The sequence below is a fragment of the Lissotriton helveticus genome, chromosome 10 (genome assembly GCF_964261635.1).
Source record: "Lissotriton helveticus chromosome 10, aLisHel1.1, whole genome shotgun sequence".
Lineage (NCBI taxonomy): Eukaryota > Metazoa > Chordata > Amphibia > Caudata > Salamandridae > Lissotriton > Lissotriton helveticus.
Window position 1 is genome coordinate 432,078,407 of NC_136071.1, and position 288,358 is coordinate 432,366,764.

Genomic DNA, 288,358 nt, shown 5'->3' on the forward strand with positions numbered 1-288,358 from the left:
TATGGGCCGTCCGTCCAGCCCTTCGCCTGCCGGGCTTCCAGCTCACTGCGACTATTGTTGTCCCTCCTGTTTACTTTAAACAAACTGCGCATGGTCCTAGTGCTAAAAAGTCAGGTCGGGGCAGCTAATATAACTAGCAGCGGGGACCGGCAGGAAACGCCGCCCCTCCTCACTCCTTGAGCCCTCACCCTGAATTTCGGCGATTACGCATTCCGGCATGAGGAGATCAAGTGCTTTGCCTCGACTCACATGATGACTGTCAATCTTACAAAAACCTCTAGTTTCTTGCCTGCCGCCTTTACTTTGCCACATGGGGGCACCGCATGGGCTTTTTCGCAATGGCCTGGTTCATTTGCCGTAATGTGCCCGCACCGGCATACCGTATAACGGGGGCAATCTCACGCTCTGAAAATGCTTAGGGCAAGCCCTACCCCCTGTCCCCCCGGGTAATGCCCGTCTGGGCGGCGGGTACGAGGGCCCTTCTGCGCAACTTCCCCGAACCCCCTTCACTTTCAGCCCCGCATGGTATCGCACAGAAAGGGGGTCGGGGGGGAGGGGCAGCAGTACTCCCCCCAAGGTTACCCTGATATGGAAAATATCTGCCACTAATATGCTTGTTCTACACCAACCTAAGACTTTATCCAGCTGACCCTCGATCCCCGAATCCGATTGCACTGCCGCAGCTATGCTATCCCTAATCTTGTATCTGCGCCGTTTTCAGATTGCATTCTGAAAAGGTTCTTTTCCTCTAAGCCAATCATCCCTTGATTCTTGAGTGCAGCTGGGCCAGCCCACCAGGGCTCAGGCATCTGTGCATGTTAAGCTGATGAAGTGTGAGGGTGCCCTGCGGGGGGGGTGTTTCTCGACCCGAAAGAACGTCTGAGGCGGAGGTGGCACGAGTTTCTAATCCTCGTTTCCCGGCATGCGAGCACCGTGGGCATGTATTGTGTAAAAACAAATGACCTCCGTCTATTGCTTACTATTTTATTTTATCTCCATTAATTCCATGGTAGCTCTTTGCTGAGCTCCCATGTTGGTAAGAGCGTCTGGTATACAAGCAGCGCGGCTCTGATCTAACGCTCCACCCTGCTCTCCTTGCCAGGGTCGGCGGCCGCAGCGTGAGATGATTCTTTCTGCCTGGGCCACCAACTACTATCGCCCTCTTCTTTTCTCTCCTCGCGCCCCTAGGTGGCACCGGTTCCATACCACGGTGTGCGAAAACCTGCCTGAAGCCCCATTGTAAACCGGTCCTTCTGCCGGGGCGCCACCATAAGTGCCACGACATCGATCACTACTATACTAAGGATGTTTGGGTCTCGGGCGCCTTTTATCCTCTCTATTTCCCCGAACCTCGCCTCGCAGGGCGGCAAACATTATTCGCGCCGCCCTGTTTCTTACCTCCTTCGATGTCAGCGGGGGCACTGCCGCCCGTCCCGACCTTTGTCCTCTCGGGGGCACCACAACCCGCCCCGACTGCCGCCTGGTTCCGACCTGGCTGCTATTCCTTCATTGTCTCAGCTGCTTGCGCCAACCTCTGCCAGCTGCTCTGGGTCGCTCCGTCGTGAGCACCGCCGTTCTGGCTTGAGGTGCATTCGGGTCGCCGTTCTGGCACCCTGTTCGGCCTCGGTCGTGCTTTGTCCTGCGAGTAGGAGGGGGAACCTTCGCTTCCGGCTCTTGCTCGGTCGGTCCTGCTAGTTCCTTCCCCCTTGGAGATTGCCTGGCGATGTGGGGTACTTTGCTGGTTCTGGGCCATGGCGGACTCGACGTCCGTTGGCGCCAGTCGCCCCCGCTCCCTACTGTGCCGGATGATGCGGCGGGGGCTTCCGCCTTCTGCTTGGTTGCCGCATCTGGTTGAACCCATCCCGGGGGTGCACGGTGCTGCGTGGTAGGCTTCCGCTCGCCGATTTCCTGCTCCTCGCTCCCATTGGTGGGGATGAGCGGGGAGCTCCGGGACGTCTTTTTCGCTCCTACAAACGGAACGGGAGGGGGCACCCCAGACATCTCTGGAAACCCCTTGTTTCTCTTCGGGCAGCAGCGGCCGGTTCCTCATCACATGGAACCCTCGGACCTAAATGGAACCCTTCGACAAAAATTTGGGCTCCAACGCCGGTGCTGCTCCCCCGCTCCTCAAAAATGGGAGTTTTCCTGGGGGAGCAGTGTTTATATGCCCCCCCCTCCTCCGCTAGGCCAGGTGGGCACCATGCCCATTGGGTGGTTCGCATTCCGCCTCGGCCTCCATTGGTGAGCGTCTCTTAGCGGCCACCGCGGGGGGGGGAGGGCGGGCGTTCCTTAGTCTTTGTCCGCTTTGTGCGCCCAAAAACTGGTCCTTACTAGTTTGTGTCTGGGGGCCCTGCGCTCGTTATGGCGCCGGCTCTCGAGCCCCCTTTGGGGGCATCCTCTGCAACAGTGGCAGCAAGCACACTGATGAAAGGCGGTTCTTATTCTTAGAGCCCAGGCGCTCTCGTGCGCTCATGGTTGTGCTAAAGTAAAGTAAAAGCCAAATATCTGACTGCTATGGTATTGACTCGCGTTTTGATGCTTTTCATTCTGTACTTTCACTTTCTCTGACACCTCTTTGTATGCCTCTGGGCCCGAGGTAGAGCGTCACTGGCTACTCTCTATCACAGACATGCATTAAAGAGTTGTTACTGCCCTAGGGCGACGTGCTGGACTTGTTTGCCAAATAAACGCATCCGTTTTTGCACCGCTATCAGAGGGTAAAATGTAAAATGTAAATGTAGTTGAGCTTATATAGCGCACAGCTACCCGCAGTGGGTGTCCCGGCGCTTGCTTAGGGAACCCTTCCTGGTATTCCCCTGTGAGATAGCAGGGTATCCACAAGTGAAAGTCAGGCATCCCGCCGCGAGGGGCCGTTGTGGAGATTAAGCAAGCTATTGCCCAGAGTCGCAGAGTGTGAACCCGTGAGTCGAGGAGGCACCGGGGCGAGAATTATCGAGTCCGTGGAATTTTTAGCCCAAGACCCGCCGAGGTGGGGAATTGAACCCTGGTCCAGGACCGATCTCAGCTTCCGGGTCTGCTGCCTCTAACCCCTGAGCCTGCTCCAGGTCCAAGGTGCGGATTCTTTTTGGCAGTTTTTTTCCAAAACTATTATTATTATGGGTTCTGGAGGACTTTCTGCGTGCTGGTTGTTCCCTGCTAAGGCAACGTGCACGACAATAAACAGGGGGGAATTTCAATTATTTCAGTGTGAAGGCACTCCTGGAATTTTGCCATGGACTGGACTCATTTTTAATTACATATAGAGGGCGCAATCACGTTTTAACAATTATGATTTAAAGCTGTTTTTGTCTTTTCTTCAGACTGTAATGTAATACAAACTGTGTTTGAACATGTAAGCTATTTTGGAAAGCCAACCTTCCCTAACTTGAAGACCCCCCTCTCTCTCTGACATCTACACACACCTCTATATACACACACACATACACTCACACACAAAAATCTTAGTCACAGGCACTGACTCTTCTTTACACACTTAGATAAAACGTCTCTTTTTCTTACCTACCACATACACTTTACTCTACACACCCTCTCTCTAACGCAAACACAGCGCACTGTCTTGCGTTAATTACACGCTCTCACACACACAAGCGTACTCTTTCGCACTCTCCCATAGTTATTCTGTATCTCTTGCTTAGATGCACACTCATTCTCACTTTACACCCCCCTCTAACAAGCGCATACAATGTTCACTGTCTTTCAACTTAACAATCTCCTACTCTTTTGTGCGTGTGTACAAAAACACCATGCAAAAACTCATCCACATGATCACGTGTAGCCTTATCCTGAAAATGGTATTGTATACAGTTGCAGAATTCCATTTCAATCCTCGTCAAGTTTCTCTGCACATTACTTTTGAACCTTTTTTTTAATTAGTGTGGAATTTGCACACACATCACTGCATGCAAAATGTACTGAAATGACAAAATGCAGCAGTCACTATAGCAATCATACCATGATGCGGTGCTCTTAAAAAAATATATAAGCTACTGAGCTGGCTAGAAATCATGAAGGGAAGATGCAGTCCCTGAACATTTTGCAAACATACGAAATTCTGGCATCGTGTTGTATCGGCATGGGCAGCTCTTTCTGACTTTAGATTTACGTGCCCTCTGTCTTCTCCAGATGGCACCATCGCCCAAACCAGTTGTAATTCTCAGCAAACTGTACTATTATATAGTTATTAACCAAAAAGTACTGAGTCGACTGTACCTGGGAGAATTCGCTGTTCGGAGCAGCGCTCTGGCACAGAGGCGCAACTAGATCCAAATTGGGGGGGGGGGGGGTTACTAAACATTTCAGGGGTGGGGGGCTGACTCTTCCACCAATATGCAGAGTGGAGCTGCAAGGGCTCTAAAAAGGGGTGAAAACACTACAAAGCCTCGTTAGCAAGTGAATGGTCTTTTAAAGACCTGTGAAGGACTCAGGTGCGGCTGTGTGTGTGCCCGAGAAGCTGTCTCAGCCGGGGCTGACCCACACGACGGGGGGCTGAAGCCCTTTCGATCCCATTGGGCATTGCGCGCCTGCTCTGGCATCTATACACTGTAACGATTTATATGACTCGTTGCTTCCAGTTTTAGTGCTGACCGTTACATTTGGTTACACAATGCAGTTGTCTTGTTTTAGCTTTTGATCAACGTTATAGTGTACATGATTGCTGGCATCCGAAATAATGACTACAGAGTCGAACCAGCTTTTGGCAATAACGCCACAGCAAGAATCTATTTCTGGTCAGGCAGGGGCATCTTTACTGCTTAAATGGAGTACCTGGTGATCTAAGCGTCTCCTTTTAAAAGTACACACAAAGCTTCACACAGTTCAGTTTGTGGTTGAATGGAAAGACAGGAGCCTTTTAATTTGATAATTGCTCCAATATATTTTCTAAATGTAGCTGACAAACCATGTGTTCCGTTTTGAATCATATAATTTCTGGTCCTCCAAAAATGGGACTAATTTGGAGAAAACATGAAAAGGGCATGCAAGGAACGTGCGTGTCACTGCTTGCTCCCGAGGCAATACTCCAGGGGAGTGAACTCACGAGTAAAGGTGGGACAGGCAGCCACCATTAGCCATTTGCAGGCTACGATTTTTAAAGGACAAGCAGAAAAGACAATCCAGAGCGTGGGAGGAGTCATCCCCCACAAAGTAAAGATAACAGATCCCCTACAGCGTAAGCGCTGTTTAGGCTTGACCTAAAAACGTTCAGATAACTGGTCATTTTATTTATGCTCCTGCTGGAGACCAATCATTTGTCTGTTGGTAGTTTTAAAATGCAGATAAACTGAAATTTGTGTGGATAGCTCAGTAGGTTACAGCCTTTGTCACAGAGATCCTTGTGTTACTTGCTGTTCAGAAATTACTATCCTAACATAGGACAGTGACCTATGAACTGTTATCAAAGAGCTTCATACAAACTTTGCTTTTTTGTTTTGTTATATAGTTAGAAATAGTTAGAACTTCCTCAGTCTTTATTAGTCTAATGTTTTCTAATGTTTCTAAAAAGAGTGTGTTTGGGCAGTTATTAATTTTTATCAGTAATGCCAACCCCCAACCACTGGAGTACTATTTAAATCCTGAGTTTGTGCTTCTCCAGAACAAACCCTCATAAAATATACTGCCCACCAGTATGGATGATGTGAATTGTACACCTTGTAATCCTAATTGGCTTATGTGACATTCCCTGTAGACAGATTTATTGTCTCTGTGTAATGGGTGCGTGAAGTAAAGGACTGTGACACGCTACACTGATATGAGTAGCCCTATACAACAAATGAAATGCATATGAGACAACGGCAGCAGAGAGATGAGGGGCTCTGGTGGAGGGTGGTGGTGAGGGACTCTGAGGAGGAGGTCATGAGGGGGAGTGGCTGCAGAGAGATGAAGGGCACTGTTGGAGGGAGTAAGTAAAGATATCTATGTATCAGTATCAAAATCTTTTATTCGGTAACCACTTGTTTGCAACCATAAAAAGTACATAATTTAAAAACAATGAATTAAAAACAAACTTGCAACATAGTTTAAAAACAATAAAAAGAATTGCACAAGCTTGAAGGTGGAAATGTCTATTCAATCATGAGATTGGCGTATCTTGATGGTAGCTTTTAAAAAGATAGCTATACACTTTGCTACATGTACCGAGTCCAAAAGCTGTAGCGAAAAAAATGCAGAGTGACATAACCTGTGACCAGAAAAACGAAGAAGTGGGAGAATCCAAAATTTACGTGGTGCTTTATAATATTTACAAAAGAAAATAATATGAATTGTTGATTGAGTTGATACTCCATCACATGGACAGTTCATAAGAGTGCTCAACCAATTTTGAATTTTTGGAAAAGAAACTAAACGGAAGAAGGTGTTGAAGCGAAATCTTGTCAAAAGATATTTCTCATGGTTAGACAAATAATACTTCAAGTATGGTTGAATACCTTTAACAGGTTGCACTGCACAAATTTGAGAGTTCGAAGATTTTGCAATCTCCATTTGGTTGCGCAGTTCTCTCAGATGGTCCATACACATCTTCTTTAGCTCTTTCCTTGAGATGTCCTCTACGCTAGGTGGATCTTCAAAGTAAGAGGTACGGCCAAGATCGTTAAAAAAGTTCCGCACATAGACTAACCAGGTAATCCTGCGCCAGTTGGTTAAAGCCAAGCAGTCCGTGATCAGGGAGCGAGTCAAATGGCACTCTGGTTTGGTCCAAATGCGTTGCCATAGGAGAATCGGTTGGGAATGGATGGCGTCAGTGATGTATTCCATACCAAGCTCATTATGCGAAGAGTAGTTCGGAGCACTTTGTGGAAGAGCCAGCAGATATTTGACAAACCTGTTCTCTATTATTTGAATAGAGTCTATTGGACCATATCCCCAAACACCCGCTCCATAAGTGGCCACACTGTGACATTTTGCGTAGTAGATTTTCAAAAGTTCGGGGGGTGCAGGATTGCCTAGCTTCCTCGAGAATGAAACCAGGGCTGATGTTGCTCGCTGGAAGAGAAGTTTTCTGCTGGCCGTGGCCTGTCGCCAACTTAAAGATTCATCCACCAGGATGCCCAAGTACGGATAGACAGAAGTTTTTTCCAATTTTGTTTTATCCACCAAGATTGGCTTGGGATTCTTGACCTTAGGACCAATGTGCATAGTAAATGTCTTTTTTATATTAATTTTTAGCCCCAGAGAGCTCATAAAGGAGCAGTACTTGTTAAGTTGTTTCTGCAGTTGATTCAGTGTTCGAGCTATGATGACCGAGTCATCTGCATATAGCAGGGTTGGTATAGGGCGATGGCTTATCTGGGGTAGGTCCTGGCTCCCTTCCAGCAGAGCCTGCTCTAGTCCATTGGTGTAAAGGTTAAACAGGAAGGGAGCCAGTACGCAACCCTGTCTTCCCCCTTTCCTATGGAAAAAGAGGGTGATAGCTCACCGTTGACTCCAAATCGGACACACGCCGTGGCGTCGGAATAGAGTTCACGGAGGAAAACTATGAGGGCGGGGTCCACCCCAAGATCCCCTAGAATAGACCAAAGTTTGGAATGTTGGGCACAGTCAAATGCTGCAATGAGATCAACGTACACGAGAAAGATGTTACCTCCTTTTGCACCCACATATTTTCCAGTCAAAAGGGCAAGATTCAAGGCCTGCTCCACAGTCCCAAGACCCCTCTGGAAACCATATTGCAGGTCGGTCATGATGTTATTTTCTTGGGCCCAAGATTGCAATCGGTCCAAGACCACCCGACCCGCAACTTCGCCCATGGAGTCCAGAAGGGAAATTGGCCTGTAGCAGACCGGGTCGTTGCGGTCACCCTTTTTAAAGATGGGGAGCAGGATTGACGTTGACCAAGACTCTAACAGCCCTACTGATGTTACTGCTGCCAGGACCTGGGTTAGTAGTGGTGACCAGAGTTCAAAATTGTGGAGGAAAAAGTCCAGTGGAACGCCGTCAGGCCCGGGAGCTTTTCCCAGTTTCGACGCCTTAAGGGCTTTTGCAACTTCCGTATGATTGAAATGTAAATTAATCGGGTAACTGTTCGTCCCTGATTTATGGCCTCCGCTATGATCTTCTACTAGTGGGTCCGTTGGAGGATTTCTAAAAATTTTGGAAAAATGAGAGACCCATTCAGCTGCCGTGACTGCAACGTCTAGGTGCTGTCCCTTTGAGGTGTCGGCCTAAAAGGGAGATCTAATAACCTGCCAGAAAAGGGCACTATCTTTGTTTTGGCAGCTGTCATGCAATTGTTCCCAAAGATTTTTCTTAATTTCTTTTCTGCGTTCCAATCTGGCTGTGTTATAAAGTTTCCTTAGATTAGAAATTTCCAAGGTATCCCGGATAGGTCTATGGAGGGCTTCCTTTAGGTTCGAAAGGGCCTTACGACAATCTGCGTTAAACCACCTCTCGGAGGTAGATTTATTTTTCATACTCTTGCCAGAGAACTCCTTTCCAATTACCTTCAAAATATTCTGGAAGCTTCCCACGATAGTTTTGGGGGAGGAATCAGTTGATAAACAGTCAAGTACCCAAGGTTTAGTTTTTGCAAGAACTCTCTCCGTTATTACAACTGGGTCCACCTTGGCCCATTTAACTGTATAGCCATTCAATTTATTCATTGTTAAGGAATTTTGTCTTAGATGGCTAGAAGTGATAGAGTGTAATTTAGCCTTCTTTGGGTTAACTCTTACACTAATAGGGAAGTGGTCACTGGTAGCGTCAGTCCCAGTAGAGAAATTGGTCACTTGACCCTTTAAGATCTGAGAGGTCAAAATATAGTCAATGGTGGTTAAATGTCCTCTACCATGGAACGTTGGTGAGAAATCTGCTTGTGGTTCTACTAGATTATTTGCAAAATCAAGCTCTAAGGAAAAAAGGGACTCATTTACTTTGTTGCCGCAGTTGGAATGGGCAAAGTGGAACAGAGGACTGCCATGTTCGTCCTGTAGGCCACAATTTCCATTTTTATAATTAGTACATAAAGGGAGATTAAAATCACCATCCCAGATTATATGTGCTGTGGATGGCTGGAGTTCGTTTTGCAAGGATTCTAAAAAAGTGGTAATTTCGGTTAAGGTTTTTATACAGTCCATTGTGTCTGAATTATTATAATAATTAACCAAGATATAGATACTGTCTGTGTTAAAATTTATTCGCAGTATTTGATAGCTTGGGAATTCTTTTAGCTTACGTATGGATATAGTAGGCAAGGTATTAGCAACATAGACCACCAGACCACCCTTTGGTCTTCCCATAGCTCCCTGGATTGCTGGAATATGAAATGTTTTATAGCCCATTAAATGCATCGGGATAATTGACCATGTTTCTTGGAGGCAAACTATCTGATGTTCCCTCACTGTGTCAAGCCACGGCTGCAATACCAGCTTAGCACGCAGTCCTGCGACGTTCCAGTATAAAATTGAAAGGCTCAGGGCTACAGTGCGAAGGTGGTCATCCGGTCGGGATGATGTCTGAGGGTCAGGAGGTCGCATAAGTGGGCACCTTGGTGAGATCACGGTGGTTTCTTTAGTAATAACCGGATTTCTTGTCTGGTGTGAATTTGTAACGTTTGCTCCCATGGAGGTCTCTAAGGGGCTAATCATTGTTACATTTAGGATGGTATCGGAGGATTCTGTGATGGGTCCTGTCTTAATACTATTACTGGGTGATAAGAATTGTTTTAATTGGGTTTGGGGTTTAGACTGAAGTAGTTGCAAACCAGGGCTTGTAAAGGCGTCCCTGATTTTTGGGGCCTGAGTCGTACTCGTTATGGTTGCTAACGGTCAGTCTACCAGTTTCAAGCAATCATATCTGTTTCTAGTCGGGAAGCTCTGCCAGCCCTCCATGAATTGGAGGGGCCTACCGGGAAGCCAAGACTGAGTCTGCCAGTCTCTGTGCCTATTTCTATTACCATGACTATAACCCGCCTGATTCCAGTGTCCTTCCCGTGGATATTGCCAGTTTGAAGTAGGGAAATATTGATGTGTATTCAGTGGAGGATAAAAAAAGGATAGATGTTGGGCGTCAATACCGCCTTTTTTCCCCAAAGTTGGATAGGAGCAAATAAAGTCGACTGCAGTTGAATCATCACAATTAACTATGATGCAGTCGCCCTGAATTGATTTGCGCTCGTCCCCTATCCAGGTTACTCTACGAACTGTAGAGATCCTACCAGAGTGACAAGGCTCAAGGGGTCTGTTTAAGCTTAGCCACTGAATGACCTTATTTTTGAGTGACCAGACAGATTCGTTAGTACCGTCAGTTAATTCAGGTACTCCTGTAAGAATGATTGTGTAGGGGGATGCCTCGGGTGGAAGATGCACCGGACGCCTTAATCGTGCTCCTTTTTTGTCTGTCGCCGAAGATTTTGGTTCTATTTTAGGGGATGAGGATGACGGTTTTTTAATAGTGGCTTGATTTGTATTTGCGTTTGTGTTTGCATTTTTAACCAATCCTGAAAGATTCTGGGTCAAAACAGTAGGTCCTATGGTCGTTGGGACACCTATTGGGGAATTTGGCTGCTGTTGAGCTGGTGGGGTAATATGCTTAGATTTCATAAGAGATGCAATAGCCCCTGGAGGCTGCTTAATTCCCACACCAGATTGGGCCGGTTGGGGGGCTTTTATTGGATGAGTAGGATTTCCCTTCCCTTGTTTGTAAATGTAAATTGTAAATTGATACTTGTATAGCGCACTACTTACCCGCAAGGGTCTCAAGGCGCTTGTACGAATACCGCTGTGGAACCCATCCTGGCATTCCCTGTGAGGTGTCCATTCCTGGGCACCTCCAAATTGGAGGCCAGGCATCCTTAGCGTTGTGGGGGCAGTTGTGGAGATTAAGCAAGCTATTGCCCAGAGTTGCAGAGTGGGACTCCATGATTGGAATAGGCACCGAGGCGAGAATGATCAGGTCTGTGGAATTTTGAGGCCAAGACCCGCTGAGGCGGGGAATTGAACCCTGGTCCCGGGCTAGACCTCTGCATCAGGGTCTGCCACTCTAACTATTGAGCCACACTTCTCCACTTTTGTTTGGGTAGTTATAGGCTAGACACGGAAGGGGGAGTACGTGATAAAGTTACTATCTGAGTTTCAAGATGCCTCAGACTAGTTTCTAAAGGTTTTAGGTATTGTATAAAAAGCTCTTTAATGATAGTTAGTATTTGCGAAGTATGATTACAAACTCTGCACGGGCCGCCCACCTGGGATACTTTGTTTAAGTTATCAGAATTCTCTACACTAATAGTAGGTGCTGCTGAGATGTTGGGATTTGATGTATTTATACTAGGTTGAGTAAGCTGTACAAACTGTCCCCCCCTGGACTCCAAAGGGGTATTAGGGACCGCTTCGTTACCGTGTAGTTTACTATTTCCCCTTTTAGAAATGGCTCCTTCTCTAGCTCCGCGGAGCTGCTTATCTAAAGTTGTATCCAGAGGTTCCGATGTTTGGCATAGTTCTAGGTCTGGGGTATTTTCTAGGTCTGTTGACGAAAGGGAGTCAATCTCGGATTGGGTTGCAGACAAATCCACTGTACACGGAACTGTGTGGATAGCTACCGTCGTGACAGAGGGTGTCAGAATAGAAGTGGTAGGTGCTAAGTGTATAGGAGAGGGCGCAGTAGCCAAAAGACCCAACGAGGAGCGTTTTGCATTGACAAGGTCCATGGATGCTCTACGCTCCAGGAGAGAAATACTCTGGTCAATGACCTCATTGGTTCTAGAGATGAATTGATCTATAGGCCTCGTGATCTGGGCTACAGTTAAAGCAGATTTAGTTTTACTTCTGGTTCTACCAGGCATATTGCTCTGTGCAGAGGAGCAAACAGCAACAGCAACAATGGCAATGGACCGGAATAGGCTGATGTCAAAACAAAAACCAAGGGGCGGGCGGCCCCGGCCCGGACCCTACCGGTCACTAACGGGCAACAACGGGCCCGCCCTTGGCCCGGGCTTCGCCCGGCGTCCCGCGAGGCGGGGCTGATGCGATTTAAATGCGCCGCCTGGCGCTCCCCGGTGACACGGACCCCAGCAAGGGCTTCTGGGAGATGTAGTTAGCCCCTCGCCGGTCTCCTCTCGGCAGCCCCGCTCTAGCTGGAATCAGAGCGGTCAGGCTGCGGGAGACAGGTGGGCGGGTCCGTGAAGGCGGTTAGGGGTCTGGAGAGCTCCGCAGTAGAGTAGGAGCAAGACTTGGCGTAAACAGCAAGGGCAGCAGAGATTTCCCCAGATATCTATGGAGAAAGAGGTCATTAGTGTGGCCCCAAAAAAGTATTTTGCACCAGCACTAAATCAGGCCCTGTCATGGCCTTTCTATTTTTGTTTATTTAATTATCAGTCTGGTGATTAGGACGACTGTGGAGCATACTTTAAAGTGCATGATAATTAAAATTTACTTGTGATATTTTCGATGTTTCAAGTTTAAAGGTGATTTTACAACGTTTTTTACCAGGAATAATGAAAGTGGAGTCGGATGGTGGCTGATATGGGGCTTGGGACCAAGGTCAGCTGCGAGATAAGTTGCACTTGAGAGGGGTGGTAGAGAAGTGGATAATCGGGTCTGAAAGAGAGTGCGCTGCAGAGTCCGGGGTCAGGTGGAGGTAGTAATGAGGGATTTTCTCTGAAGGCTAGCACAGAGGGAGCCCGAGTAGTGTAACATGCCTTATACTCCCACCTCAGAAACCTCCTCTTACCACAATTACATGGAAAAAAACACTTTACTGCGAGAGTGATGGCATTTAGAACGAGATTGGTAAAAGGGTGTGTTTTACTGGGCCTTGTAAGACTTAGAACTGATAAAGGAGGGCCCTGAAGCAGGCCTGGGTAGACATATAAGCGCCAAATCGGGCTTGCAGTGGCCCACCCGAATGCACCCTTGGCCCACCCAAATAAAGGTTCCATTAGCCGGCCCTGCTTCCCAGGCTGGTCAAGTGCATTCCTGGCATTCCTGAGTTTTGTGTTTAGCAGGAGACAGGGCTGTTTCAGCATCGCAAACTGTAGAAAACCCAAAATCTTGTCCAAAGCAGAGTCCAAACCTGGGTTTTCAAAACCTTTCTCTGGTAAGTGTTTTAGGTGCGGCAATTCTGGACATTTGGCCAACTCTAAGAATTGTCCTGGGCTGAAGGCTTCTTGTAGTGTGTGTGGCCGGAAAGGCCACTTCACAAAGTGTTGCAGATCAGGAAAGGGTATAAAGAAGGTAAGAGAAATAGATCTCTATGAAAATGACTCTGACTCTGATGCAACTAACATTTGTCAAGTAAAATCTGCAGGTTGTGATGGTCCCATGGAAACTGTTCGCATAAATGACGCTCCAGTGAAGATGTTGTTTGACTCGGGAGCCAAGGTCACTCTAATTCCTAAATCGTTCTTTGATCATTACCCAAAAGAAAAAGTTAGATTATCTAAGCCTGATAATAAACCAAGAGGTTACGGTGGGGAAATCATCGATCTGCTGGGTGGTTTTGTTAGTACCATTGACTTTAAGGGTAGAGTCATTCCAGGCAAAGTGTACGTTTCAATGAAGGGTGATTCACTGATTAGCTGGTTCCACCAAAGAGATTTGCATATATTAGTGGATCCTAACAAGAACCCCTCTGTATGTTTAGAAGAGTTAGCTGTTGTAAGTCAAGTGGGGGATGATTGTACTTCATGGGTAAGAGAGATTCCTGAAGTTTTTGAAACTAAACTGCGTTGCCTGAAGAATTACTATCATCACATTAAAGTGAAAAACAACGCAATTCCAAAAGTTGCCAAGGTTCGCAATGTACCTCTCTCGGCAAAAGAGAGCATGAAGGTTGAACTGGACAAACTGATTTCTAATGGTGTCATACAAGAGGTGGAAGCAACAGAATGACATTCTCCCATTGTTATGGCTCGTAAGGCCAATGGGGAGGCCAGACTCTGTGTGGATTTGAGGGAGATAAATAAGGCGGTTGTTGTTGATCACTACCCTCTTCCTAATATTAGTGAAATGATGTGTGCGTTAGATCGCGCTAAACACTTCGCTTCCCTCGACCTTCCTTCTGCCTACCATCAGGTTAGACTACATCCCTTATCCCAAGACCTCACGGCATTCGTGACGCCTTTTGGCACATTCAAGTTCGTGAGGATGCCATTTGGTCTCATCTCTGCCGCCTCTGTCTTTCAGAGGGTAATGGAACGCATACTAAAGGGCATAGACGGAGTACGCGTCTACCAAGACGATGTCCTGGTATTTGGTTCAAATTTGGGTGAACATGATCATAGATTAAGGGCGATATTAAAGGGGTTGTGTGACACAGGGCTTACTCTGAGAGCTGATAAGTGTCGCTTTAACGTAGCACAAATTGAATACCTTGATCATCTATTGTCTTCCAATGGGATTAAGCCAAAACCATCCTTGATTAACACTATTTCGAATCTGAGAACTCCCCAAGATAAAGATGAACTAGTGAAGGTCTTGGGTATGGTAGAGTTTTACCATACATTCATTCCAAACTTTGCCAATGTCACAGAACATTTGAGACTTCTTTTGAAAAAGGGGTGTGAGTTTGTTTGGGGGAAAGCATGCGAAGAAGAGTTTCAAAACCTGAAGGTTCTGTTGAACAAAGCTCCTGATTTAGGGAGTTTTGACCCTAAGAAACCCTCTTCCTTGATGACCGATGCCAACTCGAAGGGTATTTGAGCTGTTTTAATGCAAAAAGGGGAAACAGAAGATAAAACTATTTTGTTTCTCTCTAGACCCTTGAGAGAAGCTGAGTTCAATTATTCAGTCATAGAGAGAGAGGCTCTCTCTATTTTTTGAGCCATACGTAAACTTCGTAAGATTCTGTGGGGTTGTTCTTTTTCTGTTCCGACTGACCACAAACCTTTGAAAGAAGTTTTATTGAGAAAAGGCATTGACTTAGTATCACATCGCATTAGAAAGTGGGTGGTGGCGTTGCAAGAATTTGATTTTGAAGTCAGTTATCTCCCAGGTGTTTGTAATAAACTAGCTGATTGCTTGTCCAGGTTAGGTGACATGAATAATGATGCTGCAACCTCTGTTGACAGAGAAGGCGATTGGTTTGCAGGTGAAGAATTGAGCGAAGAGAATAACGTCTGCCTTATCAGTGAGGGGATAATCTCTGAGAAAGACTGGAAGGATTCAATTCTAAAGGATGAGGTGATACAGGAGGTGATGTCCATGGTTGCCGGTCGGTGGCATGACAAAAAAGACTGTTGTGATGATGTTAGAGGCTTTGGCAAGTCAAGGATGAGTTGTCGGTGGTGGATGGCATGCTTTTAAGAGGTAGTAAATTGGTTCCGCCTCAGGAAGTAAGGAACGCTTTACTGGAACGAGCGGATTCAAGCCACATGGGTATAGTCAAGACCAAAGAGAGAATAAGGGTAGCGTATTGGTGGCCTGGGGTTGACTCCCATGTGGAGAGAGTGATTAGGAATTGTCCAGAGTGTACCAGCAGTGATAAATTATTAAAGTGTAGGACACAACCAATGATAAAAAGGGAGCCTTCTGCTGGTCCCTGGTGTGATAAATCAATTGATATTTTAGGCCCCGTGAGGAGGAATTCTTCTGATAGGTATGTTATAGTCTGTATGGATATGTATTCGCGGTGGCCGGAGATTAACTTTGTGAGTTCCATAGAATCCAACGTTGTTATTGAGTTTTTGGACGAATTGTTTGAAAGGGAAGGTTTTCCATCTTCTTTATTGTCGGATAACGGCGTACAATTCACTTCGAAGGCTTTCAAGGACGTTCTTTCTTCGAGAGGTATAAGGCACAAGAGAGCAACCCTTTATCACCCCAAATGCAATGGGCTAGTAGAAAGGTTTATCAAAGTGTTGAAAGATTGTTTACAGCTAGCCTCTGTGGCTGTAAAGAACTGGGAACAGGCTATGAGAAAGAAAGTAAGGGAATATAGGTTTACCCCACACTCCTACACTGGTGTCTCACCATTTAGACTCTTTAGGGGTAGGATGCCTAATGTTGAAGTGTTCCCTTCATGGGTGTTAGCAAAAAGAACTTTGGTGGATGGGAATGTTGGTGGGGTTGAGGGGTGGAAAGAGAAACAAGAAAAAATATTGGATAAGCGCAGAGAATGGTTTGATAGCCGCAAAGCCACAAAGAAAACTATAGTTTTCATGGGAGATTGGGTAAAAATCAGGTCTCCCCGCCTCGACACTGGTGATTCCAAATTTAGTAAGCCTTTTGAAGTGATCAAGATTTTTAAGAATGCAATTAAGACCAATGACCACAGAGTGTGGAATCTAAATAGAGTGTCTAAATGCCTTTCCCCGGAGGTGTCGTATTCTTCTTCTTCCCTGGCTTCTACTTCATCATCATCCTTGCGGGGAAGACCTAGAAGGGCAGTTAGACGTCCTTATAAGCTACAGGATTTTGTGTAGCCATGTTTAGTTGTATTCTATTTTGTAATGATTTGATTTTTAAGCCTGATATTAGATAGGTTTTCTTTCTTTAATTGTTGTTGTCGTATTAATAGGGGGAAGGTAATGTAGTGTCTTAATTGATGTCATTTAATGTGGTGTTGCCCTTTAACTCTGTATGGAATCTGGAATACTGGACTTACTGTGCTGGGCAGAGCTTAGGCTCAGATGAAAGTTGCCAGTCCTGTGCGTTGGATGGGGTCTCTGTTACTAGGATCCTAATAACGAGATCTTTATGTCTACACCTGACTCCTGCTAAGTGATTGATGTGGATCTTACATAAACCTTTAGCAGTGGTCTGCCCCTTCCTGAGCACCACCATTTTGCTTGATGGCGGGAGTGGAGAGGTGGAGATAGTGGCCCCCTTTGATGTGCAGGGAGGATCATCAAGTGGAAAGTGCAGCCTGGAAGTGGAGACTAGTGGGACCGTGATGCAAGAGGCAAACAAAGTGCTGGAGAGCATCTCCCTGCATCCTATTCGGTGTTTATATCATAAGTGGCATGCTGCGTTAGAATGGGTGCTGCTTTTGCTTGGGCTTGTTCTCTGGCTGGAGCCTGCAGCCGCATATGCTGACCAGTCCTGGCCTGTATGGCGCTCCCGAGCAACCTCGGAGGAAGGTGGGGCCGTTGCACGTGCACTCTCGAGTGAAAGAAAGCCCCGACCTTGGGATCCAGCAGCCTCGACGCCTGGGTAACCCGGCACCTCGGACAGGGCCGGACTGGGAACCAAAACCGGCCCTGGCAAAATGCTCGGCCGCTCCCCCCCTCCCCACTCGGGGTGGTTGGTGGTTTCGCCGAGCTCTTTGCTAGGGCCGGTTTTCGGACGATTTTGTCACAGGGCCGATTTTGCAACTATGCTGCAAAAATGGCCCTGTAGCAAAAACGGCCCCCATGGGCCCAAAACCGGCCCCCACCCTTGCGACCCACCGGGGGATTGTCCGATGCCCGCAACGGCCAGTCCAGGCCTGACCTTGGACTTCTGCTCACCAGACATTGCAACTCCTTTGGCTTCAGGAAAAGCTAAGGTTAGGGTTGCTACTGACATCCTGTAATACCCGTGCCAATCATGCTGTTCGTCCACACAGGCCTTCAACCATTACTGATGCCAAGTGTTTTCTCCACGTTATGTTAATCCACTGTGGTCTCTGCCCTTACTCCCTAGTGGAGGCATACACCGTCCTCTTTAGTAGTTAGTGGAAGGGCTGTGCACACAGCCAGACCCATGCCCTCAATAGCTTCTACAACATAGGACATAATTAACTTGGACCCAGAGAACAATAGCTCAGAAAATAGTCACTCTTTATTTTCTTGATCATAAAAGATATATTTACATTTTACCATATGTGGCATAAACTAATATATACACAGACGATGTCAAATACACATTTACTATTCTAAAAAATACAGCATGGATCTGAGTCACTAATATTTGATCCAGAGCATATTAGCAGCTGCCACAAACACAGATAAACCCCCTTTTAACATATTCACAATTTTGCTTCTGGTCAGATCTGAGGAGGCTGGGAGCACTGCCATGTGCCTGATAATTGGACATATGTAGACTTTCTCACACCTGCTGTCTGGGCAAACAGTAGAAGTAGACCAGCCATGAATGATTGTGGTGGCCCTACCTACTGAGAAAGTGAGTTCCGTAGCAGCTGGGTCATTGGTATACCTGTCAGGGTTAGGAGGGTTAAGGAGAGCTGGATACTGACTCCATCGGGACCCCTTGGGGAACATGGCCTAGTGAGAGTGAGATATGTGATAGATAACCCGGAGCAACAGGAGGGTAGTGGGACTGGCTACAAGGTTTGACAGTACGTCACAGGATCTGAGTGTGATCCATGAGAAGAAGAGGTGACCTACTCTGTCCACTCGCGAGAGATCACTTGCTTAATTACCTGCTCCCTATAACCACTCCAGGGACATTGGATGGACGCAGAAAACAGCACAGTGGAAAGGGCCCTGGGAAGGAGAATAGTATCTTGGCCAGACATGCAGGTCGCCCTAGTGCCATCAAGCCCATTTATGTGCCAGGGATTTGGGCAACATTCTACCTTTCTTCCGGGGAGGGTGTTGTTCTGAGTCCTGCAGATCTAGCCGGTACGAACATAAATGATCTTCAGACAGACTTCTTGGGCAGTCCAATCCCTTCTTTAGCTAGCTTTAAGAAAGGATTAGAGGCAGTGTCCACTCACATAGACCCACAGTCACACACTGCCTCTCCCACAGGACTGGTAATGTGCCCCGCACAGGAGATGAGCCTAGAGGGTAGGGATGCCACAGGGCCAATAGGACAAGGGAAGCACAGGGAGCCTGGTGAAAAATAACTGAGGGATCCGACTGAAAGACTATTCTTACACTCTCATACCTTGCCTAACCTCGAGTGTTGTAGCCACTAGAGCTGAGTGACAATGAATGCAGAAAAAAAATATGGCAACCTCGGCACTCTAGTACAATTATAATAGCCGGTTCAATGCTTAAAAAGGAGGATTGTCACATCAAGCAGTCTATTCCTAACCATATTGCTACTCTGTCTTAAATTTAAAATTTGTGTTTTAAAAATGTTGTGATACATTTATAATAAATTGTTACATCCAGAACAGATTCAATGCCCTGGTGGTACTTTGAATTGGTTAAATAACCATATGAATTGATATTATAATTGTACTAGAGTGCCGAGATTGACATATTTTTTTTCACGTTTCACTGGGTCCAAACGGCACCAGTGTTTTGGCACCTTCGGTAGTGGGCTGCAGTTAGCAGAACCTTGAAGGGCACCAATACTTGGATTTATAGACTTAATGCACAAAGAGAATAGATGTGCTAACCAACTAAACCACCACTGCCATTTGTAAATATTGACAATGAATGCAGCCCGATCTATGAGTATTCTTATGACCCGGAACAGTTATCAACAAAGGTCTCCTTAGGCCTAACCCCCTGATGAGGGTCCGTTCTTTGTCATCCACCTTGGGACTGTAGACCACGCTCACAGAATGTAGAGCCACTAATGATGGAGAGTTGGAATAAAAGTGATGGGAGGAATGTTTGAATTAATGTAACTGGTAATCACTATGATTTGCATTCTAGTCTATCATTTATGTCCACTCTGTTCCAATACAGACAGGGACACACCTTATGCAAATTAGCCTAGGTCCTGTATCAATTGAACACGTCAGCACAAGCTCCCAGGCCACTCATCCTTTGAACGGCAACGGTTTCAGCTTAATTGAGCCTCATCAGTAAAGTGTTTCTGTGGGAGGAGGACCAAGGCTGTTAGCATAGCACAGTAACCACAAAGACGGACTGGAATGCGGCTTCTGCCCATCACGTTTTTGTATTTCTACACCTACTGAGCTAGTAGTCTTTAGGGAGAAAGGACACAGTTCCTGGACTGATAAAATACCTGACGGAGAAGCTTTGTCCTGGGACTATGGGATACATGGGATGGACTCCAGGAGCAGTAAAGTCCTTATATGTTCACACCTATTCCCGGGACTGTAAAGTCACTTCTGTTACACAGTTTGCTCAGCTTGCTCCTTCCTTACTGGGACCGCCCTCTAGCCCAGATCTAACTTTACATGAACCAAAAACGGGGGCTTCATACGTATCTTAATATCTTTCTGCAAATAGATTTTTATAAGATGTCTAGCTTGACTAGCTCTATGTCTCTCTCCAACTTTCACCCTACTTTCCGTCAATCTGCAGCTCTACAGATTTTTTATTTCAAATATTGTACGTTTGGTGTAAAAAATGTATATGACAAGGACGTCTGTGTCGGTTTCTCCTTTGTTATATCTACCTATTCTTCCTGTGGCTCTACCTCCATCAACGTTCTCTCTCTCTCTGTCCATCTCTCTCATCGAAGTCACGCTTCCGCTAACTTTACCGCTCCCATCTCTTTGATAATTATGTGCCTGGCCTATCTTTTCCTGAAGTGTACAAATTCAATTACAACATAACTTTCACGCGGATTGCCAAAACATTGCACTTTGCTTTAATACCAATCATCGGGACTGTGGTAGCTTGGCAGGCTAACTTTTACTTCCAGTTGTAGGTTTTCATCCAGGGGGATGTGGATATTTGCTCATCGTTCTACACTACGTAAAGTGAAAACTTCTTTTGGGGAAACTCCCTATAGTTCTGGCTCTGTCTTGTACCATTGGGGGGGGGGGTTGGCGTGGATCTCATGCCAAAAGGTCCAGGTCGCTTTGCTGGCAAATACGAGCTTGCAATGCTATGCTATGCTATGCAGTTGTCCATGTTTTTCTCTCACACTCCAATCAATGTACTCTCTTTTTCTTTTTTCTTTCTGTCTCACTCGTCTGCACAGATTGCAAATGTATCTCTCTCTCTCTCTCTCTCTCTCTCTCTCTCTCTCTCTCTCTCTCTCTCTCTCTCTCTCCCTCTCCCTCTTTTTCTCTCTCTTCCATTTCCTTTATTCATCCTTTAACCACACCTAAGCTCCAATTTTTGTCTCTGGTTTGATCGAGGAAATTATTTCTCGGCTTCCAAACACCCATATCCTGCGGGTTTGAAGCCAGTACTGCGCTCGGAGCTTCTCTTTACTTCTCTGTGTTGCCTTTTGCCGTGGATTGTCCTATTATTTCAATAGCTGTTCTCGTGTTTTATTAACATAACCTATAGAGCTAAATAGCAAACTGGAACTCAGTAATTGGGCGATGGGCTACATGGACTGCTGATTTACATTGTTTTTGGTTCTGAGAGCAGAATAGAACGCAGCGTAGCCAATGGGATTTTCAGAGCCCTCAACATGTGGGAGTAAGTGCTGGAGAGAATCTTGGAGAATGATATTGAGGTGATCAAAACTGTCCTTCTACCACTGTAAGAATACGTCTGGGTCTGTGAATATGAACGCCATCATTTAAATGGTAAGTCTTTGACTTCCGTGTTCAAGGGATGGAGGTTTTAGGATTTTTTCTGGACTTGAACACATCTAGAAAAGTTTCACCTGAAGCACAACCTTGACTCTCTTAGGACGTATGTGGCATTTAAAGTAGGAAGTACTGTACACAGGCGATGAAAACCTTTAATCATATCTACCATGGTAACCAGTTGCAAACTCAGGGGCAAATTTACAAGCTCCTTGCGCCTCTTTTGCGCCGCCGTTGCGTCACTTTTGTGACGGAGCAGTGGCGCAAAAGATGCGCCATGGTGCGGGGTATTTACAACATGACGCATCTGGGAGATGCGTCACGTTGTAAAGCCCTGCGCCAGAAGTAGGCGGTCCTGCGTAGGGGGGGGGGCGTTCCGGCGCGGGAACGCCTCCGAAAAGTGGCTGAGTGAAATCTACAAGATTTCACTTAGTCACTTTTGAGCCAATGCTGCGTCAAAACCCTGTGCCTGCTTGAAGCAGGCGTAAGGATTGACATAGCATTACCCAAATAGGGCCCCCCAGAGCAATGCTGGAGCTGCGTCGCATTTGCGACGCAACTCCAGCAATGCGCCGCCTTTACGACACAGATGCGTCACGCATCAGTGCCGTTTTTGCCCCATGGTGCGCCGCATTGTAAATGCGGCGCACAAATGGTGGCGGAGCTGCGGCGCACAATAAGTGGCGCATCCCTGCTGATATGCAGGGATGCGTCACTTACTGTAAATCTGCCCCTCAGTGTCCTCCAGGGCTGTCAGAGTTTGTAGAATGACATATTTCAGGACGTTTGTAACCCTGTGTTTTGCACTAGTTTGTCAGTGGGCCTGTATGACTACACACTTACAAAGGTTGCCTCCCCAGACCAATAGGCCCAATAGGAAGAGATGCACATTCACACTTGTTGCACATACTGCTCCTGTGTGTGTACATGTGAGGAGAATGGCAACACAGTATGACAGTTATTGTACTAATACAGAATGATTCTTACTGGTACTCAGCCTGGCAAGTGATATGTCCTGGGCACATTGGGAGGACCCTCGCGGTCTCCATTCCAGTGTGCATAGCTATCCACTAACCTACTATCCTGCACAACACATTTTTCGGAACCTGGCATTTTTGCTAACAGAACGTTGCATTCTGGGACTTGTAGTATTGTATAGCCATAAGTATGTGATCAGAAATCTTGCTGTATAACTACCAAGACCAACTGAAGCTTTCATCTATGATATTGGGCTACCTGGAAGCTGTCATCCCAACGCCTATAGTGCTTCAAACTTTGAGGGATGTTTTACACATGCCCTTCCTTACAAAGGATTCATAGACACGCAGCTCCTTCCATCCCTCCTGGAGCCCATGAGGGTTACACCTACTCAGGGTCCAAGGTGATTTGAAACACGTTATGGAAGCATCAGCATGGACCCATCAGACTGTGCAGGCATCCACAGAATGCATCACCTCCTGGCACACTGGCCCGAGGCAGAGCCCAGTGCCTGAAGTGTACAAGTTATTTGGCACTATGTTTCTATATTGGAAGCCACCTCACCGTCCATTCAAAGCATGAATATTTAAGATCAGCAGGCACTCCAATGGCAGGTCTTGGAGCCCATCACCCTGGGCGATGAGACCTTTGTCCAAGAAGTCTATTTGCCACTGTAGAGCTTCAGCTATGTCCAGTGTCTCTCAAAATATATGCTCTACTCCTGAAGTTAAGGGATGCAGGAAGGTCTTGAGATTTCAGAAGGTGTCCCCAGTGGTCGCTGCCCCAGCTCGCACCCATGCTGCCTTCCAATCTCCTCGTTCATCTGTGACACCTCCGTGGAAGCGGCTTCGAAGCCAGGCACAGTGTTGGCCACATGCACCACATGGATCTTGTTGCGTCCCTCTTTCCGCAGCAGGCAGCTGAAGACCTTCTTGAAACCCTTGCGGAAGTGCTTGGAGACCAGTGCATAGACGATGGGGTTGAGACAAGAGTTGGCATAAGCCATGCAGTGGGAGAGGAGACGAAAGGCATAGGTCGCTTGATTGAAAGGGAAGTCGCCATAGAGGTAGCATAGAACCACCACGTGGTACGGCAGCCAGCAGAGGCAGAAGAGCACGGTTACAATGATGATCATCTTGGTCACCTTGCGCTTGGCTTTCTTAGATTCGGACATGTCCTCCAAAGGGTCCACAGCCGTCCAGAGGAACTTGATGGTGCGAGTGTAGGACAGGCTGACAACTAGCACTGGCAGGACATATCCCAGCACAAATGTACCCGTATCCATGAGCTTGCGGTTCCAGGGCACCCAGCCTGGCATGCAGAAGTGACTGGACCCATACTCCAGCAGGTCATAGTAGCTCAGATAAGGCCCAGCCAAGAGCACAGAGAGGCCCCAGATGACTGCCATCGTTGCCACAGCATTGCAGGGAGTGCGCAGTTCTCGAGACCGCAGTGGGTATCGGATAGCCAGGTACCTGTGGATAAAAAAACACATATTTAAAGCAAGCTGTCAATTTTTTTGTGTTTTCTTCAGCAAAAGTGCTCTTAATTCAACACTTCCCACCAATTCCCCCTCTCTTTGTAATCCCTCCTCTCCAGAGATACACATGTTCTTACTTTTTTCTCACCTGTGGTGCTTTTTAACTTTCTTTTCTCTATCTCCCTTGAGGGGCATCCTCTCTTAGTTGCTCCTTTCTGGTTATTCATGTCTATGCCTTGCTTACTCCTCTACAAGAATTGTCACTCTTTGTCTTCTCCTGCCAGCCCTTTTTCCGATTTTCAATTTGAGGTCTAGCTCCCTCCTATTCATCCTATGAAACGTCATTATTTATACTCTCTCGTAATGATATTAGGTTTCTCTCCTTTCCACTTCTGTGTACCTTCTAATTTTATATTTTTTCTCACTACCTCTTGTCAAATTCCTTCTCCTAAAATGCATTACACTTTCATCATTTTTGTCCTTTAAAAATTGAGCCTGATGAAATAGGCCCATTAGTAAACCAGGCTGCAAAATGTGCTCATTGAATGGTTTGTGAATAGATGAATGGTATGCAATTTGCAATTCTACATGTGCACTAAAAGGTTACATGGTAAATTGTGCATATGCAAAGATTTGCAAAACGACCTGCTTAATTAATATTAAGTAAGCAGGAGTGGAATAGTTTAGAGTGGGATGGCATACAGTGTAATAGCTCTAAGTGAAGTGGCGTACACTGGAGTTACGTACAGTAGAAAAGTGTACATTTGAGTAGCGTAGTTTGTAGTGGCGTACAGTGGAGTAGCATAGAGTACCATAGAATAGAGAGGTGTAGAGTAAAATAGCATGGAGACTAATGGTGTAGAGTTAAGTAGTGTTCAGGGAGTGGCATTGATTGGAGTAGCATATAGTGAAGTGGCGTACAGTGTAATAGTGTACAGTAAAGAGGCATACAGTGGTTTGGCATAGACTGGAATTAAAAAGTCGAATAGCGTACAGTGGACTGGTGTACAGTACAGTTGCATAGAGTATAATAGAGTACAGTGGAGTGGGCTAGAGTTGTATGTCACTCAGTGGAGTGGCGCAGACTGGAGTGGCAAAGAGTGGAGGGACGTCAAGTAGAACAGCGTAGAGTGGTGTATTGTAGAGTGCAGTGGGTTATAGTGGTGTGGAGTAGAGTGTAGTTGCATAAGTCTAATAGTGGCATAGAGTGAAGTGCCGTAGAGTGGAATAGTGTAAAATGTAGTGATGTAGATTGGAGTGCCATAGAGTGGAGCTGCATACAGTGTAGCGTAGAATGGAGTGGTGTAGAGTGGAATAATGTTCAGTGTAGTGGCATACAGTGGAGTGGCTTTAAGTGGAATAGTATAGAGTGGAGTGGCGTAGAGTGGAATGGAATATGGTGAAACAGAGCACAGTGGGGTAGCATAGAGTGAAGTACTGCACAGAGGAATAGTGTAGACTGTAGTGTCAAACAGTGAAGTGGTGTACAGTACTGTAGCATAGAGTGGAAAAGCTTACAGTGGAGTGGAGTAGACTACAGTGGGATAAAGTGTATTGTAATAGCGTAGAGGGGAGTAGCATACACTTGTGGGTTGTACACTGGAGTGGTGTACAGTGGAGTGTCATAGAATGTAGTGACATGTGTGGCTCAATGGTTAGAGCGTCAGACCCTGATGCAGAGGTCTAGCCCGGGACCAGGGTTCAATTCCCCGTCTCGGTGGGTCTTGGGCTCAAAAATTCCACGGACCTGATAATTCTCGCCTTGGTGCCTATTCCAATCATGTAGTCCCACTCTGCAACTCTGGGAAATAGCTTGCTTAATCTCCACAACGGCCCCCACAACGCTAAGGATGCCTGGCCTCCACCTTGGGGGTGCCCAGGAGTGGACACCTCACAGGGAAAGCCAGGATGGGTTCCACAGCGGTATTCGTACAAGCACCTTGAGACCCTTGCGGGTGAGTAGTGCACTATACAAGTATAAATTTTTTTTTTACATTTACATAGAGTGGAGTGCCATAGAGGGGAATAGCATAGCCTGGAATAGCTTAGAGTGTAGTGCTGTATAGTGGAATTGTGTACAGTGGAATAGCATAGAGTAGAGTTGCGAATAGTGGAGAGGTGTACAGTGTAGTGGAGTTCCCTGCAGTGTCATAGAATGGAGTGCCGTACAACGTAGCAGCGTACAGTGAGGTGTCTTAAAGTATAGTGGTGTGGAGTTGAGTGTGGTAGATTGAAGTGGCGTACAGTAGATTAGCATTGAGCGGAGTGGCTTACAGTGGGTCAGTGTAGCGTGCAGTGGGGTAATCCGGTGACTTAGAGAGTACTAGTAAAAAGTTTGATAGCGTAAAGTGTAGTGATATAGAGTGGAGTGTCTTAGTGAGGAGAGGAGTGTGTTACATAGAGGAATGGGTGGCCCAACTCAGTAATGGCCGCTAGGTAACCCGGCTCCCCGGATCGCTACCAGTAATTCAGCAAAATCCTGCCTTAAATCCTCACTGAATACCCCCGCAAGACAGGTCGCTAGTTCACTGTTGACAAGGTCTGTCTGTGAAAACCATGTAGACCCGAGAACGCAGCCACACAGTGTGAGCCACTGATGGAAATGGCCGCGGCGCGATCGGTGAGAGCAGGGTCCTCGCACTACGCAGTGCTCGCTTTCCGCCTGAGCCTGGGTGCTGAGAGTGCTGACGGTCCCCCACGAGCTGTGGTTGAGGTATGTGGGCACGGCACTGCATTAGCCCAATAGACAGTTTGCTGTGCCGTGGACCTCAGAGGGGACAGCGCCTGGTGCAGGCAGCGGAGACCAAGGTCAAGGGCATGGTGCCTGCGGTTGAGAGCCGTCGGCACTACAGGTGATTCCACTCCTCCGGCCGGTGGGTGCCCCTGCTTCCTGGGGGCACGAGCCTCTGACTGTATTCGAGGCACGTGGATCGTGTGCCTGTTGAGATTGCGTCAACGTGGGAACCAGCCGCTGGATCAGGAATAGCTGAGCAGGGATCGACGAGCCGGTGAGGTGTGCAGCGTCCACTGGTCCTGCAATTGAGTTTCCCTATGTGGCCCCTCCCTGAACTGTGCCAGTGAGCTTCTCCCCACTGAGGGTGCTACTTGTTCCCACCTATTCCCTTGCCTGCACTGCACTGCACAATAATAGCCCAAAGGGAACATATGGCACACATGTATTGATGGTGGGGCCCTGAGGAGCGCTGTGTCCACAGAACACTGCTGTACACTGCGGGAAGGACCCTGAATCGATTTGGGCCACTCGGGTATTTGCCTGGCCTGGTGTGGCGAGAATTGGGATTTAAACTACCAAGAGCGAGTGGCCCGTCTGTGCCCGTCAGGGGCCGAAGGAGGCCGGGCAGGGCCATGCCATTTTCAACTCCTAACCCCGAGGTCATATAGACAAACATCGTGCCCAAGAAAAGGTACTGTTTGGTAGGCTGGGGTTTACTCATTAACCTGACCAACCTAATTGACTTTAATTGACTTTGCCAACTTTATTGATCAGTTTATTTTTGGTGTTAGGGGAATAAGTCATGGCCAAATCCAGAGTAGGGCAGAAGGGTGGTAGGTATGTTGGATGCCTTCTTAATAAGAGCAAATCGACACTTATACATGAAATAGAGCTAACAGAACGTAGACTGTCCTGGTCCATGGATCCCTCTGATCTACCGGTACTGATATTTAATAGCCTTGGCATTTTAGGGTTGCCTGCAGGCCGGGATGACTGCCAATCTCATTCCCAAGGTAGTGGGTTGCTTTCTCAAAACATAATACCAGAGAATGCCACGCCACAAATATCTAAAGAAGTCCAGCCAAAAATTATAACTAGAGGCCAGTCATTAAAAAATAAGGGGGGAGAGAGTAAGGCCCCACAGCCAAGGAAAAAAAAGGGGCGGGTAGCAACTAAACATCCTAAATCGACCAATGTACTACCTAGGCCAGAGAGTGATCAGCGTGAACACGTAGACAATGACCATAATTCGGAAGCAATTAGGTTTATATCGCAACTAGATGTGACCCCCACAATCATCGCACCATCAGTAGAAGGGGGGCTTTTTTGAGATAAACTACAAGCGGTATTAGCAGCCCACTTAAATCCTATCCTTCTAAAACTGACTGATATTGGGAATAGGCTACATTCACTTGAGGAGAAAATCAATGTACCCCCACCTTCACTAGCTTACATGCATAAGCCAACAGGAAATGCTGTTGGGGCTGTTGGGGAGGAAAGACGGATCATGACCCCCTCAGTTGAAGTACAGTTACAGGATGGCTTAGACCAAAGGAAGGCCCACCCATATTATAGCCATCTAGCATTACAGACTCAGGATTCCATGCGAAGAGATGGACAGCCAATAAAAAATAAGTTTTCTGATAAGAAAAGGGTAAATACGGAGCATGCTAAATCAGTTACCAATCCATTAAGTCAAGGCCCTAATAAGGGTCAGCAGAATGACAATTCGATCACAAGTGATACTGATATTAATCTGCACCTCCCACCACAAGCTACACCTTACATAATCATCCTAGCTAATGTCCCGGCATTACCGTCGGGTCAGAGGGAACATTGGTCCTCATTGAGGACTAGGGCTTTACATTTTCTAAACACAAAAACAGGATTGGCCAATAAATTGTTATTTGCTGACTTTAAGATGGCCCATAGGATTAGGTGGATGGGGGCAACAACCAAAATTCTAGAAGGAGACTGTGTGTCGTGCTGACCTTTAGTTTCTCAGGCCTAGTCAAATCAATACTTGGCATGACGACAAATCAAAATCAAACTGGGTATAGATATACCAGCGCCCTAAGCACTTCGAGGTACAACGATTTGCCCCATTGAGCGATTTGGCTGAAATAGATTGACTGCCAACCAACGGGGATAAGTTGGAGGAAAATATTCTTGATTGCTTCTTGATCCCCATAAAACTGGTGTGGGTGCTGTGGTACTTAATGCTGGTTTTGGGCAACATCCTTCGAAGTCGAGTCAAGGGTTTGATAAACGCCCTTTATCCCAGCCACTTAATATGAGTGAGAGTCTGGGAGGACTGGCTTTAATTACTGCCCGTTCCGTCCAGACTCCAGGCAGCCCTTATGAACAAGCCATGCAAGCACCTTATTCCCAGCGAAATTGTCACCAGCTACGCCTTTCCTGGAATGTAGCAGGGATGATTCCAAAGCTAACAGATGAGGTCTGGGTCCAGTACATTAAAACATCTGATATCATGTGTACCCAGGAAACATGGAGCAGAATGGACGTTAACATAGATGGATATTTGTCACTAAATGCCTTGGCGGAACCATCACTGTCAGGGAGGGCAAGGGGGGGATTGGTAACCTTGATCTCAGTGGGGTATGAGGCTTTGGTAATCAAAAAGGTAATTGATTCACCCTGGTACCAACTGATCATGTGTTTTAATTTGTTAGATGAAATTTACTATTAATCAATTGGTACAGTAACATTTTTGACGAGCAAAGCACAGGGGTCATACATAACCTACAAGATGAAATTGATAAAATAGCACAAAAATTCTCCCCTTTATGTATTATCTGGGTTGGAGATTTCAACTGTGCTCTATATCAGAAAAGTAGTAATAAAGTGTGCGGGTTGACTGATCTTGATGATTCACCGCTTGCCCATTTTAAACATACTCCCCAGGGGGACGCATTAAACTCAATTATTCTTGTTAACGACTTATCCCCGGCGAATAATCTAGTGGACAGTTTGGTGGCATATTTTCTAACAATTCAGGGCGGGGGCAGAACCAGCACGATTGTTTTATGTGGATTACCAGGACGTGATGACCTGTTTAACATATTTAGCCCCCCTGGAATCCATCATAGGGAGCTTTAAAATCATATGTGAAGATGTGGCAAAAAATCTGCTTAAATCAGTAAAAAAAATGAATCGCCCTGAATATAAATGGTTTGATTTGGAGTGCTCAGCGGCAAATAGAGCTTTAAAAACAGCATTAAGCACAGTAACACAGGACAGTTCCTTGATTAAGGAAGCTAGACGGTCTTATAAAAACACAACAGAGCTTAGAAAAGAAGAATTGATACGCCAGGCCTGGTAAGATTTAGAAAAGGCAAGAATACTGAGAGATTCTAGGTCCTTCTGGGAGGTGATCAATCGTCCGCTTTTCACGGATGTAATCAGGAATGTGGAAAGAAATATAACGGGTTTAGCTTGGGAGTTCCATTTTTTGAAGATTTTTTTTTAATTTAAAAACAGATTTTATTAGTCAAGCAGCACGTTTCAAGCAGCACCCTGTAACCCAGAGGCAACTGCACAATCATTACAACTGGTTCATATTTGCCCTTGACTCTACGGATTAAAGTCTTTCAGTCCCTCCGGAACTTCTGTCCTACAAAACAAGAATACATAGAACACCCTCCTCCCATACTCCCAACTCCCCCAACTCCCCCCAATCCCCCCCAGGTCACACAGGTCCACAGCTTCATGATCACAGTTGTGCAGAATAACCATATACTGTAAGGCACCCACAGTCCATCCCACCACCCTCGCGGCACATCTCTTTGTCTTCGTATGTAGCCCCTCCCTAACCCGGCAGTACCTGCTCATCCCCCAAGGGAGGGTCCAGCCACAGTCCCCGATATTCTCCCCACCTGTTCCAGATTTTATAATGCTTGCGTGGACACCCCCTTGCCAGAAAAATAGGCTGCTCCAGACCCATGCAGAAATCAAGACCATTTTTCCAAACTGCTACTGATGGGGCCTTCGACACTTTCCACGCCTGTGCAATATCTTGTTTTGCTAAGGTGAGTCCTAATAATAAGAGGTGTTGCTTGTACCTATTCCCTCTCACCCCCTCCATTACATGCAAAAGGGCCAACTGCAGTGTGCGGGCCAGCTGCCACCCCGGGACCTCCAAGAGACAAGCAAAGACCCCCCCAGAAGCGCTCCAGTGCAGTACATTGCCAATTCGTGTGTATAAATGTGCCGTCCGCCTGATCGCAGTGCAAACATATTGGTGAGGAAATCATCCCCGCTCGCCAAAGGCGCATCCTGGTGAAATACACCGGATGAAGGTATTTAAAGTGGACCAGACGAAGTCGCATTGCAATGGCCGCCCCACGTGGGGATGCCAGCGCCTCCACCCAATCCTCCTCCTCCAGCACTCCCACATCAGCTTCCCAATCCCCCCTCAGCTTCTGAAGTGTGGGGGAGCAGTGCCTCACTAAGGTTTGGTATATGCGCGAAATTTTCCTATCGCCCAGATCTCCCATAAATAATTTGGCCTCTATAGGGCTGAACTCGGGAATGTCCTCCAGACCCCGCAAACTCGGGGTTAGCTCGTGCCTCAACTGTAAGTATTGATAGAACTGTGTCGGCTGCAATTGATATTCCACTTGTAAGGTCTGAAAGGACTTAATAGTGTTATCAGTCACCACATCGCCCAGCGTGGAAATGCCGATGGCATCCCACCCCCTGAGTCCCGACAGAGCAGCCAACTGGGGCAGCCGCCCGTTGTTCCCCAGTGGGGTTTCCCGTGTCAAGACCCCCCAACAATCCATGTACCACAGTGCCTGTTTCCAAACCACGAACACCACCTTCGTGGCCGGCGGTAACGCCCCACGTAGCCTGGCTGAGTACAGTATACTGTGTAATGTGTGCTGGCCCACCAGACAGCGCTCCAGCGCATATGCTGGATCCCCCCTGTCTCCATACCACCAGTCATTGAGGACCAGCAGGTGCGAGGCCTGATAGTACGATAGGAGGTCAGGTGAGGCCAGCCCCCGCTGTATGTAGAGAGGAAGCATGTATGCACCGCCACCCACACCCTCCCCCCTCACACAGGAACTGCCCCAGCACCGAGTTCACCGTGCAAAACCATCGGGCTGGGATCAGGAATGGATGGTTCTGCAACTGGTAAAGAAGACGGGGAAGTGCCACCGTTTTAAAATTTGCCGACCTACCGAACAGCGTCAAAGGCATACGAGACCAGGACCTAATGTCCGCCCATGTCCTATCCCACACAGGTACCACATTACGCTCCCACGCCACAGCTGGGACCTTTCACAATACCACCCCCAAGTACTTCAGTCCTCCAGCAGCTAACTGTACCGTGGACGCCCACGGCCCCACTTTCGTCTGCCAATCCAGAACCCACAGTGGGGATTTGCGGGGATTTAAAAGAAATCCGGAACTCTGGGGCCCCGTACTATTAAATGGTTTTCGAGCTGTCATAACGGGCAAGACCCCACAATCTTGGAAGAAAGCCGTGGTAGTGGCAATATTCTAAAAGGGAAATAGAAACAACCCGATCTGTTACAGGCCGATTTCCCATATAGATGCTACATGTAAGCTGATGGGGAGGGAAATTCTGGCACACCTGGAGTCATGGGCTAACAACGCTGGGCTAATATCACATACCCCATATAGGTTTAGGAAGGGAATGGGAACTGTCGAGCAGTGCCTCAACTTGTCGATGATCATGGGCAAGTACATGAAGGCCAGGGGGGCGTCGATCCACCTGGGCCTCCATGGGCTTGTCCAGTGCCTTTTACACAGTCTGCAGGAGCAAGTTGTGGGCGCTGATGGATGATCTGGGCTTTGAGGAACCACTTGTCACTCTCCTCTGCAGACTACATGCTTCCACCTCTGTAGTTATCCGTTATGGCCCAGGGGGAGAGAAGACCAAGCCCATCGTTTCGACAGAGGGGTTCCGGCACGGCTGCATTGTAGCCCCATTTTTATTTTTGTTCTATACAAATGGGCTGGAGCAGTTTCTGTTAAACAAACACTTGGACTTCCCAAAAATAGCAGATGACCAAGTACCTTTATTGTCGTATGCTGACAATACGGTTTTGATGGCCTTGACTGCCAATATCCTTCAGGGATGTTTGGATGCCTTCACCAAATATATGACGTCACTAAACCTGAAGGTTAATTATAAGAAATCCTTTGTCATGGCATGTGTGCTAAAATTAACAAGAAACACAAAAATGCACAGTGAATTGGACAGTTATTGAGAAGGTAAAATATTTGAGCTATTTGGGGAATGTTTTTAACTCTAACTTAAACTGGGATCAACTTTTAGTATCCCGTGTGCAACAAACTTCAAGAGTCATTGAGGGGTTGTTTCGATTTGCGGCCAAACTCGGCCATAAGCCTTTTGCAGAGCTGATAACCCTGTATAAATCAAAATGTCTGTCAGGAGCAACTTAAGGCGCAGTAGAGTGTGAATATCAAAAGAGTACTCAGATTCAAATAATCGAGAATATATTTTTGAAGACACTCTTATTTATTCCGTCCAGCTCCCCTACATTATTTTGCCACTCGGAGGTGGGCATGGATTATATCACAGACAGAATACACATGGCACCCCTGCTATTATGGGGGCAAATTTGGTCCTCAGAGGAACTTAATTTCTCCTGACTTATCTTAAAAGATTGCACGAATTTAGACAATGCAATGGTGGTCAACTGGTTACTCTAAGTTAAACAAACTATTTTATAAGATAGGATTAGAAGAGTTTTATGATAAGCCTGATTGTATACCGCCAAACATGAAAATGTCCATAAAAGAAGCTTTTGCATCTGAGTTGAGTATATCATCTAGGCTTACAGCTAGACCAGACCCCCTTTCTTGAAACAGCAACAATTGTATTTGTCTTTTAGCTTGCAGGGCAATGCACGTTTTTTAATGACAAGATTTCGCTTGGGCACACTGCACTTTCTTGCGGCTTTTCCAAAACAGGTGGGGTTGTGTGAGAGAGGCTACCCTTCTGTCCTTTTAATAACACAGCCAAACAAAATACTATGCACTTCATGCTATTTTGCACATTATATAAAGACCCCAGGGTGCGCTTTCCTGAGCCAATTTTAAATGAAAACTGTTTCTGCTCCCATAAAGAGGGTTTCAATTATTTGCATTCCTTAGCAAATTCTTCCATTTGCAGCTCTGTGCTTAGTTTTATAAAAATTGTTTTTATAATAAGGAAACGATATGCAATGTAAAAGTATGCAATTAGGTGTTTATCTGTCTCCGAAGATATTTTTTATGCTCTTTTGTAAACATTGTCTTATTTTATGTTTGTTTGTTTTTCTTGTGAACTTTTCTGATTCATCTGGAATCGAATACAGGTTTTTGACTGGCTAGAATGGAGTGATATTCAGTAGAGTGGCATAGCGTGTAGTGGTGTAGAATGTAGCTCCTGTACTGTGGAATAGTGGGCAGTAGAGTGGAGTGGAATAAGTGGCATAGACTGGAGTGGGGTACAATGGATTGATGTGGAGTAGAGTGGAATAGCGTATGGTGGAGTGCTGTAGAGTGTAGTTACTTAGAGTGGAGTGTGGTAGAGTGCAGTAGTGTACAGTGGAAAGGTTACAGTGGAGTGAGGTAGAGTGGCGTTGTGTAGCGTGGAATAGCATACTGTAGAGTTGCAGATGATCGAATGGCATATAGTGGAATACGGTAGAGAGGAGTGAGGTACGGTTTAGTAGTGGTGTAGAGTGGAATTGCGTACAGTGGAGTGGCATAGAGTGGAGTTTTGTGTAATAGAGTGTCATAGAGTAAAGTAGCATAGATAGATAGATAGATATTTATTTTTGCTTGATTAATTAAAATCTTTGCAAATACATGACAAAAAAAATCCCATTGTCCACAGATAAATACATTTAAAAGCAATTAAAAACCACATCGTATAAAAGAAGGTCATCAATTGCATATTCCTAATTTGTACAATTTAGCTGTTTTTAAAGGAGATTCTCGTAGACTCTGACATCTTAAATAATACTGGCAATAACTGCCACAACTTCTCGGGGCAAATGGCACAGCTTAACCAAGTCCATTGTCCAAGTTAGAGGTTTTATAATTAGAGTGCAAGTACGACTCAAACAAGATAGAGAGTTAATATTACATTAAAAAAGCATATTAGCGTGTTTTGGGTAACAACAGGGTTTTAAGTCTCTTCGTTGCTATCTCAAAAAATGTTGTTACCCGACCGACAGTTGAGCTGGACGTCAGGGGGTAAAGCAAAGCTTCACTGCCTGCCTACATGTCCGGATACCGTAAAACCTACAAAAATGACGTAGCAAGGTGCATCTTATGTCTGTTAAGTTGGGGCAGTTGCAGATGACATGAATAATGTCTTCCTTCCCACTTCCCCATAGACGACAAGTCTGAGTGCCTCCTTTCCTTTCTCATGGTGGAAGATGGGGTTTGATCGCAATTACCCCCAAGCGCAACCTTAGAAACTTTTCCTTCCTGCTTATCTTAATTCTAGCACTCAAGTAGGCTTGGGGTTTTGGCCTTACATAGTCACTGAGTACCATCCAGCCGTGTGCCTATTTAGTACGAATTACTTTATCTTCTAAAACTGATAGCATAGATGTTGTTTTTCTCACTGCTTTTTTAAAGGAAGATGATCAGTTGGAACGGCCTAGAGTTTGGACAGGCCTAGTAACTCAATCGATTCAAACAAATAATCCCTTGCTGAAATGTTTCTTGACTGTGCAAGGCTTTCCAAAGGTGGGAGTTTAAAGATACTGCCTCAGCATTTCGAATTTTGGGCCAACATTTAACGTAGGTGCTCCTTCTTTCCACCGCTTGTCTTTGAATCCCAAATTCTAGCCGGATTTGAGCCGGGGAGACATATTTAGGGAGATGGAAAATAGCTCTATAGGGATTGGCTAATATGACATCTAAAACTGCTACATCTTTAATCTTTTAGGGCCTCACTCCCGTATGTCAATGTCGGCAGCAACTTAGCCCTCAAGACCTGTAAGAAGGGATCAAGCGTAAGGTCGGGTAGCCGTCTCTTCAGTGACTTCAATGATAAATACGTTGTGGTCCCTTTTCTTCGCATGGCCTCTAACTGAAGTTTGAAAGAGCATTTGTCATCCATTAATATTCCAAGGTATTTTTAGCTTTGTACCTTTTATGGTAATATACTGCCATAATTTTGGTCTTCTTGACGTTTATTTCAAGAGAGTTTCGGTTAGAAAAACTGCTTGTTGTATTTAGTAGGTGCTGAAGGCCAATTGGCGTCCGGCTAATTAGAACCAAGTCATGGACACACCCCTGCTTGAGGCCTTTTCGAGGTCATGATTCGTTTTGAGATGTGTGACCCTGCGCCTAATTTGACCCTGATCCATGTGTCTGTGTGCAGCTGTTTTAGCCGTTCCAAAAGTGTGTTTGGTATACCCCACTTTTTCAGTTTTTCCCAAAGTTTGGAACGAACAACATGCTCGAACATGGCTGTGTAGTCAATGAAACACAAGAAGAGAGGCATTTTTGATACTTTGGCTGCATCCATTAACAACGTGAGAGCCAGTATGTTAGTTGTAGTTCCTTGGCCACTACAGAACCCAGTTTTATTAGTGGGGATACTGAAATTATCTGAAGCCCAGGATGATAGCTCCTCCAAGAGTGTTCCGGCATAGTATTTGGCATCTATATCAAGAAGGGCAATTAGTCGGTAGTTATGTAGTTATTTTGGTCCTTTCTTTTGCCTTGTTTAAAAATTGGGCTAATAATTGATCCTTTCCATGATTCCAGAATGGTGACTATGGTGTTTAAGCCCTTGAAGACTGGTAATAGAGCCATGCTCAAAAATACAGCGTCGTCTTTATACAATATCGGTGAGATCCCCTTTGGGCCGGGCGCTCCCATGTCTCTACCCTTGGCTATTAAGCCTTTTATCTGTTTTTCCGTAGGAGCATATCCTTCCACGTCAGAGGAGTCTGTAGAGTCTAAGTCACCAGCCGACAGGGACCCCTGTTGGTTATGGATGCTATTACTGCTGACCAAGTGAGCTTTGGTGATACGGATTTGTATTGCATTTCCCTTGTTAGGGGGTTCAATTTCCGATACCGCTGTGCCCGCACCCATATTTAGTTTCCCTTCCTTGTTGTTAAAATGGGCTGAGAGGTACTCTACCCAGAAAAACTCTGTTATATTGGAGCTAATTCCTGGATGGTACGGTCATTCTAACTTGTGGATTGTTTGCCAGAACTTAGCACTGTTGCATTGCTTGGCATCATGCAATAATTTAGCCCATATTTCGTCGTTCTTTTGCCTTATTTTTCTCCACTTCCTCCTTCTCAATAGGGCCTTTGTTTGTCAAAGGGTAAACTGCAGCTCCAGGTTCCCTGGTGTTTTTCGCAATTGTCGAAGTGTTTAAAGTAGCATAGAGTGTAGTGTCGTAGAGTGGAGTAGAGTGGAGACAACAACACAACACCACATAGACGAACGCACGTGTTAAAGAACACTGATCATAAATATTCGAACAAACAAAGACTACAAATATCTCTTCCAAGCCTGTGATAATGGGGCCACTATGAAACATCTTATAACCATCAGCATTGCCATTATATAGATGGGACCGCAAGATTTTAAGAGAGATGGTGGATGCATTATTATTAGAGTACGTGACGATTTTGGAAAATAAGGTCTAATTGGACCTCAACTGTAATAGAGAATACCTTTCCCAGACAAAAACATAATATTGAGGAAATTGAATCCTTGAAAGTTTATCCATTTGATGATTCCCGCCTGGAGGAAAAGTATCCTTTTGAACCAGAGATAACCCACGTCAAACAACTTACATAACCCGCAGGTCACTATACAGATTTAAAGAAATGTATGTTTTTTTGGTCCGGAAGAAGGTGATATAAATTGTCTTTCACCGAAACGTGCGTAGACCATCCGTTATACATCTGGGAATCCTACCCAAGATGCAGACAAGAGAAGAATCAGTCAGAAACAACTGAGCAAATTTTTGAATGTTAAAATCATGTTAGAAAGTAAAAGCCAGTAGGATCCCGCTAAAGTAATGTATTTTATTGTTATTTCTTGTGTGGTATGTTTGATAGTATGATTGAAGAGAAAGAGAGGTGAGAATGGAGGTGTGATGGTTCTGTATGGGGGTTACCACAACTGAGAGATCTAATCCCTTAATGTCTAATCAAACCCGAATGATTATATTAATTTGTTTATATTTGCAAATGTTTTATGAATATATGAGCACAAAAAAAATAAAAATTATATACCAAAAAAAGAATGAACACAAGTGTTTTGATAAATAATAAAATCATAAGAAAAATAATATGTGATGAGATTTCGATCAAGGGGAAATGTCATTTTTCAGTGATTACCAATGTTGAAATCAAATAGGTCAGATAAGAGGTTTGTTTCAAGTAGAGTGGAGTTGCATACAGTGAAATAGCGTAGAGGGGAGTAGCATACAGTGGAGGGTTGTACATTGGAGTTGCATACCGTGGAGTGTTGTAGAATGCAGCGACAGAGTGGAGTGTCTTCAATCAGAATATCGTAGTAACATAGCGTGGAGTGGCAGAGATTGGAATAGCATAGTGTGCGGTGTCATAGAATGTTGTTGTGTATAGTGGAATATTGTAGATTGGGGCAGCTTGTAGTGTGTTGTGTTCGATTGTAGATTCAGAATGAATTTCCCAATTCATGCCCTTATATAGGTACAATTCGCATTGCCCTTATATAGGCGTAGAAATCCAGTCCTTATGTAGGCATAGCCCATGCTGCCCATATACAGGCATGGCTACTTCCATCCGTTCATCTAAGTCGCAATAATTTCTTGGAAAACCAGACTCTTAAGCCGTTAGGGACTTCCCCTTGCTTGAATATTGATTTCTCTAGGAACTCATTATTATGCATGAAGATCTATTCCTTAGGGGTTCATTCATGATGTTCATATGCCCAACATTACGCTAAAGATGGTATTCCTAAACACCTTCAAAGTATAAATATACCTTCACTCGCTACAGCAGGTGCCGAAGGAAGCCAACTCTCCAGCTGTCGCACTGAACAGAAGTTCTCATCCTCCTGCTGAGAATCCAGCTCCAGTGTTTCTGACTCCCCTTGCGGGGTGTTGGGAAATCGAGTCCGTGAAAGAGATACTAACCTCTCTCATTCTAAGGTATGGAGCTGATTAGAACTGAGAGAAACCTTTGGCAATTCTTGGCAAAACTAAACCTATGCCAAAGACAAACACTTACTTCTTCTCTTTTACTAGACCTAGGTTAGGTACATTGGGGTAGGCGTATTTTAGAAGCATCAGATGAGTATTTTAGCCTATGTTATTTATGTATGTATTTTTACATGTCATAGCAACAGACAATGTTATTGCAGTTTCATTTTATATTACTGTTTACGCTGTGCACATTATACTTTGCATTCTGTCTAACGATTGTAGCAGTTCACCTCTGTTGCATGAGAAAGAAGACTGTTCAATAAACCCTTTTATTGAAACGCCCGTCTCTCTATTTTTATGCAACTCTGTAGAGACGAAGCATGCACGATTGACTGAGTGAAATAGTTATCTATTGTTTCCACGCTTCTGGAGATACGTTTCAATTCTTGGGGAAACAAAGTTGTCATGTTTATGTGGTTGTCAGAAACTAATCCCTTCTTGTTTACTCAAGAAAGTTTCTAGTGACCTCTGAGCTAGCTGGCACTCACAATTAAGTTTAGTATACACGATGGAAACATACTGACCTTACTCCTATGTCAAATCTATAGTGTATATTATTCCAAAGCGCAGAGCCTATTGGGAATATAGGAACTACACTACAAGTGGAGGGGTGTAGAGTGCAGTGCCTTATTCTGCAGTGTCATAGAATGGAGTGTGGTAGAGTGTAACAACACTGGTTTAGAGCATGGTGACATAGAGTGGAGTGTGGTAGAGTGGAGTGGCATACAGTGGATTAGCAGGAAGTGGAGTGGCATGTAGTGGATTGGTGTAGAGTGGAGTGGCGTGTAGATTAGTGTCATAGAGAGTATTGGTGAAGAGTGTAATAGCGAATAGTGCAGAGGCATAAAGTGGAGTGTCATAGAAAGGAGTAGCATTCAGGGAAATGTGGTACTTAAAACAGTCATAGCCTGAAAGTGGGTGAACAGATTAGGAATATCGATTATGGGGTGTAAATGCAAATTTTTGGGAGTAGGTGTAAAGAGTGTAAGTAGTATTAATGTTATAAGTGTTAAATTACTTAGTAATATATTGTACTGAGGTATTCAGTGTTAACTTCGCGGTATACCGAGGTAAATGCCAAAAAGAAGGTAGTATCTGCTTGGCTAATGGCTACCTTTGCAAAACATAAAAACGTCAGTCATGTAGTTTTCAGCACACTTTTGCTGTGTTGTAGGCTAGGACCTTATTTATATGAGAGTATTACGTTTTGCATTTGTTTGCTACCTACTACCACTTTATAAAAGTGATAATAAATAGAGAAATACATTTATAACTTGCTATATATTTTTTCAGCACTTTAGAAAGAACTGCGCGTTTAAAAAAAATGCTTTTTAATAGCGTGGTAATTTTTGGGTATTTGCACTGTACTCAAAAAAATGCTTTTAAATAACGTAGTCATTTTTGGGTATTTCCGCTGTACTCCATAGACTTTTTTGTGAGGATTTAACATGTTAAAAAATAAAAATGCACCGTAGTGCACTATGGGTCTGATTTTGAGGTTGGTGAACAGGGTTACTCCATCACAAATGTGATGAATATACTGTCTGCCAAATTACAATTCCATTATATCCCATGAAACTTCCAATACAGCGGACATGATATCCGTCACATTTGTGAAGGAGTATCCTATCCACCAAACTTGTAATCAGGCCCATATTTGCAAAATATAGCCCCTGATTACGATGCTGGTCGAACTCTCATCTGACTGGTACCATGGCAGAAGCAGGAACTCTTGACTAGAAGTTGGCAGTCCAGCTGTCCGAATTTCGATGCGACTGCCTTCACCATGGTCGCAATGTTTATATTTTCTATTGCGGCATGTGGTGCAGACTGTCTGGTTTTCAATGTCAACTGGTTAGCGCCTTTGGTCAGTTTCTATGTTGTTTATTCACCTCACAATTCAACCTTTGTATGACAGTGTCTTCTCATCATTACACATTCAATATGTTTTTTCTTGCCCACATCCGGTTACATCTCACAATTTGTGAATCAATTTCTATATGTATGACGCTGTACAATATTTATGTCAAGAGAATGTTCTTCTTACTCAAGCATCACCTCTCTATCAAAGTGTTACAATGTATGCCTTGCATTTGTATATGTAGTGTCAATGTGTAAGAGAAATGTGCTTGTGAATTTCAGAATCCAGGGTTGGGACCAACCATTTTTAAATCAGCATTAGCACACATATTCATATTCTCTTGTTGTGTCACTTTAATTATTTATGTTAATCTAAATACATCAGAATTTATACCATCAAATATTAATTCCAGCTACTATTAATTCAATGAGGCCACCTGATCAATTGACTATCTGAAAAGCACACAGTTATTTTGACTGCATTTCTCCTGACAGCTACATCTAGCTGCTGCGGGTAACCGTGCACGCCGATGTACGTCGCTCCGACGTAGGGCGTACCGGCTCATTTCCTTCATGTACCGGCACTCGAGCACTTCCACTGGAGACTGCTATTATTGAGACTGGAGCGCTCCGGTCCAGCAGGTAAGCGGATGCACTTCACAATGTGACATCAGCAGGATGTCTTTATTGATGCCCTATTTCATCCTCCCATTTTCCAGGGACAATGTCAACGCATCTCCACTGGGTGAGGAAATACTCTGAGTAAAAAAGAGAGGTAACTTTTTAAACCTTAACGGTTTAATCGCTAAGGCGATTTTTTCCACAACAATATATCAATTACCGTATACGCTTTCTTTCGCATTGTTTGCAGTTATGCCGTAGTTTGCAGATCCTCCACTGCAACAATCCACTGTCAATCAGGTAAGGCCTTGCTGATCGGCGAATGGATGATGGCCTACTTACTGTAACTGACCACTTTTTTTAAAAAAACACAACTCTTTAGTTTCAGATCCCGAAGGCAATCTTTTGGTGCCACCAGCTGTCTTCCTATACCCTAATTTGTTTAGGTAAGACTTTCCCTCTCAAGGGCCCTCTTTTTTGCAGTCACCCCTCTAATGATTCACAGGCTTCCTGTAGAAGTCACCACTCTAATGATTCACCGCTGGTTGTTATAGGGGCTTGACGTTGACTGAAGCCACGTTGCGCTCCTGTTTGGTCCATTGATTGAAATCTTGATCAGTGGGCATCCTCACCCAGGTACCACTGTCACTAATTTGATACCTAAGCTGGAACATCCCTGACACATCTGAATTAATTTCCTTTTAGGCTGTCTGGGTATTCTCCTGTCCTGAGGAAGACCCACCATGACACTCTATTAGTCGTGCTTTCGTCAGGGTCGAAACGTTGACGATCTATAGTGGTCCAGTTTCACCGGGGTCTCTGGGTCCAAACTGTAAATTATACTTGCACCCCAACAGAGACACTTGATTGACCAACATACTGGCCACATCAGAGAATGGCTTCTTCTGTGTATCTTGTACATCGAATTTATGTTTTGTCTTCACCAAAGTGTATATAACACTCGTTCACCCATGTCACTTAAGCACTTTTGTTACTTGAACGTACTTGTTTTTTATTGAATTTTAGACAGCCACATGAAAAATTCTAAAACATTTTTGATTCATAAAAAGCGTAAATTCTTACGACTCTGCATGTATCGTCCTTTTTTGTGCCAGCTAACTCTTTTGTGCACATGTTGCATTTAAATTATTTGGATGATTCATTCTGTTATATGTAAGCAATTTCCCATACCCGATGAAACCATTGTAGCTTTCTACTACATGCACCCAGGTTCTGAGGGACATTGTTAATAAACTTTAACGTTTGTAAAGGCAGTCACTAGCCAATCACATAATGACTTGTCATTGCTATATACACCACAGTACTTCGGCAAAATACTGCAACACTCCATGAAATTTCACAAAAGTACTGTAACAACAGATATCACTAAGTTAAAATGGCTCATTACTTAAAAAATATGTTCCCTGCTTACTTGTGGTACCCAAAAGGATCCTCTGCACATCATAATGTATAATCCTGCCTAATGTCATTAAAATCTGACTGTGTGTTTGGCCGCTATGCAGGAGAACAAAGTCCATAGAAGATTGAATTGGTGCCCAAAAGTGCTTTGGGAACCCTCTTTCATCTTTACTCTCCCCTAGACCAATCAATGTGAAACTTTCCATACTCCATCAATGTAGAAAAAATAATAGGTCTGGAAAGTTTTTGGGAGATTTGTTGAATGGGAGCTGTTAGTTGGCAGGGTAAGAGAGTCACACAGATATGATAACCCCTGCTCACCCCCTTGGTAGCTTGGCACAAGCAATCAGACTTATCTCAGAGGCAATGTGTAAAGTATTTGTACATACACGCACAGTAACACAGTGAAAACACTATAAAATGAGACCGCACCAGTTTAAAAAAATAACCAATATTTATCTGAAACAAACATGAACAAAGTGACAAAAATCAAACATACACGATTAAAGATGTCACTTTTAAAAAGTTCAAAACAGTTCAGTCCATAGGAAACTATGGATGCGTCACTTTTATCACAAAGTACCTGGGATGCGTCAAAATCAAAGATGAAAACAGGCAAAGGGAAGGTGATTTGCAGAAAAGCAATCCAATGCATTGATTCCTTACTCCCAGGGGAGGTGATGCATCAGTTCCTTACTGCAGCACAGGGGAGGTGATACGTTGATTCCTTACTGTCAGGGGAGGTGATGCATCGATCTCCGGACACGCAGCCTCTGTTCCTTACTGCTGGGCAACGTCGATGAAGAAGTAGGCACACAGGGTAGATGCTTTGAGAATCCAGACACGCTTGGTCGATGCAGCGGGACAGGCGCTGCGACGATTTCCCAGCCGCAAAGCAGGTGATGATTCTATTTCTTCATTTGCACAGCAGAGCCTGCGTCAAAGTCGGATCGTGTGCCACGGACATTGGTGACATGGTGGTGGGACATGGGATGCAGCAATCTTTCAGCTGCACGGAAGGCGCTGCATCAATTCTTTCGCCGCACCGGTGTGATGCACTGGTTTTTCTACCGCATGGCCCAGAACAGAAATTGGCACCAGTTAGCAGGTTAGAACTCCCAGCAGAGGTGTTTAGGGGCTGCAGGTGAAGTCTTTGATGGATATGAAGTTTCAAACGTTGCCTAAAGCCCAGCACCACAATCCACATGGGAGGAAATTATGAACATTGGCAAGCGAGACAAGGCAGCTCACTGGAGCAAATATGAGACACTGCAATGACCATGATACCCGCAGGTGTGGCTATGCCCAATGGGCGGGGTTAGTGATGATTTAATGGCGTGCTCAAGATCGCCTTGCCATAGCTGCCTGAACCCGTGGCCTTTGATAAAGTGTTGCTGAACACGAAATGCGTCAGGCTAAATGTTGACGATGTATGGTGATGTTCGGCGGCTGGTTCGGCTTTTACCCCTCAATAAAGAAGGATGGCAGATTAACTTACCTGTTGTGGGTGTCTCCTTAGCAAGGTATTCATCAACAATATTTGAACATAATGACCATCAGGCCAGCTGTTTCTTGTATCACACTTTTTTATTGGGTTCTGCACAGTTGACATGTCAACTTAACACTTATAGCACATGTGAATATCATGAATTCCTGAACATTTAACGGCATTATTTAAATATATTGAAGTTATTAAACCATTACAACAGCAAGATCAATTTTGAGCCGACTATGAGATGTTATGTTATGTTATGTTATATGTTTATTTGTAGCGCGCGCTGTTAGTCGAAACTGTCCTGGCGCAATGAAAAGGTCATGGTGTCAGCTAGAGCAAGGGAAAGCTTACATAGTCTGCATAAATAAGTGAGTTTTTAGCAATTTTTTAAAGCTAGCAAGATTTGACGAGTGTCTTAAGGCCTCAGGTAGGTTGTTCCACAGCTGAGCTGCACGAACCGTCAGAGACTGCCCCCCCAGTCGAACTTTCTTGAATCTGGGAATAACCACATGTCTGAGGGAGGCAGATCGCAGCTGGCGGGTCGGCTGGTAGAAAGCAAATCTGTGCTTAAGATAGGAGGGGCAAGGGCCATGTAGGGCTTTAAATACAAGGACCAGGGCCTTAAAGCGCACTCTTTGGGTCACTGGTAGCCAGTGGAGCTCTCTAGGTTGTTTGCGAACGCTGAGTCTCCTAGGGATATTAAACAGGAGCCTCACCGTCGCGTTCTGGACTACCTGTAATTTCCGGATTAAAAAAAACGGAATGCCGGTGTAGAGGGCATTTGCGTAGTCCAGTCGAGAGAGCACAAGTGCTCTAGCTACCGCTTCCTTAGCCACTTGGGGGAGAAGGGGGAAGAACTTCCGGAGAATGGATAGGGTGCCAAAACAAGTACCCGCCAGTCTCGAAATTTGTTCGCGGAAGCACAAGTCAGCTCCGAACCAAACACCCAAATTCTTTGCCACCCTACAATCGCCACTAGGGCACGATGATCCAATGGGCCAGATGGATTCCCTAAAGTCTGCTGGGAATTGGCCATACAATAGAATTTCAGATTTGTCCTCATTGCATTTGAGGCCTGCCTGAGCAAGCCAGGCAAATACAGAGGACAAACATTGGCGGACACCCACTGGATTAAGGTTATCCTTATTCCATGTGAAGAGAAGCTGGGTGTCGTCGGCGTAGGCCATTATTTTTGCACCCAACCTTTCTGCCAGGTGGATTAAGGGGGTCAAATAGACATTAAAAAGGAGAGGACTTAAAGTCGACCCCTGAGGCACGCCTATCTCAACCCTGCTGCTTGAGGAGTGGTAGGGGGGAAGCCAAACTTGTTGGCATCTGTCTGTGAGGAATGATCTTAACCATCTGAGAGCCACACCCGTTATGCCAATCTCCTTTAGCCTAGAGAGAAGCTGGACATGGGGAACCAATAAAATTAGAGCCGCTCTGCCGCCTCCGTCCAGACATTCCCTAATGGCTTCGGTGACCTCCACGAGCGCGGTCTCGGTGCTAAAAGAAGAGCGGAAACCAGACTGGGCAGAATGGAGAGCCTCAGATGATTCCACGAACCTCTCCAGCTGCCGAAAAGCAGCCTTCTCACAGACCTTGGCTAAGGCAGGGAGTAAAGAGATAGGGCGATAGTTTGAGGGAAGTAGCGGGTCCGCCGAAGGTTTCTTGATCAGCGGGAGAAGTTTAGCTTCCTTCCACTGTCGAGGGACCAAGCCTGATTGTAAGGACTCATTGACTAAGTCAGTCACCATCGGAGCTACAACCTCCGCCACGCCACTCAAGACCCTTGCGGGACACGGATCCACTGGAGATCCTGACTTCAATGCTTTTAAAATAGCCAGCACGTCCAATCCCTCTATGATAGAAAAACTTGACATCACAGTGGTCCTCTCAGTGCTACAGGGCATTTTAAACAAAGGGAGGGGTGGGTGGGAGTTCAGAGTGCCCTGTGATGCAAAAGTATCATTTATCTCAGGGGATTTGAGACTCGCTTGAATTTTTTGGATCTTGTCTATAAAATAGGTTGAAAGTTTCTCACACCATCCTGCAGACGTTGGAACTGACATTACTTCTGCCACTGGGGCCGTAAAGCTTTTAACAATGGAGAAAATTGCTTTGCTGTTATTTTTGGCCTTAATGATCCTGGCTGCATAATAATCCCCTTTAGCAGCCTTAATTGCTGCATAGTAGTCTTTTTGTGCTATCCTGAGCTCTGCTTTTACCGCAGGGGAATACCCCCGTCTCCAAGTTCTTTCACGTTCCTTACATCCAATTTTTAGTATTTTAAGATGACCAGTGTACCAAGGGGATGAAGGGATGGTTCTAGGGCACTTTTTTCCTTTCTTCTCAGGCAGTGAGCTAACCGTGGAGTGTATCCATGCTGAAAAATTTTCAACTGCTTCCTCCAAATTCTGGGCCTTAACAGGAGCAGTATCAGTCAATGCCGCTGCCAAGGTTGGGATACTAATTTTCTTAGGGCGCAAATCATCCTGCGATCTAGCCGCAATGCGGTTGCCATTTATATCCCAGGAGAAACATACCAGAGAATGGTCGGACCATGTAACTGGGCAGGGGAGGCCAGTTTGAACATTAAAATTGGAATAGACGAGATCAAGACAATGGCCCCCCAAATGCGTGGAGTCAAAGACCCGACGCTCAAGGTGGGCCAAGTCACAAACCTCCTCCATATCTCTAACCCCTAATGCCAGAGGGTCATCCATGTGATGTTCAAGTCACCCAGCATGAGAAAGTTGGAAAATCTCAACGCGCCCTGGACCGCAACCTCCTCCAGAGATTTGGTGAAAGAGCCCAGCGGGCCTGGGGGACGATAGATTAACAGCCCACCCAAGGTGAAATGCGGGGAAAGAGAGATCGAGAACTCCAAAGCTTCACCCTCCTCTATTCCTCCTGCGCAGTACTTCACTGCGGACCATTTGTCTCTGAAATTCACAGCTAAACCCCCCCTCTACCTGAACTGCGATCCAGCCTCAATATCTTAAATCCTCAGGGAACTGCTAATTCAATTACCGGGGCACTGCTAGTAGTCAGCCATGTCTCCGTTATGAACAGCATGTCAAGCAAGTTATCAATAATTAGCTCGTAGACTTCTTCAGCGTGTTTAGCTATAGAGCGCACATTTATAAGGGCAGCTCGGATTGTGGTACCAGGAGGGTTGAAAATTGGGAAAATAGAGGTAAACCTCGCACATCTAAAATGAAATTTACAAGAAGGGCAAGTTCGTGTCATGGAGTCAAGAACGTTCCATGTTTCACAGTTGCTGCGCCTATGCGTATTAAGGGCCAGGAGGGACTCCCGACTGTAGGCAATGGTGCTGGCAGAGGTATATCCTCCAACCCCAGCAGCATCCCTGGCCCTGAGCGCAGCCGGAGCGCAGTCGGGCGCAGACGGGCTTACCTTAGGTGCACCTTCGGCGTGCCCGCTGCGCCCGTCCGCTGCGCTCCCGGAAGCACATCGTTTCTTATGTCCTGCCTCCACCAAGCCCTAGACCGCTAACTCCGGTCAGGCTCGCGGGACTACACCCCCCAAGATGGCGCCTCGCCCTCCCCTCTCACGGCACTGTCAGCCGAGGTGGAATGGGTCGAGGGAGGCCGCAGGAGGAGCCGAGATGGAGCGGAATGCTGTTAAATTTCAAACAGTTAAAACAATACACAACACAGTAAGTAATGATGAATTTTAAAAGTTGAAAAAAGCGCCAGACATCTACATCATGCCTGTGCTTACAGTGCCTTCAAAATAAGAACAAGCTGCTGTTTCCTAAAAGAGCGAGCTCTCAGGTGAAAATCGCTGGCTCTCCCTGACACAGGGACCCCCCCAGCAAAACTTAGGAGCTGCCACCAACCCAAGATTCGCCGAGATGACAATAGGTGAAACTGACCGCATATATACAAGTTCTTAGTGGGGTATTTGAAACAGTAATCATGTATAATGGATAAAAACCTTAAATTAATTTGTTAAAATATGGAGATATTGGCAACTATTTATTGGGGCAATCCTTTCAAGAAAACAGTATGTGCGGTTGTTTTTAACTTTTTAGATATAAGGGGGTATTTTCATATATATTTATTTATTTAAATTGTTATGTGTCTATATATTTATATACTCCATGATCAACTAGGTCTATACCTCTATGCATTTAAGCATCAAAGTTTGTCAGCCACAGCAAAGATGTTCAATATATGGCAGATTGTTGCACAGGAACAAATGTATATATTGCACTTTCACTTTAAATTCTGTTAAAAAACATTATTCTGCACTGTCATTTTAAGGTTTTAAGTCACATGGTATATGTATAAAATATGTGATCAAGTCCCCTTTGAGGGACGAAACGTGTCATGGCTGCTGCTGCACTTCATATGGAAAATAAATAAAATTGCAGCTGACTAGCTACTGTGGTCCGCGCTCTTTCTTTCTCGTGAAAGGAGAATTGGTGAGGAGTTATTCGGAATATATATTTATATATATATATATATATATATATATATATATATATATATATATATATATATATATATATATACAAATATGTTTTTTATTTTGGCACGTTTCGCGACCCCAGCACGAATTTCACCAAAATAAAAAAAAAAATGCTTTTTTTGGGCCGTGGGGGTCCTTGTGGGACCCACTGAGAAGGCCTATGGGGTCAGGGTGTTTCTACCCTGCCCCCTTTTCTTTTTTTTTTTACCTTTGTTTTACTGTTTTCTTGTGACTCGGTTCTACTGAGTCACAAGATGGCTGCCAACACTTCCTGGTTTGGAGTGTTGGCAGCCAATCACAGAGAAGCTAATGCTCAGGAGGTGTCGCGACTCCACAGCGTCCCTAGATATTAAAACTTTTTCTTTTTCAAATTTCTCAGAAACTACTGAACGGATTTACACCATTTAAAAAAGGTCTCTTTCTGAACAAAGGGCTACCTTTATGCCACATTTTGTGTAATTCCGTTCAACAGTTCGGGATGTAGCTGTGTCTAAAGTTTCCCATAGAAAATTTTATGGGGAAAACACATTTCTGGATCCCCTTTTTTCTCAGCCCCCGCTTGTCGAATCATCCTGAAACTTTCAAGACAGGAGCTGGCCACAAGTTTTGAAAATTTTGCAAAGAATCATCAACCGGTGCCAAAGATATTGAGAAAATAAAAAATGCTTTTCCCATGGAAACTAGGTCCTAACTATAACTATATATATATATGTTACAGCCAAAGTGTGAAATCCCGGTATTGTATAGAATGCCTAGGTAATGTATAGAATGTCTGATGGTTTTTGGCAAACTATGAAACTTTTCCTAGGCATTCTATACAATTCCTAGGCATTATACAGAATGACCAGTACCATTTACGCACAGTGTTAAAAGGCCACAAGATGAGATTCCTAGGCATTCGGCAAAGTGTGAAATCCCGGTATTGTATAGAATGCCTAGGTAATGTATAGAATGCGTGATGGTTTAGAGGCAAACTAGGAAATATACGTTTACAGAATGACCAGTACCATTTACGCAAAGTGTTAAAAGGGCACAAGATAAGAAGCCTTTATTAATTTATACACATTTGAAACTGAAAGAACAAAACTACGAAATAAAGCACAGGATATTCTTACCGGAAAACAATGAAAGCAGAACTGAGATTGAAGTACCTGTTACACTAAGAAAGGCCAGAGTAACACGTGGAATTGTACTCACTTTTATTCTTCACACAAAAACACCTTTTTTTTTGGCACTTTGATCTTGTACATACATTTCACGACTTAAAGAAGAATGCAAACAGAATATTGTTACCGGTGAAACACAAAGCAGAACTGGCATGACCTACTTGTTGCAGCAGGGAAGGCTAGAGTGACATTTTGAATTGCACTTAATTTTCTTTTTCATACAAAGGCACCTCATATTTTGGCATTTCGTCTTGCTCATACACCTGACGAATCCTTGGCCACTTCCTGTGGACTGAGAAGTAGCTGCAGATCGGAGAGGTATTTCGTGGTCAGGAACGTCTTCAATCCTCATTAAGTTCTTTAGACATACGATGAATTGTGATCTGGCGTAGAGTTGCTTCAAGATTCCTTGTGCAGTTCCAAGTCGGTAAAAGCCATCTTCCGTCACGTTCATAACAACTGCCAAGAGATTGAGTGAGTCACCCCGCCCTTTGTCGATGCCGGGAATCGGACTCGCACAATGGCACCCAAAGGCACAGGAGGAATTTGTTTGTCAGAATCCCTTTTCATTTTTTTGGCCTGAATATCAAGGTTCGATTTCGATTCCATTTTACTTTGGATAGCTTTCTCAATATTGAAGCAAACATTGCACAAAATGCTAACCCCATAACCTTCTACTTCGTCACCGTCATCGTCTTTAGGAGAATGTCCACAGATGGCATGAACGTTTCGGCCACACTTTCGACATGTATGAGCACCGCTGGTTTCTTTTAAGCAGACGCAACAGATAGCGGAAGAAGAAGGATTTTCGGTAACCACGGAAATGGAAGGCTCTTCGATAACCATGGCTTCATCACTGTTTTGGTTTCCTCCATCATGGATTGCATTCTCAGCTATGTCTTCTGCAGGGAGCTGTGCCTCTTGCATTGATTCCTCTCGCCTTTCTTCCTGCTGTTGTGTTGTTTGTACGCTCTCTATTATTTTTTTTAGCTCTTCCTCAGTCTCTACGTCTTGTAAAATGTCGTCAGGCACTGACGACGTCGAGAGACCTACTCTAGCTTTGCAGCCGAACAGAGCTTCGTATGGTGACCTCTTAATCCCAGAATGAAAAGCTCTGTTCTTCATAAATTGGACGAACCGCAATCCCTCACTCCAGCAGCTAATTTTTGCTGATAACTTGTGCTGTCTCTGGGATTAGGTGTATTATATACTTTGCCGGCAGACAATCAGGCAAAGTATACAATGCCTAGGCAATGTATAAAATATCAATCATTTCATACTTTGTCGTTCGATTTTCAGGCATTCTATACATTAGCTAGCCATTATATAGAATGCCGGATTTCACACATTGCCGGGCGGGAATAAAATGGCGGGATTAGGCGTATTATATACTCTGACGCCAGACAATCCGGAAAAGTATACAATGCCTAGGCAATGTATAAAATATCAATCATTTCATACTTTGACGTTTGATTTTCAGGCATTTTCAGGCATTCTATACATTACCTAGGCATTCTATAGAATGCGGGATTTCAAAATTTGACTGTAACATATATATATCAAAGGCAAAACAAATTCTGTGCACTTCCGCATCCACGAAGGGCAAACAGAGTACCACGAACCACTGGAAATGTTGGCAATTAATCTTTATTGCTCCACAGAATGACGCGTTTCGGACACCACTTGTCCTTGATCAGATTACAGAGATAGCAGCGTGCCATCTTATTTTATATATGCTGTGCATTCAACCCACGTGGTATATAAACATAGAAAACACACTACCCCTTCGTACTGCAAACCAGTCAGTCTGTTTTCTTTTTTTCGTCACAAGTTAGTACCTTACAATAAAATAAAATTGAATAATGATAATGCTGATGTATTCCTGTCATAATTTGTGGCACTACACAATTTTTAAATTCATACAATGAAATAAAAACCAAAGTATATACAAAATACATTGTAAAATTCATTGTGAATGCGATTTAAAAACAATCTCCTTGCATTTTGCGTACTTGGTAAGTCACTAAAACAGGTAACTCTGAGAGATTAAAAAGACACATATATACAACTAATAACTCGATTTTGTGGTTCATGTTTTGGCATTGAATTGCGCGACCTATCAACTGTTAACTCATATGTATCTATAATCAGGCCACTTCATTTGTTGTAACCAAGATGTTGTATATGGTTGTGCAAACAATCGCATGATATAATGAAAGCATTGCGAAAGTGCAAGTTAAATGCCAACAGGTAAACAATTATCAAAGTCAAGGCATTACTGCGGATTAACCCATTTTTCACGTAAATAATCCTCAAGATGTTGTCAATAGAACTCAATATAGTGCAAAATATGCAGTCAGAAGTAAAGTGCTACGTGTGAAAAAGTTCTACCATTGGCCAAATAGGCCTCAAAAAGTGCAAGTGCTAAAAAATCTTAAAATACGATTGTAAAAACATCACTCAGCGAATAAATATACGTGGTGCGGACCCAGATGGAAAATGGGAAGGCCGCTGCGGAAATGAACCATCAGTAATTACAACTTATGCACATCTTCCCCAATGGGAACTCAGATATCATATTTGGGCAACAGGTAATATCATATGGTGATGCCTATTTAGTTCTTACTTTCGTGGTTTTGGTCTCATAAAAAATTGTGCAAGTCCTCTGTATTGTTAAGCCCATTTGGGAACTTGCTGTCCAACTCCAAAATTATTCGAAACTCTATCTGCCTGAACTGTCTTTCCCCCTCCTCATTGCTTTATATTAGCCGCTGATAACCTCTCATGTGTAGATTGTATATCGGCAGAGTCTTAATCAATTGAGATGTCATCAGTGATATCACTAACCATACCATGAGTGATGTAATATGTGACGTCATCTGCAGTGCATTGCGGGGGCACGTATTATAGTTAGCTCTACTACCTATAACAGACAAATTTCTCTGGTATTGTACGAGTGAAATGTCAAACTAACTATAACGTCCCTGAAACCTATGTTTTTTTTCAGTGAATTTCTAAGGTTTTTTAAATGCTAATTTCTAATTATAACGTCCCTGAAACCTATGTTTTTTTGTGAATTTCAAAAGGTTTTTAAATGCTAATTTCTAATTATAATGTTCATTAAACCTATGTTTTTTATTTTGGAGAAAAAAAATTGTGATTTTTTTGTAACTTTTAAATCCTAAAAATGGTTTTTGTCTTTTTTATTAAATACTAAAATATTTTTGGGGGGGGATAAAAAAGTGGAGTCGCGCACCCATTGTGTACCTATCTCGGTGGGTGCACGGATTCAAACCGCCATATTGGTGAAGTCATGAAGGACGCGTGTTTCAGCCTGCCCACTCTGCTTATGCTTACAGGGAAGGAACGACAACGCAACATGTCCCAGGTCTTCCCTGTAATGATCTGGTGATCACAGGTCTAGTTGTCAGCATGCCACATCCACTCCCTCATGGATGGTTTACCCCATACCACACCCATGGAGCACAGGCATCACAGGACATGTGACCCTGCCAAAAAAAAGGGCCGGGCGCACATGCTGGAGGCCATTTCAATTCTCTCCCATGACTTGTAGTACACAGAGTTGGTGGCAGCCAAGGCACTTTGCCCGTCACGGGCCTCCAGCCATGTTATGTTATGTTATGTTATGTTATGTTATGTTATAAAAGCTTTTGTAACGCGCTCTGTTACTAAAAAGTATCCTGGCGCGGAGAAGAGGAGGCAGAGATAACGAGGGGGTTACAGATTCATATTAAACAGATGGGTTTTCAGCCCGTTCTTAAGGCGGCGATGGATTGAGCAGCCTTGAGATGTAATGGAAGAGCATTTTAGGCCCTGGCAGCCCTGACTGAAATGGACTGACCTCCAACTCTGGAAAGCCTAAATCTTGGTACTATCATTTGGCACTGATTAGCCGAACGGAGGCAGCGCTTCGGCACATACAGGGTAAACCGCTTCCTCAAATACCCCGGCCCGAGCTGATGAATCGCTCGGTAGGAGAAAACCAGCATTTTAAACATAATCCGGTGCGCCACCGGAAGCCAATGGAGGCTGCGTAAGTGAGAGCGGACGCTAGACCTTCTAGGCAGTTTAAACAGAAGTTGCACAGCCGCATTTTGAATAACCTGAAGCCGTTGGATCAAATACGCAGGTAAGCCACTAAACAGGGCATTCGCATAATCAAACCTAGAAAGGATTAAAGCACGCGATACAGTCTCCTTGGACTCTTTCGGAAGCAATGGGAAAAACATACGTAGGATTTTGAGAGTGGCAAAGCACACACACATGAGTTTTTTGATGTGGTCCTCAAACTTGAGATCGCTTCCAAACCAAATCCCCAAGTTCTTAGCAGGGCCGCCCATGGACTTGGGGCAGGGCAGATCTGGTGGCAAAAGGTGGTTTTTGAAATTATCCGAGAAGGAACCATAAAAAAGAACCTCGGACTTGACTTCGTTGCACTTGAGCTGAGCAAGTGCTAACCAATGATAAAACAGATGAAAGACAACGCCGAACAATCGACGTGTCCGAGCTATCCTTTGGCCAGGTGAACAAAAGTTGGATGTCGTCGGCATAAGCCATTATTTTTGCCCCCAACTGTTCAGCCAGATGAATCAGAGGCATCAGATAAACATTAAAAAGTAGGGGGCTCAGAGTAGACCCCTGTGGGACACCAGTTGTGAGTTTCGTAGGCAAGGAGGCATGGGGTGGCATCCAGACCTGTTGCGTCCTGTCATCCAAGAATGACGTCAGCCAATCAAGCGCTAACCCAGAGATACCAACGGCAGCCAATCTGGTAAGGAGTAGGGTATGGGGCACCGTATCGAAGGCGGCAGAGAGGTCTAGTAAAATCAGAACCGCTCTGCCACCTCCATCTAGGCACTCCCGAATCGCCTCGGACATCTCAACCAGCGCCGTTTCGGTGCTATAAGCAGCACGGAACCCTGATTGAGCCGGGTGTAAAGCCTGAGATGCCTCAATAAAACGGTCTAACTGTCTGAAAGCAATCTTTTCACAGACTTTAGCCAAGGCTGGCAACAGTGAGATAGGCTGATAGCTGGATGGAACGGCCGGATCCAATCCGGTCTTTTTTAGTAGCGGCAGAAGTTTTGCTTGCTTCCAACATGACGGAACAGTAGCAGAGGAAAAGGAGAGATTACAATCTGGGTAACCTCTTTACATACCGTATCCGCCACCCCCCCCCCCCAAGGACCCTCGCTGAGCACGGGTCGGAAGGGGACCCTGACTTCAGGGCCTCCAGTACTGCGAGGATGTCGGACTCGGCAGAAGGAGCGAAGACATCAAATTGCTCAATTGGCTTGGGCCCAGAAAGAGAGGGTATTGCTAAAGAGGACTTGGATCCGTCACAGACAGCTCGCAGGTCCTCTTGAATCTTAGCAATTTTATAAGTGAAGAAAGAGGAGAGCTCTTCACACCAGTAATCCGATGAGGGCAACATAGGTAGCGCGGCACATGGGGATACAAAGCTCTGAACAATAGAAAAAATGTCTTTACTATAGTTGTTTGCTTTTTCTATTCTCTCTGCATAGTAGCTACTCTTAGCTAATCTAATCGCAGCATAGTAGTCCTTTTGGGCAGTGCGCAAGTCCTTCTTAGCCTCGGGTAGGTAAGATTGTCTCCATACCCGTTCGAGTTTCTTACATCCAAGTTTTAATTCTCGTAGGGCGTGGGAAAACCATGGTTTGGAGGGGTAGACCGAAGCCTACGAATACAGTTATTATTAATAGAAGCCGCTGACCCCTGTTCCAGCCATATGTTAAAAGTACTGACTGCCTCACCTATCTCCGAGGTCAGAATCGGATGATTGCGGGATAGGTATTCAGACAGGGTGACTAGGTTAATCCTCTGGGGGTGCGCAAGTGGGGGGGTATCCTCAATCCCCGTGGCTCTGTCCAAAGACCAAGAGAACCTGATCAGCTCATGGTCTGACCATGTCACACTCTCTTGATCGGTCATTACAAGATCAACATTGGAACAGACCAGATCTAAGAGGTGGCCACCCACATGAGTTGGAGCATCGACCCACTGTTTGAGGTTGGCCATAGTTAAGGCTTCTCCTGTGCGGTTAGCCTCAGTGGAGTTTAGAGCATCAACATGGATATTAAAATCCCCCAAAAGGAGAAACCTAGAACATCTTAGAGCATGTGGCACTATAGCCTCCTCCAATGCCCCCAAAAAATTGCCCACATTACCCGGAGGACGATACACCAAGGTACCTCCTAAGGTCAAATGTGGGGTCAGCACAAGGGAAAAGTGGAGCATCTCCGCATCCCCCCGCTCATCCTGGGGATCGCAGGAGAAGGCCCATATATCCCTATGAATCACAGCGACTCCGCCGCCCCTGCCACACGGGCGGTCCGCCCTCGTGATGTTAAAGCCCAGTGGGTTCGCTAACTCTACCACCGGTGCACACGTATCATTCAGCCAGGTCTCGGTAATAAACAACAGATCAAATTGGTCCTCCGCTAAAATTTCAAAGACGTCGGCAGCATGTTTTACCAGCGACCTAGCATTGATTAACCCCGCCCTAAACAACATCGGGTCAGTATTTACTAGCTCCGGACCATCCAGTAAGGGATGAAATTGAAAATTACACACGGAGCATACCCGAGATGTGTTGTCAGCCACCCCCCAAGGGTTTCCTTCTCCACATCTGAAAACATTCAATGCGAGAAGGTCATCATGGGAGTACCTTAATCTAGTGGTCTGATGCTTCTTATGCAGACTGGCAGGGTACCTGGCGCTGGACCCGTCCGGGACATGGACGGGCACAGACGGGCCCTCCTTTGCCGCTCCTTCGGCGCGCAGATGGCGCGCCCGCTGTGCGCGTCCGCTGCGCGACCGGGCAGCCATCACTATTTATGTTCGAAGCCCCTCCCCACGCTAGAGCGCTAACTCTGCCATGTGGCGATGACTTAAATTTCATTGAGTTAGTGCCACCAGAACTGAGCGGGTGTGTAGCCTGTGATGATGCGCAGGCCTCGATACACCATCCTGGCAATCAAGACCCGATTTGAATCATGAGCTCGGCTAGACCGCGTGTATGCCACTCAAAGATGACTACTCCGCGCTTTGCATTGATATGTTCTCGGCCATTGCGATATCAAGACCGAGAATCAAATGTGCAACCTTCTGGCTGCCAAGGACACAGACCCCAGCCTTGGAGCTCGCTTCAGCACATGGTAGGCCCTCTTGGACACACGCTGGTGGCGGAAGGTGAGCAGAGAGGCTTGTTTGCGCAGCGGCAGCAGTCACCTCTGGGCGGTGGGAGAGGATGGTGTGAAGCAGCCTGGGTGCGCAGGGGAGGGCAGAGACCTCTGGGTGGTGGGAGTGGATGGTGTGCAGCAGCCTGAGTGCGCAGGGGCGGGCAGTCGCCTCTGGGCATTGGGAGTGGATGGTGTGCAGCAGCTTGGGTGAGCAGGGGCGGGCAGACACCTCTGGGCAGTGGGAGTGGATTGTGTGGAGCAGCCTGGGTGCACTGGGGCAGACAGACACCTCTGGGCAGCAGGAGTGGATGGGGTGCAGCAGCCTGGGTCCGCGTGGGCCGGCAGACACCTCTGGGCGGTGGCAGTGGATGGGGTGCAGCAGCCTGAGTGCGCAGGGGCGGGACAGCGATGAAGGCGTGTACAGTTGTATGTACTCTGCCATTACTGATTCTACACTATGTTTCAGATGAGTGAGCTTGAGGGCTGCAGTATGTCCCGGCGCGTGGTTGGAGACCCACCAGTGGCGGAAAGGTGAGCTGTGGGGGTTTGTCCGCAGTGTCAGCACTCCCTCTCCCTCTCTATCTCTTCTTTTCTCTCTCTCACACTCTTTCTGTCTTTCTTATCTCTCTCCCTTTTTCTCCCTTTCGCTCTCTCTTCCTCTCTCTCTCACTCTTTCTCTCTTTCTCTCTCTCTCTCTCTCTTTCTCTCTCCTTTGATGGGCGCATGACGCACAATCTTGATTTTTGTCTTGCAGGCTGTGATTCACAGATTGTCGAGGGATGACATGCCATGACTGTACCTACTTTTATTTTGTAGTTTTATTTGAATAAAATGTTTTATATGTAAATCCATAGATGACTGTGATTCTCATTTTTCCAACCTCACATGCATCTTGGTTGTTATAATTGTGCGACATCAGCTGATTTGTTGCATTCCAGATTTCGGAAGATTGTTGGTGAGAGGGCAGTTAAGTGCTTTGATATCAGCAAGCCAGTGTTGGATAGGCAGAGAGTTGGTTTTGGGAGCGAAAAGGATGATTTCAGTTTTTTGGGGGATTTAGTTTGAGGTGGTTAAGATGAAATCAGGCTTGGATTTTGGTCAAGGCATCATTGAGATGTAAGATGTCATTGTGTGATTTGATCTTGTAATATAGTTGAGTGTAATCGGCATAAAGGTGGAAACTGATTTTAGCTTGTTTGAGAATAATGTGAGGGGTTCTATGAAGAGGTTGAAAAGAGTAGGAGAGAGGATAGAGCCTTGTGGGACACCCAGTGAGACAGGTTGAGGTTTGGAGAGACAACCATTCAGTTTATTTTGTTGGGTTCTATTATGGAGATATGAGGTGAACCACTTGAGGACAGTATCAAAGGCCGCAGAGAGGTCAAGGAGGATGAGGAGGGAGGATTCGCCTATATGCAGAGAGCGGTGAATGTCATCAGTAATGTTGAGCATCGCAGTTTCCGTGCTGCATCCCTTTATGAAAACTGATTGGACAACGTCAAGGAGATTGAATGTGTCGATGTGGTTATCCAATTGTGACAGGACACATTTTTCAAGGGCTTTGGAGAGGAAGGGAAGGTCTGAGATCGGGCGCAAATTGTTTAAGTCATTAGGGTCCGCTGCAGTGTTTTTGAGGATGGGGTGATTTGACCTAGTTGGAGGGAAGCAGGAACACTACCAGTAGCTAAGGAGGAGTTGATAATGTTGGTCCATAGAGGGGCAATGATGTGCTTAAGTTCCTGAACCAAGTGAGCAGGAAGAGGATCTTTGGTATGAGAGGATGGTTTGAGTTTGGAGATGATGTTGAGAACATCATTTTCAGAGACTGGGCAAAATTCACTCCAAGAAGCATTGTATTTTGGCTGGAGGTCAGTGGAATTGGTGTCATACTGGGGAAGAGAGAGGAGGGTTTGAGGGGGGTTAGGAGAGGGGAGGGAAGTGAGCAGAGGTACAGTTGGAATGCTAGGGGAGGTGTGTTGGCTGAGAGGAGGGGGTATGAGAGGGGTATTGGCTAAGTGGAGGGGGGTGGTGGAGAAAGATAGTTCTATCTTGTTGACTTTATTAGAGAAGAAGCTAGCAATTTCTTCACACCTCTCAACAGTAGCTAATAGTTTTGAAGGGCCGGAGGCTTGTTTTTTGACAATGGCAAAAAGTTCTCTGGGACAGTTTCTAGCCTGGTCAAGTTGAGAAGAAGGAAGGAGGCTTTTTCACTGAAGATGTGCTTTTTGTAGTTGACTCGGGAATTTCTGAGGAGTATCAAGTTAGAAGAGGAAGGTTGATTCCTCCAAGCACGTTCAGACTGCCTGAGGACACATCTTTCGTTATTTAGGTCAGAATTGTACCATGATTTGGGTGGGATGTTTTTTTGTGGTTTAAGTTTAGTTGGGGCAATTTGGTCAAGGGTTTCGAGGATAGAATTATTGTAATGATCAGTTAGGTCAGTGGTGCTATGGGTGAGAGGGGGGAGTAGCAATCGAGATTTAATTGTAGATTCCAGCTTGTCAGGAGGAATGAGGTGAAGATTTTTTTTTTTTTGTAAGCTGCAGCTTGGGGTTGGACGAGTAATAGAGCTGTTCATGGTGAAGAGGATAATGTAGTGATCTGACCAGTCAACGGGAATGATCTTCAAGAGGGAAGCCAGCTCTTTGCTAGAGATAATATCATCAAGGGTGGCACCCTTAGAGTGAGTTGGAGATTGGCAGAGTTGAGTCAAGTCACTAATATCCATAGTATCTTTAAAGAGGTTAACTGCAGGGTCCTCAGTTTTATTCCAATGAATATTATAGTCCCCTAGGAAGAGATTCCTGGAGGTGTAGAGCGACGCTTGGATGATGAGGTCAAATAGCTCCTCGGCAAAGGAGATGGGATTACCGGGGGTTGGTAGATGGTATGTAGGCGGATAGTAGGGGAACCAGGAGTGGTAAGATCGGCAAAGAGGTATTCGAAGGTGGCTGGGTCTTGAAGATGGACCTGCGCAAGTTTTAGTTTGTCTTTAGAGATTATGGCAAGGCCTCCTCCTACTTGATCGATTCTATCTTTCTTAAGGATGGAATATCCAGGAGGGGTGAGCATATCGAGGATAGAAGTGGAGTGGGGGTTGAGCCATGTTTCCGTTAAGAATGCAATGTCGATGTTTTCGCTGAGAATGGTTTCAGCTATTTCCGTAGCGTGGCAAGAGGCAGATCAGCAGTTAATCGGCATGCAGCTGAGGGGTAAGGTGTCGGTGTATAGAGTGGAGGGACATAGGGGGATAGACGTTAGTTGTTGCGGGGGCCTGGGTGACGGAAGGTATAGGGGGTACCTGCTTGTTCCCAAGAGAACTGGGATGGCAGAGTGAGGGGGGGTTGGAATCACAGGCGGAGTAGGGGGTGGGAGGGTATTGAAGGGATCGGTGGGGTCATGGGGGTCACAGGGTCACGTGGTGTTGGATGGCTAGGGAAGGGGGAGGGCCGCGTGGGCTGAGACCGTCAGTCAAGGGAGAGACAGGGGAGGTCATAGTCATGTTAATTCTCAATGTCACTGGGCAGGACGCATGATGAGGGGGTAGGTCGACGTAGCGGTGTATGGGGAAGACATTGATAAGTTCAAGGGGGTCTGGTGAGGGCTGGTTGTTCTGATGGAGGGGTGAGCTGAGCGGAGTATTAGTGTTAGAAACTCTAGAAGGAGAGGTTGTTGAGGGGGAAATAAGAGGCGCTTTGAAATGAGGCGCATTGAAATTATGTGAAGGGACAGTGGGGTGGGTGAGATCCGGAGAGTAGTTCCTGGAGAGGAGAGAGACATAATTTCTGAGGGAGGAGAGTTCTAAGACAAGGGTCAAGAGGTGTAGTTCAATATTAAGGAGTGATTGAGTAAGAAGTGAGGAATGTAAGTGGTCAATTGGATTCAGGAGGTGTGAGGAGTCAACATTTTTAGGAGAGGGTGACTGGCATAAGGGAGGGGGAAGCCTGGGGGGAAGAGAGGGGAGTTACAGAGAGGGGGAGGATTCAGAGAGGGGGGAGAGAAGCTGGGATCCTCAGGTTTTTATTGAGGAGGAGGGGATCCGGGGAAGTCAGGATGGTAGAGGCATTGGGTTTGGGAGTGTTGGTTGGGACATGAGGAAGAGGGATAGTATAGGACGGTATAATGGGGATCACGGAAAAGTTTGGGGAGTATGTGATGGTGTTCACTGGGGAGGCAAAAGGGAGGTAGGGTGAGCCGTTAGGGGAGTGTGTGGGGGAGTTACAAGAGGAGGTAATGGATTTTGTGCAGCTGGGGCATTTTTGTGCAGAAACGAGGGGAGAGGAGTCGGGTAGATCGTCGATCATTAGAAGGAGATGATGGAGGAGGGTATGTTTGGGAGGCTCGTGGAGTTGAGGAAGAGTCATAAAAGGTAGGGGATGGAGGAGAAGAGTTCAGGGGGATCACAGGGAGTGGGGCATACAATAGTGCCTATAGACTTGTGGGTTAGTGAGGACGTGAGAGTATGGGAGTGAGGAACAGGAATATAAAAAAGGCTAGAAGAGTCAGGGGGAAGGTGTACAGGGGTCCGGGGGGTGAGGGGGCAAGGGAGACGAGGGGAGTGGGGAGGGTTGCAGAGTGGAAGACAGGGGGAGGGTATGGGAGGCATGGGGGAAGTGGGAGATTCGGAAGAGGGTACGGATGGAAGAGAGGCAGTCACTGTTTGGGATTGGGAGTTGGGGTTGTCATTATTGATTATCGTATTGAGAGCTAGCGTAGTCGATTGAGGTCGGGTATAGACAGGAGGGTTAGTGGAAGAGGTAAGTGAATCAGTGAGAGGAGAAAGGGGGCTTGGAAGTGCGGGGTAGTAAGGGATCTAGGTGCTGAGGGGGCGGGAGGGAAGGGTTCAGGGTAAGAGTGAGATTCTGGAATAGTGTGCTGAAGTGGTGTTAAAAAATGTTGATGTGTTTTTCCGATGCTTGAATAGGTTTCTTTCCAGATTTGAATATTGAAATGTCTATTTCACCAGGAAAGGAGGAGGAGGGAGTGGTGGAGAGTTTCATACCATACGTAACTTTGCGGGAGTTAGTGATAGGGAGGTATCGGAGAAATAAGCTTTTCCATTTGGATGAGCGTTTAGTGAAGAAGATGTAGTAAGTAATAGTGGAGGAGGTGAGGCTATTGTGACTGTCGGCAAATAAAGTTTCTTGATGGAGAATAAGAAGTTTGTGTTTGAAGTTTTTTTACCATGTTTGGAGAGTTGGGGGGTAAAGGATGGACCAAGAGTTAGGGCCAATTTTAGGGATAAGAGATTAAAAAATCATGGGCAAAGGTGTGAGGGGAGGCATGATGAGAGGAATAGTGAATGGGAATAGAAACAAATAGATTTAGACCACATATACAGTAAAAACCAGGGTATAATGTGTGGACTAAAGAAAGGGGGAGTAAAGTTAGGGTAGGCTAAAGCAGTAACATTTTAACATTTGAGGTGGAACATTCAAAGGAACATCATATAGGTGAGCGGAAGGGTGAGCAACATAATTGTAAAGAGTAGTTGAGATGGATAAATCATACAATAAACGTAGAATAAAAAAATAAACAATAAACAAATGATGAGAGTCACATAGAAAGTGTGAGGGGAGGCATGATGAGAAGAATAGTAAATGAGAATAGAAACAAATAGATTAAACCACATATACAATGAAAACAGAGTATAAAGTGCAGAAAAAAGAAAGGGGGAGTAGAGTTAGGGTAGGCTAAAGCAGTAACATTTTAACATTTGAGGTGGAACATTCAAAGGAGCATCATATAGGTGAGCAGATAGGTGAGCAACGTAATCATAAAGAGTAGTTGAGATGGATAAATCACCCAATGAACGTAGAATACAAAATAAAGAAAAAAAAATAATATGAGTCACATAGAGAGAATAAACGCCAAAGGAAGGGGGGGCGAGAAGCATAAATAGCACAGTAACATGGGTCAGACAGTGTAAGCATACAGATCGTAGTCTGTAACCTTGATTACGGGATAAGTCAAGTTATAGATACCAAAAACTGAAAAATGCCATTGATAATTGACAATATGTAATGTACTCTGACTAAAGCTCAATAAAGTTTGTTAAACAAAAAGTTATCACCATTTTGTCTGTGATAAAGTGCTGTTAACTGGGCGAAATGTCCTTCAAAATACGCCCCTCGGTGTTGTAAAGACCTGAGAAGTACTCTAGAGAGCAGCGTACCCAGCACGTTCACACTAGGGGACTGCGCTGAGAGCCGCGTACCCTTCGTATTCACACTAGGGGGACGCGCGGAGAGCCGTGCACCCTTCATGTTCACACTAGGGGGCGCACCATGGTCGCAATTCCAACCTTTTTTGAAGAAAGAAAAGTTCACTTTCCTTAATTTAAATTTACCTCGGGGACCCCATCCCCTGAGGCATGCCCACATCTACATAATATTTAATTATTTTTTAAAGGGGAGCGGGGCTGCGTGGGCCCCCTCCCAGGTCACTTCTGGCCCCAGGGACCCCCTCCCCGGGGCCTGGCCTCTCTGTTTGGGACTGTGGGGGAGCCCCAATGTCCCCACAATCCCGCTGGCTCCCCGCCTCCTGCGGGAGCCAGCATTGCTTTTGGGCAACGGGAGCTGCTAACATGCAGATTCCCTTGCCCAAAAGCAATTCTCCTTTCCTTTATTGAAGCGAGAGGAGGTTTTCCTCCTCTCGCTTCAACTAAGCAAACCAGGGTTTGCTATCACAGGGTGGAAGCCATGCTCCCGCCCTGTCATACCAATCGGCAATGCCCCGGGGGTAAGCACCTTGGTACATTGCAGGAGCCGGCCCTGGGGGGTGGCGGTCCCCAGGGCCTTCAAGTGCTGCAGGATGGGGGCCGTGTGGCCCCCCTCCCTCTATTTTCAAAGCCCCTGGTGGTGGGGGTGGTCCCGGGGCTGCGGGAGGGCTGTGTGCGCTCCTGCACCTAATTTACATAGCTTCGAGGAGGTGGGGTATAATTATACGATTGCCCCAGGACCTGGCCCACCTGGCGGCTCATTTAAATAAAGTGGGGGAGCCCCGCTTCATTTTTAAAAATGTGTTTGTCTGCATTCGTGCACCCAACGCGCATTCGGACATTTAAAATAAAAATAAAAATTGGGGGTCCTTGTGGGACTCCCTGAACAGGCTAGGGGGTCAGGTTTTTTTTACCCTGTCCCCTTTTATTCATTTTTCACTTTCCTTTACTGTTCTACCGAGTCACAAGATGGCTACCAACGCTTCCTGGTTTGGAGTGTTGGCAGCCAATTAGAATGAAGCTCATGGTCGGGAGGGTTTGCGAACACACCGCGCCCCTAGAAATCGATATTTTTTGATTTTCTCAGCAACTACTGAACAGATTTACACCATTTTAAAAAACGGTCACTTTCTGAACCAAGAACTACCTTTTTGCCAATTTTGGTGTAATTCCGTTCAGCAGGTCGGGCTGTAGCCTTGGCTAAAGTTTCCTATGGAAATTAACATGGAGAAAAAACTTTTTGGGACCCCCCTTTTTTCTCAGCCCCTGCTTGACAAATCACCCCCAAACTTTCAGGATAAGTGCTGACCTGGATAGACTTTTTTTTTTAAGAATTTCGCAAATATTCGTCAAACGACGCCAAAGTTATTAGCAAATCAAAAAATGCTTTTCCTATGGAAAATAGGTTCTAACTATAAGTACCTACTGGCGACCACCAGTAAGTAATATATATATACTAGGAAACACCAGTAGGTAGTTATAGGACCTAGTTTCCATTGTAACTTTGTTTTGCGACTAACTTTGGTGCTGTAAATGAATCTTCCCAATATTTTTTAAACTAGTTTGCCACTCACTTCAGCTGCTGTTTTGAAAGTTTTAGGCTGATTCATGAAGCAGGGGCCAAGAATAGGAGGAGGGCCCCAAAATGTGTCATCCCCATGCAATCTCCCATGCGGATTTTAGACACGACTACAGCCCAAACAGCTGAGCAGAATTACACCAAATTTAGCAGAAATCTTGATCTTTGTCCAGAAAGATTACTTTCTTCTAATATGGTGTAAATGTGTTCAGTAGTTATGAGTAATTAACAAAAACTGTTTTACGCATATCTAGAGACGCAGATCCACCTTGAATCCATCACAGTGGATCTGTGAATCCACGTGTCAACAACAATGCCTTGATTGGCTGTCACCACTTTATCCAGGAAGTGGTGGCAGATATCTTGGGACTCGTAAATTAGCCCAAGTCCCAAGAAAAACACAAAATAGGAAAACCCTAACTCCCTAGGCCTGGTGGTTGACCACCTACCTGGGGCCAAAAACATATATATGTTTTTAATGTTGCTGCACATTTTTGGAGGATCTGCAGCCAAATATTTTTTTTAAACAAACGCAGTCTCCCGTGCTTGTTTTTCTTTATGCCTCCCGGGTGGGCCAGGTCCCAGGGAAAACAATATATATATATATTTGTGGAGAGTAGGGTACACATGGCTCCCCTCCCCAGGCCACTTTCAGCCCGGGGACCCCACCCTCCAGGGTTTGGCCTTTTAAAAAAAGTGGTAGGGTCACGCGGCTTAACTGCCGGGCCAATTTTGGCTCCAGGAACCACAACCCCGAGCCTGGCCAAAATTAAAAAGAGGGAAGGAGCTTACAGCACCCCTCCCTGGGCTGATTTTGGTCCTGGGGACCCCATCTTCTGGGGCACAACTGTATAAGCAATGGCGAGGGGACTACATGGCCCACCTCCCCAGGCTGATTTTAGCCAATGTGGACCCCATTCCCTGGGGCTCTGACTCAATTACAAAGGAGACATCTTCTTTAACATCATTGATAATATCACTCCAACATCTGCAACACAATTATGGATGAGAAAACTGTACATGGCTGGAACCTGAGTTATAGTTACCTTAGGGTACGAGTTATAGTTTCTTGAGATATTTATAACTGCTGAATTTCTATGGTTGTATCTGTGTGAAATCTGAACTTAACTATAACACCCCTGTAGCAGTTGATTTTTAGTGAATTTATAAGGTTATATATATATATCTGGAGCGTATGGGCGTCCAATGTGGGTGTGTATTTTCTTGTTGGACATAACAGCGGCCTGCACCAGGTCACGGAGAACCTGCCCTGCGGATGAGAGGGTCCGGTGCCTTTACTCTGAAAGGCACTTATGGAGCAGAGTGTTTTTCCTCTGGGTGAAACAAAAGAAGAACGCAGTAATCGCCCATAACGTTACGAGCAACCCACTGTGGTATTTTATTCTTTGAGGAGTAATTGGCAGTCAGGCCTACTAGAGGGGAAGAACAATCAAACTTTAAAAACTGCAAGTACCAGACTGCATCCGCGAAGTAGGCGGGACTACTGAACACTACTTAACTCGTCTATCAGGCTGCCCTTCCCACATGCCATTTCCCGAGATGAAGGGCGCGGTGACGCCCGAAACGCGTTGGAACTTTATTGGCGATTTTGACTCGTGATTGTGTGGTTGCTAACTGCGCTACCAGAGCAAAATAAAGAATTGAACACAGAAGCGTTTGGGCCTTCAATGTGGGTGCGTTTTTTCTTGTTGGACATAACAAAGGCCTGCACCAGGTCGCGGAGAGTCCCCCAGCGGATGAGCGGTTCCGGTGCCTTTACTCTGAAAGGCACTTATGGAGCAGTGTGTTTTTCCTCTGGGGGAAACAAAAGAAGAACGCAGTATTCGCCCACAACGTTACGAGCAACCCACTGTGGCATTTTATTCTTTGAGGAGTAATGGGCAGCCAGACCTACTAGAGGGGAAGAACAAGCAAACTTAAGAAACTGCAAGTACCAGACTGCATCCGCGAAGTAGGAGGGACTACTGAATGCTACTTAACTCATCTATCAGGCTGCCTTTCCCACATGCCATTTGCCGAGATGAAGGGCGCGGTGACGCCCAAAACGCATTGGAACTTTATTGGCGATTTTGGCTCGTGATTGTGTGGGTGCTAACTGCCCTACCAGAGCAAATGAAAGAATTGAACATGGAAGCATGTGGGCCTCCAATGTGGGTGTGTTTTTTCTTGTTAGATATATATATATATATATATATATATATATATATATATATATCACTTTCTTTCCGTCTACAAACGGATAGCTCTAAGAACGGACCCAATGTAAGTGCAAAAACATTTTTTTACACCATAGTACTATAGTATATATATCAGCCGAAACGTGCTAGTATGGTATTATACAGCGAGAGCCCAAACCTTTGAGGCGGGTAAGCTCAGGAACTAAAGCGCCAATCGGAACACCCACTACAGCATTGCAAAACACAGTATCAGCAGATGGACATAGGCTATACAGCAGCCCACCATATACATTATAAGGGGAAAAGAATGTTAGGGTCAAAGTAGTCCGTTGTGGACGTGTGCGTTGTGCTGGGGGCGTGTGCATAGAGCGATGGTGCGGTATTCGCCAAAACCCAACCCTGCTGAATTATACCGCTTGCAAGAAGCGTTCTGAGTAGTCCGTTGTTGGAGTGTGCGTTGTGCTGGGGGCGTGTGCATTGAGCGATGGGCGCGGCATTCGTCAAAACCAAGCTGGATTCCACGGCTTGCGAGAAGCATTCTGGGTGGGACTAGCGTTCCAATACGAGTGGGCGGTGCATTTGGCATTGTTGTGGGCGTTGGCCGTTGACGCCATGTGGGGCGTCTAAGTGGTGCTACAGCGGACAAACACGTTCCTGGCTGACACAGTTCGCATGTTGCATTGGCGTCAGGTACAGCGGACAAACATGTTTGCGGCTGGAGCCGACAAAGACGTTCCCAAAATTGCTCGGGTGCTGAGGCGATTCAGCGTAGCAGCGGGGCTAAAACGCAGTCACTGTGGCGCTTCCTCACACTGGCTGGACAAGTGGAGGCACATGTTCGGCTGCAATGGACACCTAGCGTTACCGTGTATGCACTGCTCAACTACACAGGTAAAAAAGAACTTTCAAGACTTTTATTTTCATCCCCGGACAACGTCGGGGCGGGCAGCTAGTATATATATATGTATGTATAGATAGATAGATAGATAGATAGATAGATAGATAGATAGATAGATAGATAGATAGATAGATAGATAGATAGATAGATAGATAGATAGATAGATAGATAGATAGATACACTGAAAAAAGCACAGGTTTCAGGGACATTATAGTTAGGCTGACATTTCACTCGTTCAAAATCAGAGAAATTCGGCTGTTATAGTTAGCTGAGCTAACTATAACTCGTGTCCCCTCAATGCACGGCTGATGACGTCACATATTACATCACTCATGACATAGTCATTGACATCACTGAAGACATCACTGATGACATTTCAAATGACATCACTGATGGCATCATCCTGTGAGTGTGAGTATTTCTAAAATGTTTAAGAATGTTATATGTATATACGCCAAGATGTATTGAATAATGAGTGGGTGTATGAGTGTCTGTATGAATGATTTATTGGGTGCGTGAGTGACTGTATAAGTGAGTGATTAAACAAGTCTTAGTAAATGCATGGGTGAATGACTAATCTGTGTGAATGTCTGTATCAGTCTGTCAGTTGGTGTGTAAGTGGTTGCATGGGTTGGTGAGTAGCTACATAAGTGTCTATATGGTTTAATGATTGGTTGTTGGAGTGCCTGTTTGTGTGGGTAGGGACATGTGTGACTCCCTGCATGGATGTGTGAGTGGGTGATTCACTGGGTGTAAGGGTTCATGAGTGGATCCGCGAGGGGCTGTGTGGGTGAGTGAGTGTGTGTATGGCTGTAACTACATATGTGAAAGGCAGTATATGTGAGTGCTGGAGTATAGAAGTGACGATATGTGAGAGTGAGTGATTGTGAGAGTGGGTGTATGGATGAGTGTGTGTTTGTGTTAGTGATTTTAGAAGAAAGCAACTATGTGCTACTACCTGTATGAATAAGTGAAGTGGTATGTGTGTATAACTGTATAGGTGAGTAAATGGTGGTGTGACTGATTCTTTGGGTGAATGATTAGATGTTTGAGTAACTCTATGGGTGAGTGGTAGTGTGTGAGTATCTTATGGGTGTATGAGTGCATATATCAGTGGCTGTATTGATGAGTGACTGTGTGTATGAGTGACTGTATGGGATAGTGAGTAGATGTGTGCGTAGACCTATGAATCAGTGAGCGGGTATGTACTAACTGGTATTGGTGTGTCTATGGTTTTGTGAATGATAGTCTGTATTTTAGAGTGGGCGTATCAAAGGTTATATTAGGGTGTAAGGAGGTTCATCAGATATTAAGTTGATGATGTCATCAGTGATGTCCTTTGAGATGCCATCAATGATGTTGTCAGTGATGTCACTGACCATGTAATGGGTAATGTAATATGCGACGTCATCAGCAGTGCATTTTGTGAGTGCAAGTTCTGGTTAGCTCACCTAACTATAACGCCAAATTTCTCTGGTCTTGTGCGAGTGAAATGTCAGTGTAACTATAACGTTCCTGAAACCTGCGGTTTTTTCAGTGAATTTCTAAGGTTTTTAAAATGCTAATTCCGAACTATAATGTCCCTGAAACCTCTGGTTATTTCAGTGGATTTTTAAGGTTTTTCAAATGTTAATTACTAACTATAATGTCCCTGAAACCTGTGTTTTTTTCAGTGAATTTTTATGGTTTTCTAGCAATCATGTTTGCAGAGTGGTGGAGAAAGGGGGCTGGGCCCACAACCAGCACTCAGAAATTCAGCTGCGTAGGACTTACCAGGTACTAGGAGGCCATTTTTGGCCCTGGGGATCCCATCCGCGGGGTTTTGCCTCATCAATTGTTTTCTATTTAATAATAGGAGGGAGCATCGTGGCCCCCTGCCCTTTGCTCCTTTTGCACCGGGACCCTATCCCCTGGGGCCTGGACTCAGATTGGGGACCCCAGGGGAGCCCCAATGCCCCCATGGTCCCTGCCGGCTCCCCGCCTCCGACGGGAGCCGGCATTGCTTTTAGACAAAGAGAGCTGCAAACATGCAGCTCCCTTTGCCCAAAAGCAATTCTGCTTCACTTCATGGAAGCAAGAGCAGGTTTCCTACTCTCGCTTCTATGAAGCGAAGCAGAAGTTGGCAATGGCAGAGCGGAAGCAGTGCTCCTGCCCTGTCATTGCAAACTGCAATGTCCCGGGGGTAGGCACCCTAGGACATTGCTGAAGCCTGCCCTGGTGGTGGCGGTCACCAGGGCCTTGGAGGGCCACAGGAGGTGGGCTGCGCAGCTTCCCTCCAACATATGTTTGAAGCCCCGGTAAGGTGGTGGTACCCGAGACCGGGGGTCCGCAAAGCACCCCCATATTTGAATAATTAGTGGCCCTGGGAGGTGGTGGTTCCTGGGGCATTGTGGGAGGGCTAGAACCCCCCACACATTGTTTTTCAATTAGGCCCCTTGGAGGTGGCGGTCCCTGGGGCATGGGGGGCATGTAAAGCCCCCACCCTAATTAATTAAAGCCCCGGGGAGGTGGCAGACCCCGGGGCAGCATGGGGGGTGCAGAAAACCCCAACCCATTTTTTTTTTAAAATCCCGGGGAGGTAGTGTCCCTTAGGCTGTGGGGTGCGCGCGACCCCCGTATGCTAATAATCATTCCCCTGGGAGGTGAAGGTCCCTGGGGCTGCAGATGCCCCCACATATATTTTCCTTATTGCCACCGGGACCTGGCCCAGGCCCACCCGGGAGAATATTAAAATAAAGCGCGTTTTTATTTTAATATTTTTGGCTGGATTCATGCACCATACGTGAATCCCGCCGAACAAAAATGCATTATTCGGCCTGAGTAGGCCTAGGGGGTCAGGGTATTTCTACCATGCCCCCTTTTCTTCATTTTTAAAATTTTTTCTGGCGACTCAGGTCAACCGAGTCTCAAGATAGCTACCAACACTTTTTGGTTTGGAGTGTTGGCAGCCAATCAGAATCAAGCTCGTGAGGCTGCGTGGATCCACCACATTCACAAGATAGCAATATTTTTTTATGTATGTATTTCTCAGGAACTACTGAAAGGATTTACACCATTTAAAAAAAGAATGCTTAGTCAACCAAGAGCTACCTTTCTGCCATATTTGGAACAATTCCGTCCAGCAGTTCGGGCTGCAGCCTTTTCCCAAATTTCTCATGGAAATAAACTTGGAGAAAATGCGTTTTGGGAGCCCCTTTTTTCTTAGCCCCCCTTGACGAATCACCCCGAGACAGGAGCTGACCAGAGCGCCCCATTAGTTTTTAAAATTTCATGAAGATTTGTCAACCGGTGTCTAAGATATTGGCAAATCAAAAATATAACATTTTGGATATGGAACAGAGGCCATGTTATATATTACTCCTCCGCTCCCGCGTGTAGCAGTTAAAAGCAGGTCTCTGCCCCCGCGTGTAGCAGTTAAAAGCAGGGATTGATGGTTTTACAGCCATACATAACATACAATTATAGATGGGTAAACAGAAAACTACAGGTATGTTTTTCACCTCTGGGGTATTGACATCATACACAACTTAATCTTCGATCTTGTTCAATATTTGATGTCACTCAGAACTCCTCTGTAAAAAACAACCTAGTAATTCACTGTTACAAATTTTTTGAAATGGGGTCTGTAGTTGGCAGAGGTTTGTACCCTGTTCAAGCATGGACCACCACTGCAGTCAGAGTACGTCAGCTGCACACCCTAAACTAACCTGTGCTCACCCTCTGGTAGCTTGGCACAGTGCAGTCAGACTTAACTTAAGAGGCAATGTGCAAAGAATTTGTGTTACACTTAAATTAGAGTAACACAATGAAAACATCCCAAAAAGACTCCACATAACTTTAGAAGAATAGAGAATATTTATCTGATTAAAACAAGTCCAAAATGACAGAAAGTCAATAAGTAGAAGCTGAGATATAAATTATTAAAGATTAAATGTGAAAACAGTACTCGGAAGTCACTACGGGTCAAAAGGTTATTTGAGTTTGCGAGGGACCGGAAACAAGTCAAAGGGCGGCTACCTGCTGTGGAGGGCAGGCCAGTATAGGACCTCTATAGGTTCTACGGAAGAAATATCTTGGATGGAGCTTTCAGTGATGTCAATAGTCCACTGTGTCAATGTCGAGCCATGCAGAGAGGGTTCTGTATTGTTGTTGGCTCTGTTGAAGTAAATGCAATGCTTCATTGTCAAGCAGCCTCTCAATCACTGTCGAGCCGCGGAGGCTGCGGATTCTTTGTCATTGAGCAGCCTCTGCTTCGGGAGTCAATGCATTGGGAATTCTTATGCAGTTAATGTAATAGGTCAGTTTTTGCAAAAATCAGCTGCAGAACCCACTTCTAAAGCCCAGGACTGGAGGGCAATAGTCAGGCTCACATATGACAGAGTTCAGCAGCACCAGCAGAATTGCAGGAAGTCATGTGTGTCCCTTAATGCAGATAAGTCACCTGTCACACCCAGCTCTTCCTGTGTTTGTAGGTGTCTAGAGGGAATGCACAAAGAGTAGCTGTAACCCAGCCCAGACTTGTATTGGAGACAGGCTGCAGCCACACAGTGCATAGTTAAGAAAAGAGAAACATCCACTTTCTAAAAGTGGCATTTCTAAAATTGTAATGTCCAATCCAACTTTAGCAGTAAAGAGGATTTATCACAATCATTCCAAATATATTAAACATGAAATAGCAACTTTTTTCCAATCAGGAATTATAACTTTAAAGGTATTTTAAGGAATCCCAAATGCTAGCCTTTGGAAGGAGGAGGACTCACAGCAGTGAAAAATGAATTTAGCTGTTAGTCACTGCCAGGACATATGAAACTTAAAAGTACATGTCCTACCTTTTATTTGCACAGCACCCTGCCCTTAGGGTCACTTAGGGCCTACCTTAGTTGTGACTTGTGTGTAATAAATAGGAAGTGTAAGCCTTGGCAAGTGGTTTTAAATGTCAAGTCAAAGGGGTAGTAAATTGCACATACAGACTTTGCAAGGCAGGCCTGACCCAGGTTTGAAAGGCTCCCTTGTGTGGGTGGCACAACCAGTGCTGGGGGGCCATTAGTAGCATTTAGATTACAGGCCCTGGTTACATGGTTTACCACTTTACAGGGGACATTTAAGCAAACTAAATATGACAATCAGGTATATACCAATGTCAACTTGTTTTAGGGGAGAAGCAGCTGCACTTTAGCACTAGTTTGCAGTGGCGAAGTGCTCAGAGTCATAAGGCCAAGAAAATGATACAGCAGAAATGGGAGGCAAAAGGGAAACAGATGGGGGAAACACCACCCTATGGATGACAGGTCCAACAGGAATCTTGAGGGTTTAGTATCAAATCATGAAGCCCAACATTACAGAACCAACATAAATGTGCACGCAAAAGGCTACTTCTGTCACAATGTGTGTGCTAAATCAACAAAGATTTTTCCCCTGAATTCGTACATCTTTGCACTTCTGCTTCTGGCACTGTGGAATTCAAAGTGGAGTCTTATGTAATATTCAGTAATTGTCAGGGAGAAAATGACTCCAGCCTCATGGATGATATAAATTGCACACTCAGATTGCTCTCCAAAGATGAGGAATATGTCTTTGATGAGCTGAGTAAGTTTTTTCCCACAGGAGTCTGGTTTGTTTATGAAGAAACAGTCTCTCAGCAGAATAAAAGTCTTGCGGGACACATTTTCTCCTCATACCAGTCCCCTTGCTGGTATTTCAAAAGACTTTTGTACACAGGAAATGTCATTAAGTTCAGTTTTTGCGCAGGATACTGCTAAGTTAATTCCACAAAATTCCCCATAATTTTGTGTAATTTTCAAGCATATCTCAGTGTGAACCACAAAGAGGTAAAATGATAAACCGAACATGATATCATCAAAGGAGTAGGTATAAAGGAAGAATTTAAATGTGCCTTGCTCAGAGCCCCATAGAGCATTAACAGGATGTGAGGTTGAGGTGAGAGGAAGTTGCACTAAGACTCAGAGAGCGTGCAGTTTGAGATAGAAAGAGAACAATTCAAGGTCAGCACTCGGATGTTGCTCCTCTTTTAACTTTTTTTAGCATGTCCTTACTTATAGTTTGTTTTTCCAACTCTATTGCCCAGATGAACAGAAATTGTGTGCTGGGTTTACATCACTGAGGTTTTTTTTTATTTACTTTCTATCTCAAAACTTGTTTTGTGCTGGAAAGTTCCATCAAAGTAGTGGAAAGCAGCTCTTTTTGTTACTCTGCATCAACAAGGGCGTTCCATGGGTTGTGCCTGGGTGTTCCCATGCAACCAACCATGGGTTTTGATGCAAAACCCTATCTACTAACAGTAGTAAACAGGTTTGTGTGCCACAAATAATGGTAATTTGAAGCAGGTCTTAAAATGGAGACATGCATTTCCCCTTTTGCATGTATGTTGCACTGAACAGCACACATCCAATGTTAGTCTAAGCATAGTGTTTTGTACTAAAAGAGAAACCTTCCAGTACTGAACCGATACAAGACTGATGCAGACACTTTGCACTATGGTGCAAAGGTGTATGTGTGGCACTAAGCTGCCTGCTTGTGTGCGGAACCTCAGGAGAAAGGAGGTGAGTGCCCTATCTCTGTAGATAGACATAGTGCTTTTCTGCACTCTCCTTGACACTTAATGCGGTGCAGCAACTTTGGTTGCTGTGCTGTGTTAGGTTACACTAGTGATGCATACACAGGATAACTACAAGAGGAAAAAATTAATTGAGAGTGGCAAGCATGTACACCTAAGAATGGTAAAGTTCCAATTAAGGCATGTGAAGTGTAATGTAGGTATCTTTGCAATAACTAGCAAGCCTACAGGCAGTGAAAATACATTTAAGATATTGCTTTAATCTCTTATTTTTTAGCATTTAGCTTCACACCATTTTAGCTCTCCATTGCAAGCACCCATGTGATCAATAAAGGTCATAACATTTCTCGGATTGTTACACTGTGCCATTGACTTTACACTATGGTTTTGGAGATGTGAGAAAATAGTTGCTTATTACACACAAAGCTATCACAGAAGATGTCAACAGTGGCTCCCCCCTGGGGACTTTCAGCCCCATTCACTGAACTCACACAGCCCCCTCCTTGAAGGTGATGGTCTCCATGTAACTCTGCAGAGCACTCCACAATGTGGAAGCCTGACCCACTGGCTGTGACAACGAGTGACAGTTTGGACCTCATTACAATGCCAGTCGAAAGGCATTTTAACCAACTCCGTCTCTGGTTCATTTCTGACCATATGGGGATTCCGACCGACCGATTGCCATGTTTCCGAACACCGTTCGGTCTTACTCTCATTGACTTCAATCGGGGTCTGTGTTCTGCAGACAACACAGGCTCCTATTGAAAAAAGGGGTCGAGGAAAACCGTGCACCCTGTGGCAGGCCCTCCTTGGTGCCTGCCATACCGTGCATGGTTGGAAAGAGGCGACCTATAGGTACCCCCAGGGGCCCCAACCGGTGATGTCTAGGTGAAGGGGGGCCTGCTACAGGCCTCAAAAGTCAGATAGCCGATCCGTGTCAAACAAACTGATTTGGAAAGGCTGTCCAAATCCTACATCGTAATGCTTTGGTCGGAAACGGGGTCGATAGACCCGTACGATTCAGCTCAGAGTTACTCAACTTCTCTGAATGCCGATCGGAACCATGTGGGAACAACAGAGCAATTTCCTACTATCGTAATCGGTCAGTTGGATGTGTTTCCGAGTCAGTCAGAAAAGTGGGTTCCGAATTGGATTTGGACAAACCGAATGCCATTTGAAGTCTTTCCGACTGACATCATAATCAGCCCCTTTGTATCTATAACAACAAAACTAACACAATTCAGTTTTCAATAGACCATAAGCTACTATGTGGCTTAGTTAAGCTTATATCAGGTAAATGCAAGTTTTTAGATGGTACAGGGTGGTAACACTCCATTAGCATATTTTTCTAAATTAACATTACTTCTGACAATTATAGCAGTACATGCTGTTATTTAGGGTTTTATAAGGAAAAGCCTTAATTAAAGCCCCTTTAATGTTATCCCTTCTTAATATCATGTTATCTTCTATGTGAATACTAAAATAGGAGCACATCAATTACAGTTTTCATACACTAGCATTCTTTATGTGTTGTTTGGCAGATCTCTTTTTTTAATTGTGCTTTCTGTTTACCACTGTTTGTCTAGTTTGGCTACTCCCACTTTGTGTTATAAGCCCTCCCCCCAGCCCAATGCATTCTCCAGAAGCTAGTCTACAAACCCCTTCTCCCTTCACTTCTTTTGTGTGCTGTGTTGCTTTTATTTTTTTACTTTGAAGCTGAGCACGGTGCCCTCTATAGGAGACCATGCTTTCAGTTTCAGCATTGTTTTTTTTTTTACTTTGAAGCTGAGCGTGGAGCCCACTTTTGGGACACCGTGCTTTAAGTTTCAGCATTTTTTTTTTTACTTTGAAGCTGATCATGGCGCCTGTTTTAGGGACACTGTGCTTTAAGTTTGAGCACTGTCCTGTTCATTCCTGCGCTCCGACCGGGAGTGAATTTTACAGAGCCGCAGGGTCACAAGCAGAGACTGACTAGAGTGCTCTCGTAGCAACACACACTCATGGTACCCCCAGGGCACAAGAAGGCACCACTGCAGTGGCCTTTTTTTGAGCGTGTGTGCTCTGATGGCAGCCTTCCACATGGAGGAGAGTTGTGCCTGGCTGATGGCGCTGAACCTTTTCTTTTACTTTGTCTTCCATCCAGTCTGTTCAGCAGGAACACATGCAGCCTGGCTTCATGAAACATTTTTAGGTCCCGCCTGAGATAGTGCATGCGCTGCGCTGGCGAGACATTTAGTGAGTGGGCTTTAAAAAGCCAACCACAGTTTTTTGTCTGGCAGAGTGTGCAGTTACACACACAATTACGAGCAGAGGCGCCACCTGGCTTTCCTCTCTCGTCATGGTGCGCACACATCGCACACCACTCGCCAGACGTGACTCTGCAGCTGTTTTCACTTTTGTTGCGGCACACGCTTGTGCGCACACAACTCCCGGGCTTAAGCTTTGAGAATGTTAAACAAGAAGGCTCGTGCAATATTGAACCATCCATGTACAAACTGCTGTTAGCACACCTAGTGCATGCACAAGTCCGTGGTCTTGTATGAAACCTTCTGCAGTCCTGTTTGGAGCCACGCTTCCTTTACGTGTCTGTATGTTTTCACACACAATAGTAAGTCCTGCCATGCAGTGTCCTACCTTGTACAGGTCTGGACGGGGAAAGGTATCACGCATGACATAAGGCACTAGGCCGACATGCTGGTTCTCTTGGCACTATAGCATGCAGTACTGTTCAGAACGGGATGCCTCTGTGATTCATTTGAGCCCATCTGTTCCCCGATGCTAACGCATGGAAATACTGGTTGGATAAACATGCACAGACTGACTGTGTCGTGTATCACAACAATAGGCATCTTTTTGTGCTTCTTACGCCCCTTGTGAACCTAAAGGTAGCAGAGATCCCTGCAGTTTTCAATGTAAACATTTCATTTTTGTGTATTCATTCATGCCGCAGTTGGACTTCTTTCCACTTTCCCATTCATTCTTAAGCGCCTCTCCTCTCTACCCTGCCAGTCCCTCCTCCTTATTCATATCCAGGCGCCATTCTGCGGAGCAAATTGATGCGAGCCCCCCTCCTGTACTTTGAGATAGCAGGGCAGCTGTTGATGCTCCCGGCCACTGAACGAGAAACGTCACGCGGGGAGGCTGCCAATCAGATCTTGGGTACCGCAGTTATTGCTGAGCAGGCGGATTTCTAACAACTCAGGGAGCCCAGGGTGTTTTATCTACCTCATGCTTCAGTAATTATGTAGGGCTGCACTACGGCGCACTGCCTGAGGTAAGCGCCGGGCACGCTGGCACGAAAGTATCGACAGTTCCAAAGGCTCCCCCCTCCTATTCACAACAAGCATTTGCAATGCAATAGTTCTCACATTTATGCAAGTTTGAGCTATTCACATTACAAATAACAATGCCTTTTATTATTGTTTTCGTTTTTAAAACTTAAATAAAAGGCATTCTCCTTTAAAATGCCAATAGCTTAAACTCGCATAAATGCGAGACCTATTGCATTGCAAATGCTTGTTGGTATATTGTTATCTGTGGGCAATTGTCATTTCTATAGGGTACTGTTAATTTAAGACACACCTGGAGGTTTGCCACATGTACCTCATAAATTCAATAAATAGATGTTTGCACACCGACTCCCCTGACACTACTCTGGGATCGCCAATGAGATGCTTCTTACAGCGGTGCACTTTCGTCCACCTGGCAGAACTTCTCCAGCGTTAACTTTAGGTGTGCTAAATTTTGAGACATTCCCTATTTTTACAATCTATGACATTTGCAAAGTTTCCTAGTTTAAATTCTGGTTTGTCCGTGCGTGGTTCACTGTAGGCTAGATCTGTGTACAGGTTGAGGATATGAAGCCCAGCAGAAGGTGAAAGTGGACTGGTGGGGGGCATGAAGAACTAGAAGCAACACTGGATGCAAGAAAGCGCAAGGAAATCTACCAAGTGTTTCTGACTGCTCCTACAGCAGGAAAGCTTTGACCATTTATCAACTGCTCTTCTCAGACAGTTAGCATTTGCAAAGTGGAAGCTTGACATGTATTACTGTTGTCTATTGTCGACATAAGGGAACAGACAGAATCACTGCATGCTCCCATATTTGTCCATTTAACAATGTGCTACTTTTGTTATGTATTGTGGTCCCATTTCTTCTAGGTGGCTGTGATCGCAATAGGGGCACTTTGTAAAGGCAGTCGTGCTCTAATGTCTCTTGCATTTCCCCATCACTACAATTGCAGTTGTTTACAGTACTGCCATGAATTTTGGAATTTTTTATGAATGGAATCTGCGTTGTGCAGCATTGATACATCCAGCATAGTGTAAGGATTTGGCCATGTGACATATACAGCAAGTAATGACTTCACTGCATGACAGAACACATACTGGGCTTGGAATTGTGTGCATGTGTGTTACAACACATGTTAAAAATGGGCGAGTGTGGGAAGTTCCCACACTATTTCCTGTAGGGGCTCCTGAAAGGGCAGAGGTAGCCTTCGAATTTTATCTTTGTAGTAATAGAGTTCAAAATCAAATCAGTTCATCATATGTTTATTCATAAACGTCATATATTGCGATCATATAGACTCCAATGAAATTATCCAAGGTTTAACGAGTGAAAACACTTCAAGATTAAGAAATCCCTGAGGATTGAATTGGCCAGGGATTCAATGAATTGGTGTTTATCAATGGTGTTCTAGCTCCTGACGTATCTAGATTCAGGAAGGGGTATTTTGTGTTTCGTGAGGTTATATATGTGGAATTTTATGAGGTGGTGGTCGGACCAGATGCAAGGGGAAACATCTGGATCTGTCAGCGTTAGATTGGATGACCACAACTGGTCTAGTGTATGTCCTTTGATGTGAGTAGCGGAGGTGATGTGCTGATGGAGGTTTAGTCCAGTAAGGAGGTCAGTTAGTTCTGCTGAGTGTGAGCCACCTGCTGGGTCGTTAGCCCAATAGTTGAAATCACCAATGAGTAGTATATTGGCGTGATTAGTTGTGATGTGTGTCATCTGTTCACTAAGAAGCTGTGTAAATTAAGGCATGCTCTGGGGTGGCCTGTAGAATATGACACAAACTAATGGGGTGGAGACGGACTCTAGTTTGATCACTAGGTTGTCTACTTGCGGTAGGTCGAGGGGGGTAAGAGAAGAAAATTGGCGGTCTTGATGTATTATGGCTGCTACTCCTCCTCCTATTTTTCCCTGGGGGCGGTTTGCTTGGAGGATGTAGTAGTCGCTTGGTAAGGCACCTAAGATATCAGGGGTGGAATCTTGTGTTAGCCAGGTTTCTGTTAGCAGAAGGATATCTGGCTTTTCGGTCGTTAGTAGGTTGTGTATTTCCAATTGGTGTTTGACCATAGATCGGTTATTTAAATAGATAACTGTTAGGGGTTTTTCCTTCCTTGTGGCTTCCCTGTTTGGTCTTTTCTTCAAGTGCGTGTATTAATGAAATTCAGGAAAGGAAGATCTTTCCACCAATAGTTGAAATCACCAATGAGTAGTATATTGGCGTGATTAGTTGTGATGTGTGTCATCTGTTCACTAAGAAGCTGTGTAAATTAAGGCATGCTCTGGGGTGGCCTGTAGAATATGACACAAACTAATGGGGTGGAGACGGACTCTAGTTTGATCACTAGGTTGTCTACTTGCGGTAGGTCGAGGGGGGTAAGAGAAGAAAATTGGCGGTCTTGATGTATTATGGCTGCTACTCCTCCTCCTATTTTTCCCTGGGGGCGGTTTGCTTGGAGGATGTAGTAGTCGCTTGGTAAGGCAGCTAAGATATCAGGGGTGGAATCTTGTGTTAGCCAGGTTTCTGTTAGCAGAAGGATATCTGGCTTTTCGGTCGTTAGTAGGTTGTGTATTTCCAATTGGTGTTTGACCATAGATCGGTTATTTAAATAGATAACTGTTAGGGGTTTTTCCTTCCTTGTGGCTTCCCTGTTTGGTCTTTTCTTCAAGTGCGTGTATTAATGAAATTCAGGAAAGGAAGATCTTTCCACCAGTAGTTTATTTGTGGCTATATTGGCTAATCAGCCCTGGTCTATTTGTAATTCGTTAGAGTGGAGTAGTTTTAGATCATCTGTGGAGTAGGTGATGATTTGGGTATATTGGCCGCAGACGGGCGCAGACGGGCTTGCCTTTGGTGCGCCTTTGGCGCACCTGCTGCGCGCGTCCGCTGCGCTCCCGCGTAGTTGGTGGCATTTGTATCCTTAGTCAGCCCTTAGTCCGCCCCAGCCCCTCCCACTCTCCGCTGATTGGCGCTTGTGGCATTTCGACCAAGAAGTGAGTGAGCCGGTGTGACGGCGGTGTCGGCTCTGAGATTTCCCTCAATTTTAAAAACAAGTGAGTGCAACAGAGTAAATTGTGACTTTTCAATTCAAGGCAACAATTTTAAAAGTATCAGGCTTCGCGTTATGGGCAGGCAGTAGCCCTTTCAGAGTGGCTGTCCCTGCGCTGCTAGCGGTATTTATGTCCTTTAATCAGCCCCAGCCCCTCCCACTCTCCGCTGATTGGCGCTCGTGGCGTTTCGACCAGGAAGCGAGTGAGCCGGTGTGACGGCGGTGTCGGCGCTGAGATTTTCCTCAATTTTAAAAACAAGTGAGTGCAACAGAGTAAATTGTGACTTTTCAGTTCAAGGCAACAATCTTAAAGTATCAGGTTTCACGTTATGGGCAGGCAGTAGCCCTTTCAGAGAGGCTGTCCCTGCGCAGCTAGTGGTATTTATGTCCTTTAGTCAGCCCCAGCCCCTCCCACTCTCCGCTGATGGGCGCTCGGGTCTCAAGGCGCTGGGGGCCGTCGTGCAAATTAATTGATCTTTTGCCCAGAGTCACATGGTGCTGAGCTGAATTGCCACCGGAGCTGAGGATCGAACCGTGAACCCAGTGCCTCGAAGGCGGCTGCCCTGACCGCTACACCACACCTCTCCACTTATCTCAGGTTAGGGAAAGTAAATGGGGTAGCCTGTTGATTCTCCCCAACCGCAACCCCTCAATTGGCCCCCACAACCCCCTTCTGTCACCCATTACTTCTCCACCCTGCCTCTTCCCTCTGTGTTCCTTTCACCCCACGCCTCTTTTTATTTGTTAACGCCCAAAAACACAGATCTGGAACTTAGTTCCTACCTATTTGTTTTTTCCCACGAAAAAGGCAAAGCTATCCACATTATACCGCGCCACACAATTGAACTCCAAACATTTCCAATCCATACCATACAATTCAACACCAAACCACAAAACTCAAAAACAGAATTACACAACACAATGCATCCAAACCACATCCCAAAATTCCACATCATGCTACAAAATTCTACAGTGGGCTACAATAACTTGTTACTATACGTCTCATTCGCAACTGGGCATGAGTACCACTATATCATTAATTGAGCCCTCTATTTACCTCTTGAAATGCAGGAGGTTTGTTGATACTTTGCAGCACTTTTATACCACCATTTTAATAGAAAGGTATTTGAAATTGGTACACTCACTTTCTCATGGAGTGTGATTTTGTAAACCTGTTTATATAGTTGCATTGCCTACTTTATTTATCCTGCACATAGAGCATCCTAGCATGCTTATCAAGACCATACATGATCGGACTGAGTACCTTTTTCTTTCAAATGTCCAGTTTTAATGTGTTATAAGAAATTTTATTTGAATGCTTTTAATGTTGCAGTGTCGAAGCATGTTTGTAATGATTTTAAGTAATAATAAAATAAAGAGTTTCCCATGCTTTATTTATCACCTAAATAAAGTCACAGGTTTAATTCACCTCCAGCAAGTGGTCTTTTCTTAACTTGATCTAACACTTTATTACTCACTTCCATTCTAGTACACTGGATGAGGTAACCAACTCTTGGCATCTTTATAGCAAACGTTCTCTCTAAATATATGGTCTACTATGTTACAGCCTAGAAAAACATTCCTTTGACAAAACATGTGTTGTTTGTTTCCTCATATGGTACTTCTGTCAGGATTGACCCTGGCTTTAACTTTCAATACAGTGAACAACATCAATGCCAACCAAAAGAAAATCTGTGCACAGCTTTTATCTTGGCAATTATTTGAGAAATATCAACATTTTGACTATTATATATTGGATATCTACCCTCCTTGGCGTGTCAGAAACCATCAGACGCCAAGTGGATAATGGTGAGACGGTGGCACTCATTCTGCTTGATTTGAGCGCCGCTTTTGACACCGTCTCCCATTCCATCTTATTATCCACCTTGGAGGCAGTTGGTGTCGGTGGTACCGCCCTGGCCTGGATTGCTAACTTTCTTTTGGAGCGCACTTTTCAAGTTTTTTCCTCTACATCTGTTTCATCTATTTTTCCTTCCCCTCACGGTGTCCCTCAGGGGTCTATTCTTAGTCCCCTTTTCTTTAACCTGTACGTTAGGCCGCTTGCTTTCCTGGCGGAGCAAGCTGGCCTCACAATTTATTCCTACGCTGATGACACTCAAGTCATCTACTCTCTCTCCACCAATAAAAACCTCCCCTCATCCTCTCTGCAAGTTGGACTGAAACATATATCGGACTGGATGTTGAAGCACAAACTAAAATTAAACGGGGATAAAACAGAGCTGCTCCTGTTTGGCCCAGACACCTTTCTCTGGGGCCCACACCATTGGCCTCCAGAGATGGGTCCTCTTCCCGTTCCATCTGTGTCTGCCCGCAATCTTGGTGTAATCTTCGACAACCAACTCACTTTCAAACAACACGCTGTGAAAGTCTCAGCCACCTGTACTACCATCATCAGGTGGCTGAGAAAGATCACCTGGATGTTACCTGCGGACACCTTGAGGACCGTAGTCCAGGCTCTTGTCATCTCACGCCTGGACTATGGGAACATCTTGCTCCTAGGTGCTGCCAAAGAGGTAATCAAGAAGTACCAGGTGGTACAGAATATGGCGGTTCGTTTGATCTGTCACCTTCCTGCCCGATCCTCGGTCGCGCACCACATGCGGAATCTGCACTGGTTGCGGATTGAAAGCAGAGTTAACTTCAAAGCACTCTGCTACATGCACAAAATTATGACTGGTAGAGCCCCTTGCTATCTCTCTGCTCTGGTGCAGCAATACACCCCCCCCCCCCGTACACTTAGGTCTTCGACGCAGAATAAATTTAAGATTCCGCGCATCAGAAGAGCCAAGATGGGAGGACGCTCGTTTTCCCTGCTGGCCCCATCCTTATGGAATTCTCTTCCTCAATCCCTGCGCACTGAATTGTGTTTTCTGAAATTCCGTAAGGGAATAAAGACTTGGCTTTTTAACAACTAATTTGATCTTATGATCCTTCCCCCCTTCCTCCGTTCAGTTTGCTCTAGCGCCGGGAAACCTCCGGGTAGCTGCGCGCTCAACAAATGTAATTATAAATAAATAAATAAATAAATCTCTCATCCTTATGAAGATGTATAACAAACATCAAATAGGTTTGAAGTATATGTCCAGAGCACAAGACTCAATTCCAATGCAACTGAGTTGGCCTAACGGCTAGGGTGCTCGACCTCGGGCTTGGGGATCTGGGTTCGAGTCTTGGTAACGACGCCAAACATCCTGTGATTCTGGGCAAATCTCTTAATTTCCCAGTGCCTAACAAAAATGAATGTATGTCCTCATGTAACGTAACTGATGCTATGTAAAGCGCTCTGATACCCGATTCGGTTCGGGTCAAGTTCGTGCTATATAAAACTCTGCAAAAAAAAACTGTTGGTGAATTGCTTCTGACTAGAACTATGTATCCTTAAGGATAGTTATTTATGTTAAACTGTCTGCTCATTAGCATAACACAAAATGTTGGGCCACTCCTTGCAGAATGTGTTGAGGAGCCCCCGAGTCTCCCATATACCACACAGCTGTGCCTGGTGGAATTTAAAAGTGGTAGGGTGGAAATTTGTGAGGGCAGAGTGATTGAGCACGAGCTGAAAGAAAGGTGTTGAGTAAAGCTGGTGGGATGTTCCCCCTGCAAATAAGTTTTTTGAACAAAAATAAATCAAATGGTGGAATTTTCAGCATACATGTAGGTATTGAAATGGGGTACTTTACAGCATGTCAATAAAACATTAAAAGCAAAGCTAAAAACATACCACAGGCATAATACCTTATTGGCCTATTTGGAAAATGTCCCACAAACCCCAAACCCAGCACACACCAACCCACCCAAAAAATACATGAGCACCCACAGTGTTTCCTACCTGTGACCCATTTGTCCATCAAGGTCAAGACATGTTTTGAAACGGTACATGCAAATGTTTTTAAAAAAATTAGATGGTGAAAGATAGAACCATCCATAGCATTTCACCTTTACACTTTTGAAGTCCACATACTGTGTATACTCTATTACGTCAGGGCTGCCCCTATAAACTGTAGAAGACGTGGAGAAATAGTAAAACCCTGGAAGCACGCCCCTACTACCCAACGGCCGTCACAGCACACCACCAACTCATCAAATCAACAAAGAAAAACGTTGTCCATAACAGAATCCTCCCCAGCTTCCACAACTTCAAGGAAATATTTGCCATCTTACAGGAATTCGCCAAACCCAACAGTGAAACAACCAACGTCCACCCATCCCAGGAGCTCTGCAACAAACTCAGCTCCTTCTTTCACCACAAGATCAAGAAGCTCTACGACAACTTCAATGACCAAGACCACAGCTTCGCCTCAACTCCCACCCCCAATGATGCCACCCACCAGACCCTTCTCTCCTGAACCCCTCTCACCACAGAAGACACCTTAAAGACAACGAAGAGCATCCACTCTGGAGCACCTTCTGACCCCTGCCCGCCACACATCTTCCACAAGGCCGCCACTGGCATCATACCCAAACTACGCCAAACAATCAACTGCTCCCTCAAGACCGCCACATTCCCCGACATCTGGAAGGACGCCGAGGTCAACCATCTCCTAAAGAAGCCCTCTGCAGACCCAAAGGACCTTAAGAACTTCAGGCCCATCTCACTGCTTCCCTTCACAGCTAAAGTAATTGAAAAGGCAGTCTACACCCAGCTAGCTCACTTCATAAAATTCAGTGACATCCTGGATGCCTCCCAATCTGGATTCCACAGCAACCACAGCACAGAAACTGCCCTCCTCGCCACCACTGATGACATCCATGCCCTCCGGACACACAGAAGCCCTCATCCTCTTTGACCCATCAGCAACCTTCAACACTTTCTCCCACCGCACACTAGCCACCAGACTCCACGAGGCCGGCATCCAAGGCAAAGCATTAGAATGGATACGATCCTTCCTCTCATGCAGAACACAGAGACTAAGACTACCGCCCTTCCTCTCAGAACCAACAGAGATCAGATGTGAAGTCCCCCAAGGATCCTCCCTCAGCCCCACACTCTTGAATGTCTACATGGCCCCCCTGGCAACCATAGTCAGAAACCACGGGCTCAGCATGGACACCCAGCTCATCTTCTCCTACACCAAGGAACCCCCACCCTCAGAAACCCACCCACTCCAATGGACCACACACACACCCTAGGCATCATACTTAACTCTTCACTCACCATGAATCGCTAGATCAACAATGTATCCTCCACATGCTTCAGCATCCTCCGATAACTGTGCTAGACGTTCCATTGGATCCCTCGACTCCAGGAAAACCGTCATCCATACACTCATCACCAGTAGATTGGACTACAGCAACGCCCTCTATGCTGAAAGCAGCAAAAAACTCCTCTGAAAACTCCAGACCGCCCAGAACACCTCAGCCAGACTTATCCTAGATATCTCACGACACAACCACATCAACCAACAACTCCGCAACCTTTAATGGGTTCCCGTTGAAAGAAGAATAACGTTCAAGCTGCTCACACACACCTACAAGGCCCTCCACAACATCTGACCACAATACCTCAAGGACCAAATCTTCTTCCACACCCCTGAGAGAAAACGTTTGCTAAGCCAACCTCTCCCTAGCCACCGTCCCGCACTATCACAGGACCAGAGCAGGTGAAAGATCCTTCTCCTACCTAGCAGCCAAGTCCTGAAAAGAACTCCCTCTTCACCTTTAAAGGAGCCCGACACTGCCCCAGTTCAAGAAGGACCTCAAGACCTGGCTCTTCAACTGACCCCGCCAGAGCAGCCCACCCCCTCCCCAGCACCTTGAGACGCTCACATGTGAGTAGTGTGCCTCACAAACCCTGATTGATTGATAGAGTTTCTTTAGTTCATAATTAATTGTGGTGCAAAGTACCCTGTCAGAAGATGCATGTTTGACTTGGCATCTTTTGGCTTGTTTCCCCTCAGTTTTTGCTTTCTGACCTCCCGGTTTTGACTCTGTTTTTGCTGTCTTAGTGTCTCTGCACACTTTCTCACTGCTGATCATTGTTAAAGTGCAAGTGCTCCTGTTGTAAATTGGGTTATAGATTGGTGTTTTCATGATTGGCATATTTGATTTTCTTGTCAGTCCCTAGTAAAGTGTACTGAGTGTACCAGGGCATGTAAATCAAATGCTGTTAGTGGGTTGCAACACTGGATTGTGCCACCCCTGTAAATGTAACTCTGGCCTGCCATTGCAGAGCCTGTGTGCAGTCTGGGACTGCCATGTCGACTTGGCAAGTGTACCCACTTGCCAGGTCCTAACCTTCCCTTTTCTTATATGTCAGTCACTCCTAAGGTAGGCCCAAGGTATTCCCGTGGGCAGGGTGCAGTGTATGTGAAAGGTAGGACATGCCCTGGAGTGTGTGTGGCATGTCCCAATAGTGAATTACTGCCAATTTCGTTTTTCACTATTGCAAGGCTACCTGTTCCTATAGGATAGAATTGGGAGTTTGTTTATAACACCTTATAAATATAACTGGCCCTGGGAACAAGGTAGAGAAATAAAGTTTAGTGTGCCTGAACTCAGAATCTAAAGATGCATCTTTTAGTGAAGATGATTGTTACATCTGTGTTTGAAAATACCACTTTTAGAAAGTAGGTATTTTATTACTCAGCCACCTGGTAGGCCTCTGCTGTGTTTGTGGATTGACTGTCTGGTTTTTGGATGACAGGGGCAGAGGAGGAGCAGTGGCTCCAGAGAGTCTAGGTGGGTCAGAAAAGGGCTGACTAGACCTGGGCTGTATTTAGAGTAGGGGAGGAGATTTCCTTTCACCTGAATGGGCCTGGTCTGCCTCTGACAATGAAGTCTTGACCTCCTTCCAGGAAGCTACACCAGAGAGGCAGAACTGGTTCTGGCTGGGCATAGGCACTCTCTGCTAGGGAGGACAAAGGATGTTAGGCTATAAAAAGTGGGGCCCAAACACCTGAACTGTAGAACTCTTTTGGACCAAGAAGACTGCCAAGAAGAAGAGCTGGAGAAGCTGTGAGGAGGAACTACAACTTTTCTGAGTGCTTTGCTGTGTTGGCCTGCAGTGGCTGCTTCTGTCTTGGACAGTGAAAGGACTGGACTGCATGTATGCAACTTCTTTCTTTGAGTATCTCCAAGGGGTTGAGGTAGAGCTTGCCCCCTGTTCAAGAAGTCTCAGGAAAAGAAAAAGACTTCAAGTTATTCTGCCATCAGCATTGGGGACTGTGTGCTTTGTGCTGCAACCGAAGAAAAAGCAACCCGACGCCATCTACAACACTGCTGTCAACCCCATGTCCAGAAGGCACCACAGAGGGCACCACAGACCCTGGTCTAACGATGATGCCATCTGATGCCGCCACCGAGCCTATGTTGTGCCTGCCCCCAAATGCTGCTGCTAATGCATAGTTTTCTTCTGTTTTATATCGTGCATACTTGGCCCGAAGGTATTAGAGCACTTTAAGGACCACAAGGACTCATTCACTAATCACAGGCACTCAGAGATTACGTGATTTGGCGAAAGTGGCAGGATGTTGAAAATGCACAGCTTCCAAACATTTTTCTTCAACTTTCTATGTGGGTTAAATGCTGCCTCCCTTCATCTCATTGTCACTGGGAAAGAAAGGAAAGTTTCACCTACACAGTGCAGTTTAGTTTCCCTATTCGTAATCCCCCACCGCAGCTGGGTTTACAATCCTGCCTACACTCAAATTACAGCAGGATCGCAGTGCCTCTCCTAGAGCCAACAGATTAAATACAGATTTGCTGGACTTGCTATCCGAATGTTGGGACATAGTCACAGACTAGAAGTTGCTCAATTACAAAATGCAAACGTGACTATTAGGGATCCTATCGGTATTTTTAATGGGGACCGCACACAAAATGTAAACTGGCTGGAATTCAAACCTGACTCCATGGCTCCATATTCGCAGCTCTGACCATAATGCTAAATGCTTCCTGCACAATCCTTGCTGGCCCTCAATACTCCCCGAGCAAGTGGCAGATGTAGAGGCGGCAATCTCTCGGATGTCCTAAATGCATATGCCTGTAGCTAAAACACCTGCTTTACTGACCGGCTTATGAAAAAAGGCTGGAAAAAGTCTCTCACTTTGCCAGCAAAGGGACTGTTTTTTGAGCCGCTCCTGTGATCTTTAAGTATATGGCTGCAAGTTATCTCTTATTAACATGCGCAATGTGTGTGTGCACTGGAGAAAGGATATGTGAGCGCGCGCGCGCAAGCGGTCATGTTAGAGGGAACTATGGCCAGGATACACCCTTTATGGACACCTCTCTGTATACAACACTCAAGGGATATTTTGAGATCCTTAGAATTGTGTACTACAGGTCTGGTGTCTCTATGGAGATCCCTGAAAAACAGAACAGTGTCTCTATCGCCAACAATAGAGAGCAATAAAAACCAGAGCTTGGATCTGTTAATGTGATCAAATGCGGATGACAGATCCATGAAAGCTAAGTTCATGGTGGAAGTAGGGTACACTGTGTACTTATTCAAGAGCATGTACAAATTTAAACTCAGGTCCACCGTGGAACAACCCGGTCGAAAACCATATTGAACCTTGGTCAGAATATTATTGTAATCTATCAAGCTAGCGAGCTTATCAAGGACCATGTGGCCACCACCTTTACAACAGAGTCCAAAACGGAGATGGGCCTAAAACAATTAGTTCTGTCCCGATCTCCCTTTTTAAAAACCGGGACAATGGTAGCTAATGCCCAAGTATCTGGGAGGCCAAATATGACCACCGCATTAATAGTTACAGTGAATGTGGGTACCCAGATGTCCAGGTTAGAAATATAGAGGTCTGGTGGAATCCCATTAGGGCCTGGGCCTTAGTTTTAGTTAGACCCATTATACCTGCTCTATCCTCCTGTGTGCTAAATAGGATCCCAGATTTATCCTCACGGATATCCACGACAATCTTTGAAGAGGGTTCAGCTTGGAACATGCCTTCAAAATGACTCATCCAATCATCCTCTTAAATATTGGCGTCCAGTGTATTGGCTCTATCTACTGCAAAAAACGGGCTATTAATAATACTCCAGAATTTAGAGGTATTGCACTCAATGCTGGCCTCTACCAGATCTGACCAGGCCTCTTCTTTCAAGGCTGATTTACGCTTTGCCAAGGTGGCCTTAGATTGTCTGCTGTACCTCTTGACAGACAGGGAATCTCTTGGCGTAGTGCTCAAAGCTTCCATCAATCTTCTGGAGGTGCAGGAGCATTCAGAGTCAAACCATCGTGGACCTGTATAAGAGAGGCACCTGCTTGAGATCCGCAATAGGGTGGGTATGGCTCCTGACATACTTCTCAAACCCTCCAGGATGTCTGAAAGTTTTGCGGCCCTGTCTGAGCAATTGGCAAACTCCTTGAAACAGCGGGTGAGCGGGGACTCATGAAACGTATGCGGTATAATCTCTACCCACTTCAATCTCCTTCCCCCTATCCACAGTGGTCAGTGTCCCGTTGCTCCATTATCGGCTAATTTTTCTACCTGGGTCATCCAGTCGAGACACACACTGGGTTATTGTCACTGTACATGTTCTCCTTTATCATAAAATCCAAAATATAAAACAAAAACGGTGTAGAAACAAAAATGAAATCAATAAAAGACTTGCAACCTCTCCCAGTGAAAGTGGGGACAGCATCCTTTTTGTCCGGGCCAACTTGTTCAGAGCAGACAACTAGTCTAACTCATTCAGGATGTTGTTAAGTATAGAGTCGTGTTGGGTTTGTTCCATATGCACACCGGCATGGCATGCACACCCCATATCCTTACCCCCCCAGACCTAGGGTCCCCACATAAGTGTACATTAAAGTCCCCTGCAATGAAAACATTTGATCAAAACAGCTTACTCCGGTTCATGTTTTCTCAGACAAAAACCCAGCCTTTTAATATTACGTACTTCTTAAGAAATCGCCTATTTGTCCCCCTAGATAACAACAACACCTGTAAAGTGGGAGAGTCTTTAGGTAACATGTCAGAGCTGACTTGGACTGCTACAGAAACAAAACTGACCAAACCTCCCTTCGTTCTTCCTGCTATGGAGGGTGTGGCTGGCACAAAGAAAGTTTTGTAGCCTTAAACTGTTTACGGTCGCCCATGTCTCCTGTAGGCAGATCATGTCAAACCTTCTTAACCCCAATGCGCGCTGCGGGTTTTCCCACTGTGTGCTAACATTTGCGAAAAGCCGCGTTACATGACGAGCTCAGCTCGTCATGAGCGTACGACAGGCGTAACTCATGACGAGCGAGCTCGTCATGAGCGTGGAAGGGGTTAAAAATGCACCCAGTCTGGATTGTCAAACTTACTTGCCTGCCCTGCAATGTTCCAGGAAATAAAGTTACACCCCTTGACTTCTGGATAACACCGAAGTCCCTCGGGAACACTGTAGAGGAGGTGCAATTAGTTTTGAGGGACAAGGAATCAGTCAATAACAGCAATCTAAAGAGCTGAGGCCCACGCCTATAGGATGTGGCTATACATTAAGTTTCCTCCTGCTGACTTCCCTGACCCAAAAACACCACGCCCCCCCCTCTCCCCCCCCCCCCCCGAAACCTACTGTATTGGACAGATGGATGAATCTGGGGCCTATAAAAGTAACCCAGAGGAAGAGGCACAATGGCCGAATTAGAACCCCTAGATTTAAGTTGGTAGATCATACTAAGGATGCTATTCGCCACAAAGGGGCTATTGAATTTAATAGTAACACAATCCCCATCCCAATTTTTCTTGACTCTGCCTACCTATCATGTTCTACGCAACATGATGACTTGACTATCTACCTTCAACACAGTCACAATGTTAGAATTTAACCAATGCACAACTTTAATTTTTGAGCTGTTCAAAGTTTCCTAGGCGCCCACAGTAAAAAAAAGCACTCAACAATCACAAACCTCTTCTCGTTTAATAATCAGTAAATATTTGGTTCTTCTCACAAGGAAAGAAGGTATCTGCTGAGAAGTCTTCCCAGGAAATCATCATCAGCCAGTCAAACCATGGGCTTAGAACTATACCATCAACCATACCTCACTTCAGCAGCCATAATTTCCCCCTAACTGATAGATCACCAACACCAGTGTTTGTCATCACAGAAAGAGAAAATAAAAAAACAATTGGCTCCTGAAAGCCTTCAGTGCCATGAAGACTAAGAATATGTCAATTTAACACGAGTACTCCAGAACTGGAATATGTGATCCTTTAAAATGCCTGCCTTGTAGAATGTAGATAAAATTGTTCTACCAAAGATGTGAAGCACTATACCACTTACAAAGTGCTTTAGGTCTCACAAGGGGAAGGGAAGGTGTTATTCATATAAATACCAAATCCAAAAAATCACCAGAAAAGACTAAGCAGTTTGGAGTTTGAGTCAGTCGATTGGAGAAGACCTGCATGATACTTCACAGCATATTTAAAGAAGATTATTTTGTCTGCTTAGCATACTATCATACATTGTACTTTATAATGAATAAAAGTGTGTTTAATAAAATGACATGCACTGGTGGCAAGATGTGCACTGCATAGAAAGTTTAACACCAAGCCCTTCCGATCTTTAAGCTCAGTTCATACCTGCTGGGTGAATAATGTCCTTGCTGTTAGTGGGCGACGGCGCAGTCAGGGTCTACCGGGTCTGGAGCCCATGCACCAGCCATGATGGGTGGTATGGTCAGGCTTGGCATCTGCATCTCTCTCTGGCTGGGATGTCTGGCATGCAGACAGTGATGGGCTGGGCACAGTGGTGTGTGGGTGTGCTAATGAAGCTGGTGGGGGCTATTTCAACAGTCTGGTTTGTATCCTGATGGCTGGGTCATGCCTCACAGTGACCCTTACGTGTTGGGAGACCATGATTATGGCAGTGTGTCTGATAATGGGCTGGCCGCTGCTGATCACAGGTGCCAAAGCCTAGCCACAGCACTGAGGCCAGGTAGGTATACAATTTCACTTGTGGGCATCACAGCAGGTGTCAACTACTGATCACAGGGCTCTAGTGCCAGTACTTTTATGTGCCAAAGCCTGATATTGTTCCTCTCAAACGAGGACATTCACCGCCCTGTTATGTTGTCCTTCTGGGTGTGGTGTTTGGCCTTGGGTAAGTGAGGCCTTCATGTATGATGGTCGACCATCCCGCATTTTATATGTTTGTTCTGGGACCGTGGCTCCCATCCTGCATCCCGCAAATAGGCACTACGGCATGTCAGTTGCCCCATAATCTGCTTCCCTGGCACTTTTAACACTCTCAAAGGACTTTCATTCTTTCAGCCCTTTGAGAGCTGTAATGAAGGTAGCTGTAGGTGGGTGGAGGGAGGAGCTGAAACACAGGAAAGGTCCTGTACCAAGCAGCTTCCAGAGAAGGGAAGAGTTTAGAGAAGCGAAGCTAGCCACATGCCAATAAACAGCCATGAATGTGTGAATGGAAACCATGGGGAGTTGGTTATCGTGGGAGCATGCCCATAGCATTTATTTCTTCCATTAATCATGTTTCCAAGTGCTTACATATTGTCAGATGAGTGGAGAGAAGCACAGGGAGAGTATGACCTGCTCAGGATCAAACAGTTTCATAAAGTAGTAGACCAGAGACTGTAGCACTTACTTTCTACAAAGACCATACATTCACTACTGTATTGCACTTTGGTGAATCTACAGCGTGAATTGGCACGTCTTCGTTCTACATGTGATATCCAGTCCTTTTTCTTTAGCCACACACGTATCAGCAACTTTTACATTGATTCTAAATACTCCCAATCTTGCCAAAATGGGAGCTGTGGAATAAGTGCAGAAGTGATTGCTTAAAAGTACACAATTTGGCCAAATGGAAGACCGGGATTAGAAACTGTATCTCCAGGCTCCATATTTTCAACTAATCCACTAGGCCACAACTTGAGTGGCGGTGATTATGATGGCAAGGACAAATGGCTGCCCTTTTCATGGAAATCTTAATGTGTTGAGGCCCTTGCCCAACTGTAGAATACAGTGTTTATTTCCATCATATTTAGGTGTAGTGGTAGAGTTGGAGATTATATGTCACAGATCCTAGTTTTGTTTACTAAAACATATTCAATGCACCAGGTGGCTACTTGGCTTTATTCACAGCAAATCCTGATGTTTACCATGGTGTTTCAAAAGTTTTAGATTATTTCATTCTGTTTGGATATCACAGTTGTTCATTTTCTTAACCGATCTCTCAAAGTTGTAATATTGTCAAGGCTTACTGCAGATAAGGAGGTAAAGGGATTAGAACTCAAGTACATTATGACTAGCAATCACCCTTGATAATCTCACTCTCCAGCTGAGATATAGTTTTGAGAATGGCCTGATTAGGAGGAGGGTAATTTAGAATGAAACCTCAAAAATGGGCCATGTGGTTCGTAGTCTCCTACTCTCCAAAAAATGTCTTATGGCGTCTCCCCTGCATAGTGTGTCAAAACGCGCGTGCTCTGCAAAGTGCTAATGGAAAGTTGGCCACCCCAAGTCTCACACCCAGGGTGCATTAAGTGACTGGACGCTAATGTAATTCCAGGTGGTGATCACAGCGTAAGTGTACAAGCCATTGTCGAGTCAAGGGCAGTGACGTACTGAAACTTGAGGGCCCCCCTGCAAACTAAAGGGAGGATACCCCCTCGGACTCACTCACTTGAGTTCTCAGGCCAGGATACTGTGCAGAGGGGGCCCCTGGAGCTTGGGCCCCGCTCTGCAGGGTCTGTGTTACGCGACAGGTCAGGGGCAGGCATGACTGGCCTTCAGAGTTAGGACAGGCCAAGCCCTCTTCAATCAGTCCTGAGCAGAAGCAGGCCATTTTAGAAGTGGTGTCATTGCAGGGGAAGGTGTGCCGACTGGGCATTGGCACTCTCAAAATCAGGGAGAAAGAGGCTGCTGCCACGTCTCCACGCCAGACTACACCACCACTGCAGCACTGGCGACAAGTTAGAGGTTGAAGGGGAGTGTAACACACTGACGGTAACCATGGGCCACACCGGAATGGGATAAAAAAAGAAAAGCCCAGACATAAAATAAAAGTGGCCCCATAGGCGAACTAGATATCTAGAAAAAAGTGTTCCCCATTTACAAATCAGGCTAGTTTTGAACTTGCAAAGGCAAGCTATGTAGGTGTTTTGCTAGGCACGGAAGACTGCATGTATTTGCACTTCCTGCAGGCAATGTTTGTGGAAAACAGGGAAGTCACCATTAACAAAATGGCCCACCAGACCATACAACAGTCCCACAAACTGTGTACAAGACATGGCTCACACACTGACTGTCAGACCAGCCCTTCGAGCACTGACAGATAGGACCATGCGCCAGAAGGTCCAGTGGAAGCCTGCATGTGCCTTGCTTCCCTGCTGCAGCTGAGGGTGCTTTTCTTCTCCCATCTCGAAGGTGGGCTGATAGGAAATTGAACCCTTTTTGTTCTCCTTATATACCAATGGAGTAGAGGCCCAATTGTTAGAATCACCCCTGGACGTCCCCAGCGTATTTCAATCCTATTGTACGCAGATGATGCAGTCCTAATTGCACGCACAGGAAGGGCCCTTCAGAAATTGCTAGATATTTATATAAACTAAATGAAAAGTCTGGACTTACAAACAAATGAGGCCAAGTCCTTCATTTTAGAGGCCCTAAGATGAAAATCCCCCTTTCCTTTTTCATCTCTGATCGGAAAGTGGTGCAGACGGAGTTGTTTTCATATTTCAGGGTGACTTTTGACCATATGTCATCATGGTCTAATATGGTGTTGAATCGGAGGATTATGCTTGAAATGAGCATCAATGCTATTCTATCATTTACTGAAAAACTGGGTTCAAGACAAATAGACATGGTCAGAAAAGTATATGGGGCCAAATATAGCTCAGTAACTTCCAATGGAGCGGGGGGGGGGGGGGTATGAGGTTATGTTAATTTAAAGGCAATGCAATCAATTTAATTTTAATTTACATTATGAGTTGAACATCCACTATATTACTGATCAGATAAATGCAGCACCAATTCTCCTAAGGTATTCCATATGGAGAAGAGACACATTTAACCTCACCCAACAGTTTATTGTGGACTGTCTGGCACTAGAACACGCACAGAGGATACCATGGACAACGTATGTCAAAAACACCCTAAATGCACTGGACTTGGGGATTCTGTTTGAAACCCCAGAAAAATGTTCGATGATATCGAACAAAGCCCTAAAATCCTGCTTACTAAAATTTACGGACGAAACTAGACTCACCACCCTAATCAATAAAGTAACAGTCCAAGACTTCCTTGAGGGCCCAAAGTATGGTGAGGGGGTACCATCTTATCTGGCATTTGTAACAAACTCCGCCACAGATTCATTTTATTAAGGTGTTGCCTAAACCTCATTCCTTGCATGCTGGGTTTCCCCACTGGCACCTATTCCACCCATAATGTCTCATGCTGTTCATGAGTTAATACCTCCTCCCAATCTGACTTGCACATTTTCTTACTATGTAAATGTTATTGTGAACATTGCAATGGATTTTTACTTCCAATCATGCGCAAGCACAACTTCAGTCACTGTCTTCCAGCCCGGTATTTTTTTTACAAAAGTTGCCTGACCCTCAAACCTGCTTCTGTGTTGCCTCATTTTTATGTCTTTCGTTAAAAACTAGGAAATTGCACACTTGTTGAGATGAATTGTTTAAAAACTGTTTTTACTGGTTTTATTTGGTGCTTAATTGTATTTATCTGTGATGTACATATTTACTTTTCTGATGAATTTGTATTACTCGAATAAAGTAATTTTGACTTGAATTGACCTGAACATCTGAGTAGGTTTCAGTTTTGGAGCAGAAAGTCAGTGGCCATTAGAAGGGAGTGTTGAGATGCCAGTAGAAGAGCCAGCTTTACTGCTTTAACAGCTTGCCATTGCAGGTGCAGGTCGATTAATCCAGGTGAATCTTCTGTAGACTGGCTGTTCAGGTGATGTGTGTGTGCCTATCTTTATCCTTTTGTCTTGGATCTTCCATCTTTGCAGGGCCTGGTAGTCTTCCTACACAGTAGAGAAGCTAGTGTGTCATGGGTCATAGTGCAACTAAGGAAATAGACCCCAGACCGCTCTTTGAGCGGTGGAATGCAGCAATAATCGGGGTTCTGTGGGCCCCTCAAGCCTCTGGCCCTCAGTGCCACTTCACCTACTGCACCAACGTAAGCTACAGTCTGTTCCTACACTGCAAGGAGAAAGCAGATCACTCTACTAAGAAGCAATAAGCAAATCAACCTCAACTCCATAACATCTTCTATCTGCAAAATGGGTAAACAGCAGCTGCAGTCTTTAAAACACATGTACAACGTCACACCAGTTCTGGGCATTACTTAAAATGGAAAAGAGTAGCTGGGCTCCTCCTACAGCCCGTCCTCTCCCCTGATGACCAACAGATCATTACCACCCACCTCTACATTGTCCTCATCGGCCTGTCCTGCCTGCCACCATTTAAATGAATGGAAGACTGTTGATACCGCCCTTTACTATCACAATAGGTGTCCCAAACACAACCCTGTGGACACCACTGTAATTAACCCTCCACTACGACATCGCTGCAGAGGCTTGTGCCTTGAGGGCAAGGAGGAGCTTGCCCAGCCCAGCACATGCACAGCAAATCATCTCCAAAGAAATCCCCTCCCCACCAGGCAGCCGCTGCAAGTAAGAGCGGTGGGGACAAGTGGGGGAGGGGGATTTCGAGAGACGACCACTAGGAAAAATTAATGATTTATTTAATTTTCCCTTGTAGTCCTCTCTTGAAATCCCCCCCACCCAGCCCCACCGCTCTTACCTACAGCAGATGCCACCAGATAAAAAACACAGGTTTCGTCGACTTTAACACCAAGAAGCAAAGTAAACATTTCTTTCGGCTGCTCGTGTTTCATCTCTGTAAGATGCTCAATGTTTCATCTCTTGGTCTTTTCTATCCTCTAAGGCTAGTAGGAAACACCCAACACACCCTTTAACTGCAGCCACCAGTGATATATTCATAGAAAATAGACTGAATGGGGGTCCCTTGAAGGATGGTAGGGGCACTCTACTGCAGGGGCTGTAGGGGCCTGCAGTATGCCACTCTGTCTGTTAACAATTAAAATGCAATGTTTTGAATGTGATACTACCTAGATTTTCTGAAACCTCTTTTTGTAAATTTGGGAGTGCATCTACCTGATTTTTAGGTCTCGGCTAGACAGTGTATGCGCTGCCTCGATGAGACATGTTGTGTCATCCCACCCACAGACTTCCCATTTGCGCGATCCATCATCTGTCTCATTTTCTCTGTCACTATTTGTCCCTGGCATGTATGGGCAATCATCTTCTTGTGTTTAGCCCTCACCGTAGAGTATGGATCAAGTACTTGTTAACATCCACCACTCCTGTTTTTACAACCATTTAAGAACATACGCTTTTCTTTCTTTTTAAGCACTCTACACAGTGCTCATGCTTTTACCAGCTCGGTCTCCTCCCACCCACCCTTATACCCCGTCTACGTGTCACCCCCTCCCGTCACAGCTTTTCTCTTTGTTACTGATTTCTGTTCCCCCCACTTCCTCCCTACCATCACTGCTTGCTCCCTCGCACTTCCTGGTGCTTTCCACATCCACAAATCACCCCTTCCCCTAACCTGTCACTGCTTTAAACCCCTATTGAAGTCTGTTTCGTTCTAGCGAGTGGTGATGTTCTGCCTTTTAATGTGCTGTTAGTGTATAGCTGATGGGCTGATTGCAGCATGTGTGTATAGCTGCTATTACTTGCCAGATGTGTAGTCTCTGTTTATTTTCCAAACGTGTGGGTGCTAGGCCTGTGTGTGTATTTACACCATATGTGGTCATTCAGCAATGATGTTTATAGCTGGAAAATCAGACCTCAAGTGAATCAGGTATGAGTTATCACAGGGCATGTCAGGGCTTCAAACTACTGTTGTCTTCTGCTGTAATTGCATAGCCATGTTTCTCCTGTGCGAAATGATTGAACAGTTGATGTCTCACCTTTTTGCTTCTCTTTTCATAGGGTAGGACTCTATTTGTTCAAATTTCTCCCCTCTGCACACTTTCTTGCTCTATCCGCATTCACCGGTGTAATGTTTCCGTGCATCATAGTTGCTTAACTTAAGTTCTGTTCAAAGGAGCCAGGCTGAGCCTTGATGGCATCAAGGTCTGTCTGTGCATCAACGTTCATGGCAAAAGTAGTCATTTTAATGTGGTTGCCGAAGCAAAGTATTTCCAAATGTTCACTACTGTAGATCAACTTAACACTGTGATTCTTTCTGTTTTTTTGTGTGCAGTTTAATGCAACTCCAACACCACCCGAAAGTAGTGGAGTGCTTTACATTAGCACCAGTTACTTGTTTTGTGCTCTTTTATGTAGAGCCAACAACACCTGAAGGAATTGGAGTGTTTTACATTAGCACCACCGCCTTTACACAAGGACACATTCATTTTTGTAGGCACAGGGAGATTAAGGGCCACATGTACAAAACTTTGAAATATCGAATTCCTAATTGCAATTTCTTGTGAATCGCAATTAGGAAATTGGGATTTCAAATGTATGAAACCCTTTTGAGTTTCATTAGTGATTTCCAGTGAGTTGCAAATAGAGCTACCGCATGAATATTAATGAGGTAGGTCTCAATTTGCAACCCATTGGGAATTGTGAAAATCACAGAGATGGTGGCCTCCTGGGGTCAGCAGACCACCATGTCTGTGATTGCTTTTAAAGAAAGCATTTTTTTTATTGCAGCCCAATTTCATTGAAAGAAAAACAGGATTTTTTTTAAACAAAAATGAAACGTTTTTGTTTCATTTGAAAAAAAATTCTGTTACAAGCATTCACAAAGGGGAAGGGGCTTCTTGGGACCCCATCCCATTTGCCAATGAGTGACCACCACATTGAGTTTGGTGGTAGAAAGCAAATGTTGTGTGACCACAATTCAATTGAAAACATTCATACATACAAATGCGAGTTAGTATGAGGAAGGGATTCCCTCAGCCCGCCCCTTCCTAATACTGAATCAAAAACCTGCGGAATTTCAATTCAGTAATAGGTCACCGAATCACTATTTGGGTTTGGTACATGTCAAAATGCCTTTTTGTGTACACAAATGGGCCAATTCTGTGAATCAGCCTGTTTGGAACTGGCAAAAAGGTTTGTACATGGGGCCCCAAGTGATAGACGACGCCGAAACTCAAACCTGGTTTCCCAGCTACATAGTTGGCACTTGTGCCCTCAAGCGACATTCTCTCCAATGAGGACAGCACATTGTCTCCCTAGCCTCTGCCTCAGTTTCACATTTTATGATTATGGCAAAATCACTTAAGCTCCCCATGGCAGCCCACATTTGCTGTTGGTTGCCGGTCCACCTCCCACCCATTGCTACTTGTCCCGCAAACTCAGTTGCACAGATCCTCTCCTTCCCAACCATGCTTTTCACATTTTGGTCAAGTTATATATACTGCCAACATCACCCAAAGGTATTGGAGTGCTTTACATCAACACCAGTCATTTTGCAGGAGGACACCGTAAACATAGACAAATCACTTAATTGCCCAGTGGCAGTTTGCATTTTCTGTTGGTTGCCCATCAACCTCCTTCCTTTTACTGCTCGTCCATGCTGAACTCCAGTTGCACAGATCCCTTCTTCCCATCGATCCCCTGCTCCCTCGACTGTGTTCTTCACATTTATTTTTTTGTGCAGTTTTATGTAGCACCAACACCCCCCGAAGGCATTGTAGCACTTTACATTAGCACTAGTTACACAAAGCCACTTTTATTTTTTTAGGCACTGGGAATTAAGTTATGTGCCCAGAATGAAGGATGTTAAGCTGACGCCGAAACTCAAACCTGGTTTTCCAGCTACGTACCTGGCAGATCAGGCCCTCTCCCAAGGGGTTGTTACATTGTCTCCCTAGCCTCGGCCTCAGAACCATATTTTATGATTACGGTCAAATCACTGAATCTCCCCGTGGCTGCCCGCATTTACTGTTTATTGCCCTTCCACCTCCTGCCTATTGCTGCTTGCCCCGCTGAACTCCATTGCACAGATCCCCTCCTCAACCGACTCTGTTTTTCAAATTTGTTGTGGAGTTTTATGTAGCGCCAACACAACCTGAAGGTATTGGGGCACTTTACAAAAGCACCTGTTACCTTTTGTGCAATTTTATATAGTGTCAACACTACCAGAAGGTATTGGAGTGCTTTACATTAGCACCAGTTACTTTTTGTGCAGATTTATAGAGCACCAACACTACTCAAAGGTATTGGAGAGCTTTACATGAACACCAATTACTTTTTTCTGCAGTTTTATATAGGACCATAAACCAATTCTAGTAGTTATTTGTTCACACTACTATGCACTGTTTTTAGTTTTGAGAGTGGATAGGACTTTAAGAAAATTGTTTTGCCATTTCCACTACCCAATTTTAAACATTTTTTGCACCTAGCACATATTACTTTCATCACATCTTGCACTGCTAGTCAGTTTACCCCCTGATGCCATAGTACACCACACTCACATTTGAGACATCGTATTAGACTAGGCTACGACCTGCCTAATCTACTGTGGGTAAAACCACTTTCCTTCAGGGTGAAGGATCCCAAATGATGTAGGGCGGTACAGGTTGGTAATCTGATGGGAATAATTATTTCACCACGATATACTCTTAGTGGATTTCGCGGTTGTACCCTTTAGATACACAGATAGTTTTTAGATAGTTTTGCTTTTTTGACCCATTGTTATCCCAGTTGTTGGTATTCACAGATTTATAGAGCACCAACACTAGTCAAAGGTATTGGAGAGCTTTACATGAACACCAACTACTTTTTTCTGCAGTTTTATATAGCACCAACACCTCCCAAAGGCATTGGAGCTCTTTACATTAGCATCAGTTACTTTAGACAAGTACATATTCATTTTTATAGGCACAGCAAGTTTCAGTAATTTGCTCAGAATCAAGGATGTTAAGCAGACGCTAAAGCTAAAACATGGTTTACCAGCTCCATAGTTAGCAGCTCTGACCCTAACACCACATCCTCTCCCGAAAGGACGCCATATCATCTCCCTAGCCTCTGCCTCAGTTGCACGTTTTGTGATTTTGGATAAATCACCTAATCTCCCTGTTTCCAAAAGCAACAAGCATTGGCAAAGCCAGTAGGTTTCGCCTGTGCAAGATCTTTCATTTTTAGGTCTTGGCTAGACAGTGCATATGTTGTCCTGAAACAACATGTTGTTTTCTGTCTGTGGGTTTACAAGCTGTCCATCTCTTACCATTGGTAAACCTCAGCGTCACTCTAATTTTCTTTGATGCCATTCATCATGACCTGCAGGAGTCATGCCCACTTCTTGTATTTGAACATCCCATAGTGCATGGACCAGGTACATATCTTCTTACACTGCTCCTGGTTTGCACTGCTAATTTTTCTGTTTACAAGCACTCCATAGGAGTACTTGTGGTTTTTTCAGGCCATCTACCTTGTACACATACACATGTCCCACTTAAATGCGTGCTTGTGTACATAAACAAATGAAATTCTTAAAAAGTTGTTAAAACATGAACAGCATTTTTTTGCAAAATCCAATAGTATTAGATCGCCCGCGACATCCTCCGTCTAGCTAAAGCACAAGCACGAGCCGATGATATTGGACCGCTTTAAGTGCCAACCAGTTACATTCCACAATGACACATTCATTATTGTCGTTGATCCTGCCTCAATTTAGGAATTCTTTTACCCTTACTACATTGTTGATTCCTCCTGTCCTCTCCAAACATTGCTTGCACATGTCCACATCCCCTCCAGCTTCTCTGCTTGACCCCCCCCACTACCTTCCTCATCACTGCTGCTTTCATTTTTTATTTTTGTTCTGTTGGACCTGCCAATACTGGCTGTACCCCAACCTCGTATCCCAGGGCAGCTCTGGTATCCCTGAGGGCAGGCATGTGTTCCACTTCCTGCCTCTATGTGGGATGAGGCATGGTAGTCCTAGTCTGTATCTTGTGTATAGTACTACTCTGCTTGGTATGGGTTGGCAAACGTTTACGTCCCCCTCCTTTCTAATTTCTTCTAGGACATCCTGGGGCTCTGTTCTTCTGTTATATTGCGGTCCTCAGGTGGAAATTTGTGACTTCCTGGTTTGTCCTTTTGCTGTGATGTGTCCTTTTGCAGTTTCTATGTCTGTGCTGTGTCATGTGTCTTGATAGGTCACCTTAACTGGCTGTGTGGTCTGGCTGGAGTATGGACCATTCTGCTCCTCTTCGAGAGCGTTAGTCAAGTTGCTAGGTCTCTCATTTTTGTCTAGTTGTTTTTATTGAACAGTGGTCAAATCTCCTGGAATGTTGTTATTCTGGATACTTTGCACCTAGTTTATTAATTTCTGTAAACAATTTTTATTGCTTTTTTTAGTATACATATTAGTGCGTGTGCATATTACAATCAATAATCTGAATATTAGTCAGAAAGAAGCATCACATATCTTTATGTGGGAAAAATGATTCATTAAATAATGTATCTAAGGCCCAGGCGTATCAATGGAGAGGGACACGTAAGAATACAGTAGGTCCGCAGTTGCCTGGGAATAGTTTTCCAGAAGTAGAAAGCTACAATAATTAGAGGAATGTATAATAAACCATGACCGGCCTGCTCTATATGTAAGCAGAATATGAGCGAGGGTAAGTGAGGGTAAATCAAATTCCTAGAAATAGCATAGTGTATATGAACTGAGTTGTAGAGGGATCATCAGGGTCCACTGGGTGGTGGCAATACCTGTTGACTAGTGCCAGTGTGGTCCGCTATGTATGGAAATCGTTGGGGTCATTGCTGACGCAGGCTTTGAAGATAACAAATATCTTGTCCCACTGTGTTGCGTTTGGGTGGATACGAAGATCTCTGGCCTCCTCGTACCTGAGTTCCATGGCCCAAATTCGGCCCAATGGGTCACAGTGGTATGCCGCTGAGGCAGTCGGGCAGGGGCTCAGCATCCATCGCATGGTGAATGCCCTTTGTGCAAGGAGGAGGGCCAAATCTAGAAACCTGAGGCCATATGAATAAACATTAGGAATTCCACTTTTCTTCTTGCGGTTCTCTCTCCGAATCACAATTAGGAAATCTGCATTTCTAATGTGTGAACCTCATTGAGTTTCATTTAGGGATTCCCAGTGGGTCGCAAATCTACCTACCTTATGAATATTAATGAAGTAGGTTGCAGTATGCTACCCATTAAGAATCACAGCCATCACAGAGATGGTAGCCTCCTGAGGTCATCAGACCACCATGTACGTGATTGTTTTTTAATAAAGCAATCTTTTTTTAAAAATTGCAGTCCATTTTCTTTAAAGGAAAATGGGATGCATTTCAAAAGAAAATAATTTAACCTTGAATTTTCATTTTTAAGATAGGCAGTGGCCTGTGGGACCACTGTCTGCTCTTTAAAAATATTTTTATTTACATTCTCAAAGTGGAAAGAGGGCCCTCGGGGACCCCTTCCCTCTGTGAATGAAAGTATTACTGTTTTTCGACCGGAATTGGGTCGCAAAATAGTAATACATACCGTACAGATTCACTATTTGAAAGGGAGGCCCTAAACACACCCCTTCCAAATACCAAATGGCAAATGCAAAATGTGATTCGGTGAAAAGTCTACCAAATCGCATTGTGCACATTTAAAAAACCATCTTTCTGGTTGCAACTGGCCTGATTCTGTCATTTATTTTGTTGCTTTTAAAAATCCTTCTAATTATATACTTATCGTTCTTCATTATGCTAGCTGAACATGCAGTACCTAGCATATAACCTCGCACCGCGTCTGGTGGCTCAGTAGGCTAATGCGTCCACTGTGCCGCCTGTGTTCGACCTCATGGTTACAGGTTCAGGTCCCGGTGGGTTCCCTAAGCTTTTCATCCTTCTGAGTTTGCTAAAATGAGTATCATTGAGTTGGATAGCATTAAACATGTTATTCAGGGTAGAGGTGAAAGTGCCCTTTACATATACACTTGTTAAGTTACACCAGCCAGGTGGTCACCTATTGGTAGAGTTACACTGTCCACCACCACAAACGCAGTATATATCATTCAGGGCCACGATAGTCAATAGCAGAGAGAGAGCTACATTCTCAGTGCCAGCTACAGCATAATAGGCAAAAGCTTAACACGGAAAATACATTTTTTAACCAGAATTAAAATTGATATTTATATGCATAACACTAATTGCCTATACAGTGATTCATTATTTGTACCTTGTCTGTCTTTATAAGTCGTTTGTTAGTAAAGTAATTATATATTCAGTAGGTCAACTCCAATCTTGCCGTCACCTTGCTAAACAGCTACTCCACTACCATGAGATAACCTTGCTGCCATCAGAAGACTCCTCGATTACTAATTCAGAGACTTTTAGAATCATGCACACCGGCACACGCTCTCACAAATATAGTTGCACCAATTAGACAAAAGGTGAACTAGCCTTGGTACCTCAGCAATTTAAATTTATGGTGTTCTTGACTTTCAGGGTGCATTATCGGTTTATCGGGCAATAACTGAAATTATTGTTTCCACAAGCATGTGTAAACCTCATGTTTTGAATACTGTTGGACCTGCGATGGGCAAGCCCAGCACAAAGGGGGTAGCTTGGCTCAAGTGACAAGGCAAGTGAAGGCTGTAGTGTTAAGCCGGCTCTGACCCAATAATAACTCCTTGTACTTCCACACCAAAAAGAAGGACACCACACCACTGCTGTAGAAAAATACGATTCCTTTATATAAAAGTTCTTTGTTGTAAATAGGGTTGACTGGGAAAGCACATATACATTTCTTTTGGTCATACAGTTCTGGTAATAAATAGCATTAATAAATAGAATAACTTCAGGAATGAATATCACAATAAATATCAGAATAAATATCAGAATAAATATTGGTTCATTTAAATAAACAACCACATTTTTCTTCTGGTATCGCTGCCACCAATTATATACTTTAGAATCATTACATCGGTCATACGTTTCAAATGGGAAAGATAACTCTTACAGTTTATGCTGTTTTCAATGATTGGTATACGGCTTCTCTGAGCACAAAATAGTGTTTGGGACTCTTTAATAACCACTCAAGGCGTATGCGCGTATATCTAGAAGGCAAGGAAACACAGTAAATACATCATTTGCACTCGGCGGTCACCGGGATAGGATCTCTGCTTTGCCGGTGAAGTATATGCGCGCCTAAGGGCTTTAGCACCACTTGAGCACAGGCGGCACCAGTTCAAAGTCATTAGACTGACGAACGGGCTGCCGGAGAGGTCACACAACCTTCGCGCACAGTCAAATAAATGCCGGTTCACAGTTCCTTCACAACGCTGCATTCACTATGAGGAAACGGGCCCACCTCACATCGGCTGTAATTCAAGATACGATTCAGTCGGGCACAGCACTCCTCTCGTTAGCGACGGGGCTCTCAGGGGCTCCACGGACCTCCCTCCGACTTCCGCATTCAGGGTGGTTCCCGCCCACAGCTACAGCTCCCGGGTCACTGGGGAGTGGCAGGGAGGCTAGTCCCGCCCAACGAAGGCCGGTCTTTCCCCACCCCGGCGCACCACCTCACCTTCAATCTGCGCAGGAAGCGCTCTACCCTGGTGGGGCTCGGAGACGTCCGAGCTCCCCTCTAGAGGCACCTGTCGCGAAGGGGGCACAGCTGACGATCGCGGTCGCGGCGAACTTGCTCTCGCCTCGCGACTCGATAAATCAATCACAGTTCACCACCGGGGGGGCGGGGAGGCACACAAATCTGGCCACAGTCTCTGGGGCAATGAGGTACTCGCTGGGCAGGCGCTGTAGGCGCTAGATCACTTCTCACGTAGCTGACTGGAACGCCAGTCAGACACAACGCCAGCAACCCTTTGCTGCTCTCCTGCCTGCGCTACCAGCCACCTCAGGGGTCAACAGGGCAGGTATCAATCTGGTGTCAAGTCTGGAATCTCTTAATCCTTCATTCAATCTAAAATGGCCGCCAGGGACTGGGCCTTATATAGCCAGTGCCCTGGGGTACTGGCACGAGCCAGAAGGTTCTAGAACCTTCTCTGGCTGTGACAATGACAAGGCACTCTTGAGGGGTATTTGGGACACTCACAGCCACCGTACTGGGGTTCTAGAGCAGCCATTTTGTGTACCTGAGGAAAATAAAGGAATTCCTGTCAGAAATGCGCGCCAAGCCAAGGGCGCCAAAACCTCAAGAGGCCAGGGTTCATGAAGGCTCCAATGGGAGTCACTTCACATGAGGAAAAAGGGGTGTCCACCATTTTAGGTTTATTTATACAGGTTGACAACCCCAGTTTGTAATGCCACAGGTTTGGGCCAGGCACCTTGTAAATAGGTGCCACAAACCTTGTGAGCAACTGGGCGTCAAGGAACATCTAACCCCATGAGACAACACATAAAAAGTCCTGGTAGACAAATAAAAAGCGACAAATTTTGGGAGGTACAGGGGAACAAAAGAAATCATAGTGGTGAGGGGATTCTCAGAAGCAGACGGGTCTAACACGCGTCCCCTCCAGCTGAAAGTGGGGAGAACTACCCAACCACTTGGGAGTCCGCAACAATAAGGCGGAAATACCTGGAGAGACCGTCTGCATTGGCGTGGTCAACTCCGGGCCGGTGTTCCACCCGAAAGTCCATTCCCTGTAGGGAGATAGACCACCTCAACAATTTGGGATTTTCCCCCTTCATTTGCATGAGCCAACGAAGGGGTCGGTGGTCTGTCTGAACAAGGAAGTGTGAACCAAACAAATATGGTCGCAGCTTCTTCAGTGCCCAGACCACCGCAAAAGCTTCCCGCTCGATGGTACTCCACCTCTGTTCCCGGGGAAGCAGTCTCCTTGATAGAAAGACCACGGGTTGATCCAGACCCTCTTCATTGAGTTGCGATAGCACCGCCCCAATGCCAATGTCGGATGCATCTGTCTGGACAATGAACTCTTTTGAAAAATCTGGAGCCTTCAGGACTGGAGCTTTACACAATGCTTGTTTCAGAGTGTCGAAGGCTCGCTGGCAAGCCTCCGTCCAAATGACTCTCCTGGGTTGCTTTTTGGCCGTGAGTTCTGTAAGGGGTGCCACGATAGTACCATACCCCTTCACGAATCGTCTGTAGTAACCTGTGAGGCCCAGGAAGGCTCGGACCTCAGTCTGGGTCTTGGGGGGTTTCCAGGCCATGATTGCCTCAATCTTTGCCTGAAGGGGCTGCACCGTTCCCCGGCCCACCAAGTGTCCTAAGTACACTACCGACCCCTGTCCAATCTGACATTTGCTGGCCTTGATCGTCAAGCCAGCCCGTTCCAGGGCCTGGAGAACGGCTTGCAAATGCTGCAAGTGATCCTCCCAGCTGCTACTGAAGACAGCTATGTCATCCAAGTAAGCATCAGAGAATGACTCCATCCCGGTGAGGATCGTGTTCACCAGCCGCTGAAAAGTGGCAGGAGCGTTCTTGAGCCCAAAGGGCATGACGCAAAACTGGTAGTGTCCATCAGGTGTGGAGAAGGCTGACCTTTCCTTGGCTCCATTAGACATGGGAATCTGCCAGTACCCTGCAGTGAGGTCAATGGTACTGAGATATTGGGCAGCTCCCAACCGGTCAATCAATTCATCCGCCCGAGGGATCGGATGAGCATCCGTTTTGGTTACCGAATTTAGTCCTCGGTAGTCCACACAGAATCTCAATTCTGGTGTGGTACCAGGTGGGGCAGCTTTAGGAACTAACACCACCGGGCTAGACCAAGGGCTACTTGAAGGTTCGATGACTCCTAGCTCCAGCATCTTAGCTACTTCGCTTTGGATACTGGCCTTCACCTTGTCAGACAGCCGGTAAGACTTTGACTTCACAGGTGGGCTGTCCCCTGTGTCCACGTCATGGGTACACAGGTGGGTCTTACCCGGGACAAGGGAGAACAGAGGAGCGAATGACCCCAAGACCTGGCGACATTCCTCCTGCTGCTCAGGAGTCAGGGTTGGCGAGAGTTTCACTCCCTCCACTGACCCATCCTTTTCTTGAGACGCTAAAAGGTCGGGGAGAGGCTCCGTGTCCTCTTCCTCCGATCCGTCAGTCACCATAACCAACATGACTTCGGGCCTCTCGTAGTGGGGCTTGAGGCGATTGGCATGTAACACCCGATGCGGATGCCGAGGGGTCTTTACGTCCACTAGATAGGTAGACTTGCCCTTCTTCTCCAATACCTCATAGGGGCCTGTCCAACGGTCCTGGAGGGCACTCAGCTCTCCAGGCTCCATCACCCACACCTTCTGGCCAGGCTCCAACTCCACTGAGTGAGCGTTGTGGTCATACCACGCTTTCATGACTGCCTGACTGGCTTCCAAGTTGTCAGAAGCTTGCTTCCACAACTTAGCCATTTGGCTTCGGAAGGCCAGCATGTAGCTCACCACATCCTGGGGAACTTTCCGGGGAGGCTTTTCCCAGGAGTCCCTCACCAGGCTGAGAGGTCCACGTACAGGGTGCCCGTACAAAAGCTCGAAAGGGCTGAAGCCCACTCCCTTTTGCGGCACTTCCCTGTAGGAAAAGAGCAAACAGGGTAGGAGGACGTCCCATTTCCTCCGCAGGCTTTCGGGTAGACTTCTGATCATACCCTTCAAGGTTTGATTGAACATTTCCACCAGACCATTGGTCTGTGGGTGATAAGGAGTGGTGAACCTGTAAGTCACTCCACACTCCTTCCACATGGCCCGCATATATGCTAACAGGAAGTTGGTCCCCCTGTCAGACACAACTTCCTTGGGGAATCCCACTCGGGTAAAGATCCCCATCAGGGCCTTGGCCACTACTGGTGCAGTAATGGTTCTCAGAGGAATTGCCTCTGGATACCTTGTGGCGTGATCCACCAGGACCAGGATAAACCTGTAACCGAATGATGTAGGTGGATCTAGGGGCCCAGCAATGTCGATGCCCACCCTTTCAAAGGGGGTGCCAACGACGGGAAGTGGTTCCAGGGGAGCCTTCAGCTTCATCCCTGTTTTCCCACTGGCTTGGCATGACACGCACGACCGACAGTATGTGTCAGACGCCACCCTCATTCGAGGCCAATAAAAGTGGGGGACAAGCCGGGCAAAGGTCTTGTCCTGACCCAAGTGTCCTGCCAAGGGAATCTCGTGAGCCAACTCTAATAGGAAGGCTCGGTAACACTGTGGGACTACCAGGGCCCGTGACAGTCCGTGCACTGGCGCCCTGGGTTCACTGTAGAGGAGACCATCCTCCCAGTAAACACGATAGTTCCCAGACTCGTTACCTGCTGCCTGGGCTTCAGCCTGTTGCCTCAGACCCTCGAGGGTGGGACATTCCCTTTGTCCCTTGCTCAGTTCCTCCCTGGATGGTCCTCCTTCCACTCGCCACTCAGCGGGGAAAGGCAAGTCCTCCAACGGAACCATGTCCTCCTCCGCGGACTCCGGGTCCACCTCCACAGGTGGCCTATCCGTCTCACGGGGCATGGACCTCGAGGCAGGCTCCTCCTGTCCTCGAAATGTTCCCTCATTAGCAGCTGGGTGGGCCATTGTTCCAGGCTCCAACCCACGCGACTTCTCCTCCCGAGCAGCCGCAGACCTGGTACTCACACAGGCCCAATAAGCTGTACCCAGCATCTCAGTATGAGTCCGGTATTCCACCTCCTTCCAAGCATTGTGCTCCATATCATTGCCCAGCAGACAATCGACTGGCACGGCGGGGCTTACGGCAACTCGAAGTGAACCTGCAACCCCTCCCCACTCAAAGGGAACCTCGGCCACAGGATAGTGGCCCATTCTGCCGTCAGCCATCGCGGCTGGATGAAGTACGCCTGGAATCACCTGCTCTGAGGACACCAGATGACTCCTCACCATAGTCATACTGGCTCCTGTATCTCTCAGAGCTTCCCCTCTATGGCCATAGATGGTGACCCATTTCCCATACTTGATAGTATTTGAGGGCACCTGGATCTTTGGAACCACCTCCCGATCACCCAGGGACACTCACGTGACACCCGCCCACTCCCCCCCCTTAACTAAGGGTATCTCCTCCCCGAGCGCTACACTAGCGACTCCCGGGGCCTTTCCTCCAGTGGGAGGGGGTGGTCTCTTTGGGCATTTCACGTCTCCCTTATAATTTCCAATACCACCGCACTCATAGCAATGGATAACCCTTGGCTGCTGACTCTGGCCAGGATTAGGGTTCTTCTGCGGGTTAGCCTTAGAAGTGGAGAAGAAACTTTTCCCCTTAAAGGTATTTTGGGGGCCTTTGGAGAACTCCTGCTTCTTGTTATCTCCCCCCTCTTTCTTCTGGGGAGCACCCTGTCCGGACTTCTGAGAATCTCCTCCCGTCCCCTTCGTGGACACTCGGGTACTTGCCCAAATGTCTGCCTCCTCAGCAAGCTTACGGGGGCAAGTACGTTTGCTGTCTACCAGGTGTTGCCTCAGCTCGGGAAGACATTTCTCGAGTAGATGTTCCTTGAGTATCAGGTCGTACAACCCTCGATAGTCCTCCACCTCATTACCTTGGACCCACCCATCCAGGGCTTTCTTAGCAAAATCCAGGAAGTCAACCCAATTCTGTGAACTCAGCTTGTGGCTGCCCCTAAACCTTTGCCGGTATTTCTCGGGGGTCAACCCAAACTTCCTGATGAGCGCCACCTTCATGGCGGGGTAATTAACCTGTTCCTCCCGGTCTAGGGCCAATAGGGCATCCCTACCTGCCGGAGGCATGTACCGGTATAATCCACCACCCCGATGCTTCTCATGGATCCCATGGGCTCTTAAGGAGACCTCATAGGCTGCCAGCCACTTGGCTATGTCGTCTCCAGCGGTATAACTGGCGACTCCCTCCTTGGGTAAATGGGGCCTGGGCTCCCTGGCAAATTCCTTTGACTCGACACCCTTCGGAGTGATGTTATGGGCCTGGAATTCGAGTTCTCGTTGTTGCGTAGTCCTAAGAGCACTCCTGACGTTTCCTCCAAAAGCTGCAAGCTCCCAGCTCCCTCAGGATTAAGTCAACGCAGTCAGGAAACCAACACAGACTGATTCAACTTTCCCCGAAGGGAAAGGGGAAGTGGACCGAGAAAACAAACATACAACAAATAAAGAAATGTTGTCTTCAGTAATTGTTTTCTCTTGATTGTGCTCCAGGCCGTCAACTGTTTACTTGGTACGAGCTACTGGTTCCACGTAGTTTCTGAAGTTAAAAGGATTACCATCAATAGCTCTCCAAATTAACTCCTTTACACAGTGATGATTAAAAAACTCAATTACTGACCATAAACTCTTGCGGCCTTTGTTCACACACTTTTTAGCTCAGTATTACTCAGCGTCATTCTCAAGACCCTTTGAAAATAAGATTAATGTCAGAACATGACCTCTCTTAAATAATGCGTTAGTTATTTAACTGGTTAGTGAACTTAACAGAATTCTTCATGCAAACACTCGTACCTGAAGTCTTCTGCAATCTCTTCTACATATGGGGATCTGCAGTGGGATGATAAGAAGGAAAGAACAGCCCCCCCCACTGCTATTTTACAGGTTGCCCAACGTTAAAACCAGCAATCAGTTTAAAACAGTTTGTTATTTGTTCATACGTTAAACTCTCTCTATTTACACTGAAGCTTCTGATAACCTATTGAACAATTGTTTCCTTGACTTTGCCAAGGTTTACTTCTTCATAAAAATCAAGTCTCAATGTCTCTTGGCTTCTTACTAACTCCAAAGCGCTCAACTTCTATTCACAAATGTCTTGTCTTGCCAAGGTTTGTTGTCTTGCCAAGACTGTGCGCTTTTAAAATCTCTAACTTTTAACTTCTGCCCTTTTTAAAAGATTGTTTGCACAGTTGTTGTCTTAATTGATTCAAGACATAAATATCTAAAATTGTGAAGAATAGGAAAATCTTACTGTCCCTTCAAGAATTACTGAGAAGACTGGAGTCTCGAACTGCCTGCAGGCACAAGGGAAAGGAAATGCGCTATCCCAGCTGACTTGCCGGGGAAGGAGCGGAGCTTCGTTTTCAAAGAAGCCTCCGCGCTGTCAAACGTTGACTGGAGTCTCGAACCGCCTGCAGGCGCAAGGGAAAGGAGATGCGCAGTCCCAGCTGACTTGCCGGGGAGGGAACGGAGCTTCGTTTCCAAAGAAGCCGCCACGCTGTTAAACGTTGACTGGAGGCTCGAACCGCCCGCAGGCGCAAGGAAAAGGAAATGCGTAGTTCCAGCCGACCCGCCGAGGAAAGAACGGAGCCCCGTTTCCTAAGGAGCCTCCACGCTAGGAAATGACAGGCGGAGTAGAGCGATGGAGAGCGGGGAAATAATAGGCTGGGAGCTCAAGGATTCAGGGCTGACTATATCACGGACAAGGGGGCTTAAAAACATAAAGTTATTAACCCATTGTTTGAAATTAAATATTAAATACATTTTTTATCAGTTTCACAATGCTTAGACTGCCCTTAAACAACCTGAATTATGCAAGACGAACTGTAACACCCCTAACACTCGTAGCTTGAGCTCGTGTTCCAGCCTCCTCCCCTCTCTCCTTTCTTCCAACTCCATTTTTGCTATTTCCCACCTTAACAGTCTTTCCTCTCTCCTGTCAGCTAACTCGGTTTCTGACAACCCTCTTGATGACACACTGCTGCCCTCCCGTGAGGTTGCCTTGGGGCTGATTGACATCTCACCCACCCCCGGGGGACATTCTGCAGTCCTATCAATGACAGTACCTCTGTCCGATTCCTCCTCCTCCACCGTTCCCTCCGTGTGTGCTTCCACCCATGCTCGCAGACTAGTACGGAGCTCCTCTCTTTTGGCCCCTCGCCTGACAAACACTCCCCTCTCCTGACAGAAATCCCTGAGCTGTGCCACATAATAGGTCTCCAGCTCTGACATTTCGAATTCCATCTTGTCAGTGAAAAGTGTGGACAACCACCCCGAAGTAGGTGAACAGGATAAGAACTTTGAGGGTCACTTCCACCCACCTCCAGGAAAGAATTTGGAAAAAGCAAAAAGTTGATTTGAGGGCCGCTAGGAGAAAACTCCGGGTGTGTACCTGTGGTGCACACTGAATTATTATGGGGTTCAAAACAAGCACGGCTCGCAATCCCACCCGCTGAGCACCAATTTTATGTTGGACCTGCGATGGGCAAGCCCAGCACAAAGGGGGTAGCTTGGCTCAAGTGACAAGGCAAGTGAAGGCTGTAGTGTTAAGCCGGCTCTGACCCAATAATAACTCATTGTACTTCCACACCAAAAAGAAGGACACCACACCACTGCTGTAGAAAAATACGATTCCTTTATATAAAAGTTCTTTGTTGTAAATAGGGTTGACTGGGAAAGCACATATACATTTCTTTTGGTCATACAGTTCTGGTAATAAATAGTATTAATAAATAGAATAACTTCAGGAATGAATATCACAATAAATATCAGAATAAATATCAGAATAAATATTGGTTCATTTAAATAAACAACCACATTTTTCTTCTGGTATCGCTGCCACCAATTATATACTTTAGAATCATTACATCGGTCATACGTTTCAAATGGGAAAGATAACTCTTACAGTTTATGCTGTTTTCAATGACCAGGTATACGGCTTCTCTGAGCACAAAATAGGGTTTGGGACTCTTTAATACCCACTCAAGGCGTATGCGCGTATATCTAGAAGGCAAGGAAACACAGTAAATACATCATTTGCACTCGGCGGTCACGGGATAGGATCTCTGCTTTGCCGGTGAAGTCTATGCGCGCCTACGGGCTTTGGCACCACTTGAGCACAGGCGGCACCAGTTCAAAGTCATTAGACTGACGAACGGGCTGCCGGAGAGGTCACACAACCTTCGCGCACAGTCAAATAAATGCCGGTTCACAGTTCCTTCACAACGCTGCATTCACTATGAGGAAACGGGCCCACCTCACATCGGCTGTAATTCAAGATACGATTCAGTCGGTCACAGCACTCCTCTCGTTAGCGACGGGGCTCTCAGGGGCTCCACGGACCTCCCTCCGACTTCCGCATTCAGGGTGGTTCCCGCCCACAGCTACAGCTCCCGGGTCACTGGGGAGTGGCAGGGACGCTAGTCCCGCCCAACGAAGGCCGGTCTTTCCCCGCCCCGGCGCACCACCTCACCTTCAATCTACGCAGGAAGTGCTCTACGCTGGTGGGGCTCGGAGACGTCCGAGCTCCCCTTTAGAGGCACCTGTCGCGAAGGGGGCACAGCTGACGATCGCGGTCGCGGCAGACTTGCTCTCGCCTCGCAACTCGATAAATCGATCACAGTTCACCACCGGGGGGGGCGGGGAGGCACACGAATCTGGCCACAGTCTCTGGGGGCAATGAGGTACTCGCTGGGCAGGCGCTGTAGGCGCTAGATCACTTCTCACGTAGCTGACTGGAACGCCAGTCAGACACAACGCCAGAAACCCTTTGCTGCTCTACTGCCTGCGCTACCAGCCACCTCAGGGGTCAACAGGGCAGGTGTCAATCTGGTGTCAAGTCTGGAATCTCTTAATCCTTCATTCATTCTAAAATGGCCGCCAGGGACTGGGCCTTATATAGCCAGTGCCCTGGGGTACTGGCACGAGCCAGAAGGTTCTAGAACCTTCTCTGGCTGTGACAATGACAAGGCACTCTTGAGGGGTATTTGGGACACTCACAGCCACCGTACTGGGGTTCTAGAGCAGCCATTTTGTGTACCTGAGGAAAATAAAGGAATTCCTGTCAGAAATGCGCGCCAAGCCAAGGGCGCCAAAACCTCAAGAGGCCAGGGTTCATGAAGGCTCCAATGGGAGTCACTTCACATGAGGAAAAAGGGGTGTCCACCATTTTAGGTTTATTTATACAGGTTGACAACCCCAGTTTATAATGCCACAGGTTTGGGCCAGGCGCCTTGTAAATAGGTGCCACAAACCTTGTGAGCAACTGGGCGTCAAGGAACATCTAACCCCATGAGACAACACATAAAAAGTCCTGGTAGACAAATAAAAAGCGACAAATTTTGGGAGGTACAGGGGAACAAAAGAAATCATAGTGGTGAGGGGACTCTCAGAAGCAGACGGGTGTAACAAATACAGACTAACATTTTAGATTTTTTGAGTGTATAAAGTTAATGCTGCACTCATTTACATTGTTGTTACTACATCTGTCTATGATAACAAAGTAGCATGTGTTCTGAGATCGTCATCGACCCAGAAATGAGTTCACAACTTGCCGTGACTGTAAACATCGGCTATCATGCAATGAATCCAAAGCCAACTCTTGCAGGGTTATATGGGTACTGACTCTGGGTGGGCATAATTTGCATAGTCGCGCCACGCAAAGCTCCATGAAAGGGCAAAAAATCTCTGCGAGCACACAGAGTTCCACGAAAATGCGGAATTGCTTGTTCCTCCCATTCGTGATGCTTTTTTCGTGTTCGCGACTGCTGTTTGCTTGCTTGGGGGGAAATATATTTTGAAAGTGCGAACAAGCAAAAAATTTCGTGAAGTTGCGTACCGCGGAATTTTGGGCAATTACGCTTTTTTCACGGGACGCGAAATTACCCAAATTTCGCAAGCAGAACGGAATTTACCGCCCAGGTCTAGTGCTGACCAAAAAAGAGACTGAACTTATATAGCCACATTTTACAAAAATTAAAAAATGAACGGATTAAGTTGCATGAAATGTATTTTGTACCTCAGGTAATCATCTGTCCGCGACTTACACTGAAGCTCCGCGAATTCAGCCTAAGCTCGGTGGCCCCTTTGTGGATCATTTAACGGATGTCATTTGTCCGTGAATTCAACCCTTCCAGCTCGTATTAGCCAATCCCACAAGTGAACATATTCTAGGAAATCCTTGGGGAGTCTGCAGTGCTGCTAATGTGTCCGGTGACCCACGATTGGAGTACTAACAGCACCTCAGCCAATCCCAGTGCACAGCTCAGAATTCCACAGTGCTGTGAAGTTGCTCATGCGGTTGAACTGAGCTGTTCCCCTGGCTAACGGAGGGTGTTTCCCAGTTTGCAGCACTCCAGCGTGAGATGAGTTAGTTACGACAGACTGGGCAGTTATGCCCTTTCTGGTTTGCTGTCGGCAGTTCCGGATGGAGGGAGGGAGTCAGAATATACCATAGTAGCTTGGAGCAGGGCTGACTCCCGGTGGCGAATTGAGCGGTGGATGGCCAACAAAAATATTCTCTAAGTGAAATCACCTGGGCATCAACCAAGCACCCAGGGGAGGGACTTTGGTAAGCAGTCCACCAATAGGGGCATAGCAGTTTTGATTGGCACAGTAGAGAGCAAGTGGCGGTCGATGATCTTGGTTAAAGTCCATATTGTAGCTACATAAAGTCTTGCAGGGCATGTGCGCTGACTCTTAGCTCACCCTAAAAAACACTGCAAAAAACAAAGGTCGAAATCTGGTAAAATGTGATAAGGAAGCATTTTGCTGCAGCCACTTTCTTGTAGCCACAGGAACGGGCTCTTCAGTCACCCACCGGACCAAACTGCATCACATGTACATGGCTCCAGGGCCTTCTAGTAGCACACATTTGGCCTCAGTGCTGTCAATAGAAGCAGCAGAGGCACAAGCAGTTTCAGCTGTTCCTCATCTGCCCTGCTCCAGCCTCTTTGCTATTGGCAGACACATCTGAGGGCAGCCCAGTGTGGCCGATGTGGTTTAGTAGTCATAACTATTAATATGGCTGAAAAAAGGCCAGCAGTGAAGGAAAGGAGCCTGCTTCTACACAGTGTCTCCAGAGGAAATGAGCCATACCTCACAGATAGCAAACTCTAGTTTTTATATTTAGAAAGCATGTTTCTTCCACCCATTTTAGTGCATAAAAACGGCCACCATTCCCTCCATCCTCCTAAATCATCCAAGCAATATCAGGTCATTAAGGAGAAAGTGGGCAGTTGGTTTGCAAGTACTGTAGTAAGGAAGCGTAGGTGTAAGTCTAATGAAGAACACCGTAATGAAACCAGGGCATTGCGTTTTGTGTTCCTCTTCCTTTTCCTGTTCCTTATTCCTTCCTTCTGATGTGTACCAAAGTACCAGGAAAGTCCCAGAGTGACCCAGACATTGAAGTGCATAGAACACTGAACAGAGACCTGAATTCACAGTGGCTGAGCAATGAGCAGAGGCCAATGCAGCAAACCAGCTGTGGATAAGGAAGACAAGTAGCCAAGGAGACACCTGAGCTAACCTTCAAGAATAAGAGAACACAGCTATCCATAGCCTTATGGGGCGAATCTTTGTGGGGGCATTGCCGGAATTAAACTCACCGGTGCTAACTCCTGGACAGCACGGATCACTGCTTCACTCTCCCTCGCTGCCGCTGTTGACCCCGCGGCCGCCGAGAGGGGGGAGTGTGATTGACCTACCGCCTACATTTCCCAGCCTGCCCAGTTCACCTTGGGGACGCCGGCTGCAGTGTCAGTTTGCCGCGCCTGGAGGCACATAAGAACAACGCGCTCCTTCCGCGTCGCGGGATGCGCGCGGGCAACGCCGGGCTGAGCCCGGGCAGAGGGCGGGCCGTCTGTGGCCGTCAGGGGCCAGCTGGGGCCGGGTCGGGCTATCCCCCTACAAACATCATAAAATGGGCAAGCGCAAACAACCAAGTAATGGGGACCCTGAAGGTAAAAAAGCGAAAGTACAAGACAATCAGAAAGTATTATCTCATATTTAACTTCTGCAATGGGTTTATTGTCTAAAAAAATTGCACACTCCGAGATAGAACTGGGCTTGACTACACCTGCTAATGATCAGAATGATGTCACTAGTAGTACTACCCCTGTGCCTGTTGTACCGCTGGAACCTAATGTAGTTATAGAAACCCCCATAAGAGGGTCAGAACTAGGCAATTGGCCAATAGAGAATGACACTGTAATAGACCTATCGGTGGCTGAAGATGAACTTCATGGCTCCCCTGACCCCCGAAAAATGAGGAAACGCAGGAATTTTAGGAAATGTACAAAACCCTCAAAGCCTGTATCCAGACCACAAGGGAGCGACCCACTTCTTATCCACAACTTGGAAGCCCTAGTGGAAAAAAAATTTATATCCCGATTGGAACCTCTATTGGTGGGCATTGCCAAAGATATTGTTGATACCCTAAACATCTGTGTGGATAGCCTGCGGAAAAAATGTGACCAAATTGGAATGTTTATCACAGAATATAAGGGGCAGCAGGCCAAAGATTCTCATGCCAAGAAGGAGGCTAGGGACATGAAAGGGGGCTCTAATTGTCACATGGGTACTCTTAGCCCACCTAGGGGATGGGCCCCATGGGTGAATCATTAATGTCACGTGATGATGGTATTACTAATGCTAATGCTGTGTCTTCCATTCCAGGTGGTTGTGCCTCCTTGGATGGAATTGCGAAGGGAGGCTCTAGAAATGCTAGAAGGGAAGAGGTAGATGGAAGTCATGGGGGACTGAAAATGAATCAGGGATCATATTCCAGGACAAACTTAGATTTACCCCCAGATGCTGCTCCTCTAGTTGCAGTATTTACAGGGGTTCCTGCATTCGCAGAAAATAGGCTTGAATCATCTCACGAGCTATTAACACTCTCAAAAAAGCTGTGTGCTCACTATAGCAGTGGTGGATCAGATATAGCCTCTAATGTCATCATGGCTAGAAGAGTGAGATGGGTGGGGCGTGGTCGCAAAAGTATCTCAGGAGATTGTGTGGTGGTGAATTTTGATAGACCAAACATAGCACATAGACTGTTTTGGGACGCCTCTGAGTTAGGTTCTCCGGGTATTAGACCGGTACCATTGGGATTTTTTTACCCCTCCAAAAACAGGCGCCCTACAAATTTTTCCACCCCTGCACACATTGCAACAGATGATAGAGATGTAATAACACCTAAAGTACTTCCCAATGGCCTGACCATCAACCCCAATCCCAAAATTGGAGGAGTTATTACGCCCATTGTAGTCACAACCACCAATTCATTTTCCACTAAGTACACTTCTGGAAGCACAGGGAGGATAGACATACCCTTGCATAATTATTTTGCTCCATTATCAGATTTAGAGTAAATCGACTGACTAATGGATGGTAGTCTACAATCCAAAGATATTACGCCCAAAGCTAAGCAAGTTACAATGTGTCAAATGGTAAGCTGGAATATTGCGGGTACTAGGGCTAAATGGAATGACCCTATATGGCTGGACTATATAAACGATTTTGATATTATTGCTCTGCAGGAAACATGGGTTCCTGCAGAGTTTTGCTGTCTGAATGGGTATACTAGTTTTGTTGTGCCTGCTACCCCAGGGACAGCGGTAGAGCAAAAGGAGGGTTAATCCTCCTTACTTCGTTAAGATTGAGAGGTTCTCTAACCAAGGTGGAGACAGGCTCAAAAAATGATTTAATGGTGGAGTGGGTGATGCCCAATCAGGTAAAAATACTTTTGATAAATTTTTATAACGCCAAGGAGGGTGTGCTATTGAATCAGCACATTATTACTCTTGATAGATTTCTGTCAGACTATAAAGCAAAACACAATTCGGTTTTTGAAATTATTTTAATGGGAGATTTTAACATACATTTATGTGATTTACATTGCCAAACTGAGGACGATTTTGGACCTCCGGGGGTGGCCCATTCCCATTTTGAGCACAATATTCATGGTAATGCCCTAGAGGAATTTTTAGCCTCCATGAATTTAAGCGAGCCTGAGGTAAAGGAGAGGGGTACGAGGACTGCTACCTTTAAGGGCACAGAGTCAGGAACCGTGATAGATTACATATTTATGACACATTTGGTGTTATTGAGTACTCTATCATATAAAGCAGTGATATCTGCTTTTAGTGACCATAACCCTGTTATCCTAGAGGTACAACTAGAGGCAGGAGTGGGAACAGAGGATGTATTGATGAAGGAGGCTGGGCACCTGGTAGTTAAGGACCAGGGCAGGAGGCTTAAATGGTCGAATGTGGTCCCCGAAGTATTTTATGAGGATTTTTTTAGTAAGGCAGATGCTTATCTGGCAATCTGCCTTGATACTACTGCTCAAAGTGCGACAGTAATTGACGCTTATGCTGCTATTTGCCAGCAGGTCGCTAAAGATCTGAGAGTTAAAAATGGGAAATCATCAGTTAGAGTGGAAAGATGGTTTGATAAAAATTGTTCCCAAGCTCATAGCTCTCTCCTTGAGGAGTTGAAACGCAAACCTAGAAATAAGGGAGCAATTAGTGCGCTAAGGAAGGAGTAGAAAAGGGCAATCATGAAGCGCAAGAAAGAAATAAAGGAAGAGGCCTGGGATAAACTCCTCTCTGTGGAGGTGCTACGTGATAGTAGTAAATTCTAGACAACTGTAAATCACCCCTTTTTCTCAGAGGATAACAATTCAGCACTAGATTGCGTTATCCCCGATGAAAAATGGTTGAAGCACTTTAAGGGGATCTATGAGCAGAATTTTTACTCACTGGTATCAGAACCCATCATTAATCCACCTGGAGCCCCAATTACCTTTAATAATGTAGAGATAGAAAAGGCCATACGGGATATGTCCAAAAATAAAGCCCCAGGCCCTGATGGGGTTCCGGCCGATTTCTATGGTCATTTCCCTCAATTTTGGGCAAGGATTTTAATGAATGTGTTTAATGCCATCTGTGAAAGTAGGGTCCCTGATTCCTGGTTAACATCAGTTATTGTTCCGGTGTTCAAGAAGGGTGCCAGAGGGGCCCCCGCATGCTATAGACCCATTTCCCTGATAGACTCATCCGTTAAGATCTTTGGGAGAGTCGTACTGGGGAGGCTCAGGGAGTGGTTAGATGGCAGGGGGGTCCTCTCTGATTTCCAATATGGGTTTAGAGAAAAAAGAAGCACTCTGGACCAATGTTTGAACCTTCAGCTCTTGATTGGGAAATATACAGTGGCCAAGGAGGGGTCCCTATATTTGGGGTTATGGACCTCTCCTCGGCTTTTGATCTAGTCAATAGAGCTAAATTGTGGTCCATATTAATAGACATTGGTGTTGACCCTGCCCTAGTTAATTTTTTAGCGGTTTTACATACCGATTTATCAGCGACAGTGAGGGTAAACCAGGAGGGAAGATGCACAAATCACTTTAGCTCCAGGAGGGGCGTGAGACAGGGCTGTATTTTGGCCCCCCTATTGTTTACTTTGTACATCAATGCCTTGGGGGAGTGCCTAGAGCGAGCCACACAGGACGTGCCGCATATAGGAGAATCCTTGATACCGGTCCTCCTATATGCGGACGATGCGGTTCTTTTGGCAAGGACTGGCATTGGGCTTCAGAAGCTATTAGATTCCTTTGGAGAGTTTATGGAGTCCCTAGACCTAAAAGTAAACACCAAAAAATCACACATTATAGTGGTAGGTAAAAATTGTAGGTCCCAAAAAATTAGAACCTTTCACTGTAAGAACACAGTCATTTCTAGGGTACCACTGTTTACCTATTTAGGGGTATTGTTCGACCAAAGGGGGACATGGGGACCTCAACATAATCATAAGAGTAATGCTCTGATCAGATCTACCACGGCAGTCCTGGGGTTTGCTAAAAGGCTGGGGGCAAAACCCATTGAGGCTCTCCTCCACATATATAAGTCCAAATGCCTGGCTATAGCGTCTTATGGTTCCTGTATTTGGGGTTATATGTCTCTGGAGAAAATCCAAATGGGTGAAAATAGGTTTTTAAGATCGTTGCTGGGGTTGCCACAATCTTCACCCACCTACTCAGTTCACACTGAGTTAGGATTAGGATATGTGACGGACCAGCTTAGATTGGCACCTCTGACCTGCTGGGCTAAGACCTGGCTAAACCAGGAAGTAACCCTAAACCACCAAATCCTGACGGACTGTTTATCTCTGGATAGGGCGAACACAATCCCCTGGCTTTTGTATCTGAAAACAATGCTCACAAAGCTAGGGCGCCCCGAGATCTATACTACCCCTAATTGTATTAGAAGAGAGGATGTCGGCTGGATAAAGACGCATTTTCTTAATATGCTTAGTGTTGAACGCGAGGAGTGGGAACTTAAGAAAGTGACTGTGAGAGCTAACTTCTTATTATTAACATCTCCCTCAATTGAGCCCTACCTGAAAATAGTTAATCGCCCTTTTCATAGACAGCTCTTGTCTAAGTTCCGTTTTAATCTAATACACTTTACTCTGGGGGATTTCCCAACTTGGGGGAAACCAGAAAACAGTCAACCCTGTAAATGTGATAACTTTTCTGTTCAGGATACGATGCATTTTATTATGTTTTGTGAATTTTATCAAGAAATGCGAGGCAAATTTCTGTTACCCATCCTGAAGGAGGCTGGCTTTACGCAAGTAAGACCAGCCGTTTTGTATTTACAGAGGTTAAGCTGCCCCCACGAAATGTTCTGCGTCGCTAGTTTTTTGGTGGCCGCAGTCCGGAGGAAGAATAAGTTAGATAAAGCAGGTTAAACCTCTCCGGTGTTTTCTACTACACTTTGCACTTTTTGCTGAGTATGGGTCGCTATGTATATTATACTATGAAATCTGTATCCCGTTTAAATTGTTTTTTTTAATTATATATTTATTGTACATATGTCTTGAAATTTTATGAAATTCTTTTATTCTTATGACATTTTGATATTTGAATGTATTGTGATTACATTTACTTTTTATCTCTTGTACATATATCTAATGATTGAAGTTTGTAGAAAATGATGTTTATATATGTACATATGATTATGTTTGTCTTTTTATGATTTTAATTAATCGAAATAAAGTGTTTTGACTGACTGACATAGCCTTATGGAAAACCCCAACCCCCAAGAGCACAAACTGGACACAGAATGAGCCCTTGTGCTACCAGGGAGAAGGCAAACAGCGATGGAAAGCACCCAGCTACCCAAGCACCGTAGGATGATTAGCCAAACCAAAATGCTAAGAGGTCAACAGTGGAGTGAGCGATGGACAGCCCTAGGGAACCCAGTGGTAATGGGATCAAGAACACAGTTGATTTTTTGATATAGGGTACAAGTCAATATGAGCACTGCAATATAAGTCAGATGACCATAATCTATAAGGAAACATAATGCAAATGTCCGGAGCACCACGGAATAGAAAAGCAGATAGTCAGTCAAATAGACAGGTCCATGTTGGTAAAATAAGACACCCAAAGTTGCGACGGATGGTTCCATTCACTTTAATGAATTGTTCTGTTTCTTGCAAATTACACAACAGCCTACACGTGTTTCGTCAGGCAAAACTACTTTTTCAAGGCTGTGAATTGAACATAAGATGCAATTCTTTAAGACTTGCAACTCACCAAGTATAGAAATAGGAGGCTGATACAAAAACAAGTAAAATAAGAACAAATCTCGGTTCACAGTGAAATCAGGACATTGAAAAGAATAAAATACTAAATAGATAAAATATTGCCTGTAAGTACACAAATAACAACACACAATAAAAATAGTATATCATACCCAAATGTGTCAAAAAGCCACATGCAAAACCAGAAAACCAAAGAACAAGAAAAACCTCGACAGCGGTGCCAAAAAGAACCATATGAACCATAAAAGAAAAACAACTAATTTTTAAAAAAATTCTATAAAGTGTCATTCAAAACGAAAAAAGTCAATAGATACCCAAACAACAAAGGGAATCACAATATCAAAAATCACTGTGAATCCACATACCTAAAGACAAAATGGAAAATTTAAGGAAATCAAATATTTCTAAAAGAAACTACATCGAGTAATTAATCAATATATGCGTTGTATATCCAAAGCAAACGGAAAGTTAAAAATCTTGATCCTCAGAGCCCCAAGTTCCACAAAAGATAAGTATAGTTAGCAAAGGTAACGCTTCTCGCGTGAACTATTCCAATAGAAGTTCACACACAATTATACAGCAAAATGTAATATTCGAAGTCTGAAATGAAGAGAACGAGAGAGAGGAAGAAGCACAAGGAGAAAGGCGGAGGGGGAAAAAAAGGAAATGTGGAAATTAAAATATCATGAATGGCTTATGGTAACATCACTGTTATAGATGTATCATCCCTAAAATCACAGTCTATATCATCAAACAAGGACATACCCAAAGGAAAACCCAGACATGCATGAGAAGTCTGTATTTAATCAAGTTTAACCATCTAAATACCAAGTGTATAGAGCGAAGGTGGGAGAGAAAGCTCCAAAAGTGAAAACCAAGTCTGACTATGGTACAATAGGCACACTGCCATTAGCACGGCGATGACCATACCTTAACGAGCATAAACAACGTCAGTCTGGGAGAAATTCATCGATTGTACCAAACGCCCGGTTAAGCCAAAGTCTTCGTATGGGCAAGCAGGATCAATTGTATAGTATGGTCAATATACAGACAATGGAAAGACAAAAAAATTATATTTCAGCAAAGTGAGGCTAATGCCAAAATCAGTACTGCGTCAAAAAGAATCCAAAGTAGATCAATTATAAACACTAACCTGTCGTAGTATCCAAAATTCTCTTGTCTACGTAATCCATCTCGCATAGCTCCTTATAAAAGGCGCCCGAGAATATTAGAGAGCCATGTGCATTGAAACAGGAGAAATCACGTGATTGCGATACCTCCACAAACAGAAAAAAAAGACCATTTGCCATCTTTATTTTGTAGTGCGAACCGGACAGCACCATGGTGCGCATGAATGTTCTTGCAGATGCTCTGAAAAGCATTAACAATGCAGAAGAACGTGGAAAACGCCAGGTTATGATCAGGCCATGCGCCAAAGTGATCGTGCGTTTCTTAACTGTGATGATGAAGCATGGTTACATTGGTGAATTTGAAATCATTGATGATCACCGAGCTGGGAAAATTGTTGTAAATCTCACTGGCAGACTAAACAAGTGTGGTGTAATCAGTCCACGGTTTGATGTGCAACTGAAAGATCTGGAGAAGTGGCAGAACAGTGTGTTGCCATCTCGTCAGGTTGGATACATTGTTCTCACAACGTCAGCGGGCATCATGGACCACGAAGAAGCTAGGCGAAAACATACAGGAGGCAAAGTCCTGGGATTCTTTTTCTAGAATGTAAAAAGGCAGACTAATAGATTGTAAATTGTAAAAGGTCAATGGGAGCAAAAGTACGTGCGTCATATTTGAGTAAGGTCTGAAATAGGAGAAACGTGGCTGCTCAACCCGTCAGTATAAAACCCTGCAACGTATTTTAAACAAGATCAATCAATAATCATTAGTAAATCAAACTAGTCAAAATAATAACAAAGAAAAACAAATGAAATAAAACAAAATAAAAATAAAAACGTAGTTTTTGAATCTGCAATCTATACATTCATGTCAGAATGAAAGGAAGCCCCAAACAAAACAAGACACCTCTTATTAGGGGGGTTCTACAAAAACAGACACAAGGGAAAACACCTAAACTCTGTGAATCAGAATGGGTATATATATCTTAAAATGCATGCCTAATGTCAAAGGCTCAAAAAACCAGCGGGATACTAATAAAAATGGAGGAGGGAAAGGGAATCCATCCCTATTAATAACCAAGTCACATTGTGGGCCCCTCAGAAGACATGAAAAACAACAATTGATAGTACAAGGTTCCCCAACGTGATTAACTAAAGTAACTCAATAGAACCTCTCTCTTACAGGGTGTGACAAAACAGGGAATGAAGTAATCCCTTTTCGGAATTTAGGGTGCCTCACACATACCAAAGGTTGAATGGCTGTTGTCATCACACCCGATGAATGTCCAGTATCATCATTGGCACCCTGCTCCAACGGCAGGCTGGCGGTGCAATGCCCGTCGGGCAGCACAGGGTGCTGCACTTTCGCGGAGATCTTTTATTCCTTTTGCCAACGGGTGCATGTGTGTGAGGGACCTAAGAAGTGCAATAGTGAGCGTGAGTGAGGTTAAAACAGGTCAGTAGAGTCCAATAGGGGAACTTTTAATAACATGGCTCACTGCCTCATTAAAATGTGTGAAAAGGTGAGGGGTACTAAGGCGTGACGATTAGGGTAATCAAGCCTCATTCAACCCTCAGTCCAAGTGTGGTCGACATGTTTCATGCCCAAGGGGGCAATTCATCAGGACCAAAAGTGCTCATAAAATTGCTATAGGATTCCTCAATAATTAAGGAACCGGGTATACGACCTGACTTGTGTCGCAGGATCAACCCTTCATTGAAACCCTCCCTGGGACTAGAGAAAGAAACAAAAAAAGGGTACAGTCAATAGTTTGTTTGTTACTACAGACATTATTGCATGAAATCATGGCATGCAAGTGATTGAGTATTGAAGGGGGTCACAGCCCCGGTGAATTAATAACACTCAGAGAGGGTGAAAAGAGATGCGGGACAAAATAAACTGCATTATGTCCTTTCAAAAAAGCCATTGGGAGTTATCAATTGGCATGCAGTATGTTTGATCACAACATATATCGTGCGCCACACCAAAATGGGTGACACGTGTGTGTCATGCAGGCTTAAGGAGGTGTGTGTGTGCACATCCAAATTTAACCTAAGAAAGGTTACCACTTAAACGCACTAATTATTTCCAGCAGGGCATAGCACCCTCAGTGATCGCGATCGTACTGAATACCCCCAAACAATGGTGAATGGTAAACTGTGTGCAAGGGGGTAGCGTCTGCGCGGAGCTCACCCGCAGTCCCTGGTCGGTGATCCCCCCGGCAGACCTGGAGGGGTCAGTGCTGGTTAGCTAGCACCTAAAGAAAAGAAAGCGGATCACCGTTCGTCATAATGTTGAGGAGCGGTCAAGCTTACCATGAAATGGAGTCGCAAGCGTCATAGGATCATGACGATCGTAAATCCCAAGCCTCGGGTGTGTTGCGTGTAAGGAAAACACGCCTTACCTGACTTGCCTCTGGCACAGGCTTCTAGTCACCTACCCCGCCCTCGTCGGTATGACCGCAGGAAAGCCGGTACAAGCGGTCCGTGTTTCCACTGCTAAACAAAGCGGAATGCGCGCGCACCATAGGGGGCGTGTCTGCCCAGCGTTGCTAGGACACGCAGCGCGTTGAAACATGGAAAGCAAGGACTACCAAACGTGTGCCTGGCTCGTGACAACGGGCGCCATCTTGAAATGGGTTGGGAATCGGCAGACCAGTATTAACAGTAAGGAGTTAGATAGTAATGATTGGGAATTAAACTGGTCATTGGACAGTCAGCCCATGGAATGTCTTGTAAATCCATGGAATGTATTATCTGGACAGCATAGTCCAGGGCACAGCATCATTAAGGCCATATTCATCAGTATGTAGACGATGTACCCATCTTTGCTCCATTTTAAAGAGGGTTTGTTGATTCATAGACGGATGGCATTCCAGTACAGTCCATTGCAAACTTTCAGTTCCATGATTTCGTTCTCTGCAGTGCTCATATAGTTTAGTATGAGTCTTTTGACATCGTACGTTACTGTTATGCTCCATGATGCGTTGTTTAACTGGGCGCATCGTCATCCCGATGTAGAGCATTTTGCAAGGGCATATGAGTACATAGATACACCTTGAGCTGTTACAGTTGGTATGTCTGTTGATATTCCAACAGAAGTCCCTAGGTAGTGCAATAGTTTTGCCCTGGATTGTTTGCGGGCAAACTACACAAGATCCACAACGATAATGTCCAACGACTGGTGGAAGGTCCCATAGAGTGTTAACTGGTCGGGTGCTTGATTGTTTCGGGCGAGTGTGGATGAGGGTATCTTTTAGACTCGTTGTCCTCTTGAATGCAAAGCGCGGGCAAGGCAAATCCATGCCAGCCGTATTGAGGATCCCCCAGTGTGATTTCACGATCTTCTTTATAAACGTCGAGTGCCTAGTGTAGGACGTGACACATGTAATCGTCTCATCCTTATCTTTTGTGTGGACTTCGAGCAGCGACTCTCTGTTGTTGTTGAGTGCTCGTTTGCATGAATTAATTCAAAGTTAGGTAACAGGTTGACAGGGCGCTCTGCAAAAAGTAAGGCCACGGTACACTTGAAACAATTTACGTTCGGTGCTCCAAGCAAGAGAGGGAGGTTACCAAACTCCCCCAATATTCAATGAGCTATGCTCTGAAAATTACAATTTTAAAGTTCCTGCTGAGCACTCAGATTGAAGATGTATAGATTCCGGGTCCAGTAAAAAGTCTTCAAACACTAGCAATTTTCTTCATGAAAGTTCTGTCAGTATTCGGGAGTATCAATGATGCATAAAAGTAGTATCAATCTTATGACAAATCAAAACGTCAATAAACGTGAGGTTGGTTCTTTTATTTCCAAATATCAGCCAATTCTGCAGCCAACACGTGTTTCGTCAGGCATCAGTCATATGCCACACAACTTCCTCAGGGCTGCATGCCAAAAAAAATATATAATACAAAATTTGTATCACAATGCTTGCCCAATTATAATAATAACACTTATCAGGAAATAATTTTTAACTTATAAACTAATCACCTCCTAAGTGAAAGAGTAAGGCAAAGATCCATAAGTGCGCACCAAATACAAGAACTCCTGTGACTCCCTATGTGAAATTTACAACCCACACAAAACATTCCGGTTTTATAGCCAAATCCATAAGTATAGGAATAATATTTACCTATATTAAACAATTCGATTTCAGTGATATCAAAGTTAACAAAAGAAAGAACTAAACGCAGAAATTGAGTCTGGAATGACATAAGAGCACCCTTAGTCCAGACGCCAAGATTTTAGCCCACCTTGACAATAAAATCTCTACAATCATCAACATAAGTCAGGTGGCATATTACCTCTTATCGTTTTCTCATTCATTAAATCATGGTCTAAATCCAATCAGGTCGTCATCACAAATTTTAATTCTGGATGTAAAATAAAATACTACATCAGTCTATTCCTCCTCAATTTGTATTACCTCGGTATGAACTATCTTTTTAATAATATTTTACCTTATATCGTTTTTCACTTTCAAAAAGTAATTATCTTGCTCCAATCAGATCCTCATCATAACTCCAGGTTTCTAAATATATAAAATAAAACTCCACATGAATCTGTTCCACCGTGGTTTGTATTGCCCAACTATTGGTATCTACAAGCAAGTGCATTCTTATTTGTAAATTGTTACCTTCAATCGTTTTTCATAGCATATATCGATGTCTTAATCCATTAAATTATTACATAGACTTACCCTATGTTTAAATTCAGTCGTCGACGACTGAATTTAAACATAGGGTAAGTCTATGTAATAATTTAATAATAAGTGTGTAATACATACCACACGGAATCGTACTGATGTGGTGCTTTACTTCGTGTGTTTAGAAACCTGAAGTTGTGATGTCGACTTGAATGGTTTAAGACATCGATATAGGAACAGATTCATGTGGAGTTTTATTTTATATATTTAGAAACCTGGAGTTATGATGAGGATCTGATTGGAGCAAGATAATTACTTTTTGAAAGTGAAAAACGATATAAGGTAAAATATTATTAAAAAGATAGTTCATACCGAGGTAATACAAATTGAGGAGGAATAGACTGATGTAGTATTTTATTTTACATCCAGAATTAAAATTTGTGATGACGACCTGATTGGATTTAGACCATGATTTAATGAATGAGAAAACGATAAGAGGTAATATGCCACCTGACTTATGTTGATGATTGTAGAGATTTTATTGTCAAGGTGGGCTAAAATCTTGGCGTCTGGACTAAGGGTGCTCTTATGTCATTCCAGACTCAATTTCTGCGTTTAGTTCTTTCTTTTGTTAACTTTGATATCACTGAAATCGAATTGTTTAATATAGGTAAATATTATTCCTATACTTATGGATTTGGCTATAAAACCGGAATGTTTTGTGTGGGTTGTAAATTTCACATAGGGAGTCACAGGAGTTCTTGTATTTGGTGCGCACTTATGGATCTTTGCCTTACTCTTTCACTTAGGAGGTGATTAGTTTATAAGTTAAAAATTATTTCCTGATAAGTGTTATTATTATAATTGGGCAAGCATTGTGATACAAATTTTGTATTATATATTTTTTTTGGCATGCAGCCCTGAGGAAGTTGTGTGGCATATGACTGATGCCTGACGAAACACGTGTTGGCTGCAGAATTGGCTGATATTTGGAAATAAAAGAACCAACCTCACGTTTATTGACGTTTTGATTTGTCATAAGATTGATACTACTTTTATGCATCATTGATACTCCCGAATACTGACAGAACTTTCATGAAGAAAATTGCTAGTGTTTGAAGACTTTTTACTGGACCCGGAATCTATACATCTTCAATCTGAGTGCTCAGCAGGAACTTTAAAACTCGTTTGCATGAAGTCTTCAGAAGTCGTGTGGGGTATCCCCTATCTTGGAGTTTGTGTTGTAGAATCCTCGCTTCATGTTTATAGTCGTGGACTGAGCTGCAGTTTCTCCGTATCCGGAGAAATTGACCGAAGGGCAAGTTCTCCCTCAGTGCATGTCCAATTCCATTCCATGGGCTGACTGTCCAATGACCAGTTTAATTCCCAATCATTACTATCTAACTCCTTACTGTTAATACTGGTCTGCCGATTCCCAACCCATTTCAAGATGGCGCCCGTTGTCACGAGCCAGGCACACGTTTGGTAGTCCTTGCTTTCCATGTTTCAACGCGCTGCGTGTCCTAGCAACGCTGGGCAGACACGCCCCCTATGGTGCGCGCGCATTCCGCTTTGTTTAGCAGTGGAAACACGAACCGCTTGTACCGGCTTTCCTGCGGTCATACCGACGAGGGCGGGGTAGGTGACTAGAAGCCTGTGCCAGAGGCAAGTCAGGTAAGGCGTGTTTTCCTTACACGCAACACACCCGAGGCTTGGGATTTACGATCGTCATGATCCTATGACGCTTGCGACTCCATTTCATGGTAAGCTTGACCGCTCCTCAACATTATGACGAACGGTGATCCGCTTTCTTTTCTTTAGGTGCTAGCTAACCAGCACTGACCCCTCCAGGTCTGCCGGGGGGATCACCGACCAGGGACTGCGGGTGAGCTCCGCGCAGACGCTACCCCCTTGCACACAGTTTACCATTCACCATTGTTTGGGGGTATTCAGTACGATCGCGATCACTGAGGGTGCTATGCCCTGCTGGAAATAATTAGTGCGTTTAAGTGGTAACCTTTCTTAGGTTAAATTTGGATGTGCACACACACACCTCCTTAAGCCTGCATGACACACACGTGTCACCCATTTTGGTGTGGCGCACGATATATGTTGTGATCAAACATACTGCATGCCAATTGATAACTCCCAATGGCTTTTTTGAAAGGACATAATGCAGTTTATTTTGTCCCGCATCTCTTTTCACCCTCTCTGAGTGTTATTAATTCACCGGGGCTGTGACCCCCTTCAATACTCAATCACTTGCATGCCATGATTTCATGCAATAATGTCTGTAGTAAGAAACAAACTATTGACTGTACCCTTTTTTTGTTACTTTCTCTAGTCCCAGGGAGGGTTTCAATGAAGGGTTGATCCTGCGACACAAGTCAGGTCGTATACCCGGTTCCTTAATTATTGAGGAATCCTATAGCAATTTTATGAGCACTTTTGGTCCTGATGAATTGCCCCCTTGGGCATGAAACATGTCGACCACACTTGGACTGAGGGTTGAATGAGGCTTGATTACCCTAATCGTCACGCCTTAGTACCCCTCACCTTTTCACACATTTTAATGAGGCAGTGAGCCATGTTATTAAAAGTTCCCCTATTGGACTCTACTGACCTGTTTTAACCTCACTCACGCTCACTATTGCACTTCTTAGGTCCCTCACACACATGCACCCGTTGGCAAAAGGAATAAAAGATCTCCGCGAAAGTGCAGCACCCTGTGCTGCCCGACGGGCATTGCACCGCCAGCCTGCCGTTGGAGCAGGGTGCCAATGATGATACTGGACATTCATCGGGTGGGATGACAACAGCCATTCAACCTTTGGTATGTGTGAGGCACCCTAAATTCCGAAAAGGGATTACTTCATTCCCTGTTTTGTCACACCCTGTAAGAGAGAGGTTCTATTGAGTTACTTTAGTTAATCACGTTGGGGAACCTTGTACTATCAATTGTTGTTTTTCATGTCATAGGACGTGTACATTGGACCCCGGTAAAAATTGTCCGCCCCCTGTTCCCCCCTTTTTTGATACAATTCCTAGCGTGCCTTCTGCACGGGAACCCATTCAGGTTACCAGTGGTGAAAACTCTTCACTGTTCTTGGCCCACCCCTAGTCAGTAGCTACTGCCTAGTCCAAATACCACTTAAACCGCACACTGCTCTGGGCGGCATAGTCCTTCGCACTATATTTGATTACGCACAGAGAATCAAGGCCTCAACATGGAGGATGTTCCGGGTCTAAGCTTCAATGAAGACACCATAGCCGAAGCATTACGATCAACTCCGTCAATATTAACCAACCTTCCTGTCTCTACATCGAGTACATCTTCTGATGAATGGACAACCTTGACTGAAATGAAAAAAGAACTTATAAGAATTACAATCCATGGTGTCATGATGACAGAATATCTGCGGAGCAATATAGCCCCACAGGGCCTTATTGTCAACCTGGTCCCAAGGCTATTTTTGGAAGACAAAAGATTCAAAGTGGACTGGTGCCAGGTATCCTGGAAGTGCACCAAGGATCTACTGTTCTTGATAAGTCAGACAGCGAAACGTCTCTCGGACGCCTTGTTGGAAAAGATCTTGGCCCTAGAGGCCTCCATGAAAAACGCAACTTCCAAGAACAATAAAACGGCATTTACCACTAAGCTCAGTGAGATTAATCAAGAAATGTCTGACCACCATGATTTCTTATTAAAACAAAAAACTACCAAACTTGAGAAAGACATTGCCAAGTTTCAGAAGGAAAAAGTTTATCCCTATCTCAAGGACGGCTTCAAAGGGAAGAAGAATAACTACTCGTCCGATGAGAACTCAGGCAGTGATAACAGACGGGGATCGACGAGTAGCGATTCGAGTGGGGGTTACCCCTCCGGAAATTCGCGAGCTCAACCACGTGCTTGGCAACAAGGTTATCAACAAGGCCCAGCCTTTCATGGCCCACCCCATATGACACCACCCTGGCAATACCCCTTTTTCCCGCAAGGCCTGCCACAATTTTACCCCCCTAATCCGCCACCTTTTCAAGGCAGAGGTTGGGGCAGAGGAAGAGGGCGAAAGCGAGGCGGGCAAAAGGGAGTGCAGTGGCAGGATCAACCGCCAACATCAACATCGAGGGAGACCAGGAGCACAGCAGCCAGGGGGAGGCGAGTCTGATTGTCAACCTGTCTAAGAAAATCCTTTCACCAACGGAGAAAAGAGTCCTAGAGAAAGGTCTTGGGTTCGTCCCCACCCCCACTCCGGACAGTTTTCAAGAAACAATTGAACTAAAACAATTCTTCAGGAAAATACGCCTTCGGGCGTTCTTTGAAAATCAACCTGAGCTTCCTAGTTCAGATACTGGTTTAAGGAAACCATCCACCTTTACCCCAAGTGATGGGATGGTCCCCCCGGAAGTCCTGACCTTCGAACGGGCAGTGCTCACCAGCATGCAAAACAAACCAAAGGTGAAACCCTTCCACAATCTGACAACTGCAGAAAGAAAAGCATCAATCGACCTGGGGAGGGATGACTCCATTGTTATTAAACAAGCAGACAAAGGGGGAGCCACTGTTATACAAGATTATGAGGACTATGACCGTGAGTGCAGACGACAATTGTCGAACACTACTCATTATAGACCATTGATGGAGGACCCCACGAAACGGTTGATGACAACCATCACCAGCCTCATTATTGAAGCCGCGACCAATGAATGGATCAGCAAGAAAGAAGCTGAATTCCTAGTAACAACGGACCCAGTGACCCCGTATTTCTACACCCTCCCTAAGATCCATAAGGGGACCACCCCTGTCCCAGGTAGACCGATTGTCTCCGGCATCGGATCACTGTTGGAACCTCTGTCCCAATTTTGTGACGCCTTTTTCCAACCACTGGTGAAGCAGATTCCGTCGTATTTACAAGATACCAGAGACGTCCTACGCTTGATCGATGACATCGATGGAAGGGAGGACATCGATCTACTCCTGACCTTAGACGTAGAGGCGTTATATACGAGCATTCCGCAACAAGCCACACTAGAAGCCGTGGACTCTCTGATGCGACAGGAAGAATGGACCTCTCCCACTCCCGTTGCCTTCATCATGGAGCTTGCCCACATAGCCCTGACTGAAAACTTTTTTCGATACGAATCACAACTGTATCATCAGGTGAGTGGGACCTCAATGGGTTCGACTTTTGCTCCCAGCCTGGCTGGCATCTACATGGCGGCCTTTGAAAAGAATTACATCTACCCTCCAGAACAGAATCCCTTTCGAGATAATCTCTCACTATGGCGTCGATATATCGACGACATCTTGATTTTCTGGAAAGGTGACCGCCCCAGCTGCGAGGCCTTCTGCCTATGGATCAACCAGCAGGACCCATACTTAAAATTTACAGGCACTATCTCGGAGACATCCATACCCTTTTTGGATCTAACGATTCAATTGGATCCATCAACGATCAGCACCACTCTGTTCAAGAAGAAAACTGATAGAAACAGCCTGCTCTTGTATAACAGCCACCACACGAGAGCACTGAGGGAGAACTTGCCCTTCGGTCAATTTCTCCGGATACGGAGAAACTGCAGCTCAGTCCACGACTATAAACATGAAGCGAGGATTCTACAACACAAACTCCAAGATAGGGGATACCCCACACGACTTCTGAAGACTTCATGCAAACGAGCACTCAACAACAACAGAGAGTCGCTGCTCGAAGTCCACACAAAAGATAAGGATGAGACGATTACATGTGTCACGTCCTACACTAGGCACTCGACGTTTATAAAGAAGATCGTGAAATCACACTGGGGGATCCTCAATACGGCTGGCATGGATTTGCCTTGCCCGCGCTTTGCATTCAAGAGGACAACGAGTCTAAAAGATACCCTCATCCACACTCGCCCGAAACAATCAAGCACCCGACCAGTTAACACTCTATGGGACCTTCCACCAGTCGTTGGACATTATCGTTGTGGATCTTGTGTAGTTTGCCCGCAAACAATCCAGGGCAAAACTATTGCACTACCTAGGGACTTCTGTTGGAATATCAACAGACATACCAACTGTAACAGCTCAAGGTGTATCTATGTACTCATATGCCCTTGCAAAATGCTCTACATCGGGATGACGATGCGCCCAGTTAAACAACGCATCATGGAGCATAACAGTAACGTACGATGTCAAAAGACTCATACTAAACTATATGAGCACTGCAGAGAACGAAATCATGGAACTGAAAGTTTGCAATGGACTGTACTGGAATGCCATCCGTCTATGAATCAACAAACCCTCTTTAAAATGGAGCAAAGATGGGTACATTGTCTACATACTGATGAATATGGCCTTAATGATGCTGTGCCCTGGACTATGCTGTCCAGATAATACATTCCATGGATTTACAAGACATTCCATGGGCTGACTGTCCAATGACCAGTTTAATTCCCAATCATTACTATCTAACTCCTTACTGTTAATACTGGTCTGCCGATTCCCAACCCATTTCAAGATGGCGCCCGTTGTCACGAGCCAGGCACACGTTTGGTAGTCCTTGCTTTCCATGTTTCAACGCGCTGCGTGTCCTAGCAACGCTGGGCAGACACGCCCCCTATGGTGCGCGCGCATTCCGCTTTGTTTAGCAGTGGAAACACGGACCGCTTGTACCGGCTTTCCTGCGGTCATACCGACGAGGGCGGGGTAGGTGACTAGAAGCCTGTGCCAGAGGCAAGTCAGGTAAGGCGTGTTTTCCTTACACGCAACACACCCGAGGCTTGGGATTTACGATCGTCATGATCCTATGACGCTTGCGACTCCATTTCATGGTAAGCTTGACCGCTCCTCAACATTATGACGAACGGTGATCCGCTTTCTTTTCTTTAGGTGCTAGCTAACCAGCACTGACCCCTCCAGGTCTGCCGGGGGGATCACCGACCAGGGACTGCGGGTGAGCTCCGCGCAGACGCTACCCCCTTGCACACAGTTTACCATTCACCATTGTTTGGGGGTATTCAGTACGATCGCGATCACTGAGGGTGCTATGCCCTGCTGGAAATAATTAGTGCGTTTAAGTGGTAACCTTTCTTAGGTTAAATTTGGATGTGCACACACACACCTCCTTAAGCCTGCATGACACACACGTGTCACCCATTTTGGTGTGGCGCACGATATATGTTGTGATCAAACATACTGCATGCCAATTGATAACTCCCAATGGCTTTTTTGAAAGGACATAATGCAGTTTATTTTGTCCCGCATCTCTTTTCACCCTCTCTGAGTGTTATTAATTCACCGGGGCTGTGACCCCCTTCAATACTCAATCACTTGCATGCCATGATTTCATGCAATAATGTCTGTAGTAACAAACAAACTATTGACTGTACCCTTTTTTTGTTTCTTTCTCTAGTCCCAGGGAGGGTTTCAATGAAGGGTTGATCCTGCGACACAAGTCAGGTCGTATACCCGGTTCCTTAATTATTGAGGAATCCTATAGCAATTTTATGAGCACTTTTGGTCCTGATGAATTGCCCCCTTGGGCATGAAACATGTCGACCACACTTGGACTGAGGGTTGAATGAGGCTTGATTACCCTAATCGTCACGCCTTAGTACCCCTCACCTTTTCACACATTTTAATGAGGCAGTGAGCCATGTTATTAAAAGTTCCCCTATTGGACTCTACTGACCTGTTTTAACCTCACTCACGCTCACTATTGCACTTCTTAGGTCCCTCACACACATGCACCCGTTGGCAAAAGGAATAAAAGATCTCCGCGAAAGTGCAGCACCCTGTGCTGCCCGACGGGCATTGCACCGCCAGCCTGCCGTTGGAGCAGGGTGCCAATGATGATACTGGACATTCATCGGGTGGGATGACAACAGCCATTCAACCTTTGGTATGTGTGAGGCACCCTAAATTCCGAAAAGGGATTACTTCATTCCCTGTTTTGTCACACCCTGTAAGAGAGAGGTTCTATTGAGTTACTTTAGTTAATCACGTTGGGGAACCTTGTACTATCAATTGTTGTTTTTCATGTCATAGGACGTGTACATTGGACCCCGGTAAAAATTGTCCGCCCCCTGTTCCCCCCTTTTTTGATACAACCCCTCAGAAGACAATCATACAGACAAGCAATACATGCAACACAACATAATAATCTGTCAAAAAACAGGGATAACCATGTGAGGAAACCAATATTATGATGCAGAATGAGTGACAAATAAAAAAGTTTAAATTAAAGAAGTAAATAAAAAACTGAGAAGCAATATCCATGTATATGTGAAGAGTGAGGTGGAAAACATAATAAAGAAGAAAGTGTTTGTCCACCACATATGTGGACTCTGGAATCCGAAAAAAATGGGCAAAAGGGTTGTCAAACCATAATATACTGTCATCAAATAACATGATGATAATAGCATCAGAAGGCAGATACATCAAACACTAATAAGTTACCATATAATAAGCAAATCTTCTTTTGTATAGAATATTGGTTTTGTCCAAAAACATGAAGGGTAAAATCATTATAAAACATAAAACATGATTACATTGTATAACCTGGTACAATCAATCCCCCAAAAATACATGTAATTCCTGATCAACATTTAGGCCAAGCACTATGTTTGGTGATCCATTTTGTTTCCAACTGCCTCAGTAATTTGACTCTGTCATCTCCCCTGGGCGGAACACAAGCAGTGGCAATACCATGGAATCTTAACAAAGGTAAGTCCGCTGAACCATAATTTTCATTGAAGTGTATAGCTAACAGGTAATCCTTATTAGAATTCTGAATGGCCCTAATGTGTACCTGTATCCTCTCCTTGACCGGACGAATCATGCTACCAATATATATTTCTTTACAAACACACACAATTCGGTATACAACAAATTTCTTGTTACAATTTATGAATATAACTAATGCGTAAGCTCAAGGGAGAGCTGATGTTAGGCTGACGGCTGGCACAACCAACCCGAATGGTATGATTAGTCATGTAAGGCTCCATCTGCCCCGGGAGGCCACACCATTGGTAGCAGTACTAACTGGCGTACCTCCCCCTTAGAATGAATGTTAGTAAAACATCAGGAGAGTTAATACTTAAAGTTAGATTTTGGTCTTCTAAACACTTTGAGGGGGGGCTGAATGTGTCATCTCACCTTATAATGGCCAGACAGGTTGACTGGGATAGCCATTATCACAAAAACATTGAGGGAGATTGTGTTGTTGTAAATTTTGATATGAAGGATGTTGCAGGTTGGCTTTTTTAGGTCACTCAGTGTGGTAACAAAGGGGGAATAAAAGCATTTCCTTTGGGGCTTTTTTACCCCCCTAAAAAGGTTGAGAAGGTTAACTGTTTATCTCCCCCTTTAGGGCCACAATGGAGAGAAAATTGGCAAAGAGTGGGTATTAGACCAAAGTCGATTGTAAATCTCTCCCTACTGAGCGGGACCCCTATAATCCCCTTAATCATGGGGGCGCAGCAGGGAAAAGCCCAGGCCACAGGAGGGTGGAAATAGCAAATAGATTTGAACTGTTACGTGAGCCAGACGACAATGATTGACTCACCATCGTTCCTCTTATTCAAGGGCAGGAGGAGGGTACACAAAGGGAGCCCGCAATAAATATGACACAAGAAAGACAGGCAAATGAAGCAGGTTCAGTTAAAATACTTAGCTGGGACATTGTTGGAATGAGAAATAAAATGGAGGATGTTATATGGAATAATTTCTTAAAGGAATATGATATTATTGGGCTTCAAGTATCTTGAGAAGTGGGTAATACCTTCTGGTTGGATGGTTCACTACCTACCTTGAACCTGCAAGAACATCTATAGTGGGAAGACCAAAAGGGTGTTTAATCACTCTGATCTCCCTCAAGATTACAGGTACTCATCGAAAACTAGAAACAGGGCTAGTAAATTGTTTAGCTGTTGAAATTACACCCACCAACTCAAATAAAGTTTTAATAGTAAATTTTTATAAATCATTTGATAGAATCTCAGTCATTGAACATTTTATCTAATCTTAAAACCTATTTGGAGGGTTATAAGGAGAAACAATTCACACTTTATTCTGTTGTTATTTTAGGGGATTTTAATATACACTTATGTTCCAAGAGCTGTTGTGTTACTGATAGTGTAGGGCCTGGCATGTATGCAGATGTACACTTCGAACACACACTGCAAGGGGAATTTTTGGAGCAAAGCAAACTCTTGAAGATATGGGTATTTTATATCCAAATGATCCATGCGGTATGGTTGACATTCCATCCTTTAAAGGTAGGGGAATGCATACTACCATTGACATTTTCATAAATACTGCCCTGGAAACATGCGTTAAACACTATACTGCTGTGTGGTCACAATTTAGTGATCACAATCCCATACACTTGATATTGGGAGGGGGTATTGGGTTCAACCGGGAAACCGATAAATGGGCACCAACAGCAGCTATTAAGAACAAAGACCAGGGTCTCAGATTAAAATGGTGTAAGGTCATCCCAGAAAATGTCTGTAATAACTTAGCTACAAAAATGGGATTGGAAATAGAGCTATGTCTCAATAGTGGGGCAATAGAAAATGGGCGTTTAACCGCCTACAGTAAAATCTGTTTGCAGGTGGCAAAAGACCTTACGTATGACTGCAAGAATTAACCCAATAGAGGAGAGAGGTGGTTTGACAATAGGTGTTCAGTGGCGCATCAGAAGCTGATGGTCGCTTAAAAAAAAAACACAAGACAAAAGTTTAATAGTTGCCCTTAGGAAAGATTATAAGTCAGCTATCAACACACGTAAGTCAGATTTTAAAAATGATGCCCTGAATTAATTAATGTCAATTGACGTAATAGAAAATAGTGCCAAGTTATGGAATGTTGTGAATAAACCATTCTTCTCGGATAACAAAGGCAGTGTGCTGGAGTGTAATAACCCTGAAGAGGATTGGTTCAACCATTTTGAAAATATATATGGGGACCAGGGTGAATTGGAACCTCAGAGTTCCCCATATGTAGGCAGGAAATATTCATTAGTTTTTACAGAGAAGGAAATAGCAGTGGCTTTTGATCAAATATCAAGGAATGAAGCCCCTGGTCCGGACAGCGTCCCATCTGATCTCTACAAAGCTGATATACTTGTATGGTCTAAATTTCTAGCTAATTTTTTTAATAAAGCCTGTGAATTGGGTTTACCCCAATCTTGGTCACTATCAGTTATAGTTCCAGTTTTTAAAAAGGGGAACAGAGGTGACCCACAATGCTACAGGCCAATCTCGTTGATAGATTCAGCCGTGAAGGTTTTAGGCAGAGTGGTTTTAAGCAGTAAGTTTCTGAGTGGCTGAATGACGCTAATATCCTCTCAAACCTACAGTACGGGTTTAGGAAAGGGAGAGGAACTACGGACCAGTGCCTAAACTTGCTTTTATTAGCTGGAAAATACATGATTGTGAAGAAAGGTTCACTTCATTTGGCATTTATGGATCTTTCTTCGGCCTTTGATCGTGTTAATAGATCCAAATTGTGGCATCTGTTACTAAAATTAGGCCTAGAGGAAAATATAGTAAATTTCTTGGCGGATCTTCATCAGGATCTTACAGCCACAGTGATTTGACCAAAAAGGTAACCTCACACGAAGTATCCGCATCATCAAAGGAGTGAGACAGGGTGGCATCCTAGCCCCATTTTTATTTATTTTATATATTAATAATCTTGATATGATTTAAAAGGGTGCAAGCTTGGATATTCCCCATGTAGGTGAGCGGTTAATCCCGGCGGCTCTCCTATACGCAGACAACGCTGCTTTTTTAGCTAGAACGGCGATTGGCCTACAGCATCTTTTACCATTGTTTGCGAATTTTATGAAGTCTTTGGATTTGGATGTTAACTTTTCAAAATCCCACACTATGGTTATGGGGGTAAAGCCCAAGAAATATAAAGCTCATTATTGTGAAGGGAATGTAATAACACGGGTGACCTCGTTTTAATATTTAGGAGTGTTATTTGATGAAAAGGGTTCATGGGTCCCACAAATGAAGGCCAAAAGAAATGCAATGGCCAGATCTACCTTTGCTGTCCTAAACTTTGCACGTAGATTGAGATCGAAGCCAATGCATGCCATGTTAAACATCTATAGGGCTAAATGCCTGGCTATAGCAAATTAGGGTTCCGATCTCTGGGGATACAAAGAAGCGGGTGATATCCAAATAGTAGAAAATATATTTTTAACCCCTTAAGTGCTGACGTCGACCGTTGGACGTCGCGAGCACTACCTTCGTAGTGCTAGCCCCGCCTGTTTTGCGGAAGTGCCACACTAGCGCGGAATCGCGGCCACCGCAAAGGGGTTAAGTAGTCTTTTATCCATGCTACAATCAACATCTACCTACATTATCTATCCAGAAACAGGTTTAGGTTTCATATCAGATATTATAGGTATGGCACCTTTACTTAAATGGATAAGTATTTGGACTAACCCGGAGCTTGAGGTGAACCGTGATATCATTCACGATTGTTTAACTCTTGACCGAGCAAAAAGTATCCCTTGGCTAAGTTGCTTGAAAAGGACTGCATCTTATCTGGGGAGACCAGAGCTATTTACCTCCCCAGAGAAACTCCGAAAGGTGGACATGCGCTGGGCTAAAAGCACGTACCTTGAGTTATCAGAAATGATGAGAGAGGGTTTAGAATTAACCAACCCCCTTGTGCGGGCACACCAGCTATTATCCACCTTGCAAACAAGTGAACTGTATCTAAATATAGTTACTAATCATCATCATGGTTTCCTCCTGGAGAGATTTAGATTGAACCAACTACATTTACTTCTTGCAGACCCAATGGGATGGTAAAAGCCGGTGGACCTGAATGTGGATCACTGGCATAATATCTATAACACAAATATCGATGTAGCAAAATATTGAGTAAAAAATATAGAATACAAAAATATCGAACTCCTATCTCCAAACAGGTAAGTGCAAAAATATCGAATCAAAAATATAGTTGTAAAAACATATAGACAGTCAAAATATAGAATGTTTTAAATGTCTTAAAAGTAATTGGAAAACGAATAATATATTAAATATAATTAACTTAAAAATACTTAAAATACTTAAATAACCTTAATATTAATAAATAATTAACTTAAGTTAAAAATAAATGAACATACAATTTAATTTTTAAATAAATACATATATATAAACATAATATTAATAAAAAATATACAATATTTTTACCGTAGGTTAGCGGGACAGTAAAATTTACTATTACCATTCCACTGAGTGCAACAGTAGAGAAAGCGTTGGATAGCGTAGGGATAAAAATTACTATTCCCACTCCAGTGAGTGCAACAGTAGGGAAAGCGTTGGATAGCGGGAAGGTAAAAATTACTATTCTCACTCCAAAGAGTGCAACAGTAGGGAAAGCGTTGGATAGCGTAGGGATAAAAATTACTATTCCCACTCCAGCGAGTACAACAGTAGAGAAAGCGTTGGATAGCGGGAACGTAAAAATTACTATTCCCACTACAAGGAGTGCAACAGTAGGGAAAGCGTTGGATAGCGTAGGGGTAAAAATTACTATTCCCACTCCAGTGAGTGCAACAGTAGGGAAAGCATTGGATAGCGTAGGGGTAAAAATTACTATTCCCACTCCAGGGAGGGCAACAGTAGGGAAAGCGTTGGATAACAGTATTGTAAAAATTAATATTCCCACTCCAAAGAGAGCAACAGTAGGGAAAGCGTTGGATAGCGTAGGGGCTCAAAATTACTATTCCCACTCCAGTGAGTGCAGCAATAGGGAAAGCGTTGGATAGCGTAGGGGTAAAAATTACTATTCCCACTCCAGTGAGTGCAACAGTAGGGAAAGTGTTGGATAGCATAGGGGTAAAAATTAATATTCCCCCTCCAAAGAGTGCAACAGTAGGGAAAGCGTTGGATAGCGGGAGGGTAGAAATTAAAATTCCCACTCCAGAGAGTGCAACAGTAGGGAAAGCGTTGGATAGCGTAGGGGTAAAAATTACTATTCCCACTCCAGAAAGTGCAACTGTAGGGAAAGCATTGGATAGCGTAGGGGTAAAAATTACTATTCCCACTCCAGTGAGTGCAACAGTAGGGAAAGCGTTTGATAGCGGGAAGGTAAAAATTACTCTTCCCACTTCAAAGAGTGCAACAGTAGGGAAAGCGTTGGATAGCGTAGGGATAAAAATACTTTTCCCACTCCAGTGAGCGCAACAGTAGGGAAAGCGTTGGAAAGCGGGAGGGTATAAATTACTATTCCCACTCCATACAGTGCAACAGTAGGGAAAGCGTTGAATAGCCTAGGGGTAAAAATTACTATTCCCACTCCAAAGAGTGCAACAGTAGGGAAAGCGTTGGACAGGGTAGGGGTAAAAATTACTATTCCCACTCCAGTGAGTCCAAAAGTAGGGAAAGCGTTGGATAGCGTAGGGGTAAAAATTACCATTCCCACTCCAGACAGTGCAACAGTAGGGAAAGCGTTGGATAGCGTAGGAGTAAAAATCACTATTCCCATTCCAGAGAGTGCAACAGTAGGGAAATCGTTAGATAGCGTAGGGGTAAAAATTACTATTCTCACTCCAGTGAGTGCAACAGTAGGGAAAGCGTTGGATAGCGTAGGGGTAAAAATTACTATTCCCACTCCAGAGAGTGCAACAGTAGGGAAAGCATTGGATAGCGTAGGGGTAAAAATTACTATTCCCACTTCAGTGAGTGCAACAGTAGGGAAAGCGTTGGATAGCGTAGGGGTAAAAATGACTATTCCCACTCCAGTGAGTGCAACAGTAGGGAAAACGTTGGATAGCGTAGGGGTAAAAATTACTATTCCCACTCGAGAGAGTGCAACAGTAGGGAAAGCGTTGGATAGCGGGAGGGTAAAAATTACTTTTCCCACTCCAGAGAATGCAACAGTAGGAAAAGCGTTGGATAGCGAGGGGGTAAAAATTACTATTCCCACTCCAAGGAGAGCAACATTAGGGAAAGTAAATACTTTATATGTCATTAGAAATAAATTGAATATTAATAACAATTACAAATTAATTAAAATTAATTACAAATTTAATATATTATAATAATTAATTAATTAAAAATAATAAAAACAATTTTCCACAGTTGTGAAAAAAATAATAAAAACAATTAATTACTAAAACATAATTACCTAATAATACAAATTAATTACCAATACCAATTAATTAATTAACAATTGGAAAATAATTAACAATTAATTCAAACAAAATACCAATTAATAAATAAAAAAATGTAATTAATTTCAATTAAATTACTTCCCACCCAATTCCCCTATAAACCCACAACCCGCTACAGAAAATAAATTAATAAAATGAACATATTTATCAGTTAATCAATTAATAAAAATGAATTACCACTTATATTTTAATTAATTACCAATTAAAAATTAATTAACAATTAATTCAAAATAAATACCAATAAATAAATTAAAATATTTAATTAATTATATTTAAATTACTTCCCACCCTATTCCCCTATAAACCCACAACCCGCTCCAGAATTATATTAATCAAAAATTAAATACCATAAAATCAATTAATTTTAATAAATTATAAATTTAAAAAATACACTTTTAACACATATACTAACATAAAAAACACTTACATATTATTAATAATATAAATAATAACTTACCTCAAATTCGATATTTTTGTTGTCTATATTCTGTCCATCGATGTTTTTGTTGTCTATATTCTGTCCACTCGATATTTTGTCCATTCTATATTTTGGATTCGTTACTACTGCTATTCTATTGGATATTTTTGTAGTCTATATTCTGTCCATTCGATATTTTGCCCATTCTATATTTTTAACTCGATATTTTGCCATTTCTATATTTTTTACTCGATATTATGACTGTATACCCCTGAATGTGTGTACATCTGATAACTTTTTCACTCAGGACTCAATGTATTTTGTCTTATTTTGTGATCATATTTTGCACATCTGAAAACAGTTTATTTTACCCATTTTAAGAGGGAAAGGTTTTATACAAGCTAGACCTGCTTTTATATATCTGCAAATGCAAACCAATGTTGGGGACATTTTTAACATACCAAGCTTTTTGACCGCAGCAGTTAGATTACGGAAAAAAAGAAGGACCGCTATTAATTATTATATTTTAAATTCAATGATTTATTCCTGTGTATTTTGATGATCCATTTTGTGTGTTTGAAGGTGGTAATATATTGGAAACTCTGGATCTTATTCAGGGTATGTGAAGACATTATATTTTCCACATTTAAAAGAACCCTTGGGTGGAGGAGGTAACCATTGTGGTCCTGGCTTGGTCTTATTCAAAGCCAAAGAGCTAAGACATAATCTACTTCTCAGGCTGGTTCATCTTTTCTAGATCAACCTAGATTTAAAAAAAAGATTTTTACTCAAATTGGAATCTGTTTGTAAGATATGCCAGTGTTTGCGCAGTATATTATAAAAAAAATGGCTTTGTGTGTGATGGAGTTTAATAACAGCAACTCTATCAGAATTGATGGGAACCCTTCTCTTATCCATCAGTGCTCGTTTTCGATTGATCTTCAAAATCCTGTGTTTGGCAGCAGATACCACATTTGGTGGATAGACTTCATGTAGCTACAATATGGGCTTTAACCAAGCCACTCACTCTCTACTGTGGCAAACATGCTAGCCCCTATTGGTTCACTGCTTACCAAAGTCCCTCCCCATGTTGCTTAGTTGATGCCAAGGCGATTTCACTTACAGAATACTTTTGTTGGCCATCCACCGCTCAATTCGCCAACTGGAGTCAGCCCTGATCCAAGCTACAATGGTATACTCCGACCCACTCCCTCTATCCGAAACTGCCGACAGCAAACTAGAAAGGGCATAACTGCCCAGTCTGTCGTAACTAACTTGTCTCGCGTGGGAGTGCTGCAAACTGGGAAACACCCTCAGATAGCCAGGGGAACAGCTCAGTTCAACGGCATGTGCAACTTCACAGCACTTTGGACTTCTGAGCTGTGCACTGGGATTGGCTGAGGTGCTGTCAGTACTCCAATCTTGGGTCACCGGACACGTTAGCAGCACTGCCGACTTCCAAAGGATTTCCTAGAATGTGTTCACTTGTGGGTTTGGTTAATATGAGCTGGAAGGGTTGAAGTCATGGACAAATGACATCTGTTAAACGGGCCACGGAGCTTAGGCTGAATTCATGGAGGTTCGCTGTAAGTAATGGACAGATGATTACCTTAGGTACAAAATAAATATAATGCACCCTAACCTGTTCCTTTTTTATTTTCGTAATATGTGGCTATATAAGATCAGTCTCCATTTCGGTCAGCACCCATATAAACTTGCAAGAGTTGGTTTCGGATTCGTTTAAAGTCACTGTAAATTGAGAACTAATTTCTGGGTGGGTGACGATCTCAGAACACATGCTACTTCTGTTATGGTAGACAGACGTAGTATAAACCATGTAAGTTAATGCAGCATTAACTTTATACACTCAAAATATCTAAAATGTTAGTCTGTACTGTACTCAAAACATGGGGGCAGATTTACAAGCCCCTTGCGCCACTTTTGCGTCACTTTTAACATGGGGAAATTGACGCAGAAGTGGCGCAAGGGGCTTGTAAATCAGCCCCATGGTGTTTACATAAGCTTGTGGAAACAACAATTTCAGTTATAGCCCGATACACGGATCATGCACCCTGAAAGTCAAGAACACCGTAAATTTAAATTGCTGAGGTACCAAGGCTAGTTCACCTTTTTTCTAATTGGCGCAGCTATATTTGTGAGAGCGTGTGCCGGAGTGCGTGATTCTAAAAGTCTCTGAGTTAGTGGTAGAGGAATCTTCTGATGGCAGCAAGGTTATCTCATGGTAGTGGAGTAGCTGTTAAGCAAGGTGACGGCATGATTGGAGTTGACCTACGGAATATGTAATTATTTTACTAGCAAACGACTTATAAAGACAAGATACAAATAATGAATCACCGTATATGTGTTATGCATATAAATAAAATTTTTAATTCTATGTAAAAATGTAATTTGATGTGTTTAGCTTTTATATATTATGCTGTAGCTAGCAGTGAGAATGTAGCTCTCCTTATGCTATTGACTATTGTGGCCCTGAATGATATATACTGCTTGTGGTGGTGGACAGGGTAACTCCACTAATAGGTGACCACCTGGCTGGTGTAACTTAACAAGTGAACTTGTAAAGGGCACTTTCACCGCAACCCTGAATACCATCTTTATTGCTATCAAACGTACTCATTTTAGCGACCTCAGAAGGATGAAAAGCTGAGGGAGCCCACCAGGAACTGCACCTGTAAACATGAGGTCGAACACAGGCGGCACAGTGAACGCATTAGTCTACTGAGCCGCCAGACCCGGTGTGAGGGTATGCATGTTCAGCTAGCACAATGAAGAACGATAGCTATATAATTAGAAGGATTTTTAAAAGCAACACATTTTTCTTTAACAGCCACTTTGATAACTAGCGATCTGTAGTCCACATGATTCACATGAACCCGACCAGTTTTATCATAGCAATCAATCAATCAATCAGTCACTGCATTTATATAGCGCACTATTCACCCGGAGGGTCTCAAGGCGCTAGGGGAGGGGGGGGGTCCGCTACTGCTCGTACAGCCAGGTCTTGAGCTGCTTCCTGAAGGCGAGGTGGTCCTGGGTCAGGAGGGAGGTCCAAGTCTTGGCGGCCAGGTAGGAGAAGGACCTTCCCCCTCTGGTGGCTCTTCGGAAGCGGGGGACGGCGGCGAGGGCTTGGCCGGTCGATCGAAGCTGGCGTGTGGGAGCGTAGAAGTTGAGGCGGCTGTTGAGGTATCCTGGGCCTTGGTTGTGTAGGGCTTTGTGTGCGTGGGTGAGGAGACGGAAGGTGATTCTCTTGTTGACCGGGAGCCAGTGCAGGTCTCTCAGGTGTCCGGAGATGTGGCTGCGACGGGGGATGTCCAGGATGAGTCGTGCTGAGGCGTTCTGGATCCGCTGGAGTCTCTTCTGGAGTTTGGCGGTGGTACCGGCGTAGAGGGAGCTGCCGTAGTCCAGATGGCTGGTGACGAGGGCCTGGGTGACCGTCTTCCTGGTCTCGGTGGGGATCCACCGGAAGATCTTACGTAGCATGCGCAGGATGTTGAAGCATGACAAGGAGACGGCGTTGATTTGTCTGGTCATGGAGAGGGAGGAGTCCAGGATGAAGCCCAGGTTGCGTGCGTGGTCTGTTGGTTTGGGTGCGCTGCCCAGGGCGGGGGACCACCAGGAGTCGTCCCAGGCGGAGGGTGAAGATCCCAGGATGAGGACTTCCGTCTTGTCCGAGTTCAGTTTCAGCAGACCACAATATTGTAAGGATGGCATGATATCTATTAAGTGAATAGAAGCAATGTTAAACGGTGGCTAGGCAGCACCCAAAAACTGAACTGTAGGCCTTCATACACGTCACTCATTTCTAATTTGATGATTACATATGTTTTCTGGTGCCTTTGGGCTAGGGGTGTGTGATACTAGCCAACTGGTAACACCATTTGTTTTGTTATACTGTTTTACATATTGCCAACGTAGCTCTACATTGGGAGACACTGTATAAACACAGAAATATAAAATATGAAAATGGAACTAAAAAAATAAACTGACTAAACAGAATGAGCAATTGTGACGAAGGCGTGTGTCCTTGGATACTCTGATCTGCTTATTATTCATCTCGTGTATATTTTTTTATACGTTTCCGAATTGTTATTTTTGATTAAACTTGTCTCGGTTAAATAAATGGATGAAATAAATTGTAATTCTTGGACAGTGGAAAAAGACCATGACCCCTTCAAACAACTTGTTTATGCCGTAATATTTCTCTCACTTTCCATTCCATGTGGTATGTGCATTTAACTATAGATGCCCGTCGAGGTAGGAGTGTGCAGTAACTCCTATGTTGAAATCCTCAATCAATTGCCACAACTCTCAAGGGCTTAGCTGTCCTCTTATGACAGAGGATGTTCATTATTGATTGTCATATGATATCTCTCCTGGTTAACGTAGGGAGATTCTTTCTTAGCACTGGTCTACAAACAGAGTTGCCTCCAGGCACTTCACGATCATGAGTAGAGGGTGCACGAAGACACATGTATGCGGCAATACATATGTTTTTTTTAAAGTGATTGCTTGTATGGATAAGCCTAGATGTATCATCCAATCCAGGCAATCACTTTAAAAACCAGCAATAAAACGAATGTATATATTTTTTAATGTGACAAGAAACCCTCACATAACAACGAGAGACCTGTCTCTCTGCTATTGAATGTTAAATGCCATTGAGAGCTCAGTAATTTAATGAATCCAAAACGGAAGTACTGCTTCTCAACACCATTGAGAAGCAGTACTTGCATTTTGGATTCATTAAATTACATCTATTCTGAAAAATGAGTGCCTCACACTCGATAAGTAAAGCATGAAAGCATCAATATAAAAAGATCCCACGGCATGATCGTGGCGTTCCTGGACACATGAGCAAACTATCATTTTAAACACTACATTATATACCAGAGTTCTAGATTTAAGTAGAATGCTTCCTCTATTGAGACAATGAAGTAAATTGTAATGTATTGCACAAAGCAATCTTACTTTCTAACATTGGAGTATTTTTATTTACTTTTTTTTCTTCTGGCCCTCCAGCGCATTCATAATGAGCTCCTCTCCGCACTGGTAGATTACTTCTATACCACTAAGCCTGGTAGGTCTGGGGTCCGGAAGAACGAACACCACTGGTTTAAAAAACTGTAGGGAGGCGAAAACTATTCTGGTAAAAAAGGTAAAAACAGGGTCATCCCGACGGATTAGGAAGGCAAGACAAAACTATAAAACTCTAGTTACAGAGGCCAAATCTGAATGGGAGGCGGACAGGTGGGACAAGGTGAGCAGGGCTCTCGCTGCCTGGGACTACAGATCCTTCTGGAATCTGGTCCGGGGGGGATCGGTGGCAGAGATGTCAGCCATACTTCCCAACCTTAGTGAGGACACGTGGCTTGCCCATTTCAAACCCCTATACTCACTTGGTCCCCTAGACCACTCAGCTGTTGCAAAGGAATTAACAAGACCACTGGCTACTGTGCCCTTAGAAAGCTAGCATTTGCTTACCTAACCATTTCAGCCCGCCTCTGCTAGGAAGTGTATCTGACTGTCTGGGTTGTGTGAGTGACAGGGCTGGGGGATGACAGGTGGTGAATGCCAGGATTACACCTTGGTGGGAGGTGGGAGTGCCCCTGGACTCTGAATAGGGCTGTGCTCTGCCACCACAATGCTGGCTCCACCTCCTGGGGGGCGACTGATGACTCAGCCTGACACCTGACCCAGGAGGGGGAAGCCTGTCAACAAAGTACTCCTGGCTGCCCCTGTCCACACAATGCTGGCTCCACCTCCTGTGGAGCATCTGATGTGCCACCCCTGCTCCCTGAAAGAAGAGACCCAAGTTTACCCAACACAGTGCTCAGGGACTGAAAGAAGTTATGCAGAGGCCCCCCTGGCCTTCTAGAACAAAAGAAAAGCTGTATAAAAGTAGGAGCCCTGCTCCCAAGAAACTAGATCCTGTTTCCCACAACGAACCTCTGCCCAACTAGAAGGAAGAAGCTGAAGGACTGGCCTGCTGTCTGCCTTGCTGAGGAAGGAGAGGAGAAGACCTACAAAGGACTTTGCAGAATTGTGCTTGAGACTTTCTCCAAGGGCTTGTTTGAGCTTGCCCTCTGAACGGAACGCCAGGAGCAGTGGGCTTCTTGTGCCTTCACTCGCCTTGTACTGCGAGCCGTGTGTGCCTCTTGCTGGAGCTGAGACTGAGCCCCCATCGCCCCCTCCTAGGGCTGTGGCACTCGGGAGCTTGCCTGCCCTTCACCCATGAGAGCCTCGCTCCGTTGGAGTCGCTCTCTGCCCCCGGGTCAGGCTGCCTGCTCCTCTGCCCCCGCCTGCCATTAGGAGCGCGCTGAAGCGCTCACTCACCCCTCCCGCTGGAATTCCACCGAGGCTGGTGATCGACGCTGGGACAGCCGCCCGCACGTAGGAACATGTCCTGCTGCCCAGCTTCACCCCCCTTTGAGACTTTACAGGCCGCGCCGCCCCCTTTGAGAGACCCCAGTACAGTCGGTACTGAGGTCGTGGGCCGCGCCTGCCTGTGCGCACACACCCGCTGCAGTGAAGGTCCGAAGTCACACTGGTGCCCCAAAGAGCACCAGACTCCTACGCGCCGTACCCCTGTACGAGGGACGACTATCACAAGAAGTGCGACTGCCTCTCACCATCGGGGCACCGACGATCGCCGTGCGGCCCTCTCTGAGCCAGCGTACGCCTGCAGTGCCCAGCGCACCATCTGACCAGCGCACCGACCCTCTGCACAACGAGTCTTTGAGCTGCACCGGGCTCGGGCCGCAACGTTTTATTTCCCCATTTTTGGCAGCGCAGAGGGGGAGAGTGCGCCTCGCATTTCCCTTCTAAATCTGGTACGTCGCGCATTTCCCTCCCAAGCGGGTACACTTCGTCCCTTCTTTCGAGAAGCTCTACGCCGCGTCGGTCCGCTCACGCGAGAGGCGTGAGCATTGGTAGGGCCCGGGGTTTTCTCCCGTACTGAACACACGAGAGCACTACAGAGCGCTCAGGCACTTGCAAACCGAAGGACAACACTTCAAACCCTGCATAGGGTACTGAGAAACCGTGTGAGAGCCGGGAACCTCACCTTTGAAGAACTGTGGCATCATCCTGTCTGATAAGAGTAATTAGAACTGTTTTAAGAATACCTCAAACATCAAGGAGAAGTATTTTTAAAGGATCAACACCCTTGCCACGTAAACTAAACCTGTTTTGAGAATTGTTCTAAAGGAATCTGCATATATTTTTATATAAAGATTACGTATTTTTACAGAACCAAAGCCTGGTGTCCATTTGTGGGGGGAATCAGTGTGTTTTACTGTAAAAGGTCATAAATGCTTAACTGTAGCGGCCCGAAGTTTAGCCTTGTCTGCTCGCGCCACGCAACCTAAAGGGTGAGCAGGGGTCATTCTGAGGAGTAGTTCCCTTGCCCTGATTAGAGTGGTGATTTCTGCCTGGCTTTGGTGCCAACCTCAGCCAGCCAGGAATCTCATTTCTAACATTGGATGCAGCGGTTGGGATTTTCGAATTTGCATTTGTGATTTATTTACAGTAAAATTGCTGATCACCACATAGCAGACCTATAACACCGCCACAGATTTTTTTTTGTTTTTGAAACGTCATGCCTGGTTCAGTGAGAATGGAAAAGGCAGCAACCAGATGTCTGTCGCCAGAGGAGTTGACAGACAGGGCAGCAACCAGGGCACTTGAAATGGAGATGTTAAGATTAAAGGGACAAATGGAAATGGAGAAACTGAGATTAGCCATGGAGGCGCAAAAACGCCAAACAGATCACTACTTGAGAATGAGAGAACTTGACTTGGAGCTCAAGGAGCTTGAGGCCAGGAGGGCTTCAGCCCAGCGACAAGGAATAAGTGTAGCTCAGAGACTGAGCTTTGCTGAGTTGGAGGTGGAGTCCAGCTCAGATGGTGGCAGCAACATTCAGGTATCTAGTGCTGACAGCATAGTGCACACACCTAGAGATATGGCACCTGACTTGGAGGGGGTTAACATACACCAGGAGGTTCAAGGGCATGAGGTAACTCCAGTAGTGCGCAGCTTCCCTGGAGGGAATAGGGTAGCTGGCGTAGGAGTTCATGGTCCTAGTGGTGGGAGGGATTCCCCCATGGTTGAGGTCCAGGTGGGTGAGTGTAAAGACTGCCCAAGGAGCTCACATTGGAGGCAGACCTTGTGGTGGTTTCCAGAGGATCTGGAGAGGCATTGGGATGTGATCCTGTGGGTAGTGGCTCAGGTATCTTCCAGCCCAGAGTGGTGGAAGTGGCGCGGAGTAGCCCAGCTAGGTCCTGTAGTAGTGAGAGGGGTGTAGGGCCTCACGTCCTGTCCTTAAGGGGAAGGAGTGAGAATGGGTTTTGTCCCGGTAGTGCCCAACCTCAGTCTCAGAGCCTGGATGGTTCTTTAAGGGAACACCAGGTGCGGAGCCTAGGCTGTCCGGATGAGTCACCCTCTGCGGGGGATCCCCCATCGGCTAGAGAACGTGGAGGCTCTGTAAACAGAGCTCCAGTAGTTCTGGTGTCTGGCAGTACCCCTCCAGTTGGGAGGGTGCAGAAGTCCAGAAGGAGGGGCGAGAGGGGGAAAGAGTCCCCAGTGGAAGAACCAGTGGGTCAGGGGCCAGCCAGCAGGGCTGCATCCCCAGTGAATGACCATGGGGACACCACTTCTGTCCTGGGGGATCTTCCAGCACTGTTAGAGGGACAGGGGTTGGGAGGTCTGCGCCAGGCAGACTGTCGCACGACACATGAGCTATCTGCCACCCTCAGGGGGTGCATGCGAGCTCCCCGGGAAGTCTTGGTGCGCCAGGCAATTGTTCAACTGCAGGGCTGGGTCCTTGAGGTGGAGAGCCAGGTTCCGGTGTTGTCTGCCCTGGAGGGTGGGACCACTGTAATCAGTGTCCTGACCCATGTCACTTCTAGGGGTACCACTCCAGTGGGGAGTGGGCAGTACTCTGGAAGGGGGTGCAGAGGGAGGGAGTCCTCGCCTCTGACCCCGGTGCAGTTTGAGGGTTTAGACCCTAGGATAGAGGGCCAGGTGCAGGGTGTCCCCCCTGACCTGGTACCCCAGTTGCAGGATAGCACCCCTGAACTGGTGGGTGAAATTGTGCAGGTCACCTGCCCCAGGTGCCCTGAAAATTCTGGAAGGGGGTACCACTCCAGGTGGGAAGGTACAGAGCCCCAAGTAGGAGGACCGGGTGTGGGAGAGGCCACCCCAGTGTTTGGTCCAGCCGCCAGGTACAGGCCTTGGTCTGGTGGGTCAGTATCAGGATGTCATACCTGGACTGACAGGAGAGAGAATGGACAAAAGGTGCCAAGCACCTGGGGCTACTGCCCCCGCTCTCTGAGGCCACAGAGGTATTAGAGCCCTGAGAGGCATGAGGCCTGGGTCTCAGCCCTGACTACTGTCAGTGGCCACTGTGATTTGATGACTATCTGTTGGGACACACCTGTGAGCAAGTTAAGGTTAGATGCTGCACAGGTGGTGTCCACAGAAGAAGAGAGAGGAGGGTTCCCCACAGGGTTAGCTTGTTGGACCCTGAGAGTATGAACAGAGGATTTGAAATAGGTTCAGATTGGCGTAGAACTGGAAGGTGCCCCTGATGTTGCGGGCCAGGTCCTTGTTCTATCGCCCTAAGCAGGGAAGCCCATCACGGTAGTGATTGGTCTACCCTGCGTTTTGGCTGGAAGGGGGTTGTGTTGGACTTGGCCCTTTCTGCAGGGTCATCCCTGAACTTTTTGCCTTCTTCCAATATTCTCTCTGACCTGTTTTTGTTGGTTTAATGACTCTGGGCACTTTACCACTGTTTACCAGTGCTAAAGTGCATATGCTCTCCCTTTGAAAATGTGTATATTGATTGATGTCCATGATTGGTTCATTGGATTTACTGTCAGTCCCCAGTAGAGTGCACCAGAAGTGCCAGGGCTTGTGAATGCCAATACTGCTAGTGGGCCTGCAGCACTGGTTGCGCCACCCACAGAAGCAGCCTTTTAAAATGTGTCTAGGTCTGCCATTGCAGATCCTGCGTGCAGACTGGTACTGTCATGCTGGCTGGGCAAGTGCACACACTTGCCAGCCTCTAAACCTTCCCTTTACTTCATATTAGTCACCCCTATGGTAGGCCCAAGGGCAGGGTGCGTTGTAAGTGTAAGGTAGGACATGCCCTGATGCGTGTAGCATGTCCTAATAGTGAATTACAGCCAATTTCGTTTTCACTATTGTAAGGCTACCTGTTCTGTTAGGCCAAGATGGGCTGCTGGAATTATTACAACCTATAATCTCAGCAGGCTCAGGGAACATGGTAGAAAATAAAGTTTAGTATGCCTGAACTCAGAATAATAAAATACTTATTTTAGTAAAGTTTATTTTAATATCCTGTGTTTGCAAATGCTACTTTTAGAAAGCTAGCATTTGCTTGCCTAACCATTTCAGCCCGCCTCTGCTAGGATGTGTATCTGATTGTCTGGGTTGTGTGAGTGACAGGGCTGGTCGGATCACAGGTGGTGAATGCCAGGATTACACCTTGGTGGGAGGTGGGAGTGCCCCTGGACTCTGAATAGGGCTGTGCACTGCCACCACACAATGCTGGCTCCACCTCCTGGGCAGCGACTGATGACTCAGCCTGACACCTGGCCCAGGAGGGGGAAGCCTGTCAACAAAGTACTCCTGGCTGCCCCTGTCCACACAATGCTGGCTCCACCTCCTGTGGAGCGTCTGATGTGCCACCCCTGCTCCCTGAAAGAAGAGACCCAAGTTTACCCAACACAGTGCTCAGGGACTGAAGGAAGTTATGCAGAGGCCCCCCTGGCCTGCCAGAACAAAAGAAAAGCTGTATAAAAGTAGGAGCCCTGCTCCCAAGAAACTAGATCCTGTTTCCCACAACGAACCTCTGCCCATCTAGAAGGAAGAAGCTGAAGGACTGGCCTGCTGTCTGCCTTGCTGAGGAAGGAGAGGAGAAGACCTACAAAGGACTTTGCAGAATTGTGCTTGAGACTGTCTCCAAGGGCTTGTTTGAGCTTGCCCCCTGAACGGAACCCCAGGACCAGTGGGTTCCTTGTGCCTTCGCTCGCCTTGTACTGCGAGCCTTGTGTGCCTCTTGCTGGAGCTGAGACTGCGCCCCCATCGCCCCCTCCTAGGGCTGTGGCACTCGGGAGCTTGCCTGCCCTTCACCCGTGAGAGCCTTGCTCCGTTGGAGTTGCTCTCTGCCCCCGGGTCAGGCTGCCTGCTGCTCTGCCTGCCATTAGGAGCGCGCTGAAGCGCTCACTCGCCCCTCCCGCTGGAATTCCTCCGAGGCTGGTGATCGACGCTGGGACAGCCGCCCGCACGTAGGAACATGCCCTGCTGCCCAGCTTCACCCCCCTTTGAGACTTTACAGGCCGCGCCGCCCCCTTTGGGAGACCCCAGTACTGTCGGTACTGAGGTCATGGGCCGCGCCTGCCTGTGCGCACACACCAGCTGCAGTGAAGGTCCGAAGTCACACTGGTGCCCCCAAGAGCGCCAGACTCCTACGCGCCGTCCCCCTGTACGAGGGACGACTATCACAAGAAGTATGCCTGCCTCTCATCGTCGGGGCACCAACGATCGCCGTGCGCCCCTCTCCAAGCCAGCGTACGCCTGCAGTGCCCAGCGCGCCCTCTGACCAGCGCACCGACCCTCTGCACAACGAGTCTTTGAGCTGCACCGGGCTCGGGGCCCGCAACGTTTTATTTCCCTGTTTTTGGCAGCGCAGAGGGGGAGAGTGCCCCTCGCATTTCCCTTTTAAATCTGGTACGTCGCACATTTCCCTCCCAAGCGGGTACACTTCGTCCTTTCTTTCGAGAAGCTGTACGCCACGTCGGTCCGCTCACGCGAGAGGCGTGAGCATTGGTAGGGCCCGGGGTTTTCTCCCGTACTGAATGCACGAGAGCGCTACAGAGCACTCAGGCACTTGCAAACCGAAGGACAACACTTCAAACCCTGCATAGGGTACTGAGAAACCGTGTGAGAGCCTGGAACCTCACCTTTGAAGAACTGTGGCATCATCCTGTCTGGTAAGAGTAATTAGAACTGTTTTAAGAATACCTCAAACGTCAAGGAGAAGTATTTTTAAAGGATCAACACCCTTGCCACGTAAACTAAACCTGTTTTGAGAATTGTTCTAAAGGAATCTTTATTTTGAAATCTGGTGGCCCAAAAGCAAAAGTAACGTGTTATAAGGTCTTGTGATAATCTCTCGACCTGCATATATTTTTATATAAAGATTACGTATTTTTACAGAACCAAAGCCTGGTGTCCATTTGTGGGGGAATCAGTGTGTTTTACTGTAAAAGGTCATAAATGCTTAACTGTAGCGCCCCAAAGTTTAGCCTTGTCTGCTCGCGCCACGCAACCTAAAGGGTGAGCAGGGGTCATTCTGAGGAGTAGTTCCCTTGTCCTGATTAGAGTGGTGATTTCTGCCTGGCTTTGGTGCCAACCTCAGCCAGCCAGGAATCCCATTTCTAACAAGAATGTTTCCGGACAACATAAAACTGGACACTAACTCTTTTTGTTAAACATAAATCAATAATCAAAAATCAGTACTTATCACCAACCTAGTCAAGAATAACCACAGCTCTTCTAACAAAAAACTGATCTAGCAGCTCACCAGAAACAGGTACTCCAATACCATGTACTCACCTGGACCCAGAAGCACACACTCACCCACACACCTCATCCAGTAAACCGCTGGAGTCAAACTTTATGTTTTCTAACTTGTAAAGGTTAGTCATCTCTGGCTCTCAACTAATCTTTCATTGATCAAAAAGTTGTTTCCTCTGGTCAATGGACCATTAGTTGAACTAGTTGATGGTGAAATGACATGAATTAATTCGCTTTGCAATGAAATAACCACAGACTCAGAGAAATGTAAAAACTTTATCTAAATTAATTTTATGTGAACCATCTCAAAGTACAGTTCAATCTCCGCCACTCATAGGAAGAAAAATGCAATAATCATTCATCAAACAACACATTGCAATGACTTATGCTCAGAAAGGGGAGGACAGAGAGAAAAGAACATCTATACATTCATGGAAAATGATATTATCGAGAATGGTGTGAAAACCAACCCCCTGGCCAAAGGGCTGGTAAGGGTCCCCCGGGAAAGATCAGGCAACAAAGGCTGCAGGACAGAAATCAGGACAGGATAGTTGACCTCTCTAACACCGATGCTTGCGTAGCACCCCTCTCTGTCTCTTCCTCCTCAAGATTCTTCCGCAATCTTCTTCAAATGAATAAATGTAGGATTGATGGTTCTGCATTCGATTCTTCATCAGTCACTCCGACAGCATTCCAAACTCTGCAACCTTCAGCAAATCTTCGTCTGACTAACTAACTAAGACTGCCTCAATTATAACCTAAACTATTCATGTACCACTCTTTAATGTTTCAATTTCGCGAAACTACTAACTCTGATTGGACAGGTAAGGTGAAGATGATCATCACGGCATGCTTATACCTCATCTTAGTCTATCATTTCATTGTTCAAAGATCCAACCCCTTAATTTTTATTCCAAAATTTTATTCCCACATGTATTCACATCTTATTAGCAAAATTTTTGTATTTCTATTATGAACATCTATTCATCCAGAGGTGCTGGTTCCCAGGGTATGTAACATTTGCTTCCTTGAACGGCGTTCAAGAGTTATCGTCACTCTTCCGGCTCAATTCTTCCGGGAATGCGCGGCGGTCATATGGTTAACAGACTCAAGACTCATACGAAAGGCCCAAATGAGCACTAGTAAGAAAGTCAGAAAGACAAATGTCATTTTAAAATATAAATGTTTGCACTGTATACCACCTATCTCTACTCTAACCCCATGTATTCATTAATGCTTTACCCGCATTAGCATTAGTAAAAATAACATGGTTTAGTTTCAGCAAAGCAGATGCTAAGCATGTGCGCTTTTAAACCGCCATTTTAATAGGGTCTGCGCATACGCAAGAAATTCCCTCCAAGCGACAGCTCGTCATACTGCGTAGATGCAGCTGACGCATGCGCAATAAAGATTTCCCGTTAGCAGCCATTTTAGAATTTCGCTTGAATTACTTATTAGTAAAACACATAAGCAAGCTTCTCTGTCTTTTATGTTCAATGTTGTGCGCATTAATTTACACAATACGTGGTTAATACAATATTAGAAGTTAAATGAGAGGATTGTTTCTGAGCAAGTCTCTTTAATACGAGCCCTTGCTCCTTCAATACCATTGGCCACTAATGGCTAAATGCCTGTCCACTTGGGATTTCCAACTCCATTAATGGTCTATGAAAGTGAACATAGATGTAGACGGCCTAGCTGAAAATGAACACCCAACAGGAGTGGACTCCCGAATGAAGTATGCCACATAATTGTGGGTGAGAGACTAGCATCCTGTAAGAGATAGCAGTCATTATTGAATCATTCCACAGTTGGAGATACTTTAACTATATATTAGGTGCGTCAGATTGCTTTTTATTATATACGTTTTCTCTGGCGGAGGTGACTCAGACTCCACTGGCATAAACCCAGTAGTGCTCACACTTTTAAATGGGGCTGGGGAACCATGAGCTTGCTGAATGGGGCATTTGCTATTTGTGTCAAATGCCCTACACTGATCAAAATCTCAATGACTCTCTATGACTGGCTTGTCTCAGTGCTAGAGTTATAAAGGCCCTCCAGCAGATCTAATTTCATTAAATCTTTCTGTCGACTTTAATGTAGCAGAATATAACATTCTGATCCACCTGCGGGCAGAGATGTTTTGCATGGTTTGAAGGCATTGTCCTTTTATAGATTTTTTTATTCTATGCGAGTAGGAATTATGTATTGGTGGGGTGTTTATCAATATAATGAAAAAAACGTACATGTTTGTTCAGCAATTCCAGCTTATTTTAAAAGCTGTCTGGTATCCAAACATGAATCCACTATTTTTGGCAGGTACTCACATGTACGACTCCACAAAGATAGATTCTAGCTTGCATGTCAGTGTATAACCATTCCATGCCAAAGGCGTTTATAAGAGGCCCAAAATTACCATCATAATACTTGCATTATTCCATGCAGTGACACCTTCCTGTTATGTATGTTCACAACCAGTATTATACCAAAGGTGGGCAGTTGTCCGGCATCATGTCATGGATGTCCAATTCATAACAGCCATTACCATCCGAATCCTGGAGCAACCCTATTGCTGGGGTCAGGCACTTTAATGCTAAGGCAGAGGTCTTCAAACTTTTGTAGGTTGAGCCCCCAGCTCAATTTTTTTAGCTGTTGGCCCCCCCCCAACACCTGACAGGAATTTCCGGAATCTGGTACACTACATAATTGACCGTCGCACGCATATCCTGGGCCATATCCAGCATATAATGTTCAACATAATAAGAGTGTTCAGTTAAGTGCAGGTTTGTGAGTGGGTGTGCTGAAGTGACAGATAATTACATAGCTCAAACCACCATTTTGGTATACACCCGTTACAACGGATCTTTTACTCCGCAGACCCATTACAACGCGACCATTACTCCGCATACCATTACAACGCATTGCGCTGGGGGGCGCTCTAGGATAGGGAATAAGTATAATTTACTATCCAACACCTTCCCTAGGGTCCACGGGGACTGGAGTTAGAATAGTAAATTATACTTACCACTATCCAGCGCCCCAAGGCGCTATGCGTTGTAACGGTATGCGGAGTAAAAGTCGCGTTGTAATGGTCTGCGGAGTAAAAGTATGCGTTATAACGTCATACATCCACCATTTTCCTAGATAAAATGTGCGCAAATTGTTTTTACTAGGATGGTTTGTTTTACACATGACATTGATTGATAACACCACCAACATAAATGTGACGGGTGTGCCTGTTTTTTGCCACAGACTGTCAATCTGTGGATGGATTTTTGATACTGCCATCCTCAGGTTGTGCTCCACATCCAGGGGCAGATTTACAAGGAAGTGCTGCAGCGTGGCACTGCAAGCCCTTTGGCTGCGCCAACTGTGGCACTTTCAGAGCACAGGAATGTGACATATTTACAAGAATATGACACATCTCTGTGATTCGCCCGCGCTGGCGCACAAACTGCAGCCATGCGCTGGCGTAGGCATCCTTGCACCATGGTGCAAGCATGCCTGCGTCGTGGGTAGATTGTTTTTGTGCAGGAAGGGGCACCTTCCTGCAAATAAACAATTACTACAGGCATTTCACTCTTTCAATGCATGTCGTAGAATGCAGCACACATTGAAAGAGGGAAAAACGAGGAAAAGTGAAAACTTTTCTCCTCGTTGCGCCTCGCTAAGCCACCTCTAGGGTGGCGTAGCATTCAGACGCTTTTCCAGATTTACGATTCCTCGTAAATCTGGAGATGTGTCTTGTTCCATGGGTGTTGCGTGGGAACACCCACAGCAATACCCATGGAACAACCCTTCAACACAAAGTGCTGTGTGTGAAGGGGCCGTATTTACAAGGAAAGGAAAAGTCACGCAGGGTGGCTTTTTCCGTCCTTGTAAATATGGAGGAGCCCCCTGCGCCACCAGAACATCACGAAAAGAAATGCACTGGTGGCGCAGGGCGCTTGTAAATCTGCCCCCTAGTCTTTAATACCACAAGTGCTGAGAACCCAATCTCACATAAATAGGACGAGCTGAAAGGCAAGGCTGAGGTACAGGGTGAACAGTGTAAGTGCATTGTGAGTGCAGAGTGATCACTGAGTGCAGGGTAAGTGGGTGAATGGTGTGAATGCATGGGGATCAGTGCGAGTGCAGGGTGAGCGTGAAAGCGAAGGGAGAGAATGGGAAGCGAGGTGTCTGAATGCAAGGTGCATTCCCAGACACTTGAAGTAACTCAGAATGTTATTGAGGGCAGCGTAGGGTTTCAAATGTGTTAAACTATTGCTAATATGTGGTGATCTTGCAACAAACTCCCAGTCTTGTGATTAAGGTTGCCAGCTCATTATTTTGATGTCAAAGGCGTACAAAAATAAGCAATCATGTTTTGTTAGTACTTGTCCATGCATACTCTGAACAGCAAATATAAGTTAAAATAACTTTTACTTGTGTTCTAGGGCTGCCTGAATAACCTATGGCTGATAATAAAAGGGAACATGCTTCTTTATTTATAGACAAACGATTTGCAGTCTGTTTAAAAGAACACATGGCTTGCTGGCTGGCATTTTGCATGCCTGCCTGTGTAGGTTTTTTCCCCCACCTACTCAGTGTTTAGTCAAAAACTTAACAAGTAATAAGAGATTTTAGCTTGCTTACTGCAGTGTCAACAGAGCAACGCCGCAAAAAATCACTTGTGAGAAGTCCACATACAATTTTTACAGTGTTTTTTGTAGTTTAGCAACTATATAAAAATAGTCTCATTAAAACAAACATAAAACATAAAAAATATACCACAGTGCTTGCTTGACATTCAAGTGCATTCTGTATAAGCTTTAACAATACTTTTTGTACAGTGATAAAACTGCGCACCATTTTAATTAACTATTCTCGATTTTTAGTGTTGCATTTTTAACCAGCTTTAAAAGTGTAGACTCCTGATTCACTCCTTTCTTAAAACTCTCAGATTTTCCTTCATTGTTTGCATCTGCTACTGTTATTTTAAAACAATTCATACAAGGAGTGCAATTATAAATGAAAAACAATCTTTTCATTGTTTCATTCAATGCATACATGTCACCATTAAACACAAGATTTAACACTTGCAACAGAAGCAGTACCCTGAATTGTTTAAATGCAAACAATAAATGAAACTTCGTCTCCCTTCTGGGAAGCGCTAACCCTCCCAGGAGGGGGTTAATTCACAGAGCTGAAATGCTTCAGCTGCAGTGAGAGGCAGGATGTCTCCTCTACTATAATATCGAATGCCAAGGAACAGGCCTGTCTGTTCGTACCTTCGGATTCAGCAGAGGAGACTTCCTGCCTCCTCACTGCAACTGAAGCTGAATGAATTAACCCCCTCCTGGGACGGCAAACAAAATAAAAGCATGGGCACTTCGTGCCCCGTCGATTTCCCCTCCCTCCTCCCTTGACTTGCAACAGGGAACATAGGTAAAATTAAAGAGGAGTGCGCGCCCCCTCCTAGATTGGTGTCGCGCCCCCCCAGGGGGGCGCGCCTCACAGTTTGAAGAACTCTGTGCTAAGGTAACAGCTTCCAATGTGGAAAGAATTGGTACTAACGTGTGCAGCAGCATTTTGTCAGAGGAAAGCACCATTATTCTATAGATGGCCCAATATACCAAGAATTCCGAGCCAGTACACTCACTCATGCACATAGGCATGCATGCACAGAAATAGGCATGCACGCACACACACACACACACACAGATGTACACTCACATATCCAGTAAAAAGCATTTAAATACTTTTTTATTGTTTAGCTTGCCTGCCTATGGTCTACATTTTGCAAGTGCCTCTTCTACCTGCTTTGCCTCTCCCTTTTGGCCTTGACGACCTTTAATGACCTTCTGCACAATCCCATTTTTAAAGACATAGACAGGCCAGGTTGCAGTGACACTACAACTGTCTCTAGGCCCCAGACTGGTGTCTGCCCAAGTATGCTGCACCCGTCAAGTCTTTCTCAGAGGACCCAGTGCAGTCCCTTCCTAGAACATGCAGTCACAGTCAAACTCATGTCACAAGACAGTAGCTGTTTTGGACTAACTGGCCTTACCCAATATATCCTTCTGCCATACCCAGGTATATCCTGTAGCTGCTGCTTGCTAAGTCCGACTCGAAGAGAGTTACCAGGTGACTCTCAAGAATCTGCTGGTTACTGGTAGCAGCACTCGTAATTGTCCAACCCCAGTGTTGGCAGTCACACCATCTGGAACCTGTCCATTACAGTCTGCCAGTGTCACCAAGCTGTGCCGCCTGGGGAAATGAGGGGAGACTGGGGATAAAGGGAGTAGCCAGTTTATTAAAATACCCCCGACATTGAATCAAAGCTCTTATGCCATCAAGTAAATAAAGTAAGTCATTTTGACCCTCCCCAGAAGAGCTTGCTTGTCTCCTCCATCCAAGCATCTACCCATTCACCCTTTCATATTTCCATCTACCCGCTGATATCCACTATTTCACCTTTACATTCTCTCATCCAGTCAATCTTTCTTCCATCATTCAGTCTGTCAACATCCTGTCCCTGCGTCCGCCTATCCTTATCCAGACCTATCTGTTCATCTTCAATCCTATCCATCAAACCCATCCATCCATCCATCCACCCATCCATCCATCCTTTCACTCAGCCATACATCTTTTCACTTATCTAGCCACCCTTTTAATCCATTCATCCATCCACTCATCCATCCATCTATTTACCCTTTAACTCATTCATTCATACACCCTTTCACTAATCGACCCGACCATCCTTTCATCCAGCCATCCATCCACCCTCCCTTTTACTCATCCATCCATTCTTTCAATCATTCATCCTTACATTCATCCTTCCTTTTGCTCCTCCCTCCACCCAACAATCCATCCATCCATCCTTTTACTCTATCCATTTACCCTTTGCTCATCCATCCATCCTTTCACTTATCCATCCTTATATCAATCATTTCACTCATTCATTCGTGCATCTATCCATCAACCCTTTTACTAACTCACCTTCCACCCTTTCAAGCTAATTATAAACCTTTGTCTGCTGAGCTGCAGATAGAAGAGGCCCATTAGAACCCTTCTGGTGATCACTGATACCTGCTGAACTGTCCTGAGTGGAGAGTACCCTGGAGCAAGTAGAGGCTCCAACTAGTCCAGATCGGAGGTGGGGGTATGGGAAGGGTATTCTTTGGAACGACTTCAGAACAAAGGGAGGATGGCTTAGGCAGGCTACTATTGAGCTGTGGCATAGGCATGACACGAAGGCACAGCAGACAATGAAAATACTACTTGCATCACACGTGCAAATTCATTATGTGGCTCAGAGACAACGCCACTGAGCCAATTCAATTGCACATGATTTACCCAACATGAGGAGACCCAGATGAGACTGAGCACTGTCATGATTTCCAAATTGATTCTCTCCGAATCGCAATTAGGATATCGGTATTTCTAATGTATGAAACTCATTGACGTTCATTTAAGGATTCTTGTAGGTCATACGTCGACCTACCTCATGAATATTAATGAGGTAGGTCACAGTTTGCAGCCATGACGATGACGGTGATGGGACCAGATCATAGCAGCAAATAATTACATATCTGTTACTCTGACATCACATACATGATAAAGTTACCACTTATACAGTAGTTCAACCTGAAAGCCTGGGCCTAGGCAAAAGCAAGCAAGGTGCTCAATGAGTTTTTGTGAAGATGTACAAACATTAGGAATACCGATTTCCTAATTGTGATTCTCTCCAAATCGCAATTAGGATATCGTATTCTAATGTATGAAACTCTTTGAGGTTCATTTAGGGATTCTTTGTGGGTCATACGTCGACCTACCTCATGAATATTAATGAGGTAGGTCACAGTTTGCAGCCCATTAGGAATCACAGCCATCACACGGGATGGTGGCCTGTTGAGGTCAAGTGATCACCGTAGCTGTGATTGCTTTTTAATAAAGCAATCTTTTTAGGTCTTGTCTAGCGATGCAGCGCCATGCGCTGCCCGCCTAGGTGAGATCTATTGTTGCTGACTTGCTTTGCGAAGGGGGACAGAACATGTGCACGCGTATGGCAAGTCCTAGACCATACGCGTGCACATGTCCTGTCCAGGCGCGAGGCCCTTTGTCTGCTGCATTTATATCAGCTGGTCAGTGGGCACGTACAGCATGCCTCCCGCTCAACTCCAAGCACCGGCTCCTGTGGGCCCTCTGCGCTGCTCCCCGGCTGGTCTCCTCGATGGCAGGGGGGACTCGCCTCTTCAACAGGTCACTGGTGCAGCAACACGAAGGGCTCCGTCTTGCTCACAGGAGCCCCGCCTGAAATCCGGCTCCGGCCGCACCATGTGGCCTTCACGAAGGCAGGGTGGGCTCCCGCCGGATTTCCCTCTGTGGGCTGGGCTCCAGCCTCGCTTCTCCTATACGCGGGCTGCAACACGCGGGGCTCCCTCAGCTTAAAGGAGCACCGGACACTTCCGGCCGCGCGCTCATGCCCCGTCCATGTCACAGACAAGGTTGCCTGACTGCCGGGTCGTGCTGAGAGCGGCCCGGAGAAGGCTTCTAGAACAGCTCAGGCTGTGGCGGCGAAACGCGGAGTGGACTCCCGCCTCATCATTAAAACACCAGGCGGACAATAAGGGGTAGGCTCCCTCTCAACTTAAAATATTTTATTTTGTGATTAAGCCTTACAATATGGAAAATTGATGTAGAAATAAAATGAAAAGTGAAATCTAAGCAGCACTAACAAGTAATGGATGTCAATATAACACCGTATGTGTCAGCAGCTCCCTCGCCAGTGTGATAAAAATAACAGCCTTTATCACTCACTGTAAAATAACATAAAAATATATCAAATTGTGGACGCAGTTCCAGGTAGGTGTTGCTGTGCAGTGTGGGCTCTGTGGCAGCGCTTGGTAGCCCTTTCAGAGCACCGCCACCATCACAAGCACTCAACTGCTCCCCACTTATGCCGCTACCTCACACAGACATATATACATGGCGACTACCTCTGATCTGGAGAGGGTTTCGCATGTCCAGGAAGAGCTTTCTAGATTCTAGTCAATACTCATCAATATATGCAAGTGGACACTTGCAGGAGAAGTTGTGAAAATCATGCACCACCTGCCTCAAAAGGTACTGTCATGTAGGTGTATCCCAATAGACATGACAGATAAGCTTCTAGGCGTGGGTGAAAGAGCCGTGGATAGGAAGTGGGACCGGACCATATGTAGATCACGTGAGCAGTGGAGCAGGGGCATTGAGAACCACCATGGGTAAAGAGGAGAAGACCACAGAGGCAATGGAGGGACCAGGCATACTTTGGGCTTCTTTCTCTTCCTCACAGTCTGCACCTCAGCCCGTCAGAAACCTCTTTTAGACGGAATCTGAAAACGTTGCTTTCTAATTCTCTCTAGCTGTGAACCTGAATCTGGTTGGGCTTCTTGACTGGGGCACTGACAAAATCTCCTTCCCTGGAAATGAATGCCAGTGCTGAGCACTGGCAAATGCAGGAACAAATTGAGCTCTCTCCAGTAATAATGGATATTTCTAAAATATGCAATAATCCTAAATATCTCAGGAAAACCGATGACAGTGTACAAGAGCAGCAACACTGGAATTAAATTTGCAAATTGCACAGAAATGTATTAAAGGCAAATTATCGGATCAGTATGTCTTCAGGGAACTGTGAATTCAGTATGTCCTTGCCTCTACAGTGTAATACATCTGCTTTCCTAGCTACTTCCGACTATAACATTTTCTTTTTAAAAGCGCCTCTTTTCATCATAAATTGCTTTAACCCATGCTATGGCTGTCACCCTGCAAACATGACCTTATTATTTATGAAGCCATAAATTCAGAAATTGGAAGATATTCCTAAATGTAATCACAAACATACTTCGGCTGATATGCTCGTTTTTATCGTACACCAGCAGGATATTTCAGAATCAAATCTATCTAATCCATATTGTTATTAAACTGTCTGACACTGACACGCAAACATCTACATCAGATTTCAGTATAATGAATAAAATTGACTCTCTATGCAGAAACCCACCATTTTCTCTTTCCAGCTCCTGTGGTCCGAAATCTCGTGTGTAATGGAGAGGCTTATGTAATACATTTTAAAAACCACAATCTAGGCACAATATATTCTGACTGTTCCATTTTAGAAATAATGTTAGTTTGGCCAACTATGCATTTTCACAACGCGAATGAACGGAACTGATTCTTGAGGGGTTTTCTTTTTGAACCACCGTATTCTTTTTTGTGTTTTGAAAGGTTTTCCCCTCCATAATGATTTTAAAAGCTATCCTCTATGAAGCCCTTACACGGGCAATCACAGTATCACTATTTATGGATATTTGCAAGGGCCATTAATAAGTCAGGAAAAGAAATCAAAACACATATAATCAATTTTAAAACCCCTTTCCAAATACAAATATTGTGTAGGACAGTTACTGCCACTCAGATCACGGTGTCAAGGAGTGATAATATTCACAGCTCTGGTCAATAATGCACTAAAACACACACGCAAATACGTAAGCATACGTACAGGAGCAGACGTAGAATGGAGCGTTATTATTCGATTATATTCTCACTGTAGATCCATCTAGTTCAAGTAACAGCTTTTATAGAACGCTGCCTGTACCTACGAGTTAACAGCAGACCACCGCAGGTGACACATGTACTATTTGATAGGGGACACAGGAGGGTAGAGTTCGGCCAGATCGAGTAAGTAACTGTGGGGCGTATTATCAAGAACGGCTTTTAATATTATCGCCGGTTTAGCGGCAGAAAACTGCCGTTAAAGCGGCGATAATGGGCTTGATAATATGCCCTTGAGAATTCCAATAGAAGTCCATGTTCTGGGGTAAACATGGGCTTCTATCGGAATTCTCCAGGGCATATTATCAAGCCCATTATCGCCGCTTTAGCATCAGTCTTCTGCCGCTAAACCGGCGATAATTTTAAAGCCGTCCTTGATAATATGCCCCTGTGTTTCCTATTCTTTAGTCACAACCCTTAGTCTTCACAAATCTCAATAAAAAGCAAGTGTAAGAAGTTACGTTTTCAAGAGGTCCATGATCCACTTGTGATTCGGTTCAGATTCTTAAGTTATGTCAATGCTGCACAGCCTGGGGCCTTGAACTGCCTGGGATCTGCCTCAGCCTCATCTTCCTGAAGGATCAGTGGCTGATCAGATTCCCAGACACTAAGTAAAGGCTTCTGGCTTGGGTTCAATGTGATATCAGCTTCTGCTGATATTCAAGGTCCTTGTCCAGTAGGATTTATGTTTAAATCTGTTTTATTGTTGCAAGATAGAGGCAAAGAAGGAGCTTGCATTATGAGAAAACATCTCTCTAATATGGCACATAATAATACAACTTTCGATTTTAAAAAGAATTGTGAACAAACAGAAGAAACAACCAAACTAAGGCCCCCCTCTCCCTCCCACCGGACAAAGTACCTTCAATCAAATGGTCCGACCTAACTGGGGTAGAGATTGAGTTGTGTGTGATCAAACTTCTGACTGAGTGGTGTCGGATTCAGCCAAGCGAAGTAGCCGGAGATAGCGGGACAGGTTAGTTCCCTAAATTCCTTGGTCAACAGCTCTATAAAGGGCTGCCATATTGTTCTAAAGGTCTCATCCTGTGATGTTAGAGAGAGGGTCAGCTTTTCCATCCCCAATATGTCCCAAAGGCGTCTAAGCCAGGCCATGTAAATTGGGATAGTAGGGAACCCCAAAGCACCAGGATAGTCTGGTGGGCTGCCCCCAGCACATTGCTAATCTGACGACCCCAAAGGGAAGTAAGGAGAAATGTCAGAGGGTTTGTTAGCCCTAATAGGATCTAGGCATTGGTGTAGAAAAGTGGGTGTCAATATCATCGAGGACTAAAGTCCAACATGTAGCGAGTTCTGGACAGTCCCAGAGGAAATAATAAAGTGTACCCATGGCCCGCACTGCCACCAACATTTGTCACTGCGGGCTGGGTTCCCTTTGTGTAAGCGCACCTGGGTTAGGTACCAGTAAGAAGTGATTTCTACTGTTGTTTCAGTACTCAGCATATAATGTGTAGTGTGCCTAGCTCGGTGGAAAATGCAGAGCCACTCCTTTTCAATGACTGATCCTAACTCGGACTCCCAGCGTTTTTGCGAAGGTGATTTTTCATCCGTCTGAGGAGGTTGGAGGAGAACGAACAGCTCTGAGATGAGGCGCCGATCCGTGTCTCTTCCCAGTAGCCACCTCTCATATGGAGTCAGAGGCCGCTCAGCCCCTGGTCTATCTGCCTGGTGACTTATCCAATGCCTAATCTGTAGGTATCGAAACCGTTTAGTCTCAGGGATGGAGTAATCCTTTCTTAGGCCTTCAAAGGGAACAAGTCCCTCTAAGTCAAAGAGATGGCCTATTGCCCTACAAGGTGAGCTCCGCCGAGTTTGAAAGGATGCTCCCATCCCTGGGGTAAAGTCCGGGCTGTTGGCTATTGGTCAGTAGGATTTATGAGAGGTGCAAAAAAACGAATATTTTTACTGTAAGCTACTGGAGAGTTTTCAGGACAAATTTGAAGCTGTTGCATGTTAGCAGTGGAAGCATATTCTAGTTGCCTGATAACCTGGTAATTATTTCCTTATGTGTAGATGATATTGGAGTAGCCTAAGCATTCCAGGGTAAGGGCTTGAGTAACAGAAGATATTTCCATAGAAGGAAGAACTAGCAATTGACACTTTTTATTACTGCACTGAACATTGAGAGGGTGCAAAGGTTCAGAGTCAAAAAGTACTTCAGGGTTCCTACCTTTTGGACATATTGATTGGAGACCTTCCAAGGCATTGGGGCCAGTCAAAGAGTATTCAGATGGACTCGGTTTCTCCTACTGCTAGAATCTCAACCTTGGCATTAGTCGTGTAAACAACATTTTCCTTTATCTAGAGAATAAGGCCCACGAACAAGGTAATGTTTATTGAGTTATCTCATCTGTTGTCAAGACGGAAGTCATCTGCACACATCTGGAAGTTTACCTGGTACTGCTCAAGTAACTATGCCAGTGTATATATTTATATATTGAGTGGTAGCCCCCCAAAAAAACTAAACATGTAAATAAACAACAGGAAAGAGGGTAGTAGGCAGTATAGGGCTGGCCTAAATTAGGGTAAGGATAAATATTAATGACATGCACTGTTAGAGCTTTTTCAGCGGGTTCACCCCCAGAACTTTTGCTTCTTAGCCTCCTGTTTTTTACCGTTTTTCTTGGTTTTAGTACTCTGGGCAATTTACCACTGCTATTCAGTACTAAAGTGCATATGCTCTCCAGGTAAATTATGTTATGGATTGATGTTTCCATGATTGGCATATTTGATTTACTGGTAAGTCCCTAGCACAATGCACTGTGTGTGCCCAGAGCCTGTAAATTAAATGCTGCTAGTGGGCCTGCAGCGCTGATTGTGCCACACACTTGAGCAGCCTGTAAATGTAACTAAGACCTGTGCCTGTGTGCAGTTTGGTACTGCCATGTCGACCTGATGCCGTCGCAACCGAGCCGCTGCTTGCACCGTGATCTGCGGGCACTGCACTCCGCACTGCCTAGCTTCACCTCACCGCCCCTGGTCTCACTGATGCTGTTGCTGCTTTTCAACTAGCTCTGTCATATGCACTGCGATCTGTCAGCACCGCATCGAGCACCGACCCACTTTGCACCACACACCTGGTCAAATCGATGCCACTGGATGACCATCACTCAGCCGTTCCCTGAGGACAGCGCACCACTACGCTTCGCATCGCAACCACCCTATTTGCCACATTTGGCTGCATCCGCCTCAGCGAAAATGGTACTGTTTATGAGTCTGTCGACCCTACCGCTGACCCGCTCCAATGCGGTCAGCAGGAACTGTTGGATTCTACCATTTTCAGTATCACTGCAGCACCGGACGGAGCTACTGATTTCAAGGAACTGCATTTTTTCATTTATTTTTGCAAAGTGCATGTTTTTGAGTACTGTATGTTGGATTTTTGTCGTTTGGTCTTGTTTTGGAGATGAAAAAATATTGCATAGTTTTCTAAACTGGTGTGGTGTCCTTTTGTAGTGTTTTCACTATATTACTGTTGGTTATGTGCACATGCTTTACACACTGCCTCTGAGATAAACCTAACTGCTCGGGCCAAGCTGCCAAGGGGGTGAGCAGGGGTTATTTTAAGAGTGTAACCCCATACCCTGACTTGGAAGAAGGGTCCCTATTTGGACAATGGTACCTACCTCTTCCAACTAGAGACCCCCATTTCTAATACGCACCGATTACAATCAAAGTGTCTGCCTCTCAAACCGCAACTGCAGAAACGGTTTTTGTAACACTTTTCTCCAATTTATGGCAAAAAATCTAATACATAGCATAATATAGACAAAACACTTCTGTCCTCATTTAAAGTATGGGCAGCCACCATGCCTAATGGATTTGCGGAGGATGTGCCTGGCGGACATCTTTGAACTCTTGGAACAGCAGCTGGTGCAGTCGATGCACTTAAGGCTCAGATAATGGCCTAGTATGCTGAGGAGGTTTTTCTTCCTTCTCCGCATTGTTTGTTTCTGAAGATCAAAATCCCAATGCTGGAGTTTGTTTCTAGAAATAAAACCACATAGACTCAGCATTGCTGGGTTAAGGGCTGGGGGGTCGGAGGCCTCACGACTTCCTGGAGGAGACCCCCTAATCCACCTTGCAGTTACAATACACAGTAATTCGCAGGAGATATTTCGAGGTCGCTGGTGTTTGGAATGAGAAACGAATTCACTGCAGAAGCCGAAAGGGACCTAGCCTTCCTTGTAGGGAGTGGGCGGGTAGTCCTTGGTGGGATGATGCAGGCCGTTAGTCTGGGTGTTGATAACAATACTTATCGTGTTTCCTGCCATAACACTGTACCAACAAGTGCGATGACAAAGAATAAAATACAAATGTTCCTTGTATAAGGAACTTCACAACCGTGAAATCTAAAACTTAGCTTTTTCCCTTCTGGTGTTTCCCCTTGATCAAATTGAGTTTTTCTTAGCAGTTTGTCTCCCTGTGTCTCAATTCGGACATCTGCTACGAAATAGCCTAATGTCAGAGGTTAACACGCATTGGCAATTTATTTATTCAATGACTGTGATAATACTATCAGTACCAGATCCATATTTCCAACAAATATTTAAGCTTGGCTTGTTCCTGTCTACTTACTCCATGTCTGCATTATACGTTAGCGAAGAGTGGTTAATACCTTTCAGCTCTGAAAAGGACACGATGATTGCCATTGAACAAGCATTTGCAATGCAATAAATAGGTCTCGCATTTTAGAAACTTTTACCTATTTGTATTGCAAATGACAATGCCTTTCGTTATTGCAGGTTCTTTAAACTCATAAATAAAAGGAATTCTCATTTACAATGCCAATAGGTCAAAATCTCGCAATTGCGAGACCTATTGGATTGCAAATGCTTCTCTATGTAAGGTCTCAAAGCAGTCTCCATGTAGGAGACGTGCCCAGTGCGTGCCTGTAATGTGTGAGAGAGGAGTGTCCTGCTTCTACTGCCTGTACAATGAGTGAGGGAGGCCTGTCCTGGTGCTGCCTGTACTGTCGCTCTGGTGTGCTCAGGGATGAACCATTCATCGATGCTGCTTGTACTGTTCCCCATGTTTTTGAGTTCTTGCACCTGTACATGGGTGTCTTTTCTGTCTGCGCTTCTGACAGTATTACATCTGTTCTGAGTGTGAGGGAAGTCTGGACTTTATAAATAGAAAGTCTCTTGACTTTGTCAGTGCTTGTTTTTCCTGTTCTGTCCTATTGATAAGTATGAAGGCCAGATTGTGTCTCTTTCCCTATGTTCACTTTAAACAATTTGATATCCCCCCCACCCCCGGTTTTGGATGTTGTATTTATTTGCTAGTAAATCTGTTGTTTGTGGACAAGTGTGTTATTTTGGTGCAGTTGAAAGTGCAGTTTCTTGATATTCTAGTCCAGGACCAGATTCATCAGTGAAATAGGCTGAATGAGAATGTGAGTGCATCATATCCCAAGCTTGACCCCCTTCTTTGCAGATGGTATGTGATTCCTTGTTGCACTCATGCAGGGTGTGTGAGGGGTGTCTGTGCATTGTGTCCCTGTGGTGCTCTCAGGGGTTCTGTAAACATTTTTTAAATGTAAATGTAGTGCTTATATAGCACACGAATCACCCCCGAAGGGGTCTCAAGGCACTGTACACATACCGCTGTGGAACCCTTCCTGGCCTTTCCCTGTGAAGTGCCCACTCCTGGGCACCCCCAAGGTGAAGCCAGGCATCCTAGCGCTGTTGGGGCCGTTGTGGAGATTAAGCAAGCTATTGCCCAGAGTTGCAGAGTGGGACCCATGATTTGAATAGGCACTGAGGCGAGAATTATCAGGTCCGGGGAAATTGTGCTCAAGACCTGCCAAGGCGGGAATTGAACCCTGGTCCGGACCAGATCTCTGCAACAGGGTCTGCCGCTCTAACCATTGATCCAGACTTCTCTTCTGCAGTGAGTCACCGGGCGAAAGGATGAGTGCTGGGCACATATCATAACAAGGCTCAGACATCTGGAGGGAGGGCGGGGTAGAGATGGCACGGACAATGTGAGGGCGGGGGAGTGGAGAAGAGGGCACGAACAAAAGGGCTGGAGGGCGGGGGATGGAAAAGAGGGCACAGACAACGGGAGGGAGGGGGGAGTGGGAAAGATGGCACAAGACAACGGGAGGGAGGGTGGGGGAGAATGAGCAGTGGTCGAAGTGGGGAAAAAAAAGTAGGGGAACTGTGGGTGGAGAATCAGGGGGCGGGAATAACCGAAGATTGAATCAGTGGGCGGAGTCAGGGGTGTGGCTAGAAATAGCAAAACATACCAATTTTTAGTACGTTTAGCATTTCACTGACCCGTTACAGCTTATAACGTTATTTAATTAAAAGAATGGATATGTTTATTTGAGGTTTAATTCAGGAAAAAGCAAACACTCATAGGGAATACAGGTTTATGTAAAGCATGTGAAATATAAGCAGGAACAACATGTTACCTTAATGCTTTTACGCTCATTGTTCAGAAATCCATGATTATTTTTTGTCTCAAACATTGAGGTCATGAATGCAGGGCTCCTCCTATACAAATGTGTTAAGCAGGGCTCAGAAGAGAAAGGGACTCTTCAGGAGAATCTAGACTCACGGAATCCCACAAAGGCTCCTTCATATTCATGTCAGCCAGCTAGCTGCTCAATCATAATATAGCCAAAAGAACAACTGGTGGGCAGAATGCAGAGCAATATCATACATTCACCCCAGTGCAGAGAGCTGGGCCTAAATCCATTGTTTATTTGCTCGCCATTCCAGTTTGGACCCATCCTTATGCAAATCAGTCTTGATCCTGCGCCCAATGAGAACAGTCTAGCCCGAACTGCCAGGCCAGGTCCTCCCTGGACTGGAAACAACATCCTAGGATCGGTTTCGGGCTTTCAGCCCTCATCAGCCAGGATAGCCTAATTCCAGTGGCATGGAGAGCATGGGACTCATGTCTGAGCATACCTGTCCCACTCGGGGTGACAAATGCAAAAAGAATAATTGATGGACAGAATGCAGAACAATGTGTTACATTCACCCCAATTCAGAGATCTGGGCTTAAATCCATCGTTTTTTGCTCACCATGCCATTCCAGTTTGGACCCAGCCATATGCAAATCAGTCTTGATCCTGCGCCCAATGAGAACAGTCTAGCCCGAACTGCCAGGCCAGGTCCTCCCTGGACTGGAAACAACATCCTAGGATCGGTTTCGGGCTTTCAGCCCTCATCAGCCAGGATAGCCTAATTCCAGTGGCATGGAGAGCATGGGACTCATGTCTGAGCATACCTGCCCCACTCGGGGTGACAAATGCAAAAAGAATAATTGATGGACAGAATGCAGAACAATGTCATACATTCACCCCAATTCAGAGATCTGGGCTTAAATCCATCGTTTTTTGCTCACCATGCCATTCCAGTTTGGACCCAGCCATATGCAAATCAGTCTTGATCCTGCGCCCAATGTGAACAGTCCAGCCCGAACTGCCAGGCCATATGTATTCAAGTGTCCTTTCATTCGGGAAGTGAACACAAAGCAGTACCCACTGAACTATACACATAACATATTGCTCTTTGATATACATGGTACATGTTCTTTGCAGCAGCAGGCATATTACCCCTCTTCACTACCTTAGATGAGTAAAACAGCCACTAGACAAAACATGCTCCCATCTCTCTCCAGCAGGTACATTGATTACCAAAGTTATCTTGGCACTTGTATTGTTGACCGAAACCTGCTGAATATACAAATAAGTTTGCAGTGTTTTTAAAACTCCTGCACTTGTACAAAACCCGTCCCCCCAAACTAAACTGGCCCCCTACCCTTCCAGTCGCCCTGGGAAACGCCTGCTCCTGCCCTTTCACTGCTCCTGTCCAGTCAGTACTCCTGCTCATGCGCGATCAACACTCCTGCTTCGTCAATTCCCCCACCCCCTCCCTTCTCCTGGCCCGTCACTTCAAGTTCAAGTTCGGCATTTATATAGCGCACTACTCACCCATAGGGTCTCAAGGCGCTTGAGGGAGGTGGGGGATTACTTATCAAATATCCAGGTTTTGAGTTGTTTTCTGAAGGAGAGGTGGTTTTGGGTAAGGCGAAGATGGGTGGTAAAGTTTGAAAGTGGTGGGGTGTAAAATGAAGACACCAATTATCAATTAGTGAGCAAACATAAGTAGGCATAAGCTAAAGAGGAAGGGAGGCATGGTATATTGTTGACTGGACAGGATAAGCCTGGTACCAATAGTGTAGCGTAAAATGAACAGTGTTATTAAACAAAAGAGAAAAAGTTAAAAAAGCTTGGTGCTGGGTACTTTTATGATACGTCTTATGGGTCTACCAGCACAATACTCTTGACAGGTCAAAAGGTGTCATTGCTAGCTCTTTCAAATTATTCACAAAGAAACATTATTTTGCACTTCATGTGTTTAACGCAGTTCTCGCTCTTTTGCTCTGCAAAGCGATGAGAAGAAAGACTTTCAAATCACGTCATTTGAAAACACACACACAGCCATTTAACATTTCAGCCAGGGCAATGCCAAATACTTTAAACTCACCAGGGCCTGCATATGTTGACTTTCAGCCAAGCACAAAAAGACAGTAAAAAGGTTTGCATGGCGTTCTGCCGTCATACAGACAATTCCAACCCTTCTCTTATAATGGTGTACAGATTCCTCGCTGCACTCCTGGCTCTTCTAATGCACCTCCGCAGGTTGCTAAAGAAAACAGCAGGCTGCGCGCACCACGCGGTGGCACTTCACCAGTGCATCTGTTTCTAAGTTTTGAAACCCATTTCACTGGTGAAATTAAATCCTGACTAGAATAAATGTTAGCGTACAGCAGCACCATGAAGTGAGAGAAAGAAAACAGACATAGTGGCTGATATGTAGTCACTATGGTAACACGTAATTAAATTCGCACATGTGAGCCCCCTACTAAAAGTATGTGCCAGGAGTTGCTGATACAATTGTGCCACAGCATCCTGTCTGCAGGATATCGACGGAGCTCACTTGGGGAGGCTGATCGGTGCTGAGGAAGTTGTTCTACAATCACCTTCGGATAAAGTCCGCGCTACATAAAAATGCATTAAATTAAAAAAAAGATCGTGAAGATAACAAGCCACGCATTCACACTTATCTGTAGAACATTAACAGCGCCAGGGGCTAGATTCCGGGGTTGAGTTTGCCGCCTCCATCCACTAACCACACACACACTCACAACTCGTCACAAGATAGCCACTGGTGTCAAGTTCCCCACAGTACCCTGCTTGGGGAAAGCTCATCTCTAATCATCAACCCTAATCTCAGGGCCACTTGATATGCTAAAGGCAGAGGGCGGCGCATTGTCATTCGAAAGAGGTAATCAGCCTCAATCGGAATGACAATGGGCCTCCTCGGTCTGTTTGAGTTCAGGGAGGGGCTGCTGCAGCCTCTGGAGTTCACAGAGAAGTGCAAGCAGCCCCTGGAAGCGAATGAAAAAAGTTTTAAAGTTGGACTATTCTTCCCGCCCGGGACTCTTTTGTGAAAGCAAGAAGTAGGGGATCGGACTGAACAATTTTCTAGAAGTAGGGGCACGCCGTGCCCACCGATCCCCCTCCACTTCTACCACTGAGAATGAGAGTGTTGGTGCATTATATCTCAAGCTTGACCCCCCTTCTTTGTAGATGGTATGTGTTTTCCCGGTTGGACTCACGTAGGGTGTGTTAGTGGTATCTGTGCACTGTGTCCCTGTGGTACTCTCAGGGGTTCTGCAGTGAACCGCCAGGCTGAAGGACGAGTGCTCTGCACATATCATATCAGGGCACGGACAACAGGAGGGAGGGCAGGGGGAGAAGGCATGGACAACAGGAGAAGGCATGGACAACGGGAGGGCGGGGGGAGAAGGCTCGGACAACTGGAGGAAGGGCGGGGGTGGAAAAGAAGGCACCAAAGTACGTTTTGCACCCCGTTAACGTTTGAAAAGGAGAAAATTGTTGGAAATGGTTTAGATATTGGATTAGCAAAGGTGTGCATCTCATCTCAATTTAGCTCATTGTATGAATTATTTTCGTCTCCAATGAGATTGCACCATAAAAAGTTTAAAATGTAACGAACAACAGGACAAGCTAAGAATCTGATAAACAAGTTGATGAGGAATGACCCAGAGGCCGGGTTCCCTGCCGTGTTGGATTATTATGAACAAGCAAAATGCATAAGCATTTTCATGGAAAGAGCAACGTTGGTAATCTTTCGCAAAGAAGCATTTCTTGGAGGGCTCACAAGGCCAATATAAAAACGGACATATAGCAGTTTGGAAAGGAGTGGCTTTACTTCTATTAACATGAATTTGTTGGGAAAATCGGAAACAATGGGTTTTGCGATCTACATCAGGTGGAAGAGTATGGGTATAGTGCATTGTGGGATTTGTAGTAGTACTGATTGAACCATGGAGATTAAAGTCAAAAGTGAAAGTGCCGTGCATATGGTTTGCTGTTAAGTGGAGTGTGACACAAGCATACGCAATTAATCACCTGCAGGGTGTTAAGAAGGGCTTAAACACTTCATAGTGGTTTCCTGAGCATCAGATTCAGTTCACTTTGAAATGAGACAAGCGTGCCTCGGTGCGCTGGATAGCAGGAACATGAAGCTACAGATTTTAAATTGGATTTGGTTATTTTGGAACCATGGTTTGATATATTAGGATGTAACAGCATGTCATGGTAAGCGCCAAGAAGTTTATATACGTTTTTATGTGTTCAAAGAAGAAGGTACTGCTTTTCATCATTGCTAAGGAGTTGATGCACTCAAAACTATGGTGTTATCATGTCACGCTGAATATATATGAATAATGTGGGTTTAGAAATGATGGGGTACAGTTTGCAAGTGCCAATTTTTTGTGTATACGGCAGACGAATTTTCAGCGCTTTTATTGACCGGCTCATTGCTAACATCATGTTTATACGCTGTTTAGATTTCAGTGAAATGCTTTGTTGAGAGACATGGTTAAAAGTATATATTTGCTTGTATTTTCAGATGCCCCTGACAAAGGGAATCTATTCCCGAAATGCATTGGGTTTGTTAAAATAAATCATGACATGGAACCCAGTATATGCTTCTGAGCCTTTTCGGAACATTGACGTTAAATATGGATTGAATAAAATGAATAGGTCGTTCAGGGCTCAGAGTGTAAGTGCAGGAAGAGCAAAGCCACCAGGGAAGCACATGGCCCGGAGGTCAGGCTCAGCAGAATCCGCACAAGTTAATCATCAGTGCAGAGTGCTGAGTGCATCATGGATGGCAGGGAGCAGCTTAGTGTCTGGAACAGGGGCATAGACAGTGCTTAATTTGTGAAAAAAATAGGTGCCAAGACCCTCGTCGGGAGGCCACTGCAGCTTGCATCTCTTGTTGCCCCTGCCATAGCTGCCAATGAGAGCACCAACACACTACTAATCATCACACTCTTAAAAGTGTGACAATTCCACTATAAAACGATCTGAGTGGTAGGTATTAGTCATTTTTATTGTATATTGAATTAATAAACAGCTGTTGTGCTCAACTCTAAGTTTGACTGACAGCGCCACCTGTGGCAGACTATCATGAGTGCTGGTGTTGACAATTAAGTGCCGGTGCCGAGCACTGGAAATAAGCTGGCTCAAATGAAGCACTGGGCGTAGCTTGGTCAGTAGGACTGGGGGGTGTGAGCTCCAGATTTTCCAACAATCACGCTGGCACATCACGTTAACTATTGTATGAGAAGCAGCGCATGGGAGGGGGCTTAAGGACCAGTGGCAAGGGAAAGGAGTGCAAATTGTGAGGGGTAGTATTTTGTGAAATACCCAAGTTTTAAGACCTTCAAAATAATGCAGTTATTAGGGATGTGCAACAGATAACTCCCAAAACACCCCCAGAAAGCTACACCTCTGGTCTAGAGGTGGGGAGGAGTGCAGGGTTTAGAGTTTAGGGTGCAGTGAAGTATCTGGGGGTTGGGGGCGTTGAAGAAGCACCAAGTAAAAGAAGTAGAGAGCAGCAAACAGTGCAGGGTCAAGAGGGGGCGAAACAGTGCAAGGACGGGGGGATAGTGTGGGGGAAAGGAGGGAGATCCTGCCTTGGGAATGAGTTTATTTAGTAGGTAGCAGCAATTGAACTACACGTACAGCCAGTCAGAGACAGTACACCCTTCTCTTCCTCATAGAAATATACACCTCCACCACTAGCCATACAACATTGTCTCTTTCACAGTACAGGTATCCATATGGCTTTAACAGTAGGACAAGCATCCCTTTCTTTTCAGGGTAGGTGCAGCATGGCACCTGTGCCAGAAGTAGCAGCCGAGCCCATATAGTGGGGTGGAGCAAGAGCAAAAAGCAAGAAGGGGTGTGATACAGGTAGCACACAAGGGGCACCGTGCAGCGGGGGCCGTGGAGAAACATAGATGATGCCTCTGCCAATGGTAAGTCTCACATTCTGCTCACAATACACTGCACATGTGCGCATTCAAGTTCACTTTTCTGTCTCTCTCTGATGATGCGTGGTGAAGTCCAGACTTCAGAAGGGGTAGCAATGGGGCGGGTGACCAGAGCCCATGCAGCTGGGGGAGGGGGAGACGGAGGCAGGAAATGAGCAGCAAGAGGGTGAAACACAGAGATTAGAATAGAGCATAGACAATAGCATGTGGGACGGGAAGGGAATAGGATGTGAACGGATATTAATGTGATACAGATTTCTAGAGTGATGGATGTTTGCACAGCACTATTTTCAAATAAGGTCAATGGACGCCCAACCTTCAAGGGAATTTCCCTTCCACTGAGTCCGAAATCATAAATTGACCAACTGAGAATAAACACAGGAGGAATTAATTGTATGTATCAAATCCCAACTCTAGTAAAAGACTTGACTAAAATCGCGGAAGCAAACATGGGACTGCAAAGTCAAGAACGTTTACAGTCCCAACATAGACATCCCTAGCTTGCAGAGCACATGTGGGTTCCAAGACAGCCAAGGCCCGGTACTTTGAGGGAGCACAGGCAACATCTTCTCTCTCCAGATAAGAGCCCAGGCCCAAGAGAGCCTTCTCTGAGTTGCAGACTAAGGGTCTGATTTAGAGTTTGGCGGACCAGGATACTCAAACGTGACAGATATCCAGTCCACCATATTACAAGTTCACTATAACCTATGGCACTTGTATGACACAATTGTATCGGAGTAATCTGTCCACTAAACTCAAAATCAGGCCCTAAGTTATAGCCCTCGGGAAGCCGACTCACCCTGCTCAGTAAACCCTACCTGAGGAAGTTCCCACACTATCACCCCATGTTGAGCCAATGCATCAAGTGATGTAGTAAAAGGTGTGAATATGGTTAGGGGGGGTCAGAGAGGGAAACACCCACCTCTGCCGGTACCATTAAGCATGCTCACAATACAGCAGACTCTGCAACAGAGAGTCACCTCCCTAAGCCTGAGCATGATAGGAAGCGTCTGCCAACTCCCCTACTGCATTAGCATATTTTCCTACCTGAGTGGAGATGGACCTAAAATTGAGACAGGGTCTATAGCACAGAACAGCCTCTACCAACCCCATCCATCAAATCCACTCATACATAACCTACACAACCATTTTACCACTGAGTCTCGCACTTTTCTTTCTCATCACTTCCAGCATTCTACCCATGCCAAGGGAGAAAAGTGTACAGACCACAGAGTGCAAACCACCTTCAGGAGAGACCTCTAATATGAAACCACACGGGGTCTGACAAGACTGTGAGGATCACTGAAAGTGAAAGCGGTGGCACTATTTCAGCAGTACACTTTAACTTACAACCCTAGTGACAGAGTCTGGGTTCTTTGAGTTTGGTCAAGCTCAACCATGGTCTGCAGGTCTGGCCTGTTAATATGCAGCATGTTTGTTCATCAGCACAGGTCCCCAAAGTAAGACTGATGTCGTTTTTTTCTTCTTCTCACACTATAAGACTGTCAGTGTAAATGTCTTTACTTCTGGTGAAGCTAAAGGGGATGCTCCCTGTCCATGGCAAAGGACAAAAAAGTGCTCTCTTTCACTGTTGGAAGTTTTTGTTACAGATTAATCAACTTCTTTTCCCAAAGAGCATCTCTAGCTAGATCTCCCCAACCTCAAAACAGAGTTTATTCCAAATAGATGGCGATGGTAGAAGTGCCAACTACAATGCACCTTATCCTTTGCATGTGTGTCGGTATATACAGGGAGTAGTAGCTGACATAATGTAGTGGGATACCTGCTTACCAGAGGAGAGCACATACAACAGAAAGAGGCAGCTACATCCTGCAGTGTGGCCTACCCGTTCACTATACCATATGCTTTGCCCCGCCAAGAAGTAGGATTGGTAGCTCTCCCCATAAAGGGAAGGGTAGCATGCATCAGTAGCTTCAGAGACTGGACACAGATGTACTTGATACTCCACTGTACCAGACAAACCCCCTTTGCCATGCCTGACTAAGCTGACTCCCTTCAGAGTTAAGACAAGAAAATTAGTAAGCAAGAGAATTCAGGAATAAAATACACAATTGATTTTTTTAAGAATCAGGAAGAGAGCTTGGCTTGTAAGAAGGACCTAGAAATATCAAAGTGCCAACAGAAAAACAAGCATTAAAATAGCTAAGAGGTCTCGCCTTTGGACAAAGCTATTGGCTGTGTTAACATTTTTAATATGTGGTATAGAGCATTGTGAATGTTGTGCAGCAAGTTTAAAAGTGATGTTATAATTAAAAAAAAGTGTTACAACCATTTCTGTTACCTTATATATAACCTAGAAAACATTATATACAACTGAAGTACCCTAATAAAAACCAGAATTAACACCAAAATGTGTTCTAGTTTTTTTGTTTATGCAATGCTGTCAATTTTTCCCTGCCTGTTCTAATGTTTTTTTGTTATAGTTTTTATTGTTAGGTGGGGGCAGTTCATCATAGTAACATAACATAACGTGTATTTGTAAAGCGCATTTTCACCCGCAAAGGGGCATTTGGCGCTGAATAACAGACGTCTATTGGTTACCCAGCTCAATAGAACTCCTTTTCTCGATCTCAGAAAGGATGAGTACATTTGCCGGGATTTGGACCTGTGAACATGAGGTCGAACAGAGTCCCCTGCAGTGAGCACAAATACATATAAAATCCGGGAAACATAGTGTAAGTTGAGTACAATGCATGTGTGTGTAACACAGAGTAAGTATAGAACACAGAATATGCACCACACATGGAGCACATGGCAATGTGTTGTAAAATATATGCACAGCAGAGTTCACAGTAGGGCCCTGTTGTGGCAATACATACTTAGTGTACGCAAAGGGTGCATGTAAAACACAGGTAAGAGGGCAGTAGATTTACAGCACCGAGACCACAGAACAAGGCAGGCCACGAAACACAAGATAGTAGTATATTGCACAGAAAACAAGCTGAGCACAATGCACGCGCACACGACTGCCACACAGCACAGAGTACGCGTACAGCATGCAAGGTTGATATGGAAGTCATTCAGGTGGTGATAGCGCATTTACAAAAGGAGAAAAGACATCGAAACATCCGTGTACACGTAAATCAAGTACTAGTAGAAGAGAGTACACAGAGTTAAGCACACAATACAAGGTAATCGCGGAGCACGTGCTACACGTACAACACAGGGGACACAGAATAAGTGAAGGAATGAGTGTGCGTGGAGTAAGTTGGAGTGGGGCATGGTTTTGTAGAAGTGACATGGGAGGGGAAGTTAGGGGTTGTCAAGTGGGTGAGGAAAGCATCTACGGCTGTTGGGGTGAGAGAGAACTAAGGGGGATTGAGGGAAGCTGAGGGGGGCAAGGCAGAGCCGAGGTTGGAATTTGTGATCAGAAGTAAAGACTGAGTTAACATGAGTGAGTAGGAGGAATGAGGATGAGGGGAAGGCATTTGGAGGCATTAATTGAAGATGTAAAGGGTAATCATACCAGAAAAATGGTGGAAGTGGGAGAATATGGATGTGAAAGTGATAAAGAAGGTTCAGAGGGTGCAGGGGTAGGAGGAGCCGAAGGAGGCATGGTCAGAGAGGAGAGGTGTGGAGTGAAAAAAACAAGCGCGGCCGCTAAACTGAAAGCGACAGCGATGTGTTTAATGATCCATGATGAGGAATGCAGCTGGCACCCAGCGCGCCGCAGCTCGCTCCCGACAACTGGATGCTGTGGGAGTTAACATTTACAGAAAAGGTGGGACATGCACCCACCTTTGGCCAATTGTGTGCTTTCATTTTTTAAAGCCACACGCAAAGGCCAATAGAATGTGTTGAAGTTGAAAAACCACACAGACAAGTTTCAAGAAAGTCTGGAGTGATTCCAAGAGGCCTCGCCATAGAGCAGCGCATGCGCGCAGCGCTAGGCTCAATCAAATGACTGAACAAAAGGAAAGACTACACACTGACATACTGTGGAAATCAAAACTACAGTCAGAAGCCATCCTCCATCACTCTGCATTCAGGCAGGCAGTCTGCATTATGTTGAGCCATTCCTGCTTTTCAAATTCGATTCTGGCTCATAGACAGTCTTTATGCTTCAAGCGAACTAGGGTGGTTAATCAGGGTAGGTGGGTAATAGCAGAATGTCATTATCTCAATAGGGTTTGTATCCTATGCTCTGTCTATGGGACAGTCTGGGATGATCCTTGATGTTTGATTGGTTGAATAATGAGCTGGTGCTCTGGCCACTGCCTATTATCATTTGTCGGGATTTTAATATAAATTTAAAGGGAAGCTTGTCACAGAGTGTAACTAAACATTAATTAGGCCGAAAACCTAAAGATTGTTCTGTCTTTGTGTAATCTGGGAAGGGATTGCGGTTTAGTTGATGTCTGGAGTAACAAAAAGGCTTTGGAGCCTGAGTTTACATATTTTTCAGCAGCACATAAGTCACATGCAAAATTCGATTACTTTTTATTTCACGTGCCATCCCTCAGGCCTGCAAAACTGAGAGATCCTCTAGGGTAATGTCAGATCATAGCTCACTGCCTTTAGAAATAATAGTTATGGGACTGGTTAGGAGTGTTTTGAATTGGAGCTTTGAACAGGCTCTCTTCTGGGATGATGATTATATTAGACACATAAATAGGTGAATACCGGTCTGTATGAAGGATAATGCAGGGAGTGCCCCAATAGGGGTCATCTGGGACACCTTTTAGGCAGGTAGTTGTGAGGAGATAGTCCGATTTATTATGAATCAGCAGAAAAAGGAAACACAAAAACTGCTTGATTTGTATAGGGCTCTGAAGACAGCAGAATCAAAGCTAATTTTGGCTGTAACAAAAGGGAAAGATACACACAGGGTGCAACAGGGAGTCGCAATCGCCAAAGCTGTAATCTCTGAAGTTACTGCAAAAAAGGCAGTGGATAAGTATCTTGCTTAAAAGAACAATGTCTATGAGTATGGCAAGCAAGTGGGGCACCTATTTGCTATCCGAACCAGACGAAAGGTGATGCAAGGGGAAATGAGGAAAGTGAGGGATCCCTTGCGTGTTATGGTTTCTGACCCTGAGGACATATGGGCAGCTTTTCAAGGGTTTTTATCAGAACCTGTATACCGAAAATGCAGCACAGGAAGAGAGACTATGCAGCAATTTTAGGATCAGGTTTGACTTATGACATTTAGGGCCTTATTATGATTGTAATCGGATAAGCGTCTGACCACCATCGCCATGGGAATGGAACTGCCCGAAATGTAGTCTGCGGTTCCACCCACCTAATTATGATGATGCTAACTCAGGCATTGTACCCAACAACACTTTGCCGTGGGCCCAATGGGGACGGGGGCCCTGCAAGGGGACCTCATAGTCCTTTTCAGTCTGTCTTTACATGGCAGTCGGGCCGTCATGTAAAGGCAGAGGAAAGGGACATTATAATCCCTATGGCGATGCCCCCACAGGCACTGCCCCCATTGTAGGAACTACAGTCAGACCAACACCTCGATGGGCTCCTTGAGCCTGTCAGAGGCATTGGTCGGTACCTGTGCTCTAACCAACAGTATCTTAATGCTCTGGTCGACCGCTATCTTGGCTGTCGGTGGCATTCCTCCCGACATCCTATTCAGCCCCAGAGTGACAAAGACCATGATCTGCGTCTCCTGGGATGAAATTTACTTGGCCATGACTAGTGCACCCTTGGGGAAGGCAGTCGGCACCGATACAATCCCCACCAAATTCTACAGGGTATTTTCTGCCAGTTTATAGATACACCTAATGAATCTTTTTCTACAGATCCAGGAGGGTGTAGAAGCTTCAAAGTGATGATCTTGGCGAATATTGTCATTTCCCCCCCCCCAAAATAAGCCAGTGCAAGAATTGGGCTCCATCGGCCAATAACTCTGATCAATGGAGACACTAAAATCTATTCTGAGGTTTTGGCCACCAGCCTTTCTGGTGTGATAAGCAAACTTGCATCACCTAGACAGCACAGATTTATACCCAAGAGATGGACGACGGACCATATTCGATGTGTGATATCTCTATTTGACACCTCAGCGGTCACTGGGGACCTTATGGCGTTTATTTTACTGGATGCAGAAAAAGCATTTGAAAGGGTCTCCTGGCGCTACCTCTTGGCAGCAATGAGAAGGTTTTGAAAAAGTGACTGGATTTATCAAGGCAGTTAGAGCCGTAGATCAAAACCAGGTGGCAAGGATCATTGTAAAGGGTGGACAATCAGGATCTGTTATGATCCAGCAGGGAAAAAGCAGGGTTGCCCCTCTTTACCTTTACTTTTCACCCTATATGTTGACCCCTTTATACGGAGGCTCAACACTAATCCTGTAATACCGGCAATCTGCTTTCGTGAGTGGGGGACAAAGATCTTCTCATATGCTGATGATGTAGCATTGGTTACTTCTGATCCCGGGGTTGCCATAAAAGAGATTGAAAGGGGGGGCTGACCATTTTGGTCAATTCTCTGGATATTCACTGAATGACGATAAGACACAAGTGGTTATTAATAGCAATGTACAACTAAGGCACCGCTGGGTGGTGGACAACACTGGTTATTTAGTAGTTAGTTCAACAAAGGATGTGGAAAAAAAATAGGGGAGAATAATTTGATTGGGAAAGCCGAAAAAGATTTTACTAGGATGAACAATTTACATCTTTCTTTAATAGGCAGGAGCAATATTGTTCAAATAATATTCCTACAAAAAGTGTTATATTTTTTCACTCTATCGCTTTGGAAGTAGTGAACCAATGGTTTAAAAAGATTGAGGATATGGTATCCAGTATTTTATTTGCATTTGTCAAATCTAGAAGGGTATTTAAGTTCCTTACACCCCTGAGGGAGAGAGGAGGATGGGCGGAGCTGAACTTTAAGTTATACTACTGGGCAACGACACTTCAACAGATGACCATTCTCCTTCAGGATCAGGGTGAATCTCAGGTTGAAGATAATGGCTCTCCTTCTCCTTGTGAGCTGATTTTGGGGGAAGAAGTCTGGGCAGGTCTCTGGAGGCAAACAGAATTCAGCTATTTTTATAAAGTCTGAAATCTGGCCTGCACTTTGAAAGAAATTAGGGATAGGCCGGCTAGATTTCTATACTCCACTGCATAATATTACCATATTACCAGATATCTTTCGTTATCCTTATGTGCATCACTGGAAGGGGCATGGCCCCAGACGGCTTGGTGATTTTTATTTCTACACATGCATAGTTTCCTTTGGGGAAATTAAGGAGGATTTTCATGTTAGTCAAAAGTAGTTTTTTTAATATCTTCAAATATGGGATTTTCTTTACTGGAAGGGGGGGGGGTCTGCTGGTTCTCTAGGGTGGATCTGTTTTATTTAGTATTGGTGGGAGACTTTGTGCAAATGGATGTTTATATGGTTCCTTGAATACTCTTATGAAGGATGATCTTGATAAACTCGCTGGGAGGTGGCAAGAGAAATTCCAGACTTGAATCCAACACCTATTGAATCTCTTAGCCTCACTTAATCTGTCCTCCTCTCCACAAGCTTACAAGATGAACACTATAAAACTTGCTTCAACTTGTATTCTACACCTGGGGAAATTGTCATATGGGGAGGGTACAAGGGGACGCATTCTCCTCGGTGTCAACTGCATGGGCAGATCTAATCCATAAGTCCGCCACTTGCCACTCCTTAGAAGGGCTCAAGAATGCGATTAATGACTTTTGTAACAGCAAGATCATAGTGAAAACGTCTGTAACTCCCTGCTCATTCTGCTAGGATTACATAAGGAGGCGGTTCCTAAATGCGCACAATCATTTTGCTAAGGCAAAAAGACCTTTTCTGATTGCTTTGGCTTTTCAGCCAAAAACGTGCACGAGTACCATTGCCTTCAATGGCAACGCGTGCATGTTTAGCGATTTACTTGCGGGAGCGAGCAGCGCTATACAGGAGCAATTATCGCTCCTGGCGCCGCACCCTCCTGCAAGTGAACCGCTTTCACCGCACTTCTCCCCACCCCCTACTTGTTTTTAGTGTCCTTGTGAGTGCTGCCTCGCTGCTCCAGGCCACCAGCATGGGCTTTGTTTGGGACCAGGGCTGAAGCATGCGCCTTCCTGACAGGAGGGATGTTGTGGTTGTCCGTCCTCTGGCAGACTGCAGCAGACCGGGAGGCAATGGCAGGCTACTGGCCCCATCTTTAACCCCACCCCGGTTCTGTGACGCGTCTATCTGTGTCGGCATCTTCGTTCACTGCGAGGGGCGCAAGGCAGCATCCAAGCTGGGAAGGCACCCGCCAGTCACCCACCCATCCTCTAATCTCTCCATCCACCCGAGGGGGGCCATGGCCGCGGAGGAGGTCCCGCAGACGGCCGAGTACTACCAGGCGGAGATTGAGCGGCTGAGCCAGGAGCTGATGGAAACCACCCAGGAGAAGATCCAGGGAGCCGAGTGTGGGCTGGGGGTGCTGGAGGAGAAGCTGGCCCTGAAGCAGAGTATGACGAGCAGGAGGCCGAGTATGACAGCCTGAAGCACGAGCTAGAGCAGCTGAAGGAGGTGGGTGTGCTGCTGCCCGGGGGGCAGAGCCGAGGCCTGGCCTCTCTGGGCGCCCTGCCCACTGCTGCACAGTGCCTCAAAGCGGGGTCGTGTCTGCACTGGGGAGCATTGCAGTAAAATGCGTTGGGCATGTGCATAGTACCAGGAAGAGAATGATGCTGCTATCCGGGAGAAGGCGCTGGCAGGAAGTTCCCAAACCATCCTCCCATTGCCAGGACAATGCCTAAGGTCCGGGGCAGAGGGCTTGGCTGCTCTGCCCCGTTATTGTCTCTGTCAGGTTCAAGCGGTTCTTTGCAGGGGTGCGGCAGGTGCACGTGCCTGCCATGTATATATTGTGGCATCTGACATTCCTTGTGCTGCGCTTTGTCACCAGGGCTGCTGTTTAAGAATGTCACTTCCTGTCAAAAAAATATATATATTTTATTTAGCAGACTCACATTCAAAAAAATAATTGGGCGGAAATATTTATTCTATACGTTGGACTGTGCTGAATTAATGGTGCTCACATTGTTCTTGAGAAGCAAATATCATGATGATTCAAAAACTAATCGCAGAGTGTGCTTCTATTATTTGTTAATTCCAGATAGGGGAATATTTCTTTGTTTATGGATGTTTTATGATATATTTGCAGACGTGAATACGTTTGGGATTTACCTTAGTGATTGTAAGGCATAGCAATGAAAGAACCTGCAAGACGATTTACATGCAACTAATTGTCATCCTTGCCACTTCTGTACCATAGTGAGTACATGTGATATAGGGTGTGATCCCTGGTGTTAAGGGATGCACAGTGGAGTGGACAGGGGATGTCAGAGCCCATTGTGGGGGGAGTCAGTCCGTAGCCAGCGTGACTAAAACTTTCTAATTATAGCTACTGACTTTCAAGGTGGACAAGGCCTCACTCCGCCTGCCCATCATCCGGGCTGCACTCCACATCAGACCATGCCGGTCTCCACTTTCACCCTCGTGCACTTGGCATTGTTGCTCCAGTATACCTGTTCAACCTTTTATTTAATTCTGTTTTTCATTTTCGCCTGTCACTCATTCTGCTGGCACGATGCTCAATCCATTCAGTGCACTGTAGTCTTTCTAGTTAGGTCTCATGTCAGTTTCACTAACCCCACAGAATACTCTCGCTTAAAGGATGTTTGTTTTTTAAACTGTCCATTCCCATTGGGAAGGTGAATATCTCCTTCAAATCCTTCAACTTTTCCCACAGTCTGTACATATTTACATTTCCAGCCGCCATTTCCTCTAAAGCATGCATCAGTCTGCCACGCCTTCTATGGACCATTTCCAATGTGTCTTTATTTGTCTCAAGAGGCTTCCAAAACTAGATGCTATACACATAATGATGCTTCACCAGGGTTTTGTTTAGTTTCTTAGTCCTTATCAGATTAGACGTTCTAAAATCAACAGTAACTAAAAAAGATAAATGAAAGAACACATTGGAAAAAAATGTACAGGTACTCAGTGCGTTCATCCAGAATAACAAATTGCAATATATGAGTCATGGCTCCTTTTCTAACAATTACATTCCGAGTGTTGTGTCCTTTCCAATGGCCACTTTTGCAAATGATTTTGCATTATACTTACAGACTACATGACAAAGCAAGCAGATGGCAATTGCCATTTGGTAGGACATCTTGAAAACAGTGCTGTTGTGTCTAGAGGGAATTTTTTAGGTACAGCCTACATACTGCTTTAGCTATTTGTTGTCAAAAGATCTATTGTGGACCATATGAAAACTGACAGTGGGCTCCTTATGTTTTTTGGCTTTCCTGTCAATTTAATTTGCTTGCTTCTTATTCATCCCTCTTCTCGTGTTTGTCCCTCCCCTGCAGCATGGCTTTTTTTACAGACCTTTTGACTGAATGCCATCTATCCATCCACTGTTCACATTCAAGGAACTCTTTTTTCTCTTTTGCTTTCAGCACTCCCTGGAAAAGCATGTGTTGTATTTCCCCATGTTCTGCTTTCCCCCTCACATCCCAGCCCTTGTGTTTTAAGTATTGTTCCCACCACCTCTTATGTTGCTTCCCTGTCCCATTCAGCTATAATCTTTTTTTAAGCCCCCCACCTCCTTTGTTGCTCCTCCAACTTAATTCCCCGTTGCTCTCAGTGTTCGACCGTGTTTACTTTTCCCTCCACCCTTCACTCCTAAAGAGATGTTCCCTGCCCTCTCTTCGCCACATCCTTTTTATTTTTTTCCTATTTTGGAGATACTGGTAGCTGCAATTTTCTGCAGGTCTGCTCCTTTCTGACAAGGCTCTTTTGTGCACATTTTAATAATTGTTTCTTATTTACCATTCCAAGTTTGGGGTCTGCCATCTTTGAAAGGTATATTAAAAACAAGCATTGGCATAGCCTATAGGTCTCGCATTTGAGACCTTATAAGTGTTTAACCATGCAACAGTTGTTGTTGTTGCACCAAGGATATTCTGCTGCATAACTAAATACTTATAAGGTCCCAAAAGCGAGACCTATTAATGCTTGCTGTTTGTTGCCATGACGGTATATAGGTTGCACATTGCTTCAGATTGGCTTGACCATAATTCTCCGGTTTTTCATCAATGGCTGGCTCGACTATTAGCAATTTACAACCTTGAAAGTGCTTTCTATTCACGGAAAGGCAAAAAAGCAAGAAAGAAGGGAATACGGATCTGGGCACCCCTGGCGGAGTGGATCACAGACCAATGGGCTCCCTAGGGTTCTGCAGGAAAAACAGAAAGGTTTCATTGTTCTCCAACATTGGTGTTTTCAACCAGCCGCGACCGCTGCAGGTAAGAACAGTGTGGTGTGGGGCCTGCTAGGGGGGATTTCGAGAGACGACCGCAAGGGGGAATTCCCTTGTGGTTGTCTCTCGAAATACCCCCCTCCCAGCCGGCACTACCACCCCACCACACTTACCAGCAGCGGCCGTGGCTGGTTTCAACTCTTCACATTTCTTCTTTACGCACACAATGGACTTTGACAACCAATATTTGGAAACAGATGAGAGGGGGATTACAAAGATATGGAAATTTTAGCATCAGCTTCATTGAAGAGGAGGAAAATGTATCTCAAATCAGATCATATCATGCCATTTTAGCTGAACATGGGAGTGTAGTGGAGCCTACTCAGCAAAATAAGGAGTGTTGGTGTACATGCTCTACACAGACTAAAGAAATGCGGCAAATTAATTGTGACCCAGCCAAATATAAACAGCAAGTCCATACAAAAAAAACCTCCCAGAGCGGATAGGTCAGGCAAGGAAGCCTGGGATCTGTGTAACTTACTTGATTGTTCTGCTTTGTGGTGCCTTTCAGTAGTGGAAGGGGGGCATAAGGGTCAGGTTCATGGAGGTTGATTCACTAAAATGCATGGGGTAGCAAAAGTGGCATCCCATGCACTTTGACTTTAATGACATCACAAGTAGTGACATCATATGCCTTTTGACTTTCAGTGTTCCTAGAGGGTTATATTGCATGACCTTAACCTTCATGACATCATAATAAGTGACATCGCTGATCATTATACCAATTAGTAAAACGACACATACACATGTTTTTTTTTAGATTCCACCTATGTAACGACACTGATATGATTTTTAAAAGTTCTTGGGCGTAATACTAGACCTAAATTGTAGTAAGTGAGTACAGTAATTGAGCTAGACCTTATTCTAACAAGGTTCGGGCTCCGACCCACATTTCTTCTTAAATGGGCCTGTGTTTAGCATTTTAAAGCACATCTTTAACATAAATTTGCTAGAAAGCCAAATGCTCTGAAGGGACACTCCTTGAATATTCAGGGGCTTAATTACGAGCCCCTTGCGTCATCGGTTCGTCACCTTTTTTGACGCACCAGTGGAGCAACCTGCTGCCCCACATTTACAGGGACACGTAAAGCCATCCTGTATGGCTTTTCGTGTCCTTCCCACGCAACACCTTACGTAAAAGTAGCGTGACATGAGTGTTGCTGTGGGTTTTCCCATGCAACACCCATGTATTCTGCGCATTTTCAGGTTTTTGAATAATTCATAAACCTGGAAATGTGCCTGAATGCTATGCAATCCCAGGGGAGACGTAGGAAGGCAAAACCTGGAGATATGTTTACATTACTCCTCATTTTTCCCTCTTTTTATGCGTGCTGCATTCTGTAGCACACACAGGAAGAGGAAATCACCTCTTGTGATTGTTTTTGTGCAGGAAGCTGTCCATTCCTGAACAAAAACCATCTCCCCGCATCATAGGCAAACTTGCACCATGCCGATTGTGCGCCAGTGCAGGGGAACACACAGGGATGTGTCATAATGTTGTAAATATGACGCATTCCTTTGCTTTAAGAGTGCTCCAGTGTGGCACAGCCAAAGGGCTTGCCGTGTCGTGCTGCAGCACTTTCTTGTGAATAAGGCCCTCAAGTCATTTCATGGTGTGTCAAGCCAAAAAAGCCTGACACTCCAAAGAAGTTGACCTAATTTTTCAGAAATGTGCTCCTGTATGTCAAAAAGCACATCCATTGTCCAAGCACTAGTATTGTTTCATCTTTCCCTCGTAGGCCAAAACTTACATGCAATATACCAGAAGTAGCATTTAACCCTGTCCTCCCTCTTGGACATTAATTACCTCCAAAGAGTTGGTGCTGGCATTTTGCTATGGGGCCACAATACCAAGAATTTCCTCAAGTATGCCAGTTGCAGCATTTTACCATGTGTCCTATATGCAAAGAATTACCTACAGTATGCCAGAACCAGTATTTTACTATTATGCCAAGAACTATCTTCAGTCTTCCTGTGTTTTGCGACAGGTGCCTGCCATGCTAAGGATCGCCAGTGCCAGTTTTTTGCCATGGGTGATTGTATAATTACCTGCACTATGTCAAAGCAAACAGCAGGTTCACAAGTACAACAGCACATTCTCAGTTATGCTCACTAACACTCATTCACTCACACTCACTCTCACACATTCCTTTTCACTATTGATTTTCTCTAATTTGCACTCATTCATTCATTGTCACTCCCTCACTTAATCTCACTCCCTAATCCTCACTCACTGTCAATTATCATCCTTCTAACTCACACATTTTCACTGATTCACATTCACTCTCACTCAAATTCACTCTTACTCAATCATACTTTCTCACTCACATTGATTTTAAAATCTCTAAAACTCCTTCACACTTAATCAATCTCAATCACTCAGTCACTCTTACACATGTGCTCTGACTCACCCATACTCAGTGACACTCAATCTCTCAGTACTTGTCACTAACTCTCACTTACTTTCACTTAAAAAGAAAAACACATTCACGCATACACATACTTTCTCTCTAATAAACACACTGTCACACACAAAGATGCAAATAACAACATTTAAACAATTTTTTTACTCACATCATCTGTAAGCAAAGGACCCATCCAGTTAATTGCACTCCATTTTTTCATAATAAAAGTGAATAGTTTAAAACTATTACAATAGTAGCAAACATATAATATTATTCATTAGTATTGTAAAACAAACATTTTCAGAAAACAAGGACAGTAAAGCCTTAATCAACATCCATAAAGACAAGCTACCCTTATGTTACTGGCAATTGTTTTTTCACCTCTGAGGCCAGGGGTCATAAAGGCAGTGTCACGGATCACAATGTCAAAGATTGGAGGGATTTGTTAGAATGGGCTGAAAGCCATTTTGTATTTTGGCAGCCATTTTAGGTAGCCATGTGCTCGCCATGTGCTGTTTCCCTCTTCCTAGACCTTGCACATGCTCAGAAGGGCCTAGCTAGTAGAATGCACCTGCTTCTCTTGTATAAGTGTCAGGCTATTTTTGCTGCTGTATGGAGAAGTAACTCTCCTCCCACTTTGTTGAGCTAACAGATTTGCATGCCCATATTAGGCATTTTGCATGCTTATAGGAGCCAGGACTGCCACTTAGTCTTATGCTGGCTATGTAACCCTAAGCATATATAAGGCCCCAGTTGTCTGTACTCCTTAGACTGCCTCATTCATTTGCTAAGACTTCTGTGTGACATAGTCTCTTAGGTGAATAAATGCATTCTTTTTATATTTCAGCTTCTGTGCCAATTTCTTCTTTGTCGGTTTAAAAGGACCAGGTATCAGTGAGACCCCTGAGAAGGTTTCTAAGTTCTTCAACAAGGGGCAAGCTAGGGATCACAGTTGTGACCTCTAGTGACCCCTAAATCACCTCATGTCAGGGTTGACTGACAGCAATGTCCTTGAGCTTGGGATCTGTGATACAGTTTAATGGCAGACATCCATATAATTGTGTGCTGTTACAGCTTTGGTTCCTCAGCTTCTCCTCAACGTCTTCTGCCAGCAACCTCCTTCCAGTAGTTACATTTCAATATTGTATGAACCAGTGCTTTAAATGGACCGGTACTCACCGGTACTGAGTACCGCCACCTTTTAATTTTTTCCCTTTGAGTACCAGAACTTTTCGTTGGCTAAGGAGAGTACCGGTACTCTTAGAAGAAAGACAGGCAGTCAGGCAGGGCTGGCGTGATGGCACAGGAGACAGTGCAGCTGCACAGAAAGTGCTCTGCTCAAATGCTGCCAAAAAAGAGAAGGCAGAATGAAGGGAGAGACCAGTGTGCACCTCTGAATGGAACAGCGGCTGAGCAATCACGCAGGGGCTCATTTGCATCACTTAAGGGCTGTTAGCGGTTTTCGATTCCCTGCGGCCATCTGTGAATGAAAGTACAGGGTCCAGTCAGTCCCTGCCCAGTCGGTCACGCTGTAGGTGTGCGAGACGCTGGGTCTACCCCCTACCATGTCTTAGGGAAAATTAAATCTAATTAATTTACAGCGTGACAGCCGAGATTAGACTGCACCTCGCAACTGCAGTCTGCTGGCATCCGAAGCGGAGGGAGGGGTTGGGAAGGGTGGGGACAGTGTATCATCCACCGGCTATCATACATTGGCTGATTACTATTCAGCTGGGCAGTTGACTTTAGGACAGGTAGTCCATCAGCGTGCACACTACTGGCTCTACCCGCCCCAGCCCACCTGTTTCCATTTGGCAAGTTTGATTGAGTCATCCGAATTGTAGTATTAATCTAGTTAAGTGACATGCCCGCTCCACTTATTCCATTGACTTTTCAAGGGGCGGAGTGCAATAAAGCAAGCAACCTGGGAATTCACTACACATTTCTCGAACAGAACTTTGGGATGGAGTAATTTAGACTGACTTTAGTTTCTGAGGAAAAACTGATTTTACAGTTGTAAGGTTAATCCTTTTCATTAACAAAAGATTTGAAAATACCAAAAGCCCCCTTGGGGCATTGAGTACACTACAAACAATCATCTTATGTTCTGAAATCCACCTACCAACAATTAATTAAATTCCCCTGCCCGTAAAGTAAGGGTTACATGGATTTGGTTTAGTTGTCCATTAAAAAATTAACTCCACCATCAGTTTTGTAACAGTAATCTGCAACATCACCTCATGTTTGTGTGCTTTTCACTGTGTGCATGAATATTGCATTTTCTAACTTTTGAGGGATTATTGTGGACAAGGGGTGTCCACCATAGGTCCAAAGGGCAGTTAGATTCCCTGTTTTTTGGTAATTAACATGAGGTAATATGTGCAAGCTAATAATCTTAATCAAATTGTGTGTGAGTGGTTGTGAATGTGTGTTTTTCTATGTGATAGGTGAGTATTTGTGCAGAAATGTTTTTAGTCTGGGTAGACAAGCTCACAACCTCCTAATCGAGTCCAGACATGTGAGTGTGAACCAGAGGCAGCATGAGTCAATAGTACTTGGTTTGCCAAACAGATGGTGAGAGGCCGAGGCCCCGCAGAACACAAGATAAAGATCCCCCATGCATGGGAGCGCAGGCAGTCACCGAACACAACAGGTGAGAACGCAAGAGGTTGGAGTGGGGCGGGGGGTAACTCATGGATGATAGAACTGAACAGACAGTGGATAGTAAACATGTTTCCTGGACACTGAAATAGAGATGCAGAATACAATCTCATGGATTTTGAGACACAGAAGGAGTTGGCGAAGAAAACAAAGGGAAATGAGTGGTTAGACAAATAGTGATCTTCAAAATAACGCACACTTCCATGATACATACTGACTTCGATCTTTGAGACTAGAGTGATGGTGTCCAGGTGTAACCCTCTCACATTCTGGGGCATATTATCAAGCACGGCGATAAAATTATCGCCGCTTTAGCGGCAGAAAACTGCAGCTAAAGAGGCGATAATGGGCTTATTGCCGCTTTAGCGGTCGTTTTCTGCCGCTAAATCTGCGATAATTTTAACGCCCGTCCTTGATAATGTGCCCCTCTGTCTTCTTGTTCAGGCACTTCTTCTAACCCCCTTTTTAAAAAAAACATTTTGTCTTAACTGAGCTTCTCACACCGTAGGGAATCTTGAAGAGTTGTGATTATGCATCAAGCATGGTGGTGCCTGATTCTTGAAAATCTGATGACCTCATACCCCTTAAAGGGACTCTCTAATACAAGAAAAAAAACACAATTCTCTTAGCCCAGGCCAGCACATCTCTCTGTAAACAAAGGTATGTTTGATGATGTCAGGAGGGGTTTTGAGATCTAGTGTGACAGTATTTATTAGATGGCCCTTTAATTTGTTTGTGTGTTTTTCAATTAGAGGTATCAAGATACAGAGGTGAGTTTGCCTGTGTTTCCTATTGCAGTGAACCAAAGCTTTAATTACATTTAGTGAAAAGCAACACAGTCCTTGCATTTTGGGACAGTATTACAGTCAGTGTCTCTGTTGTTGTCTGAGGAAGTCAGACTGTGCATAAAATTGAGACCGCACATAAAGTCCAAACCCCCATAAATTCTTTTGTTGGTGGTCCACTGTTTTAGAAAGAAGAGATTCAGGGTTGAACCCTTTTTTTTACATGCACCTTCCATATACAGCTCTTTTCTGAAACTAAAATGTTTTTCTCAATGTCTACGCATGTGCCATCTTGAGGGATGTTTTAGGGGACATCCAAATGCTAGAACATTGTATAAACATCTCCTTTGGATCCCTCCACTGTCCAGGAGGCCTGAACCACCCTTCAAAAAACACTTAAAAATCCTATGGTCTCCTGATCTTTAGGTGCCCACTGAATCTACAATGTGCATGATTTATCCAGCCTGTACATGCCTTGCGCATCTTTTTTTGCCTCATGGAATCTGTGCTTGACTCTCCCACAGACACAGATTACTTGCTTTACTTAATCGGTCATTATTCAAACCACCATGTGCTCACCTGTGCTTTACCCCCCTCGCCCTTATTTACCTTGCTTACATCAGGCAAGATGTTCTTGGCTCTTCCACTCTGCACTGACTCACCTTGTTTGATTCACTCATCCTACCTGATCTGATCCATCCTTTCTCTACTCAGTTAATTCTCATCTAACCCGGCCACTTCAAAGCACATTTGCCCTGTGCTTGCCTTGCTTACCCTGGTGTGCCTCGTTGTTTATTTTATTCACTTTACATTGGCATATGCTGGCTCAACTCATCCCATTGCGCTCATCTCAGCCATTTATTTAAGTCCTTCATCACACGTATAACCACTCTAGTTCCCTGTAATCACATCGCTAGCCCTGTGCTCACTTTAGGTGCCTTGTGCTCCCATTGAATGGATGGTTTTGATTGACCGTAGTGGGTGCCTGCTGTATAATGGATGATGGCTGCAACAGTATTGTAGTCTGCATTGTGCTGAAGACCAGATTGAAAATGTTCCCTTCCCTTTGGGTTGGTTCTTTGACTTCCATATTGATGTTTATTGTGTGAAAAGTGGAGGAGGCAACAGACAGGAAAAGTATGTAGAGATGCACAATGCAAGGTGTACACTAAAGAATGGAGACCAAATGGAATAGGCCTAATGTTACTGTTTCTTGGTCAAATTGCCTACAATAGCTGTTGTTGTGCGCAATGAGAAAATTAAGGACTTTTATGTTTCATATGTCAATAGGCTCAGAGACAATCTGCACTGGTATCAAATTACCAAAAAAATAAATGTGTCGTTTTGCACATGGGAGGACAAAAACAAATACTCTACAGAGAGCAAAAATATGTCTATATTATCAAGCACAACTGGCACCAAGAAAATGTGGCTCTCATTAAATGACTGCCTACAAGCTCCACCTCTAGTCCCGCCCACAATTGCCCCGCCCCCATTCACTGTCTAAATTGATGAGTACCTGCACTTATTTTTTCCCATTTAATGCACTGGTATGAACTATATTTTAAACACTTTGACTGACTTACAAAATGGTCAACACCTTCCTAGTCCAAAAATGGAGGTTCTCATGTTACCATTAGTGTTCAAGAATACAAACTGCTTCTATGGATCACATATCAAAATAAACCATCGTCAACATTCATAACAGGCAGGGAGGGAATTTATTCCACTATTTGGTGAGTCAGTGGATCACTGACATAATATCGACAGTCAAAATATTGACTTACCAAAATATTGAGGTAAAAATATAGAATGTCAAAATATCGACTTCCTATCTACAAACAGGTAAGTACAAAAATATCGATAGGAAAAAATATAGACAGTCAAAATATCGTTTTTTTTAAATATCTTAAAAGTAATTTTAAAGTACAATAATAATAAATATAATTAATTAAAACATACCTAAAATACTTAAATAAACCTAAAATTAATAAATAATTATTGTAACTTAAAAAAATTTTTTTTTAAATATATATATCTATATACACATATTATTAACAAAACATATACAATATTGTTTCCGTTTGATAGCGAGAGGTTTAAATTTACTATTCCCACTCCAGTGAGAGCAATAGTTGGGAAAGCGTTGGATAGCGTAGGGATAAAAATTACTATTCCCACTCCAAAGAGGACAACAGTAGGGAAAGCGTTGGATAGTGTAGGGGTTAAAATTACTATTCCCACTCCAAAGATTGCAACAGCAGGGAAAGTGTTGGATAGCGTAGGGGTAAACATTACTTTTCCAACTCCAAAGAATGCAACGGTAAGGAAAGAGTTGGATAGCGTAGGGGTAAAAATTACTATTCCAACTCCAGCGAGTGCCACAGTAGGGAAAGTGTTGGATAGCGTAGGGGTAAAAATTACTATTCCAACTCCAGCAAGTGCAACAGTAGGAAAAGCGTTGGATAGCGTAGGGGTAAAAATTACTATTCCAACTCCAGCGAGTGCAACAGTAGGGAAAACGTTGGATAGCGTAGGGGTAAAAATTACTATTCCTACTCCAGAGAGTTCAACAGTAGGGAAAGCGTTGGATAGCGTAGGGGTAAAAATTACTATTCCAACTCAAGCGAGTGCATCAGTAAGGTAAGCGTTAAATAGCGTAGGGGTAAAAATTATTATTCCCACTCCAGAGAGTGCAACAGTAGGGAAAGCGTTGGATAGCGTAGGGGTAAAAATTACTATTCCCACTCCAGCAAGTGCAACAGTAGGGAAGGCTTTGGATAGCATGAGGGTAAAAATTACTATTCCCACTCCAATAACTGCAACAGTAGGGAAAGCGTTGGATAGCGTAGGGGTAGAAATTACTATTCCCACTCCAAAGAGTGCAACAGTAGGGAAAGCATTGGATAGCGTAGGGGTAAAAATTACTATTCCAACTCCAGCGAGTGCAACAGTAGGGAAAGCGTTGGATAGCGTAGGGGTAAAAATTACTATTCCCACTCCAGCAAGTGCAACAGTAGGGAAAGCATTGGATAGCGTAGGGGTACAATTTACTATTCCAACTCCAGCGAGTGCAACAGTAGGGAAAACGTTGGATAGCATAGGGGTAAAAATTACTATTCCCACTCGAGCAAGTTCATCAGTAGGGTAAGCGTTGGATAGCATAGGGGTAAAAATTACTATTCCCACTCCAGAGAGTGCAACAGTAGGGAAAGCGTTGGATAGCGTAGGGGTAAAAATTACTATTCCCACTCCAGCGAGTGCAACAGTAGGGAAAGCATTGGATAGTGTAGGGGTAAAATTTACTATTCCCACTCCAGAGAGTGCAACAGTAGGGAAAGCGTTGGATGGCGTAGGGGTAAAAATTATTATTCCAACTCCAGCGAGTGCAACAGTAGGGAAAGCATTGGATAGCGTAGGGGTACATTTTAATATCCCCACTGTAGTGAAAATAAATTAATATAAATCACATAATTATAAATTAATCAATTTTTACATTTTAATTACCAATTAAGAATTAATTAATTACCAATTAAAAATTAATAACAAATTTATTTAAAAAAAAAAACAATTACTTAATTATCATGTTTAATTAATTATATTAAATTACTTCCCACCCTATTCCCCTATAAACCAACAACCCGCTACTAAAAATAAAATATTATTATTCACATATTTATCAATTAATTAATTAATACACATTAATTATCAATTGAAAATTAATTATTTACCAATTAAAAATTATTTGACAATTTATTCTAAATAAATACCAATCAATTAATTAATTAACATATTTAATTAATTAAAATTAAATTACTTCCCACCCTATTCCCCTGAAAACCCACAACCAGCTACAGGAAAAAAATATATTCACATATTTGTCAATTAAACAATTAATTAAAATTAATTATCAATTAACAATTAATTAATTATCAATTAACAATTAATTACCAAATAATTCAAAATAATGACCAATTAATTAATTAACATATTTAATTAATTATAACTAAATTACTTCCCACCCTATTCCCCTATAAACCCACAACCCGCTACAGAAAATAAATTACTAAAATTAAAATATTTATCAATTAATCAATTAAAATAATTACCAATTATATTTTAATTAATTACCAATTAATAATCAATTAACAATTAATTCTAAATAAATAACAATAAATAAACATATTTAATTAATTATAATTAAATTACTTCCCATCCTATTCCCCTATTAACCCACTACCCGCTACAGAATTATATTACACAAAAAATAAAATTTAATATTAACTCACCTAAATTTCGATATTTTTGTTGTCTATATTATGTCTAGTCTATATTATGTCCATTCTATATTTTTGATTCGATATTATGTCCATTCTATTCGATATTAACATTTTCTAGTCGATATTTTGGTAGTCTATATTATGTCTAATCGATATTATGTCTATTCTATATTTTTGAGTCGATATTATGTCTAGTCGATAAAAAAACTCGATATTTTGACTGGTTACCGAGTCAGTTTCTATATACTTTGCAGCACGTGAATCAGGCTCAGGGACCACTGAGGGCAAGTCTACGAAACAGTGCAGTACAGGAAAATCGTTGTCCTCATTTTGACTGCAAATATTTTGCCTCATTGGAGTTCACAATCGAAAATCTACACCCTATGGGACAATATTGCTGAAAAATATCTTGGGCAAAATATTTATGTGAGACAATATCGATGTACATACATGCATAACATTGTGTTGCCACCAAGGATATGCCAGCTGCGGCATTAATACTCCTTATTAAGAGGTCAGTGGGTTTCCTGACATGCAGCCAGCCAGGCACAAGGACCCTTTACCCCAAACATACAATTTTTCTGACTTATGAAGCACTAGCAATTCGGCAACTGTATATCTGTTTTTGCTTGTACTTGTCTCTCCACTGGTTCCTAATTTCCATCGCTCCTGCCCTCCACATTGAGATGACCTTAGGCTGGCATAAATCGCTCTAGGAATATCAAATATGTTAGAAAATGCTGGTAATCAGCTCCCCAAAATCCATCATTTAATTATGTTAATTGATATTATCAATCAGCAGCACAATTTGTCAGTCATAAAGAATAACGCAAAACCATAATGCTGCAATCTTCAATAATTTCATGAGCAGTTCTCCTTAAATTAATTGATGTGCACATTCAGCGACACACAGATACAAGTAAACACGAATATAGCTCACAGATATATCTCTCTACACATGTTGATGGAACTGGACCTCGAGGCATACATGTTTTAGAAAGGCGCACAGAAACAAGATAACTGTTTAGATAACTCTAGATGGGCCATAGCTGGCGTTATCCACTTTCATATATTTTTCCTAAGCATTATATTCCATCAAACCACCACTATTCTGAAACTGAAACCGTAGAGACAGTGGGCTCGATTTACAAACAGCCTCTGCAATCGTGGTGGAAGCTCCACAGTTGTGGCGGGTTCTCCACTCTGCGGTTTCTCATTGAGACTATCCCGCCACCACTGCGGATCCTCTGCCACGAGAGCGGACATCCAACCTCCACTGCAGAGCCTCCGCTATGAGTGCAGATATCCCACCACCACTGCGGGACCTACACCACGAGTGCGGACATCCCACCACTGCTGCGGAGACTCCGCCACGAGCACGGACATCCCACCACCACTGTGGAGCCTTCACCACGAGTGCGGACATCCCACCACGACTGCGGAGCCTCCGCCATGAGTGCGGACATCCCACCACCACTGTGGAGCCTTCAGCACCTTAGTGCGGACATCCCACCACCACTGTGGAGCCTCCGCCACAAATGCGGACATCCCACCACCACTGTGGAGCCTACACCACGAGTGCGGACATCCCACCACCACTGCGGAGCCTCCGCCACAAGTGCGGACATCCCACCACCACTGTGGAGCCTTCGCCACAAGTGCCGAGATCCCACCACCGCTGCGTAACCTCCGCCATGAGTGTGGAGGCTGTTTGTGAATCAGGCACATAGTGTGTGTGCAGGTCACACTAGCCTAGGGGGCAATCAGGCAATGCCTGACAGGCTGGTCTGACAGTTCAGTGTGTGGGCCTGTTTAGTGGTCCGCTGGGCAGTTTTTAATTATGATTTTGCTGACATTTAAAAACACTGCCTGCATGAAGCACAAATTCTTGCATTCACCCACACCTTGCAAAACACTTACGCAGAGTGTCTTTTTTTTATGTAAAAACTGTAATTTGCAAACATGGTCGACGTTTTACTATCTCATTCACTAATTGGAATCACGTTATTTTTGTAGCCGAGCCTATCATCTGTCCCAGTCCGACCCTGCGTGTGCGGGCTCATGAGTGTGTGTGTCTGTGTTCGGGGAAAGCAGCATGTAAGGGAATAGAAGGCCAACGTAATGACGCAGTATTGACTGAACGCATGGTGATGTATTTACACTTGTGACCATTAATTGTTCCCGTTTCTTTTTTCTTTCTGCCTTGAATTCCTTTTGGTAATTTTTCATTTAATTGCTTTCCTCTTGTCTGCTTTTTATGTCCTGTCTCTCTGATTCTCCCTCCAAGGCCTGTCTACACTCTTTGGATCTCGCCCTTCAGCTTGTTCTCACACTTCTTCCTCAATCCTGGCTGTATTTTTAATGCTGTAGTTTGCAATGTGAAATAATTGGAACACACAATTATTTCAGTAACAATATTTTAAATCATAACAATATAGCAATAAATTAGTATTCACCCAAAAGTGGTGGAGATATTCGGCAACTTAAATATGTATTTGTAGTTGATGTGGGAGGAATCCATAGGAGTGGTTACAAAATGGGGAATACTTACTACAAAACAGAAGGGGTTTAGGGGAAAAAGTAAGGAGGGTTAAGGTATGGTGAGGAGGGGATTCGGTAGGGACATATTAATACAATCTCCCACACACAGAACAGTAAGACCATTGGCATCCACTAACAACAATTGAAAAGTAGCTAAAGCCCAAAAGGTCACAGAAGATTTCTAAATGTACATCAGCTCTTTCTTGGAGTAAGTCTAGCACCACAGATAGTCACTCACAAGGATTTTAATTCACTCCCATAGAAAATAATGAAGGCAGTGACATGCAATAAAACCCTACAGAAAATCTTTAAAATAATTAAATTATTTAGATGTTAAGATTTTATATATTTGATATAAATATATATATATCAATATATATATATATATATATATATATATATATATGTTTGTGCACATATATATGATTATGTGCATCTGTGTCTGTGTGCGTATATATAGAATTTTTGCTAGCATTAAAAAGTTAGATCATATTAAAATTAAATAATTTATAATTTTCAAAATAAGTAACTACATTTTTAAATAATTAAATGAAAAACGTAGGCATTTAATAAAAAGCTAGATTTAAATTACTTGAACAAATACCTTTTACATTTAGTAACTAATAATTAAACATTATCGGGCTAATTTGAGTGTTTATTTTTACATTTTAGCATTTTGTTAAAAGCAATATTTTAATTATACTCTACTTAAGTAACATATTATATTTATTTACATATTTAATTTGATGAGTTAATATGTTTTAACATTCAATTTTATTAGTTCTAAGTTGATATCAATTATTTTAAAATGTTATTATACAATTTAATGTATATATATTTTACATTAATGCACGTTATTCATTTTCTCTATCCCATACCATAAGCAGATCTCTACCTCAGTGGCAGAAATCTACACCTATGTGTCAAACATTATTTGTAGTAGCTTAATATTTAAATTTAGTTTTAGATGTCTTCATCCACTGGTTTTAGAGGGTTAGACATGTACGTCTACACTTAGGTGTACATCTACACTTGATAGCACAAAGATTTACACCTAAATGCAAGAGTAAATATGCACATCACTAAACCTACACATGTACATTTAGCTTTTAGACGTAATTGTATTTAACAAATACTTAAAGTGGCCTTTGAGATAGCCACATAAAACCATTATCTTTTATGTTCTTTCTACTTCAGCCATTGGACTAAAACACTGTCAATCACATTTTTGGTCAGCCCACGAAAGATCGGTTCTCTTACCTCAATCCACTGACTCTTTCTGTGTCCTACCACTTCCAGTGGAGTCCTTACACTTCAGGACATAAGGGGTTATTTTCTCTCCTCTTAGCCACCTGCTTCACTCTCTCTCTTCCTGATTCCCACTCATCCCTGCTGCTCTCCTGTCCCTCAGTTTCCTGCTCCCATCTCTTTTTTTTTATTTATTTTTTATGTTTGCTGTTGTCCCAGCATTAGCAGCATATTAAAACTGGTTAGACTGCTAATTACTTAAAATGTGCGCAGCATCCCATACTACATTCTTAATTTGCCATTTAAAGTGACTGTCAGCCATCGTGGCGAAGTAAATTAAGAGTAAACTATACTCAACAATCAAAGATCTGAATGCACAAGCGGCCATCTTGCAATAGCTTTCCTCATAAATTACAACAGTAGGAGATTCCAAGATGGCCACCCATTATGCACCTACTTGCACATGCATGCCAGTGCACTTGATGCAATCTTGGAAAGTTCTTTTTTATACTATATTGTTAATTTACAATTCCGAGATGACCAATGACCATTTTTGTTGCGTACATTAATAATAAAGTATACACACTGCCAAGTCAAGCAAGCCTTGGATGGTGGACTCGAAACATATGTCAACATTTGGTGAATAGCATGTCTGGCTTCCCCAAGGTTCCCTGCCTAATTTACAAATGGGCCAATTACTAAGAATCCATAGGGGGAGCCTCAGCTGACTATGCCATTGGAAACACCCTGACTACAGGTCAGATGTAAATCAACCGCTAGCCCCACTAAACTGGAAGGGCCTCCCTCTTTAAGAGATGGATTCAAATACTGCACTTCAGGGGAAATTCCTACTGACACAGCTGTGCCCTTTCACTATGGCATGCAGTTAGTCATTGGGCCAGGAGAAATTGGTCCTTTCCCATTCTGAGTTTTGGGCGGCATACCTGACTAAGCCAAACTGATCCCCAAACATTTAATAGTAACAAGATTCTCTGCAGAATTGAAAGTCCTGAACCCTTAATAATCACTGAGGCAAGCACAGCTCTTACCTGTCCACCGAGACGGCGGCCAGTGTGAAGCTGCTGGCATACATGGTGAGGTAGATGAAGAAGTGGACAGCTTTGCACATGAATGAGCCAAAGACCCAGCCTTCCAGCGAGTAGATGGTGGCCTGGAAGGGCACGCAGAAGATGATGAAGGAGAAGTCGGCCACACTGAGATTGAGGATGAAGAGGTTGGTGGTGTTGTGGTTCATTTGGCCATTACGCAGCAGGACAGCCAGCACTAAGCTATTTCCCACAATGCCCAGGAGGAAGATAAGGAAGAAGACTACAGGTACGATGACACTGGCAGGGCTGAACTGATAGCTGTCGGAGGAGTTCCAGTGCCCGGCCAGGCCAGCAAAGTCTTCGTGTTCCGCCATTCGGCTCAAGCAAGGATCCTAGAGGGGAGAGAGACAAAGACTTCAGAAGGGAAATGGGGGGGACAAAGTGGAAAGAGGGTAGAAAGAGCGAGACAGGAGCATGAGAAGAGAGAAAGTGAGATGAGACATGGCACAGAGAGCTGAGAGGTCGAGGATATACTGAGTGAAGGAAGCAAATAAGAGAAGTGGCGGCAATTGAATGTGTGTATTCGGCCCCATTCAATCACTGCCCTTCAATGTGAGAGAGCCTCCAAGGCCAGTCCACATAAAGTGTGAGAGTGATAGAAGTGAAGAGTAAGACTGCTAAGTGGGATTTCTTTCTGGATACACATCTCATTTTCACAGCTCACTAGAAACTAATGAACTTAGAATCCACTGACGCGGGCCACATTTACACCGCAAACCCAGATGTGAAAAGATGTATAACTCTTTGCCAAATCTCTGACATTCTCGTTGCATAGAAGGTAGATAAAGAAGAGAGAGCATTTTTGTTATAAAAGTGTGTGCATAAAAACTATTTGGAGAGAATGAGTCAGGAAAACACAGAGTGGTCAATTTACCAAGGCATTTATGAACTCACTGAAGTAGTACACAAGCAGTAACCGTAATTGCCTTTGTGAATCGGCCATGGAACGGCCAACTCCCTGTCAGTGAAAGTGCAAAAGGGCACTGTCCTTTCGGTTTGTATTCATTGATCATGATTATTGACTCAATATTTTCATTCTCTTCTCATTTAAGATGTTTTGGGCCAAGTCACATAGGCATTTAAGAGCACATAAAAGACTACTGCAGAACCAATAGTTCAGGTACTCATGAATGCCTTTGTGAACAGGCCCTAAGGAGACCAGTATTAACGGTCCTGCATGAATAGTGGCTGTTGAATACTGTACTAAATGTATCTGTTTACTAACTGGTGCTGTGCAATATCAATGATCAAATGTTTTGAATGAATAGTAATACGTGTTAGGATGTATATATATTGACATGGTGAAGTATTTATTATCGCATATTCGTACTAGGCATGAATGGTCAATAGGCAGTAGGCAGATGCTTTGGAGTGAAATGTTTCGGTGGTGTCTATGGCTCACCAATATTATAAATAAAGCTCCCTGCTTTCAGTTTTTACTGATTTTTACAGATAAATACAGACAGAAAACCATTTATTTTCTTGTCTGTATTTATTTTTAAATGTGGATAAAAACGGAAAATTAGTGCTTTTTGAGTGATTCTAAATACACTCGGCCATGATTGCCAGGCCAAGAACTGTGTGGATTGATAGGTAAGGGGGTTAAAAAAGAAAGGCATTTTAGTAAAGAGGCTTAAACAGCAGTAGATATGCACAAGGCTGATACTGAAATTGATTTATCTTCTGCAGTTGTTCATATCACTGAAACCAAGCAGGTATTCAAGCATGACTGCATATTTATTGATTAAATAAATGTGGAAATATACCAGTTTCAGCTTTATTTTTTCACAAAACCCATATTAAATATGGATACATACAGGTATAGCTGGCAAAAAATAAATATGAATAAATACAGACGGAATTGTCAAAAAAATAAATAACATAAAACCGGGAGCCCTAATTATAAATGACCCATACAGCGACACCTCATCTTAAGCGAAGCTACAGGACAAGGGCTTACTTTATCCAATGTATTGGGCATAGGGCTCTCGAGAGGCGTGGGGTTTAGCTCTCACTCCTTTTACATTCTATACCAGTGTTGTATTAACTGGAATAGAAATTGCAGGAGGGGAGCCGCTGAAGACAGTGCCCTGGGATATACTCATTCTCTTACGTGCTACTATTGACTTCTTTTTAGATCATACAAGCAAATCGCATTCAGTATGCACTGACAATAATATAACTCTACTGAAATGAGAAGCAGCTTAACATTTTTTTCTAAAACATCTCAAAATATACTTGTGAAAAAACAACTGTAGATGGCACCTTGATACAAATAAGTAGAGTGAACAACTAAATAGGAGCGTCTGGACTATTGTTTGATGAACAAAGTTCCTGGTTTCCATCCATGGAGGCTGGGAATGTCGACAACATCGTAGGTTTGAATGAGCTGGGGAACTTTAATGCCACATGTGGATGTTTTTGGTGTTTTTCAGTCTCTATGGTTCCCAATGATTACAATGAATTTTGATCTTGTAAAGGGTGAGCTTAGGAGGCTAATATTATGTTTAAGTTATATCACGCCTTTTAGGCTACTGGAATGGCGGTGAAGTTGCAGTTAACCTAAGGATTGCCACTACTTGGGAAATATGTATGGTTGTGAGGTGTTATTTGGTAAGGATAACAACTTGTGGTCATTGATTAGGGAGGCAGGCTAAAGGGCATGTAACCTGTGGCAAAGTGGGCTACAGAACTGATACCTGTGTTGGCTTTTAGGTCTGGTTAGTGAAGATGTGTTGTTTTGAACAAACACCCAGAAAGTACGTTTAGGGGTTATCCACGTCAGCCACTGGTTACATACAGCCAGATTCATGAAAGGAAATCCGGCTTGCAAAGGGCCAGATTCTGAGAATCTGGCCCTTTGCGAGCGCAATTTTTGCATTTGGGATTCATCATCCCAAATGCAAAAATCGCTAATTGCAAAATGCATATTTGTGAGGAATTGCATTTAAGGAATCTCTATTTGAGATTCCTTAAATGCAATTCATTAACCATGTTTTATTTGCGAATTCGCTATTTCTGGCCGCTATTTACCACGAAGTCTGACTTCGTGGTAAATAGCAAAAACTTAGAAAAATGCCCTTTAGTGCATTTTTCTAAGTGGTATGTTACACACACACATGTCCTTTGGACATGTATGTGCGCAACATCAGGCTACATTTATATTTGAGGGGTGCTACAGGGTGTCCTTTGGACACCCCTGGCACACTTGAAATCGCATCCTTATTTGCGATTAGCAAATTGCTAATCGCAAATAAGGAAGCTGTAGAAATCGCAATTAAAATAGCGATTTCTACATGAATCCCGTTTTGCAAGTCCTTAATAGCGATTCCTTAATAATCACTATTAAGAACTCGCAAAACGGGACAATGATGAATCTAGGGGTTTGTGTCAGCCACCTGCAGCCATTGCCTTAAAACAAAGCCTTTCAGATCCTGGATCAGCCCAGAGGAATATTTCTCTCTCGCCCTTCTCTATGGGCTAGTAGGCACATTTCACCTACTAGGCACGGCATCCCCCTGCAATGCATGAGGTACATTGTTTACAGAAACTACTAGGAGAGACTATTTGCTGAGTAAAGAAGCTAGCCTTGCATGTCTTGCTAAATCTCATTTAGGTTTTGGGTCGTCCTTGCAAGGTGACGCAAAACCTTCATAAAAAGGGCCTGCATTTATAACGTGCATGTTAATTGACTTTGTTAACCGCATGCGTGCTAGCGGTTTTCCCGCTGCGCGCTGCGATTTAAAAAAACCCGCGTTACGTGACGAGCTCAGCTCGTCATCCGCGTAGCGCAGGTTACGCTCATGACGAGCTGAGCTCGTCATGAGCGTAGAAGGGGTTAAATCATGTACATGCCATGCATTTTCATCACCAGGATTATTCTTGTCTTTGGGCAATAACATAGTCAGACGTACACCAAAAAACTATTTAAAACATTACTTTCAAGTTGAAAGGAATAAAGAATGTGTTCTCAATAAATCAGATGCATGTACTACTTTGGATTGCACTGCACGTGCATTGACACCCAAGGTGACCCATTTGGGTCGATGAATCCACAGATGGAAAAGAAATGTGATTACGTTGAATCTGATTTGCTCCGAATTTGCATCGATTTACATTTGCTTTGTCAGCTCTCACATCAATTATTTTAAGTTACAGGATTCACATCTCGTTTGAATTACATTTCAGTTTATCCTTCCTTGAATGATGTTTACATTAAACTTTTAATAAACAAATGCATAACATAATTGATTTACTAGAACTGAACGGTGTACTTGAAGTTTGCCCTTCTATATGTAATCCTGTGTAAGTTACAAATACATGTTTATACAACTGAATGCTATCATTTTGCTTTTGATTTCTTGGCTAACATTGCAGAGCTATTATTATTTATTCGCCTCTCTATCTTCTTCACTGCTCTTTGTCCTCTTGGTCCCCTTCTGATTTCCATGCTCACATTCCATTTATACTGTCCTCTCCATGACCAACTTGATACCTCTGCCCAGCAAAACACCCTCTCCTCTATTATCAATCAATCAATCAATCATATAATTTGTAAAGCGCACTACTTACCCGTGAGGGTCTCAAGGAGCTGGGGGTGGGGGTGGGGGGATTGCTGCTACTGTTAGAAGAGCCAGGTCTTGAGGAGTCTCATACTTATTCATCTCTCTGAAACGTTTGTTGAGTTGGCTCAACTCACCCTACTGCTCGCTCTGTCGGATTCGGTGTCAATAAACTGATTTTGATATCTTCGTGGTCTATTACCATTATCGAGTGGTCTTCAATGTTCTTCAATGCTATTCTCAGTCACTTGCTGATCCTTGTGCTACACTCCCTCACCTCTTCGATTTTCAACCTTTTTCCCCTATATTCAGCTGAACAAACACACATCTCTGCCTCACACCTATCCAACAGTGGATGATGAATCCAGTCACTTGTACTGAAATTATCCAAACTGGAAACGATCTACTTTCCTTCTGCCTTCGCACCTGCCTTCCTTCACTAACATGCCCACTCCCCCCTGATATTATAAGTCCATGACAGAAGCCAGACACCTGGGATTATACCTCAAACCCTGTATAAGCCTCTTGAAGCCGGGTCTGGTGGCTCAGTGGACTAATACGTCTACTGCAGGGGCCTGTGTTTGACCTCATGGTCGCAGGTTCAAATCCCGGCGGGTCCACTCAGCCTTTCGTCCATCTGAGGTCGATAAAATTAGTACCATTGAGTTGGGTAACAACAAACATCTGTTATTCAGCGCCAAGATACCCGTAGTGGTGAACGTGCACTTTACAAATACACGTGTTATGGTATGTTATAAGGATACAACATTCATGACCAGTAGATAAATAAATGCTTGAACATTCAAACACTCTATCCTTGCATTTCATCTCACTCAAACAAGACAACAATATCTGGAATTATCATTCACAAACAACAGGCTTCTGGTGAGTCTCCCCCTATTCTTTTGCCTCATCGTATAACGTCCTACATTTTGCCCTAGAGGCCCTTTGTAGTCTTACCAAACTCACCACTAACACAGGTAACTGACATAAAGGTGGAAGATGTTAACTAAGAACCAATAGCCTGATTTATATGTAGGTTGAAAGGGCACTGCATCACTATGGTGACAGAGTACCCTTTCTGCCAACCTGATGGTCCACCCATCTCAGATAGAGTCGGTGGTGCATCAGTGTGCTGATGGTAGACACTACTCCATCTTTACTGCCTGCATACACCTCCAAACAGCCACACCGAGGTTTGACCATGTGTCTGGGAACCCTATTTAAAGTGATCCAACACTGCAATGAAAAACGTGGTCATAAGTGGAAGTGAAAACTTTTAAATGACCCCCATGGCATGGGAGAATGATCCCATGGTGATAGGGTTAATTTTTATTTATTTTCAAAACCAAAATCCAGCTTTGGGGTAATCTTTTCAAAAATGGAAAAAAAGGTGTACGTTTGATGTATGACTCTGTCATATTGACTGTGCCATCTGTCAAACTTACAATAGATTTCTAGGAACTGTTGTGACGATGGTTCCTAGAAATGCAAGAGATTTCAGCAGAGGCACTGGACAGTTCTAAATACAGCAGGTGGAGTGACCTTGCCATGTAAAGTACGCTGTCATGGCAACGGTAATTACTCCATCCGCAAAGATTGAAATCAGCCTCATGCCCTTTACAAGCTACTAACTTTGGCTATATTAACTCTACTCCAAACTGGGTCTCTTTAGTGCTAAGCCAATATGTCTGAATGTGTTTTCTGTTCTGAGTGACCAATAATTTCCTCTTTGCGCCCAACCCTCCTTCTACGACATGTCGATTCGAAGACCTTACACTGGAACTCTATTGACGAAATGTGCTCCATCTCTCGGCTCACTTCCTTCAAGACTTCTCTCAAGAATTACCTGTATTGTACATGTTTGACTTATCATGCTTATGTTAAACAGCCACCACCCAGCAAATCTAGACCTTGTATCATATGTTCCCATAGTGTTACTGCTACTCTGTACAGCTACTTGAAATGAATAAGCTTAAAACAGATACAAATACTGTGCTCCTTCCTTAACCTACAACTCACAGTTTACCTGTTTGGAGTTTATGAACACAGGAGATTCATTGTTCATCTTTTAAATTGACCTTCGAGGCCTCTCTTTAATACTGTGTCTGTATTTAAAAAACATCATATTACTGCAACACAGAATATCTATTGTTCAACTTCAAATGTATATTACCACATATTACATGTAAGATGTATGTTGAAACAGTTGTCATATTCATTGTTGGTATGTTTAACTATAGTAATTCCTGGTGTTTAATTAATCAGTTAAAACAAATGATGATTTAACCCAAACTACCCAGAGCCTTGGTCTAGTTCACTGATAACAGAGATTTCATCTTCAGATTCTATTGTGCTTCAACCTCTATCTATACAATTGCCTATCTCCATAGCACACTTGTTTCTCGGCCCTGTGAATAGTGAAAACCTGTAACTCAACAATACCGCTCACATGTGCCTTTGTAAAATGTACTGCTATTCCATATTGTGCTTCTCAATTGTATACAAAAGATGCAATACCCGTATCTTGAAAGGATGCTGCCTTTATACAATCTGAAACAATGCTAAGTAGTCACATACACTGTATGTAAATTCACAAACATTTATAAAATATTTTATTAGAAATTTAGGTTGTAAACTGCCTTCAATCTGAAATGTGCTTAATCTATGCATATCTGCAAGCGTTCAAGTACCCACTTGAGCATATCTTTACTTGTTTTTCTTTGAAATGATTCTACTCAAAAAATGTTCCAGAAATTCTGAATGATTTTTATGAATGATTGTGACTATATTAGTTATAGTTATTAGTTATATTCAGATCTGGACCAAGGTGGCGGAGATCTCCACATTGGTGTGAAATATACAGCAGTAGCTTTACACTCGTGGTTGGGGGGGGGGGAGACAATTAAGTCTTCTATTTGGAGTACATTTCAGCTATGACATTTTGAAAATGTAAGCATAAATTTACACACCTAGATTTACTCACATGTAAATATACCTGTCCCTTTGACTACTGCTATACAAAAAATACACTTCTAAAGTTATCATAGACTTAAAGGTGTCAACACAGGCTCAAATGTAGTCCAGGACTACCTTACAGCAAGTCAAGCACCACACATGGTCAACCACTGGTACTTCAACATACTCCCATAGAAAATAATGGTGACTGGGAATTAAAATAACACCCATAGAAACTAATCTTGAATTAATTACATTAGTTAAACATTTAAACATTACACTGATGGTTTTGAAACATTAAACTAAACTTCTAAACTTTAAACAATTAAAAAGCCTTACATTCATAATGTTTCATTGAGTACTACATTTTCAATAAAAAGAAAAATGTTAGTGAAGGTGCGTATTTTGTTAAATTATTGTTAAAATACATTTATAAACCAAAGTAATTTATTTAAATTACTTTGTTATTTAACACTTATACTATTAATGACTTAATGAGCTGCACATTTTCGTTTGATTAGCTACAGGTGCATAGCAAACATTTTAAACTAATTTACATTTATATTATACACTAAAATATATTTATTTGAAAAAGAGTAAACTTTATTACATTTTCCTATGCTTTTTCAAAGGGAGCTTTCCATCCTGGTGGTGGAGATCTCCACCAGCATGCAAAAAGTCACTAGCAGTAACTTTAAACTTGTAAATTCTGATAGAGGTGAATCCACCCCTTCATTTGAAGGGCTGGAGGCATGTAATTCTACATCTCAGTGTACATCTCTATTAGGAAATAGTGAATAACAAAAAAGTGGAATATAGCACCTAGGTGTAGAAGTATATATATATGGAAGTAAATATACATGTAGTTAACTTTGTGAATCGGGTCTGTAATATGCTGAGGAGAAGACTATTAAACTGAAGTTAAGATTTTGCCCTTCAAATGATGATTTTAGGTATGAGGTTATCCAATATCTTTTGATTTTACTAAAACTATATTTCTAAGATACTTTTAGCCAATCATCTCATCCACTGATCGGTTATTGTGCCATTCACGTTTTTTATACACCCACTAAAGCATACAGCATTGGGAAGGTCGTAACCCTACTTCAGCAATTTCCTAACTTCACTATGAGTGATGACATTTTGCCCTATCACAGGGAGCACATCTACAGACAAGATCATTCTCTTCAGTTCCAGAGACTTCTATGGCCGTGTGGGGAAACAGCGTTTACAACAATTTTTCCACAACACATGGCTTCACAACTTGCTGTAGGGGGCGTGCAACACCATGGAATGTGTTGGATTTAAATTTGCTGTTGCACAAAGTTCTATAGGAATAGTAATTAATACTAAAAAAAAAGTCCAGAGCGCCCCCTATGGCAAGTCGGTGATACGACTTGCGATGTAATGGCACGCGTGGTAACAACGCGGTCATTGTAACAAGTGCGTTGTAAAGCCATGCATTGTATGAATGTATGCATTGAAACGTCATACATTCGCAGCGTGTGCTTTCTGAGAGTAAAAATATATTTTTGCTTTAAGGCATATTTTTTTACATTGACAAGGGGCCGGTAGCTTCCTCAACAATACCGTTTTCTAATAACCATGACAAAGCAAGACACAAATTGACGAAGCCAAGAGGATGGCAGCCAACGCCAGACGTTTTGACTTTGCGAGTACTTTTTAAATATTTTGTTAATTGAAGGACACATGCAAAAGCATAGAATTTATTATCATCAGAGGCATACAGAAAATTCTGCCCATAACAGATTGCGGCATCTCCGAGTACCATCATATTTTTTCCAACAATGTTCTTCCTTTCTTGTGGTTTGGTGATGAAAGATGTAAGAAAAGTCATCTTCTTTACATAGCCTAGAATGAATCAATGAATTACTACATTTGGAAAGCGCTCTGCTACTTAAGAGCACAACAGCAGAATACAGGTCAAATGCGATAATAGCTTTCCACAACTTATGTTAAAAAACAGTAAGCCATGGCAATTAACTTTTTCATATCAAACATACAGAATATAGATGGTTAACAGTGAATTAGGGTCAAACACTGTGGCTGTAGTTCCCACCCATCAAAGTAAACCTAACAACGCTAGAAACGAAGGCCAAAAATCATCTCAGGTGTGTATACACTATTTGTTTTTGTGGATAATTGCGAAATGAGAGGACCCTTTGTTCAATTCAGTTTGTATCTTGCTACAGAGTTCATAGGGGCACGTATGCCTCCTTTAAATAGGCTGCTTCTGTGCAAGACTCTGTCTCTCAGTTTAAGCGCGCCCTCATGTTTTAATAGTCTGTGTGGAGCACGACTCAGTGCTACAATGATGGTGATGCCCGCTTCGTGACCATGCAGAGGGAGCAGGGCAACAGTGACAGGCCCGCCTCAGGGTTTATGCCACTGCATACACTCTATGACGGACAGACTTGCGTCCTGGATGCTGCTTCTTCAGTAGTTGCTGCCTTTAGGTCATCAGCGAGTCCTCTGGCAGCTATAACATTGGGATTCACAGCTTGTTGGTAGACATGCGCAGAGCTTGCAAAGTTTCACTCAATGGAATTCCATGGAGTTACCGAAAAACTCAGCCAAATTCCACAGAGTTCCATGAGTGGACGTAGTTACGGGCTCCTTTGACATGGAGGAAATCTGCGCGCTCTGGAACGGCCTCGCACTAGCATCTCTCAAGCTACCACCTTTCAGCAGAGAAGCGGTTCACATGAAAGACTTTTCAATAAACAATGTGTAGTGCACAGGCATGAAATGTGTGCAAACAGCCATTTCTAAGCACCCAGTGAAGGCGCAGCATTAAGCAACGGGTAATTAGTGTCATGGTAGTAAACTTCGCACACAACAACTCCCACTCGTAATTGAAATGCTGAACGCTTCACAACATTTTGAAAGTTATCAGCTGCAGCTTTATTTTACATTGCACAAAGCCACCCCGCTTTGATTGAAGGGGGGGGGTGGGGTCATAAATCATCCTGCATGCCTATACCATTACATCATAAACAATGATTCATGTATAGCATGTCATGAATTAACATGGCCTGGTTGACACCAGGTCATATATGTAAGTCAATCACTATGTCATAAATCAAAATACTAAATCAAGTCATCTATTGAAGAGAGATCATAAGTCAAGTCATAAATCAAATGTACAGACATATTTATGGCATATCATAAAAGTCCTTTTTGCCATGCACAGTCCAGCGTTTATTGTGGTCACTTTGATCCCCTTGAGCTACACCGACTATGTGGGTGAGGGGTATTCCATCATCTCTTTTTCAAGCCCAACTTGGTACCATACTTAATTGATGTGGTTCACCAACCAGCAGGTTCTGGGCTGTGAGGGTCGTGTTTTAGGACCACACCCCTCTCTGACTGGTTCACCCTTCTGTGAGGCATCCCAAGGTAAGTATGATGTCTGTCACTCCATTCAACAGACTCCTTTATCACTGTGACTCCTTTACCACTTGTGCTGAAACAGTTTGTTGTTGTTTTACTTGTGTGGGTGGGTTGGTTTTGTGGATCCTGTGGCACTGTCCCAGCACAAACAGTGACTGGGTATGGGAGCTTCACCTTTAATAGGGCATTGCTGCCCTGCAGGCACTTTTAAACCCTGCACTGCACATCCCATTTGCCGGCATGTTTCACACCACTTTTGCCACTTTGGCATTTTTTTCAGCTGCACCCCTCTCATCCTTGGTCTTTAGGGTTGGGGTGGTGTCATTTCCTGCCCTTTGTTCTGTACCCTCCTGGGAACCTCAGTTTCCAGGCCTTTTGGTTCTGTTTAACGCACCAACCCCTCTAGAACCCCCCCCCCCCGGGTGTGTGCCTCTGCTATAAACTTCACAAGCCGCTCCTCCAACTCATAATTGAAATGCTGGATGCTTGAAGATATTTTGGAAGTTACCGTCTGCAGCTTTATTTTATGTTGTACAAAGCAACCCCGCTTTTTTTTAATGGAGTGAGGTCATAAATCATCCTACTCGTCCATAACTTGACATCATAAGCAATGATTAATGTAGAGAATATCATAAATCAACACTGCCTGGTTGGTACCAGGTCATAAATCAAATTGTAAATCAATCACAATGTCATACATCAAGGTCATAAATCACGTCATCAATCAAAGAGAGATCATAAATCAAGTCATAAATCAAACATACAGACACATTTATAGCATGTCTTAAAAGTCCTTTTTGCCATGCACAATCCCACATTTATTGTCACCTTAAGCCCTCTGAGCTAAAGCTTCACCAACTATGTGGGTAAGGAGTACTCCATCATCTCTATTTTAGACCCACCTCGCTACCATACCTAATTGGTCCGCCAACAGGCGGGCCTGGGCTGCGAGTGTTGTGTTTTGGGACCCCTCCCTGACTGTTTTACCCTGTCGTGAGGCATCCCAAGGTAAGTACGAGGTCTGCCACCCTGATGGTGGCCTTTCAAACTCTTAAGCTCCATTCAACAGATTCCTTTACCGCCACTCTGCACGAGGGCTTGCGTCCTCGGACAGCTCCCTCCGACTTTTACCGAGGAGATGCTCCCACTTTAATTTTAATTGTTTTGTGTTGCTTAAAGTTATTGCTTTGCCCTCACGGCTAGACTGCCGACTTTGGTGCTGGAAACCAGGGTTCAAGCCTTGGGGTCGCGTCCACTTCCTGTGATTCTGGGCAAATCACTTAATCTCCCCGTGCCTGAATGTGTAATGTAAATACGGTGCTCATGTAAATTGCTCCAATACCTTTGGGTCGAGTTTGCGCTATATAAATGTGCAACAACAAAAGAAAATGCAGCTGTCCTCTGCCGGCCCACAGAGAATGCATGGCTCTGCCTTTAAGGTACGAGTTCAGTGGCGTAGCTAAGGGGGGGGCGGTGGGGGCGGTCCGCTCCAGGCGGCACAATTTTGAGGGCAGCCGCGCGGCACTGGTGGCCCATTGCGGCGGCCCTTATCATTTATTTGGGGACACTGTGTCCCCAAATAAATTATAAAGGCCACCGCGGCTGCAACGGGCCACCAGTGCCGCACGCGCGGCCCTGACTGCTTGAAAGGGCGCGTTGCGCGCACCTGACTTGTTGTTTCTGCCCAGTTCTTGACTGTTCGTCTGTCCCAGCCTACAGGGCCATCAATCAATCTTGTAGCGTGAGAGCGCTACCAATGAAGGTCCTGGGTGACATTAAAGGCTTTATTTTGGCTGGGCCAGCCCTTCCCCTGCCATGAGAACGACGTAGCAGACAGTGACGCGTCCCGCGCGTCCCGCGCTTCACCGCTATGCGCTCTCGCGCTCATTCTGGCCTGGGGCAGTCAGTGGCAGTGCTGCTCTGTGGGGATTTGCTGGCTCTGGAGACTGGTGGTCTGGCTGCTGATTAATTGAAGGGAGGATCAAACCAACCACCCCTGCCTGCCATAGAGACCCTTGAGCGAGTCACAAGTGAGGTAAGAGGAGAGTTTTCAGAGGGGATATTTAGAGAGTGGCAGCATAGCTGCCAACAGGGCTTTAAGAGGGATGAAAAACTGGGGGGTCTCTCAAAGGGGGATGGCCGATTTAATTAAGGGCATGGCTCTAAAACATTTACGCTAAAAATGTGTGTTTAGCATAGTGTGCCGCCTGACTTGTGTTTTGCTGTTTCTGTCATTGCATCCAGAAATGTGATACAACACGGAACATCATACCTAGTACCAGGCCCGGTTCTACCGCATCTACATTTTAAAGTTCTGAGTGGGGATGTGTGGGTAGGGGATCAAAGGAGAGAGAGAGTGAGGGAGGGAGAGAGAGAGAGAGAGAGAAAGAGAGGGGAGAGAAAGAGAGGGGGAGAGAGAAAGAAAGAGAGAGAAAGAGAAAGGGAGAGGGAGAAAAAAGAGAGAGAGGGGGCGAGAAAGAGAGAGGGAGAGGGAGAGAGAGAAAGAGAGAGAGAGAGAGAAAGAGAGAGAGAGCGAGAGAGAGGGAAAGAGGGGGGAGAGAGAGAGAGAGATAGAGAAAGAGTGAGAGAGAAGGGGAGAGAGTGAAAGAGTGAAAGAGAGGGCAAGAGAGAGGGTGAATCTGGTACTGCAAGGCTGAGAGTAAGTTTAATATTGACTGGACATTAAAATATGAAGTGAGTGGGGAGAGAGAGAGTGTTCAACAAGGATTTAAGTGGGTCGGGTCTTAGCACCAGCAGAAATTAGAAAGCGCAACTGGAACGGGTTCTTTTTCAGGCTCTATATGCAGTGGCGTAGCTACGTGGGGCGGCACTATTTTGCATGCAGGTGCCGCGCGGCACTGGTGGCCCGTTGCAGCGGCCTTTATAAGTTATTTGGGGACACTCACTGTCTGACACTTTACAGTAGTGTCAGTCACTGTCCCCAGTCCCCAAATAAATTATAAAGGCTGCCGCAATGGAGCACCAGCCAATCAGAGTACTGCCCAGGCCTGACGTCACCAGATCGAGTCATGAGTGACACCTGCTGGGCGGGGCCTGCCCTCAGTGGGCCTGCCACCCCACCCATTCCCTATTATGCCACTGACACCTCTTGGCGGCTGCCTGGGACACTATACGCCGAGGATCACACCTGGGCATTTAGTATCAAATTGGCGCCCTCTGCTAGAGTGGGACCCAAACACTGGTGCCAGTCTATCAGGTCAAGTGAACAGACTCAGACAATGTTACACAATTCGGACTCAGCGTGAGGTAGGCACCACCGTTATGTGTTTTTTTTTCAATTTCCTGCCAATGGACCTGGCTCCCATGAGCTGCCCGTGCTGCCGGCGGGAGTTTGATTGTCCTCCCTCCCTGACCTCGACACCTTCAGGGCAGCCACAGCAGCAGGATGGTGTAGCACAGAGTTGACACACAATCGGCTTGGCTTTCCTCGAAAGTGCAGGGCAGGGGCCTCCTTCTCCCAAAGTTTTCAGTTAGTTCGAGTTGTAAGGTAGGAAACATTTTTCTTTTAATAGAGTCGCGTTTGTTTCATCCTTCGTGGTGCAGGGTCCCGCATGTGCAGCACGTCAGGCTTCCCTCTGGGTACAGTCCTGGCTACAGTTAGTGATGGGGGCTGCCTCCAAGTAAGGAGACTGTGCCAGCCTTGCATGTCAGCGCTCGATCACCTACCTGCAGCCCGTGCCAGTCATAAAGTTCCCCAGGGCATGGTTGCAGGCTTGAGGCTTCCGGAGTGCTGTGACCATTGAGAGCGTGCTGCCTGAGCCTGCTTTGGCCAAAATGCCCGGGGTGCTTGGCTGCTTGCTGCTGTCTGCCGCCTCTGTTTTACATTCACCCTCTGATTTTTCAAATTACAGGCAGGCTTTGCAACCATAAAACGTTTATATGAGACCCAAAGTTCGTTAGAAATGTTGGGAGCACTGCGAATACGTTTGGAATAGTAAATTTGCTAACGCAGTAAACCAGCATGGAGTCCAGTGCATATGTTTATCTGTATGTACATTCTCTTTGGTGAACTTCAAGTTTAAGTTTAACAAGTTCAGCAGAGACTCAGTAAATTCTTTTTTGACCGAATGCCCAACTTTAATTTTGAAACACCTTTTGTCAGTGAACAAAGCACTCTACTTAAGGATATCTGCTCCTTATTTCTTCTCAGGATTACTGTTCTACAGCCAGCTATTAGGAACCTTGTTCTAGAAGGGAACAGCATAATGCATATTCTCACAGTCCCTTTGTAAGCTTTTACATATCGGGATGTTACCGTACCAAAACTGAGCAATAGACCTTGTTTTATTGCTTTACCAATGCCTGCTCATTGCTGATATTGACTTTGCCACTGATTACAGAAATGTGGCAAAGCCAATAGCAGCAGGTGGTAATCTTGGAATGTTATTTAGTATAACTTTCAAGATGGCCGTCACGTTACATCTTTATGCAACATGATGGCCATCCTCGAACGGTATAACAATAAGTACACAACATAACATGCTTACACTATTCCGAGATGCCCGCCCTCTATTATTGGCTAAGGAAAAGCCTCAGTTGCAGCAGTGGACGATGGATCAGCAGGCAGGTGAACTGGGTGGGCCGAGGAATAAGGAGGTGGTATAGGAGGGACAGACAGACATCTAGTGGTAGCATTGCTCTGCGTTGGAAGAATGAGAGGTAAGGCAGAAAGAGAGGAGACTAGAGCGATAAGGAGGAAGTGTATGGATTATATATGAACTATACTTCATCCTCGGCCAGCCAAGATCTCCAGCTGTCCTTTACTTAGGCAGCTCATCTCTGTGCAGCAGCAGCGAGCAGCTACTGGCAGTGGCTGCAGGGCTGGACAGGGTAAGTGCAGGAGGCCTTCCAACTCACGTGACTCATCTATAGCCTGTATGCAGTGCTTACTTAATGCAGGTGGTTGGTATAGAGGGAATTCATTGTTGGGGGCCTGAAAATGAGTAAAATATCTGGTTACCACATTATCAGGACAATACCTGCCTTAATAATGTCCAGAGGGCTTATGACACATTCATATGGGAGGGGGACTAGAATTTCCTTGAGTCAGAGAAGGTAATAACCAAGAGAAACAGGATTGGGAACACCCAGTGGTGCTCGAACAATTTTCAGAGTGGCGTTGCTGTTATCAATGCTTTATCACTAAACTCACAATGTTGCACATATATCCCTAAAGCATGGTGTGTTCGTGCACTGTCATTTATAGACAGCACAATCTCCCTTGAAGGGGTCACTTAACTTGCAAAGACATACAGTTTTACAGATAAAACTAATATAGCACACTAACAGTGTGTGGAAATCTGGTGTCAATCAATCAAACAAACAGGATTTGCATAGCGCTACTTATCACCTGTGAGGGTATCTAGGGCTGCGGGGTGGGGGTGGTGCTGCTGATGAGGGACGTTAATCGAATAACCATGTTTTTAGGCCCTTCCTGAAATCCTGCAGGGTGGCAGTCTGTGTGTTCTCCTTTGTACTGCCGTTCACCAGTGTATTCACAACTGTGTAGCCTTGGACCGGGTCATGTATGTGCATGTAACTTGAATGATCGAGGTAACTACTAGCAGCGATACTACGTGTCTCTCGGTCCTTTTTTCCCAGCACCCCCCCCCCCTCCAGGGGCGGCAATCTGAAGGATAGCCTCGGGCGCCACAAGCTTTAGCTACGCCTCTGCACAAGTTTCACTCTTGCTCTGGAGCTGAGTGCTGTAGCCTGCCTCTTTACGAGGTGACGGGCATGCAACTCTGCCTACTTTTCTCTTTCCCAGTTGAAAACGATGAAACACCCGGTGTCGGTGGCCGCTATCAGGGGCAGGGGGAGTGGGTCTTGTAGCTTTCTCCCAGCGGGCAGGGTACCTCAGACTGCAGCTACAGGCTGAGCTTCTTGGGAGAACCCTCTGCAAGAAACAAGTTGGCCAGACGACCTCCGCGCTCTGGCTGGGTGCACAAGGAGGGTCTCCTCCAGGTAGAAACAGGATCTTTGCTGGTTAGTGTCAGTGAGGCCGCTCACCGAGCCTTTCACAACCGGGCAGCCAGCTGAGCTAAAGCTGCTAACAGAGTCTTTTAAGCGGTGTGGCCAATAGTGATGTTAGCCTCGCAGAGTCGCGTCGCTGTGCTAAGCAGCGATCCTCTGCCGGAAACGAGCTCAGATTCATGTCGACGAGGCATGCTCTCCTGATCCAATCCCAGTGTTGAAGAAAAGAGGCCGGGCAAGGACCAGGAATAGGATCAGTCCAAATGTTGAGCTGGGAAGCATCACAATGCCTTCACACCAGCCCAGGGAGTTCATCTGAGGCTGACACTACTATGGAAACATGGTAGAAGCAAGCACTGCACAGGCCACTAAGTGTGCATCACATAATAACATGCCTTGTAAATTACTGCTGTCTGATGTTCGCGGTGCCCGCTGTAGTACTGAAAATTCTGCACTCGAGAATTAAACTTCATCGTAGCATGACGAATTTAGTATCAAAAGACCGAGAATGACGAGTACACTATGTACAAGCATTTTCGGCATATTCGAGTGACGATTTCACCTCGAAATCATCATTTGCGTTCTGAACCCTTGGCTTCCATTTTGTATACGGCAGCCATTTTGTGAGTTGCCCTTTACATAGGCTTATAATACAGCTAAATTCGATTCCAAAGGACACGTACACCTTAATTGACTTTTCTCTGACCTGGGCAGGCTGGGCAAGTTGGAACCATTGCCCCAGGCCGAACCTGTTTGGTCAGTTCCTCTCCCAGTGGCCGAATGAGATAGCATCAAGGCTCAACAGGCCATAAACCCCTTGCATCGCGCACACACCCTGCCGAATCTTGCTCACACCTGTCCCTGCTCTTTTCTCTCTCACTTGCTTTATGATGGGGAGGTGACCGTTTTATTGGAGGTCCACTGATATCTGATGAGAATGTTGGGCCTTGCCGGGTAATTTGTTATGGGATGGACAAACTGAAATATGGGCTTGTCATCATGACTCTGCTTTTCCTTTGTAGTGGGCACATGAGAACAGAATACTGAAATGTGGAGAATGTTTGCCTGAAGCACAATATTTTGTATAAAAAGAGAAGCCTGACTTTGTAAGATTGAGCAGTCTCCTGAGAATATACATCCCGTGTGTTGTACTTCTAGGACGCTTGTTACCTTGGTTGCAGCCAATAAAATCGATCTTTGACTTCACCTAGAAGACTCTGAGTTTCTGTGGTCTGAATCAGGAAGGTACCCGAGGTCTTTGGGTGTACCCTGACACCGCTGGGTTACCGGTTCTGTACCGGTTCTGAAAAACCCAGTACCTCACCGCTAATGGGCAGAAACAAATTCTGGAACCCCACCTTTACACCACAGCATGCTTCAAAGAAAAACAAAACTCAGCACCAGAAAGTGAATTAAATGCAGCAGGTTAAGAAGCCACAGACAGTAATGTTTCAGAGAATTGTGCTTGCTTCCTTTCTTAAGTCATTTTAGAGTATCCCCCACAATGCTCCGATGCACTTTGGCCACCGTGAGGCTCTCTGAGTGTGAAATTACCTAGTCAAACTCAAAATGCATCTTGCAGTTCTCACACGGGCAGGCTAACATTATACTCTGCTAAATTGTAGGATAAAAATTAAATCCATTGTCTAGCTAATGCCATTATCTTCGAAACCAAGACAGGTGACATCCATTTGAATCCTGAGTGTCTAAAATTGTGTGATATGGTGCCGTTCACTATACTACACTGTGAACGATTCCCTCCTACCTGGCAACCTGAGGGCACCTGGAGACACATTTACGCTTTTAATTGTATGGTCCATTTCTCCCGAGTTGTGTGTAGAACCATGGTGCGGTGGCGGGCGAGATCTAGGAAGGTGGGAGCCGTGCAAACAGTGATCTATCTTGGGGAAGAAAAGAAATGGGACTAGCTTCAACCCTTCATCTATTACCAGGCACAGATGTAAATGTAGACGCACATTAAGTACTATTTTGTCTAGAAAACACTTGGTTAGATACTCTGAAGGAAATAACCCGCTTAGGGCCACCTGGGTCCCTCGCGACCACCTCTCAGCCTTCCATACAAATGAAGAGTCGGTCAGACAGTAGAGAATACAAACCAAGTATATTTTATTCAGGTACACTTGAGCGGAGTCCAGTCCGATCAGCCTCCTGGGATTGCTGCAGAGGGACTGACTTCAGCAAGCATGGTGATACATTATGTACAATTCAGAACCCATAAAGACATGCCCAGACTGTAAATGTCCAGTCGGGACCAGCTAGACAAAGAATGTACTGAAGATGAGTTTCGATCCTGAGACTTGGCAGATGCTATCTTGCTACCAAGGTAGTTCTGCCTGTGCCTGCCCCTCCAAGGGTGGGAGCAGGCCTATCTAGTGAGAAATGAATGCACTAACAAAATAGAGCATTCATTAGTACAGCAAGGTCCAACCTTGAAAAAACAAAAACTATTGCAGCTGCTTTCAGCAGGAGTAGAGAGAAATTAGTTTCGATCATGGCACAAGATGGCGGCCACTCATAAAATGGTGCAGCAAATGCTAACTTAACATAGAGCAATAGATGCACAGACATTTTATTCCAACAACTGTACATGCCACGTTCTAATGTGTTTCACCCTCCTTCGTTTGTGATGAGAGTCTAATGATAGGCTCATAAACAGAGGTCACAGGAAGAAACCCTGACTGCTCTAATCAGAAGGTCCTGCAGTGTGCTCAGCAGTTACTGCAAGCATAGCAGCAAGCATGGAGGGTTGTGGCTCACTGGTTAGAGGCGGCAGACCCGGAAGCAGAGGACGGCCCGGGACCAGGGTTCAATTCCCGACGCGGCAGGGTCGAGGACCAGGGGCAGCGCACTCAATAATTCTCACCTCAGTGCCTACTCTAATCAGGGATCACACTCGGAAACTCTGGGCATTAGCTTGCCTCATCTCCACAACGGCCCCCACATACGCCAGGGATGCCTGGTTTCACCTTGGAGATACCCGGTAGGGACCATCTCACAGGGAAAGCCAGGACGGGTTCCCCAGCGGTCTACAGCGCAGAGATACTCCTTCGGGAGTCGATTCTAGCGCTTTAGAAACCCACAATTAATTAATTAATTAATTAATAGCAACCTTGCAATGGGGCAGGGTTTTGCTCCTCCTTCCCACATGACTGTCATCATTCAGCAACTGCACTATAGGGAGCCCTTTGGAACGAGCACAGTTGCCATGTCACGCCTCTTAGCTACACATGATTAAATTGTCCAACCTCATTTACATTACGCAAATTAAATTATTATCCTTGTGGCACTGCACGCTACAATTGTAATTCTGATATTGATTTTTGCACTTGTATATTATTTTATTATCTTTTATTTCTGTAACTTTGTAGCCTGTACTTTTAGAAGCGATATAGTTTCTGCAAACGCTGTTCTGTCCCTACACTGTAGCTGTTGCTCATAAATGTTCAGGTTCAGCTACGCCAGCCTCAGTCAAACTCTCCGCTGTCAATGTATGGGCTCTCGTTACTATGGAATCCGTGCCCACATACCTCAGCATTCATGCTGCATTCCTTAAGTATAGAACACAATGGCTGTGGATCTGACATTACTTGGAAGTCGCGAGCTCTGAAACACTGTGTGCTCTGCTAGTCTCCTCACTCGTCCATACTGCACCTGGTTCACACTTGCGCTTCTAACCCTGGGTCTGCAGTGCCATGAGGCCATGGAAGGTTTTCAAAAGCGTTCTACCTCAATGAACTTTCCAAAGCATCGGAGATCGTTCACATAGCAGGGGAAAGTGGAGTTTTTATTAAAGCTGACATTAACCGTCTCTATGGTTCTTAAATTGTGGCATCGGAAGCCTCGACGTTCCGAACGCTCACAGATGAGATGATCGCTGCAGTGGCCACACTCAACCCACCGAGCTATATTATATATTAGTCAACTATTGGGAGAGTGGCCCAGTGACTCAGACCTTTTCTGGTATATTTTTTTAAATGTGCTGCTAATTGACAATAATCGAAGTAATAGTAATCTATGTATGCCAATTTATTATGCGAGTTAAATTTGAGCAAATCATTTTACGTTTCTTAAAGCTCTTTCAATTGACCTTGCACTTCCAGAATGACATAAACCAGATTCTGCAGGACCCGAGTTTCCCTAAACTAGGAGGAATCTCCATGATCGGCTACCAAAAACTTTGATGAAGCCACTAACACCCACATCTTCCTAAAACCATTGCCAATCACCCAGGGCTGGACATGATAACTGTTAAAGGCTGAGTAAGTAGAACAAATGCCGAGATTAAGAAAAAAATAAGTACGGATATGTGACATGGCGCCTACACTGTAGGGAGAGCTTTGATCCTAGCTTTCTTTGCCTTGTGACCACAGTGTGTGATCCTTGACAAATCATTCCCTGTTGCTGCTCCCGTTTCCCACTGTCACAAGATTTGCAGTCCTTATGCAAGGACTGAACACCAGTTGTAAGCACTTTATAAAAATAGAATTTACCTTTGAATTCAGTACAAAGACACAAGCCAGTATTTAGAAACAAGTCGTAAACATGAGGGGCAGATTTACAATAACTGGCGCACCCCAAGGGATGCGCCAGTTATTGTGCGCCGCAGCTCCGCCACCCATGGTGTGCCGCATTTACAATGCGGCGCACCATGGGGCAAAACGGCACCGATGCGTGACGCATCTGTGCCGTAAAGGCGGCGCATTGCTGGAGTTGCATCGCAAGCGCGACGCAGCTCCAGCAATGCTCTTGGGGGCCCTATCTGTCCAATGCTGCGTCAAGCCTTACGCCTGCTTCAAGCAGGCGCAGGGTTTTGACGCAGCATTGGCCTAAAAGTGCCTGCGTGAAATCTTGTAGATTTCACGCAGGCACTTTTGCGAGGCGCACGTGCCCCGGAATGCCCACTCTGCGCCGGAACGCCCACATGTGGCGCAGGGTTTTACAACGTGACACATCTGCCTAGATGCGTCACGTTGTAAATGGGACGCAGGGATGCGCCACGTTTACGCCACCATTGCGTGACGCAACGGCAGCGTAAACGTGGCGCAAGTCTGACATAAATCTGCCCCGAAGTGTAGGACAATATGAAAGGCGTGCGTCTCGTTTCAGTCGGTGACATTCTATCAAGTTCGGACATGGGAAGCGAATGAGACGGAGAAAAGCGATGATGGGAGCTAAAAGAGCTGAGGAACAGGCTATTTTTTAAAAAAGTTTTGTGGGCATTGTCCTCTTTGTAAATAAATAAAAGGGGAGCGAGTTGGTGAAAGAGAGTGAACACACAGTAAATGTCCCCCTTTTTAGGGGAACACACAGGCCCCTTTCAGCCAATGGTGGCGAGCACAGAAGCTGCTGGCCCCACCGTTGCTTGGACAAAAGCTGCAGGTGGAAAGTCAAATGTGAGATTTGTCTGTAGTCCCTGTACTAACCCTGGCCTATGGGGGTGGGCGATGGCGAGCAGCAGGGATCATGGCCCCACAAGGATAAGGGGCAGGCCATAGACTGTCGTCTGCAAGCTTGTACCTGCACTAATGGCACGACTGTGGGTGTAAACATGAACAAGTGGCATCCAAGAAAAAGACTGCGAAGTACACTGAGAAGCAAGCTCCTGTGCACAGATCTCTGCATAACGGGTAACTGAGCAGAAAGTGGATGCACTGTGACAGCAGTGGCATACCACAGATAAACAGGCAGCATGGACAGGAAGCAAGCAAGACATGACAAAGAAGAGAAATACATCTTCTTCCCAGTGCTGATACAACACATTTTAAGGCCAGTTGCTACATTAGCTACAAACAAAGTCCAGCAACGACATCTCCAAATTAACAAGCAGCGACCCCGGGCTTTAATGAGGGGTGGGCTCCGGTGGCAGAGCTTTTGCTGACCTCCACACCCCAAGTGCAGTGCTTAATTTGTAAAAAAAAAAATGAAGTGCCGGGGCTGAAAATGCTCCCAAGGAGGCTGCAACCAACTTCTACCTCCGGTGTGCCGACCTTTCAACACCCGCACTGGCTCAGCCTCTATCCTGTAACCATGCTCTGCTGCACCATTCATCCACACTTCATCATGGCACTGTTTGGATTATTCGCAGGTGTCAGGCTGCAACCCGGTTCTGGCTTACTCTTGTTCTGCTGCCTGGGCATAGCAGGCCGGCTTAGGTATTATCTGCAGCTGCTGTTCCATTTAATTACAAAAGCCACCGTGAAAGAGGGCCGTTCTTTTTTGGGCAGGGCAACCTTTGCGCGGTGCACAAAAAGTTTTACACTCACTAGTTCTGCTGTCTGGAGTGGACATAGCAGGCCGACAGCCAGCGTAGGTATTATCTGCAGCCTGAGAACCCCGTTTGCAGCATTTGCATCGGATCGGATTCGGCATCCTATTCTAATCAGAATTGACTATGGATGGAGCTGCCTCTTCAACCCCCACCCCCTCCCTCCCCTCCCGTGATCTTACAACCGGACCTGCCCCGGTCTCAGTCAAGTAGGATGGCACTACAAAAATACAGCTTTGGTTTTTGCACGATTCAGTACTGGAATGAATATATGATTTTTCAACGATTTCAAGTTCCACGCATGGCATAACCACGCGAATTTTACATCGCAAGTGGCTTTACCACGCTGGAATTTACAACGAAGGATTGTACCACGTCTTACCTGCACGTCTTTCTCCAGCAGCCCTTACTTCCATCTACCATGGAAACAAGCGTCAAAACACGTCTTCCAAAATAAATAAAGGACTTCTTTTTTGACGTACACTGCACGTCTTTGGGGGAGGCTCTTTCCTTTTACTTCATTAATACCACAGAGCGTTTTTTTTAAAAATCTAACTCGCTCCTTAATTGTTGTTATTTTTTTGGGGGGAGACCCCCCCAGCCCCCCCTAGCCCCCCTCCCAACCCTCCCCCAGCCCCCCCAGCACGACTGGATGGAATACCACGTCTCCCCCCAACCCACGCTGAACGTACTTTCGTGGTATAGACGGTCGTGGAAGGCACCCACGTTGAAAAACGTTTGCGTGGTAAGTGTACCGTGGTAAACGTTATGCGTGGGGATGCCTTCGTAGTAAATGATGTTTCCCTACTGGAATGACAAGTAGTTCGTACCGCAGTTGGCTTAGCCGCTTAGCCTAGCTCACCTCACTTAACTAAACTCACTGTTATTGTAATCTCTTACCGTGACTCATGGTGGGCGGGCACGCGGCTCAGTGCATAACTGATTTTAGGTGGCCGTCCTGGTGCACTTCTGCTGCTGTTTGCTTTGCTGTGCTTAGTTTTTTTGCTACCGGTCCAGTACCCAACAATGCTACCAGAGCCTGAACCACCGTGATCAGACACTGTCCCCTGGGCTGATTAGCAGTGGGTTACGGACTCTGTGGACTGTGCACTGCAGTTCACGCGCACGGCCCACTCACTGTTCTTGTGTGAATTAAGAATTTAAGAAGTAACCAAGAAGAAGGTCTGCGGCCGCCATGATGATCACAAGCGCGCTCGTGCCACCAACAATTTATCTCTTGGACACAGACGGCACCGTGCGTGGTGTGCAGCAGGCAGCTAATTAAGAAGAGAAGTTGTGTGTTAGTGCTAGTAGTCATGATCTCACACACAGCCGCGCCGCCCGCAACAGTACCACACAGTCATTACTTCCTTGTGCTGTCTCCCCGACCCATTCCTTACAAGTGAGCAGCTAGTCTGCTCCACAGAAACCCCTAGCCTAGCTGAGCTGTTTGCACTTCCCCCAGGATGACGTCACCATCACGTGACGATAAAGGGGGAAGTGCATCAAAGAAACATCCTGTTCTTTTTTTTCTGCACTACGTTCCGGATTTGCCTGGCTGTGCTGTACGGAGTTGCCTTGCTGTTATGGGTAAGTTCCCTGTTGTTTGATGTTACTGTTTACGGCGGCCTGCTTTAGCGGCCGCCTTTGGTTTTGCCGCTGTCATTGACCCCGCGCTGCCTCTGAGTTATGGCGGCAGTCCCTTTGCTTTTATACGCGGTTCACGTTAGCGGCCGTCTCCGCCCATGTTCACTCACCGGGATTGTTGGCCTGCTTCAGCGGCCGTTCCTGGGTGGTCTCCGGTCCCGCTACGCCCTGCATTAGCGGGCAGGGTTTTTTTGGAGTTGGTGATGCGGCGCACTTGTGTTCTTGTGCTTTTGGGGGCGATTTTGGCAGCTGACTGGGCTTTTTATGCCGGCCCACTTTTCCCTCCACCCACGGGTGCTCGGGTCCTGGGGTCCTCGGGACTATATATGGGGTCCTTCATGGCTGGTTTTTTGTCCTTGTTTGTGCCTGTTTTGGGCTGGGTGCTGAGCTCTCTGTCTTGTATTTCTGCCATGGCTTCTGTGGCTTCTTCTTCTGAGGCCCCTCTGGATGCCCTGCGCCTGATGATAAATGAGGCTGTGGCTGCTGCTTTCCTGGCTAGGGACGCGGCTGGGCCTCCTCCCAAGGTGCCTCGTGTTTCTATGGATCCGCAGGCTGCTCCTGAGGATGACTTTGGTCCTGATGAGGATGAGGGTGTACGTGGTCATTTTGTTCAGGGTGCTGAGCTCGCTGAACTGTTCACCCATGTGCGATCCAATTTGGGGTTCTCTCCTCCTGCTGCTGATGTTTTGGAGGATGACTTCTTCACGCAGTATGTCCAGCCTGCCCCGGACTCCTTTCCTTTTCACGGGGCGGTGCGCAAAGTGCTGTCTCACGAATGGAAGGAGGTGGACAAGTCTGCTTTTCCTCGTTTCCTGTCTAGGCGTTACCCTCTTGAGGGTTTTGCTGCTGAGTTCCCTCAGGCTGTGAAAGTTGACAATTTGATGGCTGGTGTTTCCTCTCAGGGTTTGGTCATTTCGGATGACGCCCTTCCTGCGGACGCTGTGGATAAGCATGTTGAGGGGGCGGTGAAGCGTTCCTATGCTGCTTCCAATTTTTCTGTCCGTCCGACTGCCTATTCTAACTATGATTCAGTCGCTCCTTAAGGTTTTCCAATCCCTGTCAGTTCTGCTGCATTACGGCGAGGATGCCATGCCTCTCTTGTCTTTGATGGAGTTACAGGTGCGGTACCTGTCTGATATTTCCTTCAACAATTTGGGGGCGGCGGCGGCGGCTACTTCTGGTGCTTCCATCGCTGCCCTTCGTCATATTTGGATGCATTCCTGGAAGGCGGAGTCTTCCCAGAAGTCGGTCCTCCTTACGTTGCCCTTTGAAGGTTCCACGTTGTTCGGTCCTCAGTTGGAGGATATGGTCAAGCAATCTGCGGAGAATCGCAAACTGGTGGCTCCTGTCCACCCTCCTTCTCGGGGTCGTGGGTTTGGTTACTGTCGCGCTTTTGGGCCTCCTGCTTGTGAGGCTTCTCAGCCCTTTCGTGGCATGGGTCGTGGCCGGGGGGCCCCTGGAAGTGCCAAGCCCCGGGCCGCTGCCGGTGTTGCCACCCCTGCTTCCTCCTCTTCTCAATGACTGTCTGCCTTTGCCAGTTGTTGGTCGTCTCCAGTCCTTCCGCGCCCAGTGGTTGTCTGTTCCGGATGCCTCGGCAGTTCAGACTGTTTCGGAAGGTTGCCGGATCGATTTTCCTCTCCTCCTCCTCCGGGTTTTGTTCAGACTTCCCTGCCCCGTCTTCCTCTGCGAAGAGATGCTTTGTTGGCAGGTGTGCGGCTCCTGTTGGAGAAGAGGGCTATTGTGGAGGTTCCTCCGCTGGAGAGGGGCAAGGGTTGCTATTCAATTCTCTTTCTGGTCTCCAAGAAAGACACTTCGGATCTTCATCCTGTTTTGGATCTGAAGCGGGTCAATCGCTTCGTCCTCCATCGTCCATTCAAGATGGTGACTCTCCAGTCCATCCTGCCTCTGGTCCTTCCGGGAGGCTTCCTGGCGTCCCTGGATCTGATGGATGCGTATCTGCACCTTCCTGTCCATCGGAGGTCCAGTGTTTTCTCCGTTTTGCTGTGGGGGCCCTTCACTATCAGTTCCGGGTGCTCCCTTTCGGCCTGTCATCGGCGCCCAGGGTGTTCACCAAGCTCTTGGCCCCTCTGGTGGGTATTCTTCATTCCAGGAGGCTGCTGGTGTTTTCATATCTGGATGACTGGTTGATTGTCTCTCCTTCTTTTTCGCAGGCTCTGTTGGATGTGGAACAGGTGTGTCTTCTGCTGGGTTCCTTTGGGTTCCTTATCAACCACCGATAGTCCTCCCTGGTGCCCTCCCAGTCCCTGAAATTCCTGGGGGCTCTCTTCCGTATGGACCTGGGCATGGTGTTCCTCTCCCAGGAGCGCCAGTTGACATTGTTTCGTCACCTTTCCTGGCTTCTGTCCCAGTCCCGGGTGTCTGCCAGACTCTGGTTGTGGAGTCAGGGGGAGATGGCATCCACTTTGCATCTCCTTCCTTGGGCCAGGCTGCATCTGTGCCCCCTGTTACATCATGTCCTGTTGCACTGGGATCCTGCCTCCTTGGACTACGAGACTCTCATCTCTGTCACTCCGGGGATTCGAGCGGATCTCCAGTGGTGGTTGTCCCCTCTGTCTCTGTCCCGGTGGTTCGATCTCCTTCCTCCTCAGTCTGTGGTCGTGTTGTCCACGGATGCCAGTGCTTTGGGGTGGGGTGCCGTTCTGGGTGCCTCCAAGGCTCAGGGTCGGTGGTCCAGTTTCGAATCCCTCCAGTCCTCGAACTGGAAGAAGTTGAGGGCGGTTTGGTTGGCTCTTCTTTGGTTTGCTCCTCTCCTTCGGGGTTGGGCGGTCTCTGTGCAGACCGACAATCAGGTGGTTCGTTCTTATGTGAATCACCAGGGGGGCATGTGTCGTGCTCTGTTTCTCCTGTCCCGGAAGGTCGCCTTTGGGCCGAGTCGACTCTCTTGTCTCTGACAGCGGTCTATCTTCCGGGGAAGGAGAATGGGCCTGCGGTTTCTTTGAGCAGGGTGTTCCCCTCCTCGGTGTCCCTCTGTCTGTCTCCGGATCTGTTCGATCTGATTATCCTCAGGTTCCGTCTTCCTTGGCTGGATCTTTTTGCCTTGGAGGATTCCGCCCTTCTTCCTCTGTTTTGCAGCATCGTTCCCTCTCGGTTGGCGTGGACCACCGTTGCTTTCTCGATTCCGTAGTCGGAGGGTCTGCTATTTGCCTTCGTTCCGTTTGCCTTAATTCCGCGGGTCCTCCGGAAGATTCGGTTGGATCGGGCAGGGGTTCTCCTGGTGGTTCCGGAGTGGTCTCTGCAGTCTTGGTTCCCCCTTCTGCTGACCTTTTCTGTTTGCCCTCATTGGAGGTTTCTCCTGTCTCTCTCCCCCCTGCGGGCTCCTCTTCTCGGGCTTGCCTCCCTGCGACGCCTCCGGCTGGGGGTTTGGCACTTGAGAGGTTGAGTTTGCTGGGTCTGCGTTGCTCGGTGGAGGTTGCCCAATGTCTCCAGCTTTCCCGGCGTCCTTCCACCTTGAAGTCGTATGCCCGTCACTGGAAGAGTTTCTCCACCTGGTGTCTTTGGAGGGGTCTCTCTTCTGCCTCCTGTGAGGCCGTGAGGGTGTTGGACTTCTTGCAGGATGGTTTTTTCTTGGGGCTTGCAGTTTCTTCCCTGCGGGCACAATGGGCTTCAGTTCTTGCTTTTCGGGGTTCCTCTGTTTCCTCTGTCTCTGTGGCTCGCCTTCTGAGGAGTTTCTTGCTTCAACGTCCTGTCTCTCGTTCTCCTGTGCCTCCTTGGGATCTTCCCTTGGTTTTGCGGGCTTTGACGGGTCCTCCTTTCGAGCCTTTGGACTCCGTGGCCCTGAAATTTCTTTCTACTACGGTTATTTTCCTGGTGGCCATTACTTCTGGGCGGAGGGTTGGTGAGATTGGGGCCCTGATGGCTTCTCCCCCCTTCTTGCGCTTTTGCGCTGACAAAAGTCATTCTCCGTCAGAGTCAGTTCTTTCTTCCTAAGGTGGTGTCTTCTTTTCACTGTCAGGAGGATTTTGTTCTCCCCGTGTTTTTTCCTGCTCCTGCCTCTCCTGAGGAGGTGCTCCTCCATTCATTGGATGTGCTGAGGGCTCTCCGCATCTACTTGGAGCGTACGGCTGATTTCCGTAAGGTTGATTCCTTGTTCGTCACCTATGGCCTCTCGGGGCTGGGGCTCGGCCTTCTTTGTCCACCTTGTCTCGTTGGGTCCGGGGCGCTGTGGTTTCTGCTTACGATTCTGCCCACTGTCCTCTGCCTTCTTCTGTTCAGGGTCGGTCGACTCGGAGCGTGTCGTCCTCCTGGGCCATGTTCAAGGGGGCCTCATTGAGGGACATTTGCAATGCTGCCACGTGGGCTTCTCCCCATACCTTTGTTACACATTATCGTCTTCTGTTGGGGATGGCGGCCTCTGCTGCCTTTGGGGCTCGTGTCCTGTCTGCGGTACATGATTTGTGGAATGTGCTGTTTTCTGTTGATTAAAATGGACCTGTTTGTTCTGGTCTGTTTTTTTCTTACAATCACCGTGTGCTTGGGTATGGGCTCACTTGTAAGGAATGGGTCGGGGAGACAGGACAAGGAGGTAATGCCCGGTTACTCACCGGTAATATCCATTACTCTGAGTCCTGGTCTCCCCGTCCCATTCCTGAGCCCTTCCCTCCCTCCCTGGTTTGGGTTTTCTTTGGGTGATTGTCTGTTTTTCGTTCTGGTTTCTTTGGTATTCTCAGGATGTTTCTTTGATGCACTTCCCCCTTTATCGTCACGTGATGGTGACGTCATCCGGGGGGAAGTGAAAACAGCTCAGCTAGGCTAGGGGTTCCTGTGGAGCAGACTAGCTGCTCACTTGTAAGGAATGGGACGGGGAGACCAGGACTCGGAGTAATGGATATTACCGGCCGGGCATTGCGACCATCCACTCCAGCGCTCCTGACTGCGACCTGCATGATGATGATTGACACGCTGACGCTGAGTATAGTATTCTGGTTTTACCGTAAATAACATTTTAAGAAAGTGTAAACATCAATGACGCACGGGCGAGATGCGTAGACCCTACCCTGTCAATTAAGTGCCGGTGCTAAGCACCGGAAAGCAGCGGCACAAATTAAGCACTGCCCAAGTGGAACACGGAGCGGCAAAAATCTCTTTGAACCCTCTGGCAGAGTGGAGTTCACTGTCCATCCCTACTCCTTCGCAGGGGACGTTGATCAGCTGTCTAAAGTTCTGGGACCAGCTCTAGCTGGTTCCCTTTCAAATATAATTTTTTGGCTGCAGTGCAGACACTACCTTTTTGCAAGGCTGATGATTCTCACAAGAGGTAATGATTATGCTAATTCCAAGCAGGAGTATCCCGAAACATGGGCACAATGAAGTGTGAAAATTCTGCACCTGTCATCAGCCTTCCTGAACTAGCAATCAAAGAAAGACAGAAAGACAGGTCATCCCTACAAACGTCCTCACCCTTAACAGCATCATCTGCTCATTTACCCCCTCTTCCTTACCATCTACTAAATGGCAGTGCTCAGGAAGGCCTAGTCAACAATTTTTGCTAAAAGGCCCTCATAGAATTAATTTCTATGGGCAGCTCTGTCTCCATCTCACCCTTATTGTCGTGGCCTCCAGCTTCAGGAATGCAGGCAATACCCTTCCACTTTCTCAAGTGCCTGTATCCCATCTTCCATCTTGTTCCATATAAATATGGGGCCATCCAAAATGGATTCCACTGGCCCCAGCACTCAGATTCTCACAACGCAAGGAGGTCTTGCTACCATACCTGTACCACAGCACACATCCGCCTGGCATACATGCACTTGGAATGTCAGCAGAAGTGTCTGGTTGTTACATCAAAGCAGACCTTAACATGAGTGGGGCTTTGGGCATGATGCTCCTGAGACAGGAAAAAGATCTGCTCAGGAGAATTTAATGTCAGCAACCCAGGGCGTGGACAGTAGTGCCACGTCATTGAAGAAGACATGCTTGGTGAACACCTTCAGGTCAGAGATAAGGATCTGGCCCCTGACTTTTAAAAGGACAGGTCAAGGCCCCAATGCTCATCCTGGATTAGGGCACTAGTTTACCATGAAGTCAGGTCGCTCAGTATATCATGCAGGAACATTCCTATCCCAACAGATGCCATCTCTTTCCTTCAACTAAACCCCAAAAAACTGAGATGTTTTTCTTTACTGTAACTAATCTTACATTCTCTTCACTCAGTTTCTTTGCCCCTGTTATATGTTCCCAGGCCTCTGTGTCCTTCCTCTTATTTTCATTCATTTTAGAGCCTGAAGCCCTCAGCAACTAAGGGGAAGCACCAGATCAAATGACTGGACCTGGATAGCAAGACAATCAACTCACGGACCAAGAACATCTGACAAGGAATGAATCAACTTGCAGCAGCTACCTCTCAGTTACGATTATGCTCTTGGAAGATACACGGATGAGAAAATCTAATCACGGACTTGCAGCTCTTGTTGTATTTTCAAAAATTCGGCCTCATCCTTTTACAAGAGATCTGGCGAGACCAACCATATTAACTACAAAGCTATAAATCATACTATCTCCGGGCTGCAAGAAGCACTAAATTAAGGCATTCAAAAGGAGGTCTTACAATCTAGACCTCAATCAAGAGTATGAATACAATCAAGAAACTGGACAGTAAAACAACAACCATTGCCATAAAAGCAATACAATGGACATAGGAGGAGACAACATTTACCAACAATTAATACTGTTTATATATATCTCCACCCATGTGACAAAAAAACTGGGATGAAACATCTGGGTTCTGCATTAGCAAGCATACTTTCAGAGGAATCCACCCCGAATCTTATGGTAAAAGGCAACTTCAACAAGCATCTTTAGGGGGCCCTAGATAGGGACCACCTAGTTAAAGAGCAATTTTTGGTGTGGGACATCCCACACTGAGAAGACTGCAAATGGTGCAAACAAACCAGGCTAGCAAAAGAACTTTTAAAGGACCTAGAATATTTGAGCCTGGTGGCATTAAACGGACGTTACCCCAGGGGAACGGCGGCCAGCAGCAACCTTTCATAATGCATTTAATAATACAACAATAGATTATACTTTTGTATCACTACCATTGATCAGTAAAACCGCAGAAAAACCGCAGACGAGAAGAGATTACTCTGAATATACAAGGCATAACACTAACCCAGCCAGTGGGGGATCCGAGTTCAATGTATACATTCAACTGCAGAAGAATTAAACATAAAACTCGCAATCTGGAAAGCTTCCTGGTCGAGGTAAAAAACCTTTGGGGGGGCAAACAAACCGATGAACACAAGCATTTTAATTTGCTGTGAAAACTTCACCAACAATCTTGGCAAAGTCTATACAAAAAGAGACGAGTCTTGTTTAACAACAGGAGTAAATCCTCAACGGAGGATCCCTCTTGCATCACAAAGCACGCAATGGAATCAACTTTCAACTACGCAAAAGCCCCATCTAAGGCACCTCAAGAAAGAAATAAACAGGTCAGTGCGAAGGCTCAGTCAAACAGGTTCATATGACCGCATCCAAAAGGAACTAAGGAATCGAAAACTCAGCAAGAAGAAACTCATCTGGCAATCAAAAAGGGAAACAGAGGATAGGTTGTGGGCCAAACTATTATATGACACAAAAACAAACAACAGTGGAAGATTTTGGCGCACAGTGAATAGTCTACAAAACCCAAGGGCACCTGGAATTAATTCACAGCTGACGGGGGAAGCCTGGGCTAATTATCTCTGGCACCACTTTAATACAGAACAAGACAATATTATGCATTGAGAGCAAAGAGCTTGGAGTTACTTATTCAATTTGGACAATCACTGGAAGATGCTCACTTTGTATTCACTAGCAAACAGGATAGCGAAAGGCAGGGCAAAGGGGGCACCAGGTTCTAACGGCATCCACCAATCTTGTACAAGCAAGACCAAGATATTTGGGCGGGCATAATTACCAATCTTCAAACAGATTATTGAAGTGGAAAGAATACTAGATCCTGGAAGGGGGTCAAAAATTTCCTCAATTTATAAGAAAGGTAGCAAGAATGAACCAAAAAACTACAGGCTGGTCGACTTAATAGACAATGATGCACACCTATGCTGGTCTTCTAATGGACGAAATTACAGATTAAGCTACCGAAAAGGCAATAATCCCTCTCCATCAAACGAGATTTGGAAACTCACAGGAACAACAACAACAACAAACATACTTGCCTTATCCCCTCTGACAGACGCTGTTAAAGATGCCAACTTGCCACTCTTCGTTTGCTTCATTGATTATTCATGCACGTTCGATAACATTGACAGGAAGAAACTATAGGATAAACTATTCAAAAGAAAAATCCCATCCAGTCTCCTGACTCAGTTGACTCTCCTTCATACCGATATGTGGGTACAAATAAAGTTGGGAGCAGGCGACCACCTATCAAGAAAGATACCAACGACGAAGGGGCTGAAAAAAGACTGTATTCTCTCCCTGACTTTGTTTAATCTTCTTATTTCAGACCTGGCTCAAGCTACACAAATGCAACTCCCACGCCACAAAAATGGGAGGACTTACCCTTTCAAATTTACTTTTACGCTGACGATCTGATACTGGATTCAAGCCAGCCTGGCTGATGAGGGCTGTTAGCCCAAAACCGGTCCCAGGATGCTTGTTTCCGGTCCAGGGAAGACGTGGCTTGGCAGTTCGGGCTGGACTGTTCCCATGAGGCACAGAGACAAGACTGATTTGCTGATAGCTATGTCTGAACTGCAGTGGTGAAGTGAGCTAAAGAACAATGATGGATTCAACCCAGATCTGTGACTGGGGGTGAGGTTCTGGAAAGTTTCAGGGCTCCATCTGTCATCTCCTTGTGTTTGCTTTGTTCGCCCTAAGTTGGCAGGGTATGCCCAGACGTGGGTCCCTTGCTCACTTTGCCACTGGATTCAAGCTAGCCTGGCTGATGACGGCTGATTAGCCAGAAACCGGTACCAGGATGTCTGTTTCCGGTCCAGGGAAGACATGGCTTGGCAGTTCGGGCTTTGCTGTTCCCATGAGGCACAGGTTCAGACTGATTTGCATATGGCCATGTCTGAACGGGGGTGGCGGAATGAGCTAAAGAATGATGATGGATTAAACCCATATCAGTTGACTGGGGGTGAGTGTTTTCAATGTTCAACACTCCGTCCATCATCCCCTTTGGTTTTGCCCAATTTATGGGTATAGCTGAAAATTTTAAACACCAGCTGACCAATTGGGCTCTCATAATAAGCGTCTAAGAGTCAGCTACTACTGCTTCAGCAACCAAGCAAGAGAGTCACTTAATTCCCTGCTGATTTTGCACCTTGACTGCTTTGGCTGCTGGGAGCCCCACTTAACACTCTGAGGTCCCATAAAGTGCTACCTAGGAGGAAAAACATGTAATTTGCGGGCTCCACACATTGCCAACTATCTTGTTTTTCAGTAGTACTGTAGTTTTTGACTCTTTGGATTTCAGATCATCCTTTTAACAATGTCAGCACGCCGCTTCGGCTAAAATGAACTGCGAATGCTGGCATACAGCCAAGGCTTTAAAATCTGACTAATGCTGTTTTACTGATGGAAAAGATTTAACCTAATTTTAGTTATGGTCTTACAACATGGAGAAATGTTATACTGTTGTTTTACTGTTGCAATGGTTTTAAGTAATCACCCTAACAAACATATAATCATTATTATTCTTTATTACTTGCAGCTAAACTGTGGAATGACCTTCCTTTGAGAGAACATCTGTAAGCCTTGTCAGTCCCGCCATGACTGGTTGTAGTGATTGTATCAGATTCCGCTCACCTTTTGCGATGGTTTACATCTTGTACAGCGCTTTGGATAAAGGTGCTATAATGAAAACAATCAATACATTGATACATAAATAAATGTACAATGTTCCAGGATATAAATCACTCTTACTGCCCATTCTCCAGACCAGTGTAGACATTCCCAACTATGTAAAATATTATACTCAGGGCAGTTATGGAAACAGTCCCATCCCGTACTGAACTGTACCCTGACTTGCACTGTGGGGCTTTTTTAATTGCATTGTGGACTTGAGACTTGCCCTATACTTACAACATATGCGTTGGAAAGGAAACAGCACAGTGTTATAGATCTGACAGGAAGACTGTGCCACTCTTGTCCACGGTCAGATTAAAGGGAAATGACACTCTCGGCTGGGTCAACAAGGGTCCCTCGGGTTTGGGCGTGATGTGGAGGAGAAGTCCAGAGCCTTCGATGAAACACTGGTGACGTTTTATAAAGACATCTTTCAATATATTAGCCTTTTCAGTGTCTTTTGTTTTCCTAATAGGAGTTCCTTGTGATGTCAGGTCTGTGCTTGGTGGGGACACGTGACACACAGACCCTGCAGTAGGTGCATTAGCTTACTGATCAATCCATCTATGATTGCAACCTGAAATCTGTACGTTTGCTCACATACTTCTGTATGAAACCACTAAGCACTCTTAATGCAACATGTGACCTGGAAAATAAACACAAATCTCTCCAATGGGCGCATAGTTTCTACCTGGGATTAGAACCTGTGACCTGAAGGGTACACAGATTTCTTGAGTTTGAATATTACCCAGTGTACTGTCTCGCAATGATTGGAACCATGACCTGCAAACTACACAATGTACTCTGAAATAGGTACACTTTTCTCATGCCATGTCTGTCATTTTAGCCTGCAGCCTACTCAATCTGGCTATGTTTCTGCACTGCTGTTTACTTTGGAGGTCCCTTCTTTTGTCCTGATTCTTCTTAGCCTCTTTTCTCAAGATTGCTCTTTTTGCTGCATTCTATTTTACATCATATAGCCTTTTCTTTCTTTTATTTTTCTTTCTGTACGTTAATTCTTAACTTTTGCTCTATTATTCTCCCGGCTCCACGCATCTAGTTCTGCCAGATGTCCTTGGCATTCCCTATGTCCATTTATCTGCTGACAATGTGTGTTTGCTGTGATTTTCTTTCTCTTTGAGTTTTACAATGTTTCTACTATTCAGCCTCGCCTACACTGTTTTTTAAATTTCTTTTCTTACCGTCGTCACTTGTTCTGCTGTTGTTTGCTCTTGCCCTTCTCTCCTCATTGTCACTTTCTTGGCTGTGTCCCCTTTTGCCATCATTTCGCTCACTTGTTTCTTTCCCTTCCTTGCCTGAATGGGCGGAGGCGGAAGGGATGGGTGCAACAGCCTGATCTGCCCTGGCAGCGGAGTTTGAGCTCATAGAGATTTCCACAAAGGACACAGGTCACAGCAGCACAACAGAAGCATGGTTGAGCCAAGAGATTAGGGTAGCCTTCTGCTATAGTATATCGGCCTCTGGTCCTGGCCGGCATTCCGACAGCGCTTGAGCATCGGAGCTCCATCTATGGGAGAAGCCCTCCTAACTGGCGGAAGTTCCAATGTTTAATTAAAAAAAACAATAGATAGTTAGCCACAGAACTTTTTTCAGTCACACTTTGAGCAAGCATTTGCTATGCAACAGGTCTCGCATTTGCAAGGTTTAAACTATTGGCATTTTAAATGATAATGCCTTTTATTTCTGTTTTGTTAATTAACGCATAAATAAAAAGCATTGTCACTTAGAATGCCAATAGCTCAAATTTTTGTAAATGCGAGACCTATTTTATTTCAAAGAAGTGGCCGCCATTGTCCTGGGCTGCTTGAATAATGAAAGCGCACATGGTGCACCGAATGTTGCAGGAAAGCATGTCGTGCCTGCAGAAGGAGAAACTATTTAAAGAAAATAGTGCTTACAGACTAATAAGACATCCTGTGTAACAACAGAAGTAAAAGAGCCAGTCCTCGTGGGAGGTCACAAATGAAGGCAAGGCGGTACTAAGGAGGGACTAACAAGCTATTAACGAATCAGAACCCAGCATTTACAAAGGGCAATGACACAAGCCAATGAAAAATATGTGCAGAAAGTAGGCGGAGCTTCACAGCCATACTCGAATACAGCATGCCTTGCAGAGCAGCGCACGCATGCGGTGCCCAAGTACGACCTAACAAGGAAGAACTGAAGACACAAGGATTTCAATATAGGTACTGGGCCTACTCACCAGAATGACCAAGTGTTTATTGCTGCAACTCAAGATTAAAGCTGTAAGGCAGGAGTCATAACATGGATATGCATGCTTATAGCAAGACAGGCAAATTCTGGGTACTTTAGAGTAAAAAGTTCTTATCTGGAATACTACTACTAAATGCTTTTGAGAATACCGAAAGTCGTAAAGTTAGGATTTTGTCTCAGTTTAGTAGTGGTAAAGTTAGGAGTCCTAACTTTACTACTACTAAATGCCTTCTGTGAATACCAAAAGTAGTAAGTTTAGGATTTTATCTCTGATTAGTTATGTGAATTGGCCTCGTGTGTTAATCTGGAGCATGCACAGATACCAAAACTAAGCAGGTGTTTTGATCAAGTCGCCCAACTTTGGACCGCTTCTAAAAAAAGGCAAGTTTATCAATAGAAGGCAACTAATTTCCGAATTTTAAAATAACCAAAAATGTAACCACAAGATAAGGCTGAGAATAAATGTTGCCAGAAAATTCAAAAATAGGACAGGGAGGTTGGGGTCTCTAAGAAGGGAATCACACACAGAGCAGTTTCCGGTTAGCCTACGCAGGGCAGTTTTGCTTACATAGTAGTGACAAATTATGGGCAGATGTTCCTCCATGTCCATCCTCTCCAATGTGCTAGAAGGGGTGATGGAATTTGTACAGAGCCCTGGTGTGCCTGGGTAGAATATATTTGGGGTGCTGCTGGGTCAGAGTAGACAATATTTGGGGTGCCTCTGTTGGAAATGAACATAGGTCAATGGTGGCTTCTGGCTTTTGCTAACATATAAAACCTCCATTGAGGGGTTTAGCCATTAGAGCCAATAATTTGGTATTTACAGCCACAAAGAAAAAGAAAATCACTTCATGACAAGAAAATATCAGGTTTTGAAGACAAAGTCCGAAAGAAGAAGGCGTCTGTCCAACAAATACAACCGGTCTGTACCTGTGAAGATTGCTCACAATCTTATTGTAGAGGCTGCAAAGTGAATAATATCAACAGGGGGGACAAATCCCCCAAATTGAAGCCTAGACCATACCTAAGGTGGTTATTACTGGAGGAGGAAAGCTGCTAATGCTCTATAGATGAGAGGTGAAGTTTTCCCTTGGAAGAGCTTTTTAGTGGCATACTCCTTGGATGGAGACCCGTCAGCAACTTTTGCTAGTTGGGCTGCCAAAGAGTGGGCAGTCACAGATCACGGGGAGGTGGGAGGCGTTCTTGTGGAATTTTTTCAGATATAGGTAGGAGCTGGTCCCAAAGGATGCACCATGGTTAGGCTTGACATGTTGATAGGTGAGTCAAAAGTAGGACTATTTATTTTTGTGAGGCAGCTTAAAATCACTAAGGTATTCGCAAGTTTATTAATAGAGGTAAACTATCTGTAATCAAACTATTATGACCGTAACCCATAAGGTGGTGGCCCCAGCAGAGTCCTCAAAGGACCTGGCAGTGTACACATACATCTGAACCATCAAGCAAACCGGGACTTACAGGGCACAAAGAGTGTGTCACCGGCAGGGAGGTGGCATGGACCAATCGGAGCAGCACGTGAGTAGGCAAGACATGTTGGAGTTGGGCCCAAAGCTGGTGGAGATCCGAAAGTGAAAGCTGGATGTGCATAAAAGAGGCAGGGTGGTGGAATAGAGAATGCCTGGCTATGAGGAGCAGAGAAAGTGGGTTAAAGAGAGTGCACACAAGGACAGACAGCAAAAGACAGGAGAATGAGTTGGAAAAGGCAGGTGAACGTAAAATGTTAAATAAAGGATGCTGTCGGAGGAGTGAGGCACAGCTGAAGGGACAGATAAGGCCAGAGATGGGAGAGGGAGGATAAATAAGCCTGAAGAGGGGAGGAGTGGGGCGAAAAAAAGGACAAAAAAGGGAAAGACTCCTACTGTCTAAGCGGGGCTTCCTAAGACTCTGTGCAGTGACCAGAGGTCCATTCCAAGGAGTGGACTTCATGCCAGAAGCACCTCACACCAATCAAGTGAGTGATGCCTTGTTCCAATAACCCCCCACAGCCCGAGCTAGGAGCATAACTGCATTTGTGGAGAGTCCTGATTTCTGGGGTTTTGTGTGGTAAACTAAGACCACAGCAGAGTTTCTAACTAACTTCATCAACGCTTCTTTTATCACCTCTGCACGTACATTAATGGAACTGCTGCTCATCATCACACAAAGGATAGGCTACATCCAGAAGCCATAAGCACGAGGCGGACCACAGATAAATAGCGTGGGCACCGAGGACCCCTTTACACCACCTACAGCACTTGGGGTGGTCTTCAATGCTCTTTGTGCCAAGGATAGATTCAATGCTCTGTATCCAGCGCTGTTATTGGCTGCTAGAGTTGCTGGAGCTCAGACAGGTGCCAAGGAAACAAGAAAAGAAAATCAGCCTTCAAAGGCAGAGGTGGTGGTGGGTAGGATGTTACTGGGTGTCATCTGGGGAACTGCGCACACAATGCAAGCACGCCGGGCACCTCGGCTGTCTATGGCATTGCAACAAATGGCCACCATTGTGCCGGCTGCCTCCAAAGTGAGAGCGAGCGTGGCAAGCTGAATGTAAGCAAAGCATGTCATTGTGCCTAATGTAGGAAAAACTCAATAAATAAAGTAGTACATGTATGTGTAACAACCAAGTAAACCAAGTAAAGGGGCCAGTAGCAATTGGAGGTTACAAATGAAGGATGGCCGTACTAAGGAAGGGCGAACAAGCCTATTTAGAAATCAGAAGCCAGCATTCATGAATTGCAAAGACACAAGCCAATAAAAAATATGGGCGGAAGAGTGGGCTGGGCTTCTCTCCCGTACTGAACTACAGCTGATCATGGCCAGAGCAACCTTGGCGCTGGCTCAGGCTCGACCTAAAAAGTGGTGCCTAATTGTGCCTAAAAGAGCCACAACCTAAAGAGCCGTGACGCATTCATTAAACAATCTTAAACCTTTTTTGCAACCAAATACCTTATGTCTTTAAATTTGACATGACTAATATCCTCGGCTGATAATGGGAATGCCATCCTAATGGGCATTACCAAATCCTCTTCTGAAAAGTTTTGTCACTGTACTTCAGACCTAAAATATTTCCATTGACGTTTCCTTAATGTCAGAATAACATTCAAGCTGGCCTGCATTACCTTTAAAGCCTGTCGCCATTACCACAGCATAACTTTGATTATCCCTAGAAGTGATTTTTGGCATCAATCATGTGACAAGTTTAGGCTAACGAAAACTTGAAGCAAAAATCATCAGAACACATAGCGCTGCCAAACAATCCCTTTTGGTATTGGTCCAGTCCTTCTGGAACTCCCTTCCCTGTGACCTGAAAGGATTAGAGACTCTTCGAAATGTCTCACCAAACTGAAATCATACCTGTTTACACTATCTGGACCAATAATATTGCCTTACTGCTCAAGGCTGACTGTCACTTTTTCTTTGTCTTCTCTCCCTCTCCCATGACCGCTTTAATTTCTCACTTCTCCTTCCCCTCTCCTAGTCTGGCTCACTTGGCTTCTTTTTTCTCCCCTTACTTGGACAAAACATCCGTTTTCCGGAGTACTACTTCATCTTTCTTCCCTTCTAGAAGCTTTCTCACACTTCCATCCCTGATCTCTTCCCAACTCATTGACTTCTAAACACTACTTGCTTGTTGTTCCACTTGTACCCTGAAGTGTAACCCTCTTTGTAAATGTAGCCTTACACCTCTTGACTCATGACATGAATCCTTTTTAGCTTAGGATGTAGGGTAACTGTGGTAAGTTTCCTGAACTAAAATGTTTCTCATTCTTTCAGGGATGATTCCATCACAATATTTGGTAGTGCTGATGCCTTACTATTAGTCTGAGAAACTTTCTTTAAAAAGGACAGATAGCACAGATATATCCTCATGTCTGTGTTAGCAGTGGGAGATTGGGGCTACTGTATGGTTGCTTGACTGCCAAACCACCACATTACCCCCTCATGTGTCCTCCTTGCCCAGTCCTTACAGAAGTAAGGCAATTGTGCCTCCCTACAGGCTAGTCTCAATGCTAGAATTTCTTTTATGACTATTATAGAATCCACTCCCACCCCCGCTATGACTGCTTTTTTTCCCTGTCCAACGGATGTGCTGTTGGAGGGCCAGGTTTTGTTCCTCCGTGTCAGAGTTGTGATGCGATGAGTGTTTGATTTCCAGTTTTCCCCCTTTGAACCTTTGTTGGAGGCACATTTGCTGTCTCCTAAATTGGCCTTCCTGTTGGCCATCACCTTTGCTTGACAATTGGGAGGATTGGGAGACTTACTTGTTTCCTTTCCTTATTTGCAATTCTTGCAAAACAGAGTGGTGTTGTGGCTTGACCCAACTTTTCTCCCAAAAGTTTCCTCCAAATTCCATTTGCAGCAGGAAGTGGTTCTTCCTGATTTTCCTGGGGCTGGGAATGCTCTTGTTCCTTCTACCATTGATGTTCACCATGCCCTTCAGGTTTACCTCCAGTATACCCAGGGTTTTTGTATTTCTCCTGCCCTGTTTGTATCCTGTGGTAATGTGGCTAAGGGGAAGAAAGTGCCTACTTCCACCATCAGTCAGTGGGTGCGTTTGGGGGTTTACCAGTCCTATAAGTCCGTGGGTCTGCCTCCTCCGACTCAGGTTCAGTAGTGTTTAACACGGTCCGTCTCCACTTCCTGGGCTGGGGCGGCTGGTGTTTCTATCCAGGAGATTTTAGGGTGGCTACCTGGCAGTCCCATCATACTTTTGTCTGGTATTATCACCTTGATGTCTTGCATGCCTCTGTGGACAATTTTGCTGTTGGCGTTATGAACACTACTGTGCCTTAATCTTGTTTTTGATTAAACTTTTGTATATCTGCATGAATCCCTGGTGTCATGTATTTTCTTGTTTTTTTTGCTTGAAAGGTCCTCACTCCTCTAAGGACTGGGACGAGGTAGACATATGAGGGGGTAATGTTTTGTTACTTACCAGCAATCTTCATTACCCCGATTAAGGTCCTCCTCATCCCAGTCCTGTTCCCTCTTTCTCTCCTGCTGTGGTTGTGTCTGGTCTTGTTGATAAGTGGAATGGCGGTGGGTGTCAGGGGTTTATATAATGGACATAAAAGAAATTCCAGCATTGATACTAGCCTGTCGGAGGCAGTATTGTCTTACTTCTGTAAGGACTGGGACGAGAAGGACCTTAATCGGGGTAATGAAGATTACCTGTAAGTAACAAAACATTAAAACACTAGTTGCTGTTATTTATTGGGGACTGGAGAGACTTCCCATGCTAGGTATTGCACTTTGAATGTGTCTTTACTCAAGCTTTGGAACTCACACATGCAATGCAAGACTGATTGTAGTCACTTTTGGGTTTAACATGGAAAGGAATCTATTCTCAATCTATGCTTAGTACAGTGGCACCCATTTCACTTAAGGACTGCATTAGAATTACAGTCACTGCCGGACTGGGCACACTGGCGTAAAAAAACTTCAAGGGGTCCCCCTGCAAGGTTCGTGGAGGGTCCCCCTCTTGACTCAATCAACAGCTCTACGTCCAGAGTACTGTGCTGATGGGGCCCCCTTGAGCATGTAGGCCCCCGCACCGCGGGGGCTGTGGGGGCCGCGGGGGCTGCGGGAGCCTGTGTTACGCCACTAACTGGGTATGATACCATCGGGCATTTCCCCGATAGCCTGCAGACCAGGGGGTTGCTTTCAGAGGACTAAGGACTGCCATGAGTCAACCATGCTCTCATTCATCTCATAGGAAAAGCCTCCTGCAATACGAGGTTAGCTTTAAACATATTTGGGAGGGGTGATTTTGGCATCCTGCCTGACCCTGATTACAGCAAGGCAGCTTTTTACGTCTGCCAAATTCATTTGAGTAACCAGGGGAGTCGGTAAACCCCCACGTTAACAGCTTGAGTGGGGTGGGGGGGGGCACTTCGCACTGTTTGCACCATAAAAAAATTAAAACGTGTTCATTGCTCCTTTGACTATGATCCCACCGCTCTCCAAACAAAAGCTAATAAAACCCACTGCCAGATAATAGCGTGGCCGAGGTGTACAATGGGGAAAGACATGCAACAAGACAGCATGAAACGAAAGATGGAATGGGAGGGATGGAGAGAAGGATGAAGAGAAAGAAGGATAGAGATGTGGATGCATACATGGATAGGAGCTGGACGAGAGAAGGATGAAAGGAAAGAAGGATAGAGGTGTGGATGCATAAATGGATGGGAGCTGGACGAGAGAAGGAGGAAGGGAAAGAAGGATAGAGGTGTGGATGCATAAATGGATGGGAGCTGTGCGAGAGAAGGATAATGGGGAAGAAGGAAAGAGAGGTAGATGCATAAATGGATGGGAGCTGGACGAGAGAAGAATGAGTGGAAAGAAGGATAGAGATGTGGATGCATAAATGAATGGGAGCTGGACGAGAGAAGGAGGAAGGGAAAGAAGGATAGAGATGTGGATGCATAAATGGATGGGAGCTGGACGAGAGAAGGAGGAAGGGAAAGCAGGATAAAGATGGGGATGTGCAAATGGATGGGAGCTGGACGAGAGAAGGAGGAAGGGAAAGAAGGATAGAGAAGTGGATGCATAAATGGATGGGAGCTGGACGAGAGAAGGAGGAATGGAAAGAAGAATAGAGATGTGGATGCATAAATGGATGGGAGCTGGACGAGAGAAGGAGGAATGGAAAGAAGGATAGAGATGTGGATGCATAAATGGATGGGAGCTGGACGAGAGAAGGATGATGGGAAAGAAGGAAAGAAATGTGGATGCATAAATGGATGGGAGCTGTGCGAGAGAAGGAGGAAGGGAAAGAAGGATAGAAATGTGGATGTATAAATGGATGGGAGCTCGACGAGAAAAGGAGGAAGGTAAAGAAGGAAAGAGATGTGGATGCATAAATGGATGGGAGCTGTGCGAGAGAAGGAGGAAGGGAAAGAAGGATAGAAATGTGGATGTATAAATGGATGGGAGCTCAACGAGAAAAGGAGGAAGGTAAAGAAGGAAAGAGATGTGGATGCATAAATGGATGGGAGCCGGGCGAGAGAAGGAGGAAGGGAAAGAAGGATAGAGGTATGGATGCATAAATGGATGGGAGCTGGACGAGAGAAGGAGGAAGGGAAAGAAGGAAAGAGATGTGGATGCATAAATGGATGGGAGCTGGACGAGAGAAGGAGGAAGGGAAAGAAGGAAAGAGATGTGGATGCATAAATGGATGGGAGCTGGACGAGAGAAGGAGGAAGGGAAAGAAGGATAGAGGTGTGGATGCATAAATGGATGGGAGCTGTGCGAGAGAAGGATAATGGGGAAGAAGGAAAGAGAGGTAGATGCATAAATGGATGGGAGCTGGACGAGAGAAGGAGGAAGGGAAAGAAGGATAGAGGTGTGGATGCATAAATGGATGGGAGCTGGACGAGAGAAGGATGAAGGGAAAGAAGGAAAGAGATGTGGATGCATAAATGGATGGGAGCTGGACGAGAGAAGGATGAAGGGAAAGAAGGATAGAGGTGTGGATGCATAAATGGATGGGAGCTGGACGAGAGAAGGATGAAGGGAAAGAAGGAAAGAGATGTGGATGCATAAATGGATGGGAGCTGGACGAGAGAAGGATGAAGGGAAAGAAGGATAGAGGTGTGGATGCATAAATGGATTTGAGCTGGACGAGAGAAGGATGAAGGGAAAGAAAGATAGAGATGTGGATGCATACATGGATGGGAGCTGTGCTAGAGAAGGAGGAAGGGAAAGAAAGATAGAGATGTGGATGCATAATGGATGGGAGCTGGACAAGAAAAGGAGGAAGGAAAAGAAGGATAGAGGTATGGATGCAAAAATGGATGGGAGCTGGACGAGAGAAGGAGGAAGGGAAAGAAGGATAGAGGTGTGGATGCATAAATGGATGGGAGCTGGACGAGAGAAGGATGAAGGGAAAGAAGGATAGAGGTGTGGATGCATAAATGGATGGGAGCTGGACGAGAGAAGGATGAAGGGAAAGAAGGAAAGAGATGTGGATGCATAAATGGATGGGAGCTGGACGAGAGAAGGATGAAGGGAAAGAAGGATAGAGGTGTGGATGCATAAATGGATTTGAGCTGGACGAGAGAAGGATGAAGGGAAAGAAAGATAGAGATGTGGATGCATAAATGGATGGGAGCTGGACGAGAGAAGGAGGAAGGGAAAGAAAGATAGAGATGTGGATGCATAATGGATGGGAGCTGGACAAGAAAAGGAGGAAGGGAAAGAAGGATAGAGGTATGGATGCAAAAATGGATGGGAGCTGGACGAGAGAAGGAGGAAGGGAAAGAAGGATAGAGGTGTGGATGCATAAATGGATGGGAGCTGGACGAGAGAAGGATGAAGGGAAAGAAGGATAGAGGTGTGGATGCATAAATGGATGGGAGCTGGACGAGAGAAGGATGAAGGGAAAGAAGGAAAGAGATGTGGATGCATAAATGGATGGGAGCTGGACGAGAGAAGGATGAAGGGAAAGAAGGATAGAGGTGTGGATGCATAAATGGATGGGAGCTGGACGAGAGAAGGATGAAGGGAAAGAAGGAAAGAGATGTGGATGCATAAATGGATGGGAGCTGGACGAGAGAAGGAGGAAGGGAAAGAAGGATAGAGGTGTGGATGCATAAATGGATGGGAGCTGGACGAGAGAAGGATGAAGGGAAAGAAGGATAGAGGTGTGGATGCATAAATGGATGGGAGCTGGACGAGAGAAGGATGAAGGGAAAGAAGGATAGAGATATGGCTGTATAATGGATGGGTGATGGATGAGAGGAGGACTGTATGGACAGCAGGGTGGAGAGGAAATGGAGGGAAGGGTGAATGGGTGGATCATAGTAGAAAGGTAAGAATGGATCGAAGGAAGGAATGATCAAATGTGAGTAGGAAGGGTGGATCAGAGAAGGATGGATGGAGGTATGAAGGTTGAATGGGAGGACAGATAGGTGGAGAAAGGAAGTATGAATGGTGAGAGGGGTTGGTGGGTAGATGGCTAGATGGATGTCCACAAATCAATATAGAACTGAGGTGTAAAAGGCGCCATTTCGCCAAATTATTTTCAGAATTCACTCCAGGAAGCAGCGAAGCAAGAGTGGGTCTTGTTTACCTCACACTTTCACTTACTGCCCTTTGAGATATGGTTCAAAGCGGGAGTAATTTTAATTGTAGAGCTACTCCCTTGCGAGGAACTAAAGCCCAGCGTTATAGCAAGGGTCTGGCAGAGACTAGGCTCTGATCTTTATTTAGTTCCATCTCAGCCTTTCTCTTTTTTTAACACATTTTATTGTATTTACTTTAGGGTACAGAAATATATTAATGTAATTATATCAGGGGACGATCACAAATCAACACAGCCGGCTGAGGATACAATCACTGCCACATATATAAGCAAGCTCGGGCATAGGTGAACGTGCATCAAAACTCATAAGATTCAATCATGGTAATTTAGCCCTTCAGGGAAGGACTGAAGCAGGGCAGGATGCCCTCTCCTCTCCAGGAGTATATCTGTCATCTCCCACCTCGGCTCCATTTCCTACCTCTTAATGAGAGAGAGCTTGGAAGCCATAAATGAGAAATGACCTTTGACCTCCTAGCGAGGTCCCTCGTCACCAAATATAATTCAAGTCAATTAGGAGTGTGGAAATGAGATGCAGCGCTTTCGCGGCTGCTGATTTAATCAGTTTAATAGGTCACTCGATATTTACATTAGCGCTTTCCTTATGTAGCTAATTGTGTTAATTTACAGCAGGAGTGGTGTCGTTGTCGAGCCAGTAAATGCAACCCAGATTGAATCCGAGCAGAATGGAGGCAAGGTGCCAGGGCACACCGAGAGACAAGGGGGAGGGGGAGAGACAGAGCCCGTACAGCTGGAAGAGAGGAGTGTAAATGATTGAGAGACCGAGAAAATGGGATGAGTGGGACAGCAGAAAGTGAGATGCATTGGGAAACATGAAACACAGAAAAGGGGAGCTGGAAAGCAACATGAAAGGAAGATGCAGAGGTGCCTACGGAGACAGGGAAGGGACAAAAGAAGGAAGGGCAAGGCAGGAGAAGTGAATGAGGCTGAGGGGAGACAGTGAGGGAGAGAAGCAGTCGGAGAAGGGACGCCTAGATCACAGAGAGATACGGGGAGGGGATAGAGGGCGAAGCAAGGCAGGAGAAAGTGTGTCTCGAGGATAGTGAGGGACTGAGATAGAGTGGGAGGGAAGAAAGTAGGAAGATGGGAAAATTCAAAAGGTTATAGAGAGACCGACAAGGAGTGTGGAAGGAGTAGAGCACAGTGGGGGAAGAGGCACAGGAGAGGCATAGTCAGCCCATAGTCAGACGTGTCAGCCCAAAGCCCCTTGGGGGGACAACAACCCGCACTCAGCTCCTCTGATGTCTCAGTCCATCAGAAATAAAAGCGTTGAGAACTGAGAGGGGAGGAGGGATAGAAAGAGGGCTCGAAAGAAAGCCAATGTTTATTTACTAGATGAAGAAAGATAACATCGACCAAACAAAGAGCAGATCACATCAAGTCTTTCTGAATTATGATGCTGGCTGAAACTCATCTTTTTGCGTCTTAGCTTCGGGCTAACGTAGGTCTATTTCAAGAAGCAATTATCCCCTGTCGAGAACAAACCAAAGCACAATAGCACGTGGACATTAATCACGACCCTCTCTGGATTGATGGGTTCGAAGAGGGCGGCTCTTCTTGAGTGAAGGGCATCATATGCGCGACGCTTTATTCATCTCTCAGAAGCAGACTCGCGCAATCCCCATCAGAAAGAAACACGTATTTCAAGAAGCAAAAATAACAATTCGATTCGGAAAAGACTAAAAAACAGCCATTAATACCCGGCAATAGGCAGTGCAGACTGACATGTATGTATGTATTTAATGCTTGTTAAGCGCAGCTGTCACCCGAAAGGGTATCCTGGCGCTGAGACCGTATCTAACCATCAGGCGAGGTGTAATTTTACAATGCTCTTGGGAACAGGTAGGTCTTAAGGTCCCTTTTGAACGAGGACAGATCTTGGCTACTCCTCAGTGCCAGGGGTAAAGTATTCCATAGCGTGGCGGCCGTGAAACTAAAAGCACGGCCGCCCATCCTTACTCTGTTGATCCTGGGGATTCTCACCAGGAACGCCGAGGAGGATCTCAAAGGTCTGGCAGCTTGGTAACATGAGAAGATATTTTGAATTGGTATTGGTCCTAGTCCATGCAGGGCCCTGAATACAAAAGGCAATCCTCTGCTGGACTGGCAGCCAATGCAGATCAGCTAATGCTGCAGATGATGAGGCTGATCGTGGCAGAGATAAAGCCAGTTTAGCAGCCATATTTTGGATCCTCTGCAACTTTAAGATCAGGATCTTAGGAGCTCCCAGAAGTAGTGCGTTGCAGTAGTCTATCCTACTGAGGATAGAACTCCGCACTACCTCTGCTCTGGCATCCCGGGGAAGTATTGGTAAGATCTTGCGTAGGGCACGTAACAAGCCCATGCAAGTCGCTGCCGTCCTATTTACCGAGGCGTCGAGCTGTAAATTGGGTTCAAACAGAACTCCTAAATTACGGGCCGATTCTGCAACTTCCACCGAGCCCGGAATAGAGGTAGGCCAGAAGTTGTCCGGTAACCCGCGAGGGAGGCGGTCTAGGGAACAGTGGAGTACTTCCGTTTTTGATCCATTGAATTGGAGTGAGTTAGCTCGTAACCAATCTGCTGTCGCCGACATGCAGCGGTGAAAGGTGTCCCTCGAAATTGTCTCAGTGCCCTCAAAAGGGAAGATCAATTGAGTGTCATCGGCATAATTGATGACCGATATGCCGAATGACTTGATTAAGTCTATCAGGGGTCGGAGATATAGGTTGAAAAGAATTGGGCTGATCTCCGACCCTTGGGGGACACCTTGGTTCACCTGACGTGTGGCTGATCGAAACGGTGGTAGCGCCACAGCTTGCTGTCTGTTGCTAAGGTAAGATGTTATCCAGCTTAAGGCCAGACCGTTTACTCCCACGTTTTGAAGACGCACAAAGAGGACCTCGTGGCTCACCGTGTCGAACGCGGCCGACATGTCAAGCAGCACTAAGAAAGCTGACTTGCCCCTGTTGACACGCGTTCGCAGATCGTCCAACACGGTAACCAATGCGATCTCGGTGCCATGGGCCGGTCTGAAACCAAATTGGGCTGCAGCCAGACAGAAGTTTGTTTCCAGAAAGTTGGACAAGGCTCTCGTCACCCATTTCTCAAGAATTTTTATCGCAAATGGTAAAAGCGATATAGGCCTATAGTTGGTCGGGCAGAGTGGGTCAAGAGAAGCCTTCTTTAGCAATGGAGTTACTATTGCCAACTTCCAACTGTCTGGAACTAACGCTGTAGTCAGTGACTGGCAGCAGATGGAATGGAGTGGAAGAAACAACTCAGCTTGAAAGGCCTTCCAGATCTTATGAGGCATTGGATCAAGTGGTGAACCGGAAGATACGCCATTAGCCAGGGCACAAAATTCCTCTAACGAAGGGACTGGAAAGCAGGACAACTGAGCGGGGCCTGCCCTATTTTTATCCCATACGGGTACCGAATGGCAGAAGGATTCCAAGGGAGGGGACAGAGACAACGTCGACTGTCCGGGCACTGAAAGTCCATTCAGGATGGTCCTAATTTTTTCCTCAAACGCAATGGCCAAGGAATCACAGAGTTCCTGGGAGACCGGGATGGCTGGCACTATGCAGGGTGGATTAGATAAGTTATTAACCAGCTTAAATCAAATCTGCGATTTATTAGCGGCCTTCGCCAAGGTATCTTCTAAAAATTTGGCTTTTGCGCTTCTTAGCTGGGTCTTATATACCTGCAGGGCTGTTTTATATGCTACCCTGTCCAGCTCCTTATACCCTCTCCTCCAAGTGCGCTCCGCCTGTTTACAGCGGAGCTTATGCTGTCCAAGATCAGCAGTGAACCAAGCATTAGCTCCTCTTGGTCTGTCCTTTACCTTTCGCATAGGGGCCAGTTCATCTAAAGAGGTCAGGATTTGTTGGCAGAGAGCATCATAACTCTTTTCTACACTCTCCTCCACCCGAAAGGTTATAGGTAGAAGAGTTGGTCGAGTCGACTCCCTCAGAAGACGGGACCATCGTCGATTAAACTTAGTGCCATTCGAAGTATTTGATTTTAAAGGAGTGGGCATTACAAAGGACATATTGATCAGTGAATGATGAGTCCAGCACTGAGCAATGACCTCTTTCACCACAACCAGTTCCTTATCAGCAAATACCAAGTCTAAGGTATGCCCCTTGTCATGGGTAGATGATGAAACCAGCTGTACAAGTTGTATATTGCAACAAGCTTGACAAAGTTCCCTATAGGCCAGATCATGAGGGCCGGAGGGCCAAAGATTGAAATCACCCAGAACTAAAAACTTGGCATGGGAATTGGAAAGGTCATAGATTAGATCGATCAGTGACTGAAGGGCTGATGTGGTTGACGAGAAAGGTCTATAGCATAAAAGACCTGTCATCAAGGAACCACCCTGGGCCATAATGGAAAAACCCATAAGCTCAAATCCTAGAACCTCTTTTACAGCCAATACAGAAAGGGAGATTGAATCTCTATAGATGTAACCCACTCCTCCCCCCCTACCAGAAGATCGTGGAGTGTGTCTTATAAGGTAGCCCGGTGGGCAAGCCCAACCGAGTTCCATCCCACAGTCCACCGAAGTCCAGGTTTCTGTTATGAATAATATATCCAGTAAAGAGGATTCAATTAAGAGAGCAATCTCAGCATGATGCTTGACGAGTGAATGAACATTCAACAGGCCACAGGAGAGGTTCCCATAGGAAGGAAAGGTAGATAGACATTGGATACCATCCACAGCAGGGTACGACAGCTCAACAGGGTCTTCACAAGGATCAGCCAAGCAGGAGGTGGCCAGCACGCCGGGAGCACCCGGGACGCGAACGGGCGCAAACGGGCTTACCTCTGGCGCACATCCGGCGCGTCTGCGGCGCGTCCACTGCGTGCATCCGCTGCGCGCCTGTTTTTCCATAGCTATTTATTATATGACGCCGCGCGGGCTTCCGGCTGTTAGAGCCTCTACACCTGAGCAATATGGCGCCTAAGAGTGGCCCAAAGCTTCCACACTCACCCAAGATGGCGTACGGAGCACCACGATCCTACAATCAAGATCCCGCAAAATGCGAGTGAGAACACGATTATAGTGCAGGTAAGCCTACAAATGCCCCTAGTAGCTGCAATGACAAGCGCCTGGTATTAGGCAGGAAAAGACAGCAGCGCGATTATGAACAGCGCGAGCAGCGCGATTAAAATATAAATGCCCAGGAATATATAATCAGGGATTAAAAGCTGTCCAGCAATGTGCGCGGTAAGATGAGGTCTGTGGATTTACTTTGGAGAGCAGCTCAAATAAGCTCTCCATTGCGCGGGCTTCCGGCTGTTAGAGCCTCTACACCCGAGCAATATGGCGCCTAAGAGTGGCCCAAAGCTTCCACACTCACCCAAGATGGCGGACGGAGCACCACGATCCTACTATCAAGATCCCGCAAAATGCGAGTGAGGACACGATTATAGTGCAGGTAAGCCTACAAATGCCCCTAGTAGCTGCAATGACAAGCGCCTGGTATTAGGCAGGAAAAGACAGCAGCGCGATTATGAACAGCGCGAGCAGTGCGATTAAAATATAAATGCCCAGGAATATATAATCAGGGATTAAAAGCTGTCCAGCAATGTGCGCGGTAAGATGAGGTGCACAGTGACAGTGACAGTGGACTGAAGCAGCGATTTCCCCACCAGTGACCCGAGCCAGCTATAGAACTAGACCCCATTCAAGAAAATCCACAGGAAGCTTTGTAAAGTGCAAACAGGAAGAGGCCTGCCACCAATCACAAACCCCTAGCGATCTCCCAAAGAGCACAGTAATCCGCTTCCCTCTGCTCCTGCTCCTCCAACTACACTTATCCCAACAAACCTAAACTTCTGGCTTTTTCAGTACCTGGTTTATGCCCTGCCTTCAGAGGAAGGAAGGCTGCTTCAGTTGTGCTCATGGTCGAAGCTCCACCGTGGTGAACAGAACTCCGTCTTCAAAGCACCAAATCTCGAGGCAAAGACGAACACGGACCCAGGAAGTTAAGTGCATGAAATTATTTATTTCCATAGACAACATGCACCGCCATGACGCGTTTCGGCCTCCCAAGAGGCCTTGATCACATGTATATATAATGGCAGTGGTCGAAGTTGGCGGAATCGGATGGGCACGGCGTGCCCCATCTTCTTAAAATGTAAGCAATCCGTTTCCCTACTTTTCTGTTTTTAGAAATGTGTCCCAGAACGGCAGAAATAGCGAAAGCTTATAGATACGTTTCAGCCATTCATGGCCGTGCTTGGACGGGCGGGTGGGCATAGAAGGAAAAGAACTCTGTGTCTCTTCCTTCTTGTCCAGGGAAGACAAGGATAGTGTCCACTTGCCGGGTTAATTTGTGCCGGTGCTTTCCGGGGCTCAGTACCAGCACTTATTTGACAGGGCCGGGGCTATTGCATTTTCCCTACCTGGCCATAAATCAGCCCTGCGAAGTACCGCGCATGAGGGATTAGACTAATGCATTTTAGTGCTGGTGTCTACATCAGCACACTAAAATGTATAAGTCTCACATTTACATCTACTTGAATTAAATGCGCAGTGAAGCGCTGCGGCCTGCACATAAATAAAAAAAGGTAATGCTGCTGTGTTCCCCATGCAATATATTTAGCTGACTCAGAGCTCACAACTGATGGCCTCAGGGGATTGGCTAAATCGTTGCTATTGTGAGCTTTTAATTGAACTGTGTCTTTGACACATTGTTTTCAAAATGGACGGACCGTATATATAGAACCCAAATCTGCATTGTTGAGGACCGACCTCAGCCTCTGGGACAAGTAGATCCGGTGCATTCCCACCTGAAGGCGGAGACAGAATCTTCTCTGCACGGGTTGGCCACAGCTCACATAGATTACCGTAAAGTAGTGCTCTTCACGACCCAGGTTGGTTAGAGTGTGTATTGCCGCCACCTCAAACCATGCGCTGCGTTCTGGCCTACCTGCTGCTGCAGCAGGCCCTGGGCATCATGATTTCACCAGCCCTTCAGGCCTCTGTTGTGGCTGGCGCAGGCCGAGGCAGCACTCTTGTCCTGGACACTCCTCTCCTCCAGGACTTACAGAAGTACGGCAGCCTCCTCAGTCCTCAAATGTATGACAGACGCAGTGACAGATACTGACTGTCATGGAAAGGCTCTGGTTGGTGTGGGCTGCGCTACAGGATATTTTAATTTCAGATTCCTGGCGCAGCCAGCCAGAGCCACCAGGTATTACTGCTGCCGCCACAGGAATTAAAGTAAGGAACATCCGTGACCATGTTGACATGTGCTTCCCTCCTCTGCTCTTGGAGGGTTGCCGGGGGCTTTGCCAGTCATGGTGAGAGAAGGAGCAGAGTTTCTACAGGCCTAGGGCACAGCCCTGAAGACAGTGTGCCACGCCATGCCCTCTCAGTGTGATTTAATTCCCCAGCTGCATATTAGATGCAACCCAGTATGGTACTGTATGCAGAGAAGAGGGCCAGCATCTTCTCTATCACTGGAGCAGCCGGCCCTCTTAGGACCAGCAACTGACACCTGCCAGAGCAGCTGTTTGCAGTGAGTGACTCCACAGACTACAGCTACAGCTTTTGTCGCATGGAATCTTTGGTTACTTGCAATTCATATATTACAGCCCTAATCCTCACAGTGACCTGAAAACTGTCATTAGCTAGTTTGAGTAGAAATGCATATAGAGAAGTAGGTGGAGCCAGTGGAGGAATTAGATGAAACCGAAAGACATGGGTGTGGTCTCCTAAAAAAGATTTGAGCACTAACACTTAATATTTTACAAACTAAGCACTGGCCACTGCTCCCATCTCTCTCACTTCTTCCTCTTATTGCCTCTCTTTCTGTGTGGTACAAAAGGGGGTGGTGATGGACGGAGCATCTGAACCAATCAAACACTCACACCCAGTCAACAGATCTGGGTTTAATCCATCACCGTTCTTTAGCCCACTCTGCCACCCCAGTTCAGACATGGCCATATGCAAATCAGTCTGACCCTCTGCCTCATGGGAACAGTCCAGCCCGCACTGCCAAGCCATGCCTTCCCTAGAACGGAAACAAGCTTCCTAGGATTCTTTCTGTGTGGCTCCTTCTTTATTGCTGAAAACTGTGACTTTTACTCTCTCTTCCCTTTATTTGTTCCCCTGTGTAATGGATCCAAAAAAGAAAGAAACCCTTTTGCTGCAAATGTCTGTAATGTAATGAAGACGCTTCTCATAAAGAATTTAGTCGTTCTTTATTTGTAGGCTGATGATAAGCTGCGGGTACCAAGAGCCCAGGAGCACGAAGACCGATAGAGTTCAAACAGACTAACAGAGTTCCGAAGTAGAACATGAAGGGATCCAATAGCCTCATTAATTCCAATTTACATTAAAATAGACCTAACAGAGAAGAAATAGTGATATAGCATGCCACAATGTCTTTTTCTGTAATTTTTCTATTCCAAAGGGCAGCCTCAGGGCGGAGAGAAAAATGGTTCAAAATACAAAAAATAACTAAATAAAGCAAATCACAGTGGTCGCAAAGTGGCCAGATTGGTTTTATTCACAACAAAACAAATTAGAGCCCCTTTACAGAGTTTGGCAGTGAAGCGCCACTTTTGTTTTGTCATCTTTCTTTAAACAACAGGGCATATTTACAAAGAAGTGACAGAGCGCATCGTTAGCCTTCTTGGCTTAAAGCCGCACTCCGCCACTTCTGAAATGCAGGGCTGCACCGCATTAACAACAATACGGTGCAGCCTTGTGTTTCCCCCTGCACTGGTGATAATTTCAGCTTCCTATCACCAACGTAGTCACCCTTGCCCCAATAGTGAAAGGGCGCCTGCATTGCGGCAGAATGATTGTTTATGTGCAGGAAGGCGTGCCTTCCTGCACATAAATGATCTTAAATGGCGATTTGTATCTTCTATTTGTTGAGCAGCACAAATAGAAGTTGCAACTCGTCACTTTTTGAATGACCGTTTATGTGCAGGAAGGGACACCTTACTGTACATAAACAATCATGAATGGGGTTTTGCTGTTTTTATGTGTGCTGCACAATGCAGCACACATGAAAACAGCAAAAACAAGGAGAAATAAAGCATTTCTCCTTGTTGCGCCCTGTTAAGACCACGATGTTCCTGCTTACATTTCACATGTTTTACTTAATCTTGCATTCCCTATGAGTAATTGATTTTCCCAAGATGTTATTACTTTTTTCAGGCAGCAAATTACTTGTCTAGTGCATAATTTTAATTGAGTCACATCCAGGTGTTTATAGCGCTGCACAACTGGGTTATAGCTGAAGGCAGTGCGAGTTTCTATCAGTGGGGCGGTATGGTGTTCGGTGTGGGAGAGGATTTGGCACTATGGCCAGAGCTGCCGAATTTGGGTCTGGGGAACCAAGCTCAGCCTTCATGACCACTCCACCAAACCACTCTCTAAAGGGAGCACATTCCCATGCTAGACCTTAGAAGGGCCAGCTAGACAGTAGAAGTCCAGGTGTCTTAGCACCTGAAGGTGGGCCCTAGCAGTGGCAAGTGTGGGTTATCCTTAAAGGTCTGTCCATCACAATCCATGCTGAAGTTCACCTCCAGTTTTGCGGGCAGGCTTACGAAGCATCACACCACAGAGCGACAGTGACTTGGTCACAGGACCCTTGAAGTCAGTTTGCCTCACCCACTGGTACCTCAATTGGCCTTGTTTCAGCAATACTAGTGCAACTCACCAGGGATCGGCAATGCATGGTTTGCATGCACATCAAACTAAGTTCTCAAACTTCACGGTCTTTTTGCTCCATGCACAAGCACTTTTAACATGTGCTGCCTGTTTTGAGGCCAGTAGAATTATGTAGCAACAGAGAACAAAATAATGCCACAGTGTTGACTAAATTATGCAGCAAACAAAAAGTCTGCAGCATAATGCAGTATATTTTCTGATACTTTATTATTTTTTAATTTTTCTACATACTAAACGTCTCTGCAAATATTTTGTCGCATTAGTACCAGTGTAACAGTCAAATGCAGCAGTGAGAAAGGTTGCCAGTCAACCTTTGCAAAGGGCCCTCCACTTTGCAGCAACACAAGTCACATTTTTTGTAACTTTTGATCCATTTGAGCTACAACAATTTATTAGTTACAATCGTCAGATTATGCAGCAGATGGTGTATTATGTGGCAAATATGGCAGAGCCATAATTAGGTTGAAAACATTTACAAACTGGGATATTTTGTCATTCATGTTTCAACTGCTCTTGTGGAATAAGGGAGGAGAAGTGCTGATGATAGAAACTGCATGGCTCGGAGACAAATGGCTCGTACTTCCACTTTTAAGTGTATTTGGGACATTCTGTGATTGGAAACGTATCCCACTTTGTGAATGCATTTTAATTTTAATGTCAATAACTCATATTCAACCTTTAATAAACGTGAATCCCTTGGTTGAATTAAATAATGTAATGAATTGTAAATAGTCAGTGAAATACCAAACAAATACTAAAAATTGGGATGTTCTGCTCTTTCTGGCCGCACCTCTGACTCCGCCCACTGACCCAGTCCATGGGTTATTCCCGTCCTTTGATTCTCCACCCAAAGTTCCCTAACTTTTTTTTCCCCACTTTGACCACTGCGTACAGGTGTTTTCAGTCAGGTATAGTGAGGAGTCTGTCAGGTTTCAACAGGAACTTTTACATAAACACAGGCAAAAACGCACACACACTCTCTGTTTTGTGAGCCTTCAAAAATCTTGGTTAGTTTACAAAATATTGTGCTTTCCCTCACTTAGTACCCTTATACCAATCCTCATTCCTCTCCCTTTCCACTGGCCCTTAAGCCCCTCTTATTCACCCTGCTTGTTGTATAGTGGGTTTTCACATTATATGCCAACCTGAATGTTGGAAAATCTGAAGCTTCCCCCTCAAATCTTACTGACCAAGCTACTCCACTGGGTCCAGGAAAGGTCTTTCGAATATGCCCCGTCCAGTTGCAACTGTCCCTGCTGGTAGTCCATTGGCCATTCACGTTGCCCGCTATCAACATCTGCGACCATACCCTCCACTGTTTGGGTGGTTGGGGATCCTTGTGAGTTGGCACAGGACATGTAGTGAAACGGAGGGGTACAGGGGCAGCGGCTAGTTTTGCCACTGTCCGAGTCTACTGTTTCTCTTCCTCTCCACCCCTCTGCTCTCTGTGATGTCCTGGTTGCCTTAAGCTGTGGGTCTCTGTTGCTGACTCCTGTCTGCAGGCTGTTGTGATGGCTGGCGTGACAGCTGCTTGGATGGTGAATTATGGAGTAAGTGGCAACCTGTAAAGCACTAAGATGTATTTATGACCCCCTTGCACTGCTGGTGCGTCACTTTTTGCGACACAACTGTGGTAAAACCACCAAATCATATTTATGAGACCTCACAAAGCCACATTCCATGGCTTTGAATGGCCTCATTGATATGGAGTAAGTCAAGGCAGCGCAAATCGTGTTCTACAGCACACGTAGAACAGTCTTGTCTTCGTGCAGAAAGGTACACCTTTTTGCACAAAAACAAACTTGTATGTAATGCAGGCACCCTTGCACCATGGTGCAAGGTGCCTGCTTTGTCGTTAATAGAATATCACAAAAAGTGGGATAACCAATAAACCCTTGATGGCTTTAGCGGTTTGATATGAGCAGGTAAGTGTGCCTACAAGGGATTTATTTTAAAAAAAATAATAATAATAATTACTTATGTGAATTTGAGTGGGTTCTATAACAGTAACTCTCAGTAGATTTGTTCGAAAAGTAGTTTGATCAAATTATCAGTGAACAAATCAAACAAAAAAAGAATTACATAAAACACTGGTGTATCTACTAAAAAAATAATTTAGTATTGATTCCAATATGTTCAATTAAATAGGGTACATAAAAACAAAACAAACAACACAATGTAACCGGAAGTCAGAGTATACACATGATTAAATCTCCTACACAGTTTACAATTGTGGACACCTTTTCAACATAAATGTTTAAGGCAATTTGGAAATTTTATACAAAACAAACATTCCCTTCAATACATTAAACTATAGAATAGGTGTCGTAGTTGACGTTTCGGTCTAGTTGTGGCTCAGTCCTTTAGACCATATTCAGGCCGATGAGTCTGTTGATTAAAAGACCCTTATTTCACAGTAGGTAGTTCGATATGATATTGGAGAACTAATTGTTAGACTACATCCATTTCTTCATTGCATCATAAATTGATAATTGACGTTACATGCAGGAACCGTATTATTTAGGGGCTTCTAGCAGTAAGGTCAGCAAATAAATCTGAAATGCAGTGCTTCAGGGAAAGAAAAGATCACGTTCGCGTTGCACTAGACTTCTGAAATGGCGCAAGGGGACAGGAATGCGCTGTATGACATAGATACGGTGCATTCCTGTCCTTTCACTTTGACGCAGGGCAGCACAGCAAGGTGACTTGCTGTGCTGTCCTGCTCCAAATCCCCAATAATATTCCTCTAACTTTTTTACTGATTTTGGTGCACCTTCTTCGAATAGCCCACTACTTGATGACTTCTTGGAGTAGCAGCAGCACAGGGACAATCACTGACTGGACATTTTGGGAAATATTTACTAATCTTTCACCTAATGCAGGGAAAAAAGCAAAGTTGCCGAGCTGTGTTGCATGAAAGGGAGAGAGCACAAATGCTCCATATTTCTCCTCCCTCATTGTGCTGGTACACATTGTGCTTAACAACCACAGGGGCTGTCCACAAACCCCGAACCCGGGACAAATACTAATTATATCAAACAAAAGGCTCAGGGAAAAAGAAAAATTGTTAAAACATCGGAAAAGTATCCATTATAGTAGTCAGAGAAGCCCAATAGTATCAAAAATTATATATTTATTTAATTTCCCATTTAATAAGAAATTTGTTTTATATAAATAGTCTCATACAAGAAAAACGCTGGTATACAAAAAAAGCAATACATATAAACCAGACAAGTGGCAACAACAATACATATCACAGAACAAAAAAAGGAACACCATAAACATAAATACTGTGTCCTTATAATAATTTTAGCCACAGGAAAGCGTCGACGGCGTTTCGACCAATACGTTATTTACCGGTCATCTTCAGGACTCAACAAGTATTCTTGGACAAGAGATCTTCTATATAAAAATGTATAAAAGGCATAGACCGATAGATATTCAGGTCCTCCAGCATCGGTATTCAATATCGAACTAGAAATAAATCACTGCACGGTGGAGCCTTGCTACTTGATAGCATAATGTAGGGATCCTCAAAAAACCTTAAGAGGGCCAATTAGTGACCGCCGTGGTGATTTAGGAAATTAATCACCAACACAACGTTTTTGCGCGCATGTTCATTACAAAGACGCCAACTCATATCCACGTGCATGAAGCCGGACTTCATGCACGTGGATATGAGTTTTTTGAGGATCCCTACATTATGCTATCAAGTAGCAAGGCTCCACCGTGCAGTGATTTATTTCTAGTTCGATATTGAATACCGATGCTGGAGGACCTGAATATCTATCGGTCTATGCCTTTTATACATTTTTATATAGAAGATCTCTTGTCCAAGAATACTTGTTGAGTCCTGAAGATGACCGGTAAATAACGTATTGGTCGAAACGCCGTCGACGCTTTCCTGTGGCTAAAATTATTATAAGGACACAGTATTTATGTTTATGGTGTTCCTTTTTTTGTTCTGTGATATGTATTGTTGTTGCCATTTGTCTGGTTTATATGTATTGCTTTTTTTGTATACCAGCGTTTTTCTTGTATGAGACTATTTATATAAAACAAATTTCTTATTAAATGGGAAATTAAATAAATATATAATTTTTGATACTATTGGGCTTCTCTGACTACTATAATGGATACTTTTCCGATGTTTTAACAATTTTTCTTTTTCCCTGAGCCTTTTGTTTGATATAATTGGTACACATTGTGCAACCTAGCACCAATGCAGGCACGCTGGTGCACGCAGTCACCTTTTCACCATTGTGCAAGAGTTTCTGAGTTACAGGCAGGATTGTTTTTGTGTAGGATGGGGCACCTTCCTCCTCAACAATAGTCCTCAGAGCCACTTTCCTTTTTCTCTGTGTGTTGGAAATGGAGCGGGCAAAATAAAGATAATTCTCCTCATTACACCTAACTGTGAAAGGAGTAGAATGTTTACTCATTCCTAGGTTTTGTAGTTTTAGCAAATTGGGAATGTGCCAAAATCCATTGGTGGATGCATTGGAACAACTACGTTCCACCGTTGCCAAGCCTACTCAAGACAAAGTAGAATAAGGCATCGCTATACGCTGCGTTGCTTTAATTTTCATTTAATAAAACCACGCAAAGTGGGTTTGCGTGGCTTAGTAAATCCCGGTTAAGAAATTGTGTTGCCTTGTGACAACTTGCGTCATGCAAGGTCAACACAAGTCCTTAGTAAATCTACCCCTTTATTTTGTGTAAGTCCCCGCACCATAAAACCATGGCAGGCCCAGTGCACGGAATTGTGGTCACTATTATTCTTCACCCGAACTTTGTTCTTGGGGCATGCCTCAGGATGATGTTACATCAGTGAATACTGTAGTGAAGAAGACCACTAAAAAGAGTCCTCTGTATAGGAAGAGGCATTGGCGAAGAGTGAGGGTTATGAAAGCAGAGAGCATTGCAGAAGTGGCCTGAGTGCTCCTGCTTCTGGAGGCGAAGGCTAACTCCTACTGGTTAGAGTGTTTTGCTGACACTCAGCCAAGGTTCGTGCAGGTAACAGCCGTGGGGCAGTGGGGCATGGTAAGGGGAAATTTCGAGGGACGATGCAGATATAAAATTAATTATTTATTTAATTTTCCCACTGCATCGTCCCTCGAAATCCTCCCTTACCTGGCCCCACAGCTGTTACCTGCACGGACTGCGGCTGCTCACACTCCACTGCCTTGGTACCTTTACAGGTTAGGTAGCCAATCTCGCTTGCTCAGAAATGGTGGGGGCAGTTTTCTGAGTAGTGTTTGTGGATGGTCCACCCCCAGTGAAGGCGACTCCAGTGTGAATTGCAGCTGCCTCAAGTGCCTCAATGTTGGGTGCGTTCATATTTGGTTCCTGATACCGTGATCAGAGCCCCAGTCAATGCTCTCAACATTCTTTAGGCATCAAAATGGAAAAATCCCAAATAGCAACTAGCATGCTTGGGTCAAGAGAAGTCTGCATCAGCCTAAAAGGAAAAGACAAAACTGTGTAGCAGCAAGTAAATGAGTCAGAGGCCCTATCAGTAAACAGAGATGATGTAATGGAGGATAATGTTCAATCTCTAAATGGAATTGATAATAGATCTCCTTTATCAAATTCCTTCAGAAAATCTGTTGTAAAATGTCTTTTCTGGAAAAGGGGGAAAAATGCAAAATGGTCACATTGCATTAAATAATTGTATAGAGGTGGCGGAGTGTAGTAACCATGATAACAATAAGAGTCTGGGGTTGGGAGAAATGGGTGATGTGGGTGTCTCAATATCACCTAATTTGATTAAAAGATTAATGGGCCGCAGATTATCATCATCCCATGTTTACAGAGGATCATTTTAGATGATACTATAGAGCCAATCCTTAACACAGCTGGAGAAAACCCTGTGAATGACAAACAACAACTGTTTTCAGCTGGGGCAATGAAAATAGAGATAGCTCGATCCTTGATGACAACAGTTTACCCTCTTTATCAACATCAAGTATAAAACCAACATCGTCACCAGCCCTTCTGGACGTATTATTGCTGATATAGGGGACACTCTAAGGTATCTTAGAGCCATTAGTAGTAGTAAACAAAAACCAAAAACTCACTCAAATCACCTGCAGAGTATAACAGAGGAACTACAAAAGGTCAATACTTGTTTAATCACCTTAATCAGACCAGTAACCAAGACTACAGAAGATGGGCCTCTCAGTACCACAGGTAAAACAATAGCTGAGTGTGAGCTTGCCCATGATAGACATTCCGATGCAGGGTTTTGCAGCTAGACATTGCTACAAATCTACAATCCTGAAGAAAAGCAACCAGAAACAAAATGCTAATTAAAGTTTTTTTATATTAAATGCAAAGTGAAAAGAGTCAATAAAATACAGCCCTCTGAATAGGTTAAATATTCTCTTCCTCTTTGAACAAAACACACGTTTAACAGATATTAGCGAATCAGATCTGAAAGCAGTGGGATTTGTGACTTTCGAAGAGGGGAGATATGTGACTAAAGTGGAGTTTACATCACAATTTATTGCAAACATAACCTGCAAAGCAGAGGAGGTATTAATCTTAGTGGGTGTCTTAGTGTGTGTCTTCAATTTGAAAATCGGTGAGAGGAAAGTGGATGATGTATCAAATGAAAGTAGGGTGCCTGCAGAAAAGATAAGAGATTCATGAAGAAGACCACAACCTATATTATAGGAGAGGTGAGTCCACTACCACTATACTAAGCGAGGGACAGTTAAAATGGGAATGCAATCCTTAATGGAAGAGGGTGGCTCACACACATAATAGTGTCATGCTTCATCATCAGCATCCTCTCCCCACCCTGGTAAGATGGTACTACCTGGATAGACTCAACCTCTTCGAAGACTTGACGGTAGAAGGGAGTTCTTGAATAAAAGTACTGGACAAGGAGGGATCCAGACAATCTAATAATACCCTAGAGTTCCTTGGTTAGCACCTTTATACATGAGGACCTTAGGTATAGCTAAAACAAGTAATCTCGGCAGGTAGAAGGAGTGCAGTGGCTCAGACCTGTTTGCTACTCACCAACATGTTTCTGCACTCAATAATCAGCCTATTTGGTCTGGGGGGTTTGTCAGGGCTAAAGGATCCCTATGAGATAGCAATACACTTAATTTATCCTAATCGGTAATGCAAGTGCATCACCAAACAACACAGTAACCCAGGCGAATCTTACCTGGGTTTCTTTATAAGTGATTTTCACACAACCTATTGGAGAAATTATTGGACACATGATTTCAAAAGCATGCATGTAAACATGGGATGGAGTGTTATTCCTCATACAAAACAACTATACAGAGAGAGGAATTGTCTCAGATGACTTCCCAGAACTCACCTTTGGTGAGTGATAACCACCCAACACGTGCAGAAGGTCACAATGGTGTCATTGTACATTGCCTTAGACTAAATAAGTGTGTTGGGTGAGAGGATGCTCTGTATCCACATGCACGCTGAATATGTCAGTTTTGCTGTTACGTCTTATCCCTTAACCAACTCATTAAATTGTTTCTGGTTTGCTTAAAAAAAATGTATTCCAATTTGAACTCTTACATCTCTTACCCTAGACTTTAAGGGATACCAGCAGGCTGGTCAGGGAGGGGGGTGATATCCTTTGTAATCACACTCTAATGTAGAACATAAAAAGGGAAGTAAAAGTGAGTAAAGGCTTTTATCATGTAGTTGACATTTCTTACATTTTCTACAGATTGGGGGTAGAAGCCCTGCTAGAGCCATGCCTCAGAGGTACATGTATGCCGTGAACATTACATGCTAGGTTTCTGTACTGAATGTTCTCCTAGAAGTCTTCCTTACTTTCTTTAAAGATGTCTCAAAAGGAAACACTGATGTATGTCATTCTACTGAAGAGCGCATTGACAGCAAGCGTGATTATTCACAACATATTGCATAACTTATTCCAGACGTATCGTTTATATGATAAGCTGGCCCCTGCACCCTTTAGCTACTGCCCAAGGGGGTACAAGCATAACCCTGCACTGTGTGTGCCACAGGGTGCAGGGTTTTCCTCACAAACTTCATTTCCCATAGGAGCCTGTGTTACGGCCGGTTCTCGGGCGTACCACGAGCTTCAGTAGGAAACATTGGGAATCGAACGAACAGTGTTTGGGCACATCATAATCCGGTGGTCGGAACTGCAGACCGCAAGTCGGTCGGTCCCCACACCGAGACAGTGTCGGCCGGAGGCTTCCCCCCAACATCATAATGAGCCCCTATATGTATGTGCATATATATAAACATGCAAACACACATATGTATGTGTGTTTATATAAGTATATTTTTATATACAGTAATACATATTAGTCAAATTTATTTAACTAACGTATTGATGGAATATCGTAAAATATTGTTGATTTACTACTTTAAACTATATATTAAGAACCAATATTTTTTATTTTTGTTTTGCAATATTAGCGTGAAACTATATAACTTTTTTCAATATTTATTTATTTGCCATTATAGAGATAGGAAAACAATATTTTTGTAAGGTACATTTTTAGCATAATATTTCCATTACACAATATTGTTGATTCTGATATTGTGTTGGTGATCCATTAAAAAGCAGTTTGGTTCAAGACAGCTCCAATTGGCGTAATATTAATGTAACAATTGTCCACCTTTAAAGATAAAATAGCCTAGTTTTGCCTCCCTTATTCATAACATGCTTGCATGCTTGAATATTCAGACAAACAAGCACTGTTAACACAGGCGGAGTTTCCAGACCAGACTTTCATTCCTGGTGTGGTTAGTCTAAGATTTTAAGGAATCTAAATAAGTACTCCGAAAAACACCTCTTGCTTACAGGAGAGGCTCAAAGGTTCTAAACCTAGATCAAATGCAGAAGTTGAAATGGCAACATAAGAATCTTATTGGAATCAAGAAAGAGTCCCTTTTATAAGCAAAATTTGAATAAAATGTTAGAGGTGATACCAATGGGTGGACAGTAAGAAATTTTTGGGATTGCTAATTAAAATTCCTGGTATACATGCAGTGTCTGCAACACAAATAATTGGTGCTGAAGAAGACTTGGTCTCACATGTACAGAATGTATATGGTCTCACTTCAAATGCACAAGAAAAAAAGTATAAAATGGGCAAAGCTATAACTGGTTTATACTCTTCGAAAAATATAAAAGAAACAATATAATCACTTAAACTGACTAGTGCTGGGTTGACCTTAAGAGATGGTGATTATTTTTCGGAGGCAAGGGGAATTTTTTGGAGGCAAGATGGCGTCAGGCTGACAGCTCCGCTGTGATGCTCCGCCAGGCATCCCTGTGTGAGAGGCAAGAACACGGATGCGATGTAACGCGAGCTCGGCTATAAAAAACACGATCTCTGCAAAGACTGAGGAATGCTCATGATGGACCCCCTTGGCGCCATGATCGCCCATCTTACCAGTATTCTGAAACTTGGAGCGTAGTGGTTTCTCCGCCGCGAGGATGCCCGCGCATCTCTGGCATCACGGAATATCGATACCCTGCGTGCTTTCTGCTAGGATTCACCAGACGCATTACGGATTGAGAGAAATGCGAGGGGGAGCTGCGGTCCTTCTCTGCCTCGCATAAGAAATCGACAGACCCGCACTGGCAGCGCTGGAAAAAGGGCATCTGGACCAGGAATCACTGGCACTTTCATTGCGCTATTATTGTATAGCGCTGGACACGGCTGCATGACTGGTAAGGGGGTACGAGGGGGCAAAGCAAAAAGTTTCACTACTTCCTCTCACGGGAACACAGCATCTACTCTACTCTGACAAAACAAAAAAAGACTGATGCCCTGGGCACAAAACCCAGGGGGGGAAAAGTGTGAAAGAACTGAGCAAGCTGATCCAAAATTTACTGAAAAAGAGATCGCAAAATCAGCAAAGAAAATGCAGTGCACCTCACCAAAGACAATGGGGGCTCACAACCGTTAATCACCTCCAGATTTAGTGCTACCGGTAAGGCAGTGATCGACTCTGGTGCAAGGGGAAGCGTGCTGATGAACACAAGGCGGTTCTGGCGCAAGATGGAATGAAAAAGCTGGGTGAAACGCAGCCAGCCCCGCTGTATGAGGCCCCGGATACATCACTACCTGCTGACAATGGTTTACCTACGGCTAGCACTGTTCCTCTACAGCAGCTTGAAGGGGGTTTGACCGGGGAGACTGAGAGTCCCAACGAAGGCACCGGGAAAACAACCACTGACCTAACCTCACGATCTGTACCCTTGAATAACTCTAATAATGCTCAAGCCTGCTTCAGGACCTTCAAAGCCACATACTAAAAACACCTGACAATCAGGATAAATTGTACTCCCTTACCGACGAATCGGAATTTTCTGACATCAGCATCTCAGCATCAAGCGGGGAGGTAGGAGTCAAATGGTACAGTAGCTTAAAGACTGACCCCTGAAACATCGGCAGCTCTCTAAAAAGGCCCATAAAAAAACATCGGGACCAACGCAAAAGGGACCATAACTCCTCTGACAGAGAAGATAACAATGACCTGAAGTGGGACTATGAGGAAACGGCCCTAACTGTTCTTTCTTACCCCGAGTCATCCTTGTGGGGCAATCAGAGTATCACGGAAGACACCAAAATGAGCAATCTCCAGGAGCATCAAGAACACAATCAAGAAGCAGCTTTAATTATTGTCTTACAATCCATCAAGAGCTTTCAAGCTGAGGCTAAAGTAGGTAGTCAGAGATCTCGCCTAGCGGCCAAGTAACTACAAGGTGTAGTCAAAAAAGTAGAAAAGACCTGCGCAGAAATTGCGGAAACGGCTTCAGTTGAAGTAAGAACTGAGCAACTCGAAGATGTCACTAAGCTCAAGAAACAAAGTGAGGAACATGAGGGAGCTGTTAAGGATCTGACGTGGAAGGTAGAGGAACAAGAAAAACGGCAGAGACGGAACAATTTGAGATTTCTGGGGGTCCCGGAGGGAGTTGAAAAGGATGACCCTAGGAAGTTTATGATTTCACTCCTCAAAGAGGCTTTTCCTGAGCTGTAAGCATGGGCGGATCTAGCGGATCTGGCGTACGCGAATTTGCGAATTTACGGATTTGCAATCCGCAAAATCCGCGAACTCTCGCGGATTAGCGGATTTTTATGTTTTTTGTGTTGGCGAGCGTTCGCGAGGATTTGTGGACCATTTCGCAATTGCGAACTTACTTTTCGGCTCGCAACGGCCGCGACTATGTTGTTTCTACGTCTGGTTTATCATCACAGGTTCACAGCACCCTCTGTTTCACCACTGCCACCCTCTGGTACACCCATGCCACCCTCTGGTACATCCTCACTGCCACCCATTAGGTTTGTTTATCACTGTAGATTATGGGGGTTAAAAAAAGCAAGCACACCTGCCCTGCTTCAACTGCCATGAGTTAATTTGGGGTTGATTAATGTGTCAGTGATTTTGAAACTTCCAGTCTGGCTGGCACCTGCTTCCTTCCTTATCTGTAATTTGCTTTCTGTTGCAGTGAAAGCAAGCACACCTGCCCTTCTTCAACTGCTATGAATTAATTTGGGGTTGATTAATGTGTCAGTAATTTTGAAACTTCCAGTCTGGCTGGCACCTGCTTCCTTCCTTATCTGTAATTTGCTTTCTGTTGCAGTGCAATTTTTTTTACAGGACCTTTATGGTCTACTTGTAGCTATTCTATGAGCCTGCTGTTAGGGTCATAGCAGGGTCATAGAATAGTTGCAAATAGGCAACTGAACTCTGGAGGGGCCCCTCAGGAAGCATTAGAGTGAATGGTTACTAATGTTAAGTTTGAACCTTTGCACCCGCTGATTGCTTTCATTTTTGCTAAAATCGTTTTTCTGCAATTTCGCATGATTTGCGGGGCGCGAATCCGTGCGAGATCGATTTCGGAAGCCGCGAATTCGTGCGAATACACTTTTTTTTTTTTGCGGCGTGTATGTTTGCGTGTTTTTTTCCGTGTTCGCAAGGCGCTTGTAGCGATACGTTTGCCAAGTTACCCTAGCAGTCGTACACGGGCGCGGCCATCTTGTTTGCGTGACGTAATTCCATTTCCGGCCGCTATGTGTAATCTCGCAAAGTGTGCGGCTCGCTAGTACAATTTCACGCGTGATCGCGAGGAAAATCTCGTGCGAACTTACCCACGCGGTCGTAAACGGGTGCGGCCATCTTGTTTCTCATTCATTGCTATGGTTCTGGGCATGCTTTCTGTATCCTCTCTGAATCTCTGCTATCCTTTGCTTTTGATCTATTTTACTTATTATCTATCCCTCTATTTTTCTAGCTCTATATTTTTGTGTTTTCTGATACTTTTTGTTAATTTTAAACTACTTTTTTAAACTCTTTTCTTTTCTTATTCCCTATTCTATTTCTTCTTTATTATTTAACTTCATTTCTGCCCAGACCATGGTAAAGGGAGCCGGGAAGCACCCTGAGAAGGGGAAGGGTCCCGCACCCCGTGCCCGGCTCCCGTGCGGGCGTTTGAGGGGGGAGACAGTGACAGCCCGGGAGATTTTTAGTGCGGAGGAGGTGGCCGCACTAATATTCCACGTCCAGCGCCGCCTCCCCAAGACCATCCTGGGAGGCGGCAAGATCGCAACCGGCTACGGCATCCGGGAGCGCCGGAAGCGGTGGGAGAAGGTGTGCCGGGCCATGTTTAAACTCTCTGGGGTCCGGCGCACCTATAACCAGGCCACCCACCGCTGGACGGATGTCATGGACCGGGAACGCGACTTGCTGGACGTGCTCGGCGTAGAGGTCCCCGGGCTTGGTGAGTAGTAGTAGCTATTTCTAGCTATTTCATCACTACTCTGTTTTATCCAGCTCTGTTATTTGCAAATCTTTGTTCTTTACCAAGAGCAATAATGCTGCCGATTACATTGTAGGTAAATTATATTTCAAAATCTTCTATGCATTTCAGGTGCACTGCTCTCCTTCTCAGTAGCCTTGCTACTATGCTTATTTGTTTTGTATTTTGTGTTCATTTCATTGGCCTGAGAAATTATGTACGAGTGTAGTGTAAAGAACTGCGTAATGCTAGACACTAAGTTTCATATTTTCAATTACCGGTGCATCCCTGCAAAGTAGCAGGGATGCGGCAGTAATTGTGCGCCATGCCACCACCACCACCCATGGGCCCAAAACGTCACAGAAGCCTTACGCATCTGTGCCGTAAAGGCGGCGCATTGCTGGAGTTGCGTGCCAACGATGGCGCAGCTCCAGCAATGCTCTGGGGTGACCTATCTCCCCAATGCTGCATCAAGCCGTACGTCGGCTACAAGCAGGCGCAGGGTTTGAGTCACGCATCATTGTCCTAAAAGTGACTGATTGACATCTTGTAGATTTCCCTCAGCCACTTTTAGGATTCGTTCCTGCGCAGAAATGCCCTCCCTTGCGCCGGAACGCCCCCTGATGGCGCAGGGCTTTACAACGTGATGCATCTCCCATATGCGTCATTTTTTTTTTGATATACGCCGCACCATGACGCCTCTTTTGTTCTGCCGCTGCGTCACAAAAGTCACGCAACAATGGAGGAAAATGAGCCGCAAGGGACTTCTAAATCAGCCCCAACAGACTGAAGTCCAGTACTTCCTTTAGACACATGGCTATAAGAAGAAATAGTGGTGGTGGTCGGTGGATTGATAGTTTGAGTATTCACTGATCTGCAAGCACGATGGACTTTGTCTGTCACTTCGCGTGCTGCGGACTGCTGCCTGCCAGGCCTAGGCAAACCTTTTTAGTAGTCTGTTTAGTGAGTTACATAGGAACTTTCAAAGTCAACGGTCCGCAAATCAGGCAATACGAATAACGTAGTATACCACATGAGATTGGTCAATATATCCCGTGGAATAGTTGTCTATCTATTTGCTATTTCGCCAAAATATTTTGTTATTGTTCTTTTGAAATTTTTGATTTGGTTGACAAATATCATCCATGTTTTCTGGTCTTTCTTTCTTTCATGTTGTACATCAGCTCCCCCCAAAGGCAAGAGGACACAGGAGGAGGAGGGTGCTGTTCAGGAGGATGCAGGTCAGGATCGGGCAGGCGAGGGCTCCTTTGCTGGCCCCAGTAAGTTTTAATTTCAATATAGAGTACCTATTTTTTCCTAGCGTTCCTCATTCGATTTTTTCTAAATCGTCTTTGATCTTCTTGTAGACTGGATCTAAATTCTTATCCTGCCTCGACTATGACTCCCTGTGGTATTACTAGATTATTCTTATTAGTCTGTCTGTGTAGCTAACTAAGATTGCACATTTGGCAATTCCATTGGACTCCCATTCTAGTCAGCAATAGCTCTATGCACTGAGTGCAGTCCTCTGGGATTGTCCATAATGTCTTTTCAAGTCTTCTAAATGTTTATGCTTTGAAAATTGCCAACAATAAAAAGGTGAATGACCACCAAGAAAGAATAAGATACTACTTTACTTTTGGTTTGGATAGGAGGACAATCCATTCTACTACTGTTGCAGGGACAAATCTGCACAAACCGAACTATGAACACTAAATAGTGCATTGTTTATCAATTATAATAGGCACAGGTAGACTTTCTTTCCACATACCTCAGTGATATCAGACTTTGAAGAACCCCCAATCTCCTTACTGACTAGATAGTGTGGCAGAGTCATTTAGCTCCCAAAGTCACCGATGATTGATCCCCAATGATGATTAGATTATCCAACGCAGGACAAGAGTACGGAGTCAGAGTCAAGAAGTGTCAGAGGCACTCATGCTTGCAAAAATTCCAAAACCTTTAGCTCATCCACTCTAGTCTGGAGGACCAAAAACCACAGAGTCTATTTAAGTTTAAAAGCTTTATTAAAAGTAAACACATTTATTAAAATCAACTTTGTCATAAAAGTAAACGTTTAACTGAAAATGGAAAAGTGCTTAGTGCTAACGATTAATTGGACACATTTCTTGTGGTCGAGCTGAGCTCTCACCTGGTTTGAACTTGAGCTTGACCCTGATCGTGTTCTTAGAAGTCAAGCTTCTGTTAGGAGAAAAAGTGGTGTGTGTTAAAAATAAAAAGCAAGCATTCATCAGTTGTGCCAAAAAGTGCAGCAAGACAACAGCCTTCCCTGGAAAAAGGGACATTTTTACTTTAGAGTAGACAGTTACAAATTATTACATTGTATTTCGTTTTTTTAACATTTCTTTATTCCTCCTAGACCAAATATTATATAGTAGTGAGTGGTGTATTCTAACATTCTTAAATGTACTTTGTAGGTGGAACATCTGGTGGCGGGGCCAGCACGGAGGTGGTGGTGTTGGAGGAGGACTCTGGGGAGGAGGCGGTGCAAGTGCCGGACGTTCCTGTGAGGGTTCACACGGTGGTGGCGGGAAGAGGTAAGCTATATATTCCTTACTTATTGAGATTGAAGACTGCATAGTGTGCTTTCTGCACGGGTGTATTATAAATCAACCAGGTAGTAGCCTCCTCTAAATGTACTTCGACTTAGCTGTGAAGTTTTTGGTGAGAAGAATCCCAATAAGATCTTAGATGAACTTGATGGATGGGATGAACGAAAAGCGAAAGAAGGGTGTAAGTAAGTGTGGAAGGACGAGAAATTTTATGATGGCTGGCAAAGAAGAATGATATGTGTTTGCTTGGTCCCCGAGGTGGCTGGGAAGGAAAGAATATGGTATGGTGCATGGCTGGGTCAATGATGAAGCAAGGATGGGTGGAAGGAGAACAGCCTGGGTGGGTGAAACAGAAACTGTATGTGTGCATATACTTTGAATTGATGGATGCCTGGATCATGGTATTATCTGACTCTTAGATATCATATGTGTATCTAGAGAGAGTAGATGGTCACTGCACTGGATGAACTAAGTGTTACCTTGAAGAGCATGTAACACCGCACCCGCACGTTCGTTCCAGTGTAGGGAAGGCAAGGAAAAGAAGTTGTAAATTTGTCCAAATACTACCATGAATAGTAGCAGTAGTTTGTATTGCAACTGCAAGCACAGCATATATCCGGTTATTACGGTGGACACTCCGTACCTCTCTTAATAACTTTAGTTTCATAGTAGTACGTCATTCATGTGTGGGTGTATCACTGTTCACTCAATAATAAGCAAAGCACCTAAAGTCATCCCATATGTCATCAAATACATCCCATGTGAAGTGATAGATAATCAAATTATTTAGCTTCTTCATTTTCCTTTTCTAGTACTCATTTGCACTGTAGGGTGAAAGCTAAATTAATTAAGCAGTAGCCCTTGTAACAGAGTATTCTCAGTGCCACCCGTAATAGAAAAGTAATAGCTTCACCACCTGCATGTACTGGACCGGTACAGTAACGCAAGTCTGTCTCACTCATTATGGTGTGCGTCTGTTTTTCTCGGTGCAAGTTCACTGCGCTGGCATTCTGCCGGCTTGCATAAGATAACGTACCAATTTTCCTAAACAAGAGAGAAGAAAAAGAATAAGACTGGTGTACTGTCATAGTCGACTGTAATGGAAGTCCATAGTGGTCGTAGAATTTGTTCATTAAACTCCCACTAATGTTAGAGCAAGGATGCAGAAGTGGGAGGTTAGATAGGTACTGTCCTCAATAGTTATGTACTGTGCTTTCAATTTGCTACTTGTACTGTGACACAACTTTCGGCTCAATCACTTTGTGTTATTAATGTTAAGGAGCATTGGTTACAGACTATGTCTTTCTTTCTTCATATAGTTGCTCCTTCCAAATCGGCATCACGGAGGGAGCAGGCTCGAATGGCCCGGCAACGGAGGCTGGATGCCACTGTCGCCGAATATCGGCGGCTGCTGGCCCTGGAGGAGGAGGACACGCAGTCAACCGGTGGAACCACAACATCCTCCACTGGGACAGCTGCATCCTCCTCCGTGCCCCCACGGGCTGCCAGCCAGCGCAGTGCTCCAGCGGTACGGAGCCGGGCTACCAAAGCCAACCGCCACCGCCGAGCAGCAAAGACATCAGCTGCCCCCCACAGGAGTTGCAAGGCACGCCAACGCCGCTTATCCCTCAGAGTGTCCTACCTGGAGCAGGAGGTCCATAGCTACAAGAACTTGGTGGAGGGCCTCCGCTTCGACCATGCCACCCTCCGCAAGGAGTATGATGCCCTGGCCGCTAAATTCAACAGCACCCTCCAGTAGTGTAGTGTCCCTTGCCCTTTTTTTAGAGACTTTTGGGGGGTGGGATTTGGGAGTTGGGTTGTTTTTGGGACTTTTGAAAGACAATCGTTGGGGTTAGGGAGGGTCTTGAGGGAGATTATTTTGTTAGGGCTACATAAATATACTTTTTAAACTTTATCTGACCATACCTGTTTTTTACTGCTTTTGAGTCTGGTGGGTGGGGGTTTAACAGTAAGTTTGTTTTCCTGAAGAGTCCTAGGACTTTAGTAGTACTACCGTCAATCTCTCGTCTAGTCCTAATACTCCATTATACTACCTCCCACCAAACGCTTATTTTACCTGTAATTTGTGTTTGAAAGTAGGGCTAGGCCCAGGGCTGGCTCCACGGGAAATGGGGATTAAGGTTGGCAATCCTGGGCGGATGAAATGTCCTCATTGCGGTGGTACTAGTGGTGTGACACAGTGGCAGTTGCATGCATATGGAAAAAAAGAAAACGAAACCTGGTTTGTCCTTACTGTAGCATTACAACGGTTACGGTACGATAGAGAATATAGCAGGTGACATTACACTAGAACAGTGCCACAATGTAGCCTAACAAATGGTAAAGTATTGCAAGTATAACTAGTACTTGCGTTGAATTTATTTGACATTGGCTCCTACTACTACAAGAAATAGTACTGAAGCTGAGTAAGTCTAGAATATATCCTCGGATTCCTTCACCAGCCTGTTGCTGCTTTGACCTTATCCTCCCCAGCAAGTGTGTGGAATTATTGATGTCATTTAGTCACACATCAAGCAAAACCACACAGCCCGGGGAAAGAGGGTTAGGGTTTGGAAAATGGATGGGAATGGGGGTTTCTTTTTGGGTAGGTTTTGTTGAAAGAAGAAAAAAAAGCACAGCATGGACTAACAATAATTGAAGATAAAGAAATCTTTGGGTACAAAATAAAGCTAACCACAAATCTTTTAAGTGACATAAAGGAAGTGCATGCCCTACTGCATGCATTGTTACTGAAAAGTAAGTAGTACTAGAATGCGACAGTACAGGGCTGCAGCGTTTTCACTAGCCTATCTCTGCACTCAGAGAAACACTTCTTACATTAAATTAGGTTTAAAAATTAGCCGAAGTAAAACCTATAGAATGGCTGTAGGGATCAATTTAGAAGCAGAGAGAGATCCAAGAAATGCAGTCACACTCATAGAAGAAAACAATGGATACTGTATCTGTATGTTGTTGGAGTTGTCCTGTTGAATTTGGTAAGTAAGTTGCATGCAGCAAACAATTCCTCTTATTAGCGGCACTCCACCATTCCAGCTGACGCTTCGTCCATCAATGTTGGTGACCACTGACAGAAGACACCCTGTCCACTGCCTGCCTGGCGGATGTTGAATTGCGGCTCGTTAATGTGAAGCCTGACTCCATCTTTTTTCCCCATTGCACAGACTGAAACCCGACCTGTAATTATTGAACGGAAAACAGTAAGTGCTATTACAATACCACTGATAAATAAATATAAGGTATGTACGCTGTGTGGTGCAAAAAGTCACACTTTGATTTTCCTAATAGACAGTACAATATTTTTGAAAGTGCGTACTCTGTCTGAGTCACCTTTTGAAGGATAAATAAGTATGGCCAAATTAATTTAGCGGATCTTTCCCCTCAAGCTAGGTGCATTGTAAACTGTGTTTTAGAACAAAATTAGACCTTCCCAGCAGTGCTCCCACCCAGACCCTTACTAAAGCCAGTCGCAAAAATGTAGAAGACCCCCAATCAGATCTCAAAAAACGAGGCCTAGCAGAAAACTGGTGACAAAACGTACTTTGAAAGTAAAAGTAGCCCCAAATACCCCCTTACCCACCGTGGATTGTATTCAAACCACTTGCAAGCAAGCAAAAGTATCCATAGCCATCATCGCTCCAAGAGTGCTCCAAGACCCCAGAACTCATTTGCAAAAATCTAGAACACCCCGAAACACATGCAATCCTGCTGCTAGGGCTAACCCTAACGAACCCTAAGTTACAAAAAGTGCCAAAAGGCTTTTCCTTATGGATTTTGTCCAAACCACTTCTATCCGGTATTAGACCTTCCCAGGAATGCCCCAAGACCCGCCAACCCACCCGCAAAAAAGCACGCGACTACACCCCCAAACAGCCAAAAAGCAAAATCTCATACTTACAATATCTCTCAGCCTTCGGTCCAAACGCGCTGTGCAGCTAGGTCATCATCATAACTCCTGTTTTCCACTGATGGAGGGTCCCGTTCTACCATCTAACACCACCAGAAAGGAGAGTTCTGACAGCCTTGGTAACATGAAGGTCTGATGTAGGCCCCGCGTGATAAAAATAATCTGAAAACATCCTAAAATAACTAGCCTCCTCCATTACTGAACAAAGGCCCCAGGGCCCACTATGCATGCAGGCTTACAAACACACGTTGCTGTGCACCAAATAAAACAAGGTGAAAATAGGCCGTCAAAAAAGTGTTTTAGCTTCACTGTCAGCTCCCAGACCAACACACACACACACACACACACACACACTTGCCCTGGTACACGTGGTGCTGCTTCCAGAAACCCCTGCTAACGTTATATTTTGAAACATAGCTTGCACAAGTATAAGCAGCAATTTCTAGCAATAAACAGCATCTATCATGAGAATTCACACTTTCAGATATATAGAAATGTGCGTGGCAGAAAAATGTCCTTTTTTGGTAATGTACAACATGTAACCATTGTGTTTAGGAAGGTACAAGATGTCCCGGGAAATGTTCTCTTTCAAAGGTACAAGATGTTCCGGAAATGTTCTCTTTCAAAGGTACAAGACGTTCTGTCCTAAAAATGTACAGAACATAATGTACTGAAAGCATTTCCTTCCGGTGTCCAAAACACTTGTGGTTAAGCCACCTGCACCGAAAGGCCAGGGGCCAGCGTCATCATAGAACCCTAGTTCCTCAATTTTGAGTATATCAAGCCCAACTGTCAAACCTGAGATCAGAGCTTTCCTGCGGATGCCCAGCTGCATGAGCGTGGAAGGTTCTCTCGGCTAGCCGAAGACTATCTGACTTGGGACGTCGACGCCTCACTCAGGTTGTGGATCTCCCAGGGCAGATAGCCCATCTCTCACTCTTTAGATCTCTAACCCTTCTAACTATCTCTCTTCATGAATATATTCCTGTATGGTAGGCTCCTTTAAAATAGGTGACTGGTCTCACTCTCAGCTATTACCTGGCACTGAATTACTAGCAGAATGTTCTATTTTAGCTAATTCTACTTACGCCTTCTTGGCCCTGCCCTCATAATCCAGGGCTCTGATAGAAATGTGCAATCTATAACAATGGACCTGTTCTACATGGTTGGCCAATAGACAGTTGGGTTCCATACTCTTGTACTCAGTAGTGTAGAATCGTTGATCATCTGTGTTAGTGCTCCTTTTAATGTATTCCATTCCAGTATTACTCTGAGATATTTTGAGCATTAGTCATCCTGCATTGTTACCAGACAGAGTGAAGTCTGGATCATATTTAGAAAAGTACATTGTCGCTTGAATTGATATGCATTTAGCTCTCTGCGTGTTAATTGAAAAATAAAGTGCCACTCCATCTTGAACGCTTGGTATCTTACATGTGTAATCCTTCTCTTACTCAGTGAAGTGCTGTGATGGTGATGTGCGAATTTTAGTCTCACCAACAAGTGGTGACCACTGACCGAAGGGGTCAAGACTTTCCCCTTCACACGTGGCGCCCAACTTCATCGTACCTGCCTGATCCATTCTGAGGAGGAATTCGGTGGTCTTCCACGAGCCACATTGGGTGTCCCCGCCGCAGCCTCTTGCCTACCATTGGTGAGTCAAGGAACGTTTTATTTTTTCCCCCTTGAGTCCCGGTGTTGGCTACTTGGCTGTGTGCGGGCACCGTGTGCTTGGTTCTGGGCTAGGCTCCTGACCCCCCCCCCAGAATTTCACATGGTCACGATCCAAGAACCCTCAGTGGTCACATTTTCCAACTTGTCATTACGGTTTCTCATGTCAATGGTTCTGCGCCTCATTTTTGCACATATCTGTTCTTAACAAGTGCTGTTGTGGGTTGTGGTTTGTCGGTGTCAGACAATTCTCTCTCTGTCGGTTCCAGGCCGAGGAGAGCGCCTCTGTGGTTACTTCTTGTCTCTGTCGGTTCCAGGCCGAGGAGAGCGCCTCTGTGGTTACTTCTTTGCTGTCAACTACCCCCAGCTTTATGATCCCTCTCGGCAGTTTCAGTCTGCGAGCTGGGTGTGGTCCGGACATTACAGGTCCTGACTCGGGTTTGAGACCCACCCTGCCCCTTTTCTGTGGGCAGGTTCCTGATCCCTCTTCCAAGTCGAGTCTTGGGAGCTGGGTGTCCCCTGGGATTATCCAGGGTCGGAGATTCTAGGTTCTCCACTGGGGGTCGTTTGACTCTGACTTTCACACTCTGGCATCCTTGCCACCTACCTTTCCCACTGCCTACGTCCCTTCAGCCCGTTGCTAAATTACTACTAACACTGCCCACCCCTCCCTTCACTCCACTTCTCAGCGTTCCTGCCCACCCCTCCTCAATGAGGGCTCTGCCTTCGCTTTACTTTCCTCCGGACCTATTTTTACACGGTCTAGCTGTAGTATTGTACATTTCCCCGCTGCTCCTACAGCCACCCAGCCAACGCCCCAGCCAACGCCCACGGACTTCCTGCACTTCACACCAGCGACAAGAGGAACTGCTCTGTGCTCTCTGTGGTTCATACAGCACCTCGCCGGCTCACTTCCTCCCCTGGCGCAGCAGCGCCACTCTGCCTCACAGCTCCCCCGAGCCCCTCCCGCCCTTGCTTAACATTTAACACTGCACAGGTTCCCTCGCTCCTCTTTTCTCCTCTTCCGTGCTCCTCGTTCATTCTTTTTCTCACTCCCACTTCAACACTCCTCTCTTTCCCTATCCATACCTACCTCTTTCAGTCACGGCACCCTGTTCTTTCCCTCCCTCCTCGTCACATTTATCATTGCTGCTGACATTATTTTACACTGTCTCTCTCGCCCTCCTGCCTCGCTCACTAAATACTCCACTTCTTCCTTTACCAGCATTGGTCCTTCTGACTTCTCTGTTCCCTGTTCTTCCATTACTCGAATGTCATACTCAGCCCGTGGATATCTTCAGGTTATTGATCACACTGTCAAATAGTGACATTTCATGCCTTGATACTTTATTTTCAACATCGTTCTTTTATTTCATGTATTGGTCATTGCTCTGATCTTCAAGTAGTGAGATTTAATATCTAGATCGTTCTTTTATATCTTGGTAATTCATCTGTTCTTCTACGTCGGTTTAGTTCAGGATGCATCCTATGTATGTTATCAGTATTTATTGTTCTGTTATCATGTTGTTCATTATGTACTATGTTGATTATTGACCTTCTCCATTTCATGTTTTGTTCATTTGCCCTGCTTTATGCCACATGTGGTCGTGCATTCATGTGCTTTGTGTAAGTAGCAGCTGTGCTTTGTGACTACGACACCAATTCCCTTCCCTGTGACCCATTGTTCCCTTACTCATATCTCTGCCTTGTCCCTCACCTAGGTAGTGTACCACACGCCTTATAAATACCCCATTCCTCGCACGCCGCATTGGTCACATTGCCTTTCCCGCATTGCCCTTCCTTTCTCCACACATAAAACGCCCGATTTGTGCCAATCATTTGCTTCACAATTGATTGCCAAGAGGAGGGAAGATTCCATTTATCCTCCCCTGCCTCCCTACACCCCTTGCCTATACGTGTTATGCCTTACACCCGCCTACTTCCGTAATGTCCACTAGCCCCCCACACATTCACCAGTGTACCATTCAGTTCCTTCACGGCATACCTGACCTACTTCACAATTCCGCAACCAACGCATTCACATCCCTTACCGACAAAGACCGCACCATACTCACAGACGCCTGGACGCTTTTAGGAGCTAACCTTACACCAGGCACCCAACTTAACATCTCCACCCAAGCTCTTGATAACATTCCAGACATATTTCTTACCCCACCATCCCCAGACACCGCTGCCCCTCAGCACTTATATACAGAGGACACCTCTAGTTCTGGCTCTTCCACCCTATCTGTTCCCCACTCACTTCCCCCTGAATGCCCACAGTACCCACCCATTCTCATCACTGACGACGAGTCTTCACGAGATTCAATTCTCACCATTAACGACGATTTCTCACTAGAATCAATATTGTCATATACCACATTTGAAATAGTACACATCCCACCGCCAGAAGGAAGAGGACCAAACTCTCCTCAACCATCCGGCCCCAACGAAGAAACATTACCCCTTTTGAGAGCACTTCTGTCTGATCCATTATAAAATACTGGCCCCAGCATTCTGCCACACATGCAGAATCCACCACACTGCTTCAACTTTCACATAAGGGGATGATCACACTGCACCAACTTACACATAAGGGAATGTGCGATCATCCCACTGATCATATCACCATATTCCTGATAAACAATAACGTTGTAGGCATTTCTGACGGCCACCCCTCTTGTTTCATCCACGTCACACCTCTCAGTAGCTCTGTTCTTCTCTCAATATTTCGGGCACTCAATATCGATTACGCCTACCCTCGTCACGTCACTCTATCTCTCGCACCAGCATTTTCACGCCCCGCCGAGCCGGTAGTAAAGGCTCTCCCACACAAACAGTTCCACGCACCACCGCCCCCATAGTAAAGGATCACAGCAGCACTCACTACACCTCTGCATCACCTGCCTATCAAATCACAGGAAACAAACCCCATGCAGGCTCTTCAGGCAGTTTACGAGAAACGAATATTTGGCACGTCAGTGCATAGAACCCCGGAGTGGATCTATATAAGGATCCGCCTACTATCCCCAGGCCTAGAACTTCCCACAGTATTCGAGTCCTCCTGGCCACGGAACCCACTGCAAAGCAAAATTCGCAACGCCTTTGCCCGTCACAATTTTGAATTCCCTGACTTCTCCCCAGAGGGAAAATACAGGGGACCGGACGAAATAGAGTTAAGAGTCATACTCTACAACATCGTCTGTACTGAAGTAGGAGAAGAACTAATAAGAGACCTGCCTCCTCACGATTATAGTCCTGCACAAACTTCACAGCCCACCGACCCCAGCCCTAACAACAACTAGGCGACAAAAACAACAAGGTAGGGTTGCTCAGTCTCTCATACATACATCAGGGTTGCAGCAACCATAAGGCACTAAGTACCCTCATGAGTAGAATACAGAATCCCACCGTGTATAAAACACCGCACGGCTATCATATATATTTTGTTGTGCATCTTCCAAATGTGGGAGGACCAGCAATTCTGTCAGGATTCTTCCCCAGACACCCACTCCAGTCTCAGATAGCCGAAGCCTGCTTTGGCGGCCAACTCCAGTTCCCTGGTTGCACCCCCACACAAAATAAAGAGTTGCAAAAGGAGGTTTATGACCACGCCCTAGCAGGAGTAGCAGAAGAACTCGTGCCTGATCTCTAGAGAAGCGTGGCCAATACCCCGCATCAGAACCCCTGCCTTGCCGGCCCCCAATTATTTTGTCATGGCAACACCACTCCAACATGTTCTGAAAACTTTCAGTGCCCAAGAAAAACGCATACTCAAGCACTGCAGGGAGCTTCACAAATTAACACAGAATATGGATTATCCGTGGCCCTCTGAAGGCTCTTTTAACGTAAATACTCTCGAGCACGCCACCACGTTCCTAAACACCAAATATTCTGGAACCAAATTACAAAAAAGGAAAGAAACCTTGGCTCTCTGGCGTATTTTTAAAGAAAACACGCAAGAGCACCCTGCCACCCTGCCCACTGCACCTTCTGCGCCCCCACCATATCAGGCTAATGGCATGTACCCTGCCCTAGGATCAGCAAAGAACAAAGAACTAGAGGTACAGAGCACAACTAACTCCTTACCCACTGTCGGATACGACCAACTCCCAAGTGACCTTTTTTCCACACCCGAAAACCCTTCACCAGGTGGTGACGGTAGTACTGCGTCATTGACACCACCCGGCACCAGCAGTGGCCCAACAACACTCGAGACAGCGTCAGCTCCGGCTCTAGTTAGTCCCCCACCAGGTACACCGGTCTCCTGTGGCAGTCCAATTTTGCACGCCACAGTACCAGGGTTACCAGGGCAAATAAATGCGCAGTTTTCACTACAACTGAATCCCACTTCTGTCTCA

At 45.0% G+C, this 288,358-nt stretch overlaps 1 protein-coding gene and 1 pseudogene across 1 annotated transcript; one reads left to right on the top strand and one right to left on the bottom strand.

Annotated features, from left to right (window-relative positions):
* Positions 1–23,011: 23,011 nt before the first annotated feature.
* Positions 23,012–207,682, bottom strand: LOC144785314 (galanin receptor 2b-like). The gene is made up of 2 exons (XM_078664281.1): positions 207,309–207,682; positions 23,012–23,759 (listed from the first exon to the last, which is right to left on the bottom strand). The coding sequence occupies exons 1-2, from the start codon at positions 207,680–207,682 to the stop codon at positions 23,012–23,014; spliced, it is 1,122 nt and encodes a 373-aa protein (XP_078520407.1).
* LOC144785315 (small ribosomal subunit protein uS8 pseudogene) lies at positions 125,357–125,795 on the top strand (annotated as a pseudogene).
* Positions 207,683–288,358: the final 80,676 nt, after the last annotated feature.

Coding starts and splice junctions, on each gene's coding strand:
- LOC144785314 (XM_078664281.1), bottom strand. CDS start 207,682: ATGGCGGAACACGAAGACTTTGCTGGCCTGGCCGGGCACTGGAACTCC. Junction 23,760..207,308: donor GCCGCCGTCTCGGTGGACAG/GTAAGAGCTGTG, acceptor TTTTATCCACAG/GTACCTGGCTATCCGATACC.